At 40.5% G+C, this 288358-nt stretch overlaps 8 protein-coding genes across 10 annotated transcripts in view; 3 read left to right on the top strand and 5 right to left on the bottom strand.

The window, feature by feature from the left end:
• The window catches only part of LOC133026201 (solute carrier family 66 member 2), a 29386-nt gene extending 28711 nt beyond the window's left edge, over positions 1–675 (top strand). The window contains exon 6 of the mRNA XM_061093069.1: positions 465–675. Within this exon, the coding sequence (XP_060949052.1) occupies positions 465–675 (211 nt within the window). The remainder of the gene's footprint in view (positions 1–464) is intronic.
• Positions 676–9385: 8710 nt separating this feature from the next.
• Positions 9386–29058, bottom strand: kcng2 (potassium voltage-gated channel, subfamily G, member 2). The gene is made up of 2 exons (XM_061093248.1): positions 28285–29058; positions 9386–10213 (listed from the first exon to the last, which is right to left on the bottom strand). Exons 1-2 carry the CDS (start codon positions 29056–29058, stop codon positions 9386–9388), a joined length of 1602 nt encoding a protein of 533 aa, XP_060949231.1.
• A 27502-nt stretch (positions 29059–56560) lies between these two features.
• On the bottom strand, positions 56561–121048 carry ctdp1 (CTD (carboxy-terminal domain, RNA polymerase II, polypeptide A) phosphatase, subunit 1). The gene is made up of 13 exons (XM_061093263.1): positions 120557–121048; positions 119038–119121; positions 117688–117781; positions 117261–117389; positions 116395–116545; positions 115168–115258; positions 114709–114875; positions 111246–112334; positions 107608–107749; positions 107237–107464; positions 104606–104762; positions 89723–90024; positions 56561–58612 (listed from the first exon to the last, which is right to left on the bottom strand). The coding sequence occupies exons 1-13, from the start codon at positions 120853–120855 to the stop codon at positions 58453–58455; spliced, it is 3093 nt and encodes a 1030-aa protein (XP_060949246.1). The 5' UTR covers positions 120856–121048; the 3' UTR covers positions 56561–58452.
• A 2926-nt stretch (positions 121049–123974) lies between these two features.
• Positions 123975–132014, top strand: adck5 (aarF domain containing kinase 5). 2 transcript variants are annotated; one of them, XM_061092453.1, is made up of 15 exons: positions 123975–124042; positions 125860–125951; positions 126025–126174; positions 126605–126680; positions 127118–127318; positions 127401–127541; positions 127689–127802; positions 127904–128035; positions 128123–128206; positions 128304–128385; positions 128825–128903; positions 128984–129075; positions 129232–129484; positions 130278–130394; positions 130482–132014. In XM_061092453.1, exons 1-15 carry the CDS (start codon positions 124019–124021, stop codon positions 130582–130584), a joined length of 1740 nt encoding a protein of 579 aa, XP_060948436.1. In that variant the 5' UTR covers positions 123975–124018; the 3' UTR covers positions 130585–132014. The 2 variants fall into 2 exon arrangements, with proteins under 2 accessions (XP_060948436.1, XP_060948435.1); XM_061092452.1 differs by lacking the exon at positions 123975–124042 and having other exon boundaries at positions 124050–125951.
• Positions 132015–132092: 78 nt separating this feature from the next.
• cpsf1 (cleavage and polyadenylation specific factor 1) lies at positions 132093–146882 on the bottom strand. 2 transcript variants are annotated; one of them, XM_061092450.1, is made up of 38 exons: positions 146754–146882; positions 145318–145483; positions 145196–145223; positions 144958–145091; positions 144787–144867; positions 144519–144670; positions 144214–144360; positions 143974–144113; positions 143734–143844; positions 143537–143630; positions 143365–143452; positions 142388–142537; positions 142124–142175; positions 141953–142026; positions 141799–141873; positions 141623–141703; positions 141280–141375; positions 140988–141170; positions 140675–140816; positions 140403–140581; positions 140052–140194; positions 138643–138826; positions 138339–138545; positions 138113–138202; positions 137874–138020; positions 137627–137779; positions 137309–137425; positions 136924–137014; positions 135899–135983; positions 135179–135320; positions 134870–135022; positions 134009–134185; positions 133640–133706; positions 133501–133548; positions 133254–133409; positions 132615–132744; positions 132374–132512; positions 132093–132297 (listed from the first exon to the last, which is right to left on the bottom strand). In XM_061092450.1, the coding sequence occupies exons 2-38, from the start codon at positions 145459–145461 to the stop codon at positions 132250–132252; spliced, it is 4428 nt and encodes a 1475-aa protein (XP_060948433.1). In that variant the 5' UTR covers positions 145462–145483; positions 146754–146882; the 3' UTR covers positions 132093–132249. The 2 variants fall into 2 exon arrangements, with proteins under 2 accessions (XP_060948433.1, XP_060948434.1); XM_061092451.1 differs by having other exon boundaries at positions 138643–138823.
• A 1185-nt stretch (positions 146883–148067) lies between these two features.
• parp10 (poly(ADP-ribose) polymerase family member 10) lies at positions 148068–161240 on the bottom strand. The gene is made up of 11 exons (XM_061092894.1): positions 161175–161240; positions 158323–158498; positions 157329–157571; positions 157004–157234; positions 155902–156923; positions 153624–153836; positions 151912–152011; positions 150890–151837; positions 149956–150089; positions 149704–149878; positions 148068–149612 (listed from the first exon to the last, which is right to left on the bottom strand). Exons 2-11 carry the CDS (start codon positions 158495–158497, stop codon positions 149314–149316), a joined length of 3540 nt encoding a protein of 1179 aa, XP_060948877.1. The 5' UTR covers position 158498; positions 161175–161240; the 3' UTR covers positions 148068–149313.
• A 5149-nt stretch (positions 161241–166389) lies between these two features.
• On the bottom strand, positions 166390–195306 carry LOC133025921 (CMP-N-acetylneuraminate-beta-galactosamide-alpha-2,3-sialyltransferase 1-like). The gene is made up of 6 exons (XM_061092721.1): positions 194947–195306; positions 191100–191293; positions 175107–175286; positions 171961–172006; positions 169082–169201; positions 166390–168794 (listed from the first exon to the last, which is right to left on the bottom strand). The coding sequence occupies exons 1-6, from the start codon at positions 195217–195219 to the stop codon at positions 168633–168635; spliced, it is 975 nt and encodes a 324-aa protein (XP_060948704.1). The 5' UTR covers positions 195220–195306; the 3' UTR covers positions 166390–168632.
• An 87468-nt stretch (positions 195307–282774) lies between these two features.
• Positions 282775–283917, top strand: LOC133026418 (N-acetyllactosaminide beta-1,3-N-acetylglucosaminyltransferase 3-like). The gene has a single exon (XM_061093315.1). The coding sequence runs from the start codon at positions 282775–282777 to the stop codon at positions 283915–283917; it is 1143 nt and encodes a 380-aa protein (XP_060949298.1).
• The last annotated feature ends 4441 nt before the right edge of the window (positions 283918–288358 follow it).

The following is a 288358-nucleotide window of genomic DNA, read 5'->3' as shown; positions in this document are numbered from 1 at the left end:
ATAAAGAGAAGAAGATGCTATGGCCCAGGAAAATTTGATATGAAATAAGTAAACAAGTAATTTAGACATTATTAATAACAAAGTCCTGTAAATTATAAAATAAATATGAATTTATACGTTGCATCCTGCCTCTGCCTGCTGCAGACCCCCTACCGCAACACTCTGGAGATTTCTGTGCTCTTTTAAACGTGTCTGAACCGAGAATCTCCTGCTCCATGTTTCATGTGTGAAAGACAAACTCCAGAGAAAGTCAGGATTGATGTAATTGGAAACTAATAATTCAGGACAATGCCATATTTCAACATAAAAACAGACATAAAGATGGGCATTTTGGAATTAAACGTACATATTCCTCCAAAAATAGACACTAGTAACTGCAAAGATTCAAATGATGACATTTTATTTGATATTGAGTTTTAGTCATTTCTGTTTTTGATCAGTCTCCTTTTATTCTTTCTCCCTAGTATCAAGATGGTGCTGATGTGGACCAGTGGCGACACCTTTAAAACGGGCTACTTCCTGCTCACCCAGGCTCCTGTGCAGTTCTGGACATGCGGCCTGCTGCAGGTCATGGTCGACATAACAATTCTGTTCCAGGTTTACTACTACAGCCGCTACCCACAGAAACCTGTCTCCCACACCGTCTCCCACACCACCAGTGCCAAAGCCCTCTGAGAGCCCCCCCGCCCGCCCTCCGAGGTCACTGCCAAACAGCAGTGAGAAGGCCTTGATGAGGAACTGTGGACATGTATAAACATACATGAGTACCAAAGTACCTTGAGATGATGGGGGCTGCTCACTGTCCCCTCTGAGTATACATTAAGACACGGACACACCCATAAATAAGTCATGAGGATACACAGACACCTGGTGGTGGTGGTGTCTGCAGTGATACCTGAAGGACATGTTACACCTAAAGTTGACCTTTTTGTTTTATTCATTGTCTTGCTGACTTCTTCTCAATGGGACCGTATGCTTGGATCTTGGAATGCAGACATCTCAAAGAATATATCCTTGAATCAATCTGTGCATGTGGAGAATATTATGCACATGAATATACAGTATATACGAACTGCAGATGTATTCACATCAGGCTCAAGGAAAAGACAGACCAGCTTGTTTTTTGCCCTCATACACTGAGGATTGTTGCATGGACCCTCTGCCTTAAAACACACACACATTCAAACATGGCTTGCTGCATTCCCAGCGATATAAATGTGTGAGTCTTAGACTGTACATGAAGACGGACGACAAGACTGCTCCCAATATGTGAAGCCAAAGCGTTTCCATGTCACTCTGGTATCTGGCGGTGGTATCGTTCTTACATCCTGCGTCCGCCATGTTTGTGGATAGGACGTGGACCAAACTAAAAAGTCAAAGTATATGTCAAATGTTTTTTTTATTCTTTTGTTTGTTTGTGTAGGTGCACAATTTCCAGGGAGTTTTTACTTTTTTTTATTAAAGTTATTTGATGATATTGAAAAGTGGTAGAACATCATGATTACCTGCTGTGACTGACTCACGATTGGTCAAGCGCATGCATAAGGGAGACCTTCTTACCACGGCTCCATCACTGCTGCTCAGACTCTGGCTCATAATGTGCAAGATGGCTCCATTAGTACCCGGGATATTTGACATTCATTTCAGTATACTAGCAGGAAGAGGAGAGGCGTTGACCATATTTTATACAGTCTTTGGTTTGAGTAAATCAAAAACAAATCATGATAAACAGAATTACTGAATGTGCAAAAAGTGCTCTTTTATTTAGTGGTTTTCCTCAGCACAGGGGAGAAATGCTGCTCAGACTACCACCTTTGAAATACATACCTACGTGGGAAGAAACAAGAGGCAATCAATTTTTACCAAAAGAAGAAAACACCCAAGGGTTCGGAGATGCAATGCACTGGCTTCTAAGACAAGTAGTCATGCACAGCAGTGGCCTTCAGACTGACAGAGAGTTTAAACAACGTGGGATCAGTCTTCTGCCTGAAGCAAAGGTGTCGAGATGAAGGAAACAGGATGAAACCCCATCGACCAGTTTTTGACCTTGCTGCGTTTTTCAGGAGCTGATGCCAACGTTTTTTGTACCGAAGCTGTTTTTTGTTTATCATTTTGATCATTGTCACGCCATGAATCTTTAAAAATACAAAACAAAGGAATCGGTTCAGTACCTGAATCCCGGAGTTTTTAAAGCACATTCAGAGTGAACACTAAAGTAAACTTCAACAAAGCTCTGCAGCACACACCGTCTTTTGAAGCATGGAAATGCAAATGCAGTCTGGGACAAGGACGAGTCGTCACAAGTTGAAAATGTGTTCATTTAAGCCAACTGAAGCCAAACTTAGTTTTCATGAATCCATGCCATACAGGCAGGTGGAGAATAGAAAGAGAATGGGAGACACTGGAGTGATAAACAAGGAAACATGGAGTTCCTGCTGAGTTCTGAGATGACAGCTGTCACACAAACAACACAGAGACACTCAGTGTCGGCTGCTGGCTTGTTCCAACTGATGTCTGACTCTGTACTGTCAATTTCTTAAGGTCTCTGTTTGAGGCGAATCAAGAGGGTCTGCAGCAGCAAGCTGGTTCTCAAATAACCCAGTTGCTTCTCATTGAGTCTGAACTCTTTCTCTTACTCTCCCTTTAGAATGAAAACAGCATTTCTACAACAGGATCATCATAGAATTGATCATGATAAGTCCTCGCCTCTTTAAAAAATAACGCTATTTAGATTAAAGCCCATTTTGCTGTTGCACCATAGACTATATAAATATGGATGATGTGACAGCCTCCTAAAAGTGAAGCCAAAGTATCTTAATTGGCCCCTGGTGACTGGCTGCATTCTCCATGTTAGTGGATTGGACATGGACCAAACTAAAAAGTCCAAATACACATCAATTCTGTAGGTAGTTCTTAGCACCGTGATAAACGTCATGATTGACAGCTTAGACTGACTCGCCATTGGTCGAGTGCTCATGAGGGTGGTACCTCCTCAATTATGGACAGTGGTAGGACATGGAGACGTGTCAAAGCCCTATGAGACAAATTGTGATTTGTGAATATGGGCTATACATTTAAATTAGATTGATTGATTGATCAATCTTTATACACAGCCTATGTGATGCAGATTTGTAGTGGCTGGTTAACATGTGAAATCAGATGCAGACAAACAGTGAAACTCCTTTTTTATCAACTATGAGTTGAATTGTACTTATGATTAAGTTTTGAAGTAACTCCTAGTGTAGTTCTTTCTGCCAAGTGGGAGTGGCAGATATCGTAGCTTGTGCCGAATTACAACTAGGAGACTGAAGGGAAACATTTTGATCCCATTTACTCTGATTTAAAGTCTGAACAATATGTGGAAGAAATGTTGTCCATTTAGAACTCCAGTCTGGGAGAGGTTCACTTTACAGACTAATACTTGACTATGCCCCTATCTCTACATCGTCATATTGCCAATGGATAACACAGACTGTCCATTTTATTATAATTTATATTGCAAATTCAATAACATTCCCTGATGTCCATCGTCATGACTGAGCTTCTGTGCTTCTTTGGCAGGGTGTTCTCATCAACATTTTGTCATGAGATATTAATTTCCTGTTCAGAAGCCGCTGCAGTGAAGATTTTTGATGCTGTTGTTGTTGCTTTGTATTGTTTCTCTGGGTTGTGGAGGAAATGCCAAACCAGGAGATGTGCGTCCGTCGGTCCTTCAGTGAACTGAGGACCAGGGCAGATCCGATTCGTCTTCAAAGCCTCAAGAAAAGAAAACTTCCTGTTTTGTTCCACTGGGACAACACAGAAGTTTTCTATAAATTGTTTAAAAAAGAACATGATGGATGCCTTCTTGGTATCTTAGCAGTGGAGGTGCAGTGTTTGCTTTTACCATTTTGCCAGCCCATTTCTTTTGTCATCACTTTTTTTTATAATATTAAAATGTCAATAAGGGATTGTTCTCCTGTTCTTTATTCAGAATGCGGTGAGGGTGACTGTTGTATGGAAAATGTGAGGTACTTGGTATGTCGTTGTTGTGATCGAAATTTCATAGTTTCATTCTATGTACCTGAGTTTACTTTTATTTGTTACCTGCTTTGTATAATTTGTATAATGTGTTTTCCCATAAGAACCACCAAGGTTTGCATATTGTCCAATACCTGTGAACCCCACACTTAGTTTGTTGATGTTCTCAAATATATTTCATATATGCAGTTTTTACTCTGTTACATCTGTTTGTATGTATTCTAGTTTCCTATTAAATGCCAGCAGCAGCCCATCCCATTAAGTAACAACATCTACCAACACTTCAGGCTGTTTAAACACTATGTACTGTCTGGAATCTAACCTAGCATTGTCAGCCTATTAAAGAGGACGAGGAGAGACTCATGCGTCTTGTTTTGAAAATGTTTGTGTCATTTGTCGTGTGCAGACAAGCACCGTTGCTCCAGTCAGTGGTGCAGCTCTGGCAGACATCAATTGTCAAAAGAAGAATAAGACCACCAGCCGAGGCCCTGCTTTGGGCATATGTCTGAAGCAGTAATAAGCCCATAAATTGTAATGTGCTGGGCTCTCCACTGATAATTGATGTACCAGCCAGACAGGGGCAAAAAGATGGATTTTAGAAAGCCATTTTCTAACTGCATATACAGATCCATGATTCTTTTTCGAGAGTTCTTCAATGTGCCATTAACCAAGACGCGTCTGCCTCTTATGGATCAGACTTGAAGAACCTTTGTTCATTGTAGATGTATTTTTCTTTTTCGGCTGATGTCAGTTGTTTTGCCGTTTTAATCAGCTCAACAAAAAAACATGACACAAAGAAAATTCTATAAATGTCTTATATATAATACATACAGTTGATGTACATGATTCGCATGGGCCCTCGCTGACAGAAGTGTGCTGAAACTTTAATCTCTGACGTAAATTCAGCATCACAATGCACTGACACAAGCGTCCGGATAAGAGTCTGAATTGTGCTCAATGCCTCAGGACTGTGTGGGTGTGAAAGAGCTTCCCTGTGCGATAAATACTGTCTGGTACTACCTTTTGAAAATCCTCCAGTGCCTTGTGCTGAGCACGTACTTGCTCTCTTCAAAAGTGCATCGCTGCATCAGACCAGATGTAACAGCAGGAGCTCTTTTTAAACTCAGTATCTCGTATACTGCTACCTAGAGAGCTGCTCCTCTTAAAATAGCTAATTTATATCTTTTGTGTATTATTGGATAAATGGCAGTATAATGTGAAAGTGAGGTCATTTATTAGTGAATCCACAGGGAACTTACAGCTGAATTGCAGCTCTGCTCAGCTTTATGGGGCTTAAAGCCATAACTTCTACTGTTTGAGTTCCCCAATCCAATAATGGGAGGACAAAACTCTGATATTAGTTATAGCATTCTGGCTTCTTCACAGAGAAGTAATGCTACACAACATTGCAAGTTGCAGATTTATTTCCTCCACCAAGGAGGTTACGTTTGATGTCTGTTTGTCCGACTGGCAGGACTACGGTCAGTCCAAGGATAAACCCATTGACTTTTATAGTGGATCTATTTACCAGGGATTTTTTGATCACTTTCTTTAACAATATGTTTGTTTTTCAGCATCTTTGTGGATTTTTCTAGAAATAATGTAGAAACTTGTCACTCTGGTTTAACTGTGTGAGAGCCTTGAGTGCGATCGGGAGCATCTGATGGCTCCTCACACCCCCCTGTTCTAAAAAGTGTACGCCTGGCCATGTACACCACTTGAAGTCCAAAGCAAAAGTGAACTAAGTCAGCAACAAGCTTGGGAACATTGTGCAGCATTTCCAGGTCAAAGAGCCAAATGTTTTTTTCAGACAAACAGAGATAAAACAAGAATACATATTGATATTTCATCCATGAGGTGGCACGATATATGACTACAAACTATCATTGTTCTGTGTCTACTAAAATGATAACTGTCAGCCAGTTCAATGCTAACAATATATATATATATATATATATATATATATATACATATATATATCCTTGGACTGTCTGAAAACTGAAAACAAACTGATGAATCTGAAGATCACAACTACATATGAGGCAAATTCAGCTCAGGTTATTCTCTTCCTTAGTCCGATCTTAAGCTACACCTCACAGAGCCTGAGTGTGGAGAGGAGGACCCTCTGAACAGACTTAGTCTAAGTTCAACACTTCATTGAGTGCACTGAGACAACTTCACTGATTTATTATTCATTACGGGGGGGAATGCGTGAACGAAGCCTCAGAAAAAAAAGTTTAAGATGTTCTAAGTGCAGAAACACAGCATGCACTGTCTTGCAAATTTGCAAGTGTCATTGTGTGTATTAAATTGTTAAATCAAAGCATCTCCACATGGGACTGTGTTCATTATAATCTTTATTACATTTTTCAAAAGGAGCTCTTCCTCAGGCTACGGACTCGTGACACCAAGCACAAATCCATTTCAATTGGATTTCTATTCAAATGATGTCTCTCCGCACCATCCATTCCTCATCAAAACAATAATTCATTAAAACCTAAATATAATAGTTAGATAGTGGAGTATTCTGTCTAATATTTTCATGCTTTTAAATCATTCAGTTAATCCAGTGACTGCGATTCAGAGTTGGCACGAAATACAGGTCCTCACAATCTGTGTGGCATATTAAAAAATAACGGAACCTAATTTGCACTCTCAGGCACTCGCACGTCTTTTGATTGGTTCCAACTTGACAACAATTTAAGGAAATGGCTTTTTAATGTGTCACTTCTAAGTGCAGAGCCCTCAAGTCAAGGGAAATGAAGTGCTGTATTTGCAATTGTATGAGGAAATAATGTAAAAGTTATTTGCAACACCTGAAATGGGTTTAGACTTTAGCCTTTCATGTCTGTTATTCTTATTGCCCTAAGGAGCATGTGTAATATTTCCAACCAGTCAGCCTCTTTGAAGTTAATCAACCTTTTGGTAAGTGTTAATTTCTCTGACTTGCTTAATACAAAATAAATAAATGGGCTACTCTGAATTCAGCCAAAATGAAAGAAAAGGAGAGGCACCAACATACTGTCATCTCCACTTCTCACATTCATTGATTTTTGGATTTCCTATCCCGAAATTTAGAAAATGCTCACTTTTTACAACTGACAATACCATTGTATCATATAGTTGTAAACTAGGGCTGGGCAAGTTAACTTGTTTTAATCGAGTTAACTCAAGTGATGAGTTAACTCGATTGTTTATCCGCCAATTATTTTCTTTTTTCCTGTTCTGCAGCAGTCAGCAACAGACTTTCACAAAATAAAAGCCTGACTTTCACAATAAAACAATAAATAATCAAACCTGAGTTAATGCGAGAAAAAATAATTAATCGAGTTAACTCGATTAAACGAGTTAACTTGCCCAGCCCTATTGTAAACTATATATTATATTAATTGGAGAATCTTAAATGACTATATGTCTCTGTATGTTGGCCCTGCGATACACCGTCCACCTGTCATATGAGCCCCCCCCAAAAACTCTTAAAGGATAAGCGGCATAAGTTGTGTCTCAACTCAAGGGCTACATGCTTTGGTGGTAGCATTTAAAGACAGATTCTAAACAGTGGCCCAACTAGTCTGTCCCAGTTCAAAGGCTCCTTCAAATGCTGCCAACAAATGCCTCCTCATCCTCAGGTGGATCATTCTCGACCCTATCCTGGGATTCATTGCACTTTGGTGACAAATCATTTCTCAGAGGTAATGGCGCTGGCAAGAGATTTCCAGTGCTTAGTTATCAAGCTTCATCTCAACTGAACATCTAACGGTACGTAACTTCAGCTCTGTTGTTAAACAACAGCAATAAGGGACAGACAAGCTGGTGACGACATTCAAGGAAAGTAAATCAGACTGTTTACTTTTTGTACGGCCTTTGTGGTTTAAGTTGCCCACAAAGACCAATTATGGATGGATGGATACACTGTAGACATGTGAGGGGTAACCAGAATCCTGACCATTCATCTTCTCTAGATTCCAACTTACCCAATTATATATCAGTAACAATACAAGCTCAAGGTCAACTCAATGGTTTTTTTCTGGAGCTCCAATCTGCAGCTCATGGCTTTCATCAGAATTCCCTGCAGTTGCAATGTCAAATACTATTATAGGTTTTATCTTTGAATGAATATTAAATTAAGCTACGCCACATCAAAGACAACTGAGTAAACTACATTAGCTGTTGAAGACTGTGAGGTATGGTTGAATGTTTTTAGTATGAACTGTCACTCAAAACCAAATCCTGAAAACGTCAACGTCACCCTGTGAATAATGCTAGTTGTATAGGGTCATATGTTGAAGGCTCACATTTTGTGAAATAGGATTTTTTTAGTTTAGTTCGAAAATTGAAACCATTATCAAAGGTTATTTCATTTAAATTTGTTGCAACAGCTGGTGCTCAGCTTGGCTTAGTTTAGAATGAAGCCCCAAAGCAAAAGTGAGCTTGGCTCACTCCAATGCTAAACATTTCTGGTACATTTTATCCAGTTATATCTTAGTCAAACCTGTACAGAAATCTGTAATTGGAAAATTGACTATGTATGGTTTTATTTGTTAGATTATTTCTTGGTGTAAGCAACTTCCTGAGCTTCTGACCTCACCATGCGCCAACACTATGTACAGATAAGATGAGCTAATCTTAGCAGTAGCTTCATTCTTTGCAACCAGCAGAATAACAAACAATTGTTTTAAAGCATCAACACTTGAGCTTTCATGTAGAAATGAGAGTGGTATCAACCTTCCAAAATCAACAGAACTTCCCAGCACACTGCCGAGCCCTTGGGCAGACACATTAGTTTTGTGTTATTGGTTCACTTGGTTCATTTGTTCTGCTTAATTGCAAATAAATATGCTGACATCACTGAGTACATGTCACACTTGTATGAGTCTAACGCACAATTTACAAGTTATCTGGTTTTACCAAATACAATACAGAGGGAATGGAGATGATAAATACCTGCCTGTCTGAAATCACAGCAAACACCTTTATTTAAGTCAATCCTCTCAAATGCAGCTACATGAGAAACATAAATAATTCGTCTGAGGTGTGAATAACATCTCAAAGTGATGTTTTGGTATAAGTTTTCCCTTTTGCCCCGACTTGGCCTGAATCGCAGTCAGCCAGAGTACTGTCTCTATCAGTTTGTCAATATCATAAGAATTGAGTTGTTTAATCATGAATATTGCATCGTCCTCCATCTTTAAAAGTCAGACCTCTGCAGCTCTGTAAAATCCAGGAAACTCAGATACACTGATCAAAGCAGAGAGCTGAAGCTCCAGAGGAAAAAATCCTGCTGCTGTCATCTTTGAAGTCCCAGCGCAGGGTGTCACATCCTCCCAGGCTGCTGCTTGAACATATAGACAGACAGTCAGAGAAGCTAAGTTTTCATAGGTGCTCTGATCTCAGCAGCCCTGTGAGCAGCCAAGGACTTTCTCCGCTGCATGGATGAGGCGGCGGCCTCCGTGATGCCGTGGTAGCTGTCCGTCTCCTGAGAGTCCTCGCTGTTCTGGGACTTGGTGCTGTCCTGTGAGTCTGGCTTCTGCCTCGATGCCCGGTTCTGCTCCTCCTTCAGCTCTATGTAGGAGCGAGAAAAGGTGTGAAAGATGGACGTGACAGGGAAGGCCATGAGGAGAATGCCACTGAGGATGCTGCTGAGCGCCACCACCTGGCCAGGGATGCTTCTGGGCACCATGTCTCCGTAGCCCACCGTGGTCATGGAGATGACGGCCCACCAGTAGCTCCCGGGGATGCTGGTGAACTCCTGCTTGGCGCCCAATTCGCTTTCGGCTAGGAACACCAGTGGGGAGAAAAGGGCCATGGCCACGCACAGGAACAGCAGCAACAGGCCAAACTCGCGTGTACACCTCCTCACTGTCAGGCCAAGGGTCTGCAAACCCAAGGAATGTCGGGCCAACCTCATCACGTAAAAGATCCGCAGAGCTCGCAGGACTCTGAGGACTAGGCCCACCTTCTCCAGGTAGTTGTTCCCTGACCCCACAGGTTTGCCTCCCACCGACAGAGAGTCCACGATGAGGGTGATGTAGTAGGGGAGGATGGCCACCACGTCGATGACGTTTAGAGGCGTGCGCAGGAACCCACACTTGCTCGGCGCCTGAATGAATCTCAGCAGGAACTCCAGGGAGAACCAGGCCACGCACACCGTCTCCAGCACGAAGATATTATAGCACCTCTGGGAGCACTCACCCTGCGGAGAAGAAAAAAAGAAGCACATCAAGACATACATCTTTTGGGCTGTATTACATTATGCTGCAACGATGACAACTGCAAAAGCACTAAATAAATAAATAGGACACAGAGGTGCAGAGTGAAGTCAGTAATTAAGAGTCTGTTTCAAAGCCTATTTGATTTGTGGGCTCGGCATTGACAGCAGAGGTTTGGTGCGTTTGATCTCAAAGCCAAACGGTGAGTTTATTCTCTCACAGAACAAAACACGACAGAGAAGGTGCTGAAAGATTCACGGAGCATAAAACCGAGGCTTTGATTATCTCATCCAGTAAACGTCTCACACATCAAACCGGAGCGATCAAGAGGTGAACGCCGTGTGAGCCCCACATGAGCTGTGCTGTGGATTCTTAAAGCCACAGCGGAAAAATATTCTCTCCGTTACTCTTTTAATTATGATGTTTCTTTTATTAAGACTGCTGTAATAGGATTCATAAATATTTGAAAAATATGATTATAAGAGATTACATGGTTATTAAGAAAAAGTCTCCCCTGGAGGAGACTGGGGGAAAAAGCATTAGAATTGACTTTTCTTTTTCTCTGCATTTACTTCAGGGTAATTAATGACTAGTCTGCCACTGGTAATTAACATGGAATTCTCCTCCTCTTCCTCCATCAGCAGGTTACCGTTGTCAAACTCCCCTTCACAACAGGAAACAACAGCATGTGCAGGTTCTGTGATATTGGGTTGTTAAATTACTGCAAGATCAACATGCAGCTACTGAATAACCTGTGGTTTTATCTCCTGGGGCACAAATTAATGATTCTTAATCTGTAAAAGTCTTTTAGTGTCTTTTATGGCCTTTTCTTTTGCAGGGAATTAGCCATTTTATTGACAATGATCACCTCCTCTATTGCAAATTGGACTTATTGCCGCCAAAGAGGACTGTAAAGATACATACTGTACATACATGACCAAAAAATGTTTATCGTTTATTTGCAGGATAATTAGGGGTAGATTTATAAAAAAAATGGGGAAATTAGAATAAGACCTCTGTGGTTGTATGCCTTCACCAAACAGTAAATATTCAGGCTACATACTTTTTCTTCAGACTCATATTAGGTCGCCTTGACTTTTCACCTTTGAGCAATAAATTCAAATCACCTTCCAATTCCAAGTGACAACTGGTCATAATTTTAAGAAATTCATGTCAAAGAGGCCAAAAATATGGTTTGTAAGGCAACCATGACCTTGACCTTTGACCTTTGAACACCCAAATCTAATCATGTATTCCGTGAGTCTAAGTGAATATTTGTAAGGATTCTCTGTAGGCCTTGTTACAATAACACATTCACAAGGCAAAACAATTATTTTTGTCGAACAGTGCTCTTGACCTTTGACCACCATCATCGTATCAGTTAAACCTTGAATCCGAGTGAACGTTTGTTGTAAATTTGAAGAAATTCCCTCAATGTATTCTTGAGGTTTGTTATTCACAAAAGTTAGACGGACGGACAAACTGGAAACATTTACATCTTTGCTTATTGGAATATCATGTTAAATATCTATTACTTAACCATCTTCAGTGTTGGGAAGGATACTTTCAAAACGTATTCCGTTACAGAATACAGAATACATGCCCAAAAATGTAATCTGTAACGTATTCCATTCCATTAACTAATCTGAGTAACGTATTCTGAATACTTGGAATACTTCCGGTTTGTATTGCATTTTTTAAGTGTATGATTGCGGCGTTGTTATAGTCAGTGGAGCAGCAGCAGTTTAAACTCTCTCTCCACCGATGCGGCGGGCCAGCTTGACGTCCGGCTCCCATCAACTGCCACCTCTGTGCCGGTCCCACCGGAGACTGAAGGACCCCCCCCCCCCTCTGCGCCAAGGCTGCCTCGCGCCGTGCTACGATCGTTTCGGCGTCGGGTCTATTTTTTGCGCTTGACGCGAGCGTATCGCTCCAGGAAACACACTGAAAAATTATTTGAAACGATATTGATGACATATTTTATATGATATAAATGATAAAGCATGCATCCCATAGTTTGTATTCCCCTTCTGTTGTCCTGGAGTTTTAAATTTACCAATTTGACCGATCAAATTATTAAATGCCCCTCTCCATACAGACACAGAAGCAGTCATAAAGATAAAAAGGGGGGGGGGGGGGGGAATACGTAATTTACCCTCCACACCCGACATTGAACGGAGCAAACAGCGGAGAAGTTCTTGAAGATGGATGACATTAAATTGGGACGCTGTTGCAGTTAATGTTGGAGCAACAAGTGACCATATGCTTTTATACTTCTGGGTCAACGGGTGATATTATTTTAGCGTCGCTTCAGCGTCCGGTGTGAACCCGGCGTGCCTCGCTGGCCTCCTGCAGAGCCATGACAGTGGAGCTCTGGGAGCGCAGGTCGGTCTTCTCTCACCAGGCGCTGGAAGGGCAGCTTGCGGATCAGCAGCTCCGTAGATTTCTGGTAGCGACGGAACTCTCTCAGAGCCTCGGTCCCGGGCCTGTAACGGTCCCGAGCCGGTCGAGGTGAGGCTTCCTCACGCCGCCGGGGTCCGGGCGCTCTTACGGCAGCCCTGGTCTCCAGCTGCTTCCTGGGGGCTTTGCGCCGGTGGATTTACGAGACAGTGATTAAACTCGTGAAACAGAGAAGTACCGTCATGTAATCCACTGATTTCAACAATGTAACTGTATTCTGAATACCATCTATTTAATTTGTAACTGTAACGGAATACAGTTACTCATAATTTGTATTCTAAATACGTAACGCCGTTACATGTATTCCGTTACTCCCCAACACTGACCATCTTGAATACATTACATGTAATTTGGCAGACACTTTTATCCAAGGCGCCTTACAGTTAGTGTATTCAACATCTATGAGGGGCCATTTAGGGGTTCAGTATCTTGCCCAAGAACACTTCGGCATGCAGATGGAGAAGACGGAGGATTAAACCGACGACCTTCTGGTTGGAGGACAACCACTCTAACCCCTGAGCCACAGGCGGAATACTTAGTTCCCTGCTGCGTGACGTGAGAGAGAGATGGGGATTACCTCTAAAAGCACCATGGCTGTAAAGCTTCTCTGCAGGTGTGAAAGTGCACAACCGTGAATATTTAAGCAAACCATTCCCCTTAGTTATTTGCTCAGTCAACAGCTCTGATCCCCAGAGACATCATTCCAACAGGCCGCCTGCACAGGAAAGAAATCCTCTTGGAGTCAGTCTCATGCATTTTTAAGGGTATACACTCACTTAGCTTTGCACATTGCACAGTTTTTTGCCCTTGAGACATCAAACTTGCTAAACCCACTAGGGACCATGTAAATCACTGATCGGCAAAGCTGGAGTTGCAGTCTTTCACACGGCTACGGCTACAAACTGTAAGGTCGCAATTAAAATGAGAGAAATTGGTAATAATATTGTGTATAGGGACTTCAATCTGCCAATCACTTTTTGTACGGTGGGTCTTTAGCAATGCCACCATAACTAATTTTATCTGACAGTGAGGCAGTCTTCCTTTCATACCCAGGCTTCAGTAAACATGATGAACTATATTCAATTTGAAGTGTGTTCTGACGCTGGATGTCAAAGTGCTGTATAGTCACCTCAGAGCAGCTTATAAACCTTCAAACTTGTGGTTCCAACTGGTTTTGCACATAATAATTTCATAAAACTCAAAAGCAAACAAAGTTTAAAAGTGGAGTCTTGAGCAGCAGACATGTCCAGAGACTACTAGCAGCAGACGCCAGAGACCTGCAGGGCAACAGTGCTTAATGACCCAACACTGACCTTTGTCTCTAGCTGTGACTGAAAGTACAATTGATTCATTGGAGTAGGGGCTTGTGGATTTGTTGGACTGTTGTGTTGGACTAGTGTATAGCAGCAAAGCCCAATAACTGTTTTTTTGGAGAATATAAGGCAAAAAAAAGTTGTCTACCCATAAAAACGGGACACAATTGAAAGTGTAAAGTGCAAAAAAATGTTTTGCATTAGAAATGTCTTTGTGAGAGCTGGTCAGGAAAAATATGCACTGCAGTATTTTGCCTACACCTACACTGTTTATGTCCTATATGGGGCTCACCTGGGTATCTTTCATGAAGGCAAGATGTTGCCTCTCCAAAATAAACAAAATACTGATGTTTACATTTGGATTTCAACAATCAGGAATAAGTTCTTTCCACAAAGTTTTTTTCCAGGTGTAAAGTGTTGTATGTTGTAAAGAATTACATGACTTGATTATTCGTTTAACCTAATTTGTAAATCAAGTAAGTGCTGCTATTCAGACCACCTCATTATCAAAGACAGAATGACAGTAATAACATTTTTGAATATGATTGGTGCATATACATTTATTTTAAAAAACATCCCTCTGCATACTTCATGTCGGCTTCTAATGTTGTCACCATGTGCAAACCCAATACACTGATGGATACCTTTACTGAATTGATAATGTACCTGTCATACCAATGTCTGGAGCAGATCTGCAACCCTGGACCAGCCCTCCGAAAGCCTCACAGAGCCGACGCTCTCAGCAGCCTCACAATACTGCGTTTTACTTTATTAAAGTTTACAGAAGTTCCAAGCAATCAATGTGTAATAAGAAAGTAAAAAATGAAAAATAACTGATGTGCTGTTTGTTGCTGTTCTACCTGGGAAAAAGAAAAGGCAAAAAGCCTGGCTTTGTCCCAGGGGCCAAATTTGAAATGCCTCCACATCTAGATCTCATGGTTTATAGGAACAATTGAGGTTTCATGCTTTAGTCATAAATTGCGAAATACCTTTCATGAATGTAAACGTGCACCTGCATTTGGAAATACACAGAACCCAACACACAATCCATGAAGTTACACACACGGGTAACCCAGGAAAATAAAAGGTGAAAAACTTTACATTTATATGAGTTGTGATCAAGTGAGACAGATGACTGGGCTGAAAAGCAGCTGGAAAACTTTATTTATAAACACATTGTGACCTTAACACCAGGCTGAACATAAGAGTGTAGTTCTCTAACATTTTCACTAGTTGTTATGTTATGTATATTCATAAACTGTGTCATTTCAAAATACAATAATATGATGAGAAAATGTGATTTACTGAATCACACAGATTCATTTATATAAGTAATAGGGAACTCCACAGACCCCTGGCCAGTTGCTAACCTAACTAAGCCTTAACTTTGGGCCCATACTCTTATTTTGGCATGTGTAATAATACAGTGACTACAATGGAACTCAGTACAGAGTGCAAACCTTTGACAAGGCCCAACAGTCCCTTTCAATTGAAACAACCTGCACCGAACCTTTTTTATCAAGAGCTATTATTATTCACTGGTGAATCAATGAAAAGGTCAAAAAACGCTTTTCTGACAAGCAGGTAACAAGATTACAGATTGTAAAGTTTCAGTTTGAGATAACCTTCAGCAAATTTGTACCAGAAGTTTAGAAACAAAGATTTTGTTCTGCTCGTATTTTCTCTTCTAGGAATGCCAAAAATATTCTTATAGTTTATACAATGTTCTTATTATCCCAAGGAATGCAAATGTCATCTCAATTATGTAAGTATATTGTCTGTTTTCTTACTCTTTTTTGCCCAACTGATGTTACACATCTGTTACTTGTGCGAGTCTAGATTGCTCTTGATCTGTGGTGTCAGTCGATCACTGAATCGTCACGCTCCTGTTGCCAACCTTTTTGGGATGTGCAGAAGTATTTTTTCCGCTTATCATTTTTCCTTCTCGAACCACAGCACATGGCGCTGTTGAAGCTTCCTGTGCTGTTGCAGCACGACGCTCCGAATGTGAGGTAGAAATATTCTAACCACATGCTGTCATCTCAGAAAGAAGATGTGAAAGCCAAAACACATACATTTGTTACCGTCCAAGTCCTGCCGGAGCTCACTAATTTCCACATGGTGAACAGTATGTTTCACAGGTCTCCTGTCACTCTGCTCCACGACATTTTGCAACTGATACCGTCCCTTTTCCTTGAATCTGAGTGCATTTGTATTGTTCTCCGTCAGAGGCTTTCTGGCTGAGTGCATTTTCCACTCCCTCCCTGTTCGCTCTCCGCCCGGCACAGCCTCGGATGTGCACAGAACCACGGAGGATCAAACTAAAAAGCACGCAATTATACGTCTCAGCGATCAGGGGACTCTGACCCTGTCACAGCTGAAGACAAGCATGCAAAGCAAACAGTGCAGGAAGCGACAGCTCACCTCTGATCCCTGCTGATAAGTTGGTGTGGGAGTAATTCAATATACAGGCGGATTTCAGATACAGCGCCGGGTCTGATTTTGAGCGGCCTTCGACACGCCCAGGCTTTTAATAGATTTATTTACCACTTGTTTGTTCACATCAAAGGGCTCTACTGTGTGCACATGCTGTCTATGTACTTATTCTGCCGCCCGTACTGTGGCTCAACATACACCATCTTTTTAAAATACAAAACTCTGATGACTGCACTAGAACCTGAGTGTGTAAGAATCTTCAGGATTCAAGCCCGGAAAAGAGTATTTCCATTCACAAGATAAAATATGAAATCAAAGATTTAGCACTTGGTTGTGTCTTTTTATCTTATGAATTCATGACGAGGAAATAGCTGCGCTTGTTTTAAAAATACAGGCATTTGCTGTTGTTATCATTGGAGGTTCTTGCATGTGAAGTGATAAGCTGCTGGGCAAGTTGTGTTCAGTCATAAATATTTAAATAGACTGATACCAGTTGGATAAAGGACGAAATGGGCTCTATTACCGAGCAGATGATGCCACCATTGAGTTAAAGTCATTCTAGTCCTGCTTCTTTCATGTATAGATATCTGACTCATTGGCTCTGATGCTTCAGAATAGGCTATGCTTTGGCACAGGCTTATTACCGATATGTCAAATGGAAATTTATAACACTTCACAAACTAGCAGCTGAGTGGCGCCTAAAGAGAAGTACTTTGTGTTATCTGACTGTGTGTGTCGTTGCTCTGAGTGGCCACACAGGGAGCAGCATCAAAATCCAGCCAGTATAGAGAGAGAGGGGTAGAGAACACAAACGGGAGACCCTGAGAGATGAGATGAAGCCCTGCTGAGTCTCTGCTGGTAAATCATGGTGTGAAATGAGTGCGAATGTCAAATGATTGTCAGTTTCATTAAATTCGAGAAATGAACAGGAACAGCCCCCTGCAGCTATTTGACTGTCCGACACGCACTTCTGAGGGAGCACACTGGCTGTGGAAGCGTCTGCAGACTCGCTAGTCCTGGTCCAGTTCTCCTCATCCACTGCATGAAGCTTTACTCCTGGCATCGACTAAACCCTGAATTTCATATATATAAAAACCCTTTCACAGCCTTAAAATGGCTTAGATGTAACTCTACACCTTTGCCTCATTTATAATGGCAGATCTATGAATATGCAAATCAGACACCTCCATCTCCACCCACCCCTCAGCCACTCGCCTGCAGCTGCAACTCTGCTCGTCAAACACACACAAACCTCCGCTTGCTTTCTGTTTTGAGAATTAGGGCAACTTAAAGCGAAAAAAAATATTCTCTTCATACTATGCCATTATTCTCGAAATCTCAAGAAAATTTGTTCCTTTAAAATAGCCCTTTACTCCGTCATAGCTACGGCACATTACACAACTAGTGGTAAAAAAAATTGTAATTCATGCATGCTGTACATGTGCACAAAGAAAGCTGAATCTCATGACAAGAAAAAACTATTTTATGTAGTAATAGGTAAGTAATAGTAATAGATTACAGGTGCCTTCAGCTTGACCACATTATCAAATAGCTAATGTGGTGCTACCGTCGGTCCAAATCGACTGCTGGTAAATACCTTCTTCAACTAACTTAGTACGATACTAATAATAAGCTACACTAATAACCTAGATAATTGATGGAAAGCACTACTTTGAGCCTTAGGGGAGGTATTTTCTCTCAGGGCGCCATTCTAGTTACCTGCAATAATTTAGCACAGCTGAAAATGTTGTTATTAATATAAAAATGTTAGCTGCTATTGTTTGTCACTGTCATAACAATGGTTGGCTGCTGATGACGTAGTAGGTGGTGTCCCAGTTCCTAGGGAATAACTCCCTTTTGGCTCCGTTTGGAATGGGACCCTCCCAGCGAAGGGCTCCTCATATCAAGGGGGAGGGCCAAGAGAGAGGAATTGGGACAGGGCATAGTCTCCAATAGGATTGACTGTCTATTTTCAACCCTATGACAGACTGATGACCTGCCAATGATATATCCTGCTTACCAAATGCATGATGGGAAAAATTCTCCCAAATCTTTAAAATCCCAAAAATCTGTGAGACTGACAGTTGGGTTTGAGATAATTACAAGTAACCAGGATGTCTGAGGCCACAAATTCTGACAAACAATATCAATAGTAATCTCAATTCCTCTTTGCTTGTATGATCACGATGCTGAATCTTAATTAGATAAGCAGGTTAATAATCACATAAACATGATTTCTTTGTCTAGAACTTTTTAACGGTTTTAATAAACTTAGCACTTCCACCAGAGCTGCTGAAATTGACCAAACTGTTTAATCATTTTGTAAATTTATTTATTTTTCAATAGTCAGGAAACACTGCTATAACTCACAGTCGGAGCATTGGCCTCGACCCAACAGTTTTTCTGCTTGTCAATGTGTATTTATTACAGACAGGGCATTGGGGAGGTTAGGAGACCTCTACAGTAGGGATGAGTATTGATAAGATTTTAACGATTCCGATTCCTTATCGATTCCTGCTTATCGATTCGATTCCTTATCGATTCTCTTATCGATTCTTTTTGGGCAAGGGGGGGAAAAAAGAGCACAAACGGGTTTATTTACATTAATTTTCTTTTATATAATTTTCTATAATGATGCACACCATATACAGTATGTATACATAAACATTTAAATTTTTTAAATATCCAAAAACATTCACGTATTCCTCTTGAACTAAAGATAAACCTGACATTCTTCTGTAGAAATTACGATAAAATAAAACGTATATAACTTAAATAAAACTTACTCTGTTTAATTTAAACATGTTACTAGAAACTACAATGCTCCTTCCTTTTTTAAAAAGGGTATATGAAAACTGAGCTGCCAAAAATTAAACTAGCAGTGGCAAATACCATCAAGTCTGCACCAGCAATTGTAATCAACAAAATCAACAATTCTTGTGCAGAAAAATAAGCATGTCTGCTTTCTCCGGAAGGATACGGGATCTCTCAGGACTAATTGTGTCTCCAGCCGTGGAGAACACTCTCTCAGATGGGGTGGAGGATGCCTGAACACAGATAGGACTCAGCTAGACCTGACAGCAGGGGTAAAGTGTGTCTCTGGTCCCACTACCAAAGGGTGGCGTTATTCGTAGAGGGGATGGAGGGCAGACTTCTGTACAGCTGGACCTCTTGATGCACTCTCTGGGCCATGGACTCAGGGAGCTGTTGTTGTTGCAGGGACTGCGACGTTACCGACGAGCGAAGCCGCAGTAGCCGGCGAGCTACTGCGGGTTGCCGCCGAGCGACGCCGCAGTAGCCGCCGAGCTACTCCGGGTTGCCGCCATGACATGTTCGAGCATGCGCAACGGCACAGGGAACCGTTAGCAGAATCGTTAAAGAATTTCGCTAACGATTCCAAGGAATTGGTTCACTGGGAACCGGTTCTAAACAAGAACCGGTTCTCGATTCCCATCCCTACTCTACAGCCACTGTTTTTTTTGTTCTGAGCTGCTAAAATGTTCTTTCAAGCTGTAATACACACGTTTTAGCACCTTTCCGAATTCTGCTCCCTCTGAAAAATAATACACATTTAGCTCCTTAATGCACCAATGTTACCTGTAACTCGTGCTCTGCTAAAAGCTTGTGATGTGTATCTGCCCTCCTGGACAAACATAATGCATTGTTCTGTGTGTATGCCTGATAATGGTTATAGCTAAATGGTAGGTCATCCACTCCAAGCTGCAACAATAGGTTCAGAGTCTGTTACACTGTAAACCCAAACATGGTTATTAATCCTCTTCTCTGCTGCCGTGACAACCCAAATCCCCCATGGGAGCTATTAAAATTCAATCTAATCTATCCTAATCTAAAGTACCATCAATATTGATGGCTGTTGACTGAGTAGTGTGTGCTCTCACCCTCATGGTAAAATACACCTCTGTAAAAGGCAATGGAAATTAAGTCAACACATCCATTAAGTAACGGTTATCTGGTTTCAACACCTCGTTTTGGTTCTTTATGTTTTCATAAATTTGCACGAGGTGTTTTTAATTCAACGTGATTTAGGCTACATCCTCACATGCCTGAAATTTCATATCACGTGACCACTCATAAACTGGGCATACGCGTGCTGGTGTACAGAGATTGCTCAGATAATATCTCATCTCCTACACATGTTAACGGTTGTATTATTGTAAATGCAGTATTTAAATGCACAGCAGACAGCTATTAGCAAAGACAACAGGATCAGCAACGATTGTTATTCACTATCCATGTTGTGTTCTACATTGGTAGTCGAAACTAATGCCGGTGTTTTTTTTCCTGAAGAGGGTCATGTGATAGGAGCCCGACGAATCAGAAAAAGGTTACGTAGTGACAGAAAAGTCCCCATCAGCAAATACTTGTGTCTACGCTATTGTTCCCAAATAGCTCAATTCCTGCCAGTCCAGACTAAAATGCTGCGCCAATGTTTTTGAAGCAAAACGGGCCCAGCAGCGTTTCCATACTTTCTATCTTTAGTGGTTCAAAAACGTACTTTGAACACCAGGCTTATCCATTGGAGAGTGGATGTACTTTCAATCTAAAAGCATGGATGCAGTTTGGAAAGTTTTAACAATAACTATATTAATAAGTCTGTACTGGCTGTTTTTATTTCAAAGTGATTAAGCTGCTAATTTGTTCCAAACAACTCTCACTGTTACAGTACAGAGCCATCAACATGTATGAGCCAGCTTGCTACTGGATCTCAATTGGCCTGAAAATGATTCAAGTCAAAAAAGAACATTTTGAATAATATCCCACCAAATCAAGAACATTTGGACTTCAGTTGAAAGCTCAGTCTCCCGGCGCCCAAACTCCTTTACATGTTTTTGATTGGATTTTGGCACAGCTGTACCCCCACATCCCCGGAGAATCATCATTCAATATCCTTCATCTTTCCCACACAGCAAAGTGCTTCCTTTGTGGTTGCATTGGGGAAAAAATATTTCCAAATATTGCATTTTGCTGGAAATTGTTTGAGTTAATGGCAGACTACTCTAACCGAAAATGTTTACTAATGCAAACCCTTCGATGGTAACAGGAGACGCATTTTCGAGAATCTCAGTCAATGCCTCTTCATGTGTTGAGAGGCTGTTCAGCTGGGTGTGCGTTCAGCTCTGCAGGCACAACTGGAGCACTTTTCTGTTTGCAGTTACCAAAGGACGGGAGAGGAACATTATTTCCCCTCTTTTAGTCTCAGTTTTTGTAGTTTCTTAATTAAACTTGAATCCAAATTGCAACACATCAGTCTGTTAAATCTTAAGGAAGAAAGAGAGAGAACTGAGGCAATGAAAGCTGCAAGTTATTTATCTCAGGATTGGAATTGGATAACAACCACATGAAATATGTAACTTATGTACAATATTTAACTTTTATGCACAATAAGCAGCAAAACGGTGATGAATAATTGTGATCAAATATGAGTAACCGCTCGAAACAATGGAGAGACAAAAAAGCCAACTCAGATGGATAAGACGCATTTAAAAGGCAACCAAGTACTGCAGTTGGTGAGAGCTCTTGGACTCAACTCATACAATTAGTGTGCAAGAAGAAAGCCAATAGTGAGTTAACATCTTATACTCATTGGTATTTTTATGGGCTGGGATGACTATTTGGATCCCATTCACATTATATTGAAATAAATTATTCAGTGGTGATTCAAAAACATATTGATTGGGCTAAATACAGGTTTAAAGCACCCACAGAAATACCCTCCATGTTAGATTGGTTATTCAATGCACTATTGGACAGCTCAGTACAGTAAGCTAATGTAGTTTTTTTTATTCGATTGTAAATATGAAAATATTGCTGATACTGTGTAGTTGAGCAACTTTTAGCTTATTTTGATTGACATATTAGCTTGTCCATCTTTTCCTGTTTTTGTTGAATGCTATACCAATATTTTAGCAATAGCTTAAACCATATTATATTGTGTCACATTTACTCATCACTCCATCTCTGTACATCATCTATCACATTTTGAAGCTGACAGCAGAGAAGGTTTGCTGGAGTTCTAGTGTAAAACAATATTCCCACAGGGGTTTTACGGGTTGTACAGGAGAGAAATCACTCCACGACTCACTGGGAATCATTCACCAAACACTGGATGAGAAACACAAATTATCACCACAGTGATGGATTGCACTTTTCTCTGAGCATGAACAGCAGTATGTCAACTCACAGTCAGGACAGATGAGTGCACCTCCTATTTTCAGCCTAGATGAAGACAAAATTCTCTCTCATTTCTTAGAGCATTTGCACACATTTGTCTCCCGTCTGTCCACATCCTGTCCCTTCCCCTGCGATGATATATGGCTACGGTAGCGGTGTACTTTAAACTGGCTGGGATTAATGTCAGAATGGATTGTTTGCGGCTGTGGGGCTTGAGGAGAGTCACTGAAAGGTTAGATCCATGGCCGGGGCTGTAGCGGGAGATAAATGGGACAAGAACACTGTTTTCAAAGATGCTTATGTGAATAGAGTAAGCAATCCTGAGGGAAGACATTGACAAAACACTTGAAATGTTTAATCCCCTATTCATCCGTGTGAATGGGGGGCCATAAAAAGTGAAATGCAATATGCAGCAGCTTCATTTTATATTTAGCTTATCTGTGAGAGAAAGAAAAGGGGCGAGAAAGGTCTCTCGGCCAATGAGTGCTTCTCTAAGAGCCACATTAGATTAGAAAGACGGACTAAGTGCCTTCATTGCAGGCAGCTCCGCGAAAACTGCTGGTTTCTGCTTGAACTTTCCTCCGGCTCGTGTGACCAAACACACATAAGTGGCCATTTCCTGCATTTAAAGTGTGTTGACCTCATGCTTCCTGGTACATGTTTGACAGCTCCATAACACGGCTTAATTTACAGGCAAATAAAAAATGTTAAATTGCTTCTCGGCTGGGACTAATCTTTGTCAAGGGATCCTAGTTTGGGCAGGTTGTCATAACTGGTAAGGCACAGCGGGTAGAATGCATCAACTCTTCCACATGTAAGGCGCTTAAACAGAGAAGTTTGTAAATACTGCTGGCCCAGTTTTAGTTTGAAAACTATGGTTATGCGTTGTAGTCTGGACAAGCAGAGACTGAGATGTTTAGAGACGATGAAATAGAAACTCACAACCGCTTGCTGATTGGGTCTTTTCAGTCACAACGTAGCCTCTGCTGATTGGTCAGGTTCCTATAACCAAGACCCTCTTGTGATAGAAAACAATTGGCATTAGCCTTGGCTACCAAAAATGAACGCAACTTTGATAATCGATTACAAGCGTAGCTGATCCTCTTTTCTGACAGCTGTTAAACACTGCATTTTAATTTCCACCATTGCTGCTTCTCGTCTGTAGCCCAGCTCTGTTTGCAACTATCAACCAAATGCTTCCTGTGTACACTGTCACGTGCATTCCCAGTGTACGTTAGTGTTCACGTGATATGCATTTTTAGGCATGTTAGTATGAACAGGGATTTAAACAGATACTGAGCCCAAACGCTCATGTGGAGAGAGATGGTTTTAGATCAAAAATGCTGTTTTCAGATAAAAACACAGTGGTATGGATGTAGATCCAGTGTGTGCTACTTGCCCAGCACCCACAGCAGACACAGTCAACATTGAGCTGGTGAATGTATTCTAGTATTTTACAGTTAATCAGTTCGGCTGTTTCCCTCGAGAGCTGGTAAAGACCAACACAGAAAGAGTTCAAGTTCCTTTTTGGTTGTTTATTGTTAGTGTATGGGGCAGTTCAGATGTAGCATCTAAAATTGCACGGAAAACACTGGCAGTGCCACTTTCATCCTTTTATCCAACACACTTGGGAGACTGTGCTACTGTTGCTGTTATTAAGCAGCCAAAATCACTTGTCCAATTAAGTCTCACGGACTGTAAAAACTTAACCTTGACAACAAAGACGGAATGGATTTTTCAGCTCTGCTGCCCAACATGTCTGTGGAAAATAAAATAGAACCTACCCTCATCTCGGTGGTTTATCTTCATCAAACTGATCCAGGAGCTTTGTCTGGATGATGGGAGGTTCAAATCTTATTTCTAGTGGATAAAGAACAGCATAAGCTAATATTCTCTGTGCGTTACAGAAGAGCCGAAAGATCCTCTATCACAAGTGGTTTCAGGACACATTCTAATCTTAAGATGTGAACCTATGAACTTAACGCTGTCCACTTATGATCGGATCTCTCAAGTCAGATAGATTTGAACAAGATCGATGCGGCTTTCAGTTGGAGTATATGTGCATCAACATTAGAAATAACAAATCAATGTTTCCCGTTAATTACCTAGACTGTGGCAGTCAGCCATATTCTAATGTGGCCTGCCACAGTTTCAAAATTAACTCAAATAAATGCACACAGCTCATAGATAAAGTTATCTAACTTGGTGTGTGCAGCACTATTTGCTGCATGCTTGCATTGCACTATGTTCCATCATGTTTTTACTGTCCATGCAGACCTCTTATGCCTGTGAGAATGACCTTTGGGAACAGGCACCGCATTGTCGCCAAAGATTTAATTATTTCTATGGGAAACTCTGGTGAATAAATTGAAAGGCACTCCATCTGAACGACCCTAAATGAGTAACAAGGTTGCCAACTGTTTGCGACACTGTGGTGGTCACAAACACATAAATATAAAGCATTTAGTTGGGAAAAATCTATATATTTTTTAAAAGTTGGTGAAAACTAAAACAAAGCTTTAAGGGAAGTCTGTTACATTTAAGCAGCTACCAAAATAAAATGAATCCATCAGTGTTTGATTGAGTAAATGTAGTATAATAGGTAGCAAGTCAGCATTATAAAGCAACTATTATGATGTGCTTCTCTCCTCTCGTACTGCAAACACTGGAGCCATAAGTTTCTAAAACATTATAAACAAAAAGTACACAATATATATTACAGTCAGGAAATTGCCACCTGAGGAAATGATCGTCTCATTAATTACAAAAGTAAAGGGAGGATCTGTGCAGTTGTAAATGGAGGGCTATCAAAGCTAATGGACATTAGGATACTTTGTAATAGAGGAGGATGAGTGGGTGTAATTAGCAAACGCAATTCACCAGGTTGAGCTGGATTCTCTCTGTTACTTCATCCACAGCTACTTGAATGCCTTCCTTGACATTAGCAGAAGTGAAGACAGTCCAGGAAGTAGAGTCCATATATAAGTTTACAGGGCCAGGCCCAACTCCTCTCCTAACATGGTAATGAGGAGAGGAGATGCTCCACAGCCGACTCTGTCTGACACCTCGGTACACAGCATGACTGCTGGGAACATAACAGTAGGAAATCATTGGACATTTTCCTTTTGAACTATTGTGAGAGAGTTTACCTTGTCTTTTTCTGTGTTTGATTAATTTATGTGCCCACGCCCCAATTACCATCAACGTAAACAAAAGTTCAGTCACAATACTTCCAGGACAAAGTTTTCTTAAAGTGTCTCCTCCCATTAAGGGACTTTGGGATTCAAGGATGCCAATTTGTTTTAATTTACCACCTCCAGTGGCAGATTGCGGTTTGCCTCCCTTCAATTTGTAACGCTAGGTTTTTTCTCAAGGATGACACAGGGGCCTCATTATACCCATAAACCCTTGCGTTTTGGGGTTTCCTCCCCTGCTTGTTTCGGACTAGGTTCTCACTCCTAATGAACCACCACCACCTAATGTTCTCTTTGAGGACTCGCTGTTTCAGCCGTCTCTGGGTGGCTAATTGCTGCCACAATGACTGCTTCCAGCTGTCCAGGGTTTGAGGCATAGTGTCTCCTTAATCAAACCTGTTGCTGCTCTGATTCAGATAATTAAAGTTACAGATTCATACAGGCGTGAAATGGAAGATGACATAAAATGAGACTAATCTTAAAGCTGGTCCTGAATAGGCTTTTAGTCACTTTGCTTTTGTTATTTATGACCCATTTAAAGCTCACACACTTCACACTAAACACTTAAGGTCATAGCTAATATAATAAATATTTAATACTATATTTTTTCCCAATAATGCATTGTATTACATAGCTTTTTTTGCTGTTTTATGTGAATGTAAGACATCGCTGTCTCTGTTCTTAGACGTTAGAATTATCGCCTCACAGCAAAAAGGTCCTTGGTTCGAATCCCAGCATTCCTCGGGTCTATGTTTTTGGAGTATGATGAATAGAAGGTGGAGTCTTGCCCTGATATCTGCTGTCCACACCAAGCCCGAAAATATTGGCTGATGCCCCCAGAGGATAATCCGTCATTAGTAGAATGGGCTGCGAGATTATCAGCATGTTACATTACTTTGAGTCTTTTTCTGTGACTGCCATTCCTTCTCTTGATGAGATTCACTTTGAATAGAAGCTGTCTTCAATGAAACAAACCCTAATACTGATATATTTATCAAAAGCAAATACAGCTGTTTTTTGGGTGGGTTTTACATTTGGCTCCTACGATTGAGCTGCTCGTAGCTTGGTGAAGCGGCGACAGCTCCCGCTTCCCCCAGCTTTTCACTTTGGACACATTCGGGCTAGCTGTATCCACCTTCAACCAGTCTTTGTGCTAAGCTAGGCTAACCATCTACCAGCTCCACTCAGAGCTTTATAAAGTGGAAAGTTAAAGTTCATGTTAACTTCCTCATCTAACTTCCAGAATAAGAGCAGATATGTGGATCTTCCTAAATGTTAAAGTGATCCCACATTCATGACGTGTTGCCTTGTTTTTTTTTTTCCATGTTAAAAACAGTCTTTGGACTGTAATATTGAAGCCATGAACTACACAGCATTTAAAATCCATTTGTTTAAATTAAGCATCAAAGGCAACACAAACACTGTAGTGCAAAACTTAGTTTACTGGTCAGCTTGCCTTGATCAGGTTTGGGTAAACAAACCTTTAACTGTTCAGATTAAGATTTCATGGTGACATTTGCATATATCATGTTACATAACAATGTGGAGCTTATTTCAGATTCCTTTTAGCTTTTTTTCATAATTTTTCAAAGCAGGTCACAGAAAGAATTTACTGCATGGGGAAAGTATCTGTGGGATATGGCAAATACACACCATTCATTTAAATGTGTGTAAATGCGTGATTCATTCGTCGTTATGTCGTGTGTGTGCACTGCCAATTATCGCATACATGGCAGAATAACGATCTGATTTTGCTATGAAGGAATGTGCTGCTGCAACAGTGAGCGGAGTTACACAATAATGTGGCATTCAAGTGAACGGAGAGGAATCCGAGTTGTTCCCGAGCCTTCGTCTCTGTCACAATGATTTACATTACAGCGCAGGAAGACTCAGTATGTGGGCTGCTGCATCAACATAATCTGAATCCACTGTAGCAGCTGTAAAGCACACACATCCCCTGGGATGTTGTGAACGACCTCGGTTCCTTCTCTTCATAATCGTGTGTTTTGTGTAACTGCGGTGTTCCTTCTAAAAAATCTGTTTTCGTTTGATGGGTTAAGTTTTTGTTCTGCAGCTAGACACCACTGAGATTTTTTATTTCTGAAATGTTGTGTTTCTTAAAGAAAAAAGTTACAGTATAATTGCCTTTGATTTGTATTTTAATTATTCTATTTCTTGGCAGTCATACTTCAGGATATTGCACTAACTCTCTGCTTAATTGTTTTTTCTAATTGTATCCTGTCTTATACCTCCCTTCTACACAACCTTTGTTCAAGGATGGTTTCTAAATGAATTTACCTCTTCCATTGCTGAATGAATATCATTTAAAAGACATCCCAGAAACTAAATTTGGGGGAACCAGAAATGAATCTTGACATTTTTGATAATTGAAAATCTGCTAATGAGAAGAAGGTCGAGAAATGAATTGTAACTGTAACAAGAGTGCCAGAGAGAACTCACCCTCTCCTCCTCCTCCCTGAGGTCAGGCATGGTGCTGACACAAAGGGTCACAGCAGTGATGGCTACAAATATCACTGACAGACAGGCGAAGATCTTCCCTGGGATGCCAGAGTGGGGGTTCTCCACCATGTCCCTCAGTCTGTGCATGCACCCCTCCGTACGAGTCTCTTCCTGAGCCCATGAGCCTGGAGGCTGCTGGCTCTCCTCACAGGACTGCGGTGACGTGAGCTCCGTGTCCTCCTCCTCCAGCCTCTGCTGCTCCTTGACCTCCTCCTGCCTGAGCCGCAGCTTCCTGAGACAGCACCAGTCCAGGTCTTTCTCCTCCACCCCCCAGTACAGCAGTTCCTCCTGGAAGGACATGGCGCACATCTCCCTCAGGAGCCGCAGCTTTCCTGCCGCCAAGAAACTGACGATGGTGCGGAAGGCCGACGGGCTTCGGTCAAAGAAATACTCATTGCAGCTGCAGTCGTAGTCGTCACACACGTCCATGATCTCGGCCTCGTTGCTGCAGCTGCGCAGCTTCCCCAGCCTTGATAAGGGAAACTCTTCCAGCGTTGACCAGGGGATCCGGTACTTGATACCCCCTACATTGATAATGGCTGCCCCATCATCTCCACCCTGTTGGTGGGGCTGAGGGTGGAGCAGGAGCTGGGCTCGCTTGTAGAACACACCCTTGTTGGGGGTGACCTCCTGTGGGTTCTCTACATGTTTGAAGCTGAAGCTGGTGAACTGGTGCTCAGAGCTGCCTGCCAGGAAGGCCACCTCCTGGTACATCCCTGCTACTCTGATGGGGGAACCTGTCCTGTAAGTTGCGATGGGAGCACGGCCTCAGTGGGTAGGCAGGGGGACTGGGAGCTTGTCATCCATTCAGCAGCACTGCACGTCTCTGCAGGATAGGAAAAACAGATCGGTGATGAAATATTTCAGTGTCGGCCGCAATTTTAAATCAAACATCAATGTGTCATTCTCTGTTCAAGGTAACATTCCAAATTCCATCTCAAGGCTATAGTGTCTCTCAAATGTGAAATGTGGTGTTGGATGAGTGAGCAACTTCTTAAACCAGCTCCCTCCACACCTTATAGCTATTGGAATTGGGGTGAACCAATTCAATGATTTTAAATCAGCGTGTACCATAGACTGTATGTAAAGATAGATGATGTATTTTCCACTTCCTCCCACTGGTGCACAAATTAAGCCAAATGAACCCAGATATGAACGCTGCCATCTTGCCCAGATTACAACATTTGGAGCCAGAGTCAGCTCAGCAGCGATCTGGGGATGAGACATGTTATCAAGGTCCTGTGGATACATACGTTCAACATCTGAGTGAAGTAAATCTCAGCTATTTCACCTCGTTTTTATAGCATCGAATATATAATTGAAAATACACTTATAAGTACATTTTCACCTGACAAATATATCTGTATATATGCAAGAAAAAACGTATCTTACTCATGTTTAAACTTTTTAGGTAAGCTCCTGTCCCATCTGCTAACATTGAGAAGCCAGGGTTTATGACCAATATTGCAGCCAGTCACCAGAGGGCAGTCAAGATGATTTTGCTTCACTCTTGGGCAGCTCTCATATCAACCATATTTATATACGATCTATGTGTCCATAAATGACTTAAAGAGAAAAAGTCCAGCGAGTTTGAGTTTGTATTTCTTAATGTATTTCTTCCTAATTCCTACACATCTTTATATTTCCTTTGTGTTGGCTGGTTTTAAATTCACATTTCAGTTTTATTAATGGACAAATTCACACAGTACAAACTGTCCCGACAAAGGAACACATCTTCCGTGTGATCCACTGAATCCTAAAGTCGTAGTCTTTTTAATAACTGCTCTTGTCGGAGAGAAAGCAGAACACAGTAAATAAACAGTTTGAGAATAAGACCCAAATGTCAAAACAGTTTGTATTTCTAGAGAAATGTCTAAAACAGCGAGAGTCTTCAGGCTAATTGCAATGGAAGCACAAAGAAAAGCAACTCAAAGTCAATTTGCGGTCTGAACCCGATGCAGGGAAATTAATAATGTTTTTCTATTTACTGCATCACCAGGCTGTGGAATGAAACAATTTAAAGTGCTGTTCAACAAACAGTAGGAAATCACAAACTCAGTAACAGACTAATTACAACACAGTAAGGCGATGTGAAATAAAGGAAGCGCATGTGACTCGAACATATGTTGAATATTTAATATGTGTGGTAATGGTTTATTCATTCTTCATTTCCTATGAACGAGCAGCTGCTCAATCGTTGTACTCTCAGAAGGCACTTGTCAACATGAAATACAGTTTACTAATTTACTTTCCAAGACCAAAATTCCAAAATAAAAGCACAACTACTTAATAAAACGCACATAGGCACATCTCTTACATTTGAAAAACTAGCTGTTGATGGGATAACGGTTTGAGTGTTTTTTTGTTAACTATTCATATAAGGAAAATTGAAATCGCAACAGTTTAAGGAGCGGAAACTGGCCGAGTATCAAGGAGGGAATGAAAAACTTTCCGAGAATGAAAATGATTTCCTCTTTGGATGCACTTTAAACTCATATCAAAGAAGGGATGTGGTAGAATGAGTAATCCTGCTTTACCGTACATGCTCGTCATTTCATTGATGCGTAACAAAACTCTTCTACAAACACTACTTGTTACTGATAGAACTTTGTAAAAAAGGAAAGTTTTTAAAGCTCCAGATAAATGCAAGGATTCATGATGTTGAAGCAAAAAAGCCTCTAATTTCACAGGTTTTTAGTTTTTCATCCAACAAAACGGTGACGTCTGAATCAGAGCAGTGTCACAGTTCCATGATCAAACAGTGCAATGTGTCAGCCTCTGTGCATCCATTATTTTCACTTCCTCAAATACAAGCTTTTAAGATCCAATTACACATTTCTGAAGCGATTCGGTCTTAACAAGCTGAGACATCCATTGTTTAATTCAACATGGACATCTGGGTGCAGAGTCCAGGCTGTAGCAACAGCATGAGTGATCCTGTATACTCGCTGAAGATGAGTGTGTCTGGGGGTGTGCTGCTGATGTGGGGGGGCTGGGCACATCATCACAACAAATGCAGAGCATCGCCCCTCCGGCTACGCGCCGACTTCCCTTTTCTATTGTGAGGCCAGTCATTATGAAACAGGCGGCTTTCTCCGAGGAAGGAGGGTCAGAGAGTGGCCCCTCTACAGCGACTCAGCAAAGTGCCTCTGACAGGAGTGGTTTATTGAGCATGACACTGCACCCGGGGGTGGCTTCAGGCACACAGTGAAAACGAATTTAGGTTCCACAGGAGGAGCTCTAACCACAGAGGACTCAGATAAGGCTGGTTGTGAAGTGCAAATACATTTTACACACAAGTTTATGAACTCCTGATTAAGTTAATATGACAATCATATTAATAACTCTTTGCCAAGTGGTCGTCTTCTTGGTCAAACAGAGTTGCACTGAACTCTGGACATTTTCCTGAGGAGAAGCTTTATGTGGGTATGCAAATGTCCATGTCAGTTGCTTGTGACCTTTTTCTGAACTTTTCCTGCCAGCCCCCAAGGAAAATGTCCAGAAAATGTCAAAGTGAGCCCATGTGAAAATAGAACAGGAAAATGTGCAGAAAATCCTCAGCAAGCGAGTGGACGCATTAATGATGTTTCTAAAATGCAAGGGACACAAAACTGAAAAAAAGAGATGCAACACATATAGAAGATGCTGACAAAGATGTCAATAAATACTTTTCTGCAGGATCATTTACACACATTAAAGCAATTTAAAACCAAAATATCCAAATACCAGCAAGGCTTTGACACACAAAAACAAGGTTTGTGATTAAATAACACAGGACAGTAATGAAACAATTTACCTCTTACAATGGGATTTTAATAGCCGAGCTTTGTGCAGCTTGTCTGTTACTTTTCAGCACCTAGAGGCTTTTCCCACAGACCCTCAGTGACCCTCTGGACTTGCTGATTATGACACTGTGAGAATAGAGTGATTCAAAGAAACATTTGCTCAGCTACATTTCTTTTACAAATCTGCAGTTCAAAAAGGTTTTTCTTTAAGAAATACTTCAGAAGTGGTATAGAGACATTTTGCTCTTTTTCTCTGGCCAGAGATAGCACCTGTAAGAAGATGCATCACCTATCAACCCCTGCATTATTCTTTTACCACCAGTTGCTCATGCAAATATCATTTACATGACTCTTTGCATAAATCTGCAACCCATGCATCACTGATACATCCGCCTTCCTGCGGCTACTCAGTCTTCGTCCCGGTAAAGGGCCTGGAGCAGATTCTATTTTGAGACGAACAGATCTTGAATGACGCTGAACTATCACCTGAGTGGCTCCTAAATGAGACTGATTGATGTCCTCACACCGACTTTCTGTCAGCGACGGCCTGCACTCAACGACATGAGCACAATTAAGCTTCTTGCCTGAAGAGGCAGCCCAGCAATCAGCGGAGAGAGAACCATTTCATAATCTAGAATGATGCATGACGTGAACTGCAATGACTGGGGAAAGAGCGCTTATCACAACATAAGAAGGAGTCTGAAGGGCTGAGCTGCAGAGCACACTTCAGATCATGAGTCACAGGAACTGATTGTTTTGTTCACCAGCCGGGGTTTGACTCACCAAAGAGATGGTTTATTATTGATTCAGTTCACAAGTCTGTAATCAAAAATAAGCGAAACAGCAGACTGATTTCCTGCAGTATGAATTATAAATGGGATAAATGGCAAGCTCCGAGTAGCTAATTCATTCTTTACCCTAAGTCCCATTATGTACTTAATGAAAAGCCATAAAAAGCTTGAAAAGTAGACTTGGAATTAGATTTGCTGTTGCAGGATACGCTGGGCAGCAGTGAACCACACAGTGAAGTTGTATGGAAAGTTTCAACATATTACCTAATGAAGAAAGACTGTTATGTTAACCTGATTTATTGATAACTGTTTGTGCTGGTGTTGTCTTTAATTGAAAATGTTGAGGGGAAGCTAACATAACATTATCAGCTTCTGTTGAGGTGGCAACATTCTTAACGTTACTTTCCGTCAGCTATTACCTCTGCTCTAAAACAAAGCTAATGTCAAGCATCTACATCTTCCTCTTAATGTTCACTTTGAACATGTTGGCCTCTCAAGCTAATCCATAGATTGTATAAAGATGAGAAACATGACAGCTCCCTAAAGTGAAGCCAAATCGGATTGCCCCCTGGTGCCTGGCTGCTGTATAGCTCATGTTAGTGGATTGGATGTGGAGCAAACTACAAAGAAAAAAATTCTCAAAGATGGTTCCTGTCATTTCAACTAGTTCTTATCACAGTGATGTACGTCCAACTGCTCATTTCCTGATAAGTTGGGTTTTAATTACTTATTTCATGATAAGAAGGGGATAAAACCTCATGAATGACAGCTGAACCAGACTCCCGATTGGTTGAGTGAGTGTATTTATACCACAGCTTCATCCCCGATCACTACAGCTCAGACTCTGGCTCCACATCACCACAATCATCGCCACGAGACGGCAGCGTCCACATCCTGATTTTTTCCTGCTTCATTTTCTTGATAGTGAAAGGAAGTGGAAACACCTCATCCATCTTTATATACAGTCTGTGAATGAATCTAGAATGAACCAGCTCAAAGTCAAGCTCGAGAGAAGAGTTAAAAAGTAGAAAGTCTGGGTCATCACAGTAATTTGGACAGTTCTTCTACGAAGGATGCAGATTCCTCTTTAGTTTGCAGAAATTTGTCCCAGTGGAAGAAGTTTTTGGCCTCAGTGCCATGCGTCAGTATAGTGCCTCAAAAAAGTGTGAGTGTTCACAGGATCTGTTTTAATGAACGTGTTCTATTTTGCCTGCTTATGTGAACATGACATCTACATCTACATTATTGGTTACAGTCAAGTGAATGTGCCCTCAGTCACAAATTTAGTTTTTCAAATGCATTCTCCACAACGATCTCGTCTGCTATTGTTGTAAATAAATGGTTTAGAAAATCGAGGTTGGATGGGTTATAAAAGACACCTAACAGCTGTTTGGCAACACAGTACAGGCAGTGTTATTCCGTTGTCTATTGCCTTTGAGATACCAAATGTTGCACAGCAAAATTGTTTCTTTTGTTTGTTAATTTCTATTCAGCGAATGCACCATCAAGATTTCATCAGGGATTTCTTTTTTCTCTTCTGGCAAAAGCTGAACCACTCACTGTTTATAAGGGCTCGACCAAAAACTACAGTTGTCTGCCTCGCTGCTGGAGACATCCACTCTGCTGTTCAGAAGTTTCATAAGTACCATGACAATCTCTAATAGAAAATTAAACCTGCGCTTCAAGCCCGACAGTCAGTGTCAATCAGCCGATTCAAAGGGCCGGATTTAACAAAGTGTGAAGCAGAGAGGAGGAGATAATGGGGCCGAATAAATCGCTGAGGGGGGAAAGGATCTATTTGATGGAAAGCCTGAAAGCTGAGAAGTTGATGCTCTGTGTGGAAGGGCAGTTATAAGAACAGAGACAGACAGAGTGTGCAGATTTCTCATGCTCCTGACACCTACCTCCCATTAGCTCACCTTAAGCTGCAGAGGAGGAGGAGGACTAATGAGTGAGATGAGCACTGCCGGCCTAATCCATTGTATTTCTGCCATATTCCGCGCAATCTGTTCTCATTAGGTTGTGTCTCTGTGGTTCCAAGGGACTGCCGGAGTGTGTGTGGTACGTGAATTTACAGCACAAGAGAAACTGACGCATCCATCTGCAAACTTCAACAGGTTAATGATCCAAGCAAAGTAAGGCAGTGACATTTATATGGCCAATCCATACAGGAACGTAAGAGTGGGGGGGTAGCCTCTGAACAGCATGATAGCTTGCTTTAAAGTGTCTCATCTACTTAAGCTCCAACTCCTTTACTGAAATAATGACAGGCAGGTCCAGTTGCCCACAAGAACCTTCAAGAAAAGCATGGGTCAAGCAAATAAAAAGATGAGACGCACTTGTTAAAATAACAGTAGAGATGTGCTGGAAGCCAAGAGCCAAAGGCGATGACATGACAGCAGAGAAAGGTCCCTGATTGAAAGGAGGCCGCCTGTAGAACTCCCACTACACCCATCATAAGAATAGTGTAACAGCATGGAGCAGGGAGCATTAGGTACCATTAAGGACAGCACTCAGTCCCTCAGGAACATTACAAGATTGTTATGATAATGAATAACACATACCATGAGGACATTATGAAAGCTTTCATTGAGAACCATTATTCCCGTTTGCCCCATTTACTACCCAGGAGAAGCAGCTGCGAGAATGAAGAAGTTGGTCTCATGTATGAAAAAGGGAAAAGAGAGAATAGAAGAAGAAAGTGTTGAATCCACATTTGTCCGGATGTTTCCATATGTTTTGTATTTGCGACCCTACTCAAACAAAAACAACCTGTGAAAGGATAATGCTCTGTTGCTGGACTCACCCTGTGAGGTGTCGCGCTCGTGTCCATCCGCCTCAGCTTGCGCGCACGTTCCCAGCGCTCCAGGTGCACCATGCCTTCAAGTTTCTTACGCACTTGTTCCGGGACATTGTGTCGTAGCCGACAACCACGACCACTTGTCTCCGATCGCAGCGACTCACACGAAGTCGGACTCTCGTCGCCTGGCGCGCCCCCGGCACGACCTCTCGCTTCACGGGGAGACGCAGAAGAGCTGGAAATGTGTCTTCCGTGTCCAGGAGGACTCCGTCACATTCTCCCTCTCTCCATCAGAGGCGACGTGGCAGATGTTGCAGAGGAGTGTGTGTGTGTGTGTGTGTGTGTGTGTGTGTGTGTGTGTGTGTGTGGCAGGTGGCAGGATCAGGCTCCAGCTCACTTGTGGTCGCAGCGCTGAGAGTCCAGGAGCCTCCGGAGCTGCGCGCTGCGCTCCGCTGTGCCAAAGCGTCTATCTGGGAAAACCACGACCGCTTCAGTGCAATGTCACAGCGTCAGGGGGAGTGTTCGTCAAGGATTTCAACTCACTGTTATGTGACAGGCTTCGACTCCCCGCGTATAGATTTGGATCTTTTTTCTTCATATAGTTACAGCGCAATAGGCCGGTGATCATTAAACAAGAATCATAGTTGATTTTTTCCACGTGGTGAGATGTAACCAGTATATTCTCTTTTTACTGTACTTATTTGTATACACTATATTCACTTGTACTTCACTTGTTGTACTTCACCACAAATATCAGCAAATATCTGTTCTCTCTCTTCCACTTCACTTTTACAAAGCATTGCGTGACATATTCACATTGTTTTCTACATTTTTGTCACATAAACGAGACTTATTATTCTCATTCTCAGGTTCATACTTTTAATTTGTTTTTTTACTTATTACGTAAAGGTTTACCTGATCTAATGTTCCAAACACACACTCCTCATACTGCCCATTGCTGCAGCTCCTCTTTTCAGCCTCTGTCTGAAACTCTTGATTTTAGCTTAGGGCCACCCTCCAGATAAAGCCCAGTCTGCTCTGAGCTGGTCCACTATGAGGTGATCAACCACTTCCAGCATGTACTGGGAAATGTGGGCCTTCACTCTTGCTCTATCTGGCTGTGTTAGGGGTGCTAGGTGTCCCTTCTGACCATGTAGGTAATTGGGATGTCAAGTGTCAAGTGACATCATATGTCTTCTTTTGAAGTAATTAGAGGAGAATTGGTCCACAGATCCAATCAGAGCAAACAGGTCTTAGACTCCGCCTCCTGCAGCATCAGCATCACTGCTGAACAAACACCACTGAGACAGAGCCCTAATGATTTAATAGACCGTTTCTTTATGGAAGAGGATACACTCAGCAAGTGCTTTTAATTTGAATACTTAAAGTTGATTTGAAGCAAGTAATAACTTACTTTTACTCAAGTAGGAAGTTGATTTAGTACTTGTACTTATACTTGAGTCTATTTTTGTTAATTTATTTGATCTTTTACCGAAGTAAAACTACATCTGTCACTGGGTTTTTCACATGGTGTCAAATTATTTACACATAATCAATAACGTAGTTATTCATGTATTTGTAAGCTCCACTGCTCCTCAAACTGAAGAGGCACTAACTGAAATGTGAAATGCACAGTATTTAGGATGTGGCCATGGAAAGTCAGACACACCCAGCTCACACAGTAGGTGTGTCTGTGCAGACTGAGAGCCTGTCGTACTGGCTGGAGCATCTTTTTAATTTCAGCCGGTCTGTCAACACCACGGCAGCTCAGCTGAGTGTATTCACAATGAGAGACGGCACAGAGAAAATAATTGGCATGGTCTGATTGATGCTAGAGTAAACAGAGGTGATGGCAGTGGAAGCATCCGTTTGCAGGGTTTCTGCCTCAGGTAAATGACTGCTAACAGCTCAGGGTTAGAGCTGCAAATGTGCTGAAAATGACTCTTCAGATTTTTAAATAGGAGCATTCTTCAGCTACTCAAAATAGAAACAAGGACGTGGTTGTTTTTAACAGCAGCATGTTGGTGACAGAAACTACACATAAGCCTTATGACAATAAGTTATAATACAATTCATCATGCTGGAGTGAAGAGCCACCTGGCCACCTAGGCCGCTGCTCCGTGGCCTCCAGTTCCAACTTTGACCTCCAGGTTAAAGAGCAAAAAGCGAACTTTTATTGACTGATCTTCTATGCAAAAATTAACATGTCATCAATAATCCATTAGTGGAATGGTGAGTGTTTATGTAGTGACACCCAAGAATTAGATTGGCACTTTCATACATTGTGGTGACTCAGAAAAGTTGAATGGTCAAAATCAAAGCAGCAGAGGCCAAGATATCTCAACTTGTAGTCCTTGATATTTAAGATACATTTATTTATCCCACACACATGCACAGACATGCACATGCACACTCATGCAAGGGGAAATTTAACCTCTGCTTTTAACCCATCTGGTGCCAGACACACAGAGCATTGAGCACCAAAAATACTTACATATCCATAATGCAATGTAAAATATTGCAATTGTATTTTCCACCACCACAATGTAAGAAAATGTACCTTTTATTTACACTCAATGCTGTTCTGTAATAAATGAGTATTGTCCAAAACCCAACTGAAGTTACCTAATGACACAAACAGGGGTCATTTTCTGAGATCTGACAAAGCTCTGTCACTTTTCAAAATAAATGAAATATTCAGTCTGAGTCGTACTTTTCAAGTGATCAACAATGAGCTGGTCCCTATAAACCAACCTCCCACCCTGCATTTCATCTGAGCACATCATGTCCACATAGGCAGGAGGCATTAAGGCTCATGTTGGATGATGCATGGAGTCATCAGGAAAAAGTCAATAAAACACCAGCAGCATCCTGTGTCCTGTGCTAATCCATTTTGGGAAACTGATAATTGCATTTCCCATTAGTTTGCATTCATCGTCCTTTACAAGTATTGTCTTTAAAGTGAGACTGTAGCGACTATGAGTGATGTTTGCTAAACAACCTAAGAGGTCAGGGGTCGTGTTAGGCGGTTGGACCAAGGTTCATGTCTGTGTTACATTGTTTACATTTGATCTGGTTAGCTCTCACTTGTTTTTCTGTTCTGTTGTTTAAAGCTGTCTCAACTTCCTGCAAATGGAGTTTTCTCATGGAAAGTGAACCATGGTTCAGTTTGGTCCATAGGGGGACCATCTCTTCTGGTTGGACTAAAGTTTGGTCCCATATGGTTCAGACTGTGGTCCAAGGCACTTTTCACACCTGTTATTTTGGTTCAGATCAAACTGGAAAGTCTGAAGGTCTGAACCAAACAAGGATGATGTGAAAGTGCCATAAAAAAAGATACATTATAGTATAGGGTGTCCCTGAGACATCAACACTGTGATATATGGATTCAAAAAACATCCTCATCAAGTTGACAACACATGGGCTGCAAATACTCACAACCACGTTTTTAGCCCTTTTTCAAACCTACATCAATAAGGTTATAGACCAAACAACAAGCAGACTATATATCAGCAGATTTTATCATTTTTTAGTTTGAGCCCTGGAAAAACCTTCGCCATCAGTGCTACTTTTGGTTTTGTAATAAGGTCTTTAACAGTTATATTGTGTGCATTTGCAGCACGTTTGTTTTCTCAAGCTGAAGCTCTCAGGGCTGAAATAAAAGAATCACGAAGAGAACACACTGACTCAATAAAGTCAGGCCTGCCGAAATATTTATCTAAAGTTTGGAAACATTAACCAGCAAAATCTAATGGACGTAACAGAGCAGATGAGACAATCATCAAAACCATCAACTATTCGAATCATACTGACTACACCAAAGAGGGTGAATTACCTCCACCAAAGGGGGCTGTATTTGTTTATCATTGATGGTTTGTTTTTTTGTTGGTCATTAACGTTATTCAAAAAACTACTTGGTGGATTACGGTGGAACTTAGTGAAAGGTTGTGGTTAGGGTCAGAAAATGAACCAATCACATTTTGGTGCAGTTGTGGATCAGGGGGCGAGTCCAGGAATTTTCTTTTCACTTTCTTTAATATAGTGAGATAGGGCTTTTTCAACAATGTATTGAATCTTTGAATAAATAATGCTGACATCCTTTAAAAAAATCTGACACAAGTAGAATCTTAATATCTATGAACTCGGGAACTGGATAATAAATATTTAAGGATTTGACCTATGTTACATTAAGGGTTGCAAAATTGGAAACTTTCCATGGGAATTAACGGGAATTAACGGTAATTAACGGGAATATACGGGAATTAACAGGAATTAACGGGAATTAACGGTAATTAACGGGAATATACGGGAATTAACAGGAATTAACGGGAATTAACGGGAATAAACTGGAAATGTTGTGGGTAATTTATACTCACTGTATTTACCTTGTCATATACAGACATAAATATAAACATTTTGTTGTGTCATAGGCTGATTTGAGCCCTGAGGAAACTTTGGGCACTTGACTATATGCTTCTGCAGCTTTGTGTCATTCTTAACATAGGTCTTTGCAAGTATTTGCAAATGTACACAGCCTTTCCTTCTACATTGGATAAGGTGAAATGTCTCCTCATATGAGATAGTGCACGTGGCATTGTTCTGTAGAATAAGATGAGAAAAAAGTTTGTAAAAAAACACTAATGCAATGCCAGAGATATAAATAGTTAGCCAAACAATTGGAATAGTCTGTACAAATATTTTACAATTGATGGATAAATGAATGGAAATAGGCTAGATGAACAGATGAACAATCCTCAATCAGCATGCTAATAATATTTATAATAATATTTTCTCCAGTAATATCATCGAAACTTACCTGACTAGTCCTGCACACTACAGCAGGCCTCAATCAGCCCTGCTGTAATGTGAAGGATGCTGGGAATTATCTGTGCATGTGATGAAAGAATGCACAGTGGAGGGTTGAAACTCAACTTGCAGCGTGTGCTGCATTCCATACATCTTAAAATTGAGTTTTGAATGATGTTTTTATTGCTCAGCGTCTAATTTGCATAGTTTTTTTTTTTTTTCAAAATTCCCAAAATTCCCATCTTAATATTCCCGTGGAAAGTTTCCGGAAAGTTACCGGAAATTTACTGGAAACTTTCCGCCCCTTTGCAACCCTAGTTACATTACATTACATTTGACAAGTTTGCTGAACAGTTGTGTGTACATGGTTTATGTATCGGATGTAATACATGTGTATAGAGTGTGGTGATAAAGTAGCCAATCAGAATTGGTGGCGATATGAGATCTCTGAGTGGCTCATTGAACAAAATTGTTCATATAAAAGAAAACCAATGTGTTATTGCCTCAGAAAGTATCAACCTGGACGCTGGACATCTCAGAGAGAAAGATGAATCTTACATCATCTTCAGTGAACCTTGAATGGAAAAAGTAACTTCCTGATTTTTAAAAAAAGACAATGAGATGACCGTGGAGAGAAAAGATTAAAAGATTTTACTTTATGAGAATAAAGTTAAAGGGAAAAGAAATTGGACTTGTGTGTGGAAACTCACTTTCAGCCAAAGAAGAAACTTTTCCTCCCCCCCCCTTTGCGACTCCGTCCCTCTCTTTGTTTTCTTCTCTTTAGGCGGTGGATTTCCTCAAGTTAATTCCAGCTCACATCAAGGTAATAGGTTCTTCAGGGCCAATTTTGTAAGGCCAGCGACATTATTAATCCACCGCCCTTCCCCTTGAACTCATCTCTCTCACAAGCTCGTCTCAAGACTTCTCCGGCGCCCGTGTGTGATGAAAATGAAAGTTTGATGTTGTATAAAATCATATTTAATTTAACTGTTCTGACTCAGCCGGCTATTCTGGGTTTACACGTGTTATATAAAAAAAAAGGTTACCTAATCACGGCATGACAACAACAACAGCGACAACAAAAGTAAAACATAAGCACGATGAGCTTACAGTCTGAGATATAACCGAGTTACACTGATACAGCTATTAGTCGCTCTCCACAAGCTGCAGACGTTGATGAAATACCATGCTCTGAATTTGCTGCATCAGCCATGTAGGAACATAATAAACTTTGACTTCATTATCTCAGCTCACGTCCCTCCCTCTGCAGGAGGATGAAGTGACTGGGCCGTGAGTAACGAGCTGCTAAACCTGCAATTATGGTCACAACATGTTTCCAACCTTGAGTCTTTACAGGTCTGAGACTGCGACGGGAGCGGGAGATGAATAGAGCCAGGAGAGCAGGCGGCCTTGTTTGCTCCAGACAAAGCACGAGAGAGAGAAGCGTTTGCAGCAATAACGACGCTCGCACCCGCAAATGTTCACAGAAACACTGTTTCCTCAGTCATCATGGATCATTAGGCCTGTTTTCATTTCAGGGCCAGAGTAGCTGGTTTGATTTTGTCCTTTAAAGAAAAAGAGTTGAACTCCGCATTTTGTATAAAATTTGTAATGACTTGGGTGTAATTTTATTTTGGGAATTGTCACTTTGGACCTTGTCCATTTGCGACAAAATTCGTAAACAGGACGGTGAGACAAAACACAAGACATGTTTATATTCCGCTTTTATCAAAAATGTCTCAAAGACATATTGTTTCATTTATCTTCATTTTGTAACACATTGTATTTCCTCAAGTCCGTGCTGTGAGTGATTTACAGTTTAATATTCATTTACTGTAAGATGAAGTCAACTGGTAACTTTTCAAAACTGATAATAATGTTATTAATAATGAGCTGTGTTACCTGTGAGGCAGGACTCAGGTTGCCAGCAGCTTCAAATTAAATGAAATAAAACCGTGTGAGATACAAATGTTGTGTCTTAATGAGGAAAACATCCGCCTCGACATGTGTCTTGATTATAAACGCTCATGGTTACTGAAGAGGCTCCATGTTACAAACGTCTCGATAATGACTCCTGACAGTCAAACCGGACCTGACAAACTTCAGGATACAGAACTTTATTCTGTATAATCTGTCAAATGATCAACAATTTTTTACAGCTTGAATGAATAATAACACCCTCTTCAACATTGCAAAAAGTACGATGTGTCCGCACAATCTTTTGCATTTCTAAGTTTTAGAGTTGGTTGCAGTTGAACATATCAGACCTTAATGTGCTCAGAGAAAATGTTACTCTCACTTGGTTCTTTCCCGTCCATTAAGCTGGGCACACACTCAGCCATGTTAGAAATGTTGTCGTTATATTCCACCTCACAGTGTATGAGTCGTTTGAGATTCAAAGACAAAACTCATGAGTGTTCACACTGATGTTGCATTGGTTCCTCTGGACCTGCTCCAGACTGGTGCTTTTGTCCAAGAAGAAGAAGTGGAAGTTTGTTTGTGCACAATGCTACTAGGGGAGAAACATGCAACCTTGAACATGTGTGTCCTTCTGTGCACATGGAGGATGTGGCTATTTTGGTTTGGCTATTTTGCAGAAAGAAAAAAAAACTACATTTGAAGCTATTATATGGTAAATGCGTCACACACTCTGATTCAAGTACTGTAAGAACCCATATTCCTTCTTGCTGTGGAATTGCTTTCAGCCTTGAACGACATTTCCTTCTATTGTGTTTTGCCATTTCGCACGGACGCAGCGAAGGAAAGTGTTTGAATCTGACGACCAACCTGGATTTCATGTCAGAAATTCCTCCGACCCTCCGACGAGAGGTCGGGAGCGTCTGATCTCTCCTCACATCCTCGCTGTGCACTGCACTACAAAAGACGATGCTGAAAATTGGTCAGAATGATTAATGATTTGAAATAGAAACGGCAAAATTGGCCTCAAATCGCACCGTGTATATGCTTAGCTTTACTTTTAGTAATTTATCCACATAAGAATGATCAACACGATAACAAACAAAACAAAACAATTTTTACAGCTTGAATGATTAATAACACCCTCTGCAACATTGCAAAAGTATGACGTGTCCAGACAATCTTTTGAATTTCTAAGTTTTAGAGTTGGTTGCAGTTGAACATATCAGACCTTAATGTGCTCAGAGAAAATGTTACTCTCACTTGGTTCTTTCCCGTCCATGAAGCTGGGCATACACTCAGCGATGTTAGAAATGTTGTTGTTATATTCCACCTCACACTGTACGAGTCGTTTGAGATTCAAAGACAAAACTCATGAGGGTTCACACTGATGTTGCATTGGTTCCTCTGGACCTGCTCCAGACTGGTGCTTTGATCACAGAAGAAGAAGTTGAAGTTTGTTTGTGCACAATGCTACTAGGGGAGAAACATGCAACCTTGAACATGCGTGTCCTTCTGTGCAAATGGAGGATGTGGCTATTTGGGTTTGGCTATTTTGCAGAAAGAAAAAAAAACTACATTTGAAGCTATTATATGGTAAATGCGTCACACACTCTGATTCAAGTACTGTAAGAACCCATATTCCTTCTTGCTGTGCAATTGCTTTCAGCCTTGAACTACATTTCCTTCTATTGTGTTTTGCCATTTCGCACGGACGCAGCGAGGGAAAGTGTTTGAATCTGACGACCAACCTGGATTTCATGTCTGAATATTCATCCGGGAGCGTCTGATCTCTCCTCACATGCTCGCTGTGCACTGCACTACACAAGACGCTGCTGAAAATTAGTCAGAATGATTAATGATTTGAAGTATAAACGGCAAAATTGGGCTCAAATCGCACCGTGTATATGCTTAGCTTTAGCTTTTAGTCGTTTATCCACATAAGTGCAAAATGTTTACTTTTAGCTATTTCACCGATATATATATATTCTCATAACACTACAGCTTACTTTGCTTTGAATCAAAGCCCAGTTACACAACACATGTTGATCAGAAATCACGGGCGTTTCTCCCTCAGTGGGTTTATTTTTTTAAAGTTTTTGATTTCCTTCTGAATAGTTCCAACCAGGTTCTAGTGAGTAGATGTTATTTTGTTGGTATAATTCTTTCCCTCCCGGGATTGATTGAGTACATCTTTGCTTGTAAAGGTTTGGATTTGGCCCTGCTGAGGATATTGATCCCTTTTCTCCGCACAATAGCTTCTTCTTCAAGGACACAGCAGCTCTATGCGAACACCTCCTCGCACCATGTAAATAATGAATCAGCTAATACCAAGTTATGCCTTATGATGACCTGCTGTCGAAATGAGATGCTCACCTTGTGCACAATCTCATCATGAATCCAGATTTGCAGCGAGCGCTTTGCAATATTAATGACAGAAGGTGTTGATGTGTATCTGTGCTGTCAGCCTCCTGGGGCTCAGCTCACAGCGTGATGATCGCAGGTAGAGCAGAGATGTTCTATAAAAAAACAACTACTAATGAGCTCAAAGTGTTGGGAAGGACGAGGCCTTGTGTAGTCTGAGTAAAGCTGATGCTGCATAATTTCAGGCTAAGTGGATCTGGTTTTTATGTTCCCATCAGGCGAGTTTGTTTGACTCAAACTGGGGCATCGACTCCTTTACTTCAGTGTGTTTGTGTTGAATTAAATCTACGAAATTTGAACTGAAGGAAACAAACTAAAAGGAGTTCAGAGCCACAAAAAAATGGCTAAAACCTTCAATTCTCAGAGCTGTTTGCAGAGAGTGAGAGTGTGATGTAAACCAACACAGGAAGTGACCCCAAAACGCCAGGACTTATAAAGATATATCCTGTTGTTCCGAGCTTGGAAAGTAGCGGCTGCCTAGAATGATGCTGATTTCTTTATGTCTCTCTCACCAAATGAACATGAACAGAACTGAACTGAATGGATCTTTGTTAAGATGCATCATCTCTCATGCTTCAACCACTTATAGTACAGTGACATGTCATTGACATTTCTTCACAGGCTACAGCCGATTGATCATAAAATATGTACAAAGCAACACTGACTGTGATAATTACAGAATTTATTAAAAATATTACGTGTTGAATAACTTTCAACCTGAACTGATGTATATCATAGTTTACTTTGCACCAAAAATTTCAATCTAGTTTCAAGATTTTTTTGAAACCTTTCTTTGAATCTAGCTTCAGTCTTCTGGAAGATTGTCCAAGTATCACAAATTTTCATGATATTTACCGAAAATGTTAATAAAAATCATTCCAAAGAAATCTTGCTTTTGCTGATGTCGAAGTGTCCTAGGTTGTGTCGTTGCACTCTGACATCACCAGTGGATCTGGTTCCAGTTGCAATTAGAGCTCACATGATGCAAGTTGAAGAATAGAATTACATAACATAATTTAACAAAGAAATGATCGGAAGAAGGGAACCAGATAACCCCTGACCCTAACCTTCCTTATTCCAAACAAAGTAAACAATAACAATCCGTCATGGAATAGTTCCACAATTTGGACAATGAACCTGTGCTATTTTGCAGCATGATAGATGAAAAGATTAATACTCTGTATCCAGCAGCTGGCTAGTTTAGCTTAGCATAAAAACATGTGCAACATACTTAGCTGTGTGTCAGTTGAGGGGCTGCATTCTTCGCCTGTATGGATAGCATGGACTGCGAAGGCTGAACTGATATACAAGCCCCCCCCCCCCCTTATTGCTGTTACCCAGCAACATAGTTAAAGATGGATTTCTTTAAGACGTAAACTGTAGCTGTTCATCTGAGTTGAAGCGTGATGCTCTGCACCATTTCCTCTTTGAAAAAACGTTCATCGCTGAAGTGCAATGAACCCTGGGATAGGTTGGACTGAGAGGGATCCACCTGCTGGAGCCTTCCTTTCCTCAGGGATGGATGAACGTATTTGTTGGCAGCATTTGAAGGAGCCTGTGAAATAGAACAGACTTGTCACACCGCTGTGATGCAATTGGTCTTCAAATACAGCCTCCAAAGGATGCAGCCCATGAATTGAGACACAGCCTATTACTTGGTCCGGAGCTGTATGTTCCAGCTCCGTGACTGAAAATAAAAAGCTGCAGCCACTCGAAAAACTAATTTGACACAAAACATCGCAGGTAACTGCAGAATAAACGGACAAGATGAGTGAGTTTAAAATGTGATGCATGGTCTTCACACTCTGTAATCTTTCAATGAAGCAAGGCTTCCTGTTTCCCTTCTTCTAGTCTTTGCTCTAAGCTAACTGGTTTTTGGTCTTCTATAGGAAAGATGAATTATCTGTCAGAAAAATGTTTTACCATCAAAATACTTTTAAATATAGTATCATGCACCCCTGCATTTAAAGTGACATTACACTGACTGCTGCAGCACAATAGATTAATGTTGGTTATTTTCACCGAGTCACACAAACACTCTTCGATGTTGTAATGCGATTGAGCGACACAGAGCTCTAAACACAAGTAAACATGCAGATATAATTTGTCAAACATAATGGAATAGAACTGTTTCATTACTTTTTCACTCTAAAGACCACGGCAGCGCTTGGTGTAACAGCTAATGAGGACATGAGCAGATACGTTCCTTATAGGCTCCTATACAGAGACACAAATCACATCTGAATGGAGTTTATTCCCGTTATCATCCTTAAAAACAAAGCACTTTTCTCACCACATTTTCCTAAAGGTGAAAAGATTTATTCCTCCTTCTTCAGTAAAGGTCTCTGTCTGCAGGAAAAGAATACAATAATGAACCATAATGGTCAAATCCATTCAGAAATAAGGGGCACTTTGAAAAAATCCCATAAATGCATGTCATTGTGTCCACTTCTCCTCTTTTATAGACTTTTTCATAAATGTCATTGGACTTTGAGCAGGAGGTGGGTTGAGGAAGTGTCTGTGAGAGACAGCAGAGAGAGTAACACACAAATGCTGCTCTTTAGTCAAGATGAGGATTAAGCTGTACTTATTCATCCATGAGAACAATGCTAAGATGATAATGACAAGTTTATGATAACAGATCAGATCACAGGAAACAGGTTGCAAGTAGTGACAAACCCATACGGTTTTCAGTGACAAATACACAGAGAATTATTGATTTAGTGTCTTTCAGCTTATCTTTCCTGTTTTGATTCTCATTACTCACGTCAGGGATTCCAGCAAAGCATTCCTTACACTGTCCAAAACTGAGCTGGAGGACGAACATTTAACTTACATGAGTCAGTAGGACTCAGCGAGAGGGATGAACGTTTTATAAAGGGCAAATATCAGAAAAAGGACCATGGTGCACATTATCAAGAGTACCAGAACTTAAAAAAGACTGTGCAAGAAACTGTTTATCCTGAGGAAAGAGCCACACAGACTTGGAGGAAATTGTATCTTTTGTGGAGGAGGAAATGTTTGGGCGACTGCAAGGTTACCGTTGGTTACCGTTGGTTACATCTACATGCTGATCAAACGGGTTTGACACGGATTCACCTTCCTGCTTATTCCTAAAATTAGGTTTTTTTCTTCATTCTCATAATATTATAGCTGTTTTCTCTGTAAATTATGACTTAATTCTCATAATATTTTAATAATAAAGATTTTTTTTCTACAATATGGTTCTTATACGCCATCCTACCATTGGCTCCTTTGTTAAACCACATTAATGTGTTTCCACAATGCAAAAGCAATATATCTATTTTGAACCTTTGCTATATTGCTATCGATAAAAATTATATTGCGATAATGATTGATAGTGTCATAGTGTTATTGACCAGCCACATAATAAGGATGGCTAGAACAAATAAGGGCCAAATCAATGCTCCTGTTGATTCATGTCTGCTGAATGTGTAATATGTTTGCTAACCATACATATAGCAGCTACCATAACCACTGCTGGTAGATCTGCATAGTCTCAACCTCACTCTATAAAGAACCTCAGGGCACACTGAGAAGAAAGTGATGTGCAAAGTGACAAAGACGTGGATCTGTGAGAAGCTGTTTGTCTGGCAGTAGAAACGAGGCCTTGATGGGATAGAAGTGTTGTGAAGTTATTTCAGCGAAGGAGATTTGTTTCATGTGTTGGATAGAAAGTAAATAATGCAGAACATCCGCTTGGCTCTCTTCACGTTATCACATCCAATCAGAGAATGGGTCTTTCCCTCTCTTTATTGGCCTTCTTCTGGTTGACAAGTGCTCGGCTGCTGTTGTGCAATATTGAAGAGAGGGGACAGAAACAGAGGGAGGAAATTCCCTTTTCCAACCACCGTCGAACTTGACGTGACATTTCTTTTGAATGTCACCGTCAAACCTTCCTCAGATGGAAGAATCCAACCGTTATAAAGCCTGAAGAAGTGACAGGATATGAAACTATTCCTCTGTCTGCCACAGACAGCATAACAGCAAGGGAACTTCTGAAGACCTTCTAAATGATGATATGTATTGGCCTGTACATGTGCACATTAACATATGCATGATTTAATCAGCAGAGAAGAAGACAGGATTTTCTATTTGATCTGAGCATGTTTTGATTTGATTTGGGGAGAAACAGGCAAGAGAGAAAAATGTCTCTCCAGCATCTAAAGGCGAACGTGTGGAGTCGGTCCCACAGGTCAGAGATGAAAAAAGGAACCGGATTCACAACGGCTCTTCCGTAGTCAAGCAGTGTGCACGTCACAGGGCGGCCGCGGCATCAGCAGCTGATCTCTGGATGAGCCTCTAACAACTGACAACCTGCACTGCTTTGCTTATCGCACACGCTGCCACAGTTTCCTGACAAGAAAAGAAAAAAAAATCCATACACTGCAAAAACATCTGTCTTTGCAAGTGTCATATAGAGCCTTGAAAAAAAAGGGGGTTGTCCTTTGTTCCAGGGACTTTGAAGCACAGAGCACATCATGCATCTACAATAAGGCCTTTTTGTGCACTGCAGTAACAAGACAGTTGGACAACATAGCCTCATGGCTGTGATGGCATGTTGGTCGGTCAATTTTATTTGCATAGCATCAATTTTATATTATTCATTTCAGACTAAACTATGTCAACTTACAAGCTATAGATTACCTTCAATTGTTCTGACATTCATGGTCACCAGAGGATGGACCCTGCTGAGTTATTGTCTTGCACAATCAGTTTAAAAGAGCTATTGGTTTAGAAAAGTCACAGGGAGGGTATTTGCTAATTTTTTCTACCAGGCTGTCATAGCATCTGTGTTCAATCCCTCTCAGCGTCAGCACCTACAGAGACATGTGTGGTGTGGATTCATGTGACGCCACTGTCTGCCACACTTGTTACTTGTCACCATCTGCAGGAGACGTGTGATAAACGGAGTGGGCTGTGGATGTCAGAGGACGTCTGTCTTGTCCCATACAGGAAAGAGGGTTAGACCTGCAGAGAATAAAGTGACTGCCGTGTCTTTACTTATGTTGGATGCAGTGCGTCACCAGATTTTTCACTTTTTTTGGAAAATTTCTCAGCAAGATTAAACTATATTTTATTTTTCAAATTCATGCTTCACAGATAATTCAGTTTTGCCCCCCCCCCAGCTTCATCTCTAGCGCCATCATGGAGTTTATATTTTTGGATTTTGAGTGAAATACTGCAACAGATACTGGATGGGTTTCAAAGAAATTTGGCCATTCATATTCTCCTCAGAATTAATTTGCTGCTCTCTTCACTTTTCATCTAGTTACACAATCAAGCAAGAAAACAAGATTGAAATTTTCTCTTAAACTGCAGGAGAAATAATATCCTGGTAAAGCAACTTCCTGATTACTTAACCATGCATGGACTGTGCACCACTGCTGCCACTGAGGCCACTGGCTGTATGAGGACTGTAAATAAAAGGGGCCCAGATATGTAATTATATTTTCTCTGAGTCACAAAGTTGCTGCTATTTACAAAAGAATCACAACGAGGATTTGTTCTGGAGACAATATATAGTATGAAATATAAACTTCAGTCTTTTCAATAATTGCATGGATGGTCTAATTCCCTCTGTTATCAAGGTTGCCACCCGAGCTGCTGTGCAAGATCATAATTAGTGAGATTAGCAGCAATACGCTTATCTCATTAAATATCAGCCCATCTAATCAAATCATAATGGTGTTTGGATCATTGTGGGGAGTGTGGTTAACTCATACACAGTAAAAAAAAAAAACTCCTGATAGAAGAGTCGCAAAGAAACGTAGATCTGACGAAAGAAATATTATAAAACAGACATTTTTTTTTTACTCCCTTAACTGTCGGACTGGTTCCTAGCAGGATCCCAAAACATGTCTTTATAACATTGACAGAAGGGAATAGGAGAGAAACACATCATACAAGGACGTTTGTGTGGACATGATTGGAATATGTATGACCCGTGATATTGCTGATCTTCCAGATGCAGATCCCGGATCTAAAGGTCATGTGGAAGCGGCTCATAAAAAAAAAAAAAGCAGTCGGAGAAGCCCTGAGTTGGTGATCCCAGCTGAGCCTCGTATCCCACGGGCAGAGAAGAACACAAGAAAACAATGGGCTCATCATAAAGGTGTCAGATGAAACCCTCATCCACATCAGAGGACACAGTTACATATCACTGCCACAAATAAGAGACCTTCCAGTTTTGAAATACAGTAACTGGGGACCAGCTTTTCTTTTTGCCATGAGATGAGGTGAGAATGATTTCTCTGGAAACAAGTCAGATCATGTTTGTCAACAGAAGGCTTTCTTTGAGTGGTTCTTAAGAAGCATGTGGCTGTTGTCTCGCCTCTTCACATCTGTTATTTTTTCGGTGGGGTTATTTAATATCATATTCAGCTCCAACTGATAAAATGTCTTTTGCGAAATCATGATGCAGGACAAACAAAATGAAAATGTAGCTACTCATAGTGTCTGCAATGTTGTTCAATAAGCTGCATGGAGCCGGGGGAAAGAATCCCCTGAAAAAATAAATTCATGCATATTTATGTCTGTCTATCATATGTTTTAAGAAAGACAATATTACTTTATATTACTAATATTACTCATTACCAGACAAATAGATATGCCATGATGGGTAATCTTGCCAGACAATTATAAGCTTTTAAGCTTCGTTTCTTTCTCTGGTGGTGTTTTGAAAAATCCCTGTTACATAAACTGTGCCTAATAGGCCACAGAGCCATAAAGAATCTGCCGGCACAATATATGATCTCTGAAAGCCTCTGATGTTTTGAAAAAGGGAAGCAGGAGAAATCAACTGCCGTATGTGGCAATGGACAAAAATACCCCGGGTGTTAGTGGGTGCTGTATTTCTGGAGGAGCGGAAATTAGCCGAGGTGTGGGATTGTGATTAATATTCTCGGCCCTTAATGGCTGAGGAGCAGAGGGCTATTGGCTGATAAAACCTAGATACGCCTGTGAGAGGGATATGACCTGGTTTTATTCAACAGATGAAACATTCAGCCATTATGATTTGTTACAGTCTTCCCATTTGATGTCACTGATGTGTCTAAAGCAGACTTTATATAAAGATGGATGACAAGACAAATTCCCAAAGTAATGCCAAATCATGTGGATCATTGCAGTATAGGTCATTAACCCCGCCTACTCCATGTTAGCAGATGGGACACGGACCAAACTAGAATGTCAAAATACACATTTTTATCAACGTCATTCAGATCATAATTTACTGACTCAATACTGAGACTCCATCCCTATGCATCCCACTGCAGCACAGGCTCCAAATGTGAAAGAGGGCAGAGTTCGAATGTAGAACATTTTGTTTTGCTTATGTCTGATAATTTATGATTTTATATAATATGTTGATTTGCTCTCTTGCTGAGTTATGAGAAAAATCGAAAGCCATTTGTGCAGTAACGGTAAAAAGTCTGTGTCCAATAGAAAAATAAAATGTTCATTCGAGATATATGAAAGTTAATTGATAACTTCTGTCAGTGCACATTGGATGGAGCGAGGCGAGCAGCTTCCCCGTTTCCATTCTTTATGCTAAGCTACGCTAATCATATTCTGGGTCTCCCACCATATATTAGCATGTATAAATGTGGGGTGCAGATCTTCTCATGAAGTCTTGCACAAAAAAAATATATTTACATTACATCATATTCCTAGTAACACGCCATACAACAGCTAAATGGAATATACCCATTAAAAGAGACCTGGCAGTGTTTCCTGTTAACAGCTCTACATGTCTTAGATTGACACATTTTATTAGTGTCCCTCACCTATTTCTGGAACAAATCAATTAACCAACTTTACTGTGAACTTTATTGACCTGTATTAAAAGTGGCTTCCAGTGCGTCAGCCTGTCTCCATCCTGAATTACTTTGAGCAGGAACAAATCCCTTATTCTCGAGATGCCCTCAAGTGGTCCAATCTCACGCTCGACTTGATTCATCATGTTTCATTATGCAGCTTTGAGCTCACATGGTCATCCATATTTCAGTCACACTGGGTTTGATTGATTACCATAATGGGTTACCATGTGCACAGACTTTCCAGTAAGTTAATTTCATTAGAGTTTTGAAGGATGACATGGATGGAAGCACGTTTTGTGTAGGGTGTGTGCAATGATGGAGGGATGGAGTCCACCTGCTTTTCTACAACCGACAATAACCTAGGATGAGATTTACTGTGGTTGTGCTAATTTGAAATAAGATGAATGATGCCATAATCCCAAGTTATTCACAATGTTTAACTCAAGTCTTTTCATGCGAGTCACATGTAAAGGATTGAAGCAATAACTGTGAGTTCTTGGTCCTGTAACGGTGTGTGATAATCACAGTAATAAGTGCCTTTCAGTCACGTATTAATGGAGGCGCTCACCAAACTAGAGCCACTCTCACCTCCCTCTGCTGCCCTACATACAGCGCTCCAACAGCTGCCACATGTCTCAGCCAATCAAAGGTGTGAGAGGTTTGGAAAAACTTTGATCTGATGCCAGTTATTGTTCCTCACCCTGTGTGAACTTTGGAGGTGACATGAGTCCAGATGTTGGCATTCAACATATTAGTTTTATCGGCTCCTGGTAGTAACCACAGATTGTTTATAAAGATGAACCACACGTCTCCCCCTCCTCCCGTTGTATAAAGATGAAGACAAAATATCCCAGATACAGATTCCACCAATTTGGCCTTTTGACGTCCTTTGATCTACTCAGTGTTCATGGGGCGGAGACAGGTCCTGCCAATAGACACGCTCGACCAATCTCAAGTCTCAGCTGTCAATCACGACGGTTCACGTTTTGTTTATAAGCATCAAAAAACAATTAAACTGATCAAAACATCAGGGTAATAAAGCGACAGAAAACATTTGTCCTGACCTCATCCAATAAAATAACATAGAGAGGGCAGAATTTATGATCTTTACTGCAACCAGCCACCAGGGGGCAATCCAGATGATTTGGCTTCACTTATGGGAGCCGTCATGCCGATCATCTTTTTCTATTGTGGATTAATGGCAGCTTCCAGGAGCACTTTAGCCCCCTCCTGGTGGAGGCTTATAATATATTTGCCAGGAACTGATTAAATCAGATATATCTTCAAGACAGTATGATAATTGCATACATTTTTTAAATATGAAAATCCTTACCTGTTATAAATCGTAATCTTCAGGCCTATCTGATTTTAGTAGTGGTAGTTGTATCTCCATTTGCACCTTCACTTCTCCAGGACGAAGAGTACTGCAGCATTACAGTTAACATAACACAGCTGACGATTCCAGTAGGTCATGTAAACGGCTAACGCTCTCTGTTGATTAGGTCAAAGAAAGAGAACATTCAACAACCCTGGTGCTCTCCTTCCATCTCCTCTGTGCAGACCCACACTCAGTTTGAAGCCATCAACCCTGAGCACTCGCAGTGACTTTACAGGTAGAAAAGAGCACGGATCTCAAGTGGCAATCAGAACACCAGCTTCTCATTGGTTAATGGCTCATCAATCACGTCCAAGACACGAAACGTTCAGAACAGAGACAAAAGAAGACAATCGGGCCGAGCACAAGATGTGAGATATGAAAGTGTGTCCTTCGAAAGGGGCCAGTGGGAGCAGCTGTCACTCAGCAGTGGGGACAGTATTTTTCTTGTCATACAATCATAAGGACAAGAAGACAAGTCCCCATTTAAGGCTTTTCTTAACAGCAGGAGGTGTGTAGGCTGGTCCGAACTAAAGGTCAATTCACTCGCCGTTCCACAAGTCTCACGCTTTTCATCCATGAAGACATTAGAAAGGAATTGTGAAATCCTGGGAAATACTGCATATTTAAACTATATTGACCCAATCATAAAATGTTCTTATGAAGATGAAGCAAATCTAACAAACCATCACGTTTATCTTTTTAAACGTTGTCATGCTAATTCTCCTCGCTGACTGAAGGGTGAAACATCTTGAAAGTGCCGACATTTGAATGAAGAACTGTAGAGTTTTTGCTCCTCTGAGATGTAGGTTGATGATACAGATAAGGATTACCTTTATTGATCCATCATAGATGTATTTTAAAGTTAACACAGAAGGACAAGGATGTAGCGGCGCAATAAAATAGAAAATCTATATTCAAGGCTGATTTTATAAATGCGCAACAGAAAGGTAAAGGTTGTGTAATTGTGCCATTTGTCCAATCCGTCAGTCGTATGTCTGGCACATTTGGTGGGAACCAATCAAACAGGTTTTAATGGTGTGGCTGATGTTTAGTCCACCAAACAACTAAATCCACCACATAACACAATATCAAAATCAGCTGAACCAAACACGTATCATATCCAGCTGACTGAATATGGTGTCATACGTAATTTATATCCTTACCTTGAACTCATAATTAACAACGAATTTAAAAAATAAAATGACCTGGGGATATATAACAAGCCCAAATTCCTCTAAATACTGCTCTGTATGTTAGGGAGCCTATAGAAACCTCTACAGGTGCTGTGTCTCTTTCCTTGTTCATCACTGTTCATCACCACGCAGCCTCCATTGGTGCTCATAAAGGTTTATATTGCTATGAACATAATCACATGGGCCTCCCACCAGGCAGGAACACAAACCTCATTTTGAGCTTTGTGTTTTGTTTCAGCTCATTTCTTCAACCAGGCGCTTCATGTGATTCCACATGGACGTAACACTGTAAATCTGTTTTGTAAATGGAGTCACTTCTTCCTCTGATTTACATCAGGGTCACTGTTGTTGTCGATCATCAACAAACCACATTTATCTGCAATCAAATGTTGAATAAACCCACAGTAAAAAGCAGAGTCTGTACGATATGGTAGAGAGCTCTGAACCTGAATACGTCCCACATCAAGAGCTCAGGCTCAGGCTTGAACTTTAAAAGCCTCAAAGACAAACAACTTAGCATTTATTGCTGTTTGCTTTGGCTTTCAAGGCAGCGGCTCATTCCTGGAAGGAAACGCAGAGAGCATCACAACAGAGCCACAGGAGACATGCTTTTAATGAACTTCATCTCGCCGCGATCAGCATCACATCTGAAGAGCCAAGACTTGGACAGAACGACAGGATTGATGGTGTAATGTGGCAGACGTCTTTCTTTCCCAGACGCCCCAGGTATCGCAGTGCCCACAACAGTTTAGACCCATCTGACGGCTTCATGAGGCTGTGGTTATACACAGAGTGCCATTTTATTCATCCCTGACGGAGAGGCAGTTGAGGAAAACACCACGATTTCACCTCCGACAAATGATCATTATTGTCTCCCTTCTTTTTCCTCCTGCATCTAAAATTGCAAACTGTTGATTCGTGCTCTCCACTGTAATGAGCTTGCTCGTCTCTGTAATAACAAGGGGAAGAAAGGAGTTTTTTTTTAACTATGTTGCAACACATTTTCTACACATGTATCAAAGCAAGCGACAAGATGGAACAGGGCCTAATGGTTCTGGTGTGGTTTTCATGACACAGAATCCATTAACTGAGTATAACGTTTTCCTGGTAAGAGTCTCATAGCGAAATACACATTACGATTCTTAATACCCAGCAAAGAGGCAGCGAAAGGCAAATTGACGCTTTCTTTAATATGTTAAGTGATTTTGTTCAGGAAATTGAAAATATTACAACTACATTTTCCTCTTTAGGATAAAAAAAACAAACAAAAACCCTGTGTCATCCGTTGTTACTTAGAAACATCTTTATTTAATGAAAGTATCTTTTTTCTTTCTCGGGGGTCAAGTAGGAAATTTACAAATAGGTTACATGTCAGTTGTTTGGATCAAAACTCATCAAAAAAACACATCAACAAAGACAGCTTGTCAGGGAGAGAAAGTGAAAAGAAATAAAGAGTAAAACTTGTAGCGGACACAGATCCACACGGTCTCAGTGCTGTGGGTCTGACTCCAGATAGATGCCATAAACATTAACGTGAGAGTGAGCACATCCTGGTACAACATATGGTTTACACTGGATGATATTACAATTAGTTCTCTAAAATGACATGTATTGGAAGTTGTTGGTCTCCACCCACAAATCCTGTAACGTGTGATGACGGGAAAGTGCAGTCACGCTTAGGCGGTCTGTGATTGGATAAGACACCAAAGGGATGATATGCTGGTGAGTCCTGCTCTCTTCTCAAATTTTACTTTATAACTTCCTGATGTAAACAATTTAAAAAAAGGCAAACGGGAGAAAGAAATTGTATCAAGTGCATATTTAACGATTTTGTTTTGGCTAAATTACAAATAATAAACTGTATTGTCACTAACCTCCGGTGCTATGTAGCTATATGGGCAATTTAGGTTTTTGAAGACATTTTTGAAATTTCTACACAGCAGAGGTGACTGGAATTTAGTTGGAGGTGTTATCATTTAATAATGACATGTATGTAATTCTAGAAGTACATCTTTCTAGGATCAGTGTTCTGGATAAAACTTAGAATGGATATACTTTCGGCTGATGAATTGTTTTTTATAAAAAACTTCTGACTGTGTTTAGCGTCTTTTAACCAAACTGACAGGGAGTGACTCTGGTGAGAAATGTCCTTGGATCCTCTTCAACTTACAAAAAAGAATCATGTTGAGATAAACACTGGCCTGGACGCTGAGCAAACAGAGTGATAAACAGATTAGGGTGGATTTTCTAAGTGAGGCTGTTTTCAGTGACTTCATCAGAGATCTGGACCAGTTTGAGGCCAAAAATGACAGAAAGCCCAAAACAAGTGCTACTTGTATTATGTCCTGTGAACTGTTAGAGAAACGTTATACGTCAAAATCATCTGTCCATTTGCTTAGCTTAATTTTAACCCGGGGCGAAATAAAAAAAAACCCAAAATGCATAGTTATACAACACTAAAAGTGAGAAAATTATTAGAAAATGTATTGATTTTTGAACAATAATCAGAGACATGGTGGGCATATCAGTCTGGACTGTATGATAGTGGGAGTTGAGCTGAATTTGGTTTTACAGTGATAATCTCTCAAAGTTCTGGTTATGACAAAAAGAGAAATTTCCTTTACCACCATGTCAACAAATGCACACTGAGGAGGAAGAGAACAAATTCACATGTTTGGATCCACTGGTGGCATTTACGACCCGAGCAAACTGTTGAGGAGGACAAAAGAAAAATAACAACTGTAAAATGATTAGCTGCACGCCGTGGCAAACCTATTCCAAACTCTTTGGCATGAACAACCAGCAAAGGTACAATTCATAATCTCGTTCTCATGAATATAAAAACTCGAAATAGAAAACGGTAAAACAGAGGAAGTATCAAATTCTATGTCTCCTACAGTTTGTTATCTTACAATAAAATGTTAACATCAAAGTGTTTCATGCCAAAGTGGCTGTATATCAATGCTACAAAAACAGAAAACCAACTAATCGACTTATTTACACAGCAACATGTCATTTCTGTACAGGACATTCGTTTTCATGACAGCGCACATTCATGGCTCGTACATCCTAAGTGGACATGAATCCAAAGCAGAAAAATAAATTTTTAGGTACCACTCGTAGGGAGGACTGGGTCTTTCTTTCTTTCTTTTTTTGTCCATTCATGTTCCCGGTCACATAAAGTCATTGAGCTCCGCGTCCAGTGCGGCGGCCATCTCATCCGCCTCAGAGCTGCTGCCTTCCTCTTCCTCGTTGGAGTCTTTGGAGGACTCGTCAGCAAACTGTTTACTCTCCTCCACTTCCTTGCCTTCATCGTGCTTCCGTTTCTGGCCCCTACAAAGACAACAAAGGGGGATTTAATGTACATTTTTAACTTTCAATTTGTGTGACTCCTTTACTCCACTGCTGCAAAACAGAATTTATATCATTAACATCGATTTTCCATGTAAAACTGATGCATCATGTATTTGTTACTTTGGTACAGCATGCAATGAAACCACAACCAAAGTATAATGGCACTCAGAGAGAGTGTAAGTCCTCGTTATGAAACCACATTTAACATTCCTCTAAATCCTGATCTCTTTTGGGATCTGCAGCAATTCCCACACTCATAAATATCAGTAATATCAGTCCACTTATCATGCCTGATTTTTTTCACCAATCAAGATCCATGAATTATTCTCTGAGAAATCAATGAAAATGTGGACAAATTCCCTCTTACATTGTTTAAGAAAGTCAAACTGAATTGGTTAATTTCCTGACCCACATATTACATTCTTCCACCAAATGTCATGGTAACCCTGCTAAATAAATACAAATGCGGATGAAAACATAAATTCCTTGGCAGAGGTGAAAAGACAATGATAACTAAACCACATAGCTAAATCCTTTAGGGTGTACTGCAAAATCAATTTGAGGAAATATGCGAACATAATTTGATTTACCTCCCAGTACAACTATAATCCACTAATTAGTACAAAAACCTGATTTGAGTTAAGACAGGGGAGTGATATCAATCTTCTCCACCTATTGTTAGCAAGAAAGAGAATAACTGTATTTCCCAAAAATATCAAACTATTCCATTAACAGGATATAAGAACAACATAGCTGCCTTTAACTTGTACAGTTGCACTACGTGTGACTTGGTCTGAAGATCTCAGTCCACAATTCGTTAGATTTTCATTAATTTAAAACATCTTGGATAAATAAGCTAATGACCATATACCAAACAGCTAGTTAGACCCAGTAGAAGTACATACTAGTTAGCTACATAAAAAAGACTGTGCGCTTTTGACTCATGTACTTCATCATCGAAAAAGTATGAAAATGATCAAAAATGGTTATTCTCATCTGATCAAAAATTAATAACAGTAAGTATCTAAACTAGCTTTTGGTTCCAGTGTTTAATAGTTGTTAATTTTTAATACTAACTGAAAAGTGCCTGCACCTCTATCAACGGGGACTAACTCATCCATCCATAATAAACGTGCGCACTGAAGAGACATTTTGAAACGTTGTGTGAATGGAATGAATTTTGCTTGTTGCTGCAAACAAATCGCTCGGGTGGATTCATGATGAAACCGTAACAACCGTAAGTGTCTGAAGAAGTGTCTCGTTGGTGTGGCTGTAAACATGCCATCCCTCTTTCCACTCCTGCTTCACCATGACATCCTCTGCAGAGCAGCTTATTAGCATGATGCTAATGAGGTGTGCAGGGGGTTTGTATGGTTATTGTGGAGGTCTGACACCAGCTCTACAGAGAGCGGCCCTCTCATTAGGCCACTCGGCTGCCAGACACCCTCGCTAACCTCCCGCAACAGTGGGGCCCCTTGGTTGTGAGTTCATTAAAGGTCAGATGTCAGCTAATATCAGTGGAGAGGCTCGGTGACGAGACAGTTGGCGTGGACCCCTGGGGACCTTGTGGTGCGGTGCGGTGTGTGTGTGGGAGGGAAACGGCCGTGTTTGTGTTATAGTGGCACAGCTCTGAACCGCCACATTAACTAATGAGAAGCTTTAATTTTCAGAGTTTGGAGATCGAGGCGCAGCGGGCAGAGTTTAATGTGAGGCTGAGCTGCAAGAGCAAGAGGTGAGATAAGAGATTTAAGATGATTTCTTCGGTGACTATGAGGAGAAAACTATCCCCCACATGTGCCACCGCCGGTGAGGCTGCTCCGATCACCTTGGCTTGTTGGCGACACTGCACGAGTCACTACAGGTGAGATTCATATAGTCGGTTTATACTTTCTTTTTTTGTCGGGGTGTAGGGGATGAGTTCCTCCGTTCCTCCTATCTGCTTCGCATCATTACATCCAATCGCAGTCCTCGTCTATTAATCCAACCGCCCACCAACACTCCAAACGAATCCACCACACTCAAGTCAGCTCCAAAACGGCCTTCACATGTGATTCATTCTTATTAGATTTCTGCTGCTGTCACATGCTGTTAAACTGCACAGCTTCAAACAGGGCCTCCTGCAGGTTTTTTCTCATTTTAATCCATTTTAACCGGCACATCATAAAAAGAAAAGTTGCAAACAGTGGCGTTTTTAAGTGCTCAAGAGGAACACTGGGTGATATTTTTCATTGACAGATGACCTTACAAAATACACAAATGCTGTAGTGGACAGATCCAGGAACGGAGCCAGGAGCTAGGCTGCCCCTTCACACTGAGGGAGCACTTTAAATCAAGCTGCTGCCCGTGGCACAAGAGGCAGGGCGGGTCTGACAATCACCGGCTGGAGTTCGAGCAACTACATGGACCTCAAGATGAAAGAAGATGGGCTCCAAATCAACTGGTCTATTTGTGAAATCTCTGATTATGAGCTCACTCCATCTGCTTCTGGAAATCAAACCAAAATCTGTTCAGCAGAAATCATCAGTTATGAGGGTGCAAAAGGTAATAATGTGTCACATTACAATCACAGATGTTGCGCTCATTATTTTTGAGACGTGATTGTCTCCATGTATTATGGGAGTATGATTGCATTTAGGGGGGGGCCTGCCTGTGAACAAACAGCCTGCAGTTACCCTGCTACAACACATCGTTAGAAATACATAAGTGATATAAAATGACTCAATAACAAGTCAGGAAACTGCATCTGCACCAAGGCGAGATGCATTTTTATGAGGTGCTAACGTCGCCCAGGGGAGCCATCAGAGGGGCTGAGATGGGGACAGAGCTTAAAGAGAAATGGCCGGGCCACAGTTTAAATCTTGTGATGCGGAGTAACTATCCCTGCTGATAAAGCAGCAACAGCGAGAACTCTATCCAACTTGTCATCGCAATCTGAAACTGGTGGGGAAGGAGAGAAAAAGAAGGAGAGAAGGAAGCCCCCCTTAAAAAGACTTCAACTGCTTCTGACAGCTCTGCTTACATCAGGAGGGAGACAGGCCGAGGGAGAGAAGAAGTAAAAAAGGCAAATGGAGCAAATTAAGTGTGAAAGAGGAGGAAACGGAGCACAAAAGACAGACGAGAGAGGTAATGATCTAAATAATGAACCCAACTTGTAGGATTCTTGTACAGTTTCTAACAATAAAGGAGGTGGACTTATAAAGGTCTAAAGATCTGAATAACTGACCAGGACCCAGATCAATGTGGTGTCATCACACTATCCTCAATCGTTTTCCATCCACGTTAGTCAGTTAGTTACAATAATACTATCCCTGCATCAGACAGGGCTCTTTACTGTTAAAGTCTGACAAGGGCAGGGGCAATAGTGTTCTGCAACACTGGTGACCTGCTTCATACGGCTCCACTTTCCCAATATCATTACAGCAGATGTGTCAAATGCAGAAGATTGGATATGTACACTGCCGTCCCCTGTGTTTTCCACTGCTCCATATGCAGCAGGCTGATAAGCGGAGCAGTTTAACGATTGTTTTTATACAGACATTATCTTCCCCTGCCCCTCATTATATTACCTCACTCCGACTACTGACAAACAGAGGGGGGATGAGAGTACACGCACTGAAGCGGTGATGGCGACGGTTTTTACGAGGGACGTGTCTGTTTTGCTTTGATACGTTTTTTGAAATCTGTTTGACTTTCAGCATTTTCCCAATGAAGTGAGGAACGCAGAGTTGCCTGACAGCGTGACAACAAGTCAAGTGCTCTCACATTGACTACGTGAATAACTTCAAGCAGGATGCACATTGGGGAGATGTTTTATGTGTTTGGGAGATAACACTGTATCACTGAGTCAGAGGGGGCTGGTTTCACTACACTTAGAGAACCATATATAAACCAAATTGATGAAAGATTTATCTGAACATGTTAAGAATATGTAGTTGTCTTTAGTTTTTTATCTAAACTGGAGGCACTATTGGCACCCACAAGAATATAAAAGATAGTCATTCAGATATGACAATTGCTCCAGTGACCTGCCCTTCTATTAAAACAATAAATGACACAATAAACCTATTAAGACTGCAATACAAAAATGCATTACTTTGTGTCACTGGCATCTGATTCTTTTCTTTTTTTGGATTTGTGCCACTGTTTGGATTCACTGGGCAAATTTAAAGCAGCAACACAAAATTGGCAAATTCATTTTGTGAAATTGTTATAATGGATATGTTGGCACACTGTGGTTGATTGAGTATCCAGCACAAAGAGAACACCATTTAAAATCTGCCACTTAGTAAGTCCTGCATTTCCTCGACCGTTTAACTCTGCTTTTAGTCTCCACCACTTCCTGACGGTAATATTAGTCTCCCACAAACTGGAAGACTACTCTGTCTGCCTGTCTACACCACACTACAATACACGGGTGGTTTGGTCCAAGCTTTTCGTTTTTTGAAAACATCTGCCTGAGTGAGCCGAAAAGATAAAAAGCAAAACAATGAGCTGAAAAGTGCCCAAATGCTCCTTAATGCCTCTGGGAACAGAAGAGTCCAAAGAACCCTAACCTTAAACTATCTTCTTTAATCCTCATGGCTTCTAATCTCTAATTGTTTATTGTTGCAACATGTGGCTCATTAAGGAATAAATTAAAGACTGTTTAATGTAACTTTGATGGTTATATTTTTTGCACCTGGAGCTTTAACTCTTGTGGTTTTATTGACACTAAAGGCTGGAACTTTATTGAATTGATTTGTATTATGGATTGATGCACTTTAGAAACACTCTCCCCACAACTGAAAGTAATTAATTGTGTGTTGGCTGCCAGCCCAAGAGTAACAGTTTTTGTGTTCAAACTAAAGTTAATTCACATTAAATAATGGTAAATGAGGATAATTTGCTTCACCGTGTTGCATTAGACTGTAGACAACAGACCTTGCTCACTGTCGTCCCTAAGCAAGTCTGACAAAAGGTGTGATCCATGATGCAATGTCAATGTCACTTATATCTCCCCAGTCACCCATGCCTGCATCAAACCACCTCCATCTCTGGCTCCGCCGCAGGCAGGAGAATCGGATTACAGCCCCCAGGCGTCCTTTCATAACTTTCCCCTTTTCTCTGTCTGCTTACAGACAGCAGCCGCTTTGACGTGCCTGTGCCAATCTTTTCACAGAAGCTTGAGACGGATTTGGACCCAGAGCGCTGGACCCTGCAGCTGGTTCAAACAGTGCATGGAAGAAAAAAAACAAAAAAAACAAATGGATCTGTCTCCCTACATTGTACTGCTTGGCAGGGAGGAACTACAGTTAAACACATTTAGGCTGGATCCACATGACAGTCCATTTGACAGTAAACAGCGAACAAATGGCTGAGTCTATGAGAAAGGTCAGAAAACTGAAATTTTAGCCTTTTTTAAAAGGAACTATTTTTGGGACCAGATCCAAAACTGATTTTTTATTCAAAAGCTCCGTGTGTCCCTGCTCATAAAATATTGGAGATGAGATTTTGCTCTGGGGTTTTTTCCGTCTCTTCACTCAGCCAGAGCAACGCAAACACCAGTTTCCCCCCCTGTTGTGTACTTTGTAATATCTATCATATCCCCCAAATATCAAGTCTAATCCAGTGAGTTGAATATGACAGGTGACATTTGTGAACGAGGCTGAGGAAGGACATTCCCTTTAGTAAAGTGAAAAATTTAAAGACTCCATCCAAAGCTCAGACAGCTGTGACCGATGTCTGCATGGATGCCCTCTGTGGCAACGGAACCTTTAACCTTGGCGATGTGACTGTCGCACTGAATGATCAATGCATATCGACAAATACAGCACGTTTCAATTGATTTATTTGTTGGTTCTTTCATTGTGAGTTCATATGTTCAGTCTGTGTGTGTGCCAGAAGTACGGCGGGTATGTTGGAAGGAGTCTGAGAATATATTATGGAACTGAAATGTTCACAGGGGCAGCCCACTGATTTAGTATTGCCCTTTGTAGACACAGAAAATCAATGATCAAAACTTAAGCAGCAGAGCCTGAGATTTGTTTATTAGCTCTAAAGGCCTTTGCACATCAACGGCGATATAAACATTAAGCTCAACATGATTTAGAGATTAAATTATTTCGGTAATTTTAGGCAATGAAAGATTGAATCAATAACACGCTATATTGATCTGCTTATCCTCCAACTTAATAATGTCAGTCTCTACCTGGACATAATTTTTTTTACCATTTGATTAGCTTAGCATAGTATTAAGACTGGAAACAAGGGGCTCTTCTTAGAGTCACTTATCAGCATCAATAAACTCATGTATTAACACATACCTTTTTGTTTAGTCCATACAAAAGTGTAAAAAGAAAATTTTTGTGGAGGTTATGCATGAGTTAAGACTGCTTTAAAATTCACAACTGTACATCTGGCTGCACTGACAGAGAACCATCACCTACCTAAGAAAGCACATGTGAAGATAAAAGAAAATCTCTCTCTTTGAGGTGATCATTGGGTTCAAAGAGTGGGTCTGAGGTTATTTAGATGTTGAGGTTGGATAAGACACAAACATTTTTTTTTAACTCTCATCTGAGGGCTAAAGCAAAAAAAGAATATTGTGTGTGCAGATATGAAGGTCTAAATAATGTTTACGTAAGAGACGGTAATTAAAATTGCGTATATATTATATACTGGCAACGGATGTGATACGTGTTCCAACGAAAAATTATGGTGATAGTGAACATGTGTATTGGGTTTTCAAAATAAAGGTGGACAACAGCTCTAAAACCCTGACTGATTTTATACACCGAGCCTCCCACTGTCCATGTTCCCGTCATCAGTCCATGCAGTGGCTGGAGAGCACTGAGCCCAGTAATTGCATCAGTTTAACAAGGTGGCTCTTAATGAGGCACTCTTCTCTTTATGCCTCCATTGTTGGCAGCTGTCTACTGACATCACAGTGGTAGTCTATTTCTCAGCTCAGCAACTACACTGGGGGTTTCCTATCAGTAGTATAAAAGCAAAAAAGCAAATATTTGTTGAATGGGATTATTTTGGCTTTATTTCACTGATGATTAATCTGCATAAGGTTGTTTAATGCTTAATTTTGTTTTACCTCTAGACAACTTAAAGTACTTGTAATGTAAAGTCAAGTTGATTGAGCTACAAATGAGTTTGAGATAGTTTTCAAGGGACTAAAATATGAATTTTTCTTTAATTTAGACACGCCTCAACTCCTGCCTCTTGATTCATTTAAATCAGCAGACAAAAAAGTTGAACCTTGATCAAGTTCATCTTGCAGCTCATGGTGTTGGCCGATGAATCTCAGTTTTTAACGAGACAATAAGTTCACACGTTTTCCTCAAGAGACGTATTTGTACCATTGACTTAACTCACTACTGTGTAGAAACCATTCCTCTTTCAAGCAACCAACACACCAAGGGTAAATAAAAGTGAATTGTGCAATCCAGTTAATAAGCTATGTTAGCTTCCTCCATTTTGGTCTCTTGGACTCTCCAGTCAAAGGTGAGGACTGACAAGGCAGCTGGTCAAAGGTATGGGTTCACCAAAACTAAAACCAGACATGAAGACAGACTAATATTTACAACATTGTTGTCAATTTGTGCTTGAGTAAAGGTCTGTGTGGAAGGAAGAAGGAAAGATAAGAAGATAAAAGATACAATAAACGTTTTATCAACGATCCTCCATATGCACTGTAGCCTATATCATGGAATTGTGTAAAATCTATGGGAGATCCTCCCAAGCATAGCAAAAGCTTTTTGTCTTCATGCAGAAAAAGTGTACCGTACAGTCTCCTGCGTCAGGAAAAATAGCTTATGCGTGTGTATGCATGGTGATAAACAATGTGTATTAACAGGCGAGCCTTCCCCTGAGATGCACCACTTTGCCTCATAGCGAGATCAATTCGAAACCATGAGCATAAATAGAAAAACTGCCTGCATCACCAGCTCGCAGCTACGTGCCAAGAGGAAAGAACTGGGTCACATTACTCCCAGTTTTTTCTTTTTCCTACTTATGCATTCCTCTCTCCTCCTCTTTTCATATATGTGAAAAGCCTGAGTAAGCATTCCTATTGCTCATAGTCTGACGCCTCTCTGGCTCTGCTGAGCTGTTTTTATCAGGAACAGGGAGCACAGGGATCACGGCGCCGTTTCTCTCTGCTGCTTCTGCAACATACTGGTGGAGTTGTGTCTGGCTCACAAGAGTCAGCAGAGCAAGACGGACTGCTGTCAATGTCTTTGAAGTTGGTGTTACTTTTATAATCCTCATCTGCTGCAGGTGTCTAGCATCATTGTCAGAATAACAGAGGCTTGACAAAATGTCCATGGGAAAGATGGACCGATCAAGATAATGAGACAAAACTTGGCTTTAAGGTTGTCCCTCACAACACAAGTGTTCAGTTTTGTACCTGTGAAACCTTGCTGGCTCATTCATTTGATGCTCTGTGCAATGACAAGGTGACAATACATCAAAAAAATATGTCAGGAGTGTAAATCCACGATAAGATACACCGGATCAGGAAAATGCACTGACCCATTTACATGGACACCAATATTCTGACTATTGACCTTATTCAAAATAAAACAGTTCAATTATGGTGTTCACATGAGTTGCTCATTGAATATTCCATTTATATTCTGACTCAGGTCATTACGTCCATTCTTATTCGATTATTGCTAGTTGTGTTGTGACTGTGTTCAGGTTTAAAATAATCAGAAAAATGCTGTTTACATGGCAATGTCTTATTGGGACTCGATCGGTTAATATGGGACCACATCAATTATTTGAACCCAATGAAGCAGTAATTTGGTGAGCCATGTTAATGGACTGTCACTCATTGAGGTGTTTTATGTGATTAATACACAGGGTAGTTGTGGGAGTAACTGTAAAGGTGAAGGAGGAGCAGATATCAACAGCTGACAGGAAAGAACAGTGTCACTTCTTAAAATGAAGAAGCCTCTTACAATATTTTGCTTCTGAGGGTGAACAATGAACTCAATTTAAAATACCAGATAAATTAACTAGAAGCAGGACTGTCCTTTAAGGATTTTCTACATATTTTTCTAATTTAAATGAAAGCTGTTTAATCCTCACATGTATTGTAGATGAGACAAAGCTTCTCAATAAGTAGCGTATCTGTTGAGGTGCTCAGGCTCGAACTCCAAAAGGAGATTTGTCAAAATGAATTTATGCTCAGCTTCAACTCGATTATTAAATGTCACAAGCTGAGTTAAAAACAGGTCTCTGATAAAACTGTCATATATGGAGACCTCCACTGAAGTACATTTGTTTACAACACAAATAAACAACTACAGTTTTTTACCATTTAGCACCACAATGTTTCTACACTTTCCTGTTGAAGGGAAACACTGAGCACACTCTCACCGACCTAACCTCCTCAACTTGTGTGACAGCTGACCTTACACTGACTCCAACAAACTCCAACTATTCTTTCCAGCGGCATTCGCTGTGAATGCAAACAGACCGACACACCGCACAGCAGAAAGAAACTGGATTTGTTCATTGAACCATCGGCGCTGGCTACAGCTGAGTGTTTGTACCTGACAGATCACATAATCACAAAGCCTGGTCCAACAGAATCAGCTCTGACTACATGTCACCAAAAAAAAAGCAAGGGGCACAATGCAGCTACCTGACAAAGATACGAAACAGGTGCTGAGACACAACGGTTTCATGTGACAAGCGAAACACAAATAGGCAATTTCTCTCACAATCCCTCTGAATGTCAGACACCTGGATAAACTCACGCTGTAATGGTAGAAGTTTAATTATCTGCAGCAAGCACCAGCAAGCATCGGCATGCCCAGCAGCACAGGACAGATATGAAAGCTTTGCCTTTGTGGAGGTGGAAAAAAGAAAAAGCAGCTTTGGTACAGTAACAAAGGTACCTATATCTGCAAGCTGTAGTCAACAGCTTTCATAAATGCAAATAGAAAAATGTGTGCACACACGCTGCGGCAATACGCTGCCAGTCTACAGGGTATCAACGAATCCTTAAAAACAATTACCCACAACAGGGCCCTCGGGTGCAGACGTTCTAATTGGAAAGCACATGGAGACTTACTTACAATACACGCAGGGAGATAACGGCGTTATTTTCCCCAGTATGCCACCTTCTTCTTCTCCATTAGAGAATGAGGAGCGAACGGTTCCAAACACTTTAAATGTAATGAACATCACGATGAACTGCTCATCGTGGACTGTGTTTAATGCAATTTCTTTACTTTTAACGACGCTAACGAGATTTGAGGGTGGGGCACCTAAACAGTTATCTAAAGGAACCGACAGTATTCAGCATTCGATTATCTTTAACATTATAAAAAGGAAAATGTAGCTTCACACAGCCTCACCTTTTGCTCACATGTGAAAAATAAAACATTGAACACGTATGTATGTATGTTTATTAAATTTAGTAACAGTGAATGTAGCTTTTTTGTAAGGGAGGAGTTATTGTGAATAAAAACAAAGAATTGAAAAGTACTTTGTTGCTTCGCTGTTTAGTGCCTGGGGTTGTCAGGCTGTTTTACGATCCAAAAAGAAAACTGTATCAAGCCAGGATTAGAAAAAAACAAGTTGACTACAAAACAGAAAATTGTCAGTTATTGTTCATTTTGCTCCTCTCTTTGGGCGGATTTATTCACTAATAGTAAATTTTAAAGCCAAACCAGATTTGAGCAAAGGAGGCCTGTCAGGGAAAGATGCACATCAGCTGTGCAGCTCAGCCAATGTCCTTTCAGCTACCAGCTTAACTGTAAGGAGATTTCACTGTTTATCTGCATGACAATTTAAATGGAGTTGGCTGAGGGAAGTTTTACTGGCTGTTTAAAATTAGATCTTTAACTTTTTTATCACAAAATACAAAGGAGCAGATCTATAGGTTGTTGCATAATTAATTCAGCTGATTTGTGCAACCAAGTTGGAGGAAGAAACCCTAAAAGCTAGAATTCGTAATCCTGGAAAAGCAAGCAAAGCAGGCTACACTTGAAAAAAAAAAAAAAGCAACTGATTCTTCCCACCCCCTCTTGTCAAAGCTACGGCACTAAAACACATGAATGTGGATTTCTGTGAATCGCTTGTTAACTTCTAGCTATCGTCTCTTTTTCACCGGGATTTGTTTCCCCGTCTGATAAATCGGGTCATGTGCAGTGAGAGGGCGGTCAGGCAGGTCAGTAAACAACAGAGAGGTACGCCAGCCAAGGATTTCATTTGGTCTGGATGAAATGATTGGTCATGTTTATTACAGTCCTGCGATAGCAACATAGATTTGCTTTTTGTCTTTCTTTTATTTTAAACAACTTTACTCAGCAATGGCAATTGGGAGATCAAGAGCATTTCAACAAATAAGATAGAAACTGTTTCAGAAACAAATTACCAACCCAATCTTTAATGTTATTAATTCGTAGAGGTAAGATATTGTATATTATGTTAATATATATATGTAACTATATATATGTTACAGTAATAGTCATCATATTGTAGAAAGGCAACTGCCTTCTATGCCCACAAATAACCAGTGTTAAACAGGAATAATTAGGAGCAGAAATAATTACATAACAGACTCTGTGAGGGACTTGAAATCTCACGCTGAATGATTTGATGCAGTGGAAGGAGGACGTACGTTTCAGGAGAACATGTAGTACATGTACAAGGCTTTCTGTTAATCCCCAGTAAAAGGCCAGAGTGTACACACACAGACACACACTCAGTCACACAAACACACACGCAGGCTGGAGGAGAAGAATAAACATGCACCGGGATGGGAGAAAAGAGCAAGGCAAGACGCAGAGTGAGAGGAGGAAAGTGGGAGAGAGGGTCCAAAACGCAATATGCCAGGATGAGCTATAATTTTTGCCCTTTCATCACCGTCAAAGAGCACACTGCACAGAAGGCAGCAAAGGCTGATGAGACCAACCAGCCCGACCATGTTGTTTCTGAAGATAAGCCGTGTGATTTAAATAATCAGGTTTTCCACTGGTTCTACAGCACAACAGCAGAGGGTTCTGATGGCAAGATGCAAGATTTCCCCCATTAATAAATAATTGAATTTGATTAACAGAAATATGAGCTGTTCAAAACAGAATGTAAATTTGCTCAGACATGTGGAGTGAAATCTAGAGCGCATCATGTTATGCAACCATTACTAAACAAGTCTGAGGTGCAAAGCAGATGTTAACACCAAGAATATATATATTGTGTGTGTGTGTCTCACACTATTCTGGCTAACAGCACTTTTACAAATAAAATCTGAGAGAATAAATCTTGCAGGGAATGTGCTAAGCCCATTTAATTTTATTATCTCTCAGTGCCATTCGTGTAGAGGCCAAAACAAAACTGGTGTCGTGTTGGCTGAGGCGTGAGGGGGCGGCTGCATTGAAATTTGATGAAGTGATGAATGTCAAGTGTGGTGATTTACAGTCGCTGCAGAAACTGTTTATTGAGAGGAGTCGAAACTTGAGAACTTCAACTGTGTGAAATAATCTGTCACTCTATCAGGGAAATTTGAGTGTTGATTAGGGGTGTCACGATACCAAAAATTCAGTAGTCGGTGCCAATACCAGTAAAATAACACGATTCTCGATGCCAATTTCGATACCACGGTAAAAAAAAAGTGCATTATTTGGATGTTGTTAATGTCATATACGGTAATTCAATGTGCTTGCGCTGGGCATATACTGAGGGTTATACGGTAGTTGCGGTCGCATGTGAGTGACGCTTTGTTGTGAGACACGTTATGCATTAAATGATACAACTGCCTCACGCCGGGTTTACACCGGACGCTGAAGCGACGCCAAAGCGACTCGTAAGCGCATGACCAAGCCTTAAATAACAGCTGGCTCCCATCCACTCCCATGCGCCGCTTCAGCTTCCGGTGTAAACAACCATGTGCCGGCGCGCTAAGGATTAGCGCGGAGCGGCGGCGTTGCTTCCGTGTCCGGTGTAAACCCGGCGTCAAACGCAAAGTACTCACATGCACAACTCTTTGTGCCTTTTTAATAAACAAGTCGAGGTGGGGCGAACGCTGCAGCCGCAGTTGCCGTCTTGGTTTTCAGAATGTAAACGTCGACTGGCGCAGCACCGATGCTAATGCTAAGTTGCTAACAGCTGCTGGCATCGAAGCTGACGGTGCCTACGGTACTTCAAAAACTTGGGCATCGGCATCGTTTTGTTATGTTAGTATCGAAAGGTATCGTAGGTATCGGTTCTCGTGACATCCCTAGTGTGGATGGGTGGTTGTGGTGCACTGCAAGCAAACCGTCACTGACAGACAGTTCACATTCTGGGAGGTAAAAAACGGCCAGCAAGATCGTACAAGGATAGTGGTTGGAATTAATTTCAAAGCAGACCGATACAAATATTTATCTCATCAGTCGTCACTCAATATCCCATTGTGATAAAGGGTTAGGGTTAGGATGTAATTTGTCTACGTAGAAGAAGAAGCCGCATTGACGAGAAACCGCCAATACACACGGTCGACAAATCATGATTAAGTCTCATGAATTGTGATGTTTCAGGAGAAAGAACCAACATTTACAGGAAAAATTAACACAAACTTACATCACTCAGATGATAACTAACTTAAATAACAGAAAACCATCTTTGAGAAAAACTGACTTAACCATAACAAATACTTTGATTTTGAGTTTGGTCCTATGACCCATCAGGAGGGGGGAATTCTAGGATCAGACCTTCAGGGGAGATCAGCCCCTGACGAGAATGAAACATGCATTCATAGCTTTGCAAAGTTTCAGTGTTCTTATTTTTATAATTATTAAAATATGTTTTTTTATATATTATCATTTCAATTTCAAAATGAAAAACAGAATGCTGAGAGTATTCAACGTTTCACCGAATGTTACCTTTAGAAAGAACCCCATTAGATTGGTGGTGCAGTTCATTGTGCAGTTATAATTGTTCAGGATGAAGTATACGGCCTTCAGTTAGTGAATGTGACCTGAGGCAAAGACTCACCCATAATTAACAGGACTTTCCTAAGTAAGTAGAAAGGAAGCAAGATCAAGGGCTGCTTAATCTTGGCCACTCTTCTCTTTCTCCTTATGATGTGAAAATAAAGAGCATATAGATCAGTAGCTGGTGTTTCAATTAACATGTTCCAACTAATGTTATAATTGGAAAGCATTTAATGTGGGGGAAAATACACAGCATCCACAGAATACATGAAACGGTTGTGACCTGAACGGTTGCTGTTTTGGTAGCTAAATTCTGATAATAAAGAAAACTGAAAAATGACTTATACTCATTGGTGGAAAGTAAGTATTAATATTTAAACTAGTGCTATTCCCAAGTACACTTTTGATATAGTTTTACTTTACTAAATTATTTAAATTAAATGCAACTATATTCTAGGCAAAAATCACCAATGACTCCAGCTAGCTATTTCGGGGGTTAAGATGTATGTCATATCTTTATATATACAGTCAATGATTCAGATCCTTTGACACTCGAAATGTAGCTAATGACCCAATTATCAAGCATACATGTTGATCACCGAACTATAGGGGTGCAACGATTAGTCGACGTCGTCGACAAAAATTGATGACAAAAATAGTCGCCGACGAATTTACCCGTCGATGATTCGTTGGTGACGTCATAGCGCGTGTTTCTCGTGCGGCGCACCGGTACTAAACGTCGTTTTACCGGAGGTGCTGATGGAAGTACCTGAGGAGTGAGCCATCTCGCTGCCTTCCTATCTCTGAAAGTCGCGCATGTGCAATAGCGATAAAACATGGACCAATGTCGGCGTCCGCTGCCGCGCGCAGTCGCGCACCAGGAAGTTAAAAGTTCGGGAGAACTTCACCCGTAACAGCCCGAAAAAAACAACCTGCTATATCTGTACAGAGGACCTGCTCTCCAGGGCAGCAGGACACGTGCATGTGAGGAGGAGGCACGTGTGACATCGTAACGGAGACGATGCGGACTCGCCTCTGTCAGATGTTATATATAAACGTTTATACCTGCGCGCAGGATTCTAGAATCCATTACAACAATACGGTTTAACTTTTTTTTAACGAGTTTAAAAGCGAAATGTTATCCTATTGCCTGACAAACGTCCTTTTTTAATCAAAACGATTTAGTCCGAAGAAGACTGTAGTTTCGTTTGTTGATGTTTTTATTAATGTTATTTTCCCTGTCCTTTTTTGTTAACACGAAAAATGGATACTTGATTTTTAATTTATTTTTAGTACCAGCACTTGGCCTGTTCTTGGTTCACTGTAAAAAGAGAAACTTAAATTTAAATAAATTTTTTTTATTAGCACTTTGCCTGTCCTTGGTTATAAATGGACAAAAACTTGATTTGTCTTTGCTTTTGTGTCAACTGTACCCTTATATGCAACAAAGTTTATTAAAAGACATTTATACATAAAAGACAAGTATCAATCTTTATTGTCTTTATTTTCAGTCATCACATGCCTTGAACAACCTCAAGCTAAATTTAAAAGCTGTTTGCTAAATAAGAGCAATTGAGAATTTGTGTCATTCATAATCCGATTAGTCGATTAATCGTTTCAATAATCGGTGACTAATCGACTATCAGAATAGTCGTTAGTTGCAGCCCTACCGAACTACTACTCTGTCAGTAAGCTAAAAAGCACGTAGCAGTGCAAAACTGCCATCGGTCACAAAACAAACCACTGTTAGCTGAGCAGATTAACACGGCTAACAGATGTTGAGAGTTAGCATAAGGTAGCCTCCATTCTGGTTGTATTTATCTTTCCTGTCCTAGCTAAAGCGAACAACACCAATATTTCTTAACATAGCAAACAGCAAATCTCAACTTAACTGTGTCCTTTTGGTTGCAAACTCTTGTACAGACTTCTGTCTTTGTGTGTTATTTACTTTCCTTCTCAGAGAAAGTGGTCACCAGGACTAGAAAACCACAATTTAAATACCATATACAGACCATTTCCTTTTCCAGGGGTAAGGGGTTTTGGGAAAGGTAAACTTGACTGTTGAGTGCAGAAGGTGATAGAAAAACAGATAAGGCGGCATACATGTTAAAAACATTATAAACCAGGACTTTGATGGAAGAAAAGTGTTATTTTAGTTCAAAAATGCACGTTCCTTGATCCAGTAGAGTTGGCCTATTTGTCCAGAAATCCCTGTAATCACATGTAGAAAATAAAACATCTCAGAGGAGCTGTGTCCAGTCAGACTCTTAGATCTAGTGCCTCTATCCTCCCTGTGGCTCTTCGCATAAACCATCAGAGACTGTCTGGGTTGGCAGACACAAGCATGCTGTTTCCAGCTTACTGATGCCACTTTAAATGATTTCCAGAAATGAATTGAAACTTTTAAAAAGAGTTCTTGGAGTTACCCGTTTAAAACTCTGAAAACTGATTTTGTGAGTCCTGTACTGAAAAGGACCAGAGAAGACAACTGTGCAATGAGCCAGAGTGGTTTCATCAGCCCCGGACTAAAGGCTCACTGGGCTGGAGTTGTGTTGTCTGAATTGACATCAGAGAATAGAGGAGCGAAACATTTTCCTTTGGAAGATAATCTGCACTTTAGAAAGAAGAAGAAAGTGGTGCCGAGTGATGTGTGCAGAATGAACTGGCTTTCCTTGGAACAAGGGACATTTGACAGCAGAGCTGGAATGGGGGGGATTTGGCTTTAGATGAGCTCGTCAGAGAGTACAAACCAGTGGAATAGGTTTTGTATTTGGCTCCTTTGACCATGAAAGAGACCAAACATCAGGTTTCGTCCTCCAGGGAAACAATGAAAGAGATTCAATAACCAGCTATTGCCTCTTCTGTCACTAACAGCAACTTACATGTACTACGAGGGGAAAGAAATTAGTTCTGCAGTGTGATTTTCTCGATGTGCCTGACAAACTGCCCAATGTTACAACGTTACACTAATGAATCTCTGGCGCCAAGAACAAGCTGCTCTTGCTACTGGAAATATACCCGTCCCAAAGAATGTAGTCATGATGCCAGCATGAGAGAGATAACAAATTAATACTGGGTAGCAGAGAGAGTAGTTATTTTAGTTTATAGAGTAGTGAAAACTTACTTTTACACTATGGGACTCATTCATCAACCTGCAATACATTTCCCTATGCCATGGCACATCATGCTAGACCAGTTACAGAGAGATATGGATTCTTCGTATACAACTGAGAGAACTGTAGCAATATTAAGTCTTATCAGCCTTCAGCAAACATTTAAAAGAGAAGGTCTATGTCCAGAGCATCATTAATACCACATTTAACAACACTGTCCTCTGAGGGCTTATGCAATATCCTCGAAATTAAAATGTACGACTTTTAAGACCTTTTTTTTTAACCGCACACGATGCAATTAAATGCAGGAAACCAGTCTAGACGATGAGGCAAAGGACATTCATTGACATTCAAATCACCAGCTGCATATGACAATAATGTCAGTGTAATTAATCAATGAATGTGACCCAGAGCCAGAAAATTGACAGAAAGTTTTGCTTAAACTAACATTTGAACATGAACATGCAAGCTCCCGTGTAGCTGTGTCGTGTTCTCTACAGCTCTGATGTTGTTGACTCAAACTCTACAGAGAGATGATGATCACTGTGGTGCAGTAAAATTGCTCATTTGCTCATCACGACTGCTCAGACCCAATCACTACTGCAGCCTTCTGGGAGAAAGTTTTAACAAGAATATCTAATGTTGTGATCGTTGAGATGAAGGATTGAATAGCTGCCCCTATAATAAGAGGGGCAGCTATATAACTGTCTATTAGTATTACAAACTGTAACATAGTATTTTCTGATAAGCCTCTAAATTTATGGAGGTTTTTATTCTAACTGACCTCCCGTTTCTTCTCTTCTCCCATAACTGTAGAAGCAATGAGCATTTTTTTATTCAAATGAGTGGTATTTTCCGTCTGAACGGCTGCTCAGGCGCAGCTTAAACGACTGCCTTCGGGATTTTAATGGCACAAGTCTTCTCTGTTGTTCCGTCTTGCCGGGTAACCACAGTTAAACCACCTTGAAAAAGCATGAGCCAGCTTTACACAAGCAGTCTAGACACAATATTTATTTAAGATGGCATTAAATTCTTCCTATACACCAGCTCAGTGTGAGATCCGAGGACACCTAAATCTAATCTTCAAACGATGACTGTAGGTGTTTGACTAAAAGAAAATAGCACAGTGCCCCGGAGAGCGTGACAGACCATGAGAAATTTCTTGTGAATGTATAAATTATGTAGGAAAAACATTACGTGAAAGCTTTAATAAATCATCAAAACCTTGTGTAGAGCAAATACTGCTAAAACAGCACAAACAGTACATATTGTAACACGGCTCAAATTGTGTTCAGGTGCCTGAGGCAGAATTCTTCCTTACTGTGCTATGTTGCCCTTAGTTTAACACACATAGCCCATTTGGTTGAAACCACTTCTAAAATGTGCCTCGGGTTTTATTGTGGTCCCAGCAGGAACATCCACTGGGAGAAAAAGTGAGCATGCCCCATTATGTGAGACATTTCCCAGGGCACCTTTTATTTCCAAATAATAGATTACTTAAGAACCGCCTCTACGGCGACTTGCAGTGGAACAAGTTGATGTAGCACCAAAGAAGACATTTAGAACTGTGCAGAGTGTGAGGTCCCTCAGAAGTGTGGTCTCTGCAGAAAAGAGATGTAATTTCCTTTTATATTGGATAAAGCTAGAAAATAAGAGCATTACTAATGAGAATTAATACTAATGCGTGTCACACACTAATATTCAATTACACCGAACCAGTGAGAGGAACAGACTAGTTAAATGATATGTAAGCAGGGCACTCGTCCAATGTGTCAAATTACTGTTTAAATTCTACATTCAGAGTTATCACTGATTGTCCATTTGAATGTGCCAGTTTCATTCGCAATTCAAAAAACACATTATACATTCTAATGTGTTAAAAATCTGTAAGAGGTGTAAATGTTATATCCTATAATGACGACTGCAACTAGCACTAGTCACTTAATGTTCCAAAATATAACTCTCGGATACATCAAACGCATTTCCTTTTTAAAGCTAAAAACATCTCCGTCCACAAAAGCATTTCAGCTTTGTATGAGTAATAATCCCCAACCATACCAACACACCTAAAAAGGAAACAATCGCAAAGCGAATGAGGCATTATTGTTTCCGATCTTTTTGTTTTTGCCGGTCCAGACTAAAATGCAGCTTCAGTGTTTTCAAACTAAAACTTCACTATTTGAGCCGCTGGAGAACTCTGGAGTAGTACAGATGGCAGCCGTAAAGTAGCACACAGGGATGCGTTTTAAACAAATTATGGTATTGCGGATAAAGCTTAAATGCAATCCAGCCAATTTACTTTCTTATAGTTAGCCGGTAGCTCCACAATAACCACCTGTTAATAGGCAGCAAATGGTGGACATTGGATTTGACACAGACAAACTTCTCAGGAAATTTCTAGAATTGTTTAGTGTTTACATTGCTGGCATAAATCTAAAACTTTTGAAAAGCTTTGTGAAGGTAAAAAGTAGTGAACAGGATTTTATTTTGGATTAAACACTGCCAGATAAGGACGCTTCTCATTATTACAGTGCCAACTAGGGATGAGCGAGTACAGCATTATCTGTATCTGTATACCATATGAATTATCCGTATCCGTACTCGGAGTGGGCGGGGCCTAAAGTGGGAGTGATTTAACCCGGAAGTGGGCTGGTTCAACATAACTTTCTTTTTTAACTTTGACATTTTTTTATGATTTTTTTATTTTTATTTAATGTATTTCCACACCAGGTGTGTGTGTGTGTGTGTGTGTGTGTGTGTGTGTGTGTGTGTGTGTGTGTGTGTGTGAGTGAGATGCGAGGGACGTTCACTGTCTCCCGGAGAAATGAACACTCTGTGTTTTTAGTATATAAAGACGTGAATTATATTCGTTCACAAGTCATACAGACTGGTTTTGTTATTTTCACTTTACATTAACACTTAAAGTTTAGTGCAGTGTAATTGTTTGCGGTGATAATTAAATGCCAGTGTGATAATAAATGACAATTTCAAACCATACAAACTGTCATGTTGTACTGTATTTAATAGAGGTTTACTTTACTGTAAAGTAAGTGTAAATGTAAAGTGAAAATAACAAAACCAGTCATTATGACTTGTGAACAAATATAATTCACGTCTTTCTAAACTAAAAACACAGAGTGTTCATTTCTCCGGGAGACAGTGAACGTCCCTCGCATCTCCAGCGCTCCTCTACTGAGCCAATGCAGGTCTCCTGAAAAAGTTTCCAAAGACTCGTACCCGAAGACCCAGTCGGGAAATGAACGAATCATTTCTGCTTCCTTGACTGAGCCTATGGAACAGTCCCGATGCGCAGTGAACCTGAGTGACTGAGAGACAGAGAGCTGTTCTGTGAGTGAGTGAGCAGAGCCGTGTGTGACGGTAGGAGCGCTGTGACGCTGTGTGAGGATTTTCATTCAGTCCGAGCACAGATAATGACTCCGATTACTCGTATTATAATCGTACTCGGCAAAAGTGCTTTATCCGTACCGGATAATGCTCATCTCTAGTGCCAACCTTTGAATGTCATGGTTTTTTTAAGTAACGTTAATTCCACCATCGATGACATGACACATCTGACTAAATGGGAGGTTAAGTGATGTGTTTTTCCAAAAAGAATAAGAAATCTACCAAAACTGACTTGGAGGACATTAACAGCAAATCACAACAAACAATTTCATCATTTCATGGGATTTTTCTCCTGTAGAAACCAAACAGTGCAATCATGTTTGGAATAAACATTTTCAAACTCAGTAGATAAAAACAGGCCTAAAGTTGAATAAAATGCAAATGCAACACAGCCAGGAAAATTGCAGGTTGAGTCTTTATCTCAGACGGAAAGGAAATGAATTCATGTATCCCCAGCTTGTTTGATAAGCACACAGCTTACAAGCAAAACAAAACATTCTGGGATCTCTGTGTTCAACTTCAGCAACAATAAAAAGTTTTTCGTGATTGAACTTATTCAGTCCAATACAATTTGGGAGAATATTTTGGGTTAAATCAACTTTATAAATCGCTACAGTGAATCTGGGGCATTACAGCAGCAAAAGAAAGAACGAGTACGATAGGCAGGAAATTGCATAGTGCAATTCTGACTCGTTTCATTATCAGTGGCCTTCATAGGGTGAAACAACAGCCCAAAGGCCCTTTGAATATGTTTTTTGTAATATGAGGCTGAAATAATCCACAATAATATGGTCTTCTATCTTGCCGGCTAAGGAAACTACTGAGAGATGGCCTTTGGAGCCCTCCTTATCCGAAAAACTAGATGTGCCAATATCAGCATCGGAAAAGCCTCAGATAATGCAAAAAATGCTGTGTTAGGCATAGGCGATTACAAAAAAGAGCAGATTCTCTACCACGTCTTTGAAGTAAATTAGTTCCACCCAGATAACACTGCAAATTGCTTTTCCTAGAAATCAGATCCTCTTTTTGTGTAGCATCAGCCAGAGTTGGCTAAAATTGCAGCAATTAGGCAATATTTCAGACTGGGTAAGCCGAGAAGTAAATCGGCAACATGTAACGTGTAATACTTAGACGGGTGGCACAAGTTTTTGTTTATTCCTAGATTAATTTTGTGTTTACGTTGCTGCTGCACCATTTTATAATGTTACTATGCTGTTTAAAACTCAAAAGGTCTTATTTTTTATACACAGTGGCTGCACAAACTATTTATATGATGTAATTGTTTGTATTCCTAGATGTATTCATGTGTTATTTTTCAGTTAAGACTGTCAAACTAGACCATTAAAGAAGTTCTACGGCATTCATTCACTGGATGTATTTGTATTTCAAAGGGTTTAACCTGAGCCAGGCCATCTAACAATGAAAGCAATAGAAAGCATAATTATATATATACAAGTTATTTTGAAAAAATGCACTGGTATCGGATGTGTACTCTGTATTTGCTGACAAGCAAAGAGGGAGGGCAGGGAGGCGGGAAGTAGCAGAGCCAGAGAAGGAATGAGCCTGAGCTTCTTGGTACGTCAGGGGCGTTTTGCTGCTGTGCATTTCATTCATGTTTAATCGGCTCTAAGAGACTGTGTAGCTCTTTCACACGTATCACACGGTGGGTGCCCTCAAAAAGAAGACATGACTTCATGCTCTGCTGTGCATCTAGCCTTTGATTAACGAGAGGGCACAATTTAATCACTGGCTTCTCCTAAGGAATCTTTAAAAGACACTGAGTGCTCAGACTTAGCAGAGGGACTTCAGTCTGTAGAGGAGCTCTGACCTCTCCTGTGAGCAGTCTTAAATATTTTCTACCAGAGTAGAAGGTTTTGGAAATCTCAGCTAACTACTTCACACACATATATTTTACTGAACTGAATATATGCACTGGGCCTGTCCCTTTTTTTTTTTTTAAATCGAATTTCAAACTTCTGTTCAAAGCTAGAGTTCCTGGAAAAGCAAGCAAGAGCAGGTTACAGATGGAAAAACATAAACATCCCGCCCCCTCCCATCGGCCCTCTCGTCAAAGCTACGCCCTCAAAACACATGAACGTGCACTGCCTGACAACTGCTCGACGACTTGTCTGTGAATAGCACCCTAACTTGACAGTCTTCCCTGCTTCGGTTGTGTACGTCTCTCCGGCTGGAGACTCGTTATTTGCAGTAAGAGCACGGGCAAAGTGCACGCAGGCAAGAAGGTCGTTCAGTGACAAACAAATATGTCAGACAACTTGTTTTTTGTTTACTGAGGAGGTTTTCGAAAAATAAGATAAAAGTGTTTCAGAAACAACTTGCCAACCCTAGCATCTCAATATTATACCATATGGGAGAGAGCAGATTACAAGTCTGGGTCTGTAGCAGTCACGTCAGGTTTGTTATCATCTTCTTGAGATCAGTCTTAAATCAGATTTGATCTCAATGCCAGGGACAGGAAGGTGACTCTGAGCAGGAAACATAAAATATCCTTATCTAGAGCATTCCTGCAGACGCCTCCAGATCCCTCACATTAACTGTCGTTTAGATATAACTTTTTGTCAGGCATAATATATGACATCCCCAATATTAAATCGTATTATATGCCATTAATTACCCCCTGTCTCACTCAAGTGAGGCAGCAGGGGCACTAATGAAGAGGATATCGACTCAGTTTAGGATGACTTGAAATCAATTAATAAAGTTGAAATTTGAATAGAAAGTGACAGCCAGCCATTGCACACACTGAAATTATAATCCTGCCATCATGTTTTATGAAGAGTCTTGAATGAAAGTGAGTGCTAACACTCCACTCGTCAAAACTCCTCCAGAAGAGTTTGGCAAATAAATCTTAATTCGTGCACAGTTTATGTATGTATGACTTGATCAATTAGTTAATCACCCCTTTGTTATTCAAAATGCATCTCTGATAAAAAATAATGAGCTTGTGTACACATAAACCACAAGGCTTTGTTGTAAACTCATTCGTCACTCACCTCAGACAAGTCTATCCACACTGTCATCCACTTTCCATGTTGTACAAACTTTCTCACAGTTTCTCACTTAAGAAATGCATGTATGAAAATGAAAACCAATTGTGTGGAAAACATATCTCACAAACTAGTCATCTTCAGCTTCACACAGTGCGATGTCAAATTTGGTGCAATTTGCATGTATGAAAAGAAAAAAACAGTGAAAATTATTCAAACATATATAAGACACACACTTAAACAGTATCAAAGCAAATGTAGTTTCATTTTATGAAAAACAGACTATCAAATCTTCAATTAAACCTGAGAACTCACTAATGACGAGGAATCATTCTGACTCCAGAGCTCCTGAGAATTAACACGGGGCCAAGCAAAGAGTCCATTCCAAACAGGCAGGTTTAGAACAGAACACAACAACTGTATATATTTTAGATTCATTTATCAAACCCTGTCTGCACCTTATAAAAACTACAGTAAAGCCACATTCACCTTTGGTCACGCTGTGGTCTGCCATTGTCAGTGCACATTATATTCCTATCTTCTTTCCGAGGATCAGTGCTCTATCGAAGAGCATAGTGATGGTAAACATACCACAGAGAAGCTTCACTGCACAGCAGAGTCACAGATACAGTTACAGCCACGATCCAATCAGGCTACCACCACCTGCTTGGGGTTGATGACAAGCATCAATGGCGGTCAGAGAAGATGGAACACATTTTGACTTTGACATTTCCTTGTCTGACATCCTGAACTTCACAGCCCATTTGCCTGACAGTCACTTCTGTCCTGGCAAAGTCATAATAACATGCTCACTCAAGCTGAGTTTTCCACTTTCATTTTCACTCGAGAATAAATACACTCCAACAATACACGGCGCAGGGTGGAAAAAAAGGGGACACGGAGCATCTGAGTTACTGCAAATCCAGAGGCCTGAAATTAAACGTGAGGAGAACTGATAACAGCGCATGTGTTAGAGGAGTGAATGGGTTTAATTGCTCTAAAAATAAATTAGACTGTCATGGACTATATGTAGCAATCCCCAAAAAATGTATTGGCTGGGAAAAGTTAAGGGTGAGACATGGGAAGACAGATAATGACAAAAAGAAACGTGCCAGATACGATTTAGCATCTGACAGCCATCACAGACCTGATGTTAATGGCAAATGACTCCAAACAGACAAACCTCACTGGCGCTTTAATTGGATGCCATTTTGACTTTCTTTATACCTTACTTAGTAATTAAAGACAAGTTGTTTCCAATTATTTCTAAAGAATTTCTCTCCGTCCTTGTTTAAGCAGGGACTTTATCAATGAGGAGACTAGAGGAGCGACCTGACTCACACAGCGCACACTGCATTGGGTTGTGAAAATTTTCGGTAGAGAAAGTGTAAATCCCTGAGCTGCATTTCACTTGGCACCAAGAGTTCCGCTCGCTAATCCTCCACTGGAAGTCTCTGTCTGTCATATCCAGACTGCAGCATCGAGAATCGTTACTTTATTAACAGAGTTTTGAACTGTGCAATCCCCCATCATGTAAAACTGCTTCTCATACCCACAGACAAATGGGAGCAAGGTTCTGGATTCAAAGCTAGTGAAACAAATGCTTACTGAATGGTTTTATCATGGTATTATTCTAACAATACTGTGAAATCTGTAAACCTGGTGAGTACTACAAAATCATATATATTTTATTTATGATATTTGATGTACAACATACTGTTTTTAGGATATGTAACTGCATGGTTTAAATTTTGAATGACACCAAAAGCTAGAACTCAGAGCGCAAACCTCTACAAACAAACAGGCGGCAGAGGTAAAAATTACAAAACATGATTATGATCAATGAAATAAAGGCCTTTGTTTCTCTGAAGCTCCAGTAAAAATGCATTTGAATCTACAATCCTAGATCCATTTATTGCATCTCATATATACAGATAACTACATTACTGTGATACCTCAAATAATATATCATTATCTCAGGCTGATACTAAAGGAATTTGAGCAACCAGTAAATAGTATATTCAACTAAAAGTAGATTCTGGTGTTTCCTCCGTGTCTGAGGGGAAAAAAATTAGATCCGGCACTCGGCCTTACATACAGTATTGCCTTGATAGACGTATCACTGTTTAAGTCCCTACCATTTGAGGAATATTAACTATTCATTATGTTCATATTACTTAAATAATTTATTTAAAGAGCTCTTTGTTTTAAGTCTGATTTTGTAGCTGTGACCAATTTATCATGTATAAAATGCTTATGAGACTTAGGGGGAAAAAATCATTCAGTTCTGAAGCCGCTGTAATATGAAAAAGTTTTTCCTAAGGCACAAAAATCAAATTACTTCAGTCTAACAAGTTTGACTCCCAACTGTGACTGCACTGCCTCATTCAGGATGTGACAGGAGCTTCTGTCGGCTTGTGGTAGATTTAATTTCATCCAATTTCAACTGCACATTATACATTAATCATTCACCTCTAACACATTCACAAATGAGCTGACTGGATTTTCTCTTAGTCTTTATCGCAAAGACAGATCCAAAGTTGGGGTTAAGCCACTTCAAGGCTGATTTTGATTGAAAAAGTTCAGTAACCTTTTCCATTTGTTCTGCATTTTGAATTAGAACAGACACCTGTAAATGGGTTTATGCTCGAAACATATTAGCCATGACACCGTGCTGAATCAAAGTCCACGGATTATCTCTAAAGGAACCCAGAGCTGACCCCAAAACAGTGAGCACTTCTTTCTTTCAGTAATTATCCTATTAGAAGTCCTTCATGACAAATATCGTGAGAAAAATGGCTAGGAGAAACAAATATGGAGATGATTATAAATAACTTCTGATAAATAAATTAAACGTAAGTGAAAAATAGCAGAAGATGAAGATTAGAGTGGCTCTTAGCATACAGGAAGATTAGCAGTTCTGTACTGAAAATCCAGTGTCTGTTGATACATGATTTTTTCTGTATTATTAGTTATCAATTATTTATCGGTTTAATACATGTGTTCTTTTTAAAAGATTCATCATTTGGGAAAATACATTTGTATCCCCTAAGAAAATAAGAAGCAAGTTAGCCACTCTTGCTAATGCTAGTACTGAATCTCAAAAGACCTTTTCCTTCATGTGATTTCATTTGCTAGTGGCTCATCGGCAGCTCCCACAGACTCTGTGATGTGTTTATATTTCATCATAGAGAGGAGGAGGGTCTAACTATCCGGCTTTTCTTTCATTGGCTCAGGTCTGCAGGTTTAATGACAACCACAGACTGTATATTAAGATTAATGGCACGTCGCCACTTCCTCCCATTATCCAGACATTAACCGCAAATATCTCAGATACAAATGCTGCCATATTGAGCATTTTGAGTCAGCCTGCGCAACGTGGGATGAGCTGCAGTTACCAGGTGCCGTCAATACACACCCTCGAACAGTCTTGAGTTATTCTCAGCTGTCAATCATGATGTTTCACCCCATTTTTACACCATCAAATATTTAATTAAAACTTATCTAACCAGAAAATCAGCACTTGAACATACATCAATGAGATAAGAACTACCTGCAATGTTTCGTCCATGTTCGGTCCACTAACATGGAGAAACCATTATTTTTGACATATACTGCAGCCAGCCACCAGGAGGTGATCGAGACACTATGGCTTCACTTCCGGGGAGAAATCCTGTCGTCCATATTTACATGCACTCTACGATGATAGCCAGTAACATTGTTTGTTCTTTGTCAACATATTCAAATTTAATCATTAAGTAAACAGGCCAGTTAAACTGATCAACCAAAATAAGTGATTTTGAATTGACAAAAAGTTAAAAAGTTTTGGTTAAGTGGAATTCTTTGAGTGCAAATTCATCTATAACGTATCCCTAATAATGTGAAAGATAATAAATCATCTTTGTTGATGGTAATTATTTCGATTTGCAAAAAGTGCCTTTTAACCTTGTACTGTGGGTGCACATTCTTCCATGCTCAGTAAATAATATAACAAGAAAATAACATATTTTGTCTGCAGCAAGCTGCCATAATGTATTACGAAGCAGTAAATCATGTGGATATGGTTGCATTTTTAACGCTAGCTGCAGTGTTTGTAGTTGAATGGAGCGACAGAACAGATTTTTTCTTTACTTTAGACAGAAACAGGAAAGAAAGGCAGGAGCAGACACTGAATGATGGCGAGAGCAAAACACACATTCACATCGCTACAGTATCTTAGCAACAGATGGATGACTATTTTGTGCCAAACATCAGAAAGTGCTGAAGCCGGGGATGGAGTCTGACAGAATGAAAGTATTAAGCCAGCATCTGAAAGTCCCACAGAGTCACATCTAAATCAGGAAGAAGCTATATGACTTCTATCAATTTTAAATAGTCTCTAACGGGGGCAACAATGTAGACAAGCTCTTCTCTCTATCAGACAAGAGAACTACATTAATGCAGTTGGCAGACATATAGATGTGGATGACAGTCAGGGTTGTATAAAGGCGCTCACTAAAATCAGGTATACACCAATATGCTTCTCATATTTGACATACAGGATGATTGGATGATGTGTTGCTTTTGACAACGTGTGATGTAGTGGTGAGAAATGTGTTTGGAAATCTCGGGAAAATTAGCATGTATTTATGTCATTTGAATTTGGGATTTTGTTGGGCATATTTTAATGATATTTCCATATTATTTCTCCATGATTAATGCTACCTAAGCCCTCGACTCTGCAGTGCGCTTCAACAGATACAGGAAATGGTGACAATCGGTTAAGGTGAATAAATAACTGCAGCTCAAGCTCAAGGTGAGAGAAGTAGAGAGGAAAGCAAAAGAAAAAATACATTCAACAAACTAACCATAACATTTAACATCAAGTGTGATATATTTATACTGGAATTCACTCTGACCATCTGGGCAACACCCAGGTGCCCGGATCATGGAGGTTGTTGGGAGAAGTAGTGGTCGTGGCCACATCGACCTGCTTTGTTGTATTCAATTCATAGGTTGTTGTTATAGCATTATACAGTTGCCCTAGAGAAAATGTTGGATATTAATATACAATAAATCGTGACAAAAATTGGTTGAGCGTTCCCATGAATTCAAAATGCTGTTTGACCAATCATCATTTGGCTCTGCAGTGAGTATCAGACTGTGCTGTCATAACTCTTTAATGAGAGGCGACATAGTTTTGTAGACTGACCTAATGTACCTTAAGCTACCCTGCTATCCTCCTCTCTGTGTAAGAACAGATACTCAGCAGCTTGACCCGGCCTTACATCTACATTTCATCTGCTTTCCAGATGAAATCAATGACACCTTTATGTGAATGTCAGGTCACCAGCCTCCATCACTGTATATGTGGCTCCACTACACTTGATGTACAACTGGTAAGAGATACATTTCCTGAGTTATATTCCTTGTCCTGTCTCCGTAAGGAAAATGACAAATAAAGTAATTTGTGAGTGCAGGCAGAGTCTACAGGGCATAGCTGTTGTTCAGTTGTGTTGGGCCTAGGGTTGTAATGATACCAACATTTTAGACTACGATGCTGGTATAAAAAAATGGTGCTCAAGACCATTTAATACCAATAGAATTTAATGAATTTATTTATACCGGCAGTAGATGTAAACAAAATAAATGTGGACAGACCAGTCTGTAAAAATGATGAGAAAATGTAAGATGGTGGCACTTTTCTTAATCAACAGGCTGCATGATGCAAGTTTGCTTCTGGGCGGATGGCGTAACAGCGACAGAGTGAAGATCAGTTGATTTTCCTCTGCTTCAGTACTTTTTGATATATTTGAAAGTACCCAAGCATTTATACTTTTGACAACCCTAGCTCAGCCCATGGAAATTAGTAGGCTCAACAGTGTGTTCCAGTGTAACAGAACTAACCTTGTCTTTAACAGCACCCACACACACTAAGAACTGCGCTTCCCAGAAAGATTAAATGACCTCTGTATACAACATCAATAGCGATCACCACCATTCTAGCCAAACCTTCCACCACCGGCAGTGTGCTGCTCAAACCACCAAGCAACAACATACAATACAACACATCCGCTGTGATTGCAACATTCTTTACAACCATAAAGAGTTGTAAGGCAACCACTGTGATTAAAAAATATAAGCCTGAGAGTGACAGAGGCATCTTTCTGTGGAAGGACCCCGAAACCCACCTGCCATTACGAGTCCACACTGCCCTACCCTCTTCCACTCGGGTGTCAAGGCGTGTGTAACGTGTGGCTCCTCTGCACCGCTGCGCTGACTTTAACAGGTTTTCAACAGCAAGTAAACAACGCCGTGGACAGTGTATTTCTGGCTTGTCTCATTAGCTGCAAACCAAACGTGTCAGACCAGGTGACAGATGGACAGACACGTCCAAAAGAGAAGAGGGGAGAAAAAAAGAGCGAATCATCGCCCTGCTGCGGCTGCCTGCTGAAGCCCGGGCAGCCGTGAATGCTGATCCACAACCAGAGGAAAGGTGCCTGAGAGTAAATGCAGATGTGGAAAACACTCCACATCTCATTTTTAAAGCTCTGACAATCAAAGCAGTGAGGCTGAACAGACAGGAAAACCAAGGCTAGGTGGAAACTTTGTAGAATTAAGTTGAAATAAAACTTTTCACCAGTCATTACTTCCCTTTTATCTGTGATTTTCTGCGGACATATGTAAGTAACTGCTCACTTAAGTTTAAACTATAGAGCACAGTCACACGTACACAAATGCAAAGCAAATATCGCGGGTCACAGTCAGACAAATATGAACTCCTCGTGAAGGCACGATGTGATTTGCTTCACCACAGGAGGCAGATGTTTTATTTGCCTCCTTGCTCACACAGATTATAAGTGAACCGAGATGAGAAAGTTTGCCACTGAAAATGTCAGTAACTCAATACATATTATATAAATATTACATATGTATTAAGCATAGTGGTATGTATGGCTATTAAGTCATGTAAATGTAGCATAATGTCACATTTTTATTGAATTTTGGATTATGGATATTCTTGTCAGTGTTTTTGACATCGAGATGATTTTGAATATGTGCATCCATACAAAACAATGTTTATGGTAAATTTGTTTTTTTTTCTGTTTAGATTTGATATGTATTACATGCAGGGAAATAACAAAAAATAATGTGTCAGTAGAGACTGAATCCTGGCTCAGGTTTGTCCTTGACCAATGAGAGACTTAGGAGTTCTTAAGCTGCTTGATAACTGTTTATAATTTGTTTGCATGACAATGGACCAGACCCTCTAGCTCGAGCATAAAGACGCTGATAAAACGGTGTGTTATAATGATACACAGTGGAGATTCAGGACCAGAAAATATGCAGTAGATATAAAAATAACTAAAAATAAGAATCTCAGTTGAATGCACGCTGTCTGCAATTTGACATGAGCATCCTTCTCAACCGAAGGTGTTTATGCAAAAAGCAGAGGATCGGAAGTGAAAGAGAAAGAGTGCAACCGTATTGACAATGACAAACTGTGACTGTGTCAAAAGGTGTATATGATATCCATGAACCATTACTCAAGGGTGGCTGCTGAAGCAGTAGACGTCATGACACAAAGAGAGAGGAAGTAGAGGGGTCATACCAAAAGATAAATAAGAGAAAAACATGTGGATGATATCATGATGTCCTGTGTCTCACCTTGGCACACCACCCAGCGGACCGGCCTCACTGAACGCCGTTTGAAGCCTGTCTTCCTGGGTCAGCGTCTGAGCATCATGGCCGTCTCCTGCTATCTGTCCAGCTCCTGGATGCTGTTGCTGCTGCTGCTGCTGCTGTTGTTGTTGCTGTTGCTGTTGCTGCTGTTGCTGCTGCTGTTGCTGCTGTTGCTGCTCCTCTTCTTCGTCTTCGTCTTCTTCATCCTCCACCTCCTCGTTACCTGGCTTCTCCTTCCCTCGGCCATCACTCTCGTTGTCGCTCTCCTCATCCATCATGTCGTCCACCTGTTTTTTGTATTTAGAAAAGAGCTTTAAGGTGAGCAATGTTTTTTTTTGTCAGGTTCAGATCACAGAGAAGTTACAGAACATATTCCATAAGTAAGAATCTACTCATTACAGTCCTTGCTTTTTGCTTATGAACCATTCTCAAGTGTTTATAAGATGAATTACTTTCTCTGCCTCCACTGAAGACCATTATTTTTCCATTGTTAAACACAAGATGTCACAGCAAATATACTCAAGTGAACTTTTTGCAAATTTCCCAACACAGCTTTCACTTGTAAGAAATCATTAATTAGAAATAATGAGAAAAATGCATTTAATTACAACTAGGGAGTGTTTTTCCCTCTATAAATAAATGGGTCATATGCTATACCGTGAACTTGCTGAGGGGATTCAAATTTAGGCAGTGCGTCATTGACGGTCCTGCAAAGTAAGGACTTCATTGTTTGGTGCAACACCTGTTTTTATAGTACATATGACAATAAAAACTCTGGACAATGTTTCTAAAATGCCTGCTGCATTGGTAATTCTGTACTGCAGTTTATATGTATTGCATGTTTAATGAACCCAACAACCAAGGTCATGAACAGAATGATTCAGGCAATCTAACAGGTTAAAAAAAAATGTTCGCTGGTATTCATTGGCCGTGAAACTCTATTGGTTTAACATTATGATGACAATGGTTGATTTATTTTTGTCCACCTACAACAACGCAAACCTGACAAAGTTAATCTGCCCAGTGGGATCTCCTGGCTGGCTATTAAAAACAAAACTGTTAGCTCCACCCGCTCATCAATCTTGTATTCCTTCAAAAGCTCATCATTCATACCGCCCCAAGGTTAATGACCATTTACAACAGGTTAGCCAATTGACAACCATCTGAGGAGAATATCACCACAGCCAATATGCAGCCCTTCGTCCACCAACTCATTAGTGGCACGTAGCTGGGGGAAAACTGAGATTAATGCAGAGGGACATTCTCATGGGGCTAGTGCCAGGATCATTACTGGCATCAAGCCAGGCTCATTAAAGCCTTGTTGATAGTTATTTGGAGCCACATACACAGAGTCACAGTAAAGGAACCAGGTATGAGTGTCTGCGGCAAGGCTGATTTAGATATATAAAAAAAATAAAAAGAAGAGAAAGTTTTAGGTTTTAGGTCAATGTTGGTTTGCATAATCAATTTCCTTTTTCTGAATCAATTTTAAATGAGAATGACCCCATGTGGCAGTGACAAATTATATCGTTGGATACTGATAAGACAGCAAACTGTTTGTTTACCTCTGTGTTAGTTAATAACACACAATTTACTTTTTTCCACTTTCCTCAAGACATTTTTCCTTATGGCTGTCTCCCATAAGTGTTAACAGTGGCAGGTCATTTGGCCGTGTCTTTTCAGCAGCTGTTAAAAGGATCACAATGTGGTGGTGAAATAAAAAGAACTGGACATCAGGGTACACACACTGTGCTTCACACAGGACAGAAAAACTACAGAGATACTGAAAGCCCTTATTACCCAACACAACATGTCCAGGTGCTTAAAGTACTTCCATCAAGGAGGATCTATTTTCATCTTGGCTGGTTTGTCTGTTAATTAGCAGAATTATGAAAAAGTGCCTAATGGGTTACCACAACATGTGGTGGAAGGATGCATTATGGGTCAGGAAAGAACCCATTGGATGTTGGTGCAGATCCAGTTCAGTAGGCGGATCTAGATTTTTTTTCCTTTCAAATTGGGAGATTTTTCAACATTTCAGTTGATTGTCAGACAATAATTCACAAATCTATGAAAAAAGAATCAGGCATGGTAAGCGACATTTGTGATTGTGTGCAATTTGGTGCAGATCCTAATACAAATCTTGATCTAGGGAATTTCATGAGGGCATTATTGACCATTGGCTGAAGTATGCATTCTACGAAGTGACATTGAAGTTCTTAAAAATTCAAAGAATATCATAATTGTCTTAATATGTGGTGCTTGTTTTAGGCGACAAAAAAGAAAACATCTTCCAGACAGTTTTTAATTAATGTTCAACTGGCAGTGTTGGTATTGTTGGGTCTCACTCATTTGATTTGTGTAACATCTGTGTGGGTAAAGTTGGAAAAGGGGCCTCAAACAGGGCTACGCTTCAGTTAGCATTTTATCATTTAGGCTTGTTATGCCTACTCTCAGAAGTCTATCAATAACTGCCATTGGGTATGTCACACCAGAGGGTTTGACACTTAGAAACTGCTACTCTGTTCACTTATTCATGATACTTGGCCCTATCTTTGAGATAAGGCTATTGTGAGAACATTCCCGAAAGACCATATATGTAATTGAGTAATCTGTCTGGCAGCTTGTTTTTATTTTGTTGTTTGTTTTTGGTATGTGTTTTGTTTCTGTTTGTGCATTTGTATTATGTCTTGTCAACACTTTGGTATGTATCTGAAAATTGTAAATAAAGTATTAAAAAAACTAAAAGGAAACTGTTTTAGTCCAAAAACCCTTTTGTTCTCTTTTGTGAATTTGAAAACTGACCAGTAGTAGCAGCAGTATCATTCCAGTTTATGTTTCCTTTACAAAAATATAACGATTCAAGTTAGATAAATCAAAGTTTAGATTGTAAAGAATAATTCAAACTTCTGAAAAAAGGCCATTTTATTATATACTGAGGGTTGTTTTATGTCCATTTCTCCAACATCTATTCCAAATCAACAGTTGAAAAAGCTCATGTCAGAGCAAAAATTAAGAAACGAAAAGAAAACACACTTCCAGGCCAGTGAAGCCATGTCTGCTTCACTACACTTTAAAAAGTATTCTACAGTTCACTATGCCAGAGAGGGTAACAAAGGCTTAACAGAGAGGGAAACATTAAAAATCCTCACAAACAGTGAGACAAACTCTTCTAAAGCTTTTTTTTCCTGACTGCAATCAAAGGCTAAGCAAGAGCACAACATGGAACTTTTCAAAGCACAGCATGGCACCATCTGCAAGCCAGTTCAGAGTCAGGCTACTGGTCTTATTACTGCGAGTACAGTTTAGTAATAGCGTGATTTCAGGACATGCAATTTATTTCTGACCAAACGCTTCAGTTGCAACACTATTGTGTAGACATTTGTGGTCGACTGCGGTGTATTATCCTTTGAGGATAGATGTACAAGCAAACATCAAACAGAGGACGTTTTTTGTGCTCTGTTTTATTGCACAAAGGACAGGGACTTGGGACTCACTTTAAATCGTAGCTAAGCCATTAAGATTTCACTTCTTTAAGTCTAGACATAGATATTTTAGTTTAAGACTCGCATCTGGCCTGAGGTGTAACTCACTCTGAAAGATTCATGTGCAGCAAGAGAAGCCAAGAGTCATTCATTTTAAATGAAAGGCATCAATTAGGACAAGCTGTTACTGTGGGATCAGCCGGTTGCTGTTACCCTGAGCAGAGAGCGTCGGCTGAGCTGAGGCCAACTTAAAGCAAATTACTGGCCAAACAGTTTCTGTTTTAACATCTTACTTCGGACTGATTGTTTGTTACACCCTGACAGGTTGGAGCCTTACAGTCAAATTACATTTTTTAATTGGATCCTGATTTATTGCCACTACATTAGGGCACATTGTACTGGAAGCCGCTACATAATTGTTCAAATTGTAGATTGTACATTAAATGTCATTTTGGTTTTGTTCTTAAGAACCTCGGTGTGCTCAATTTTCCTTTTGCACAATGTATACATAGTAAAAATAGAGTTTTTAAAGTTTCAACAAAGGTTAGTTTTGAGTACCTTAGACACGATCTGCTGACTTCAGGTTGATCTGGTCCAGTGTGAACAAAAAAAAAAACAGCAGCACCACACTTTCTACACTATCATTTAAGCAGTCCATAGCTTTATGCGATGATCTGTGTTTTTAATATGCATACTTATAATGAAGACAGCTTTGCTCGACTGTAATACACGTTTCAAAGCTTTCAAGAAGTTTTGCAGGTTAAATGAAAACTATTAATATGGCAAATTTGCCCCAAGCTTGAAATCAAACAAAAAAAACAATTAACTGCATCGAGGTGCACTGCAGCTGAAGTAAACCATGATAGAAGTTTACTCAGGCAAGCAGTGGATACACTTTCTGAAGAGCCCCGGTCCGGCTTTGAAAAGAAAAATATCAATGTCTCATTAAATTAACACGTCTCTGAAGAGACACAATGGAGTGTCTGGAAGAAAACTTCAGAGAAAAGATGAGGACGAACCCATAGCAAGAGCCTGACACATTTCCATGCAGACAGTCAATCAGCGCTCATTGTCCTGGACAATTTCTATTTGCGCTGGGTTATTGTGCAAGAAGCTCGTGTATCAACCAGTCTGAGGAGTGTGCAGGCAGGGACAATTTTACATAGTACAACCCAACTGAAGGTGGACAGAAAGTTCATTCTCTGCGAAAATGAATGACTTCATCCGCCAAAAGGTAGTCAGAGGTGGTTGTATGGAAGACAGGTGACTGCTGAATGGAAACAGACTGCGCACAGGTCGTTTCATGTGGGCAGTGAGGAAGATAGAGGTTTTTGCATTTGTGGAAAAAAAAGCTCACCTGAGGCCCCAGTGAGAAAAGGAATTGAATACAAATGTGTAAGAAGAGAGATAGACATGGAGGCATTGTGCAGACTGGTAAAAGTTAGGCCACAAAAGATATGTTATGTAAGAGGAAAGGACTGATGAGACTGGTCAATCAGAAGCACAAAAGCCTCAAACGTGGCTCTGCTTACAACCATATTCACCTCTTCATTAGCAAGGGCCAAGTCCCAATCTGACGGTAACAATGGCAACGAGAATATACATCTTCACTCAACTTCTACCGACGCCTACATGAATGGAAGCTGATGCACTCACAAGCAGAAAACACAGAAATCCTATGAGAACAAATGTTCTTAAGAGGCTCCGCAAAAAAAGGATGATACCGGATTCTTTTTTAACCATCATCTCAGGGAGACGTGCTACACTGCAGCTGAGGTTAGTCGAGAGTGGTTAAGTAAAACTGAGCTGAAAAACAAGAACAGCTTCAAACACAAAAACACTTCAGAGAATCATCTCTAGAGAATTCAGGTTTCAAAAAGTGTTATGTCAATGATACACTTTGCTGAATCTCTTTGGTTCAGAGGGAGGGAAAAAGCCAGACCAAATTTCTTCTGCCAAAATGAGCTTTAACTGTTTGAGCGAGGTCCAAAAGTGGACATCTCACCACAGTCAGATGACTTGAGATGTTTTTGTCAGGCTGCAAGGGACCGCGTGAGAATAGCAACCGCAGCAGAGGGAATATTCATAGCGCTCCAGGTTTAGGGACAGACGCTGGGTGACAGAGTGGCTTGTCCAGGAGCGGTAATGTGCTTGTGTCGGCATGATGACTGCGCCTGACCCTGTAGCACTGGTCTGATCACTTGTATCCCGCTGCTTTGCAACCTCAGTGTTAACAAGTGCAGAATTTCAGCACCACGGACAGCAACACACACACTAAGCTGAGACCAACAGGCTGACCATATCACTTTTAGTTTTGCTCTGTTGAGTTTTGGAACAAGTTGAGTAAGTTTGATGTAATGTTTGAAAGCATAAGCTAATAATGCTTTAGTGTAACTTAAAAAAAAAAAGAAGCAAATATACTTCACCATTTCCAGCTTCTCAAATCTACAAGCATGTCAGAAAGAGAAAATCGGCTCATCTTCAAATTCAGAAAGAGTGAACTCGTGAATGCTTTGCAGTTTTGCAAAATAAAGGAATTATCAATTTAAAAAATAATTATATTACTATGTCACATTTTTTCGTTTACTTGTGAGCCACTTTAAGAACTAACAAAAGATTTAATGTTTCCAAGCTTAAACATACAACTAGGATTTGAAAAATCCCATGATAACCTGACATTAGTCCGTACTGTGTCTACTCTACAAAAAGCACTCTACTTAAGTCCAAAGTTTAACTGTTGTTAAAACCGAGGCCATTTTCTATACTGTAAGAAAATACTTCTTTATCAGCAAGGGCCCAGTCCTACTGACATGACATGTCCACAACATAATCCATATTAGTGATTTCTGCTGTGCTCTGTCTATAACAAGCATCACTTGGCATGTTCATCTCCATGGACTTCATGCCAAACGAATGTTATTATTGCCCTGGCCTTTCTACATACCACAGACTTCACATCTTCTCTTGTGCCTTTCGGTTAAAAACTTTCTGAAATATCACATAGACAAGCAGCATTGTTATCAGGCCGGAACAGCTTGTTTCAGATGGCCTGGTCACAAGAGTTCATCCAAACTTGGGGCTTTCTTGCAAAGAGAAATAGGGAATAAAGCTTTTAAATCAACAGAAACCTCGCCTTCAGCTGAGTCAAATCCTTTGGATGATCTCTCACTTAATGTGTGTGGTGTCTCTGTGGGGACGTCTGCGATTGTTCACAGTACAGCTGTAATTACTGGTCTGTAAGTCTGTTGCCACAGAGCAATAAAGGCTTTCATATACTACATATTGGATTTGTCTACTCTGTGGTACATATGAGCCACAGCAAAGTACAACATAGGGTCCGTCGGCAGGGGACTGGGATAAAGCACTGGCCTGGGACAGCTGTTGTCTGCGCCAAAAGAAACAACTTCCAGGTTACTATTATGCGTTTAACCAACAAATAACATCAGTATGTAATTCTATAGCACCAAGACAAAAATCCTGAAAAGCCTCTGCATTTTGAAAACTCATGCAGAAGCGTGTTCTCCTCAGTACCTTCTGAGGATTACATCTCTCAAAGGCTGTAAGATGTCAATATCTGCAGGCGGAGGGAGACCGAGCATCACTGTGACTGATCTCCTATGATCCTCGGCTTAATGAGTCATGTCTCTGAGGGCCCCCATGGCGACACACATGTCACCCTAACACTGCCCTGTGTTGAAATCTTCACCTGACTCATTAGGTCTGGAATCAGCAGGATTTCATTTGACTTTAAGTTGAACGGTGTTGATAAATCCACTTTCCTAAATTGGTAAAGGCAGCTAAATTGTTACTCACTGACAGATTCAAATCCAGCCAATACACACTTTAAACTCTGCAGTGTAATGTGTGTTTGAATCCCTTATTCTATAAGTGGAAGGGTGCATGGACTGTTTTCTGCTTAAGAGTTTACATATAGTATTTAAAGGGATTACAGTAAAGATGTAGTCCTGACTTGATGCTGAATTTCAAATTACAATGACTGAGCAACTTTGGAACACTTTATTAATTTATATCTATACAGTTTCTATATTGTACAACAAGGGCTTGTTTCTAAAGACCCTTTTTTTAATCATGTGTTCATTTCAAATATAAAGAGAGAAATCCGTAATTAAATAAGCTATTGCCCATAACGCAATACACTCACAAGGCAATGTTATCTTTTAGGTAAAGGACAAACGTTATCATAACAGGTAATCTGAACGACACTGTAAGAGTTATCTGAGGGTGACTTTCTGGTTCAAGTGGGAAGACGGTTTTAGCTGTAAATCTTGTGTTCTTTCAAGCTTCATTAAGCAGGACTTTCTATGTTAACAATTCATCAAGTGACTTGCTGCAATGCGAAAGGGTTTTTCTGGCACTGATAATCCCATTCAGGAACAACAGTCTGCAGCAACTGGCTGTTGTTTCGCCAAGAGGTCCTACACATACACACAGGTTTTCCTGATTGTAAATATGGTGCATTATGGTGGTAGAGAAAGCAGCAGAAGAAAGAGTTTCCAACCATCTCCACTAATCACACAACCATGGGAACAGCAATTTTGAAGAAAGGTCACCCAGTAGGTACATGCTGTGATTCTTAGCAGGGCCACTCGGCACATGTTGTTCCAGGTAACCTGACACATACCATCATGTAACCATTGGTGACATTTAAATGTGAGGCTGTCTTACCTGACTCTTATGTGTACCTTGCTTCAGCCAATTAAGATTGGCTCTTTCTATGTGCCCTGAAGATCTAGAGCGTTTAAGAACGTCAAAGACTGGCCTTTAGCAAAGGCAGTCCGAGAAGGATGACATTTGAAATCTACACAGGACCCTTTGAGTCCATTTCTTTACCTTTAAAAATATGTTGGACGAGGATGTAGCAGTGCTTGCAAGGAGTTAATACCCAGACTTGCAATTAACCTGGCTGAAGTCAATGTGTCATAGTGGTGTTAAGAGTCTAAAATCAGAAATGTATGAATCATGGTCTATTTCAAATAGACCCCTAAGGCTAAGCCTCTGATATATCTACCCAGAACCTTTTTGCTATGAATCACAAAGCTTACTTGTATAATAAAATAAAATCTATTTTTTAATGTTACTTTGCAAAAACTGTGGTTTGATTTGAGATTTTATGTATGTGTAAGAGGTCTCTGCAACACAGCCATTGTTGCATAAAGTTTTGGCCTTAAGACAGATTTGCATATTTTTGCTTATAAGTTCTACATCTAACATTTTTTTTATTTATTTACGATTTTTTTCCTCTTGACTGTGGCAATTGTTGCATGCATGGAGATCAGGTGCTGCATTAGCCTGTAAGCTAAAGGTAAAGTACTGGCTATAATCTATCTAATAATTCCAGTTGTACCCCTCTGAATGTGTTTTCACTGTTAATGGATTACATTCTTGAAAGTACTTTTTAGTTTTCAAAACTGAAGAAAGGAGCCCTGCCTGAACCAAAGGGCAGGGCTTAATTTCCACAAGAACAACCTGATGGGGGAAAAAACATCATCTAATCATCCCTGCTCAACAGTGAACTTCACTCAGCGTAATGCTTGAGCCATCAGAAGGTCCCATTTACACAGCAAATGCTGTTGGTGTTTTGGGATCAATACGAGTGTGTGAGCACTGAACACTTCATTCATCAAATTGGTATTAAACTGCAATTGGGCTGTATTAGCCTGAAATTGGCCTTTGAGTAAGATTATAATATATGTTAAGGCAATGCAACAATAACAGTGTTTTATTGCACAACAGCAGGGACTAATAAATACATAAAAGCACAGTGCTTTAGAGCAAAAAAAAGGCCCAGCCAAGGTGAGATAAACAAGACTGCCTGTACTTATACATTAGTTCTGGAACCTGTACTGAGAGAAAGTACATTGGGTAAATAGATCATGTCCCTGAAGGAGCTCACAGATAATTAATTTCTTCATTAGTGAAATCAACTTTAAGCTTGTTCATGGCCATCTTAATAAGAGGCCAGCCCTTACAGTTAGAAGACCGCTTTAATGTCAGCTTAAAATACACATATTACTGGCTTTGACAAATCAAATTGAGATCCATCTTTATCCTGCGCTTCTCTATTGAAAAGTCCCAACACATTTCAATGAATAATGTAGTAAGCAAGGTCGAGCCAGCAATTTCTTGCACATATTAACACATTGCTAACATTTTATTCAAATAATCAAGAAAAATGTTTTCCAAGTGGCACATTCTCTGCATTGCAAATCCCCCATTATCCAAGAAAGGAAACAGACAAAACATTTTTCAGTCCAATCATTCCAGCTGAGATGACCCAACCACTGACATAATGTACCAATTCAATATTAATAATAAAAAACAGTTTCCAGTTTGCTTCCTGCTGCAGTTATCATGATGTCTGATAGGAACAAACGCAGATAATTTATCAAGAAGACATTTTTTTAAGTAGCTGGACGGATTATATAAAAATACAATTTCACATATATCTACTAATTGGAATAACCAGCTTTCATTGCAGAAGAATAATATAATCTTTATTTCAATGACCTTATGTAAGCCAGAAGAAGGCAGCACCAAATCGTGCAGCCTCATTAGGTAGGTATCTACAGGTAGCTAGCATTGAGAGGTCTACCTTTATCTACCTCTGATTTATAACTAATAAACCTGGCCCTTTTTCATTATGAACCAGCAATACAGCATACACCATTCAAGAACAGAAGCCTTGACATGTGCAGCAACAGAAACCTTTATTTATTAGACAAATGTCATTTTTTTCAATCAATAGATTATGCCTTAGCCTTATCCTCAAAGAGACTCTATCTCATACATCGTATTGAGAGCTCCGAGATATAGATGTAAAATATTAACGGAAATGTTAAATAGCTCTTGGCTCAGGCCGTATTATAGGCCACTTATTCTCACAGGACATGTGATGCAGCCCTGCACCATCTTCAAGCACATTGGTGTAGCGGGGAAAAAAGGAGTGAAACGTCCGTTCCCAGAAACGCATTGCACAGCAGTTAGATGGAGCTGTTGCCTGCAGCTACAGAGTTACTTAATTTCAAAATTATAATGAGTTAGCATGGCAGGCTGTTTAGCACCACAGTAACTGGAGCCAGTTTGTCATTTAAAGCATGACAAATCCCACTGACATCCAGATCATAAAGTTAAACTAAAGTCCCATTTCCTTGCAAGATATATAACCTACGTAGGACCAAATGGTTTAAGGGTACACAAAACCTGGAAAAATCTTAAGTTTAAATAACAAGATGTTCTTCATTACAGTGTGTATGGCTGTTGACAGCTCAGGGGCTTGTGGTTTGTTGGGTCATGCTTTTTCATACTAATATTTTGTATTTTTAGAAACACTCAACAAATGTCCTTTCTTAATTATGCCTTATCTACAAATAGGACAAATGTATCATTAACTCCCCTGCACACTGGTGGTTATCATGCCAGTTCGGCTACTCTACATCAAACTCATGTCATAAATACATGAGCGTCATGTTTTACCATAATAATTTAATGTCTTTGTTCACCGTTGGGAGAGAAAACATCAGATTGCCAAACCAAACAATTACAACTTCAAAGAGCTTTCTCATTGTCTTATTGACTGATGCATCGACTCATCCACTTACAGTATGTTCTATGCCATCTTAAAGGGACTCTTACCTTTGTTGCATTTGAGAATTACAGCACATTCAAATCATCCCGCCTTCCTCCAATGCCCCACCCCCTCGTTCCCATCCGCGGTGTTTTTTTGAAGAAACTTTATTTACAAGCAGACTTACAACCTACTGCCTCCGCGCACGCACGTGAGTTTTTGTTTACCAAAGCAATGGATTCGGATTCAGAAGCACCGGTAAGTTATATACATTCGGGCCCGCGCCTTGATGACGCGGGCCCGAATGCGCCACAAGAAGCAGACGGAAAACCTGCATGTCCATGCAGCAAACAGACAGGTCTGTCGGCCAATAAGGTCCTTCGGTCCGAAGAATTTTATTGGTTGAAGTTTTCACTAAATATTATGAGAGTGAAATAATTGTTTGTTTTTACTCCTGGTGGGTCTGTCTTGCATTTTAGAGTGTCATTACCTTATTCATACCAATTTAACCTTATCCAAAAAAAGTGTAAAAATGCAACAAAGGTAAGAGTCCCTTTAACACAAACACATTCTACAACTGAAAACATCAACAGTATTTTTTTTTTTAAACTATCAAACAATTGCATCTTATTGTGTGGGGAAACCAAAACGATGAGCTCCAACAAGATTCACAGAGTTGAGGGTATTTTTAACATTATACACTTTCAGCACCTATTCAATTCCATTTTATTTGTCTAGCGTCAAATCTTATCATACTTCATCTCAAGGCACTTTACACTTAGATCTTTGGATAATAAGCCACTTTGCACATGTCCCCCCTTCTAATTACCACTACCCAACAAGTGACCTTATAGTTTGTCACATGTCGTGTCCCATGTGAACAAACCACAATCTTTTTTCTTTAGAATAATCACCTGCCGAGAGGCTCTTGGCAGATCTCAAGATCCACTTTGCACATTTTCCCCCTGCTGAAGCATTAGCAGGATTCAGCTCCATTAAAGAGCATTATCCAAGCAGGAGGTGCAGAGCTCTCAGACATTAGTAATCACTTCACCAGCCTTACAAGAATGGCACAATATATAGAATGTAACACGTAGGCTGGCATGATAGCTATATAAGGTTTGTTCAAGATCCGAATAGATGAAAATGTATGGAACAATACGTCAAAGTATGTGTTGCTATGATGTTTTCAAAGTTGTCTATCGGTTAACTTTGAGTAGTGATCAAAATCAGCCAAACGCTGTCTACAATGGCTGCATAAGGAAGTGGATCAAAATACTATTTCAATTCAGAACAATCAACCATCTCATTGTTACGTGACAAGAAGGTGAGATCCATTCTATCAAACCAACTTTTCCAGAAGTGTTACCAACAAATAGCAAGACTAGATAAAATATAAATCTGCACACAGGAACAGAAAGCTATCCATTCATTGTCTCTATGTTATTAGAGTCAGGGGGTTAGCTGGAGCAAATCAGTGTTGACATTGGGTGAGAGGTGGGGTATACACACTTGATAGGTTGACAGCGAATCGCAGGGTTACATAGGCTACAGTGACAAACAACCATTCACCCCAATTCACACCTACAGTCAATCAAGAGTCTTCAAATAGCCTAACCCCAATCAGCATGCTGAAGTCCCCGCAGAAAACCCACAGAGACAGAGGTAAAAACATGCAAAGTCCACCAAGGCTGTGAACCCTCTTGCTGTGAAGCGACATTGCTAACCACTGCGCCACCATGCCTCCCACTAGGGGGCAGTCAACCTGAAATGTCACTACTAAATACAACCTGAGGCTGCGAAAACCTCATATGAAAATCCTTTAGTATTAAGTCTTATCTTTGCACCTTCCTACATCAGAAACTCCCTTTAAATGAATGTCATGTTGGAGACATGTGTTTTACTGCCCAACAAGAAATCGAATAAAACTGCTTTCTGTCTTATGGCACTATACTGTTACTGGCAATACTCTGTCCGTGATCTCAGATCAGCAAACTCCCTTAGTATTTTTACAAAGAAATATAAGATATATTCTTTGATCATGCTTTTCAATTGGGGTTATCGAAATTGGTTCTTACTTTTTAACTGTATTAAAATGAATTGCTGTATTATTGTTAGTTTATTTGTTTAGAGTTTTGAAAAACCTTTGGGCTGCATATTTGCATGAAAGCTGAGATACAAAGAGTTGTTATTATTGAGCCGCTTACCCTCTATTGGTTTGCTAGTCTATGACTTTCAGTTTGGAGGGAGTACAGAAGTGCTGAGTCTTTAAATAAATACTTAATTACAGCTCCATCAGCACTGCAAAAGGTGGCAGACCTCACAGCTCTTATTAGATCAAATGAGCAACAGGAAAGAAGGAGTGAAAGAGAAGTCAAAACAACAAAGACTCCATTATGCAGGAGCATCAAATGACTAAAGGCCAATTTATGCTTGTACGTCTTTTCTAAAACGGACAGATAAGACCGCCCTATCCGTCGATGAACGCCCTCTCCGAGCGCCTCGGACAGCTTTTCGTACACCTCAGATTTTTCTAACTGTCCGTCTCTATGTCGGAGAGCCCACGGACAGCTCTTGGCTGTGATTGGTCCGCGAACGACATCATTTCCCTACGACGTCATTTCCGGACCTCAAACTTCCTGTTTCCTTCCCTGTGTCACATCAAACCCAAACACAACTATGATTCTACGATTAATGTGACGTGTGTGTTAAGCCAGCGGAGTTGTCCGGCTGACGGTGGCTCGTTCGAGCACTGACGGCATGTGTGCACGGTCACATACGGTTATAATGAGCTTTCAAAACGGCGCTAGCAGGCTATGCTAGCGGGCTAGCAACCATGCTAACTGCGGTGGTAACAGTGCAAAAACCCGCCGTCACGACTTTAATTCCACTTCTATCATGACACTGTTTCTATAATACCGCCAGGCTAGAAGCAAACACTGGGTAGTAGTTAGTGCCGGGAGTCCCTGCTGACTGTGTGTGGAAGCTGGGAGGGGAGCAAGCTGGGAGTGGAGCTAGCTAGCTCGTCTAGCTTCAAGCTACACGGAGCTTCAAGCTGTGGAATTAGCAACACAGTTCGGAAACAAGACCGGGGAACCGCTGCGCTAAGAAACGATAACATCAGCATTTTGACCCGCTGGGTGTCACTTTATTTAGTTCTGTTAGTTGCCATGGTTCAGTGTGTGGGAGGCGAGCCACAGATGTAAACAGACACACGTGGACTTCTTCTTCCCAAAATTGGGGTAAGCTTCTCTGAGCTTGTCTTCCGTTGCGCCACCTATGGGTTTGGCGGTGAATTTTTTTCAACGTACAGTGGTCGGACTAGTAAAAATCAAAAAGACTCTTCGCCCACCGTGGAGCCCTCTCCGAGAAACGGATACGTAGAAGCATACCCGAGCCTTAAGAGTTAACACAGAAAGTCTTCTGAAACTGATGTTGGTTCTGGTACCATCAACAAAGCTTGCTTGAGTAAGGGAAGAAGCACTGTGTGGCAATAATATTAGAGGTGGTTATTAGAGACATCTCGTACTGTGAGGTTCATTGAAAACTGCTGAGAAAAGAGGTTTTTTAATTCCGTGATTGCTGAATATTCACTTTTTGGCTGTATTTAAAATGTTTACAGCCCATCGAGTAAATTATAACAAGCTAATTCATTAAAACTGCTCTACATGCAAAGGTCTTGGTCACACGAGGGATTTTCCTGCCTATTGGGACATTCCTATTCTTACTCTTGTAAGCTTTTTTCTTTGGCTCACAAATGAATCGGATGAGCCAAAGAAGAGTTTTCTCACATCTTACCTCTTTATCCATGCTCTCTAGATCCGCCTTGCAAAGTGTGTATAGAGGCATAGATTCTGACATGCTCGGCTGTCGTTTTCTACGAGACGGCCCAGGCTGCTCGTCGTCTTGGCTGGGCCCCGCTGCGTCATCCTGCTGCTGATCCTTTGAAGTTCCCCTGGGGTGAAATAACACAAAAAACAAGAACACTGATGAAGTAGTTTATTGTTTTGTTTCACAACAGAAAAAATCTTCACAAATGTTTAGTCACAAAGGGGTATATCAAATTGGCATGGAATAGTGATGAAAAAAATAAAAAATAACACATCCATAACCTAGTCAAGTCTAAATATGAAGACAAAACTTCAACACACGTACATACACAACCATAAAGAAAAGACGAATAAATATCAATATGCCCAAATGCACGTATAAAAAGTGTTTATAGCTATACTACCAGAAAACTAATATATCCCTCAAGAAGATGATATCAGATAATTATCTGATGATTAAAGGATATTTTTATAATAAAGTTGGAAGCGCCACAAGAGCCCGATATACAAGAGAAAAAAAATTAAATAAAAACATAGACTTGCTAGATAGCTTGTTCAATAGAAAGTTGGGGAAAACTATTTTATCCATCTATCTATACCATCAGTATATTTAGTAATTGTATAAAGGCAACATGTTTGCCACCTAATCAACCATATCAATTAACAAATAGTGTTCACAAATTACAAATAAAGGATGATTACTGCTTTTATTGTTTTTCATCTCCTGTTTTGCTTGTCCTGCTTAGAAATGTAGTCTTGTTTTAAAGCACTCTTCACAGGAATCATAAGGGAAACACATTCATTTGCAAACAATGTAAATAATCAGCACATTTTTCACAACAATTTGCAGATGAAGCTTGCAGGGTGAAGGACTGAATGCTGATCTAGGGACCAATAACGAGAATTGCAAGGAAATTCTCCTTATTAAAAACTAACCATTAGATGCAAATCTTATGTAAGTGGGAAGAGGATATTTCTATACTTTGCCTTGTGCTTAATTGAACAGACCTTCTTTGATGATTACATTTAAATTAAATTAAAATTTAAGTTTATGCATCTCCCTAAACCTCCACATTGCCGTCAAGCCATTTATAAAGTGGGCCGATTTCATGCTTGGAGTTATTAATTAAAGCGTATCATCACAGATATAATAAATTCAAAACATTTTAATCTGGCGTGACTTTCCAGTCAAGAGATTTTATGTTTATGTAGTGAAAAACAGTCAGGCCACAGCCTCTCTGCTGCAGAGTACTCTTCATTAGCATTTACTATCACCAATGAATGATGGAGTGGAAGAACACAAAACTGACACCTATTCTGTAATCTGGCATTTCATTCTGGTAACTGGATGAATATGAAAATATTTGTAGGATAAGTTATATACAGCGTTACCACCCTAAGGAGTGTAAGGTAGCCTGGATTTTATTGTGCTGTTTTAAAGACCCAATGTGCAGATTAAAAGATGTTCCACACAAATTCAGAGGATCGTGTGGGAGCAACAAACTACACACTGTCTGTGTTCCCCTGCCACCAAACAATCCATACAGTTAAAGGTTTGTTGGGGGGGCCCAAAAAAGTGACAACAGTTTTTTTGGGCACTTTACTGTGCCTCAGATCGAAGCTGAAGAGGCTGCATGTCTCCACTGGGGGTAATTCATACAGTACAGTAGCACAACATTAACAGCTGTCTACGTTTACAGAGAAGGGAGGATAGAAATGAGGCCCAGAGGACAAATCCATACATATACAATCTGTTATGTGCAAATCTGCAGTTAATATTCAAACAGAAAAGACATCATACGCATAACCTTCATTTTTATACAATGTTGCTATAATTTTGCATTACCCCCAAGGGTCACAATGTCCAGAGTGAGAGAGATGTGAGAGAGGGAGTTGAGGGGAAGGTTTCACTCTGGGTTTTCACTGTTATAAAACTACTTTACTTCTTAAAGGGGTAAATCACCATGGTAACTTATGCCGAGTTGCTAGTCTTCTCCAGAGCAGGTTGAGTTTGAGGTTATAGCTACTGACGAATCAGTTCACTGGAAAGCCAGAGTCATTGTTCGACAGGATCCTGTCTGGTACATAACAGTTAGCAGCAAAGTGAGAGCAGTAGATATTTTTATGGATCAGAGGAATCGTTTTCCTGTTGTAGTCTTTCAATGTGACCATACATCAGAGATATTATTGCTTCATTTTAATTCAGAAGATTATTTGATTCGATAAATTAACATAAAAATGTAAGGACTTGATGTATTTTATCAGAATATTTATCAACTCATTGTTCAATACTACACATGATTATAAGTTTACATTCATTATTTTTCCATCATCAGACTATAAAGCAAAAATACTCCCTCAGAAATATTCTTTTCATTTAAAGACATCTTACAGATGGAATGTAAATAATAACATGGATTCAATCAAGTATATTACTGTCTCTTCTAGCTAATCATATTTTTTATGTTCCACTTTATTTACCATTTACTGGGGTCAGCTTCATTCGGACTGTTAGACTTTTAGAGGCCTATCTCTGTTTGATACACTTTCATTCACTGCTTGCTCATATTGCACAAATGCGATTCATTTCTTGCAGTACCTGAGACAAGATTGTTGGTGATCAGAGAGCGACATTGACCCTGAAGCCTGGTGGTAGGGTTGCGGCTGCGACACCTGAGGGCCCCTGCGGATCAGCTTCCCCGTGACGGGATCGTAGATCCGAACCTCGAGTTCTGGGGGTGGAGGTCTGTGGTAGATGGGAGCTGGCTGGAAAAGAGGCCTCTGCAGGGTGCCCTGATTGTCAGGAAAGGCTGCTGGACTGTTGCTCCTTTCACACAAAAGAGATCAGAGTGTAAGGATCATCTTCAATTGGGATTTTGATAAATGGACTTAATATGTCCTTAATAACAGTTAACATCTATTAGGTTTGGGGAGGCTTGTAAGACCATGGCTTATTAGACAGCTCTTTACCTTGGCATCTTGGAGCAGTCTTCCTTCAGTGGGTACAGCTGCTCCTCCACTCTCTCCCAGCGCTCCAGACAGCTCCACAGCCAGTCGGGATTGACAACATGGAGGTGCTTGCAGTCCTGTGCCCGACGAACCTTCTCTGTGCCTGGTTGACAGGAGTCAACATGGGAAAACGTGTTTGACCATACAATCAAAAAGCTTTTACAAACTACACCCCCACCGGGACTGGTGAATAATTCGGATCAATGTATAGACGTTCTATCCTGGAAGCGAAAGGGGAAAACAATTGCCTGGTCAATATTATTAGAAAAGATAACAAGGACAATTTGTCTTTTGGAGCGAATGCTCTTTCTCTTTTCTGCCAACTAAAAAGTTGACCAAGGAATCCAAGAGGATCTGTTTTGTTTGAGTGAAATCAAAAGAGGGGCGGGTTTCTGCTTGAATAACACATATTGATGTTTGACACAAAGACTCCAAATTAAATCTTTGTGTGTAGAAGCTCATTAACCCGGGGTGATTTAAGCCATGCATGGCTAACAATCAAATGCTTGTTCAGACATCGACTCTCACTGTTCAGGCACATTTTCAGTTCAGCTGGTGAACAGTATGCACAGCGCCTGATAAGTATTTCGCTGTTTTTCATAAACTGGAAAACTGGACAAAGCGATGTCCACTCTTGCATTTTAATTATTTTTCTTCACCTTAGGCAGCAAAACTAACATATGCATTATGATAAACTGATTTCATTATTCCATTATAATTGAACTTTGTTGCAACATAACATAATAACCTAATATAATTCATTCAGTCACTCTAGCAGCTCTGTGAGGCTGTACTTTAGGCTCAGTCGTGCTATGAGCTCAATACTAATTCTCACTGTGACAATGATAACATGCTGACGTTTAGCAGATACAACATTTGCAATGTAACTTAAGCAAGTTAGCATACTAGCATTTTCTAATTGGCAGTAAACAAAAGGGGCTGCTGAGGCTAATGAGAATATCAGAAGTTTTGCAGCTGTTTTGCAAAACCTTAATAGTCCTTCAACCATGTGAGTCAACCTTGTTTCATTCTATGACCAAACTTATTTGTTTGCTTCATATTTGACTGCAACAGTGATTATGAATATTTCATATAGGCACAACGTTGTAGACTGCCCAACACTGCCATCTGTACAAGATTAGTGTGACTTAAAGCATGATTATGGTTTGTGATTTATTTTTAAAGATCAGTTTTGCAGTAAGACCTGCATCCTGTTTGAGTCCATCTGTACTTAGTTGTCCCAAAAACCCAAAACACACAAAAACTTCTTGCAACTAGCGATATGACTTCAAATCAATATCACGATTATTTTTCTAACTTTAACCTAGATTATGATTAATGAACAATTATTTTGGGAGGATGGGAAGGGGCATAAAATAATCGTGATCAGTTCAGATCCTAATAAATAGTGATTTGTGTTGGTGTTTATTGTAAAGGTGTAGCAGGTGAGCACAGGTCAGCGGGGGAGTGAGGAGGGAGAACATGCAGCAGGGTTATAAGACATTTTGTGCCGCCGCTGGAATGAACAAGGCGGAAACCCCACAGTTTGTGAATGCACACTGGGGAAAGTATTAAATTAATAACCATCATTAGCAAAATCAAGTTGCTTAGAGCTTATAGATGTTGATTACGATACATTTTCAGTTAATTTCCTAGCCCTACTAGCAACTATATGTCTTGAAATAGTCCATTGTTAAAACTTCATATTAATGCTGTCAGGGTTGCCAGCAGAACCTTGCATGTACAGCCATGTCTTGCTTTAAAAGTCACCAATTATTAGATGAGTGAAGCAGGTGAAGGATGTAAATCAAGCCCCAGGTTACAGCACTGGAGCTTAGCACTTACTGAGTGTCACAAACCTACAAAATTACTCAATTACTAGAATTTGACCAATTTTGTCGAATACATTTCTGGACATCTAGAAGAACTGTGTGATTATTTATTTAGTCAGGCGAATGACAGAGGAGCCATCATAAAATATGATGTCCAGTTCTCCTTAAAAGAACCATGGGTTTAATGTATTCCAGATATAGAGGAGCAGGTTGTTAGAGAGTAATCAATTGCCTTTGAGCCTGTAGGGACCCTCACAAATGATATATCATTCAGGTCAGGTCACGTTGATTGGTTACTTGATTGGCAACAGGATTGGTAGCAACACAGTCGTGAATCCATTGCTTTTCAGATAGAATAGCAATTTCTGTGTTAGGAGCTGCTTTAACATTTTCAGTGTTTTGAAGAAGAGTTGTATGTTTTATTGTCTATGTGTTGTGGACAGAAAATGCATGCAGATATTGGAGAAATGTCTGAAGATGAAAGCAAATGGTGATGACAGTTAATTAAGGCTAAGGGTGCTGAGTAAAAAGGTGACCCATGATGGAATGGCTTCATCAAAGTAGTACATTAGCTTAAGCTTCAAAATGACATAGGTGTACAAGCAAGTTCCTCTACCATTTGAGGCTTAAATGCATATAAACATGGCGTTCATACGGTTCTCTAATGTCAGATGAAGTGATCTTTGTCACTGAAATTAATAACTAATTACAGAGAAGGAGCTGTCACAAGAAACTATGCGAAAATCATTCTTTTTTAAATATGAATACATTTTTAGCCACTGGATCGCAGGGGTCCAGATCAACAGCTAGCTGGTTGTTGAATCAATAACAATTTAAGTTAAAATCCTTAAGATATAAATGAAATAGACAACTATGATTCTGTTTTAGATTGGCAGCTTTTTCTTCAAGTCATTTATTGTGTACACTCGAGCTTCAATTATATTTTTTATTCAAATAATTTGCGTTTTTTGCTTTGTCAGACCTAAAGTCCAAAATGTATCAGGTGCAGCCAAGTGAGAAGCTGACAATAAATTGTAGCTTATGATAATTATATTAATAACCTAATCAACTAAATGGCTTCCAGCTCTAGCATTCACATTCAGTAATTACCTCTTTCCACATTACATTTCATTGGTAGCAGCGGAGTCCCATAATGGATTGACAGAAAATGGCATGCATGTCCTACAGCAAAAAGATTGTCTCAATATAATATCAATGTCATTGTTAAATGTTTATTTTGTTCATGCTATTGCACATTTAAGTAAGTCTACACCTTCCTTCCTTATTTCATGACAAGAACCTATGAACATTCTAATATGGCCTGGCCCCTGCTCCCTACCCTCTCAGCTCACCCGTACTGTTGAGGAGCCTTTTCCAGCTATTGAGCTCCAACCATTGACTTATTATTTTTGCTAAAACCATGTCTAAATTAGTGGAAGGGCAAATAGAACATGAGATACATTCATTGGGATGACAGTGTGCTAAATCTCAATTATCTGTCTGCTCAGACAAAAGTCTCAGGCACACAAGTCTGCCAATAATTAAGTCAGCATAAAGAATTTAATTCTTTCCTCATTAGCAAACCATGACAAATGTTTTCCAGCACGCTGCTCCTAACAGAATACCTTGACTATATTCAGCAGTTGGAAAATAATAGAAAAGCCACTACAGGTAGTTCTCTTGTGTTTAAACTTGATATATTAACTATAACTACTTTGAGAACAATAACTTGGAGGTTTTAGAAACATTGATAGCATTTGTACATACCAGCTCTGGCTGCGATGAGATGTGTTGTCCGATTGGGATCTTGGGAGTTGAGAGACAGGTTCTTGCCAATTTTGGCCCCCAGTGCCTTGGCATGGTAGAACTCACGAGTCCTCTCCATGGGGTAGTTGGTCGGGTACAGACCACTGAACACTATCGTCGTTCCCTCCAGTGTTTTTCCTTTCAGCTCTGGGACAATCTTGCGGATGTCCGGGGTTTCCGGGGCGTCCTTCCTCAGGAACGCCTCGTAGCGGCAATAGTACTCAGCATGAACCCTTTCTAGCACTTCCTCCAGGTAGATCAGGTGATCATCCTGGTCAATATCTATTTCTTCTTCTTCCTCGTCTTCCATACTCTGGTCTAGCAGTTCCTCCCCCATGGTGACCCCAGATTGTTCGCTATTCTGGGACTCTGTTTCTGGCTCTGTCCTGTCTGAGCAGCCATTTCCGAGCTCAGGGTCTAGAAGAAGAACTCTTGAAGGTTCTGCTACATCTAAACTGTTGTCTATTTCTCCCTGACCTTTACTGTCTACCTTGGCCCCTTCCCCATCACTGGGCTCTTGCGTAACACCTTCTGGTTCTGGTTTCTTTTTTGTTTGGCAAGACTTCCCTTCACTATCACCATCAGATGAGGGAGGTTTGTCTGTAATAGAGTCATTGTCACTGTCACTAGACAGGTCAAAGTCCAAGTTGTTGGAGTCGTGGCTGGGTGCTGATGAGTTTGCACCTTCCTTTGCCTCTTGTGTCCTCTTGCTGTCATCTTCCTTTACATTTGTTCCATCTGCTTCCTGAGCTTCTTTCGACCCTGACTCGGTCACTGACTCAGTCACCGACTCAGTCACCGACTCAATCACCGACTCAATCACCGACTCAGCCACCGACTCTTTACTTTGTCCTGACACATCCTCCACACCCCCTGTGGGCTGAGTCTGTGCATTTGTTGGTACTCCCTGAGAAGACTGAGATGTTGTGGGCTCATCCTTTCCAGACGGATTCTGGTCCTTTGACCTTTTCTTGAGGCCATTATTATGCTCTTCTGTGCCAAGCGTCCCTGCTGATTCTGTGCTCTCGGCTGGTCGACTTGAGGCACCTCCTGCAGTTAAAAGACATGAAAGTGAATCAGAATCGTGTCACCTTCAGTATGGAAACAGTTTGTAAGATAAACTAACGATTAAAGGACTCTAGTCAATCAGACAAACCAGATCAAACTACAGCAACAAGTGCACGTTTATCGTAACAGAGGCTTACACATTTCAGCTGGTAGGCTGCCACAGACCAGTTAGATAACTAACGCTTGTTTGAAATTCTAAGTGACTGTAAGAAGTTGAAATGAAAATAATTAATGGTAGCGTGAAGGGGTGGCGAATTTAATAGTTTTTCGATGATGTAGATGTGGACGACTCTGGATTGCTGCATAGACAGAACATCATCAATACCTGTTTTCGCTAAATACATTTTTTTAGTGATGACTCAGCTTTGCATAATTAAAACCAACGCAGGGGAGACACACATTAAAAGTTTATTCATCTTTTACCGTGTCAGAGTTGATATGGTTCCTTGGGGTCTTAATGAAATGTCTGTAGAATATTTTGGTCAAAGTACCACAAGGATAATTTAAAACAGCACCCTTTTTACCCTGTCTAAAACAGCCCTCCTGACAGTGACCTGTTTTGAGTGTCTGTTCCTTTAAAATCGAATGAGCCAATTCTTTGAAAGGGAGCGCTTATAATTATCAACGCAAACTGAATTACCATTCACCTCTGTTGTTTTTTTTCACCTCTACAAATTTATACACCATATGTTGTGGTTATGAAGTTCTTTTTGAGATAAATGCATACTGAACACTCATCATATTTAAAGCTCCAGGTGCTATAGATAAAACAACTTAATTTTACAATGTTTGTCCAAAAAAAACAACACAAAAGTAAATAGTAGTAATAAAAGATTCACCAGCTGCCACCAAGAGCTTTGTTGATTTAATAAAGCCCTTTATGTAAATTAGGGTACGTTTGTCATCCGATTGAGATTTATAGAACATGTGTAGATAAATAAATATTTGACTTGCAAAGCTGCAAAGGCTGGGGGGAAAAGCCTTATGAAGAGTTTATATTTTATTGGTATAAATCTGCTTTGTGCCTAAGTCTGACATGCAGCATTAAAATCAGTTAATCTGGTTTATGATTTGTGATTATACATATAATATAGGGCTCCACACATACTTCAACCACAGGCGAAGTTTGTGTTTTACCCTTTGAATTTATCAACAGTGTAAGAGCCATTGCTGAGCCTGAAAGCTATTGTAACATGGAGTTGCCAGCAAATTAATGTGACAACCTGAGAGAGTGGGTGTAAATGAGGAGGGGGTTTCTACAACAGCCCCCAAGGAGATACACTGACCGGCTCCAAGCAGCATGTGTCCTGCTTTGATAATGAAGTGAGTAACACTGTTGCTCAGAGATTCCCTTTGTGAGAGACCTTCGCGGCGCAGAAGGAGGTACAGAGATGAAAGTATTCGAACCTCTTAAGATGTTCTATCTTTGTCCTGTGACACGTGCCTTTGATTCAAGATGATGCATTTTGCTTACAGAGGTGTTGATGCTCGTTATGTGTATTTAGGGGACTGAATGGACATGGATGCAGTGCTGATGACTATCTTGTCTAGGGGATTTTTCTAGGAAATAAAATGTTATGACAAAGGAAGCTTACAGAGTCCCAGTTCAGACCTGGTATTAACATGCGTCCCGAGAAGTCTGATCACGGGTGGACAGCGCTAAGTTCACGGCTGCTTCTTGCATCGGCCTCCTGTGACACTCGCACTGTCACTTGCAAATAATCGTTCACGTCATCCGTGTTCCCTGAAGACTGAACAATGTTTTTTTTTACCAAGCTCGAGTGTACGGATTTGGGGGTTTGCCCCAGACAACCTCAGAATGTGATTCAATTGATCACATCTCAGGACGCATTTGGGTGCGTTTAGACCTGCACTTCCACCCAGGCCACACTGGCCTTGGTCAGCTGTGTGTGTGCATTGTGGAATGTCTGACTTTTCTTTTAAGCGCCCATTTTATCAGGTTAGAGCAGCAACACTACCTGCGTGAGACACATCTGAGACAGGCAGGCAAAGCAAACAGCCCATTCCAAACAATGATTTAAAAAAAATTATTGGTCCAGGTTTACGCTACTGCAGTTCATCTGATGTCAGAGCTGGTTGTCAGTGAAATGCAGAACCGTCAGCTCTGTGGCTCAATTTCAAAGTACATGATGTAATAAGAAAAGTTAAGTTTTAGTGATATGATCTTTTAAGAGCAGCTTAATATCAGTGCCTTCACTGGACTGACTTGCTTGTTAATTTTACAGGGGAATGTGGTACTGGAAACAAATCTGTGGAGAACACATTGTTTGTTGCACATTTGACCCCCTGCATTGCATAAACTGTGATAAGCTTACAGGGTGTGCGAGTCCGTTACCTTTCCTGGCCATCTGTGATTCCCGTGATCCGGGGGGAGCATTGATATCCCCTGTGCCTTGGAAGTAGATGTATTTCTTCACAGTGATGAGGTTTGGTGCAAACTTCCAAACGTCCTCTCGGTCATCAATTATGCTCACCATCGCATCCCCACACGGGAAAAGGTTCCTGTCAGGAAAGAAATGCATAAGGCAGATGCTGTATGAGAGAGCTGAGCTTTTTGACAGATTTCCAAACTCAGACAAGCCATTATTTATCTCTCTTTGGCTGTGGTGTTGTTTTAGTGGCAGCGCTGTTATGAATGAGAGAGGCACTGCAAATTTTTCATCAATCTTCCAGGTTTTGCTTTTACGTGTAAGCTAAACAAAGTTGAATCATGAGTAGACAGATGCAGGGTCACCACATTCTAAACTACAATAAATTGATCTAGCTATCATGTTTAGCAAAAGACCATTCTCACCTAAGATTCCCCGTTTTGGAGAAGGGATCGATGCATTCGTCTCTAGAAAGGATCCGATGAGAGAAGAAATTCTTTTTAGGGTCCAGAAAGCCTAAAAAAAGGGAAAATAAAGAATAAATATATGAATAATACTTAATATGCATATTTTAATGTCAGTTCAGCTGCAGTCCAACTTTTGTACTTTACATTAATTGAAAACATTCATGAATATTACATATATTTCTCCCTGTATAAATGAAACGGTCACATCTGTATTTATAATAGATTATTTTTCCCACTCAAACTCTTCTTCTTGGAAGTATTGCTACAGTTCTTGATTGTAAACTGGAATCTTGATCACAATGATGCTGACTCAGAAAATTATGAGTTGGTTCAACATGACCCTGAATCTGATCCACAAGAATCCCGAAACCAAGCCAATGTATTTTTATGTTAATATATTTTCTAAAAAATGTTCTTCTACAAAGCCTTTCAAATCTTGATTCAATGAGCTGCTCAGGACACACTAAGTCTGTCTGAAAAGAAATGAACAGGCTCTGATTAAACCTTGAATGGAAATTGAAATCTACCACGGCTCAACAGTGCGGTCTGAGCGAGAATTCTATAACCAATAGAGGAGCTGTCATTTGCTGGAGTGCTGGCCTGAAACATACCGACCTCTCTGCATCGGGGCTCGTAGTAAAATCCAATTCAAAATGCATTAAACATTCATCAAATACAGTAGAGGCAGAATAGCTCTGGACAGGCGCAGCCTCGATTATACAGTATGATGAAATATTGCAGCCTGAATACCAAAAAGACAGAGGATATTTACACACTTCAGCATAATTCAGCCTTCAATCACAAACTGAATTTTCATTTAGGAGGAGACCAACACCCATCAGCTGGCAGCTACATGCTAATGAAACAAACTACATACTGATAATGCAAATAATAGGAATTTGGGAGGTGAACAGATAAAAACGATCATTCAAAAAAGGAATATGCTTGGTAAGCATTTTAATATTTGGCACTGCTGTGGCTTGTAACTGATCACAGAGGACAAGCATCAACTGTAATGAGCAGACACTCCCCTCTAGAGGACACAAATCGTCAGTACAAGTAGAGGTTTAAAGTCACAGCCTAAATCTTTAGTTCCTCCCACGTTTTGATATAAATAAATCTCTGTGGATCAATGCATCAGTGTAGGGAAATGTGAAATAAAGTGAAAAGCAATGAGACCATTACCTGCAATGGTGTGTGCATAAAGGCGGCTCCCGAATGTGAAGACGTGCAACTCGTAGAGTTTGGCAATTTTCGCCAGGAAATCGATGCAGTGCGGGCGTAGTCGTGTGTGGAGCATGGGCTCTCCTCGCCCAAGCTGGAAGTGGTAAATGCCCTGAAGAAAATAACAAACCTTAACTAGGCCCCATTCGAGCACAGAGACACAGATTTAAAAACTTGACTTTTTTCTTAAATATTTCTGAAAAACAACTTTGGGTTAACAATGGTGAAAAATTTAGGGAAAATAAAGAAAAAATGGACACAAGAAAACATATGATTTGAGACTCTGCAGTTGCAGTAAAAACAGCTTGATCTCACTCAGGAGAGTCACTCTGAATCCACCCACATCACACGGGACATAAGCATGTAATTGGGGAAGCACCATAACAAGCACAGAACACACCAATTAAAAAGCCTCAGGATAAAACACTGACATTACAGCAGAATGAAGGAGAGACTAGCTGGGACTCTATTCAGGGGCTGCATCCTTCTGAGGTTGCATTAGAAGACTGATTACATCAGAGGCCCATGACGGCTATACTGAGATCTCCGAGGGATGCAGCCCTTGAATTAAGACACAGCTTTTGTAAGAATAATGAATGCATTTTTCCTCTTACAAATGAAAAGTCACCATTGATAGCCAGGTAAACATACCTTACTCATTTCGATACACTCCAGGTTTGTTACACACTTAATGGTAGGATAAACAATAAAATATAGTTTCGGGTAAAGCAGAAAGAAACTGAAAGTGGCAGAGTATAAAGATTAACATGGGTGACCTCTCGATCACGGCCATGAGATTATAGGATGTTGATAAGAGGACTTAATACCTTATTGGACATTCGCTGGCAGTGTTGTTCAGTGGTGTGGATCAGGGTCTGGTCCAGATCCACCATCAGAACCAGCTTTTTGCTCCGGTGGAGTCTCTGCTGGTCTTCTCTGCCCAGCTGCTCTGCTTGCTGGTGCAGTGAATGAAGACAATGTACCGAATATTAGACAATCGCATTTACCACCTCTATGTTTTCACGGCCTCTATATTATTTTTGCAACTAATAGCATTTTAAAGTTGTCCTGGGTTGCACGCTATGGCACATGATTGACTTAATATGGATGAATAAAGTTGTATTGAACTGATATTGGAACTTTCTTTTGGTAGACAGATTTGTCTCACACACGCACACAGAATCTTACAATGGAAATAGTCTGAAGTTCAGTTTGTCTGCTCTCCGTCTTCCAGGTAAAAGCATCATGACTCACCTCTGCACTGACCATCAGCTCGGGGACACTGTGCACCATGGAGACAGTTGCTGTGGAGATGGGAGTTTGTTGGTTCCCATTTGTGCCCTGCAACCTGAAAGAGAATAGAAGAAAGAAAAGAAGAAGTGTGGGAGTTGTGCATTTCATGGGTTGTGCATCTCTCAGGTCCTTGAACATATTGCAGGGGAGAAGAAAAGCAGCGCTCATGAACAAGTACTGTTTTTGAATTAGTCAGACTCTGCTCTGGCAAGCGTTTTCCTGAAGACCAGCATTCAGCTACTTGAAACTCACACTGTTTGTCAATCGATAAATACAATAATCAACAGGTAGAGTAAACGACTTTTTAAATTCTGAGTTGTTAAGAGACAAATTATATTTCAAGCAACAATACCTGAAGTTCTGTTGCTTTAATTCTGCTGCTTTAAATCAATGACGTCTACTACATTTATCATGGCAGGTTCTCTTAACACCGGCTGTATATTTGACCTCTTTATCAAATTTTCAACGAGGGTGTGTTTAAAGTGTGAACACTTCATTCATGACCACAGTTGCACTCAGCTCTCTATATATGATCTCTGATGCCACCTGATGGAAATAAATAGAATCTAGAAACAGAATCTACCACAAAACATTTTACACTTTGTCAGTTTTGCAACCACGTTTTCCTCCTTCATCTCACTGAATGATATTGGAAGTTGTCAGGTGACCTGATGATATCATTCACCTCTTAACTTACTTTACTATAGGGATGTTTTTTGATTAGATCAGTACAAAGTAAAAGGTCAATGTGCGAGAAAAAAGACGGAGTTTGTCTTACACACATGAACAATGCAGAAGTAGATTCTCCACTCAGAAGCACAGGTGAGGGGTGGTGCAGCAGGCAGAGGCAGGACATTAAGTAGCAATCTCTCTTGACATCTTAGCCTGCATCTTCTACATGCATGCCACAGATTACTTTATCCTAAGATATTTATTTGTAGTCTTTTTAATTCGTTTTGCTTCCACTGAGTATTAGAAACATCATCAACACCCCTGTTTGATCGTGGTGAATCCTCTGGAGGAGCTCCTGCTGCATTCTCAAGTAAGCTCACTCTGATATTCTACGGAGTGTTTACTGGGGGCTGGCAGGAGACACTCCAGAGAAAGTCTGCAGCCTCTCAATCGGACATTTGCTTTCTTGCATACCGCTCTTTCTGAGAGTGTCAGGAGATTATCCAGAGTTCAGTGCATGTCTGAATGTGGCTAATGTGTCAAACACTCACTTCCCTCGACTGCAAAGGAAAAAAATTAACTTTTTTTGTTTCCATATAAAAGTATAAGAAAAGTGTCTGTGTGTGTGTAATTCCTTACTGTGTCAAGTCCTGGCCGCATTCAGCACATAAACCCTTCATCACTATCGGGTGGCTGCATACTTCTATTCTGACAATGACACCCCTGAGAAAAAAGAAAAGTAACATGAGAGAAAGCATTGACTGTAATTACATTAATAGTGGATTATCTCCAACTGTTGATGAAACATTTGCTTTGTGGCCTCAAAGGTATGAGTGTAAATGTGGTTTATTGACTGTTACATCCTATAAACGTGTCACCATACAGGTTAGCTGTGAGTGTTTACACTAATATGCTAGTGAGTAGCTTTGGTTTACTGGCAAGCAGTAGAATAATTAATAAAATAATCGATGAATCAATCGAAAAAACAGTTAAAACAACATAAATGTGCTTGTCTAAGCTTCTTCACTGTGAACTGATCATGTAACCTTAGAGTATGGAGTTAAGATGAGCTTTCAGTTAAATTACTTTTTGACCGTTTACAGACTACACAACTATCTAGCAATAGATCTATTGATCGCTAATGAATACAAACGTTATTTAGTTCCAGATCTACTTCAGAGAACCAGTTCAGTCAACTAAACATTTGTGATTGAATCACTGGACGGCAGAACTCACACATTTGCTTTGTTACTAGAACAAAAATGTTGCCACTACTGATGCAAACTAATTATATAGAATTAGAAGACATGGAGTAGGTTGCATTCTAGTTGACCTAGAATGCATCAGGGAATCAATTCATTGTGATTGAATTTCTCAAGGAGCCACACAACATAACAGGTGGGACAGTAAATAAATGGTGGCTGCAGATGTTCGCTGATATCAGAGGTATGGAAACATCATTTCTGTCATTTTATGATCGTTCACTAAACTTAATGGACTTTTTGTTCTGTTAAAAAGCAACAAGACACGTAAATAAAATATTTAGCTGGAGGACCAATTTTCTCATATGCTGCTGCATTAATATTAAATATATATATGTGTGTGTCGTTATTATGAGGAAAAAAGGAAAATCATATAGAGAGCAGCCTCCTCCAGTAGTCCACCTGTCAACACACAGTACTCGGATCGTGCACGGGAGAGATGGCTGCGTCAAGACAAACAAAACGAGACAGAAGTGCACGTGGTGGTGCTCTTCAAAATAAAAGCCTGCAACGGTTATCCGTTAGACTTATTCCAAATACATCTGAGCCACAGCTCATAACGCGATCATTATAATTCTGCTAGCGATTCACTGGATTTCCACTGTGACTGCGACAACTGCAAAGTCCAGAACCACCTGCTTCATAAGTGCACTGTTTCATTGTGAAAGCCCACGTCGCTGGTGAGCTTGTTTACTTGTGACTCGCTTGACGCTACGAGCAACTGCTGCGTGTGTTGGCAGGAGCTAGCAAACATGCTAACGTTGACATAGCACGGTGTTAGCTTGCTAGCTAGCTAACCGCGGGTGAGGAGAGTAGCAGCGATAACAAACACACGTTGTTCCGAACGAGGGGGGCAGGTCGGCTAGCATGTGGCCGGAGCCAGAGGAGGGACTCACCCGGGGGGGATGACCTGCCCGAGTTGACAGCACAGCTCCCTCACCACTCCGGCACGGTCCGACTTCACCTTCTTCTCCGACAGCCGGGCAGCCTCCGGCGCCCTCTCCGGGGCTATGGGGGCGCACAGAGCCAGCACGGAGTCCACGTTGATGTAAGTCCCGGGTTTGACCTTCCACTCCAGCAGCCGCAGCGGGAGAGCCGAGCTCGGCCAGCAGATGTCCGCCACCTGCACCGCGGGGCCCTCCGCCACCGCACTGTCGCCACCGCCGCCGCCGGAACCCGCGGGAGGGTCCTCCATCTGCCCCGACCTCTCCAGCGACAACAAGCCCCGTAGTTTGTTTCCAGCGACCACTTAGCACGTATCCGCCGGATGCCCCGAACCTCCGAGAATCATTAAAATGCGCAGAGCAGCCTTCAGGATAAGAGTTAAAACAAGTGCTTCCTCGCAGCAGCTCCCACTCTCAGCTTCGTTCGCTCTTCCCGCCCGTAAACATGAAAGCGCAACACTGCAGTGACACAGGTCACCACAGCTTCCGGTCTAGCGTGTAGCAAGCTGGAGCGTCATCCCCGCGCTTCCGCCTGCATGTCAAAACACTCATCTTTTTCAAAATAATAATAATAAGGACAATAATATTGAAAGGGTTTGCAAGTTGGATATTTTTTTAAAGGTATAGTTAACCAAAAGATAAAAATGCCCACATTATCTACTCACCACTATGCCGATTGAGGGGTGGGTGAAGTGTTTGAGTCCACAAAAAACTTACAATTGACAGATTCTTCAAACGTATGAAAATAACAAAAAAAAAGGATAAAATGCCTCAATACTGCATACACTAAAGGAGCAGTATGCAGGCAGGTTTTTTTTCTGTTGTACGTTTGAAGAAGTCACCGGCATGGTGGTGAGTAGATATGAGTACATTTTCATTTTTGGGTGAACTCTCATTTTAAGTGACAGTGTACAAGTGTACGATTTTACATTTCAGACTATTTTTCACCTGCGATCACTGGCAGGTAGATAAACAGAAAACAAATAAACAAACAAACAGACAACACACTTGCAGCTAGCACGTAGAATTTGGTAAAAAAAAAACAAATGCACAGGTACAGACACAAAGCAGAGCCAGTTGATTAGACAATGACGGACTATATGACTTACAGACAAAAGTACACAGGCACATAGACAGCACAAAAGGATGTAGGTAAAAAAACATACACTTTCACTGCATGATATCCCATTATTAATAAATTGATTATTGTGAGTCCTTGTTTTATATATTTTACATAATTACATCTATAGACTTGTATCATTATTATTATTTTATTTATAACAACCAGTGTGATCAAGCTTAAATATGATGGTTATACAACCGTTAGTCTCTATCTTTCTTCATGTTTTCTTCCTCTCAAAAGGGAGTTTATTCTCTCCACAGTCGACAAAGGGTTTGTGGGAGCTGTTGTGTTTCTCTATAATTTTGTAAAGTCTAGAGTCCAGACCTTAATATTTAAAGTGCCTTTAGATCATGTATGTTGGGATCTGCGCTGTAAAAATAAATGTATAGCTTTTATTTTGAAGTTTCTCCCACGTTTCCGTTTTGTTGTGCATTGTTGATCTGCTGTGGTTTGCCTTTAAAGGTCTGCACTGACAGCACTTGACCAACAGGCACATGTTAAACAAGCTTTTAGATTTGTAACACCACGTCACATTGTGGACATTACATAACAACACAAGTCCCTACAACATATGACTGTTGAAACATCAAGCTGTATTTTATTATTTTTGTTTACTTGTTTTTTTCCACATTCTACAACTTTCCACAAGGGCTGGATCCCAGAGACTTCCCTGATGTAAGATGATGTAACATGGAAATAATACTATACTACTGCCTCATGTAGCTATGTGATACACTGTGCATACATCCTGTTCAAAGTAAGGCTGTTGCCATGGGCTTATCTTTGTTTTAAAATGGCCCTCCACGTTTCAATGAACTGACGGTACCAGTGTAGCAAGTTTATCTTTATTGAATCTCAAGGTCAATTATTTATTCATAAATTTTTATCCTAAATGATTGGATACTCTCAATAATACATTAATTTGATGTATTGAAGTTAAAATATTACTGGGGGGACGGTACATTGAATAACAACTAAATAATTTCATAGTCAAGGGCATGCCTTTAACCACTCCATGCGATCAATGATATATTGTTTCAGGAGCTTCCTCCAGAGAGTGAGACAAGATGGAGTTCTGTACAGTCTGCATGTACACCCACTTTCCCAGAAGTCCCTATGAGCAGGTCCCGCCCGCTGACTTCCTTTCACTAACTTGAAATTAAGCATGCTCAAATGACCTACCTCTGTTATAGCGCATTCCACAGTGCTGTGATGTGACGACATCAGCTAATCTCATAAGCCCTTGAGCAACACCATGACAGGCTTGCTATGTTTTCTAGTTCAGAAGACAAACTTATGCTATTTGAAATTGATCAATTAAACCCGGTATTGTCAAAAAAAAATTAAATATTCTTGACCATTTACTCAAGACTCCATTCATGCAATTGTTGTTTGAACAGCCTAATCCTAAAAATGGATTTATGAATGAAAAATATCACAAGAACACCATCTACTGTCGGAAAACAACACAGAAAGTCTGCGAAAATGTTGGTGCACCAGTTGCTCGCAACATCACCTAAAAATCAACCAACAATTTTTCCAATCAGCTCCTAATGCTACACTTTTGTCACCCATGTTTTATTTTTTATTTTAAGATTTGACTGATTACTTTTATAGCTTGTCACATACATTGAAATCCTTGGGCAAAGGTCTTCTGTGTGTTCCAAATACCAGATTAAAAACACAAGGGCACAGAGGGTTTGCTGTGAGGGCCTCCAAATCTCTGGAAAGATCTGCCTGATGAAAATCAGGTCAGCTGAGTCATTGATCTCTTTTCAATCCCATACTTTTAACAGAGAGTATTTCCTGCTTTTACCTGAATTGTAACGCTTTTTTACTGAATTTTAAATAATTTAAATGAAGATTAGATTTTGGATTTCTTTAAAATGAATATGAATATTGCCTTTTTATTGTGCTCATTATTTCATGACCTGTCTGCTTTATTTTTGCTGCCCTTGCAAAGCGCTTTGGAACTTAGATTTGTATAAATGCTCCAAAAATACAGTTATTACTGTCAATATTATAAATTATTTTGACGACACACTCCAGGCTTTATATCTATATAAAGTGAATGGGCAGATAAAATGAACATAAGTACAAAGAAAAAGTTCTCAAAAAAACCATAAACAAGTTTTCAAGCGAACACGGAAGTCCCACACTCGCTCTATCTTTGCCTGCTACTCTTCGGCTAGCCAATAGCGGACATGCTATCGGGAGGAGGCGGCGCTACTTCCTGCAGCGCTGGACCTTCACCGCTGAGCGAGAGGAGGTTCGGTTATTGACTCGGCGACATGACAGCGGAGGCTTCCAGAGTGGTGACTATACAACAACCATATCTCTAACTCGTTTTGTAACTGGGTTTGACTGTAGCATCCCCTAATGCCAGCTAGTTGACCGAGAGCCAACTGCTTTTAGCTTAGCCCCGCTAGCCGGTCATGTTAGCAACTGGTAGTAAAAGGCTGCTGCTCAGGAGCTAAAGGTGTTTTTTTTTATAGAAAACATGACACACGAGTGAAGTTTTTTTTTTTTACTTTTAACGCTACGTGTCATATTTCCCATCTCAGTCAGCAGCTGTAGCTCCGAGCTGACTATGCCATGTGTCTGTAAATACAACTTAAAGGTCAAGTGTTTAAGTTTTAGGTGAAAGAGATTCATCGGCAAAAATTGAATATAACATTATTTCCGTGATGTTTTCAGTCGTGTGTTTCATCTAAATTGGACGAAATGTTGTTTTCTTTGACCTAAAATGGGCCCTTTGTATTTAAATACTTGATATTTACATTGGGGTCCTCTACACAGAGGCCACCATGTTATTCACAGTTGTCCAAACTAAACACATGTTGTGAGTTTTAATGACATCAGAAGGCTACCACAGGTTTCTGTCATGTTTGGAAAGTGAGGGTGAGGTGAGGGGTGTTCCGCTGCAACATGAAACTTTACCACTTGATGTCATTAAATTCTACACACTGGACCTTTAACTCCTCATCAGAGTCACACAGTGACCTGTGCAGCAAACTGCCCCTCCCGTCCGCCTGTGCTCTGCTGGTTCTGCTCGGGGTGTTTTGGGGACAGTCAGTGTTTGATGTGTCAGTGCTCAGGTCCCTGACATCTGCTATCTGTGCATCAATTTGTCAACTGTGGAGACATTTTGTCCCTCAGATGCTGACGATTAAAAACAACAACAACAAAGTAGTATCCCGGCTGGCCTTGATCTAGACTCATCCTCGTCTCTCACACACACACACACTCACCACACACACCGAACACAAAACAAAACAGACGCACACATACACATACACCAAGTCGTGACTCCACTTCAGAGAAGATTACATTTACTTACGTCGACTTACATTGATTTCCCGGAGACCCTAACCACAGTTACTTACTTCTTGCCTAACCAGAACCTAAACCTTAACCGAAACTCCAACTGAAACTTGAACCGAAACCAAACCATGAAAACCTATCTTCACCTAAAAGTGGATTTACATTGGTGACTTGCTTTTTGTCCCCAAGTCTTCTTAATGTGACTATGTACACAGATGTAGGTCCCCACAGCATGAGTAATGGTTGAACCTTGGGTGATCTCGGGCTCCTCAGTCAGAACTATCAGTCACAGTCTGGCTCATAGGTTTCAGGAAACTGGCTCTCCAGGCAGTCATCAGTTATTCAATCAACAACTATTGTAACTAACACAAAATGCAGCTATTGTAAATTGTTTTTGTTTTATTGCAGCTTGCTCATTATACCACAGCTTGCATGCTTTCCTATTAATACAAATATGCTTCAGCTTTATCACCACTGGCTGTTTGTTTGTCGGTTTACGCAAAAGCTACTTGACGGATTACCAGAAAACTTGGTGGAAGGATGTGGTTCAATCAGGGAAGAATCAAATATGTGCAATAGATAAATGGATCAACAATACATTGAGTTAGGATTGTAGATGCAAATACATTTTAGTGATTCAAATAATTGTCAAAGTTGTAGGGCAGCTCTGGTGAACCAAAGGCCTTTATTTTATTGATCATCATGATCAAAATCTCTCTAGCTCCACCAAGGACTTTTAATGCAACAGCTTCTGATGCCTGCAGGCTGTTTAGAGTTGATTCTCATGCAGTGCTTTTGTTCCATTCAGTTCAAGTTGTGTCTGCATCACACGGCTCTGCTCCGACGATACTCACATCCAGGCTCATCGCTCCAAGCAACCAGATTCTTCAGTTCCCACAGGTACCAATCTGCCAACTTCCATCCTTGATCGTGTTGCTGTCTTGATTAAATGTGATGGTTTTATCCCTTTTAGGGAAGGTAAACGCAGAGGGTTGCTATGGAAGACACTTGTTGGGGTCACTGTGGGCGTACCGGTGGCTGTGGGAGTCCAGTATGCTCTGTCAGAGCCCAGAGAGAGGAGGAAGATGAGGATTGTTATTGAAGGATTTGGTCGCTTCTGCAGGTTTGTCTTTTTTCTTTACTATATACGTAACACAGGACTATAGGTACCGCCTACTTAGCATCTATACAATTTAATACATGGTTAATTACCCACTATGATATCATTTTAGGCAACTTTAAAGACATAACCTGCTTTAAGATGTGCTCTCAACTCCAAATAATCTGACATTCTCTGGGGCTCCAGACTGGGAGTTTTGACTGGGGGCCAGTTTTGTCCGAATGAGCAGATGTGAGAACATGGCAGGAGATTCTCCGATGATACTGACATGATTCACTGTAGAAAAACCTGATTGTTATGTGCACAGCTTACGTCAAATGTTGCCAAACTGCTTGACAGCTTATATCCACTGACGCAGTCTGTTCACGTCACGTAACAAGTCAAATCCAACCCTCCCTCTGTTCTTCTTGTGTGTGTGTGTGTGTTTCTCCAGATCTCTTTCTGTGGGACTGCTTATCTCTGTGGATTACTGGTGGACCTCCAACGTAGCTTTGCATGGCCTGAACGAGGTAAGTTCCATGGAAAGAGATGAAGTCACAGTGCGTTTGGTCAGTTTGGCCGTGGTGGTAAAACGTCCCTATTCAGCTGATCTGATTAGGAAAAATTGAAGACTCTCTTTACTGTTAGGAACCTTACGTTTATTGAAATGTCTTTTGATAATAAAATTAGATATTTAAGTCACTTATGAAGCCAAATAAAAGACAATTTATCAAAACATGAACAATATTTAGCCATTTTTAAATTGACACACAAGATTTTTGGTCACACATCATATTAGTTACCTACTACATAAATTTAGTGTGAATTACATAACACAAAAGAAAGCAAAAAAATAAATGTATAAAAAATGGTTTCATCATGAATTGGTGGGTCAATGGCTTGCTGTTACTTTTAATATTCTGCCACTGCTGGACAATGAAGTATTCCGTCTGTCCTCCCCTGCTAGAGCAGCCCATCTTACTTGGCCGAGATGTCCGCCTGCCACCAGAGGGCGGCAGACAACATGGTGGAAGGCGCCGTCAGGAACGGAGGAATATACATCAAGCTCGGCCAAGGTCTGTGTTCCTTCAACCACCTCCTGCCCCCCGAGTACATCCGCACCCTGCAAATACTGGAAGACAAGGCCTTGAACAGGAGGTACAAAGAGGTGAGAGCAGCACCACAAACAAAGGCTCACCGTTCATTGGACGAGGACAGCGTGCAGTTTCTCAGGACTGTGTCTGTTACAGGTTGACGCTCTCTTCCAAGAGGACTTCAACAAAGCCCCAGAGCAGCTGTTTAAAACATTTGACCCTGAACCTATAGCTGCTGCCAGCCTGGCACAGGTTCATAAAGCAGAACTGTTTGATGGGACTCCGGTCGCTGTGAAGGTGAGCATCCTCATCTTTTCTAAATCAAGCCACTTCTTAAGTGTCATGAAAACTGGATTTTTCATTCTCAGTACAGACATAGATAAAGAGGCTGTAGTCATGATTCATTCAAGAGTTTTGGGGAATACAAATTCTGCTCCTCCACAGGTGCAGTACATTGACCTCAGGGACCGATTTGATGGTGACATCAGAGCTCTGGAGATCCTGCTGGATATTATTAAATTCATGCACCCCACGTTTGGGTTCCGCTGGGTTCTTAAGGTCAGGATGCATTCATTGTTTCGTTTTTTAACTGCTTATGACTAGAAGAACGATGAATGGCCTTTTATTGATATTGTCGATATAATTCTAAATTCTCACAGGACTTGAAGGGCACATTGGCCCAAGAGCTGGACTTTGAGAACGAGGCCAGGAACTCCGAGAGGTGTGCGAAAGAGCTGACACACTTCAAATTTGTCGTTGTGCCCAAAGTCTACTGGGAGCAAACTAGTAAGGTGAGGTCTCAAGTTATGGTTCTGAAACAACTGGATGATTCTGTGATGCTTCTTTTCAACATTTGTCTTTCTGTCTCTGATTCGAAGAGGGTGTTGACGGCAGAGTTTTGCAACGGTTGCAAAATTAACAACGTGGAGGATATTAAGAGACAAGGGTTGAGTTTGAAAGATGTGAGTTTATGGTGTCTAGACAAAAGGATGATATTAAAGAAACAAGTATCATCACAGAGTCACTGGCTGAAATATTTTATATTTGAATATCTTTCAGACTGCAGATAAACTGATTCGAACATTTGCTGAGCAAATATTCTACACTGGTTTCATCCACGCTGACCCTCACCCTGGAAATGGTGGGTACATCACCTTTAGCTTCCCACGGTTAAATTCTGCTTATGTTTTCTTTTTTTGGTAAATAACAGTTTCCGTGTAAGAACTTCACAAGATAATTGATTATTTTTTAGCAGAGTGATCCTACTACTAAATATCACGAGTTTCCACCAGGGGGCACTCACATGTAGATTTATGTGAAAAAAGAATCAAATAACAGATTTAAGATTTATGTGAATGTTGTTCTTGTATGTTAAAAAAAATTATATTGGCCAATGATCCAGGAAACCATATATATCGAGGATATATCAGAAACTGCAGAAGAAGATATGCCTCCATCCAAAATACTGAAATAAACCCGATATGTCATTTTAATTTTTTTTTTTTTAATATAATTTTTTATTAAAAATGTGTGTCTTCCTTGTTTTAGTCATCACACTGTTTTCTTGTCTGTATCGTTAGTTCTAGTGAGACGAGGGCCCGATAACAAGGCAGAGTTGGTGCTGTTGGACCATGGACTGTATGAATACCTCAGTCAACAGTAAGAGTTGGATAATTCAGTTAATACATATACATATACATATACATGTTTGCTGGTCTAACTGTGAACTTTGACCTCAGTGATAGAGTGGCCCTTTGTAAACTGTGGAGATCCGTTGTCCTACGAGATGAGGTGGCAATGGCGAAGTACTCGAAAGCACTTGGGGTCAAAGGTGAGGAAACTTAAAGTCATGTATGTCAGTAAATGTTGCATGTTAATTTATCTGAGTGCTAAAATCCAGTATCAGGGACTTTGCTTGATGTAGAAGATTTAAGTGGAAAGCTACTTAGAATCAGAGATTTGTTCCCTCCTCTCATTTGCTCTGCAGAGTACCTCCTCTTCTGTGAGATGCTGCTGCAGCGACCCATCAACATGGGGGAGTTCGGACTGTCCAACATCCTGAGCCGAGAGGAGACGACCTACATGCGCGACATGGCCGTGCACCGCTTCGGGAGCATCATGCAGGTGCTGAAGTCGATGCCGAGGCCCATGCTGCTGGTGTTCAGGAACATCAACACAGTGCGAAGCATCAACATCACGCTGGGAGCGCCGGTGGACCGCTACTGTGTCATGGCAAAGAGGTAGCACATGGAACTCTTTAAACGAGAAAGTGCCTACAAGTGTCCGGCTCATTCTAATTTGTCGAGACATTTCTAGGCATTTTTGCAATAATGTTTTGTGCCTACAGGTGTCCCACGTATTGTACACCTATAACCAAGAGTTCGGGACATTTCTAGGCATTTTACTATAATGTTAAGTGCCTAGAAGTGTCCAGCGCATTCTGATTGGTCGGGACATTTCTAGGCATTTTGCTACAATGATAAGTGCCTACAACTGTCCGGCTCATTCTGATTGGTCGGGACATTTCTAGGCATTTTGGTATAATGTTAAGTGCTTAGAAGTGTCCGGCTCATTCTGATTGGTCGGGACATTACTAGGCATTTTGCTGCAATGATAAGAACCTAGAAGTGTCCGGCTCATTCTGATTGGTTTGGACATTTCTAGGCATTTTACTATAATGTTAAGTGCCTAGAAGTGTCTGGCTCATTCTGATTGGTCGGGACATTTCTAGGCATTTTGCTACTATGATAAGTGTCTAGAAGTGTCCTAAGTATTGCACTTCCATAACCACTAGTGTGGGACAATTCTAGGCATCATCCGTCAATATACAGTCGATGATCATCACTCACATTATACACATGTATCGTGTGGCACATTTGTATACTTTCTGTATACAGACAAGGAGCAGAATACAATGTGTACAATATGTAATTACCATTAATTTAATTATGTAAATTTTCAGTTAGAGCAAATTAATCTCATCTCACCCTTTTGCCTTAAGAATATTGCTTCATACACGTAACGTTGTTTCAGTGCGGTCCGAGGCTGGGGGAAGATCCAGGCAGAGCAGGCAGGGCTCCTGCCCCGGCTCTGGGTGTTCCGCTGGGTCAGGACCACGTGGGAGAGCCTCAGGTTTGAGCTGGCGTTGAGGTAAGAGCTCAGTTGATTCACAATTGCAGTAAATATTCATATATTTGTGACTGATCCTCAGGAATTAATGATACGACTCCTGTACAGATCAGAGATGGCGATGATGAGTGTGACACGCTCGCTCCTGAGCGTGCTCTCATACTTTGGTCTTCTATCTCTGGACGCCGACATGTATGAATACCTGAGGTAGTGCACGGCTACGCCACTTTGAGGCAACAGAGGACAAATACCGTTTTCCAAGGACAATTTCATGCAATCCAACAAGGAGCCTTTTCTCACTGGCAGCTCGGAGTGCTGCTCGAGTGTTCCTCACAACAAATAGCATTTGGACCTGATGTCTTCACACCAGGTGGGAACATATTGAACTTCAGCGTGACAGTGAAGTCTCAGACTTCTCTCCAGAGTTCCACATTTTAAAAACGCCTTTTTTAATGATTTTTAAGTTAAAGAATTTTACTTTTAATATTCAGCTTGTTTAGAGCGTAATCATAGTTACATTCAATTAAAATATAAAACATCTTTAATTACATTTCATGTTGTTTTTTAGCAGCTGCATCATTCTGGCTATGCAACTCATCAAACAGAATTCCTTAAGTAATGAAAGAGTATACTTATTCCCATTGGAGTAAGACACTTTGATTTCAAAAAGGTTAAAGATATAATGTATGAATGTTCAAATTTTACTATACTGTGCAGGTTTAATCCTTCTAAATAATAACAGCCTCGATTGTGTGGAGTTTGCCTTTCACACATTCACAACACAGACGCGTTCACAACAGCAACAACGCCTTTAGCGTTATTCAGGCAAGAGGTGGAACAGCCGAGTGAAGCAGGCAGAGACAGGAAGTGAAATATTTACTCCGCAGCTGAGATCATGTGATTTTGTTTACAGCACCGAGACACTTTGTATGTGTCTTCTCCGTGTGGGACTTTGCTTTTCTGCGTCTGTAGCTTGATTGAAGCGTCATCAACCCCCCCCTTCCAGAGTCTGGTGCATGTCTGAAAGCGGCTTAAGTGAGTGTAGCAGCTTAAGTGAGTGTGACTCATCAGCTATGGGTGTGGTCCGAATGTAGTGAGTGCTGTGTATCTAGAAGTGAACTCAGAGAGCAAGTACCTCCACCAAGGCAAACGCCCTGTTTTGCAACGTTAAAGGCAGGGTTGGGGATCCTCTGGAGGTTGGTTGATGACATTTTTAACACACGATGAACATAAAACTGAAAAAATACATTCTTCCTATAAAATGAATTGATTCGCCGGTGTATGTTTTTTCACTAACCAACCCGCCCCTTGCTCTCACTGCGTACTACTACTGTCTTAAGTCAGAGAAACATGCATCGCTGACCAGAAGTTAGCACAGAAAAGTAGTCTTCTAGCAGTTGTCAATGCACATACGTGTTTTGGAGAGAAGCTTTGACGAGGGGGGCCGATGGGACTTCAAAAGATTTCATAGAAATCTGTTAAGTTTTTTTAGTTCTTGTGTAATCCTGCTGACAGACGAATAAAACCTCCTTGGCAGAGGGAATAATGTTATGCATACTGACTGCTCATTGGTCGCCACGTCAACATGTGACCTCACCGAATGATCTCTGTTTTAACCTTTAATAAATCTTCTACCTCCTGTTCGAGAATTATTTGTGTCTTAATCACGCAACGTGAAAACATTAAAAACAACCAGCCATGATTTCACAGATTTTTTTTTTTATACAAAATATTCTAAGAAAACACAACTGCCCTCTGTTTTTGTTCAACGAGTAAGAAAAAACAAACAAGGATTTCACAGAGATGATCATAACAAAACATGGTTTCCACTTGACATGAAACAGCGCTGGGTGGAAGGGGGACGTGGGAATGTGGCTCAGAAATGAGCTGTTACTCTGTCGATCTCCAGGAGGTCGTCCAGGATCTGGAGAGAGAAGATGAAATGAGCAAACAAGCCTGAATGCATTCTCTAGTGTGTTAGCAGTGAGTGTGGTTCGTACTATGTCCTGAGTGGTTCCGATCTTTTTGGCCAGCTCACTGCGCTCCATGGTGCTGAGGTACAGGTACTTGTTAAGGAGTTCTCCGTCCAGGATGTTCCTCACAGTGTTCTGCAGGTTCCGCCTGTCACTGTGCAGCATTCTAAACAAAAAAATGCACGTGTCAATTAAAATATCAAACTCTTAACACGTGGGTGTTAATCTAAATATGTGACCAGTAGACCACTGATGAGCAGATGTGAACCTGAAGGCCTTTGGGTTTAGCCCAGCGTGATGAGGCAGCATGGTGTTGAGAGCATTCTGTAACATCAGCAGTCGTCTGTACGTCTTCTCCTGCATGGGCAGCAGCAAACCAACTCCTCCGTCTAAGGTTGCTGTGGGAACACACATTAGAAACATACGAGTATATGAAGAGGGTTACAGTCCTACAATTTCATGTGATGTACAAAAGTTGAATGAAACAGTTTTTCACAACTTTAAAAACATTGTCGCTGTCACTCCCTCTTACAGCATCGGTGGTTCCTCAGGTAGGCATGAAGTTCTACAGTCCTGGACAGACAGGTAGAATTTGACCTAACATTGGTATGTACGGTACTGTACTGTGTGTGAGGTCACAAAGCAATTGGAGGAATCAACCCTGCGGTCAAACCTCTAATGGAAGGCGTCCTAACCAGATCTACAGGCTCCTTTCTTTGCGAGGCAGCCGTCCCATTCTGAGCTCCATCCAAATGTCTGAACTCCAAATCACCCAATCTCTAAGAGTCAACCCAGACACCCTATGGAAAGCTTATTTTGGCCACTTCGCAATCCACCCCAACCCTGCTTACCTCACCGGACAGGGGCTACCCCTCCTCACATTCCCTACCCGGCAGACATTTCTTACCAAACCATGTGATGTGCTTGTTGTCCCAGGTCAGAGACTTCTTGTTCCCAGCTTCTAGCGCTCCTCTGCATGGCATCCGCCAGAAAGTGTTAATGTTTGCTCCAGCGTTGAAGTCCGCTCGCCTCAGCAAACGCATTCCTCCGAAGCTCTCTTTAGCTGCAAACACATTCAGCAAATTGCATGACTGGGTGTGTATTTGTTACTGGGTTACATGAGGTTTAAATATGTATCTCCATCATCTAGTTACCTTCTGGTAAATACATATATACATAGAGGTTCTGGTAGCGATCGGACACTGAAAGAATAAGAGAAGAACAATGAATTAGAAAGGGAGGATTTTTTTTGATGTTGAATTGAATTTTCTTCCAAAGGGCATCACGACTTACCCAGGAATCCGAGCTGGTTGTTATCCACCATGAAGTCAATGCTGTAAACCTCCATGGGCTTTGCATCCTGGTGCCGGAACAAGAAGAAAATAGTTCAATTTAAACGAGGGCAGCTCCAGTCCCAGAATTGTCTCCTGCTGCCAGAACTGCTCTCTTCCAGATGAACTCCACTGGAGACTAACACCCACTTGTACATCCTAATCAATGCACACTCAACTGCTTGTACAGCAGGTTGATCTGCCTCAGCTCCTGAATGCAACACTTAGACCTGCTTGTTTGTAAACTCACCCAACATCAACCCTGTGGCTCTGAATTCAATCGACAGGGTGTTTTATCAGTGTGTCTGCAGCGACAGTGTTGGTCACTCACCCTGCTGACGAGCGACAGCGTCTTGCTCTCCGACTGGTAGCGCAGCAGCGAGATGCTCTTCATCAGGTCGGCCGCCAGGATGAAGTTCTTGATGCTGAACATCTGGTGGATGTGGAGCTGAGTGTCGATGAAGGCCATGCCTGTCAGGTCGTTGTCCTTCAGGACCCAGAGGAAGATCTGCAGGGACACAGAGGCCTTGGAGTCATTTTTGATTCTGACCTGTCTTTGATGCTCAAGTGATCAAAGTGATGCAGTCCTGCTTTGCCCAACTGAGTCAGCAAAATTTAATTTGGCAGAAAATCTGCACAAAAAAAACATACGAAGATAACACAACTTAAACAAAAAATCGCTGGCAGAATTTAAACGCAGACTTAAAACAAGTGACCATGTTCCACGAATCCTTGCTGCACTTCACTGGTGACCAGTTGTAGAAGTGATTTTAAGATTTCAGCCTTGAAAAGTCAGGCTTCTGCCTAGATCTGCGATTTGATACCCTATAAGAACTGGTCTGAAATCATGACCGGGCTCCTGCAGCTGCCTGGAGATCTCAGGCAGATAAATTCAGACCTTTCTTTTAAATCTCTTATTTTATTGTATAGTTGAAACTACGATTGATATGTTTGGACTTAAAGCACTATGTAACTTCAAAACTTTAAAATTATGCTATATATAATATAATATTTTGTGAGGTCATCACAAGTTCTGGCAAAACGTCTACACACCTATATGTTCCAGTGAGGATATACACTTTTAGCATTTAAAATCCAGTTTTAGTATTGGTGTGTAGTTGGACAAAATGTGAGACAGCAGTGCTTTTATGATTTCCAGATAAGTGAAGTGCAGATGCTGTGATGGTGAGACCTTCTGTCCGATGGCTGAGACCAGGTATCCGTTGCAGTGACACAGAGCCGTCACCGGCCCCTTCTGTTCCTTCTCATACAGCACTTTGAACTTGTTCTTGGTGAGGGGCTGGCCTGGCTCCGGCACAACTTCAATAATGTCCATGATAAAGATCTGAACACAGGAAACAAAAGCTTTAAAAGAGTAAAGTGATTTTATAGAAAACAGAATTGGAGTCATTACAGCTTAGAAAAGGCACTTCAATGTCTCATTTTCGTCAGATGTGGCCTCTGTGAATCTCTTTCAAAAGAAACCCTCTGTGCTGCTCACCCGACCCCTGCAGGTGACCTCCTCCCCCTGCATCAGGCAGGTCCCTGCTGCCACGTAGCCCTTCAGGCCAGACACCGTCTCCTGACTCCTCAGGTTCACCGTCTTCATACAGGTCACGTGTTCCCACTCCTCCAGGTCGATCCTAATGTAGACACAGAGGAGGAGTCACTCATACACCGGCTTCCATCGAACCGTTTATGTGTTCCTGTGTTGGTTCTTCTGACATGTTGCCGTTAGTTGATAGGAGGCAGATACAGGGAAAGACACCATTGAGAAAAACAGCATGTGTTCCATTTCTTATATGCTTGAAGAAAACCATCTACATTTGTTTTAATTTTAAGTACTGGAATATCTGTAATTGGGTCTAAAGAGTGACCATTATGAGCCCAGTAGTTTAGTCGGGAAAATTCAGCTTGCAGTGTTAAAAAACAGTTTGTCACAAACCACAACCACTAGATGATAGTTAGCAAAAATCGAATTACTCAACATATTCATATCAAAATAAAGAAACATAAAATATGAATCCATTTGTCAGTAATCTTCTAACAATATGAAAATCCCCCATCTCAAAGTGTGCAGGACAACCTGCTCCAGAAAAGATGAGAAAACAATGCTGCCTCTTCATCAATAGGTCCCTAATGTCCATTAAGACCAGGCAACACTGTAGATTTTCTCTTGTTCTTCAAAAGGGTAACGACGTATAAAGAAAAGAGCTTTTACCGTGTGTTGGGAATGGTCTCCCAGCTGACTGGAGAGATGAGCTGGATGGAGAACCTCTCCTGCTGAGGATTAATGTAACGTTCATCTGCAGGACGACAGAACAGAAGTGTCAGTAAGATATTGCAGATGAAAGGGAAATCTTCAGTGAATGTATTGTCACATCAGTAATCTACTACATGTAATGCGTAATGATTAGTGAGTGTGTAAGAGATGGTAAGACGTGATCACAGGTCTAAGCATGGGGTTGAAAATGGTTGATGGTTGAATTAGTTAACAGAAACTAATTTAAAAGTTGGGATAGAAAAGCATTCATGTTTAAAAGAGTAGCTAAAATCTCACTAAATATTTTTTACAAACAACTGAAATTGTTTACTGAAAAGCTTTAAAGAAACGTACAAGTTAAAATAGCTGGCTTAAAGTAATTTACGCGTTTAAAATGAATAAATGGTTGAAATAGTTCGCTTATAGAAGTTTACATATTTGCTAAATAGCGAAATGGATAAATACCTGAGATTTTTCAAATAGCTTACAGATAAATAGTTGATATAGTTAATATTGATTGTTAGCTAAAATAAATTAACAAACTTGTCAAATAGAGAACTAGCTAAAAAAAATGTATTAACTTCTCAAACAGTTATCTTAAGGAAACGGATAAATAATTCAAATAGTTAGGTAAAGGGGATTTTCAAATTATACAAAGTTGTTAGCTAGAATAAAGGGATAAATTGTAAGCTAAAAGTAATTTACAAACTGTTGAACTTCTTTGCTAAAATAAACCCCAGACAAAGACACTATAACTATCTAAAAGTACCTCAAAATGTTGAAACAGTTTGCTGATATCAAATCAAGTAGAAGCAGCATCAATCAATAATTTGCATGATAAAAAAAATAATAATTAAAAAACAATGAACATCAATCCATTCAGATCACTGCATCGGTAACATGGAGGGGGGTGTTGATGAAGTGCTTAAATCCATCTGATAGGATTGTGGGGACACGTCAGGCCAATAGTGTTAATGTCTGACCTCGATCTATGGTTTCAAACTCCTTTTCCTCTCCAGTCATCCTGGGGATGCGAGTGGTGGGCTCTTTTATGCTGGTACACACAGCATACACCTAAGAGGGGAAAATCCACAGTCACATACAAAAACTTCAGATCAAAGCCTAATCCTTTCAAAGTCACCCTGGCTGGGTTTTTTTTCTCTCTCTCCCTCGCAGTAAGAAAAGTTTGAGGCCAGAGGGATTTCTCTTTCAACTTTTCAAAGAAGTCCGATCGATGCGCTTTTATTTTGCATCAGGTTATGCAAGTGGAGGTGTGTGAATCCAGGGAGTGGGTTTCAGCTTGAATTTGTGTCACGTCGCTGCTTTGAAGCCACTGGTGCTGTGTGGGCTGAGTGAGCGGAGCCTTGCCTTAGATTCGACGTGGTAGGAGACGTAGTGGACGGTGCACCTCAGTGGGATTTTTCGGACTGGCCACGGGGCATCGTAGGACAGATATGTGGGCAGCACGCTGATCCTCAGTTCCCCCTGTGGGAAGACACACACACAATATAAAAACTGTTCACAGTCCACAATCCACAGTCTTACACATTTAAGAATTAATGTTAAATGTGTTTTTGATTTATTTAGTGTCCGAGTGGACTTATTTTTTTACCAGACCTGATAAAGAAAAGAAGGCTCTGACATCAACACATTAACATGACAAAGTGAGAAGGTGGGTCTGTGTACCTGCTTGTTGAAATACAGGAAGCCTTTGGGGCAGTTAATGTTGTGGAAGGGGGAGAAAGACTCGATGGCGCCATCAATGGTCATGGGGTGCAGCCTGATTGCTCCCCGAGACGTGACCAGCATCCAATGTGGAGATGGACCACAGATGAACACCTGTGTCAACAAGGAAAAGAATTCACACATCCAACATATGACGTGGACCCTGGAAGTTGGTGATGGAAGTATTTTTTTGAAATGCCCTCCTTACCCCTGAGTATCCCGAAATGTCCTCAAAGTATCGGAACCTTGCAATGCGACTTTTCACGGCTGAACTCTCCTCGGCGGCGCCGCTCTCGGCCTTCTTATCTTTCTTCAGCTTTGATTTCTTTTCTCTAAAGTTAATATTATGGGGCACCTGTGCAGAGTAGAGGAACATTGTTAAGATTTGTTTCATCCGAAGCTCAGTTGATCTCCTCCACCTGTATCACCCCATACTGTTTCTCGTACCTTTTTAAAGCGGACTTTCAGGTTGTTTTGTGGCTGCTGTTGATCGTATGGGAAAGCTTCATAGATCAGAAGCTCCTGTTCCACATGAACCTAGAAAATAGGAAATAGTTTTGTAATGCTCTCTTTAAAAAAAAAAAATCGAATTAAGCTTTTTTCTTTTTATGAAGCACTTAAATCAACTGAATCCCAAACAAGCACATAGGGGAAAATGAAAGTAGAAACTCACCAGTAAATACGGTCTGCTGTGATTGTAGCCAAGGGAAACCAAAGACACCTCTTTGACTAACGGGATCTCTCCCTGTCGTGTTACTTCTTCCTTTTTGCCCTCCCCCTGTGCTGCTGCTTGGCCAGAGGAACTGTCAACCAGCACCCTCTGACCAACTGGGAAGTTCTTCACCAGGAAGACCAAGCTCCAGTCCGGCAGCTGGTAAATCTGAAAGGACAACGAAAGGATCATGAAAAAAAATTGTGTTTTCAGCAAAACATTTATACTTTATATACTCTTAAGATATTACATATATACACCATACCTCCATGACACCATTCTCTCTGATGATCATGCACCAGTGTGTGGGCTCTGCTTTCATCGATCCCCCCTCACTTCCAAAAGTTGCGTGTCCCATGGAGCTGCGGCCCATTTCATCCCTTGTGTTGTCTGCGTTGGCATTGGAGTCTCCATACAGCATTTCCTCCTCGTCATCCACCACGTTACTGCTACAAAAACAAGTCCTCACATGAATACAACATCTAACACCTAGTTGTAAGATTGATTAACCTATGTAGACTGGATGAGACATGGGTGTATATAACTTAAAGACTGGGTGCAAGGTCCCTTTGGGGCCAGATGAGACATGTTCAACTCATCCACAATGTCATCATTTTTAATATATGTGACTGAAATATGAATTCCATTATGGGAAATGTAGTTTGTTTGTTAAGCCCTCTTAGTCTGAAAAATGTTTTTATAGTAGGCAAGGGCAGGCGATCTAAGTGAAAGTAGCAATATTGAAGCAGTGTTTCATTAACGAAAAAACAACGATGAAAGTAATGAAGAAGATTAAGACCCAGACTATGTGCTTGCTGACCAAGGCTCAGTAAGTAAAGCTGTTTGCAGTGTCCGGTGGAGGATCTCCAGACAATTCGATCCCTGTTTTTTTTAGGGCAGATTACTTTTCACACATGTACAACGCAGCAGCAAGATTTTCTGACATTCACATTCTCTGCAGAATTCAGGTGAGCGGTGGTGCAGCAGGCAAAGACTGGACATAACGTTTTAATTCCACTGCAAAGATCACGTGACTTTGTAGAGAGCACATCGACACAAACGTCGGTTTCTTTGTCTTTTACGTGTATGGCCATGCTTTCTTATCCTTTGTTTTCTTTTCTTTTTTGCATCTGTTGCGTGTTAGAAGCGCCATCAACCCCTTTCCTCGCTCGCTGTGAATTCTGCAGTGGATCACCTGCTGTGTTCTCAGATTGTCTACTCCGGACTTTCTCGGGACTTTCTCGGGACTTTCTACCAGGAGGCCAGGCGGAGAAAGTCCCCAGAATCCCCAGAGGCTCTCACTCGGACATTTGTGTTCACACATACACCTCCCCTGAGTTCAGTGCACGTCTGAAAACATCTTTAGAGACATGAGTGGGAAGAAAAGTTGGAGTCTCGGCAGGTTTGGCTGGTTTTATAGATTTTTCAAGTTTAAAAAAATGACTATGATTAACAATGAAAGCCAACTCTCTAAGTGAATGTTATTTATTTCATGTCTCTAATCTGCTTCAGATGCAGAGGAGAAATTTTAGTTTTTGTAAACAGTGGCCTTTCTCTTAGGTGGTCAGAAAACCTTCAGATTTTAGATGGTTGTTTTCAAACAATGCTCATGTTTTAGAGTTCTTTTTTTGTTTTTAGGTCTTAATTGGTTAAGGAGGTGATGCAAATTCTTACCTGAGGTCCTGGATGATGGTCTCTGTCTCAGACTGACTCCTTATGACGGTGTCCTCTTTGACGGAAGAGCAGTTCGCTTTGTTTTCCGTGGTGAACATGCCGCTAATGTCTCGGTAGGCACACAGTGTGATCACACGTGATTGCTGAGGAACGAGAAGCAGTTTTAGACAAGTTAAAAAAAGCATTTTAGAAGACCAGTTTCCCAATGTGCGAGTTTACTACTGTGCTTCATGTGGATATTGATACTGCAGAAATCTAATTAGTGAACATATTGAAACCCCTTTTGCCAGCAGGGGGAGCGCTTGGTCAATAAAACCCTGTTGTAAAGACTGATGAGCATGATCTACTCACAGTGGGGATATGTGGTTTCTGCAGAGCCAGCCGATGTGTCTTCCCCATGTACGAGTCGATCTTCAGCACGAACATGGTGACTACTCCATCTGCCGTCATGATTACCACAAAAGGGTCGGCCACGGAGCAGTGCACTATGGGAGAGCCCAGGTCCACTGGGATGAAGTGGAGCTGTGTGACTGAAATCAGATTGGAAAAGAAATATTAGAGTGAAACACTTATGTAAAATCAAGTTATTTCTGACTTATGCCAATTGTTTTTCCTCATTTTACCTCCTTCCAGCAGTCTAATACCCATGGGTGACACTTGGATGATGTACTTGTTGTCACCTATGTTTCCAGCGAACACGGTGGGTCCCTGGGTGGCAAAACCACTGGTGTCCAGCTCCATGATCTCCTGACCAGTCTGAAGGATCTGCACAAAAATGCAGCCAAAATACATTAGACACTTTCCAGGGTATGAAAAAGACGGGTTTTAGTTTCCCTACAATTCAGCCTAAAACTTCTTTTCATATTTAAATGTATTAATTAAAATTCTCGTTCTAATTAAGATTATAATCGGTTGTGTAATGATGTAAGTTTTTACCATAGTCGAATCTTCTCTGCTTAGAATGAGGAAGCCGTGCTTCTTCTTATCGTCTTCCATGGGGGGCTCCGTCTTCTCATCCTCCTCTTTCTCCTTCTCCTCCTTCTCTTTTTCTCCCTCTTCACCATCCTCACTGTTCTCCGTCTCTCCTCCCTCCTCTGACTCATCAGCTGACTTTGCAGCCTGGGAAAGGACAGGGAAATATCGTACAGCTAAAGAAAAGTGCCACTTCACATTTTTGAACATTGTGATCATTGATTAGTGAAAACCTTCAACTAATAATACTCAGTACTTTTTTGTCTTCCTTGACCTCACTTGAGATGACCGTCCACATGTCATGGCAACCTGGCAGCTCAAATGTAGTGACGACCTGGGGTCGGATGCTTCTCTGGAAACAGCATTTGAAAGGAAGAGAAATAATGACAAAACAGAAACAACACCGTGTGCTGTGTTTCATGAAGTGTCTCCACTCGTATCTGCGTTTTTTACAGGCTACTTCGTCAATCTCTGAGGCAGCCCTGGTAGACCCAGACTTTCTATAGCACCGTCACTGGACAAGAAACAACAATCATGCATACACTAATCTAAGCACACATGCATAAAAACAACAGCCCAGCTAAATGGGGAGGGTTTACCTGAAGTACAGACAGTGCACCATTCTTGCCGTTACCAGAGCAAACTACAACCTCCAGGTCGGGCTCAGGGTTGTTCTGGAACTGTGGGTAGGAGAGAATCAAAGTGAGTGATATCCAGTACAATTCTCTGCTGGTACATCAGCAGCACCACAGTGAACTTTTACAAATGTCTGTACCTCTTCTGACAAGAAAGCAGGTTCCCCCATGGAGGCATTCGCACAAGGTCCAATGTTGAGTATGCTGTCACAAACCTGTAACCACAGACAAACCCATCAGATTCCACACAGATCTGCAATTACATACAAAGCAGTAAAGCTTTGGATTTACTACCTCAAAGGAGTAGGTGGCCAGCTGAGTGCCTGACTGGGCCTCGCTTCCATACACTTCAATCTCATCCACCTCATCTGTCAAAACAAAGATATTATCAAATAATATGAACACATGGAGAGATTGGCAGATCACACACATATTTCTGGCACGTATAATCAAACTTGAACGTACCTGTCCAGTTGGTGGAGGATTCGACTCGCTTCTTTTTGCTCGGTGGCTCCTCCTGGAATTCATTAGCAATAATTTAGAACAAAGAATGTGTCGATGTAAAGCTGTCAAACAAAACAGGAATCCTTCAAAGTACAAAGTTTTTATTGGAAAACTGACACATGCCTTAACCAAACAAACTGCTGGGATAGAAAAGCATAAAGCAAATTAAATTAAAGTTAACCCCAAAATGTATAGAAAGTCACATTTTCCATGTCACCGAGTTACCTGTTTGTCTTTATCCATCTCTGTTTCTTGGTCCTTGTTTTCCCTGCCCTCCTCTGGTGGCGTCTCCTGAAGTTTCTCTGTGTATTTCAGGAGCAGAGAGTTTCCGAGGCGGGAACCAAGGAAAAGGTAGCCTGGCTCCATGGTCACCATCTAGAGGAGTCAAGCCCACAGCATGAAGCATCAGTTCTACAGACTTTCTACGTACAGTATCTTAATCCTCTAAAAGTGGATTACCATAGTATACAGTATATTCAATTTATATTTTATATCCTCAAATGTCACACATAATAACCTATCTAGTGGTTTTGGGTAATGTCTAAAGACTTTTTATTCGACTTTCTTTGTTAATCTCACTGCTCTGCTAACTCTTTGGTGTATAAGTGCTAAATTCTATAATATTAAAGTACCAGTACCTTCAAACCAGCTGTCACTAAACTCCAATGGCTAATTTATTTTCATTGTTAGAGAGGTAAACAGGCTGAGCCATCTGTCCGTACTTTGTGTTCATTTTCTGTCTTCTAAGAGCGCATGAATATTGACAAACAGACGAAATGGAGCAGTACCACTGGAAATAATTGGGGGCAGTGTTGCCAACAGTTCAAACAAGACAATAAGTAGCAAGGAAGACATTTCAACAGTGGCGGAACTTTTTGTGGAGAGACTCTGTGAGTTGATAAGTTGGAGCACTAAAATTTACAGTAAATATTTTTCACAACCTCCTTCACCGTTAGCATGCTTGTTGTTTTCAACCCTAAACTCTGCGTCGCCCTCTAGTAGATGTTTTACTTAACAACCACACCAATGTAAAGGATGCATTGAAGTATATGGAAGGTGACGCTTCCATCGTTTCATAAAGACGTATCATTTTGTACATAAACGCAGCGTAAATGAGCCTCAATACCTCCTGACTTTTGTGTTTGTATGACTGTGTCTGCATCATCTGACCGTGTTTGATCACAGCTACAAGCAGAACTTACACAAGTTGTCAGGACGCTGGCAGCAGCTTTGTCAAAGTGAAACGCCCGCACACTCCTCATGCCATCAGTAATAAGGGTTAACACATAACTGCAAGACAATAGGAGAATAGTCAGAGAAGAATCATAAACTATCAACGTTGTTCACGTTTTACTTGTAATGAAAAGGACTCACATTTCTCCTCCTTTCAAAGAGATGACCATCTTATCATAGCCAATAAAATCAGACTGGGAACAGTCCAGTGTGATCCTCACTTCATCCTGTAAACCTGCAAAACCAAAACGCATGGATGTCAACAAATATCAAACAGTGTTTGTATGTGTCCAAGGTGAATATAGTACATGTGAGTGTTTTCAGGTCCTAATGCTTACGCAGTGGGAAGGCTGTGGTCCCCGCTGTTTGAGTATTGAGAGAAACTCCATATGGTGGAACACTCTGGTTCAAATACAGCAATGAATTCACTGCAAACACCACCACACCACCTACAAAGATTTCATATGTGATCAGAATCCTCAGCAGCTGCAACAACACACACAATAACACAACATTCACACTGTCTAACAGAAATGATCTTTATGGCAAAGTGGGAACTTTGATTTCCCTCCACTCACCGATGGGTTTGGGAACAGCCATAACTTGCGTACAGTCAAAGGGCAGATTACTGAGAGACCAGATGACAGGATGGACCTTTTGCATGATGTTGAGGGAGATGGCGACGATGCTGCAAGTGTCCTGACGCACAGCAACACGTCTGGCAAAGTGACACAGACAGAAGTTAAACGCTGAACCAAAACAGAATCAAATAAAAACAAAATGTGTGCATCCTATCTGGTGGGGGGTGTTAGACTGACCCAGGCCATGTCTGGTTGGGCTCAAACAGGGTGAGCAGCGTAGGCTCATAGTAGCCATGCAGAAACTTCATATCAATGATGTTTAGCAGCTTCTCGTCGAGCTCACGGACATCAATGATGTAGCTGGGTAGGAAGCTGGATTTGGGTCTGGAGGTGAGATACAGAGACAGTATTGTATTCAGCATCGCTAGACGACTTTATCGCAGGATTAAAAGTGGAAAAGGTTAGTTTTAAAGGCACAGATGCAGCTCAGATACTTAAAAACACCAATAACCAGAACGTATAGGAGAGGGATGCAGGCGTACCCTTCTCCGACTCCACCCTCCTGCTCATCGGTTAGAGTGTCCTTTCTGAACGGCAACACCACAAGTTGGGTGCCATACACAAGCATGACAGCACAGCGATTCTCTGGATCTACGCGAACCATGGGAATGTGTACATTTTGTACAAAACCATCCTGAAAATTGAACAAGAGACCCAATTAGTAATAAATAATTCACTTTCTGCACATAAACATTTAGCTTAACTCAGAAACATACATCAAATGCTATCTGTGTTCTTGTTGCTACATACTCTGAGTTCTGGTTCCTCAAAGTAATGAAGGGACAGCGTCTTGAGGTCATGTGTCCCAGGGTCATACTCCACGACAGACAACTGGTGAAACAACAAACAAGTCCAGAAGTCAGATAAGAACTTTTTTAGCAATTTTAACATTCAGTCAGTGGACAGCTCAGACGGCCATACCTTGGCATCTTTGAAACTGAGGAGGAGTGCATCTCTGTTGGAGCCTGAGAGCTGCACACTGGCCATGGACATAACATTTCCAAAGAGAGAAAAGGACGCCACCTGCTCCAGCTTCTCCTTACGAGATTTAGAATCTGTAAAAGGACAGATTTAAGTTGGATTGCAAAAACACTCATGCAAGTATATGTAACATATTAGTAGATCATAATGCTCGCGTGAACTTAATGCCCAGACTTACCTGCAGGTTTGTCAGCCTTTGATGTACTCTGAAATGATGAAATGACATTTAACACGCGAAACAATCACAGTGTATATTTCAAACCTTAAACAGAGAAACAAGCCAAGAGGAGACACATTTACCTCTACATCGTGGATGATCCTGTATACAAAGAGCTGAGATGTTCCTGCAACGACCAAGTTCTTCTCCTTACTGGATATAAAGTTGCAGTAGACAGAGAACTCCACTGCAGTGGGGGTGTGGGCTTGCCTGTACACGGCATACATCCTGGACGATCGCTCTCAGCCTCTGATATGGGGAGAAAATTCAAGTCAAGACCTCAACACTTTGCCACTGTTCAGTATAAACAGTTTTACCAAATATTTATTCTTTTCTCCATGTCTATCATTATTTGAATGTTCTAGTTTTTTTTTAACTTTTCATCAAAGCATTTCTGTTTCTTCATTTCTATAGATTTTCTTTTTATCTTTTTATCCATCATTGTGTTGCTTTTGTTAGTCATGATTGTACTGATTTTTTTGTTTGTTTACTTTGTGCTACTATACTTGTATGTTCCTTAATCATTGTCCATTGCACAATTACAGCACTTAGCCTCAACTCTTGTGGTTTTTTAATGATCTTCATAAACAATTTTCACGTCACTTGAATCAGAGTGGTTGGTGGTAACTGGCAAGTCATGTTAAACCATGCTGGAATGAAATTAAGTTCATTGGTGAATCGTGAGATGAATGAACTACAAGTTCAGGACTCAAACATTCATGAAGTGTTTAGATTCTGTTATATGGTCGTGCTTTAACCACCAGTAAACGTCTAAATGCCTACTGCTCTCAGACTGCTGTACAAAATGATACTTCATAACATACTACATTATAGCCGAGGATCAAAGTGGGAGGCAGGTCTCCCACAGCAGGGATTCAGTTAATGGGGAAAGTTTAACATTAGTAAATGCATTTCATAGGGAGATCATATTATTTTCGCTTAAACAGAGTCGGAAACTAATAAAAGCCTGTGGACATATACATTAAAGTTGTTGGTGCTGTGAACTAAACATGTAAACAAGTGAAACTATGCAAGTAAAGTAGTAAAACAAACCAAGTAAACAAAACATATGAAGGTGGGATGAAAGGGCGCATTTTCCAACCGTTGACAGAGGGGAGGCCCCAGTCTCACACGTTGAAAGCCCCTGTATCAAACTATTCTTACCTGTGACGTTCTGAGAATAACAGGCACTGTTGTAAAGATGCCCCCGTGATACATAAACGCTAGCTAGCTTATACAGTTCTAAATGAAGCGTTGACGTTAGTCTGCTAAATGAGATAATCAGCCCACATTCTGATGGATAGTTGTATCTAATGGGACATGCAACCAGCAACACAGAAATGTTGTCCCGACCAATGTGTGCCTACAGCAGAGCTAACAGTTAGCATCGGGTAACGAATGTATGGATATGCCGGGTAACGTTAGCGATGTTAGCAAGGTGCTACTGTAGCTAGCAAAACGTCTGCACCCGAGCTTTTATACTTTATTTGCAAATCATGACTTAAACTTGTTAACGTACCTATACCAAACACGTTATCAGAGTCTGAAGCTTTATTGTTCCTTCCTCTGTTCACATTTAGGATATCATACTTTGATGTAGCCTACTAAGCTAGCAGTTAGCTGTCGTGCAGTGTTGTGGCTACGCGAGGGTGCTGCTTCTTCTTCTTCGGCTTTTCAATTTCCGGTAGATTAGCTTCTCCGATGCGCGCTGCTGCCACCATAGGTTGAAATTATTATTTTTTTTGGAAATATTCAGTTATTCATTGTCTTGGATATCAGGATAGATAGAAACAGACATATTTAAATGTTCATGTTTTAAGTTATCAGCTTTATTTCATTGATTAAAGATAGCAACCCAGATAAATAATTTATTAAAAACAAAGACTCCATGAGGCTACAGATCCACGATGGATCCCAATGCAAAGCGACGGGTAGTTGAATTTCAGACTATTAGCTGCAATTTAGCAGTAGGAAAAAATAAACCGTTTTTTTTTTTTTCAAATATGAAATTCAAAGTCTTTGTTCTTGCAACCCATAGAAAAATCTGATCAATCTATTCATTTATAGAAAATGTGGTGTGATGATATTCAATTAGCTGAACATTGATCGGACTGGGACTTGATTGTCAGAGAACACATGGCAGATGAAGCTTCTCTTTCCTCCTCCTAATCACAATAGTGTCTCATCAAAACAAGTTACAGACTTGACCTCATCCCTACAAATATTTGATTAAAAACAATGGTGTGCTTAAATTACACTCTGTTTAAAAAAAACGCAAGCTTTTAAAGTAAAGCTGAATTATACTCATTGAGTACAAGGGTGCCACTTAGGTTGGTAGTTACGACTATAACAGAGGTTCTCATTTTTCTGGGAGCTCCTCATGTGGTTTCCTTAGGATAATTGACATAACCTATATTTGGCATAGTTTTTTACACTTCCACTTAGTTATGTGAAAGAACGAGTTGGCACGCCACAAAATATATAAGATGTGTATTAAAAATATCTTCACCATGTCAACACAGGATACCCATTTAAATTGGTGAATCTGGAAACTTATCTGGCACTCTGCATATTGGACTACAGTATATTATTAACTTCTTTCCTTACTGTGATTAAAAACATTTCACAACAGACTCCTGAGATAACATGAATACAGTAGCACGGACATGTCCAGAAAAATTTACTGAAGGTATAATAGACGATGAACCCAGAGTTGAATTTTATAGCACACCAGTGTTTGATTCCACAGAACACTTCCATGAAACTCATTGTTTCTTATTGTAAGAAGCAAAGGTGGGGGGGGGGGACAAGAATGTGACAATGAAGCATCATCTCATTGTGCACATTACAGAAAAGGTTTATTTGGATGATTTTGTTGTATTAAAATAACAATCCACATTCCTTACAAAGTAAGAATGCACAGCAGGCGTGAGAGGTGCGCACAACGTAAAATCTACAGTAGCTGCGCGGGAAAAAAATAAAAAAATAAAACATGAATAATTAATCCAAGGGACATTTAGGATGACTTTACGAGGATTACCTTCATGGTTATAAAGGCCTAATTTAAAAAATGTTGTTACTGTAACTGTGTTTAGGAGCCATTCTCAGCGCTAATTTAACTATTATCATGGTCGGAGGAGGAAACGCAGAACTAGGACACTAGTTACTGCAACTGAAACTTGAAGCAAATATAGAGGGAGTCAGTTTAAGACTATCACAATCTAATTGGTCAAAAAGTTCACATTAATCTTTCGTAGAAAGAATTCGACAGCAGCTATTCCAAATCAACTCTGTCAGTTATATTTACATTCATACAATTTCTTGTATTGATAAACACAGAGAACAGATTAATTATGGTTGATTTTAAAACCACATAAACAGAAGAGTAAATGTTGTCGTGTACAAAATGAACAGTTAAAGTCAGACCAATTTTAAAGGTTCAGTTTGTAAAATTTAATGAAATCTAGTGGTGAAGTTGCATGTTGCAGCTGAATACCCCTCACATCACACTCCCCTTCCAAACCTAAAACGAGAACATGTGGCAGCTTTCAGCTGTCCTAAAAACTCAAAGTTGTTTAGTTTGTCCAGTTTGGCCTCTGTAGAGTTGCATGTAAATATAAAGTATTTAAATATAAAGGCCCCATTCTAGGCTAAAGAAAACAACAATTCGTACAATTTAGGTGAAACACACTGGTGAAAACATCACCAGGTATATTTCATATTCAATTTCTGCTAACTAAATCTTACAAACTGAACTTTAAGTCCTCGCTCCTTAATGTGAAAAAACGGAATGTTTTAAGTTGCTAAATTAAAATGTTATATTTTTTGAGTTCCGCGGCTTGTGTTTCTCCTGATCAGACGTGACTTAACTGAAAGAACTGAAAGTAGATCAACTGATGCAACAGTCAGCATAGTGATTCATACATTTGCATAATCAAAAAATAAACGGTACACTCTAGCACATTAGCCCCTTATGAAGCATTCACACTTTTTTAATCAAGGCAAAACATGAAAATGAAAACAAAAAGCAGTCTCTTCTTCACATCTTTTGCTTGTTATCAAACAGCTGATGCGTTTCCTCAGCGGCGGACATTCTCGCACGTAATGAGGTATTCCGGAAAAGCCTGCGTATCGTTGAAGATGACAAACATCGACGGAGTGGTGAGGTTGTCGGTCACGCTGTCGTATCTGAGGGGAATATCGTCGCTCTCCTTCAACGGGGTGGTCTTCATTGTATGGCAACCTTTAGTGTAGTCCCCCGTTAGAACCTTCGACACGAAAATAAACTTGTGTCCGTCTTTGTTTGGGGGTGAATATCGATCCTCAACTGACAACACTGAGTTGACAGCAAAGTACACCCCCTGACCGTAGACGGTGGCTGTGAGAGGAAACCAGGATGTCAGAGATTAATAAAATACATCAGACAAACTGTGTCAGAAAGCAAAACAGAGTTAATAAACAAAGCATACCATTCTTTCCACAGAAGCTTCTGTTGAATCCATGAACACATATCTCCTTCACGCTGTCCTCACTTGTGCCATGGTAAAGAGTCCGTTCTACTTCTGGGGAGGTGGCCCGCTGCACTATGCTCGCCTTCTTCAGCTTGAACTGATTGTAGAGCAGGCGATTCGTGAGCTTCTCCACCTGGAGAAAAAAAAACGTCCAGGTTATTAGTGACACGCCAACTCATTTGTTTAAACACGCGTGGGGTATATTCTCACATGTATGATTCTGATCTTGCTATGGAATCCATGGATGGTCTCGTAGAAGTTCTTCACCACATTCTGAAATTCATCCGATTCCTCATCGACTTTGTAGGATTCAGGCATGCCTGACATCAGAGAATATTCCTCTTCTGTAACAAAGGAATCAAATTTTACAGTAGTTTTAGTTTCTTCTACCCCCTTAAATAATTTATAGACACAGACAAGATTATCAGATAGTATGCAAGTATGTCAATGAAAAGTACTGCTTTGTAGATAAGTAATAAGCACAAATATACTAAAAAATAAAAAGTAGCTGAAGTCTTATAGCCAGCAAACTAAAGCAATGGAATTACCGTATATAGGCTACCAAAAGCTAATGTAGTCATTTCAACTTTTCAATAATCCAACGTGTCCTGAACCTATGGAACAGCCATGGTTCTGCAGTGACTGAGTGAGTGAGAGTATTGCCCATCAGCTGAAGTTCATTACATTTAATATAACTACAGTACTTTCTTTTATAAAAGTAGTCATACAGTATGAAGCTGTGCATACTGTGCTCCTGCAAATATTTCACAATAAAAACCTTTTAAAAACAAATGAATAGATTCAGTTTGGAATTTTTTCTGACTATTTTACTGTGAACTGTGTGCAGAAAACGGGAACAATATTCAGCTAGACTTTGTATGTTTAGAAGAGCAGCCCGGCTGATATCTATGATTGGGTGAAATCTGGTGCAGCTTGATTGAATTTAAGGAGACTGATGGGATTTGGTGGAGGTATGCCCTCTACTGAGTGACATTCTAGTCACGCCTGTAAAGTATGTTATGAAGGTAGAAGCATGGTATCAGTGTTAGCTAGCTATGCTACATTTTGTCACTTGTGGGGAACAATTCAGAAAGCATAATTTTTCAAAATACTGAAAGCACAAGACAACTTAAGTTCCATTTACCTGCTAAATCCTCTCGCCCATAAATGAGCAGTTTCCTTGAGATTTTCACTGTTTGCTCTGAAGCTATGTTGCATTCCTTCATCTTTCCAAAGTCGATAACGTGGGGCTGATTGTCCAGTAAGATGTCAAGTTTTTTCAGCTTCATCCCCCAGGCGTTCTCGATGAATACTGTGGCATCATCTGAGTATGGAGTTGTGTCTGAGGAGGCTTGATCATGTACCACCCACTGCACAGTCCTCAGGATTTCCTGCCTGGGTACAGAATTGTCGACCTTCTCCAGAAGCAGCTTCACATCCCCCACTCCAGCAGGCTGAAAGTGCTTGAATCCAGAAACCGTGATTATGGTCCCCTGAACTTGGATCTCGACTGAATGCTTCCTCTTGATCATCTCCAAACACTTCCAGTGGTACTCAGACATGTTCCCTATGCTCCTGTTCTCAAGTTTCTCCTCCATCTGTTTCTGAGAGACCCTCTTCCCAAAGGCGATTTCCACTCGAGTCAGATCAGAGATATAACCTGCAAACACAACTAACTGGATGGTGTTGGCTGACTCTATGGTGTCCTGTAAAGCCTCATTCATGTCCTTCTTCTGATGATTCAATTTGGGTTGGGGGCTCCTTTCAGCACCACTAGAGGAGGCTTCAGGGACGATCATGTTCCTGGACAGCTCTATGGCTTTTTGCAGCTGTTCCTCATAATCATCCGGGTAAAACTGACTTGACTCCATTGAGTACTGGATGGCTAAAGACATCTGGGCTTCCTCTTTCAGATCATGAGAAAGACCCTTGGCTAACCCACTCGCATCGTTTCCTTCTGCGGACGACTGGGAAGCATCTGCGGCCATCGTCGGCTCCTGTGCTGTGTACAGGTCTACGTCATCCATGTCTGAATTCTCTTCATCTGTTTTATCAATGGCCGAGCAGATTTTCTTTGCCTCCTCTAAAAGGTCTACAAAGAAGCAACCAGAGTGTTTGAAACTGCACAGGAATATGGGAAGTTATATTATAAAAGACAGACGTTACCTTCGTCTTGAGTTTGCAGTGAATGTGCTTGTAACTCATCCACAGACCCTCTCTGAAAGTTTCTGTGGGACATCATCTGCCATGCAGCATCAAAAATGTCCTGGAATACAACATAATTATGTGAATGCTGCAGAACAACCTGAATTACCTAAATATTTATGCTGAATATCTGATTCTGACTTAATGTTGCACTAAATATACATTATATAATTTATTGAAAATACTTTTGCTGAATGTTTCTTATTAGTTTTCTTTCATAATAGAAACAAAAGGGAGGAAACACATTGTGTGCTACATTTTGGACTCATGGAGAGTAATTAAACAGAATAATGGAAGGATTTGGTATTTTTGCAAAAGGTCATCTGCTTAAAAAAATCTTTGGTGAATAACGTGCTGCTGAAACAGAGACAGAATAAACTTGTTTTGTTAATTTCTTGTAAGAACTTTTCATGTATGGCTTTATATAGCAACACATTGTCACTAAAGGATTACATTGAAATTTAAAGAAATGCATATTGGTTCGCTGAATTTGTAACATAGGACTGGGCAATAAAACAACATTGATAAGTTAATATATTATTATTTTAAGCCATAGCGATATAACAAATGTTTAATACATATCGATCAGTGATGGATGTAAGAGTTTATTTTCTTCGTTACTGAACCTAAAAACATTTTTCATGTATCTGTATTTCACTCGAGTAGATTTATATTCGGTACTTTTCACTTTTACTCCAATACATTAGAAAGTACCTGTACTTTCTACTAGACTACATTATTTACAATGCACTTTGTTACTTGTTTACATTGTTTTTATAATTTTTTTTAAAGTAAGCATTAATTAGAGGCGAGTTGGTCCACTGATCCAATCAGATCGGACAGGTAACATCAGACCTCCTGCAGCAGCAGCACTCACTGGGGAAGAAACACCGCCAAGACTCATAAGCCATAATGATGTAATAGACCATTGCATTATGGAATAGGATACACTCACTCATTACTTTAAAAGCAACTAAATACTTTTATTTAACAAGAAAAGTTCAACTTTTGAGTACTTCCTGCATCACTGACATTGATACATTGCTTATGCCTTGTTCAAGTACAGTGAGGATGCATTGATTCAGACTAGGAGAAAAATCGTTTGTTGGATTTAAATAGAGCTTTTGGGGGCCTATGTTGAGTTAAGGGGGTAAAACAACTACAGGGATTTATATACTGATATATTCAGTTTATTCAGTTAATTTAGACTGTTGGTCCATACTAATATGTGTTTAGTTGTTTCCATCGTTTAGAGACTATAATTGAAAAATAACCTGGTAGCTACATTTGGTAGAAACTAGGGTTGTGCAGTAGAATATCAATAATTACCGTAACATCGTATAAATCAATAGCTATACAATATAATACAGTATATACAAAAGTATTGATGTATTGCCGTACAAGCACAGTGCTGAGGTTTAACAAATCTATGATCTACCTCAGATTTTATAATTTGTTTTTGGTGTTTATCAAATATTTGCCATTCTCTGTTAAATTTAAACACACAATTCAGGAGCAAGAAAATCAGTCTTTAAAATTTAGAGAAATAATAATGTGAAATTTTTTGTGATAACTAGGGAATGTGAAAGAATAGAGCTGCATTTCATAGCTTCAAAAACACAGGAGAACGCAGAGGCTGACAAAACTTTAGCTCAGTTGCATCATTATATTACCTGGCACGGCATGGGAACCCAGGGCGTGCACTGTGGGCTGATGTACACCTCAAACTTTTTCTCCATTTCCTTCAGAAGGCTCTGACAATCTGCTTCATGTAAAAACCTGGTAATTCCTGGAGCTTTTATTGGGATGGCTTTGGTACAGATGGAGGAGACCATGCCTTGCAACACCTCCTCAGCCATTTGGCAAGTGGCAGGATGGCCACAAATCTGTCAGGTATGAAACAGAAACTGCTTTACAAATGCAAGAAGCTTAAGAGGATTCAAACCAAATAAACATTCAATCACCAATGATATTAACACCACTGCCGTCCAAAATCTCTAATGATACATGTTAGGGTTGAATGGAATCTGCGATCGCTGCTGGTCAGATCGATCAGCGATTGATAATGGATTTGCCAATATTAGGACTATATTTTGCTTGTTTTCCCATTCCCATTTAGAATTATGAGTTTTGCACACATTCAAACGAACTGTGCCATAAATAAGCATACACTGTCTGCACTGACACGGATTGAGGCCACACTGTGGTGGAAATGTTTTCAATTAATAGACAATAAAAAATATTGCGCCCAGCACACTAGGCAAAGTGGGATTAAATGTCCATTAAATGCGCAGGGAGCCGGACTGTGCGCATTAGGCATTATTCGGGTGACAGGAATCACTTGGCGCATCTGGTAACAGGGAAAGATTGAGATGCACTGGGTATGTTAGCGGCAGGGATTGACTAAATAAACCATACATTGTTTTGAAATTCCCGTATCCTTCCCTTGAATGATCTCTATCTTTCACCCATTCCAAAAAATATTTAATTTCTTAGGATAAACTTCGGAAAGCTTAAAAGTATAACACTATTCTGATTATCCCAGTAGGCTTCATCTCAATCTTTACTTGTTTTCAGATGCGCCAGGAACCATAGGGCCTACTGCGCAGTTAGGCTCCCTGTGCACTGGACATTCAACCGCTCTTTTCATGGTGTGCTGTGGCGCACAACAAGAGGGCACATCATTTGAATTGTCTAGTAATTATAAATGTTTCTGCCCCTGTGTGTCAAACTAAAGATGATTAAATGAAACTTTTCATCTCTCATCCAAGAGGCTTCCAAGCTAAAAGTTCGCCAGATCTGGCTATTTATGAACAGATTCATAACTTGACCTCAACTTATTACCCCCCCACAGATTCACCTCTTTGGTTGATTTGTTTGGGGCAATTTTGTGGACGAGCTACACATGTCTAGTGTGATATAAACACCCATTAGACAATCTGAGCTCTGCAGACTTCTTGTCCCTGATACTCATTTAACCTAAAATGGGATTTACAAGCTTTTAATTTGCAAAGCCATTTAAAGGGATAGTTCACAGAAAATTCACTCATTATTCTAGTCACAACTATGCCGCTGGAGAGTGATTGAGTCCACAAACCACTTCAGGAGTCTCAGGGGTAAACAGCGTTGCAGCCAAAGTGTCTTCTTCTTCAGACGTAATAAAACATGCCTCCATACTGCTCATGTGGGTTCATCCAAGCGTCCGCAAGCCCCGACATTCACATTTGTCTCGAAATGGCATTAACACCATGTTTTGAGCCTCTACTGGAAGAAGCAATGCTTGCGGATGTAACATGCACCACGTGCGTGCCCTTGGGCGGGAGTTTGTGTGCAAATGAAGCCGCTTCGAGTCGAATATGAATGTCGGGGATTGAGGACACTTGGGTGACAGGCCCAAGCGCAGTATGGAGACATGTTGTGTTTTTTTTCTGTTTTATTATGTCTTAAGTTGGGATCCCATTTACTTAAATTGTATTGGATTAGGCTTCAACGCTGTTTACCCTTGCTTTGTGGACTCAAACACTACAATTTTTCCTGTGGTGCGATTAATATACAAAGTGTATGCAAAGACTATGCAAAGAAATTATGCAAATAGTCGAAACTTTAAAATGTTTAAACTTGATCAAAAAATGTGCATGATGGTGTCACGGGAAAAAACCTGTGACACCAAAAAAGAGATCATATTCACTTGATGTCACAGAGAACTTAGAAATGTAGGAAAAACTTTTTGTCACACAGATGATTATAAAATACCACTTCTAAACGGATGTAACCAAAAAGGGAAGGGCTTGGAGAAAAGTCAACAAAACAATAGGAATTCCAGGTCTGATCTACAGAGAAAAGCTGCTCTGTTGAACAGATTCAGCACTGAATATTTACAACTAAGTAAGTATGTACTACTTACTACTAAGTAAGTCAATGTTAATGTTATTATCCTGATGAACAACATACCTTTAAACCACAGACGTCTTCGGCTTCTAGCGGAAAGATAGAAACTTGGTCCATGTCAGCCAACAGCTGATGACAATGGTTTTGGATGTATTTCAGTGCACCTGGCTTCATAGTGATCACTGTCTCCCTTTCAATGGGGGTAGAAAGAAATTGCAGGATTGCAGCTCGCTTCTCGATCTCCATCCCTTTCAGTGTCAACACATCAATATTCCCGCTTTGCTCTGACTCCTTAACAGAGGAGAAATCCAGGGCCTGCAGGAACTCCGACCACTCTCTGCAATATAACATGCATTCATATTCGATGCCATACGGCATGCTGAAGTGACACATCTGGGACGTCAAAAAGTTACACGCCTGGTCAGCCGAGTTCTGGGACAGTGATGTTACCACAACATTAGAATCCAATACAGAGTAAATGGTGGGTGAAATGGTTTGATTGATGGTTTGTAGCAGTCGATCTTTTACTTCTTTTTTTGCAAGGAACTGAGCCTTTTCCTGCTCGAGGATGAAAATAGTTTCACCCATATTGCCGAGAAAGTCCATAATGGTTTGTTTTATCTGATCCAACTTTTGATTGTCACTTCCTTCAATGAGAATGCCGTCGTCTTTTACCTCGATGGTAAAATCTGGGTGAGCCTTGACAATGTCCTGTGAAAGGGGGCTAAGTTTAAACAAAGCTAATTTCACTCGGTCAGCAGAAGCGATATTGCTCGATAGTGTTACCACATCCTCAGGTTTGTCATCTATAGCTTCCTCAGGTTTGTCATCTATAGCTTCCTCTGCTGTGTCCTGTACCACCGCAGCAAGAAGCTCAGAGGTTCGCTCAGAAGAAGACTGACTGTCACCGTTGGTCTGCATCTGAATATCACCCAGGTCCTCCGAGTTTCCCTCAGTCATATGTTGGCTTCCACTTCCAGCGTTCTGTGATGTTGCTTCTGTCGGTTGAAGGAAGTCGAAGTACGGCCTCACTAAGAGTTCAGCACCCTCCAGTCTGTGTTCTTGATCCAGGACAGGACCCAAAGCTGTGACAAGAAATACAGTTTGTTTGTTTGGTTGTTGAGGAAACTGCAACAGCATGCGCTTTAACGGCCCAAACACTTACCTTCGTGGTTGAAGAAAGACACCTTTGCTGTGCCCTCCGATAGCATGGTGACGTCCCTCACCCTTTGATCGCCACCTCGGTTGCTCTCAAAGTAAAGCAGGAGCAGGTCTTGCGTGGTGCCAGGGTGCAGCTTCTCCACTAAAACAGAGTCTGTTTGCTCAGTCTGCTCGAGTGTTACCGTAGCCCCATCCAGTGTCCTCCTGGAGACCCTCCCAGAGAGGGCTTGGAAATCTGTTTGATAAAAACATACACATGAAAATGACAATTTGAACATTTGGACAGATGTAAAAAAACATAATTTATCATCTGTGGGCGTTTTATAGACCTTTATCCAGGGGTTGTTTGAGGTGAATGAGGATAAAATCTCTCCCCGATAAGGGATACAGTGTGTAGTCATTCACATTCAACCCCATCATGTTCTCCACATAGAGCTCTATCATCTCACGGTCGGTGTTGGGGTTTATCCCCCGCAGCAACAGTCTGCATTGGTCCTTTGCGGCAGGCTTTCTCACGCTCAGCTCAACATTATGCAGAACGTGGTTCCCTTTAGACAGCACATTGGCTGCAGCTGTCAATATGATCAGAGCAGAAATAAGGGAATTAGCATTCGGCATATAAATCACACACTAGAATAGCACTCAGTCCGACAGACCCATTAAATTCAATGGAGCTGCTCCAAATTTCACACTCATACATGTACATACAAGTCCCCAAAATATACTATTGTTTTTCATTAAGATCTCTGCATGTTTACGTTGTGCCCCTGCTTCCTACTCTCAATGGATTTGACACATCATGTTGTGTATGAATTGAGAGAGAATCCGCTTCACTACCCATATCATATAAACAATTTTACGAGGTGTGGCGCCCTTTCCTGACAATTGAAAAAACCCTACATTCATTTTTAAGTAGCTGCCTTTTCTCTTCTCTTTTTCACCTTATTCCTTGTCTTATTTATTTGTTCATTGTTATTTTATTCTCATTATTTCCTGACTAATCTTTTTTATGTTGCCATTAAGGTATAATCAATACATTTCCCCTGCTTTGTTGTCAAAACTTTAACTTGTTTATCCAAAGTCTAGGTTGTCGTGGTTGTTTGAATGTGTGGTTGCTCTCAGTTTAACTTGGAGATACTCTGAGTGTTGTTCATAAAAAAAAAAAATACACTGTTGACAATCAATTAAAAAGGATCTTGAGAAATTTACATGTCAGGATAAAGAAATTTGGATAAAGAACATGAACATTTTGACAGCAGCTAATTTCAAAGGCAAACAAATCACATATATATTACCGTAGATGAATATACATTTTCTACTTGCCTTCTGCGTCTTCAAACACCAATGTGGCACGGTCGCCCTTTTTCTCCACGGAGACGATTGGGCCTCCCCCCGAGCGGCGCCTATTCTCAAAGTACAGATACAGCAGCTCCTCGTCCACTCCTTCAGGCAGCAGCAGCACCTCCACCGTCCTCTCCTCCACGCTTTCAGCTTGCATCCTGAAAACAGCACAAACGTAAACCCCGCTCTTAATCTGTCAGTGTTCCAGTTCATTGTTTTCTAAATGTGAAACCTGACTTGAAGGTTTTTCTACACAAGATGTTACTTTGCTTTTCGAGGAATATTCTATAATGTAAATGAATCAGTTGTTCATATAACAATATGTGTCAAAAACATTCCAAACAAGAAAATTTGAGGATTTTTGTTGGGTAAAACATGAAAGAAAATGTTTTCTTAATAAAACAATCACAGGCTTTCCTTTTACAATGTCATTTAGAATTTTTAAATATAATTACACTTTTGCAACTTTTTTTGCAACTCAATGTTAACATATACAAACATACACACAAAATTACAGGTTGGTGGACGTTTGCCCTGTGATGGACTACTGACCTGCCCAGGAAGTACCCGGACTCTAACTCATGGAGTGTTTTTTGTCTGATGACTAAGCTATTATGTCCATGTGATACAAACAACAGTTAAATGAAAATGCATGGCCCGAGCAAATGCATTTTGAAGCATTGCATGCGTTTTGCCTTTTGCCTGAAAAAAATAAATAATGATTTAGGAGTTATGACAACATCGTCTCCTTTGGCGAAGGTCACACGGTTTGAGGAAATGTCCCAATTCTGAGAGAGGGAGAGAGAGAGACGTCACCTTTGAAAGGCATAAAGATTCCTTTAAACTATGACCACTGACACTGCAGGAGTGGAGTTATTTGTTTACGGCTCAGCATCAAAGGATTCATGGTCCATGTATGTCCGAGATGTTTTAATGGCGTGTAATCAAACTTTGACGCCACTCCACGGTCAAGCCGTGTGACTAAAAATCGATCTTTGAGTTAGTTTATATCTCCATCTTGTTGCGATGATCTCAATTTGAAGTTGATCTGATGTAAGCCCTGGTACAAGTACCCCAAAGTAAAAATGTGGAATATGGCCACTAAATGCAAAATAACAGGCTTCCTGTTGCGTTTTTCATCGGTCAATGTGAACTCGTTCCAGGCTTCTCGGGGGGCACACCTGAGCCATTTTGCAACGCCCATTGAAAATTCCTCCAGAATAAGTAAATTGTCACCACTTTCTAGTTTTCTGCAAATGTTGGTAAGAATTTGAGCATGTTAAAGCCCTCAAAAAGCCAATTCATTTGCCTGAAAAAAAAAAATCCTTACAATTTCACTGTCTGTCAGTGCATGTCAGTGATCGGGCCCTCATGTCAGACTGGTTGTAAGGGAGAGGAGAGAAGAAGTTGATGTCAGATGAGGTCAACATCACCGAGACGTTCATTAAACATCATGGGAAATAATTAAGAGTGTGTATGGATCATTTTTTCTAATGGAGGAACATCGAAGGTTTGGTTATTTCCAATTATCATCACTGAGTCTCCTCATTTCTAAACTGCTGTGATCGACTATGAGAGTAAAAACATCACTGCTAGGAACCCTGTTGGGAATCAAAGAACGATTGTTGAATTCAAATGAGGCTGTAATAATAATAGGCTTCACGCTTGGGAGGTGTATTGCCCGAGGAAGTGCACTGTTGAGTTTGTTGGGATTTGGACACACTATACGTTGACTATTAATACAATTTGAATAAACTGGCCACCAGCACTCTGGAGCAGTCGGTGGGGGTGGGACAGGGTGTGTCCTGCTTGGGCAATTTTTCTTCAAAGTAAAAGCACAACGTTCATTGTGTTGCAGCAATGCTTTATATCGAGCTGAATTAGACAAAAATTTGCTTAGAAGAATTGTGAACATTGGTCTGAAGACTGTGTCCGTTGCTTCAAAGACCGCTGAAGCAGCTGACATGCGTTGTATAACAAATAACAGAGCTCTAAAGTAAATGGAACAGACTTATCTATACAAGCCTCACAAGCAATGAGATTGATAGATTGCAGATAAAACAGATAGGATGAACGCAAAGTCTGCACCTGCCTGTTGACTGCACACAAACAATTTAAAGTGACATTAAATCAATAAGTAGCTCCAGAGCATTAACACGGGACAAGAAACATATTCAACACTGCATTAGCTATTAAATTATATTAACGTTTGTCTTATTTAACTTGCTAATGTGAGCTAATAGAAAACTTTGATCGCACCCCCAGGTGTTCAGGTATTCTCGTGTCTTCAGGTATGTGTCCAGGATATGGCGTTTACTTACATGCAAAAAAAACCCCACAACCTGCATACTCCCCAAACCTGATCACAGCCAGGATACTTGCTTTTACGTTTTTGATGACACTAACTGTACATAATCCTTTTACTGAGCAAATCTTATAGTGCTAATATGCTGCTCGTGCAAACTTTAAGCCACACATGGGGTACAATGTTTTCTTCACTAACGAGTGGGGACAGTAAAGTGGGCTCGTCGTGCTTATGGCCTACACAGTAGTGTAGTAGTGCTGCTGCCTGACAGGAAGCTCGGCTACAGTGTGTCCGGAACCAGATTCACTTCAGGAAACATTGAAGCTAACAGGGTTTAGACTCCGGCCCCCAGTTTGTTGTTGTCTCTCCTGCGCAGCTCCACACAAGTTCACGTCGGTCGCAGCTCTGTCAGTCCGAGTAGAAAGTGAAACCAAGAGCCACAGCTGCCATGAAGGCACCCGAGCGGAGACATTGGTTTATTTCGCATCGATAGAAGCGGGAGAATAGAGGAGAGAGGCTCTGAACTCACCTGAGCTACAGAGAACACATCAAACAGCTCGTGAACTCGTCACTTCGGAAGGTTCGTCCGCAGACACACGACTTCCTGGTTTGTGCTGCGCGTTCGCGGTTGTGACGACTTCTGCCTGCGCGCCGAGAAGCGGGAGCGCGCACAGCTTCAACGGAATGACGCGCCTAGAAGGGAGCGTCTTTCATCTCTTTGATCTCGTAATCTGCTTAAAAACTATATGATCTCGTTTGTTTGTGTTTATTAATTATGATAAATTATACGATGCCTGTTTCAGGAATGTTTAGAGTCATCAGTGATTGATTAGTCTGGTCAGTCAATATTTCTGAGTTTGTTGGTGTTAAAATGTCAAACGTGAGCTGAAACACATGTTTTCTTACCACACTTGGATATAAGTGTCGTTATTTAGTGTTGAAGAGCTGAATGTGTGGCTCCATCTGCAGAACTGCTGCCATGTACTACTGCCCAGTTCAACCTGACATGTATATAGTCCAGTCAAACATCTGGGGTGTATATGCCTATAGAAATAGAGTTGCATTGTGAATGCATTAGTTGGCAGCTGAGTATTTGATTAATTTGCAATTTTCAGACTATTGTTAGTCATAAAGATTCTGGATGAACAACCGGATGAGGAAAATGAGAAGGCATTTCTTGGTCTCGCATCTGAGTCAGAAATCTCTGATGATATGCCCTTCTTTTTTGGCAATTTGTCTTCAAAGCAAAAGCACAGTTTGTTTTGGTATGTGCTTTATAATGAGTTAAATTGCAGAGCTTTTATTTTGAAAGGTTGTGAATTTCAGTGTGAAGACGGTGTTGATTTACCTCTAAAATAGCTGGCATGCAAATGTATTAAACAGCAGTTCAGGAAATCATTCAAATGTTACACTTGAACAGTAATAACGCAAATTAAGTTTCACTTTATGTAAAACATTGACTATACAATGTCAAACCAGATAGAATGAAAACAAAATTTTGAAATTTCAATCTGGACCAAAGACTGGCCACAGTGTCCACCACAAAAACAATGTAGAACTGTTTGAGGAGGACTCACAAGAATTATTCAGAAGGAATAATTCCACTGGTTTAAGTTTGTACTTTGAACGGTCAGGGTCTTAAAAAAGGGTTTCAAAGTTTAAATGCTATTATTACAGAATGTGAGTGCTGACTCAGCAACCTCACTAATTACAATCATTGGTGAAAATGAACGAGTTTCGTCCACAGCAGCCACAAAAAACCTGTACTGTGAAGCCGAGTCGTGAAAAGTGAAAAAATAATGTGTAGAAGCATTAAGGGCCAGTGCTTCAGGGATAACAACTGTAGCTTGGATAATCTCATTTAATCTTCAGAAGGCTACACAATTTTTTTTAAAACATCATCCTGTTGAAACATAGTGAACCATTTATCATTTATACCATACATTAGATCCGAATTGCCTGTGGTTATGATGTGATACCATCAGGGTGTGTGACGTAATTATGTTGATTCTTTATGCAAAACACTGACTTTTTTTAATCAAATGAAAAACTGCTGGTATTGACACACTTTCATCACATCTATTAATTTAAGGCTGTAATGGTAGAATGAACACACGTATTACTGACAACCACAAAGAGAAGAGGACTCACTAAGACTAAGTCAATCTGATTGACAATGTTCCTGATTTCATAATTTAATAAAAAACATCTGAAATAATAGAAATGAATCAAGTACCTATGAAGACAGAACATTTTCAGTGGTGAAAAGCAGAAATAAGTTCAAGGTTAATGCCAATAAGCACAGCTATGGGTATTTTTCAGAAACAGGTATCTACCACATTTCTCTTCAAATGAGGCACATATTTCAATTTAATTCTTATTTTTGATTTGTTCAGTGTAATAAAGATTAACTCATTTACTCTTTCACCAATTTGTATAATCCTTTATGTGAAACAAATTTTGGGGGAAAGCATTTTTTACTTTGCTCAGCATTAGAGCAACTATGTATCTCAATGACACCCTGCCTCTCCAGGATTTGCAAGAATTTTGCGAAATGTATTATTAATAATTTATTGAGCTCCTTGTCATTTCTACACATTTCAGCTGATGAGCTGGAAACTGTATATTACAGTTTTGTGCAAATCCACGGATAACTGAATTACTTTTATTATCCATCTCTCTGACACAAGACAGAACCAAGAGCAAGTCACTCACCCTAACTTCTTCAGACTACAGAACAAATTTAAAAAAAATCTATATGTGGCAAGTTTGTATAACAGTTAAGACCAACCTCAGCTGGAAAGAAAGAGCAGGTCAAATGCAACAGGCTTTGTTATTGTGTTTAATCATTAAAAAATGAATACAGTTTTTAAAGTGTTAATATTAAGTCTCACATCATCTCTCAAAGGACAAATCAAGTGACGTTAATGCTGATGACCGTTCCTGTCCACTAGGTGACAGTGTCCCCTGCAGAACAAGCTGTTAATGGAGACAGCGTGGCTGAACGATTTAACTCGACAAACAGTGAGGTTTCTATTCCTGTCAACCTGCTCTCACAAGGAGAGGGAAAAAGAACATGTAGACACTGACTGGGCTCAAGTCCCATTATGAAACAAGGCACATGGAGCAAATCATAGTCTATTAGGCCTAGATGGATCTGAAATAATATGTGCGATATTTCAGATCGAAGAGATATCTTGGTGAAAATGATTACAGGAGGGCAGGACACAAAGTGCTTTTGTGTTTTCTGAAGCAATGACTCCCACATTTACAAGTCATTTTAAGCTTTGAACAAAGAAAATAAGAGATAGCCTGTTCAAACCCCTTCAGCAACTGGCGATCAAAATGATAAAATCAAATTAAGAGATTTTGGGGAAAATATAAAAAATCTGAACTGAAATTTTGTATCATATTGGATCTATAACATAACAAAGAGTGCAAACAGTGAATGGGTCTGATACTTTCTGGAGCCACTGCAGCCTTGTTTTATCAAACCTGCAAAAATATTGACATATATCCCTTACAGTATTTAGCTTAGTGCTACAAACAAGACTATATAAAATGGCTATGAAGTATGTATAATGCATATCATTAAAAAAACACAAGAATAGCATATTACAATCTTGTAAAGTTTACTAACTATCTTAGAAATAACAAAGAAAGTTAAAATACAGTACAAAACTCCCACCAAAGGCCCTTTGTGTCTACCTTTCATGAAAAATGCACGTCACAGTGTACATTCAAAATGTACAGTACATCACTGATATATTGATAAGGCACCTCAATTACTAATGCCTGCATACAACCAGATAAAGAACTGTGTGGGAAACCTCAATAATTTAAAAACCTTTGCGCCAATTTTTCATCTGGGCTTAAAATCTCATTGATTACTTATCTATAGCTCTACGCTGAGGAGGTTATGTCTTCACCCCCGCCCGTTTGATTGTTTGATAGCAGGATCACACAAAAATTACGTGACAGATTACACAAGAATCTGGCGAGAGGATGCAGTATTAGTAAGGGAAGAACCAATAAAATGTTTGAGCAGATCTGGTTCTGGGTGCGAATCCAGAAACCGTTGCGAGATAGGGTATTTTGCGTTGTTGATCCTTCAGAGAAAACAATCAGGCAGGTTTAAGGGACTGATATGTATGAGTGAGGCAAATTTGTTGCAGATCTTAATAAAAACACGGGTCTAGTGTATTTAGATGTAGTTTCATGAGGGGACTGTTGGGCCTTGTTTGACTATTAGTTGGCAGGCTTATGCCAAACTACCAGATGGTGGAAGGATGTGGTCCGGGTCAGCGAAGAGCCCTCTAAATTTAGGTCCCAATTAGGGGCGCATTTTTCACTTTCTTGAACATTATGAGATTCATGGATCTTGATGGAAAAAATCCCAGACACATTGGGGCACTGATGTTGGTCTATGAGTGTTTGCAATTTGGTGCTTGATTGGTTAAGAGGACTGTTTGGCCTTGATGGAGGTATGCCATTCCAGTTAATACTAGATTTCTTAAACAGCTTTGAGCGAACAAGGACAGCCTTAGCTCTAGTTTGTAAGACCGAGCAGATATGTGCAGCTACAGTTTGCAGGTTCTGCTGTACAATAAAACGCTAAATGCCAACAGGTCATCGAGGAAGAAGCTCCTTTTGATATCACTGTGAATGATGTGATGCAGTCATGTCAACAGGGAGCAGAGGCTTGAAGCAACTCGTGTGGACTCTATACCACAAAGAATGGAGGATGTTTGGATAGATGTCTCTCTGTTATCATGCTGCTCCTGCTCCTTTTTTTGGACTTGATTTTAAGTGTCCCTTTGCCTTGTTGAGCTGTATTTTACAGCTGCAATCAGACACAAGTAGCTCTGCAGTGCAGGTAGTTTAGGAGATTCACAATCAGACAGAGTGATGAAGACAATAAATAATTTTTCTCATATCTTCCATTATAATATAAAACATCTTCACTGCCTGATGGTGGAATTTATTATAATGACATTTACAGTGTAATATGTGTTTCTTTTTATTAAGCTTATTAAAATACTTTTTTTTGTCCCCTGTCATTTTGTATTTGAAACGCTTCAGATATGGACGGATCCTTTTGGATCAGCAGGCAGTGGTTATATCTGAGAGTCTCTTTATGAATGAAGATGAGGTTTGAGTGGGGATTGAAGAATTTGATGAGGGCTGTCACATCAGGGACATGGGCCCGATCTGAGGGAACCCTAACCCTAAAGCCTGTAGTTTAAGATTTAAATTAAGCTTTAGTTGTCTGGTGTCGCACTGAAATACAGAAGTGAACTGCTGTTTAGAATTTAAAATCTTATCTATTCGCATAACCCTTTTAAACAAGGCTGAATGTGTGTCAATTCCAAGGCTGCATTTAAAGACTGAATACGTCAAAGTGGCCAGAGTGCCCCATTTCGAAAGCTCATCAAATGCGACCAACAAATGTGTCTTTTCATCTCAGAAAACTAAGGCTCCAACTGATGGATTCTTCCTTCCCGGCCCAATCTATCTCAGGATTCAATGTGCTTCGGTGATGAACTATTTTTCAAAGTGATAAAGCAAAGTGCCATCTGATCATTCAAGGTAACACATGTTAAAAAACCAAGGGCCAGTCAAACTTTCTTGTGGTGTCGATCTGCAGCGCTGTTGCTAAGCGACAGTAACAGGGGCGGGACAAGCTGATGACACTGTCAGGGTTTAAGTCAAAACAGGAGGACCCAAGCTGCAGAGACAAAAACTTGAACTAAAAGTGTCCTTTAATGAGGCAAAAAATCCACATACCAAAATGCCCTGGAAAACAAGAGGCAGGGCTGACAAAAGTCCTCAAATAGAAAAGCAAAAAAATAATAAAAGTTTATGAACAAAAAAGCATTGGTCATGGTGAAACACATGAGGAACTGGTGCAGACAATCTCAAGGGCGGGAAACAGAACAAAAACATGAAGCAAAGGTGGAAAACACACAGGGAGCAGAAACTACAAAATAAAACAGGAAAAAGAACTCAGGGAGAAAACATAAATCTAAACACAAAAATAAACACATGGAATCAATAATCAAAATTTAAACACTTAATTTCAGAAGTCCAGGATAATGTAGAGGCCATAATCAATGAGTTAAAATACATAAAAAGACACCGATAACAGAAATCCCCTGTAGACCACGTCGCTCACATGTGTCTCTCTCTGAGGTTTCTACGTTATGTTTACCCTGTTAAAAGGGTTTTTTAGTAGTTTTTCCTTACTCTTGTTGAGGGTTAAGGGCAAAGGATGTCACACCATGTTAAAGCCCTATGAGACAAATTGTGTTTTGTGAATATGGGCTATACAAATAAAATTTGATTGATTGATTGATTGATTGATTGATAGACCAGACCGTCAAATTTCGGTTCGGCCTTCCTGTTCTACGTGGCCCACGCAGGCTGTCTCCTTCCCACCCCGAAGGATGCAGAGCCTGAATTGGGACAGAGTAAATGTCTCTAAAGTCTAGAAAATAAATTAAATGTTTGTCCTGTAACTTGGGTACATGAAAAAATAGGCTACAATCAAAACTAAACAAGACACAAGAAATGCCAAGACTTGGAATATGAAGTATGTGCCACTTCTGAAAAGAAAAGTCTGACAACAGAAAATAACGTTGCATTCCTGATGACACAATTGCAGGTGTACTCCTCTTTGTGTTTATTGGCAAAACCATAGAAGATATAAAGATCTAACCCCTAACCCAAACCCTATGCTAACAACTTCCTCCCTCAACTGACGTAACTTGACCAATTGTGAGTCAGTCTCAGCTGTCAATCATGACATCTCAACCTGTTTATATATGTCATCAAATAAGAGAAAAATAATTTGGGTAAAAAAATGTCACTTGAACAAACATCAGTGTGATAATAACTCCATAAACCATCACGTGTTCTTTGGATTTTTAGTTTGGCCCATGTCTCATCCAGTAACATAGAGGAGGCAGGATTTATGACCAATACCACAGCCAGCCATCAGGTGGCGATCACAATGCTTTGGCTTCACTTTGTAGCAGGGGTGTCCAAACTTTTCATCCCGAGGGCAACATACAGAAAAAAATACGAAGGTCTGGGCCACTCGCGCCGCCACGCCCCCTTGCCCTGGAGCGGACTGTTGACAGTGCGCATCAGACGCGTTGGTCAGGGGTGAGTTGGGCGCCACCTAGCGTCTTAACTGAGAAGTGCAATACACTGGGCCATAGTCCATTACATTACATTTCATTTAGCTGATGCTTTTATCCAAAGCGACTTACAATAAGTGCATTCAACCCAAGGGTAAAAACCCAGAACAACAAGATTCAAGGAAGTACAATTTCCCCAAAAATAAAGCAAAACTACAAAGTGCTATAAGAATTATTATTTTTTTTTAAAAATGTAAATATTTTTTGATGCGGGCCAATTAAAAATGGATAGCGGGCCGCAGTTGGCCCCTGGGCCGTAGGTTGGACACCCCTGCTTTAGAGGGGCTTTCATGACGTCCGTTTTTTAAATACAGTATATGGTTTGAATGGAACACAAACCAACTAGCTGCATAACACAGCCCACTGTATCAGAGTGTGCAGATGTGCGTGTGTATTCAGGTACAGAATAACACTACTTATGTAGAGGCTGAGTGGCAGGCGGAGAGGGGGAGGACGATCACACTGAGGCATGTTGCAAAGCGATTGTACATAATATGAGAACGCCCTGAAACAAGTGGCAGTGTTGCTTTAGTCTTGACTTGACGGCGTGTCAGGGTCTTTTTCTGGGATCAAAGAGAAAACGTGGGTTGGTAAATAGGAGTGACACTTCTCAAACAGTAGCTCCAGCAAGCAACAGAGAGCTGTAAAGACGAGACGAGTTCATTCGACAATGTCCTTGGAAATCATTGAAGTGTTCTTCCATCGTGAGGTGAAGGGAAAATCATCATTGAAAGGCTGTCGGTGAGTGTGTGAGGTTCGTCCCACTGCACACAACAGGGTTGGTATCATGTGCCGTGAAACATTTTGATTTTGTGCTTCTCCACCAGCAGCATGGTGATGTTGTGTTCGTAATCTCCGTCGTGGACCCCCGTGTGTTTCATGTTGTTATTCTCCCAATAGTGGTGCCAGCTTCCGGACTGGTCGGCCCCAAATCCAAACACACTGACCTGGAGGAGGCAAGAAACAAAATCCCAGTGTCAAAGCCACGGCAACACGTCATCAGCACAAGCTTGAATTTTATTTATTCATGTCTGGAGTCTGTCCAACTTTCACATCAGTATAGATCGCCATGTTTTTGATCTCTTATTTCTAAAAAACACAACTCATTATTATTCTGAAACAGCAATCTCATAAAACATGAAGGAAGTTGTCCTTGTATAGTTATTCCACTTCACTGAAGAACTCTTGTTTGTCAAGGTGATGTTATGTATGTACTTCACACTGTAGTTCTTACCTCATCACATATGTGGAGAGCGAGCACTAAGCTGAGGAAGCCGGTCGAAGGGTAACGTCCGTGCCCCTCTAGCCAAGAATCGTAGACGTATTTGAAAAATGTGGGGTTGTAAATTAACACCTGCAAAAGAGTTATAGGAATTTCAGGTATGGTAATTAACAGAGAGAGAAAGATTCATGTTTGTATTCTGAATTTCTTACATCATTTTACAGTTACATAAATAAATAACTAATGAAATCAAAAATACAGTGCACTTTTGAGATAAAGGCTTGAACTGCACCAGCAGCACCATGACTGAAAGGTGGTTTATACTATGCCACTCTTGTTTAGGTGGGATTGGCTTACAAGGCTTTTTTTCTTTCAATAATTCTTCATGGTGAGTCACTTTCGACATGTTTTATGTTGATAGTTTTACTGGCTGACCACTTCTCACTCCTGTAAGATGATTATTAGTAACATGCTGCTGCTGTGGTACAAGTATGCCTAATAGACCACTGTTTTTCAACTCATATAAATATATATGTGTTGAATTAAACAGATATTATGCCATATTCAAGTTTTGTGATGCTTGTAAACAGTACACGAGAAGTAAGCTGTAGGTATAGCTAGAAATGCTAGTGTAACAAAGCATTAATGTATGTATTGCATGTAATGATGCAAAGTGTTTTCCTCACAAAAATAGCTGCATTCAGATTAAACCAACATTATACCAGATTATAATTGTCATTGTCTGCTTGATTTTCATTTTGAAACAATCTTTTATTTCTATTCATAATTAAATTTACATGTTTAGCTAGCCACAAAATAATATGTTTACTGTAATTAGGAGTTAAACATTTAAACACAATTTTTTTATTACATTGGAATTGATTTAAGCTCTATTAAAAGTTTTGTCAGAATAAGAAAATACCATGATTTTGTGTTTTCTCTTTCGGGACGGCCCCTAACTTCAGCTCCTCAGTAAAGCTTTAATATTAGAACACGAGGAAGAAATAACACCAGTGGAACATCAGTCAAACGCTGTTCCGTACTGCACAGCTAATGCGGTAAAAAGTAATGAAAAGTTATTGAGGATGAGTGTCCCTGAATATGTGAATATTTAACACCTACAGTTTTACATCTGCAGTCTGAATCATGAAGGTGCTGCCTTGGTTACTGGCAGCTACTTATTTTCATACAGACAAATCCTTACCTGGATTCATATGGTTCTGGGCAATAAAATCCAGAATATGATGATTATGAGAAAATAGTTAGTTGATTTGAGTGATAAACTGATATATGGATGTCTATTCTTAACCAGTTGGTGGTGAATGGCAAATATATCACTGCATAAATCACAATTTGTGCAAATCCAAGGTATTTATTCATACTCAGAAACACCATTATTCACTCCTAGAGAAGTACAGTGTTCAACACATCAGTAACAACCTCTAGTTTTACACACTACATACTGTCAGCAACACACTGTACCCTAATCAGCAGTGGCATATAAAACTACAGAACTGTCCTACGCTGCCAGGAGTGTGTCAGTCTTAAATAGTGACATATCCGTTTTGATGTGCCAACAACATACCCCTTGTGAAAAAGCCAATGCTGAAAGAAGAACTCAAATCTTTGTAATTAAAAGATTTTTACTTAGATAAAATCTTAGATTTTACTTAGATGTAAGTAAAAAGAAGAAATAGCCAAGTCTAAAACTCCATTGAAAGTAAAATTCCTGCACTCAAAATGTTTATAAATAAAATGAGTATCTGCAAAATGTACGTAAGTAGCAAAAGTAAAAATATAAATTTTCAGATAATATAAATTAATATTGTAACTAATCCTTTTAGGAACCTTTTATGCTATTGGTTAGTTTAGATGTAAAGCACTAAATCATGTTATATAAGTGCATTTAAAATGTCATTTAAAATAAATGGAGTGCAGTTGACATAAAGTACATTGTCCATGTGAAATAAAATGTAATCCATGTCAAATGTAGTAGAGCATAAAGTCATGTAAAATGAAAATACCCACAACTACCTCAAAAAGGCGCAAAGTACAGTATATTAAAAAGCAGTAAATTAAACATTACACCACTGGATATACCATTGGGAAACGCCATGTGACACCTACTACAAAACGGACACACCGCTAGTATAATGGACACTGCTTCTGAATGACATGTTCACCACAAAAAATTAGATGTAAGGTTTCAATTTGTCCATATGCTTTTGTACTTTTGTCCAGGTATTGTATGTGTAGGATATATCATCCATCCATCCATGCATGCATGGATCCATCCATCCGCTTATTATGCCCTTTTCAGGGTTGTGGCGGGTTAGCTGGAGTCAATCCCAGCCAACAATGGGTGTACAAAGACAAAGACAAACAACCATTCATACCCGCATTCAAACTTAAAGTCAATATAGAGTCTCCAATAAACCTAATCCCAATCTGCATTTCTTTGAACTGTGGGAGGAGCCTGGAGAAAACCCATGCAAACACAGGGAGAACATGGAAACTGATGCTAAGCACTGTACCACTGGTCGGCTGGGGCTGAGCGTCCTCCAACCTGAAGGTCGGCAGTACGATCCCCAGTCTGACCCATCTGCATGCCGAAGTGTCCTTGGGCAAGATGCTGAACCCTGACTTGCCCCTCATAGAACAACAAAGTGCTGCTAATAGATGCACTGTATGAATGTGTGTGAATGGGTGAATGTAAAACTGTACTGTAAAGCGCTTTGAGTTGTCATCAAGACTAGAAAAGCGCTATATAAATACAAAACCATTTACCACCCAGTATATAATGTTTTAATGTAATTTACGGAAATAAAAAATAGTATCCAAACAAAATGAATGTTATGTTCAATGTGCGTGTGTGCGTTTGCAAAACCTACCTTATCTCTGTTTGCTTTTATCCTGGGAACGACAGGTAAATAGGTGCTGTAACACAAAACAACACCAGGGACTCAAAATCTTGGCTTTAACTACTTCTAAAAAATATCTGAAATATTGAGCTGAACACAGATCCGCTTGCTTTATCTCCTGTTACTCGTACCTAAGTGTAAGCTGATTGCCTCATGGGCAGAGTCTTGAGGAAACGGCACAGTAGCCAGATACAGAGGAAGCACCACATGCTACATGCTCTTGTGTTTACCATGAAAATATGAACATTGAACAAATCAAATACATCTGAAAAAGTATAAATTCAAACATGCAAATATCCACAGGAGGCCTGCACACATTTAATTGACAAAAGTAAAAGGATAGCATACTAATGAGTGAGATGAAAGAGACTGATTGCATAGTTAGAGACAATCCCGACAAATGTTTCCAATTAAAGGAATGGTTTATCGAGGCTATTGCCTCTGCAGCAATGTGTCTTATTTAAATTCAGAGATTTTTCAGACTGGTCTAGCACTGATTGGAATTCTGCGCTGTGCGATCCAACCAGTTCCTTGACGATTTGTGTAAGATGACATGAAAAGTACCTGTGTAGCGTATATCTGGTATGTTGCAGAACACAACATCGACACCAATGTTAAAAAAATGACACCCTATAACTCACACAGACTTGATACTTTCACAGGATGTCACAACTTCACTCAGCTCTTAACATTTTCATTGTCTTATCTTATCTTTTGCATGTACTAATTCTCATGTCATTTCAGAATTCATCCACTCTCCCCTGCTCTGCATCACCTCGTCTCACGGATCTTATTACCTGCCCCACCCTCAGAATGATTCAATCAGTCATTAGTCACCCAGTATATATACCGGCTCAATTCCTCTGTTCTCTGCCAGATCGTCTAGTGTGTTTTTCCTAGCTTTCCTGCGTTATCCCTTTATTCATTGTTCTGCCTGATCGCCGCTCTGACCTGTCGTCTGGACCCTGGATTCCCGCTTTGCCTGTTCCCTGTTGGATTTGTTTGCTTTCTCTGACCTGCTTTCTGGACCCTGAATTCCCGTTTTGCCTGTTTCCAGTCGGATTTGTTTGCTTTCTCTGACCTGCTTTCTGGACCCTGAATTCCCGTTTTGCCTGTTTCCAGTCGGATTTGTTTGCTATCTCTGACCTGCCTTCTGGACCCTGGATTCCGTTTTGCCTGTTCCCTGTCGAATTTGTTTGCTTTCTCTGACTGTCTGCCTGGCTTAAGACCCCTGACCCCATTATGCAAAATGGCAAACGTCCGTGGGACGAGGTGATGCAGAGCAGGGGGGAGTGGCTGAATTCTGAAATGACGTGAGAATAAGTACATGCAAAAAAAATTTATGAAAAGAAAGAAAATGTTAAGAACTGACTGAAATTGTGACACAGGAGAAAACTAAAATTCCAGGAGTGTTGCTATTTAAAGCCAGAGGTGTGAATTTGTGTTGAATACAGTTCCTCCTCTGTCTTTTCATATAGAGCCCCATTCTATTCAACAAGACTATAAAATGTAACAAAACAATTCAGCGAAGATCTAATGGCTGCCGAGGCGGTGCTGACAGTACCACCAGTAAAGTGAAATTTAAAGACGCAGAATGATTGCTTTGGCAGGGTTGAAAGGCAACTGCACATTTACAGGAAACATTTGTTTGGATTTACTCGTCCTTCCACCACAAAACATGGGGTGTTTGAGTTATTGGCAGCTGCTTTCATTTTCGGAGGCTCCATCTTTTCCCCCTCAGTGTCCAGTAATCAAGCTAATGTTTACGGGTCACTGAGAATGAAGCGGCTGAAGGTGAAATTTACCGGAAGATTAAAACTGAGTGATTATCCTTGTTATGGCAATCTGACAACTAGGAAGAGTCAGCGAGTGTGATTGTTGCCGCAGTCTGGTTTTACAAAAAATGTAAATGAATGTGGGAGGGCAAACACATGCACAATGCATCATAATATATTCACAGCTTTTACATTTCTAGGATACTAAAAGCTTTTGAACCCTGGTTTCGTTGATAAACGGGTTGGGAAATGAAGCGTCTCAGCTCCACACAATAAGAGTACATTTTTAACTTTTAGTTTAACTCAATAATGATATTCAAGGAAGAAATAATTACAGAGTAAATAAAACGCAAGACATCCGCTTTCGAATGTAGAGTTTTTAGTATTATGGTCACGAGGGGGCAGTGCTGTTTTAAACACAACATTGAAATGGTATCTCCTTATTATGTTCACATAATAAATTAGCTGCTAAATGTTTTGCTATGTTCACAAGCCAACCTAACTCAGTCCATTTACAGAGAGCCTGTCTACCTCCTTTTACTGCTATTATACCAAAAATGGCTGCAATTCACCTAGAGGGCAGCAGGTAGTCTGCAACGGAATGGAGTGAGTATAGCTATATAACATAAATAATAATTCATGACAGGAAGGCTCAGATTGCATTTTGATTGTGGAAAATATAGTATTGATTATTCATTAATTTACTTTTTATTTCTGACAGGGATTCCGCCAATAACAGGCTAGGAATCTGTTAATGCATGCTAATTGATCAGCTGAGGATTTGCGACTGATAACGACAATGCACCTTCCATAAGTAGATGGCACTCGGAGTCTAGTGTGAAATTGGGGGAAATGAATTGAACATACCAGCTAAAGGAGGAACCAGAGGAGGATTGGTTTTAACAGTCAAATAAAAATCAAATACAATTTCTTTTTACTTCATAAACGTTACATTTCGTGGGCTAACAACTCCTCAGTCAATAGGTCAAGCTGACAGTGATCGCCCACTGTTTGATCAGGACACAAATGACTTCTGACAGTCTGATGCACCTCTAGACTGAATATTTTGAATATGAACTTTTCCCCAAGGTTCAAATAAATGTTTGAAAAAAAAAGTGAAGGCCTGCCCGTCAAACAATCTGGATGTGAAGTTCTCCCTATATAAGAAATTCTCTGCTCATGTACAATGGCTTTATCAGAATGTTTTGTTTTTATAAAGGTTAAAACAGCTGTTTTCTGTGGGGTCTCCTGCTACAAGCAACAGCTTCTACATTACACATAGTCATTGTGAATATAAAATATTGATTGTAGCAGCTTCTGACATTTGATAAGTACACTCACTGTTTAATAGTGCCTGTGGTGAGGGCACTAATGAGCCACTGAAGATCCAGAGTCTTGTAAGGGATCAGAACTAGTCTGGTGTTGTTGTCCAGGTCGATGGCGCTCTCTGGATACAAAAAATGATGAGTTGTTCTGGTTCCCACATCCTCCTCGAAGCCACTGGTGGGAGCCATGTTCATTCTGCAAGGAGAATATTGTTTCTGAGTTACTCTCCTCACATCTTTACTTTTCTACCTGTACAATTTCCAGGGCAACTCAAATTCACCAACATGTAACAAAGACGGGAAATCACTGGATTTGTATGACAATCACCATAGTGTTTAATTTGATACCTTTGTGATACAGACATGCAAAATAAGCATCGTCACTATATTGAGAGACAAAATTTAGAGAAAGAGGGGAAAAAAAGCACATCCCCATTTTACCACATGTCACACATCCAAACAGCAAACAGGCTGCGTCAATTCAAATCCCAACAGTTCGTGTTTGGCAAGCCAGATGAGGGGTCCCTGTGATTATGTCTAAAAACACTCAATCTGCAGCGATAATTGGTGGGAACATGGCAGTTGGTTTCCTGAGTGGAGGGAGGTGACAGAGAGAGGAGACAGCATGAAGCTGATTCCCCCTCCCCCGATGTATCACCTGGTTGGGCGCTCGGGTCTGAGCAACATTGTCTTCCTCATTACTGACTCTGAGATGACAGCTATATAACAACATGACATTTCCAGCCTGAGCCTGTCAGGACTCATAACGGCCTCCTGCAAGAACTATTGTATTTCTAGGCCTTATTTTATAGTTACAGTTTGTTTTTGTTTTTTTCGTATATCTTAACGCTTAAATCTATGAAATCACACATCCTCTTGTGTTTAAAGACATTACTATCAAGTTGCACATTGTGAAATAACTTTGAAAGCCTGAAAGTTGGCACAGTTTTATGAAACATAAAAATATATAATGATCAACTTTCCCCACCGTCTCTCCTTTGTGTAACTATATGTTTAATTACAGCTTTAGTTATTTTATTGATATTAATATGACTTGTATTGTTTTTTATCACTTATGTTAATTTCAATTTCATGTAACATCCAATCAGTTATTTACTATTATAACATTTTGTACATACATTTGATTGAAAACGTAATAATTCGCATATTGTTTTTAAAACTTTAACTAAACCTGCATTAACATATGCATGTTTACTAAACACCTGCCTCTAAAGATAGAATGTGTGGCTCACAGGTCTTAAATTTTAGACAACGTGCTCAGCAGGTGGTGCAGAAAAGAGTATCTAGGCAGCAAAACAGTCAAAAAGGAAATGAAGGAACTGAACAGGAATAGAGGGAAACAACATAGAACCGAGGAAAACATAAGTGACAAAGTAGATTGTGAGTGAAGGGACACACAAGGGAGGCAGGGATAATTGGGCACAAGTGAAACATTTAAGGGCGGGACAGACATCACCTAAGTGGGAAACCAGACAAAGTCAGGATTTGAAACCAACCTAGTTCAAACAATAGCGTTTCAGAAAGTCTACTTAGTCTTTCCAAGAGTCCTTTTTATTACAGATCCTAACATAGATGCTCTTTTGTGTTCACCTATTTCCTCCTAACTGCTGATACTGGGAACAAATTTCATTGGAGCAGTGATAGTGAAAGAAATGGTAAAGCTGAGTGCTAAACCAAAGAGCTGTAAGTTGGTAAAACGCTCTGCGGAGAGCAGGCAAATTGTAGATTGGTCTTTCATCGACCTTTCATACTCAAATCATAAAGACCTAATAAAACTATCTTTACCACCCTGAGGTTGCATGCTTTGCCAACCAGTGCAGTTTCAGGGTACATAAAAGTTTTTTCAGACTCATATGATGTCACCTCGACCTTTGACTTTTGAAATCGAATCAGTCCAAGTGATGACTAGTCAAAATGTGACGAAATTCCCTGCAAGGACGACTTTAGATCATAAATCATGGCTCCGACCGAGCTGAATGTCTGTGAGAAGAACATATTGGCAAGAGGTTTTTTAATGGTGCAGTATCTCAGCGGAAAATAACAGATCGGTGGGGTTCCTCCCTTTAATGGCAGCTACATTCTGGGGGTTGAAGAATTGCTGGGAAAAAAGTTATCCTCGCCATCGAAAGCAAATGAAAAAGTATGGCAGCGAGTATGGGGTGCCGTTTGTCAAGCAGCTCACGCTGAAAATAACAGCAACATTTTGTCACATTTAGCTTCAAACCATGTTTAAAAAACTGGTGTGAATTTTTGAGAGTCACTTTTTTGCACATTTACAACAATATTTGTCAACTTGGAGATATTTTAAATATTTAAATCCAAATGTTAAATGTAACACTTAAATGTTAAATGTTAAATCTAAATGCTAAATCTAAATCTAAATGTTAAATCTAAATCTAAATGTTAAATTTAAATCTAAATGTTAAATATAAATATAAATGTTAAATTTAAATTTAAATATAAATGTTAAATATAAATGTTAAATTTAAATCTAATTGTTAAATCTGAATCTAAATCTAAATGTTAAATATAAATATAAATGTTAAATCTAAATTTAAATCTAAATGTTTAATCTAAATGTTAAATTTAAATGTAAATGTTAAATTTAAATCTAAATGTTAAATCTAAATATAAATATAAATGTTAAATCTAAATGTTTCGGGTGAAACTAAATATTTAGCTAATATGCAAATTCAAATGCCGGTTACAGGAAGTAGTAACAAAATAAAAGCTCGAGGAAGTCAGAGTGTGTTTATTACGGAGCCCCCCAGGGGACACGGGGGGAAATGAGGACAGCAAAATGACTTTTGCGAGATCCCGAGAAAGTTTAGGACAATGTACATCCGGGTATCTCATAATAATGACATATTAAGTCATTATTATGAGATACGGGTTGTGGGCGGGGCGCCACAGAGCAGGGCTGAGCGGCTGCGGGGACAGCCTCCCTACTCGCGGAAGTGGGCGACTGTGCATCGATACAGAGACATAACAGGATCGATCCATGTTTTCTGCTGCGTTCATTGTCTTAGCGATGTGCTGCCGCTGAATCATTATAACCAGAACAGACGCTCATTAAAAGTCCGGTTGTCCTGTGTGTGTCTGTGTCTGCTTCCGCCTCACTTCCCTCTGTCCCGCGCTCGCTTTACACTTTAACATTAAACACCAGCGCTGATTACAAGTTATTAGGACACCTACAGGACTGATGTTTACTTTGTGTTTGTTTGATCTCATGAAACACATGTTTAAACACCGTGTGCACGTAGTCCCCCGCTCCACACAACACAAGCAGAACGTGACGCGCACAGTCAGGACCGTCAGCGTTAAAGTGACGGAGCGATCCGAAGTCATGATCGGTCATCATCGGATAATAACTAAAAAATACATGTGATTATCAGTTTTAGTGAAGAGGAACAGAGACAAGCATACACCCCCCCAACACACACACACACACGCACACAGCCCACACACACACACACGCACACAGCCCACACACACACACACACACAGTCTCCCATGACAGACCCTGCAGTCAGTATCTCATTATTATGAGATAGTATGAGCTCATAACATCAGTCCTGTAGGTGTCCTAATAACTTGTGATCAGCGCTGGTGTTTATTGTTAAAGTGTAAAGTGAGCGGGGGACAGAGGGACGTGAGGAGGAAGCAGACACAGACACACACAGGACATCGCTAAGACTTCCTCGAGCTTTTATTTTGTTACTACTTCCTGTAACCGGCATTTGAATTTGCATATTAGCTAAATATTTAGTTTCACCCGAAACATTTAGATTTAACATTTATATTTAGATTTAGATTTAACATTTATATTTAAATTTAACATTTACATTTAAATTTAACATTTACATTTAACATTTATATTTAGATTCAGATTTAACAATTAGATATAAATTTAACAATTAGATTTAAATTTAACATTTATATTTAACATTTATATTTAAATTTAAATTTAACATTTATATTTATATTTAACATTTAGATTTAGATTTAGATTTAACATTTAGATTTAGATTTAACATTTAGATTTAGATTTAACATTTAGATTTAAAATTTAACATTTAAGTGTTACATTTAACATTTGGATTTAAATATTTAAAATATCTCCAAGTTGACAAATATTGTTGTAAATGTGCAAAAAAGTGACTCAAAAATTCACACCAGTTTTTTAAACATGGTTTGAAGCTAAATGTGACAAAATGTTGCTGTTATTTTCAGCATGAGCTGCTTGACAAACGGCACCCCACAATATGGGGCAGAGGAACGTCATGCCACCTATCAAAGAGTGGGATGTGAGGAGTTTGTCCTAAACTAAAGCACATTCTGAGGCAGACTTGAGAGCTCATCTTCAAGACGCCAACATTTTTTTCGTGAGGCCACTGGGACCTTGACCACCCAAATCATCAAAACAGTTAATCCAATGAGTCTAAATGAACATTGGAACCAAATTTGATAGGGTTCTCTCAAGGCGTTCTTAAGTAAAGTATCCATGAGGCACAGTGGCTTTGACCTTTGTCCTCCAAATTCTAATGCGGTCATCCTTTCAAGTGAACATTTCTACCAAATTTGCGAAAAATTGTAATTCGTCACATTGACCATGACCTATGACCTTTGATCACACATTTCTAATCACTTCCTTTGTGAATCCAAATGAATGCTTGTACTAACTAAAGACAAACTAAAAACATACCTCTTCCGACTATACCTTGAAGAAAAAAAAAATACTAACAATTATTAAAACTAAGAATTTAGAAGCACTTAAATGGCACTTACTTATAGCACTTGGGGTTGATGCACTTATTGTAAGTCGCTTTGGATAAAAGCGTTAGCTAAATGAAATGTAATGTAACGTAATGTCAAAATTGGAAGAAAGTCTGTCACAGTCCCAGAGCAAACAAATGCTGTGCCACAAGTAGTAAAGTTGCTGCATCAGATGTGTCTGTGGTTATTATGGACACAACACTGATTGTTATGATACTGGATCATCAGTGGTAGCATTGAGTGAGAGCAGGAAGTGCTTTACAGAATAGAATACATTGTGTATCTCACATTGGCACATCTACAGCACACTTCACAGCAGACGTGGAGAGAAGGAGGAGAAAGAGCAATTGCTCTTGCCGTTAACGAGTAATAAGAACTGCTTCTTCTGTCAACTTTCCAGCTTTTTGTTACTGCTGCATGCCGCTTTGCAAGATGAGCACGCTCGTCGAAACAAACCAAACAGATTCATGGCTCCGACCGAGATGAAAGTGCTCTGTCTGGGAGAAGAAAATATTGGCAAGCGTTTTTTTATGGTGCAGTATCTCAGAGGAAAAGAACAGATTTTGACAGGTCTACATTGGTGGGGTTCCTCCCTTAATGGCAGCTACATCATCTGGGGGTTTAAGAATTGCTGGGCAAATGGATCCTCGCCATCCACAGCAAATGAAAAAGTATGGCAGCGAGGGCAGAGGAGCGCCATGCCACCTATCAAAGAGTGCGATGTGAGGAGTTTGTCACTACTGCAGCACATTCGGAGACACTGATTTACTTTAACAGCACACTACCGCTGCTATAACACATATATTATAAAGATCCTTACCTTACAAGGCACTCCCTTACATTCTCATTCATAACAGGCATATGTCAGTGATCAAATTCCACAGTTATGTAAGTGTACAGGAATTTCTGACAGCACAAAATGTTTTCCTCAACTTACACAACAACAGCCTCATTGTCTTCTTGTATTCACATATTTCTGTTTTCCACAACATCAGTTGTGGAAAACAGAATTGACTTCTTGTTTTCTCACTCACTTCCTGGAAAGTTCCCTTCTAAGTTGTATAAGACTTTATGGTTGGCTCTTGCCATCAACCCACTGCAGGGGGTAATGTTAAAATAAAGCAAGTCTGAAAGGGCACTCGAGAAGTCAAGTTGTTAAGTGGATTCTGTGAGCCGCGCATTCACTTAATATCGTGGGGGCGTTTTGGTGTCAGCTGCTATAAGGAGGCGACTATTTCAGATTGGTCTAATCAATATTCAGCTTCTGCTCCAGCTACCCCCCCTTAGCAATGGAAATGTGTACCAGATGGACTTGAAACAAACTGGAGCAGATGTACTGAGCGCTTGAAAAGCCCATTTCTCCGACACAATGCTCTGCCCTGGGCTTTTTACCAGGAGTACACAAAACGACTCAGGTAACATAGGTGCCATGTGAAAGTTAATGAGAGATGTAAGTGGAATAATTTGAATCAATATTTTTGTGCATGTCAAATGTCATATAGAGATTTAGCCGTGATTCTCTGTGGTAATAGATTTGCAGAATCCTATTAGAGGGAGACAAGAGCAAGTCTGTTAACCTCCCTCTCTCTGGAGAACAGGAAGAAAGATGACTCACTTTCATTGGAAGAGTGAAATTCAGAGTGCAGGCCTTTTTGCACATGACAGATATCATGACGAGTGATTTTCAGCAGAACTTTATGGGCAAGTATTAAGTGCCAGCACTTTTAGCATCAATCAACTTCATTCAATGTAAGTGACTCTGAAAGCTAAAATATAAAGTCAGGTTCAAATCCCCTACAACGCATTAGATTCCTGGAAATGTTTTTTTTTGTTTTAGTTGAAGCAGGAGAATTGTTATGTCTGTATTTTCAGATGCAATTTGACCACATGTGCACTTTTGACCTCAGTGTATGAAAACCGCCAAGAACCTGCATCAGATCTGATGGACTGCACTAATAAAAAAAACAACATAAGTGACTTCACCTCAGACAGAAAACAAGAAACATCCATCAATGAAACATCGCTGCTGCAGATGTTTTAACATTTCACTCGATTTTACATGAATTTATGATTCTTCAGTTTCCTGTCATTCTTGTGCGAGCTGCTGTTTGTGGCTTGTGGCATGGAATATTTTTAGATGGGCCTGCAACTTAAGAAAAGCAGTGATCATTTTACTTTGAAACCATCTGCAAAACATTGCCTATACAACAGAACTCCAGTCTATTAAGGCTGCACACAGTGGTTTAGACAACACACCATTTTCACACAGTATGCATTGATGCTCATCAAATTTGCACAGTTGCTGATAACTATACATAAACCCTACCAGCAGGGAAGATGTTAACAACAACCAATACGTTCAGTCTCATCTCAGTCTAAGGAAACCACATTTATTTTATTGAAACTGAGGATATTTTAGCCTTTGAAAATGAAAGAAATGGGAGATATTGTCTTCTTAAATACATAAAAATGAACTGAGTAACAAAAGGTGATGATCGCTGTGAAAAGCTATTCCTATCGGTGGATACATCACACACAAACGCACACTCACTCACACACGCACACACACATACACACACATCAACACACACCCACACACAGGAAATCAGCTACCATGAACGCTAAATGTCAGGCTGAATAATTGACGTCAAAACAAAATGGCAATGCAGTCTGTTTATCCGACTATTGATCAGTGGGTCCAGCTTGTAAGATTCTGTCAGCATTTGTTAAGCATTTGACAAGAAAAAGATTACAACTAGCGTTTATGTCTTTTTATTATTTGTCAGTTTTGCCATTAAAACATTTACTTGATCAGAATGGACTTAGGCCAACATTTCTGTTAGTCGGGTTTGCTCTATTATTTCAGCCCTGTGAAGTTTTCCCTCTTGGAATGACGTCTTTTGTCCCCCTTCCTCTTCAAACGTGAGAAAAGTGAAACTGTTATAATCCTCAATGATTAATGTCTTCTTTAGTGTCAGGGCTGTTTGCCTACCAGAATGCTGTTGGACATTGTTGGTCTACTTATTATTCATTTGTCCTGAAAATACTGTGAGCAAAGAACCATGATATTCCATAAGACGGCCCCGTGCTCCAAGGTGCATCCAGATCATGCAGCATGTAATAACCAACTAACACTTTAAAGGTCAGAGGTATTTCAGTCCTGTCTAATGCCTTCACATTCCCACCAGTTCTCTGCTGCTACCACTGCCTTTGTAAGCTTGAATGTGTTTCTCCAAATGCCTATGCTGACTGTTTCTAGCTGACTAATAATCATGATGAGGAATTAACCATGTGTACATTTTTATGCAAGTTCAGGATGAGGAGGATGAGGAGGATGACCACATGAGATGAAGGCATAGAGTCTCAGGTTTGGTGCAGAGTGAAGTTACAACAAATCTGAGTTCATCCTACCTGGTTTATCCGTGATAAAACTTTTACAGTATATTCAATGTTTTTCATAAAATGAAACAGAATTTGACTATTTCAGAGGTCTGTTAAGCAATCGACACGCATCATCAGACCCAGGTTCACAACATTTCAAAATAAAAGCTCTGTAATTCAGCTGAATATTCACTTTACTTTGGAAACAAATGCTAAACAGAAAACGATTCAATGTAATGTATCCATGATGGAGATCAACACCTGGGCTGTGTGTCTGTGTCTCAGTCCGATATGGTAAAATAATGAATTACTCAAAATTGACACTACACTTTGGGGGAGCACTAATGAATACACATACCAATTGTGAAATCGACAAAATTAATGGTTTGGTGCATTCAACATATAGACAAAGAGACAGACAGAGGTTTGTGGAATTAGTAGGTAGATGAATGCTAAAGTGGGGGAGTGTGCTGTGTGTTGCTGTGGTACTCTGTAAGGTAAATCCGTTGTCCTAGAACCACAGCTTTCATTACCCGACCTCCATGGATGTGGACATGTAATACCAACAGCTCAGCTCTGCAGAATTTGAGAAAGGTTGTTTCATATACTGTAAGCCTTGTACAGCAGGATGTTTCAATCGATTCTCGATCTAATTGGTATCCAGTGAAGAGTTGGAGGAGCAAACTCAGTGAAGGTTAAGCCAACGACAGTGAATCCTTCTTGCTGACCGGCTGATTCCTTCTAATTAAGCTCACTAGTGCAAACCTCACATATGCCTTAAAGGAGCCCTCATCTGGTGTGTTTTGGGAAAATATAACGAGGGCTCACACTCATTAAAAGAGCACTAATGAGTGCTTGCTCATCACTCATTAGGCATTCACTTGTAAAGTAGAGGAATGGACACAGTTTTTCGTTGACATTTTGGGTGCACTCACCTTTGGCTGCGCTTTCAAACTAGAATTACCGACTGTCTTTGTAACTCTCTGCCTACAGGTGCAGTTTCAGTACCATTAGGTGTTTCTGAAATGTTGCATGTACAATGAAATAAAATGAGGGCACCATTAATCTTTAAGTCCAAATGAAAAACTGATCTTAATTCAAAGAAATTCCCTAAAGGCAGATATGAGGCCAAAAACATGTTTTGTGAGGCCTTTACCACGACCATAGAGATTTGACCACCTAAATATGATCAATTATTCAGTGAGTCAAAGTTAACATTCAGAAACATAACAAGTCATTCCATCAAGATGCTCCTGGGACCAAAAATGTGCTTGCTAAGGTCACCTCGACCTTGACATTGAACCTTTACTACAAATTTTATTTGTCCATGAGTACCATAGAACGTTTGGCTAACTGTGAAAGGATTCCCTCGAGCTGCTCCTTGAATATCGTGTCCACAAGGCAAAACATTCGTGTTTTCAGAGGTCCCAGCGACCTTTGACTTTTGACCACCAAAATAAAAATAGTTCATCTTTTAGTTGGACTGAATGATTGTACCGAAACAGATTCACCTAAAGCGTTCTTGAGATATCGTGTTCACTAGAATGGGATAGAAACCTCTGGCCACTGGCTGTCGCCGCTGCAGAGGCATAAACAGTAATTTATTCAAATTGGCTTAAAGGGACTCTTACCTTTGTTGCATTTGAGAATTACAGCACATTCGAATCATCCCGCCTTCCTCCAATGCCCCACCCCCTCGTTCCCATCCGCGGTGTTTTTTCTTTTGTTTTTCCCCCTGGGAGCGGCTGTTTCAAAACGCCGTGGACCACTTTGGTCTGCCATCGTCAGTCGCTACGGTCGATACGGTCGCTACTCGCTACTGTCTGCCGTGGAATCAAAACAAACCCTATAGTTGAGGACGCGCCTTGATGACGCGGGCCCGAATGCGCCACAAGAAGCAGACGGGCTTCCTGCCTGTTTCCATGCAGCAAACAGACAGGTCTGTCGGCCAATAAGGTCCTTCGGTCCGAAGAATTTTATTGGTTGAAGTTTTCACTAAATATTACGAGAGTGAAATAATTGTTTGCTTTAACTCCTGGTGGGTCTGTCTTGCATTTTAGAGTGTCATTACCTTATTAATACCAATTTAACCTTATCCACAAAAAGCGTAAAAATGCAACAAAGGTAAGAGTCCCTTTAACTGTGGTTTCATGCCTTTTTGTAGGGATGTCTCTATCAGCTTTTTTTATCCCAGTTTGAGACATTGGGTGTTTGCAGATACTGATTCTGATCTGATGATGGGATTTACTCAAATCTTGATTAATTATGCATCTGACACACTGAAACAACAGTTGTAGCACGTTTAGTCTGATGCACCTACTTATACAAATGCTTGACTGGTTCAAAATGATTTCATTTGGAAGTTTAATTGATAAATAAACAAATTTTTGCGTGAGTACAGACACCAGCTGCTGAGGACTTTTACCAGACAACAGACTCATGAAATTAACAATAATTAGCCATACGATCTGCTGCGGGCAAAGCTTGTCATTATAATCCAGTGGAAGAGAGGACCAGAGGGGGCTGAAAATACTAAACAGCTGCTAACCTATATGAGTGTTTTGTACACTGCTATTTGCCAATGGCGATATAGTTGGATTCTTTTAAATCCATGTATTTTGCCCACCTCAGTGTCTTAGGTGTGAGTCACTCACCCCTCACATACACTGATTTTTACTTGTTCATGCAGCAGGATGCTGAACCGTGGAGCCCGACTGTTAAAGGAGAGCTGTGCTGCAACACTAACAGGCTGCAGGTGGACAAAACACAGCAGAGCAGTCAGGAAATAAGTCGTTACCGTTCCATTAAAAAAGGCCTGGAGTGACCCAGATTCTGATCCCTATCTTCATTATTTTGCCGTGTTGAACTGACTTGTTGCTATGGAGCTGTGTTGCCAGTATAAGCTGGAATTATTGCCAAAACTACTCAAAAGCCATATGGCCCAGTTTAATTATATTTTTCATCCACAAAGAGTGGATTTGTTAAATCCTGTGCTAACTAAAAATCCATCAGGCTAATGATGCAAATCGTCCAGAATTAGTAATGCCAGCACTTTAAGCTAAAGTTAGATTCATAGATGTGTATTAGTGGCGTAGATACAGACACAGACGCTGGAGCGGCTTTTCATAAATGTAACTTTGTGTTGGAGCTGTGGCAGCAACAGAGATATTGCATGGATATGGCAAAAACTGAGATTTGCCTGTTTGGGCTTCTTGTGTTGTTTCCTTTTTTCAAACCCTGTTGGAAATTATCGATAGAAAAGGTCCAGTTTCCTCCTTCTCCAGCAAAGGCGTACTACTGCAGACTGCATCCATCCCTCTAAAAAAACATATACAGTGACTGCACAACAGCGCAGAATAGTGCCCGCCTGTCACAAGTAAACATGAGAATGTCAATTCAGTTCCTGTGGGGAATGATATTATAGCACGATATACTGTCTGATCATGTATGATACAGCAGCTCAGTTTCACTGTGGTACGATCAACAGGGGACCTCGAACTGAGCTATGAATCAAAACCTTCACAGTAGGTACAGTATATATCCGTACCGCTTACGTTTTGGTTTACACCACCTCTTCTAGGGATAAACCTGACATCTATACCACTGCAGAGGTTTAGAACGGCTAAAACTAAAAGTTTGGAAAATACCGCTGGCCCCATTCCAGTTTAAAAACTGTGGGGGCAGAAAGGGCAGAAACTGGGATGTAAACACTCTCGTATTAGCTACTTCAACCAGTGTAGAACACAACATGAATATCAAAGAGCGTTGCTGACCCTGTTGTTTTTGCTGTTAACTCCTGCTGCACTTAACTTATCAAAGCCAATTTAATTACCTGCAAAATGAGACACTCACTCTGACTCTGATGTTCGGGTTTCTATTATATATTTCTGTTGCAGTCCATGTAGCTCGAAAAAAAAAAAAGTGCCCCTGTGACACATTTGTAGTGTCGGTAGCCCGAGAGGCAATCAAGCTCCTGAACTCCTTTGCTCTTTGTGTCACAATAACAAATAGGTTCACTGAGCAAAGGGCAGGTATGATAGCGGAATGGACTGGAAACACATGAAAAAAATGTCTTATTAAGTTTAGTTGAAAAGTCCCGCTCCCATTTAGCTTTTATAATGATCAAAATTTAGAATGATGCTGTCAAGATTTGAGTGTTTAAGCTTTGGGGCAGTGATTAGGAATGCAGCTCATTGGTCCTCAGTCAGAGGTTGGAGATGGGTAAGAGGCTCTTGTGAGCCGATTGTGGTCCCTCATGGGCCCCAAGGAACGCATCAATATGGTAATAACGCTCTTTGAGAGAGAGGAAAAGGTTCCTTCTCTGAATCGTGTAAACAGGTTGGTAAACACTTGTTGCGATTCAGAAATTTTGCATATTAGACGTGAGAAAATGTCTGTTTAAAAAGCCAATTCCACACAGGGATTTATTCTTTTGAGTTGCCAATGTGATATGCCTACCTATTACATGTGCTGCCTTTAAGATCCATCCTAACGAGGTTATTTGCAAGGGCTTACATCATCGTGTAGATTATAAGCTTGACTGATCCTCAGTTCAGCAGAGTAAATATGAATGATCACACAATCACACATCCAAGACAGCCTACTTCTTTTCAAATAAAATACGCCGGTGTGCCCACAGACTGGGGGAATGTAATTGCATATGATCAAATATTCTGTATTCAAAAGACATGTGAGTGAATCCATTTTCTGACAAACACATTCTGGACAGAGAGCTGCCCCCAAATAAGAGGGAAATATGACATGAAATATGGATCTCCCCACCTCGGTGTTAACCCGATTGTTCCCGGGCGACCATTTGCCTCAGCACCATGCCTTCCAATCAAGCATGACTACGAATATAGAGCTCATTCTTGAATAAACGGAAAAATGAATCAGCCTATTTGCATAGCGAGCTTCTGCAGAAAAAAAAGAATTCTGCTAATAGCAAAGTAATAACTCTTGTCTTGGTGGCGTCATTGTCATCTGATAATTGAATTGGTAGACAGAGCCACGCCGCTGTCACAGTGGGGACTGGCAAAGAAGATAAGAGCTGTAATGTGTCTCTGTACAGAGGCAACATGTCACGGCAGCTTGACAAAGTCATGCTGTGGTAAATTAAGAGCCATGTAAAAGCACTGCTTGAAATATGCTTTTGCATATTTAAGCAGCACTTTAGTCACTCTGATAAGATCTTTGCGTCAGCCACATCATCATGGAACCCATTTGCCATCAATCTTAACATTCTCTTCCTTTCACACAGAAAATCAGTTCTGCCAATCAAATGATCCAGTCCAGGCCTCATGTGGTCAGAGTGTGTAGGCAGGTCCTGGATGACGATTGACTGGCCCTCTCATTCCCCTGATGTAAACCCAGTTAAGCACCTATGGGACGTTGTGTATCGGTGCATCCGACGCCGCCAAGTACCACCACAGACTGTGCAGGAACTAACTGATGCCCTGATCCAGGTCTGGGAGGAGATCCCCCACGACAGCATCCGCCAACTCATCAGGAGCAGGCCCAGACGTTGCCTGGAGTTCATACAGGCCATACACACTACCTAGTCTGATTATTGTGATTTCATTTTACTTTTTTTACCAATCATATCATACATATTTCCCTTTACACATAAGGCGGGAAGATATAGTCACTTATATAAAAGGTAATTTATTGTATAAGTAACATTTTTTGTTACAATTGCCCCCAAACACTGCTATAATTTACCTCTTGATGGGAGCAATTGTGACACTCTTCCTGCATGAAATTTCATATTATTTTCTTCTCCTTATGATGACAAAAGATAACAAGTGTATTTTAAGTAGTTTTTGAGTTCTAAAATAAATGATAAAAACATAATAGTTAAAGTTTGCTCCCACTCTCACTTATTTGAATCGATGGGCACAGTGACTCAACTGCTGTTTCTCTTTTGTTGTTACCCTCTCCACTGTTTTGCATTTATTGAATCTCATTTACAGTCTCTATAACAGTTAATTGATAATCATTTGAGACATGCATCTCCTGGGCCAGTTCTGCTGTTTTTCTCCTTCATTTCCTCCCCGTACAGGAGAAAGGAGGTGCGATTCCACTATCTCTGTACCTTCTACTCAATAAAATAGCTACTTTTTCACATTGACCAAATAAAGCATAGACGTTATGTTTAAAATGTCCTTTTTTAAATCTGCAGTCAGATACAAACTGGAAACAGGGAACGGTGCATTTTAAGATGAGATGTCAGGAAAGGTTTAGTATGCATCAATTCATTTAGAAGAAGTAAATACTTATTAAAATCCAATTTGAATAGCTATGATGACTTAGCAGTGCATCAAACATCATCCCTTGCAACATTACGTTATTCAGAAGCCGCAGAGCTTACTTTTGTCCGTCAGAAGCAAATGCAAAGGCTTGTATTCTGACTCAAATCTATTTCACCACAGCAATCTGCTGAGCAAACAAGAGGCTTCAGCCGATAAGCCAATGCTGTTCAATATTCATAATAGTCGATAAGGAAGGCTTTAGTGGATCTGAGAGAATTGCATTGTGGATATCAGAAAGGCACTGGTTTAAAGTTTCTGCTAACAGCGACTGGGCTGAGTCCTTCTCTAGGAATTTGGATATTCTGCTCATGCAGCTCAATCTGCGGATCACTATTTATTCTGCATCTTAAAAAAACATGCAATCTCAGATCTGAGATTTCTTGGCACGACAAATCATAGCAGCCACAAACTCAAATTCTCTTGTTTCCTGCCGCCCTCAGGAACGGGATGAACAAGTGAATACTCAAATTCCATTGCTTCCATCTGATGCTTTTTTTCATCTTGCGTTAATCGAGCGCAGAACCAGGACGTTGGAAGTCAGAGACAACCTCACCTCTGAGCTGGGTGCAGGCTTGGACATGAGAAAACTACACATGAGGCAAAATGAAAGCTTTGTGTAGTGTTTGTCTCCCCCCGAATTAACTACTTATAAAGAATAAATGCTGTCTGCGTTTAATACGATGGATTTGATGCAGTGCTACAGTGGATATAGATTAAATAAAAACGAATAAGTAAACAGGATGAAATAACTCCAACATTAGTATATGTATTTGATATAACAGACTGTATAGTAATGGACAACATCTCCACTTCCTGTCACTATTGTGAAATTGAGCCAAAATACCCCGGATACGAAAGCTGACATCATTGGAGCCAAAGTCTGACCAGCAACAGCAAACTGGGGATGGAGCCAGGGTAGTGAGGTCCGGCTGATAGACGCGCTTGACCAAATGTGTAGCATCAAAAGACTAAATCCAACCCAAAAAATTAACAAGGGCCCATGTCCCATCCAAAGACATGGAGGAGGTCATCATCAATGACAAATTCTTTAAATTCTGTGCAATCCTTTAACTATGATTTCTTCTTTCATGCTGGTAAAATTTTTTTCTACTATACACCTGACATTTGATAATGAATGGCTAATGACAATAATCATTAGTTGAACATGATGAGGTTTTTTCACAGCAGCCATTTTGACATGAAGTCTTCGGTAAACACAGGTGATGAGGAACACCTGTACCTGAATACAGGTTGAATACAGCCGCCCGAATATTTGTGAATGTTCTGCTCAGACGCTCACTCACTCACGCAGGCAGAATCAGTTTATAAAAAGCAAAAAAATGAAATGTATTTCAATTGTCATTTCCTGTGTCATCATATTCATAACCCAAACCGACAAAAATAGCATCCAGTGTGTGAAAATGGAAAAAAAAGAAAAAAAATGAAAGGAGAGTATTGACTCATGATGAATGAATAAATACACTCACTGTACCTGAGTAGAGATGGAGCCGTGAACTGACCTGAAGATGAACTTGCTAGAGTCGATGAGGTCGCCGTACTCTGACCCCTTCAGGTTCCCCGAGTTCCCCACCACACTGCAGGTCCTGCAGCGCTCGGGCCTAGCGTCCATGTAGAGCACCTCATCAGGGATGACTTGGAACAGCTCCTCCACCACTTCGCTGTAGTTGGCCGGCTTCATCCCTGACTGCAACGACTGGAGACACAGACACAGTTACATATTGTACCGTAGCAGCTGGAAACACAGTACAGATGCAGAATGTTCCGCTGCAGATCTCACATGAGTTTCAGTGACACATGGTCTAAATGAGGCCATTTCCACCATGGCCGTACATTTCTGGGGAAACAATTTCACTTTTTTGAATTTTATTTAACACTGAATAGAAACAAAAAAAAGCTGGGTTGAAGAGTACGTCATCTGGGTAACACTGTTTGGCACCGACTGGACCACCCACACACTATAGGTCAATGCAACACAGCAATATATTGGTTGCTTGTTTACCAAGAAACATGTGATTAATATTCTTTAACTTGAATTTTGGATTTTACCTTATAAATAGGTTATTATAATGTTCATGTTTAGTTACAATCAAATATTTACTTAAAATGTATATTCACTCATTCTATCACTCACATAGACTGAGAGCCACGGTAGTGAGATCCCATATTTACATGCGTGCGACCAAACGTGAGTCCGGCTTCATTTTGCTTCAAATGATTCATTAAAACCAAACTTATCAGACACACAGACACATCAACTCCCTTAAATAAATAAATAAAAATAAAAATAAAAATCTAGAAATTAGGACATAAAGCATTAAGTACTCAAAAGATTTCATAAAGTTCATTTTCCCTGTCTATTTAAATTGGTCCACGTCCCATCCACCGACATGGAGGAGACAGGGTTTATGACCTATACTGCAGCCAGCCACCAAAGGGATCAAAATGCTCTGCTACAATTTTGAGGAGCAGTCACATCGTCCATCTTTATCTCATCATTCACACAAAGGGCCAATTTGGTGTTCAGCGTCTTGCCCAAGGACACCTCGGCATGCAGACTGGAGATGGCAGGGATAAAAAAAAAAAATAAGTATTTGTGTGTGTGTATGACATAATACTTGTTGAAATACACCTTTTGATTATAAGACCAAAACACTACTTCAGTATCAGCTTTCAGAATTTCCACATCACCTTAAACTACATATACCAGACATATTTCCCGTCTAATGAGACTCTCTCCTTTACAGACATACAAAACATTTAGCCTTGGATCATGTAAGCTTTTGTAGTTCGAACAAAGAGTCCCTCTACACCTGGAGGTCACGCCCTTCCTCGCACCATTGCGGCGCGAACCTTCTGGCCAGAGCTACCTTCGATTTGTGACACTTGCCCATTCAAGCCGCCAGTGAGAAGCATTTTCCGGAATGAGTAGTGACAGGAGGCAACCTTGCAGTCATTTTTCTATTCTCGCCCCTAATAGGACACAGTGTGAGGCGAATGTGCGAATACCTAAGGCGCTGGATGCCTTGCAGACTAAGGTGGGATAATTGTGTGACATAAATTTTGCTAATGGGCTTTTCTAATTTACGGAGCTGTTCTACAATAATGGGATGTAAGGAAATACAATACATTTAGGTTTGAATGAATCAAATTAAGGCTGGCAGCTAATTAGCTGTAGCTGATGGGAATTCTAGTTTACAGCAAAATGGGTTTACAGGAGTTATCGTAGCTAACATTTGTGGGTTCATTTTCATGTTTGGTGTGTTTTATGGTACCTGTGGATGACTGGCCTATTATAGGAGAGATATATCAGATATTTGTGCCTTGTCACACCAAATCTGAGCAGCCATCTAACACATAACACAAGTGACAAAAAAAAAAGGGGGGGGGGGGGGGCAGACATAAAAACTCTCCCTCAGACTGCAGTCAGGTCCTAGTTAAAACTGGAGTTAGGGGATTTTATTTAGTCAATATTAATTTTCCTGTCTTCAGTAAATTGTATAGTAAAAAGGTGGAACAGACATTCACACGTCAGCTCTAATTGATAAGAAACAATTTCCAGTGTGTTTTCTCTATCTAAACGTTACAATTAATTAAAAATATAAAAAGCACAGCGGTGAATCAGTATGTTACTGCCATAAAATCTCAAGTACTTCAGAAATGGGAAAGGAAGGAATGGTCAGAATTAAAGCAATTAAAGCAAGAGGCTACATTAACTACACATCTGTTGGATTTTTCTGTCATATATAAATATTTACATGGCCAACTTGCAGCGAACATATGGACGACACAGCTCCACTTCCTCCCACGTTCCAGAAATTAAGCCAAAACATCTCGCAATGCGGCCATCTTGGGACTATCACTTCCGCGTGGAAGCAATCGGGTATCACGACCCCGCTGACATGCACTCAACCAATAATGAGTTGGTCTCAGCTCTTGAGCAAGACGGTTCACCATTATTTTGTGTCTTTTATTAACTAATGGAAACCAAAATAGACAAATGAGCACTTGAACATTCACCAGTGTAAGAATAAATCTTTGAGAGAAATTTATTCGACGTGTACTTTGACTTTTCAGTTTGGTCCTCCCACAAACATGGAGGAGGCAGGGTTAATGACCTATACTGTAGTTAGTCACCAGGGGGCGATCAAGATGCTTTGGCTTCATGCTTGGGAAGCTGCCATGATGTTCATCTTTATATACAGTCTATGGTAGCTAACCAGATCACTGGAAGTTGGGGGTAGCACCCTCAACTGGTTAGGTACTGTAACGGCAAGGTAAAAAAAAGTTTACCAAACACCATGGGCCTGATCTACTTCAGGTTTGGGCTTATAAAAATGTGTGCAAACTTCGTTTCACCTGCACAAACATGCAACATTCACACTGAGAATTGCCTGCAGACCATGTTTGCACCTGTTATCATTTGTGCAATTAATTTGAGTAGATCACCCGCAAAAACCCCACCAACCAAATGCGCAATCTGTTATAATGTACACGCAATTTAGCACTTTTTATTTGGGATCTTAATAGATCTTGCCCTATTATTAGCCATTGTTTATATTTGTTTATATTTTCATTTGACATTTTCAAACATTTACATTACTTTCAGTGTTGATTTTGTTGATAAAGCTTTGCAGGACTTCGGATGAAGAATAAAGCTGCATTTCCTGTGTGAACTTTCCATTGCTGAATATATTCCTCTGCTGCTTTGACATAGTGCAAGTTAGTCAAAGTCTCCTCTCCATCGTGTAAAATGTCAAAAGATGGGGTAAAATGACTGAATGTTGCACTGCTGCTCTGCATATAATTCAGTGTTATCAGATAGATTTTCTATCAGCACCCCCCCAACTCTGACTGCCTTCCAGCGTCCGTGGTAGATAAATAGAAAACAGCCACTGAATGCGGTGTCAAATTCAAATTATGTAAATCCCAAAGGTATCTGCAATTGTTGAGGCCTCTTCTTTGGGGGCTGGAGAAAGGCATTACGTATTCATGCATACTTTAAGTGTATGAAGGAATAAATCTCTTGCCTCATCTACAGATTTGGGAGAGATGCTGGGAGAAAACACAAATTTCCATATCCACCATGTCGCTTGTTAAATGTGAACAAATGTGTGTGGGAGTCTGCTTCACAACCTTATTCCGCTGAAGATCCCTTGGATTTGAAACAATCAATGTGGAAAACACAAACACTTCTTGGAAGCATTACAGCAGTGTGTGATCTCTCTTTTTTTTTCTCACAATCTCGTCAGTATCTTATCTGCTCTTAGAAGCTCCATGTGCATTTTCTCAGTCCCAAACAAGATAAAATTTAAATCCCCCAAAACAAACCCCAGCGACTGATCTCACCTGCCACCATTTGAAGGTTTCCTCAGAGAGGACGCTGTTCTCTCTGGTCATCAGAGGGTGGATGGACCGATTGAAGTGATCAGCATTCCAGGGGTCATCATCCAGATCTGTCAAGCAATGTCGACAGGAACACGGCCGTTTGGGGTGAAGGGCGTGCTTGGAGAATAAGAGGGACGGGTCCCAGAGACTGTAGCTGAACAGAATCATTGTAAATGTGATGACACAAAACAGCAGAGTCAAGTTCCTGATTCTCCTCAGCCTGAGTATAGACATGTTTCTTCGGTCAAAGTCAGTGTGCTGAGAACTTTGAATGTGCAGTGGACAGAAATCCGCTGCCTGGCTCCGTCAGCTCGATGGCTCCTGGTTAACCAGTTCCAGTCACTTTCAGCAACTGCTTGGATGATGACTCTGTGAGGTCAGTGACGGGTGTGTCATTGGTTCTTTAATGATCAACCTGGAAGGTAAATAAAAGGTTATTTTAGACACACACACACACACTTGGAAAAATGTGTGAGAAAACAGCAGAGGGTCCTTGAACACTGTTTAACAAGTCCACAAAAGTGTGAATGCTGCAGTGCTCAGTGTTCGTGTAATGTTATAAACATCTAAGATGAGACTGTTTATGGATATTTTCATGAACCAAGATTCATGTCTTTCTTACATTGTAAACATTTGGTTAGTTCTGGTTTCACATTGTGCATCCTGTGGTTTTCCCCTACGTAGGCTGTGTCTACGCTGTACGTGAAATTGGATAGACGGGAGCGTGCCCTATGTTCCCACAGCCCTATGTTCCCACAGCCCAATGTTCCCACAGCCCTATATTCCCACAGCCCTATGTTCCGACAGCCCTATGTTCCCACATTTCTATAATCATTACAAAATTAGGCCCTATGTTCCTAGAGTTCCCACATTTCTACCCCTGCCTGGTAGTTAAGGGTTCACCATTCCGTAGCTGGCGATTTGAAGGAGCTAGCTAGCTTCCAAACTCTCTTGAGCTCAACACCGCTAACCCTTACCCTAACCCTAACCCTAACCCTCACTTGAGCTCAACACCGCTAATCCTAACCCTAACCCTAATTTTCAGAAAAACCTAGAAATGTGGGAACATAGTGCTGTGGGAACATCGGGACTAATTTTTCAAAATAAATCTGGGAACATAGGTCTGTGGGAACATAAGGCTCAAAATTGTCAGTGAAAAAAAAATCATAGGGCTGTGGGAACATAGGGCTTTGGGAACATAGAGCTGACCCCGGATAGACGGGCGTGTAAATGACATCAGTGAGTTGTCAATTCGGATATTGTATTCACTAATTTTTAATTAAATGCAAAGGAAAAAGTAGTCTTTCCTTTTGTATGGAGAAAATGTATATACCTGTTCACTTTGTTCATTTATTCACAAAACACTGTAATATGACTACGGTATAATAACAGTGTAAATAACGTTGGTCGGAAAGTTCAAACTAGCCCAAACATTTTTATACATTGCAACCGATGTGGACTAAGACCACCTGAACTGAAAATCCAAAAGTCCGGCCAATACAAGGTTTGTGTGAAAGCGCCCTTAAGACTTTCTGTTACATCACCCGTCTTTGTGTAACAGTGTTTATTTTACAACTCTGTTTTTCCTCAAGATTAAACAGGATGCTCTGATTGTTGTGCAAATTATTACAGTTCTCCTGGAAAAATCTACAAAATACCTCACCCTCACTGTTGACTATGTCAATAACTGGAAACAGCCTGTGTTAGCTGAGACGAAATGCACAAATCAGTGACTTACTGGGTTGATGTAGCAAAATGAGTCATTGATCCAGCATCGCTTTCACAAATTAAAATTGGGAAATTGCACATTAGGAAAACAGTTGGCTCCTATTTTCTCATTTTGCAGTTTTTTTCTGATGTTTTTAGTATCTGAAGACTACCACTTTAAATACACACGCACACACCCAACATAACTTAATCCAGTGATGCCTAACGAAGCTGGTACTTCTGTGGTTTCCAGGGGTTTGTGAAGCAGCTGAAAATTCCACTTACTCAGTCTGCTATAACTCCTGAATGTAACATGACTGAGATGGCGTGGAGCTAGTTTGTAAGCCAGCAGATTATTATTATTATTCAGGCAAATTAATTGGCTTTTTGAGGGCTTTACCATGCTTAACTTCTTACCAAAATTTGCTTACTTGTTAGAAAGTGGTGAAAATGTAAGTATTCTGAAGGAATTTTCAATGGGCGTTGCAAAATGGCTCAACGGTGCCCCCCGAGACCCCCCGAGACCCCCGGAAGGTGTTCCCATTGACCGATCTTCACAAAAATAAATACACAGGTGTATCATGACCAGACAAACAAAAAAGTCTCTAGGTGCAATTGGAAAAACACAACAGAAAGCCTGCTATTTTGCATTTAGTGGCCATTTTGGCCATATTCCAAATTTTTTCTTTGATGTACTTGTACCAGGGTTTTCATCGGATCAACTTCAATTTGAGATGAGTGTCATCACAACAAGATGGAGATAAAAATTGACTGACGGCGCTGTTGAGCCATTTTGTGGCCACTAAATGCAAAATAGCAGGCTTCCTGTTGTGTTTTACCAATTGCACCTAAAGACTTTTTTGTTTGTCTGGTCATGATACACCTGTATATTGATTTTTGTGAAGATTGGTCAATGTGAACACATTCCGGGGGTCTCGGGGGGTCTCGGGGGGCACCGTTGAGCCATTTTGCGACGCCCATTGAAAATTCCTCCAGAATACGTAAATTTTCACCACTTTCTAACTTTCTGCAAATTTTGGTAAGAAGTTGAGCATGGTAAAGCCCTCAAAAAGCCAATTCATTTGCCTGAATAATAAATAATCCTTACAATTTCAATAGGGTCTCACCTGACCTTTGATCAGTAAGGTCTCAACTGACCTTTGATCAGTGCTCGGGCCCTAATAATAATAATAATAATCCTTACAATTTCAATAGGGTCTCACCTGACCTTTGAAGTCAGTGCTTGGGCCCTAATAATGAAAACAAGCCCAAATCGTGGCAGCTGAGGTCGTAGAGGCACCTCTGGTGTGAACAGAAACTGCAACACTGACTTTGTTGCCTTTGAGGCAGCTGCCATTCACTGCGGTTACATGTGTCCGATTGAAACCCGATTTCTGGCGTTGTCGGGTTTCAATCGAAGATCCATGTCATGTAACTCCACAAATCTAGATTTCTTGTGTCCGACTGAAGTTGGATAACCACCCCCAGATAAGTAGATCGGATCTGGCTGTATATCGGACAACGCGCGCATGTAACTCTGGAAGCTAGACAACAACTGGAGAAGACGTCTTTGCGCATGCTTGAGATCCTGCCCCCCTTCTCCCTCCCTCCCTCCCTGGCCGTGACCCGGAAGTCGACACGTAGATAAAATGTCGCTGCCCGGTGCCGGCCGGCACTCGCCATTACCATTCTAATCAAATGCGCCGTTCGCATTCGCAGTACTCCTAGAGTAAACATGCACAACATCATTTAGAGGGACGTAGCTTCACCTTGCTCTCCGTTCGTCATCTTTCTCGCATGCTGAGTTGAAGGCTGTTGTTGTTTTTGTGTTGCTAGTGGTGACGAGGTCAAGCGGAAATGGCAGGATCACCACTAGCTGTAATGAAAACAGCGCCACCTATCGTAGCGGGGTATGAAATGCTTTCGGACAAGAGTCGGATTTCTCAGTGCCATGTACCCTGAGATAGAGCAGTTAACCCCCCATGGATAGAGAAACCCGATTTCGGCCGAAATCGGGTTTCTGCCATCATGTAAACGTAGTGATTGATTCCACACTGTTTAAAGGCAGAGATGGGATATCATAGGCATTATCAAAGGACTCTTAGTTAAATACACTAACATTCATAAGAACATTTAAAAATAGAATCACTGAAGCAATAAATTGATTATAAAAATTGGTTTTCCAATTAATTTTCTGTTGATCAAGCTGCTAATCATTCCCAAAATGTTAATGTTAAAATGACAATTGGCTAATAAATCACTATTAAACTACTCTGAGTCGTCCATACAATAATTCTAATAATAATAATAATAAATAATAATAGTAATAATAATAATAATAACTAAAATTTCTAGGGCTGCAAAGCAGCACTGGGCGGGCCCGAGCACATGCATTTTGAAGCGTTGAATGCATTTTGCCTGAAAAAAATAAATAATGACTGAGGAAATTTTGACACATAGAGGTGTTCAGGCTTTGACTCTGATCATGAGACAGACGTTTGGTGGTTATAGGACAATGCACAGTGGAGTTATGACAACATCGTCTCCTTTGGCGAAGGATGAACCTTCGCCTTTGACACGGTTTGAGGAAATGTCCCAGTTCTGAGAGAGAAAGAGACGTGACCTTTGCAAGACATAAAGTTTCCTTTGATCTAGGAAGACTGACACTGCAGGAGTGGAGTTGTTTGTTTGCGGCTCAGCATCAAAGGATTAATGGTCCATGTATGTCTGTGTTACAGAACATCGTGTTTTAATGGCGTGTAATCAAACTTTGACGCCAAGCCACGGTCACACCGTGTGACTAAAAAAAAATCCGTCAGTTAGTTTTTATCTCCATCTTGTTGTGATGACACTCATCTCAATTTGAAGTTGATCCGATGAAAACCCTGGTAAAAATCCTAACCCAAGTACATCAAAGTAAAAATGTGCAAAATGGCCACTAAATGCAAAATAGCAGGCTTCCTGTTGTGTTTTTCCAATTGCACCTAAGACTTTTTTGTTTGTCTGGTCATGATACACCTGTATATTGATTTTTGTGAAGACCGGTCAATGTGAACACGTTCCAGCGGTCTCGGGGGCACCGTTGAGCCATTTTGCGACGCCCATTGAAAATTCCTTCAGAATACGTAAAGTTTCACCACTTTCTAACTTTCTGCAAATTTTGGTAAGAATTTGAGCATGTTAAAGCCCTCAAAAAGCCAATTCATTTGCCTGAATAATAATAATAATAATAAATAATAATAATTAAATTTCTAGGGCTGCAAAGCAGCACTGGGGGGCCCGAGCACATGCATTTTGAAGCGTTGCATGCGTTTTGCCTGAAAATAATAATAAAAACAAAGATTCCTTTGATAATTGACCGGCTCAGCATCAAAGGATTCATGGTCGATGTATGTACAGAACATCGTGTTTTAATAGCCAGAACATTGTGTTTTCATGGCGTGTATTCAAACTTTGACGCCACGCCACGGTCACACCGTGTGACTAAAAAAAAATGTGTAAGTCAGTTTTTATCTCCATCTTGTTGTGATGACACTCATCTCAATTTGACGTTGATCCGATGAAAACCCTGGTACAAGTACATCAAAGTAAAAATGTGGAATATGGCCAAAATGGCCACTAAATGCAAGATAGCAGGCTTCCTGTTGTGTTTTTCCAATTGCACCTGAAGACTTTTTTGTTTGTCTGGTCATGATACACCTGTATATATCGATTTTGTGAAGACCGGTCAATGTGAACACGTACAAGGGGTCTCGGGGGCACCGTTGAGCCATTTTGCAACGCCCATTGAAAATTCCTTCAGAATACGTAAATTGCACCACTTTCTAACTTTCTGCAAATTTTGGTAAGAAGTTGAGCATGTTAAAGCCCTCAAAAAGCCAATTCATTTGCCTGAAGAAGAAGAAAAATAATAATCCTTACAGTAACAATAGGGACCTCCCTGACCTTTGATCAGTGCTCGGGCCCTAACAAGTGGTGTAGAGCAGAGTCAAAGTCATATAGATGGAAAGGGGAAGTTACGTGGACAGAATTTCTATAGTGAATAGACTTCTCCCAGCTCATGGAAATCTAGTCATTAAAAATATCATACCCAGGAAAAACATCACTGATGTCGCAGAACTTTGTCGTCTATGTTTCCTGCTCATGCAAACAACTTTATTTTCAGCTGTTGCATCTTTGCATTGAGCTTGTGCCAATTCAAATTCATTTCTGAATAAACTCGAAAGTGTACTTGAGGTTGTCTGGAAAACTCTGATCAAGGGCATTAATGAGCCCAAACAGCATGATGAACCCCATTATCACCCTTCCTAAGTTGTCCATGACTTTGATGCCTTCAATCACAATTCCCACATCCTCTGGCTCCACATGTCTATCTCTTCAGACAGTGTATGTCCCCATTTTGGTAAGAATTTGAGCATGTTAAAGCCCTCAAAAAGCCAATTCATTTGCCTGAATAATAATAATACTTACAATAACAATAGGGTCCTCCCTGACCTTTGATCAGTGCTCGGGCCCTAAAAATAATCCTTACAATAACAATAGGGTCCTCCCTGACCTTTGATCAGTGCTCGGGCCCTAATAAGAAGAAGAAGAAGAAGAAGAAGAAGAAGAAGAAGAAGAAGAAGAAGAAGAAGAAGAAGAAGAAGAAGAAGAAGAAGAAGAAGAAGAAGAAGAAGAAGAAGAAGAAGAAGAAGAAGAAATAATCCTTGCAATAACAATAGGGTCCTCCCTGACCTTTGATCAGTGCTCGGGCCCTAATAAATAATCCTTACAATTTCAATAGGGTCTCACCTGACACCTTTGATGTCGGGCCCTAAATACCATAATCACTTTTTTAAGCACTAGGGTTACATTATTTCTAGTTGGGAAGCAGACCAAATTAACACATTTGGAGTATGATGGGTGGGACTTGTATCTGACAGGGCTGCAGGGAACCTTCTAAAGAGCCTATACAGCTTGTCAGAAACAAAATTCCCAGAATAGAGTGTAGGGGAAATGTTTTTCTTCAGACCCTGGCTTTTCACCGCTGACAAAGCAGGCAGACCTCCTGGGGTTTCGTTTCCAACATGAAAAGGCCACCTCTGCCTTTAAAACACGGCCTGGGTTTAATTCTGATGTGTGCCGCTGTGTTTTGGATTCCTCAAATTCTCCTATATTTAGCAAATCCACGTAGGACAAAAAACAGTCGTCTCCACACAGCGGGTGAGAAACATATCTGGATAAATGAAACGCCAACTGCGCTTTGCTCTTAACAATTTCTGAGTGAGTCCTCCCATACAGGAGACGTGCGAGAGAGACTCCATTATGACAAGAGAAAGGGGGCTGCAGGGTCTTCGCTGATTAGAAATTGATCAGGTCGTTCAAATTCCAGCCTAAGAGGAAGGACAGAGGATTGGGTTTATGAGCAGCTGGGAAAGAGGACGCGGCTACACACTCACACTCGCCTGTTGATTTCATTTTTGCTATCTGGGCAGAAAACCCTACAGCCATTTATCAGCTGCACTGACACAGGCCAACGCACAGGAAGGCTTATAAGTGATCCCGTCTGCTGTTCGGAGCTTCATTACTCACAGCGGACTGCGGATTTGCATACAGCCTGAGGTTGCTTATTGTCTGAGGCAGCAGGTTTGACAATGATACCTGGGGACACTAATGGACACTTCAATGAATGTGCCTATTTCTATAGCCGCACGGCCCTGTTGACTCCACTCAGTTTGAAGCCTCTTGGCATTAAGCGTCCCGGTTGTCAGGGGAATACATTCTCAAACAGGTGGCGACTTCCCACCTCGCCTGACAACACACCGGCCGTCATCTCTCTCCCCCTGACCTTGTCTCGACTTGAAGGCTGGCAACCCCACGCTGATCAAAGTTCGCCAGGCTGAGACAGCAAAGCGTCTGTTCACACTTCAGAGGTGCCGGGCCGGGGGGTGGGGGGGTGTCGGGCAGCAGTGTGCGAGCTGCGGTTTCGACCCTGATCTTCCGTTTTGAGAAGTCATCATCTTTGCTGGGTGTAGTTACACTAAACACTTATTCGGTTTGTGTTCTGTGGAAAATTTTTTTCTACCCACGGCTTACAGCCTCAAACTTTACTTGGGAGCAATTTCAGGAATTCAAAATTCTGCAGTTTTGACGACTCGTGTGTGTCACACATTATACCTGAAAGAAGCCTCGCTGCTGAGCTCAGAGTACATTAGTACATTCGCTAAGTTGAACTGAGCCTCTGGGAGTTGAGTGTCCATCACACATGCAACTCGTCACCAGGATGTGACAGCAAATGATTTAACAGTAAATTCTATTGCCATTACGCTGCTTCAGACATGAACTGGACCCCTTCATAATCTCCTGAAATTGTGTTCAGAAGCTGTATGTGAGAACACAAATGTCCGAGTTAGTTGCTGTGGACATTCTCCAGAGCTTCTCCTGCAAGCTCCCCCAGTAAAAGCTCTGGATAATATCCGAATGAGTCCATGTGAGAACACAGCAGGAGATTTTCAGGAGGGTTCACTACAAGCAAGTGGGCGTGTTGATCACATTTCTACCACGCTAGAGATGCAAAACCAGATACATGCCGATGCTGGTAACAATATGCTGTACGTCAAAACACATGATCTCCAAATGTATTATTTTTACTGGCTTTACTGTGTCTACTGTGAACTGAAGATGAATTGCACTTGTTGGATATACTATCTGAGCCACTCCTCACTGCAGATGTTTTTGAGTAGTATATTTACATATACATATTTTTTTATGTTTTATTCTTGTATATCAATTTATTTATTTAGTGTCTCTGCTTACTTTGCCTGGGGGCCTGTGTCTGAAACGTAGCCTGGGAGGTAATTTAACAAGTTCGTTGCAGCATCAAGTGGTGTACGGACATTTATTCTTGTCTCGTATTTGTCCATTTCACCCAGCAAGTAGTGCATACAAAGTATCAAGTCTGGATCTGCCTACTATCTCAAAAACCTTTCCCTCACACTTTAAACAGGGAATTTGAGCTGACAAAAGCACCGTCATAATAATGTTAGAAACTACAGCAGCAAACGGAGAGGAAATAAATCAGAGGCATATTCACCTTAATAACTGCACTACTTAAACTTACACTCACCAAGCCCAACAGCCAATCAAGTTGTAGCAATGCTATGAATACAATTCTACAGCATATATCTTCTAATGGCTACTTTCTGGTTTTATTTCTGGTTTCAGGAACATGACAATGATCTTTAGTGACCACTTGCCACTGTGCACCTCCCAAACTATATGAATTACAACATAATTACAGACAGAGGGGCCTTTTGAAAGGAAAAATATACACAGGGCATTTTATTTGACTTGCATTAACTAAAAGAGACCAGGCTCTTCATCAAAAGAGAAAAAAGAAAGCAGGAGAATATGCAGAGTAGATACCCTCCCAACTCATACTGCACGAATTGTTAGCTCTAGCATGAGACGTGCTGGGCCAGCGTGCCGCGCATCATAAAACATGATCGTTGTTTAGTCTCACGAGAGCGAATGACATTCAGCAGTTGTTAGTTAGTTCAAACTGATCTGTTTACTTCAAAGTTAACCAAAAATATGAGTATGAGAAAGACCGGCTGCTGGACTCCACAGAACCCTGAAGCTGCTCCACCACTGCTGCACAAAGGGCTGTTCACTTGTCTCCACAACGCATTCGCTGTCGTGGACATTGTTTTAGTGAACGTTAATTCAAGGTTTGTTTATATTAAATGCATTGCATGTCAAAATCGCATTAATTTGACACTGACCTTCCTTTGGTCCTATCAAAATACATGCCATCTGTAAGGCCTGGAAGATGACGAGTTCTTGCGATATGCAAACCATATACATGTAGACGGATTGCTGGAATTATTAGATGGATGGAGCAGAAGGAATCTCAATAGAATGTCTCCCACATCTTGTGGCATCCAAGAACTGCAGCTGTTTTGATCTCTACCCAGCAATAGTGAAGTGTTCCCACTATATTCAAAGTATTCATGAAAGTAAAACCACTAAGAAACCATGTAAAGACAAAGTCATCTCCCTGTGTAAGGTCAGCCGAACAATAATTGTTTACCTGGGAGATTACAGCAGCTGTCTACCTTTTTACATTTTGAGTTGTCCTTCAACGCTTCACATATGGCACATGTGAGCAAATGGGCCTCCTGTGTTTAAATTTCTTTGATGTGAACAATATTATGTGAAAGCAAGAAATCAGAAAATTAATCTTGGCTCTCATCAACATTCAATATCTGACACTGCAGCAGATGGGAGGAATAAAGAGAGACGTTAAAGGCAACCGAGAAGAAATCCAGAGGGATTCTGTGTGAAAATCCTGCTTCTTAACTAATAACATCAGTCAGAGAATGAAAAATGAAAAAGCTCCAGATTTTTACATTTGATGGCATCACATCTATGAGTCCTTGTGCGCTTTAGTGGAGAGTATTTCATTTTCACAGATATTGACTTTCAGTCAGTGCTTTATTCTAATAAAAAGGGAGGCTGGGTTGTGTTTGCTGCTCGAGCACATAAAGCGGTGTCTGGGTGCACAGAGAGACTGAGAAGTGTGGACAAGGTCTTCTGGCAAGTTTTTTCATAAAGAAGAAAAACATGGAAGTCACTGAAGTCACACCGCAGATATGAATAAAACACTGGGCCAGTTTTCAGATGCTGTTAATTAAATTGAAGGGAGATCATGTAAAAACACATGCAATACTCTAGTTCATAACACATTCGGAGAGTGCATCCCTCTGTCAAGCCTGTTTGGACACTTTATCACCATATTGCATACGCGTGTATTGAGATCAGATGTATCTGGATCATTATCTGAATCCGAACCTGTCCATCGAGATTAGCACTCTATGCGTGGCTGATTATTTTCATTCTCTATTACTTCTTGAGAAATTCACATAATGTCAAAAAAGGCCAATGTTAAAGAAAGTAATTAGAAATTCCTCGATTTGCTGCCTTAATTGAATCATTCCACCAAGTTCCATGGTAGTTTTGGTGCAATGCTGCTGACAAACAGACAAAGAAACAAACAAGCAAACTAGAAGGGCGCTCTCAAAGCACAGCAATAGCCTTAGGTATCTACGCAAAGGCTGAAGCCCTTTCTCGCCCTGTAAAAGCAGTGCTTCCCATTAATTATCTATAACGTTGTGGCCAGCTATATTCTGATTTGTCCTGCAATAGTTTCATTATGAATTGAATTTTTTTGATCTTTTTGACCCCTTCTCATAATAATATAAGAGATGTGTAACTTGCCTAGCTGTGTGAAGCTGTATCAGCCTTGTGCTTGCTCGTGCTATTGCCCAAATATGTTTACCATCCACACAGTAAGACCGCATAGTCTCAGCTTTAGTTGTGCCATGCAGTTCTCTCCCTTGCGCGTCAGCCTGTCTTTAAGTTTGTGTACCTGTCACAACATTACCTCTAGAGGTAATAACTGGTTTCACTGCTTGTGCACTTAAACTGAGGCATCTAATGTCACATTTCCTATTAAAAAAATATCTCACTTCTGTTTTCTTAAAGATAAACAAATTGATGCATAAAATTTGAATTTGTATGCTTCACAGGAGGGTTCAGAGGGCTGGAAATAGCCTGTGACCCCCTGATTTCATAAAAACCCAAAGCAAATGAATTAGAATGCGGCTGTTTGTCCAGCAGTTGACATTTTGAAGGTGAGAGGTTTATTGCTTTCTTTTTTTATATGTTTTTGCAATGTGCTAAACCCCCGAGCCCTGCAATGTGCTATTTATACTTTTTTTCCCAAACTGCAATGGAGTGTGTTTGCTTTTCTAACTGCTGGTTTTTACACATCCTGATTAGTGTATGTGAGCTACATCGTCACACTGCAGGTTATCAGAGGGAACAATCTGCTCTTTATCATCAGTCACAATGGTGTTCAAAAGTCACAGTTTGCTCTTGATTTAATGAAAGTAAAAAAGATGCTGTTCTTCTATATTTTTCTTGTGGACTACAAATCCCATGGACAGACCTATACTAACCATAGTGTATGTCTAATTAAAGCCTTTGTCCTCCCTGTTCTCTTAAATTAAACTAAATTAACTACCGGTAATTTATTTAAGTCAACCTCACACACCTTCTGCTGCAGGCCAAACTAATTGTGTTAATCCTCAGCTGAAAATAGTTCCCAACAAATTCATTATTTTCTCCTGTTTGAGTCATAATTTTTAATACAGCAGTGCCAACCTATTTCAGAAAATTACTGAGCCTATTTTTAAAATGTGAGACCTGAATGGAAATGGAAATAAACTTGTAGCTAAAACAGTATCACCAATTATTGAGTAAATTTCATCTTATAAAACAAAAGGACAAGATACATTGTGTAAAGCACATCATAGATCTGCTTCACATATGTAATTTGTTTTTCATTCTCTACTGATGAAGAACAGATTTGAAGCACAACCTTCACTCAAGAGCAAATAAACAATCTTACAACATAACAGAAGTAATAAAAAGACAATTATTGTGATGATTACCTATAAAGACTGATATGATTTTTTGTATCTTTATGTAGTTTTTGGTAATATTGCTAGGTCCTCGTAGAGAAAATGTTATCATCTTTTTATCATCCACCAACTATGTACACAAATGTCTGTCTGTATGAGGAATGAATATCTAAAGAGCCGTATGACAGAGCTTTTATTTTGAAAAGTTGAGCAAACTGTTAAAAAATGATTTTTTTAAACTTCTATCCATAGATTTGATTAAAAGCACTGCACACAACATCCAGCACATAAACAATAAAAAGTGACAAAATATTGTAGAATTGTTTGAAGACGACTCACTAATGACAAGAAATACATCTGAAATAGCTCAAAACAAGGCAGGCTTAGAATGGACACTGCAACAGTTTTGAAAATATCCCAAGCCAAATAAAAGAATGTACACTAAACGTCATTCTGATATATTGGTTCACTTGTAAGTATAAGACATTGCACAGTAACCAGCACCAGGACAAAACACAAACAGCTGTTTAAGATTCTGTTTGGCCTCTCGCAGTCATTTTGTATCTGTTTGTTTATAAAGCATTTCTGAACCATACTGAACCTGAATCCTCATCTGTGACATTTTCAGAATCTCATGTCTCCCAATCACGCCACAGATCACATCATCTGACTGCACTATGACCATGTTTTAAACATACTACTCCAGTCTGATAATACATGATTCATTCCATGGAAACATTGTGAGAAGAGAAATGTCTCTGTCTGTCCTTGTTTCCATTGTAAATTGAGTGCTACATCACTGATCTTTCCATTTGCCCTGTGCCCTGCTTCTCTCATGTCCTTGCTGCTGTTGGGTTCACTGTAGTTAACACATCTCTCACTGACCTTTAATTATAACCCTGGCTCGGCAGCTGATTCTAGCTTAGATCAAGTAAAATCTAATTTGCATCGCTCACTTACACATTCACAGATTACCAGCAGATTCTTTTTTTTATAATCCTCATGTCCTCGACACACGTCCATGTACCTGCAGTTGCCAGGAGCAATACAGTTTCCCTGCGAGGCTGCCTCATTCACCTCAGGCTGATGTTGCTGAACACACTGGCAGAGCAGTGCAGTTTGAGATGAGCCTGCACACTGACTCTGAGCAATTCCCTCAGCTCAGGCTTACCGTTTAAACCCCTTAACACACAGTTCCTCTTTCAACCCTTAAGTAGCTCTAAATTTGGAAAAGATAATCTCATTTGCCCTGTCTGACATTATCATATACTCTATTCTGTATCACCTTGTTCCAGCTCCAGCCGTAGAACAAGCACGCAATGTTTTTTTGTTTTATTTTGGCTGCATCACCCAGTCAGGAGAAAATATTCAAAATCTCTCATACATGTCATTTACATTTCTATAAAATTCACTCTGGCAGCTTTGGTATCTTTGGCATCTCAGATCGATGTTTTGAATAATGTACTTGCATAATTTTAAAGACTGACCCATCCTTACATGGATGCAATTATCTGATCTATAATAAGTGTTTAAATAATTAATAACTTATGTCCTGTGTATCTGGGAACAAAAATAGATGGCATAGATACAGATTATAAAATATTAAATCAATAATTCAAATACATTTACAAAGTCTCAAGTTACACTTGCACAACATTATAATTTAGAGCCACTAACTAGACTGAAAATGTAATGTTAATCGAATTAGAGTTGTAAAACGAGGCTTATCTGCTTCTTGGCAGAAGGTGGTGCTATCACTATCACTACATACAGACTAATAGATCTGGTCAGGTCAACAACATCTTGTTTCTCTTCAGATCGTATAAATCTTTCACCTTTGCAACAGTCTAAGACAGTGATCAGCAACCTTTTCGAGCCCAAGATCACTTTTTAATTCCAAACGTAAGCGGAGATCTATCACCCAGACATCTTCCAAAAACCCCACTTAGGAGGGTCATATTTATTATTTTTTGCAGCCTGCGTTAACGGCTGAATGTACAAGAAATATATATACACAAAGAGAGGCAGTTGTGCAACTTTTTCCATTCAATGCACAATGTTAAAATTAATATCTATTCATATTTACATACACAACAAGTAGCTTCTCAGCTCCACATAATGTTCTGCAGAAGAGCTTTTCCATATAGGCTTTGATTTGAATATGTCCAAAAATATGATTATTGTCTTGTATGAAAGAAGTCCCTTGAACTCAAATAAATACCAGTACTACACAGTAGGAAGCCGTGCATCTACCGCTCTTGCAAATATTTTACAATAAAAAAACATTTTTGAACAAGGGAATGAATTCCACTAACAGAAACGCTGGAGTGCTTGAAAAGGCATACAGAAAGTGCTGCAACCATTTGTTCAAAACATAAATTCATCAGAAAAACATAAAAACTCAGGTAAAATAATTTTCTATGTTCATCTGTTTATGACACAAGGGTGAGTCCAGAGGGTTGGGGTATCGACAATGAAGACTGGGAGATTAACCGGTAGATTGCGATCGACGGGTTGGCGACCACTGGTCTAAGACATCAAACGAATCGATGACCACAGACACTGTGACATTAATCCCCTTCATTTCACACAGCTGCTTTTGCACATCTGATGCATGCAAGTCTTATTTTACAATCCATTACTAGTGAGAAAGAAAAATGTACAATACTAACTAGTTAGTTAGCTAACTTATATTCTGGCTAGATAACCATAGCCAGATCAACAAAATAAAACTCAAAATATAACAGTATATACTTTATATGATTGATATGCATTTCAAAATATGCTTTTGATCTTCTCTATACAGAGTGTTAGTATGGCTGGTGGCAATCATTTTAGACGTACGGTTGACATGGTTATAAAGATGCTGCATGAAGAACAGGATGAGGAAAATGACAATTCTTGGTCTTGATTCTGAGCCTGAAATCTCCGATGCTGAGGACCTAGACTTTTTTTCTAAAGGATCAAGCTGGGGTTGTGGATGTGTCTTGGAATCCAGCTATCCTAAATGAAGAAGGCTCATTTGATGATACCATAATGGCATACGAGATGAATGACCAACAGCTGATTCATTTTCCGCTGTACCCTGCAGAACTGAGGGCAAAGGAGAATGAAAAGAAGAGCAGACAAGAACTGCAGAAGTTGAAAGAAATGTGTTCATCATGTATGATGACTATCAGGAGCCCAGTGAGGAAGTTGCGACAATGAAAAATTTGAAAAAGGTGGCAGATACACTATAATTCTAGGGGCAAGTGAGCAAAAAGAAAAGAATCTGCTAGATCAAAATCTTGAGCTCTTTGAACTGCTGGTACAAAAAAATTCAGGAGAGATACAATGAGTTCAAAGCAGAGCTGACAGCTTTTTTGACAGCTTCAACATTCTGGCAAACTTCGGGGTTGCACGAGGCCTGGTGAAAATCTAAGTATTCTGGAGAAATTGGAAATTGGTCATGGCAAAATTGCTTTTAGTGAGTTTTTGAGCCGTTGTTCAAGCCGTAAAAAATTCAATCATTTCCCTGAATAATCCAATGAAAAGCAATAGAGCCTTTGCACCTTCGGTGCTCGGGCCCTAATAACACATACAGCACAACACACATGAGGTATAGGGAACAGTTTGTAGAAGCCAATTGCTCTTCCAAGCTCAGTATAAGGCAGCAGCAGCAAAACCAAACACAGGGGAAGGTAGCTGCAGCTCCATGCTATTCATTGAATATTGGTTTTGATGTTTACCCTCAAATGGAAAATCTCTTAACATTCTGCATGCACTCAATGTTATCATTTCGGCTTATAGAAAGGTGGATAGAATGTAAAGCAGCTGCGATTATTGATGTGTGTTGTCGAGCACGCTCTATGTCCAAAATGAGACGTCTGTCTCATTAATCATTAACAAAGCAGAAGGTGTGAGATGAAATGGAATGGGCAGTCGCCTCGCAGGTTTCATACTGCAAAATTGGTGTTCCCATGATAACTGGTGATTTGGATCTCTGAGTTTTTGATGAGGCCATTTTGCATGCAAACAAATGCTCTACATGCAATTTCACTTAGAGGAAAATAATGCAAATCAGCCTCAGTATTAATGTGTTTTGTCGAAGAAGTTCCCCTTTCAGGAGGGATTGTCTGTCCCATTAATCACAAACACTGGGGAAGGTGAAGGGAGCCTCAAATTAAATAAACAATTCCATTAGTACTTTCGTCAACATAAATATGTCTATTTTTGAAGTTGAAGGTTCTATATGTTTGGAGGTTCTGATCATGGAGGTTTTAGAGCAGTTTTACACCAGAGGGATAAATGTTCCTTTTTATGTAGATGTGAAAATATGAGCCAAAAAAGAAGATCACAGGATGTTTACTAAGGACTGACTACATAAACAAAACAGCGTATTCTGTGGAAGAGTCCTCCAAGGCTCTCACAGATGTGGCACACAACTAGGAGACACGCTTCAAACACCTTGTTTCCTACTACAAGCAGCTCTATTCAACGGCAGACATGCATGAAGATGCAGTCTTTGTTTAATTTCTGACAATCTTTTCAAGACATCACGGCAGATCTGTCACTTCAGCTGATTAACAGATCTGATTTTTTTCTTCACGTATTGAGTGATTTCTCTTTCAGGGTGTCAGTCAGATCCACTGAGGAGCTCAGTCTGTCTCTGATCTTGTTCCAGAACCACTTCTGCATTTGGAAAATATCCACTTCTGTCAAAAACAACATGAAGAGAGGACTGTCCTCTGCTGAGATCTACAGCATCACTTGTTTATACTTAAAATAACCTGTTCAGTGGCCTAGCACAGCAGGAAGAGCGTGGTGTGATGTCTGTGAAGTGTGACGGACTGTTTGGACGCTATAAAATGTTTGACTTTGTCAGAAGAGCATGACTAGCATCACATCCCAACACTCAGTAATAGTTCAATTTAACCATAATTTTCTCCCTGTAACCCAAATCATTTGTTGACTTGACACAGACATTAACGGATGTCATGGCATTGACCATATTCTATAAAGCAATTTGTCTAAAAATGCAAATTTTTATATGGAGCTAAATTACAGAGCTTTGAGGTCACTTGGGTCAGAGGTTGGTGTTGATTGCTCAAGAGACCTCTGAAATAATGTATGTATGTATATGTTAAATAATAAAAAAATATTCTAACTTAAAACTTATCAAAACTCTGCTCTGAATAAATTAAAGAATCTTCACAGGAGCATCCTCCTTGGTGCAATCTCTTGGAAGATTTGTATTACTTCACTGTGATTTATTTCAATGTCTTGCTCAATGGCACGCAGGAGAAGGTCGGGGAGTCCTTCTTCCCCACAGAAACTCCTGAGCCTGTTCTTTATTATATTCAGTTTTGAAAAGGATCTTTCCACTGAAGCTGTTGTCACTGGCAGTGTTGCATAGATCTTAACCATCTTCACAAATGTTCGAAAGATGAGCTGGCCAGTGTTCTCCTCCACAATGGCAAGATTTCTTGCAGGTTAAGGAATGTTGAGAGCCTCTGCCTTCTCTGACGCACCTTGAAATATCTCGGCAAACTTCCCCTCAGACCGCAATGCTTGTATTGTGTGAATTACACCATCAATTAGCTTGTAGGCTGTGGAGTGGTCCAGGCTTTCTTCTTGCAGAGCGTTTGATGCAAGAGCAGTGACTTCAAATGCTGGGGTGGTGATTTCCATGCAGAAGATGAATGCAAAGCTGTTTTGTATATTTTTGCATCCCCCAGGGCCAGGACAGGTGGATTTCTTTCAAAGATCTCATTGAGGAGCATCATTATAGCTTCCAGAATAAAACAAATAGATGCCCCGTCAGATGTCAAAACACATTTGGGGGGAATTGATGACAGAGAGAGTAATTTTTATTCTTAAATATTGATGAATGAATAAAAAATCCCCACTTTGGGAACCCCTGATCTAGGGTACAGCTCAACATAAACTTTATGGTGCACCCACTGTCTGGCATGTGACCCCATTGTCTATTCATGTCTTGCAGAAGTTGAAGTGTTTTGGGGTGAGGAGTAATCCACACAGAGACACTTAAATATGAGAACAGACACAGACGCCTGTGTGATCCTTTCTGCAGAAATCTTTTACAAATTATATTTACAAAGACAACTTGTCTCAGAACCTCGTTTGTTGACCAACATTTCATCCACAGTAGTTCAGGAGCAAATAATCTACATTTGAAAACTTTCTATCTGACTGATTTATAGTCTCTGATCGTTTATACTTTTCCTTGCTATAAAAATATTCAACTCAGACACTTCCTGTATATGTTTCACAACAGCAGACTTCCAGTTGCACAGCTTTTAATGTGAAACAGATGTGAGATGTGTTGAGTTTGCAATATTGGTAACACTAGTAACAACAGCAACAGAATAATTAAATTAAGTTAACAAAATAAATAACTTGTTGTCAGTTTTAGTAGAGTGAAATTACTCACCTCCTGTTAGATATTTCAGATACGCACCGATAAAAAACCTCTTGGGCCAAAACAGCTGCAGTACTTTTCATGCTGTTCAGATCTGGGTATTTAACCAGCCTCATCATGTCTTCCTCTTTATGAATGTGTGCCGCAGGAGGTGTGCCAGTAACAGGAGGGAGGGATGGAGAAGGGAGTGTAGAGGCTTGTGTGGGCGGAGATATTTTTATCAGTGTTGTTACAAATTAAGCCGATGAGAACCATACAGTTTAGGACGATATTTTTTAGATGATCGAAGAGCCATTAGTACCTCTACAATCACAGGTGCTTTTTTTTATATCCCCCTTTTGAAATCAACAAAATAAAAAGAGTGCCAACCTTCTAAAAGTTTCAAAAGTGTGTGAATTGTAAAAGCCTGTATGCAAGGGAACAGATGGACTGCTCTGGCAGACTTTTCAGTGAAAGTCTGTGGGATTAAGACAGACTGCATTAAATAAGTTGAACCTCCTCAGGAAGAACAGCCAGCTCTGCCCGGTCTAATCTATTGCCACAGTGTTATCGGACCACTGCAGGTTGTTAATAATGGGAACCCCCCCCCCCACCCCCTGCCACATCGTCGGGACTGTGCTGCCATGTGGACAGTTGGATGGACTCAGAGACTTCCGGCTGTGTCAGAAATCCACCAGCAGCTATTTGCTTCAGTCCCAGCAGGGAAGAAGTGCTAGGAGCAGTAAGTGGTGGGATCTGTCTGTGTCAGTCAGTAATAAAATCTGTCATAGTCGAGGGCTAATGAACAGTGCACTCACAATCAATATGAGGTTTGTTGGCCTATATGGTCTTGTATGAATCACAGCAACGATGCTGTAATATAGTCGTAGTATAGACATTAAATGTCATTAAAACAAAGGTTGTAATCTGACTAATCTATCAAATGTAACCTTTTCTGCACTGTCATTTTTCTGGGCTGAATTTAAACTCTACACATCAAAATCAACAAGCTCCTGAACTTTGAAATCAATTTCACCACAGCTTAATTTCAGTAAATACTCATGTCCCATCTGCTGGAGCTGAGAGCAACACTCTTACGATGCCTACATGGCGCTGATGAGCTGCCACCCTTATGTTCTTTTTCAGTTTCCTGAGCGACAGTCCATTTTCACAGTTTCAAGGCAAATGTCTGGTAATATTAATTTTAGTGGCAAATTCACGTTGTAAAAACTTACTTACATGTTAAATTGCTGTGTTAAAAATCTAACTTCAATATAAGTGCAAAAGGGCTATAATCAGTTCTTTTGACCTTCCTGTTTGGGATAGACTGTTGAATGTTGATGTTCTGGAGCTACTTCTGAATTATTTCTTGTCACTAGTGAGTCCTCCTCAAAACAGTTCTACAATATACTGTTACTTTTTATTATTTGGGGGTTGGTCGTTGTGTGCAGAGCTTTTTATAAACAGTCTGTGGGGCAGAGGGATAGACAGATGGTGCAAAGTGATAGACAAACCTAGAAAACTTTGTGTTCATCCTTCCTGGTTTATCTGCAATGATGATTTTATAGTCAATGTTCATCACATTACATATTTGACACAAAGGCTGAACCTCATGAATTTTCAAAATTAAAGCTCGATATAATGCATTGCAGTAACAAAACAAATGTTGTGCTTTTACATTGATGAGATTACTCGCAGCAAGCTTTCAGTTGCCAACTGCTATAATTTATCTGAGGACGTAAAGAAGACATGTTCAACCCAACACTGGCTACAGAGCGCTGATTGCATGTTTATTCCAATTTTATATTAATGTCAATCATATCATGTTTGCAAGATATGCATTCCATATACCGACAGCCGTTTGTAGAATCGGTACTTAGACATACAATGCATGAGCAGTATGCACAAGTGTTGTATTATCATTTGACTGAACCCAGCACATACACGTAGTGGTCATTTTTTAAAGCAGGAATAGATGTTTTCTAGAAAGTTACTCTTTGGCGTAACCTACAAAATTTAAATATGGATGGTACATTTATGAAAATGTTTTTTTCTTGTTTTATAAATTCCGTTTCTACTTTCTCCTACATTGCTGGTACATGTCACTAACCCTCAAAATTAAGAATCGACTGTAGGGTATTGTACTGTACAAGGTCAAGATTTAAAAGAATGCCCGAACAATCCTAGACGATTCTTGCCAACCCTGTGTTTACTGAGTCTTTGTTTCTTTCGTCTGGCCACAGATACAATCTGTCAAGAGGTAAAAAAAATCATCTGTCCCTGCTGCTACAGGCCTTTTACTGTAAATGACTCAAAGTGATGTAGAAATATATTTATTTTAATGTTTTATGTATTATGTGGTTTGACCATATGTGGTTACTGCTGGCTGTACAACTAATTGCCCTACAGGGATCATAAAGATACCTCAAGAGATGAATTGAGATTTGTGAATGCTATGGGCCTGCAAAGGTAAATAGACTACGACATTTTATTGCTCTTATAATTTCAGTCATTGATAATCAATTACTTCCTCACATGCTGCACAATCGTTAATGAGGATATGGAACTCCAACAAATACAAAACTATTACACAGATACATGTCGGATGCCCTGGAACCTAAACTGAAGAGAAACAAATTAAAATCACAACATGCCCCCATGATTGACAAACGTTGAGACACAGTTATTCCATGTTTAATAATATCAGTACATCATGACAATACAATGAAAACATATGGATGAAGTGCAGAAATATGGTTGTAATGTTGGAGTCTGTCGTCTCTCCATTTAAAAGCTGGAATACTTGCAGGGTGGTTTGTGACTCACAGCCAGAGAGCCATGATGCAGAGAAGAGAGCTTCACACAGATGTCACCCGCCTCTCATCACGCGCAACTGGTGGATAAGAGTGTTCGTCTACATCTACAACCTGGTCCTAAAGAAGCGGACATAATTTCTAAGGTCCTGGTTAAGTTTAGATGTCAAATGTTAGGCAGACAAAGGCAGGATGAAGTCCCATGATCGCCGTAACATGACACATTCGTCCAACACGTCGTCATTCATTGGAAGAAGCAGTGCCTCCACAGAGACAAACGCAGAGGAATCTCACCTGACAGCAGACTTTACGAAGCCATTCAACCAGTTGCTCCTCTGAACTCGGAGTATTGGTTTGAGTATTGGCGGATATGCATGGCTCCCCAACCTGGTCATGGAGGCCAGAGAGCCAAACTCTCTTGTTTAAGAACTTTTACACATATGCGGCTTCGTTTCGACCTCAAAATTATATCTGATATGTGTCTTACTTTTCAATGCATCTCACGTTCTTAAGTGAATTAGATAACGATTGTCTCTCATTGTGTACACACTTCAGGTAGGGCTATGTGCATACATTGTAGGAACAAAGGGGAGCCGGTTGGCCAACTTAGTGACGGCAGGGGGTTGTGTGTTCTGGGGTGGGAATGGTACTCTTTTTGGTTTGTGTGTTCAAAGACAAAACAGTTTGTCTGTTTTACTTTTCACTAAATCTGCCAGCGCATAACCTTGATGCATCCCTTATCGCCCTCACAGGACTCAATCATCGAATACATCGTCATTCATTCAGCAGACTTTCCATTCAACCAGTTGCTCCACTGGATTGTTTGAAACCCACCCTGTATGTGGCAGTTAGATGTAAAATGTTAACTGTGGTTGGGTCAAGATTAGGGTTTGGAATGGGTTTGTCATGGTTAAGGTTAGTGATAAGGTCTTGTTTAGGCTGTCCACAATGGATGGAAGTCAATGCAAGGTCCTAATGAGTATAGTTCCAAAAACCTGTGTGTGTGTGTCATTTTCTCCTAATCTGAATGGTTTTCACGTCACAAACCTAAAGTGCAACACAATTTCCTCATGCACATTTGTGGACAGCTGTGGAATGCCAGCAAGCCCAAATACACAGCTGTTTGTGCCTTATTCAAAGTCAGCATATTTCCTAAGTAGATGGTGGTCAGCATGCCCCCAGTTTGGAGAAGTTGACAGCTGTACTTGCTGGACACTCACAATGACCTGCTGTGGACAGGGTCAGAAGCACAACGGATTTTAGCCTCCGTTAAAAAAATTATATCAATTTAAGTGTATGCTATATATAGAATATTTTCACGGGTTTACTTTGCTGTCAGAGATCCTTTTCTGACTGGGAACTGAAGCCGTTGTTAGGTGGTTTGTTAACTGCTTCATATTTGTCACTAGATAAAGAATACTACATCACTTAGGGAACTCCGGGGTCTCACAGAAAAACCCTCCAGCATGCTTCAGACAGCAGACTGTTTTCGCTTCATGAGGACACTGGAGGATCAGAGGAAAGTTGTAGAGCTTCAATTCAGTGGTATGTCCTCTACCGAAACCATCAACATGTTTGGTCTATTCTGGGAAACAAATTCCTTGAACATCGTACTTGGACAATTTATAAATATTTCTGTTTGTGTCGTAGGTTCAACACTGACTGTTGATGCTGTGGATAACATCTTTCACGTGGAGGTCAGTCCACCTGGTAGCATCAAGTGTCAGGAGGAGGCCAGAGTACTGGGCTACTGGCGAGATTATATGCTCTACGTTGAAGGTATTAACTTTTAAAATTATAAGACGTGCAGAATCATCAATGCACTAACAGTGAGATATAAAACTTTAAATGCAGCAATCGTTTTCTGCCACAATCTATTCTTAAACAAACAAATGCCTAACACATTCCCCCCTCCCGCCAGAAAAAGAGGCGAGCTCAACTTTGGAGGATGTCCTTATGTTTGGGACCGGGCTGAGGGAAGATCCTCCTGCAGCAATACAGCCACAGCCACAGATACTTTTTCAAAAGACCTCACGCTTTCCTGTTGCAAATGTATGTTCCAATACAAATATCTTAAAAAGCTATGAAGACTTTCAAGAAGCCATGGATTTTGGCATACAAAATGCCCCTGGGTTTGGGCTTCCTTAAAGCCCAAACCCTGGTTCACCAAAGTTAATGTTAAACTGTTATATTGAAATGCTGCAAATGTGCCACTTATGTTCTGTCCATTGTAGCAATGCAGACATGTTCATATCAGTCTGAGTTTTTAGCCTGCAATTTGTTAATGTTCACCAAAGTTAATGTTAAACTGTAATATTCAAATGCTGCAAATGTGCCACTTATTTTCTGACCATTTTAGAAATGAAGACATGTTCATATCAGTCAGAGTTTTTTGCCTGCAATTTGTTAGAGTTAACAAAGTTTCAAGCCATTTCATTAAACGAGACACATTCAGGTTAAACATTTGTAATGTACTGTTACACTGTTCAACATCTTGAAGAACTGTTTTATTTTTACATGTTACAGTTTTCATTAAAGACCACACGGTTTTCCATGTGTGGTATATTCATTGTGTTGACAAAATCTAATATTAACAAAAAAAACTGATGTAACAGAATAAATAAATGAACAAATAAACAAGGCTGTTGGATGTTAGTTAATTTTTATAATAATTTATTTATATAACACGTGTATGTCTACCAGTCAAATTATGTTGACGATTCTAAAGTCCAGACATATTCTTGAGTGATATGAAATTCACAACAACAGTTGTCCAGTAGACTGGTAGAGGAAGCCCACTCTGTCTCTCCAAGTCTGCAAAATGACTTTGGAGATCAACAGCACCACACAGACTGCGCGGAGCTGGCAGTAAGTCATCAAACTGGGGTAGGGCTTCCTGGGACACTGGGAATCCGCATTCCCTTCCGTCAAACCTAAGGGCAGTCAGAAACCAAAACGCTATAAGTCAAGTCATTACAAATTGATCATTTAACCCCCGGAAAGGTAGGCAAAAATGCTAAATAATAATTACAATCAAATCATGAAACCGACACAAAACTATCAAAATAAATTGATAACTCTGTGGCTGAAAAATAGTTTGTTTGACAATACTGTAATAGAGGACTTCGCTGTGGAAAGGGACTCTAAATTCTTTAAGGGATAGTTTGGATTGTTCGAAGTAGGGTTGTTTGAGATACTTATTCAAAGTCAGCATATTTCCTAGAGTAGATGGCGGTCAGCATGCCCCCAGTTTGGAGAAGTTGACAGCTGTACTTGCTGGACACTCACACTGACCTGCTGCGGACAGGGTCACAAGCACAACGGATTTTAGCCACCGTTTAAAAAATTATATCAATTTAAGTGTACGCTATATTTAGAATATTTTCACGGGTTTACTTTGCTTTCAGAGATCCTTTTCTGACTGGGAACTGAAGCCGTTGTTAGGTGGTTTATTAACTGCTTTATATTTGTCACTAGATAAAGAATACTGCATAACTGAGGTAACTCCGGGGTCTCACGGAAAAACCCTCCAGCATGCTTCAGACAGCAGACTGTTTTCGCTTCATGAGGACACTGGAGGATCAGAAGAAAGTTGTAGAGCTTCAATTCAGTGGTATGTCCTCTACCAAACCATCTACCGAAACCATCAACATGTTTGGTCTATTCTGGGAAACAAATACCTTGAACATCGTACTTGGACGATAAACAAATATTTCTGTTTGTGTCGCAGGTTCAAGGAGGGACTAGCGACGCTGGATTCAGTCAACCTGAGACAGCATCCTTCATTGTTCCTTACATTCATGTGCTACACTGAGACAACACTGACTGTTGATGCTGTGGATAACATATTTCACGTGGAATTCAGTCCACCTGGTAGCACAAAGTGTCAGGAGGAGGCCAGAGTACTGGGCTACTGGCAAGATTATATGCTCTACAATGAAGGTATTAACTTTCTTAGAGGTGCAGAATCATCAATGCATTAAACAGTGAGATATACAACTTTAAATGCAGCAATCGTTTTCTGCCACAATCTATTCTTAAAAAAGATGCATGTAGTGGTCGTTGTTTTAAGCAGGAATATGTGTTTTCCAGAAAGTTACTCTTTCATTTTTGGCGTAACCTACAAAATTTAAATGTGGATGGTACATTTATGAAAATGTTTTTTTCTTGCTTTATCAATTCTGTCTTTTCTTTCTCCTACATTGCTGGTACATGTCACTAACCCTCAAAATTAAGAATCGACTGTAGGGTATTGTAAACATGTGCATGATGTATCACCTGTACAATGTCAAGATTTAAAAGAATGCCCGAACAATCCTAGACAATTCTTGCCAACCCTGTGTTTACTGAGTCTTTCGTCTGGCCACAGATACAATCTGTCAAGAAGTAAAAAAAATCCCCTGTCCCTGCTGCTACAGGCCTTTTACTGTAAATGACTCAAAGTGATGTAGAAATATATTTATTTTTATGTTTTATGTATTATGTGGTTTGACCATATGTGGTCACTGCTGGCTGTACAACTAATTGCCCTACAGGGATCATAAAGATACCTCAAGAGATGAATTGAGATTTGTGAATGCTATGGGCCTGCCAGGTAAATAGACTACGACATTTTATTACTCTTATAATTTCAGTCATTGATAATCAATAACTTCCTCACATGCTGCACAATCGTTAATGAGGATATGAAACTCCAACAAATACAAAACTATTACACAGATACATGTCGGATGCCCTGGAACCTAAACTGAAGAGAAACAAATTAAAATCACAACATGCCCCAATGATTGACAAACGTTGAGACACAGTTATTCCATGTTTAATAATATCAGTACATCATGACAATACAATGAAAACATATGGATGAAGTGCAGAAATATGGTTGTAATGTTGGAGTCTGTCGTCTCTCCATTTCAAAGCTGGAATACTTGCAGGATGGTTTGTGACTCACAGCCAGAGAGCCATGATGCAGAGAAGCCTCTCATCACGCGCAACTGGTGGATAAGAGTGTTTGTCTTCATCTACAACCTGGTCCTAAAGAAGGGGACATCCTTTTTAAGGTCCTGGTTAAGGTTAGATGTCAAATGTTAGGCAGACAAAGGCAGGATGAAGTCCCACGATCGCCGTAAGATGACACATTCGTCCAACACGTCGTCATTCATCGGAAGGAGCAGTGCCTCCACAGAGACAAACGCAGAGGAATCTCACCTGACAGCAGACTTTACAAGGCCTTTCAACCAGTTGCTCCACTTAACTCGGAGTATTGGTTTGAGTATTGGCGGATATGCATGGCTCCCCAACTTGGTCATGGAGGCCAAAGAGCCAAACTCTCTTGTTTAAGAACTTTTTTGTATACAATATACAAAATGAATGAAGCCGCCCCAGGTTTTCGGGTGGTCACAAATTGTCAAAATGAAGAAATATTCAGCCTGATGCATCTGCCCAACAAAAAAACATAGCTCGATATGTAATTGAGTCATCAAATCTCAGGATGACCTTATCATTGGCCGTCATTTTACCTGTGGTCTTTGCTACACTTGTGTTAGATGATTTATCTTTATCCACAGTGTTTTCTTTACTCTGAGCATGTGTGGTGCAGCCATTTTCATAATTTGCCATGCCTTTGGTTTGAAAAACAAACAAAAAAGAAAACTGTCTATAAAAAACTGGGCATGGTGGCTGCTGTCAATGAGACGGGCTCTTCAAACAAGTAACAAGAAACTTTTTATTCATAAACACAACGCATGACAAAAAACAAAGTATGGCTGCCTCGCTTATAATTATTGACTTGTGTGTGTTTCCAACTTTTCAGCAACTAATATCTATGGAAACATTTACAGATTTATGTAAGCATGTGCAGAATTGTGAATATATGTTTACAAATCTGATTACTGAAACAGAGTCTAAATACACATCTCACAGCTAGTCTCATTCCCATTGCATGTACACAAAACCAGTTCTTTCAGATTTCAGCTATCCCTGTCATCTCTTCTGTGGAGGTCCGTCTTCCATTGGACATCAGGTGCAGCTATTGTTTGGATGCATTTGCAACAACACAATTTTGCATGGAAGACAGATCCCTAAAGATAACATACAACATGAACGCAAACATTTTATCTGTTTTGTTTTCACTAAATCTGCTGGTGCATAACCTTGATGCATACCTGCAGTAAAACAGGACAAAGGTAGGATGAAATACCTTGACGCCATAGCATGACTCAATCGTCAACATGTCATCATTCCTCTGGAGGAGCAGAGACAAACGCAGAAGAATCTACGTGGCAGCTGCTAAAGGCCCAGATAGAAAAATAAATGATCCTTGCAGTGTATCAGAGGCAGTTGAATAGGAAGACTAACTGTGGGTCAGCTGGGCAATGGCATTAACCACCAGGGGATTAGCCTCAGGGCAAACTGACCCGGGTGATCACGGAGAAATGATCCAGTGCATGAGTCACTGAGTGGATTTCCCAAACACCAGATAATCAATGTTAACCTCATTAAGGAACGACTCTGTCTATCTCTCTTTTCCAGACTACCCTAATGTGACTTAGCATTTCTTTTTTAATTCCAACTTACTTTCTCCTGGTCTTGATTAGTCATTGTAAAATAAAAGTTGGAGTGATTACCAGTAAAAACTTGACAAAGGATTTTAACCTCTTCAACATGAAGAAGTTTCTAACTATAAAAAGAAAAGTATAGATTCCTGGGAAAGTTGGATTTAGTGTTTTTATCCTTTCAGACCTTCAGATCAATCTAGTAAGAAAAAAAAGTCAATGAATTAAATAACATTGATCACAGGTCTATTCCCAGTAATCCAAAGCTGTTTGTGTAAATGTAGTAAAGCGATCAATACAGCTGGCTGGCACAATGGCGCTGTTCGATATCTCTGTTTACACAGCAGTTTTTCTTTTGTAAAGGTATATCAATACATATTCAGATTTCTTCTAATAAAACCATGCAATCACGCTCTTTAAAAGTCTACTTATATGTGTAGCCTATCTGTTTTATATCCTCTATAGTGCAAAAAAAAAATTTGGATCTGATGTCCACCACATGTGGATTTTTTTCCAGTGCTATCTTTAATCACTAGGTTAATTTCTGCCAGAGCACCTGATGTCACTGAAGTCAATATATATCAAAAATAATATATTAAGTACTAATGCTAATATGTATTGACACCGGGCATGACATGAAACATGTTTTTTCTTGTCATATGTCATCTAGCCTAAAATATTAATATCGGCCTACTTGTATCAGTACATGCAGATACAAAATAAAGATATTTAGTTGTATACAGTAATTAAAACAAGTTAAGTGTAATAACAAAGCATCTGTTACCATATTAATAATTAATCATTGCAAATGTATTTTAATGCACTTGTAAAATACATAATGATGGAACGTGACTGAAGATGCTACTTCAGAATGATACTTCAGAAACTCTGCCAAAAGATCATTGATCCTTGCAACTGTCTGGATGTGTTTCACCACAGACAGGGTTTGTAGGACCCAAATGCAGATGACAGCAGCAAAGAAAAAAAAGTTTAATTAAATACACAGACTTACAGCCACTGGAAGGCAGGTGCACAAACTAAAATTCCAAACGCTTCAAAAAAAAACTCCAAAAGGAAAAATAACCAAGTAGACAAAGGAGGGTGAGCGAAACTAAAACACTGAACCAGAAACGTGAACAGACAAACTGACCAAGACAAAGGGAAACACAGAGACTTTGGAACAGATTAGAAACAGACGCTGCGATCTCGAGGGTGGGTATCGGGTCAAGGACACACTTGGAAAGAAGTTTAAAAATAAAACAGAAAACAAAGAACTCAGAGTGGACCTGTGTTTAAGCAAACACAGAAGACAAACCCAGAACTCCAAACACAAGAAAAACAAGAAAAACAAGGTAAACGTCTACGACATTAAAAAGAACATACAACAAGGTCGCATTTAGGGAGAATCATAACTAAACAGATGGAGAGTCAATCCATGTTTACAGATAAGTCAGAAATATTAACTTAAGCTTGTGAAAATGGTGCATGCAAATTCAAGCAAGCTACCCCTGTTATTCCATATTCAACCAGCTACTGGCTGTGAACATAAATTGGGCAACCCCCTTCAAGACTCAGCTGATGAAACCCAGAGCTGTTTCTGGTCTTTATGTTGTTTTAAACTCCACGTTCTGAAAATGTTTTACTGAGTGGATCTGTTAGCCATGATTCAGACTCAATAAAAGGACTCAATACTGGGCCTAGAATTATTACAAAACTGGAAACGATTTGTAAAGTGAAATATCAAAATGTTTAATTTTATCATCCATAAGTGGTGACATTTCACACTGATCTGAATAAAAAAAATCTCCACATTCAAATTTCCCTAAATTGAGCCGGTGCAACAAAGGTCAGAGCAATCCTGGAACGACACGAAGAACATTTAACCACAGATGGGGGACGATCAGCGAGCGCTACAAAGTGATTTGCCAGCGAGCCACTTCAGCCCATGTGGAGTGGATGAATGTTTCTGCCTACACTGTTCTCCTTCCTTAAATCCCCCACTCGGCGGAGATCGACTACTTTGCATAAATGTCAAACCACAAGTCAAATAAATGTATTTCAGTCTGTAGCAACAAGAAAATGTGCCAACTGAACACTTTTTCGTTTTCCTGGCTGACCTATGGGACTGTGCGCAGAGGTTACAGGATACATTTTCACTTATTTTTCCTCCTGAGCTCTTTTAGTGGCAGACACATCTCTCATGAAATGGGGTGGGGAGGGGGGGTTGTCAGGACAGGGCTACTACCTAAAGGGTTACACATCTAAATATTACATGTGCTTTTTACACATTTCTGTCTTACACACTTCATCCACTCAACAAAATTATTCATGATTGACAGTGAGAGAGTTCATGTTGCTTGGTAATTTTTGTCTCCTCCTTTAAAATGTCCTGAATTGACTTTGCTTGTCCTTTAAAAATGTAAAAGTGCTCGGCCATAGACGGTTCCTTAATGCCTTCATAAAGAAACTGAGTTTTTTATTCAAGGAAAAATATCCCTATGTGTTTTTGTTTACCTTAACCTTTACCAATATTACCATTACAATTCTCATGTTGTTTGTATTAGACACTAATTAGAGCTGATAATTATTCTGAAATGAAACACATAAATATTCAACACTGGGTTAATAACCGGGTTAATAATAACAACTGTGAATTGTTAGTCTTTAAATAGCTCCAAACACCTGAGACTCCGACTCACTAAATATCAGTCAAAATCCATGTATCCATGCAAAGGACATCCAACAAACAGCAGGCTGTCAAATTTTGAATTACTCCTCTCCAAATATGATGTAAGTAGACAAATAGACAAGCAAATAAATAGATAAATATATCACCTGGGACTGTGTTCAATTCTGCTTTTTCCACTATTTCTGGGTCTTATCAAACGGACAAATGTGCACATTTCCAGAGGATTAGCGCTGCACTAATCCCCCAAGATAATTACCTGTGCAGCAAATTCTTTGGACATGTCCCACACGCCTCAGAACAGCTATAATTTAGCTGCAGCACAGAAAATGGTCCCAGTTCTAACTCTGTGCTAACCAGGCTTATTGCAACATAAAAATGACACTTTAACAAACTGGACGTGGTACAAACAATGCCATGTTCAGCATGTAATTATGAATACTCCTGTGCTAAAGGTCACAGGTTTGTTGGCATTTGATAATCTTGATTAAGTACAAATACAGGTAAGGATTACACCATGTGGGAACAATGTCAACTGAAAACTAGATTTTGACATCAGGCTCAGACAGAACCTGGATTTTTGAGGCAAAATCCAATATAATTTAAAATAACATTAACACATACATTCTCAATTTGTTTTTAAAAGATTTGTGAGAAAGTTATGTCTATTTTACAGTTGCTAGAGTGGCTTTGTGAGGCCCATTTTAAGCAGCATTTAGCTCTGCGATAAATAGATATTTAGCATATTTACAGTGGAAATAGGGATCTAGTGATCACGGATATAGTAATCAACCGTTTAATATGGATCAAAAAGCTAAGGACATTCATTCCTATTAAGATGTTTTAATAATTTGGCTATAGTGATCAAGTAGGCTGTGTTCAATTGGTGAACCTGTTGGTGGCACCAAAGGAAAAATCAGGAACCATGAATGACATAACAGGATTTTTAATACAAATTCTGTCTCGGAGATGTGGAGATGATGGTTTACCAGTAAAAGGAAAAGCTTGACCTCTTCGTTGCACTAGTGGAGGAGTTGGAGGAAGTCAGCAGAATACATAACCTCAGTACTGCGACTGATATATGAAACTTCATGGCAATACATCAACAACCAATATCTGTTAGTGGGACCAACCAAATATTGCCATCCCCAGAGCCATGCTGTTAATGAGGCCAAAGATAGCGCAGCTTTGTGGTGAACAAAATATGACATGGAGCAACCACAATTTTGGTCGACTCACCATTTTGTACGACTAAAGTATACGTTGCAAGGTTGTCATTGGTGTAATGACACAGATACTGACGTGTAACACAACAACAGCCTGTTGCTATTGCGTTGTTTCTTCTATAGTGCAACCACAATCTTTTGTTTTGTTAACTGTAACGTTGTGAGCATCATTGAGAGTTACTGAGGTTTGAGGTGTGTTTATATTCCGTCCTGTAGATACATGTACAGCACAGAATGGCAGACTGCCTCCGTTTTTATTTTGATTCATCCCTCGTTCTTGTGCCTGTAGGGGGTGCCTTTTTACATAAAGCTAACATAATCTACCTCTTAGATGAAACTTGGGATTTCTGGGGATTTCTTACAGCAACAAAATATCCGCTCAAAGAGCACGTCTTATCCTCTGGAGAAGACAGGCCTAATATTTAGCAGGAAATGTATTTTTTCCATTTTCTGTAAGCAATCTCTGTTTGGCATGCCCTACCTTCCTGGAGCTCATATACTGTGAGTAAACGTACGCCTCGGTGTACTCTAAATAGGTAGGGTGCTTCAAAGGTTTGTTGGGGGCTGTGAAGGTTCCAGCAGGAACCCTCTGAGGCTGCTCTCCAGTTGTTTGATGAATAGTTCTGCTTACCCTCCACTCACATAAACTTTTAATAAAGCTCCACACGGCAACAGAAAAACTTATTAAATATATCGTTTACAGTTTGTTTGTATGGGTTTTCAGCCCCCGAGGCCTTGGCTTCATACTGCTACATGCTGCTGTGTGACAATCTCACATTTATCACATTAAATTTGTACGTCCTCTGTGTTGTAGGCCCTTGTCGGAATCCTGTCTCTCTAAAACTTTAACTACAATGATGCATATTGTAAGTTTATAGAGAAAGGAAAAAAACTAGATTCTGCATCTGGAATAATGGGATAATAGCATTATAGCTTTATTTTATGCACCAAGTGACAACACACTAATGTGCAGCCGTGCACATCCCATACAACCGATCAATAAGTAGTCATAGGAAACAGACCACCTCGGATGGGATTATATCACGTTGCAGTATTTGCGATCAGGCCTTGAAAATAATTGCCTTGTGATCAGTGGCTATCAAAGTATTTGAGAGATTCTGATGTGTTGAATCTGTTACAGACTGTTTAAAAAGTCTGTTACAACCATTTATTTTATTAGTTTCCCTTTATAAATTGTAACCAGTATTTTTTTTGTTTCTCTGAATAAGCTTTCTCTGAAATTAAAGATGAATTGAATCTTGATTAGTGTTTCTTGCTCTTCCCTCTTGCATCAATATCCAACTGTGTTGATTACACTGATTAGCAACACTTCATATTCATGTTTTTTATTGCGCATTAATGCATTTAAAAATGGACAAGGGTGATTCAAAACACAGAATCTGAAACTATGCATGTGGTTTTTTATTAATATTGTCAAAAGGATAGGTTTTCCTAATTAAAAAAATATATAATAATAAAATATATCAAATATAATAATATTGTGGCAGGACAAGGAAAGGCAGAGACGCAGGTACTGCTTACTGTTGTGTATTAAGTAGACAGGAAGAACTAGCACATGTTCCCCATAAGGGAAGTATATATAGCTTCAGCCTTTACATTTCCCATCAACCCACTGGGTGAGAGGACACACCCATGAGTGCACGCCACACAGCCCCCCCCCCGAACACCCAGAGGGAAAAATACAAAATGGGACAAAAGTCAGTACCTCTCAGGGGGTTTAACGAGGCGACCATAACGGCTACGCCGATCCCCGTCCGCAAACGCAGGGGTGGAACAAGCAGAAGGGACATCATTTACAACAGGCACAGGATCAGGAGGCACAACTGGAGAAAACAACACAGGGGTCTTAGAAGGGGGGCGACCACGACGGGGAACCCGGGCCGGTAGCACCTCTTCGCCGGCCAACAGATGAGCTGGCTTAAGTCTGTCTAACGAAACACGCTCCCTGCGCCCGCCCATGTCCAGAATGAAACTTTTAGAACCCGCCTCTAACACCCTAAACGGGCCGTCATACGAGGGCTGGAGGGGAAACCGGTGAGCATCGTGACGCACGAAAGACCGAGGAGAAAAATGATGCACGGGCACCGGTGCACAAGGGGCCTGTGACGCAGGACGCGGAAAGCGGGCCGAGCTTTGAGGCAGAAACTCCCCTGGGACGCGGAGCGGCTGACCGAGTACCAACTCTGCAGGCGAGGCATCCAGGTCAGCCTTAGGAGCCGAGCGCAACCCGAGCATCACCCACGGCAACCGATCCAACCAGTTTGCATCTGAGAGCGCAGCCCGCAATGGCGCCTTAAGCGACCGGTGAAAACGTTCACACAAACCGTTAGCCTGGGGGTGGTAGGCAGTGGTACGGTGAACCTGTGTGCCCAAAGACTTTGCTAGCGCTGACCAGAGCTCCGAAATGAACTGCGGGCCTCTGTCAGAGGTGATATCAGACGGTGCACCAAAACGTGAGACCCAAGTTGAAAGAAAAGCGCGTGCCACGTCCGCAGATGTCGTGGAAGACAGAGGAACCGCCTCTGGCCACCTAGTGGTCCGATCTACCATGGTAAGGAGATGTGTAAAACCCTGGGAAGGGGGAAGAGGCCCCACAAGGTCGATATGCACATGATCAAAACGCCTGGCTGGAATCAAAAATGGCTCGAGGGGCGCCCTAGTGTGCTGGTGAACTTTAGCGCGCTGACACGCCACACACGTGGCCGCCCACTCCTTGACCTCTTTGCGAAGGCCAGGCCACACAAACTTCGAAGACACCAACTTCACCGACGCCCGGACACCCGGATGAGAAAGAGAGTGCACCATATCAAAGACCCGACGGCGCCAAGCAACCGGCACCACCGGCCGGGGGCGGCCCGTGGAGACGTCGCAAAGGAGGGCAGGCCCACCATTTTGCACAACTGCCTCCTCCAGCTCCAGACCGGTACTCGCAGCTCTCAGTGCAACGATACCCGGGTCCCCAGGTTGATCGGCAGCCAGTGCGGAAAAATCAACCCCAAGATGCACAGGGCACATCAGCACCCGCGACAGGCAGTCTGCAACCGGGTTCGCTTTACCCGCCACATGTTGGATGTCCGTTGTGAATTCGGAGATCGCCGCTAGATGGCGCTGCTGGCGAGCAGACCATGGCTCTGTCACCTTCGCCATAGCAAACGTCAATGGTTTGTGGTCAACATAGGCTGTGAAAGGGCGGCCTTCCAGCAGGAAACGGAAATGACGCGTAGCCAGGTACAACGCTAACAGTTCCCGGTCAAACACACTGTATTTTCGCTCACTGTCTCGCAAACCGCGGCTAAAAAATGCAAGGGGCTGCCACGCACCCGCAACACGCTGTTCAACAACTGCACCAACAGCCACATCTGAAGCATCGGTCGTGAGGGCGATGGGCGCCCGAGACGCGGGGTGCGCCAGAAGCGCCGCGTTAGCCAGGGCAGCCTTAGCCCCCTCAAAAGCCTGGATCCTCACAGGGGTCCAGTCAACCTGGTCCTTGGCTTTCTTAAGCTTCAAAGCACCATACAATGGTTGCAGGAGTTGGGCCGCACGAGGCAAGAAACGATTGTAAAAGTTTACCATGCCCAAAAACTCCTGTAGCGACCTGACCGAGACCGGACGGGGAAAATCCGCAACTGCATGCACCTTCGAGGGCAAAGGAACCGCACCCTGCGACGAAATGCGATTGCCCAAAAAGTCTATGACAGACAGCCCAAACTGGCACTTGGCTTTGTTGACAATGAGACCATGCCCATCAAGGCGCTGGAAAACCTGCCTAAGGTGCGACAAATGCTCATCAGCTGACGGGCTGGCCACCAAGATGTCGTCCAAATAGACGAAAACAAACGCGAGGTCACGTAGCACCGAGTCCATCAATCGCTGAAACGTCTGCGCTGCGCCTTTAAGGCCGAACGGCATTCGCAGGAACTCGAAAAGCCCAAACGGTGTAATGACAGCAGTCTTGGGCACGTCCTCTGCCCGCACAGGCACCTGATGATAACCTCGCACCAAATCGATTTTAGAAAAAATTGTCATGCCCGCCAGACGAATCGAAAAATCCTGAACATGCGGAATTGGGTAACGGTCATGGGCCGTAATGTTATTTAAACGGCGAAAGTCGCCGCACGGCCGCCAAGAACCGTCCGCCTTGGGCACCATGTGGAGCGGTGAAGCCCACGGGCTGTTGGACCGCCTAACGATCCCCAAACGCTCCATGGTAGCAAACTCCTCCTTCGGGGTGGCTAACTTCACGGTGTCGAGGCGACGCGAACGTGCGAAAACGGGCGCACCCGCAGTGGGAATGAAATGTTCCACGCCGTGTTTAGTAACCGCGGCAGAAAATGCGGGCGTTGTCAGCGAAGGAAATTCCGCCAGTAAGCGCTGGAAGACATCCTTTGACGCCGCGAAATTAGCGTGTGTTAACGGCCCGGGTCCCCCTGACTGACACGGAAAAGACGCAAAAGACACAGCATCAATGAGCCTGCGATTAGTTACATCCACTAACAACCCATTAGTGCACAGAAAATCTGCTCCGATAATAGGAACCGTAATGGAGGCTACAACAAAATCACACAGAAATTTGCGTCCATTGAAACACACAGTCACAGACTTGGTACCAAACGTCTCTATAGCCGAACCGTTAGCCGCTGTCAGACGCGGAACACTGCCACGGGCCGAGAGGTCCGTAGCTGCAGGAGGGAGAAGGCTCTTCTGCGAGCCGGAGTCCACCAGGAAGTGATTACCTGATATGGAGTCACGAACGAACAGCAGCTCCTCTTGATCACCAGCGCCCACGGCTGCTACCGAGCGCCGGCTCTTCCGTTTCCCGGTGCCTGGAACGCGCACGGAGGAACGCAGCGGCGCGCCTTGCTGCCGAAGCGCTGATGGAAGAAACACAGCTGGCCGCGCTGTGTGCGGGTGGAGACTGCAGCCGTCACTGCCGGAACCTCGTTCTCCAACGTCGACTGGGAGGACTCCACGGCCACACTCTGCACGGAGACGTTCCTCGAAGTCAGCAGGATCCGGTCCGCCTCCTCAGCTAATCCACGGAAGTCGCCGGCCGCCAAGCAAGAAGAGTTGGCGAGGGCTGCGCGCACCTGCAGCGGGAGCTGGCGCAGAAAGATGTGCGGGAACAGGAAACCCTCATCCTCGGAGCCCAGCAACGACAGCATCTCATCCATCAGGTCCACTGCCGAACCATCACCCAAACCGGGAAGCGACAGTAGCTTGTCCGCTCTCTCCGCGGCTGACAAGCTGTAGCGCCGGAGGAGAAGCTGCTTGATGGCGGTGTACTTTCCCCGCAGCGGCGGGGCTCGCAGGAGCTGCATCACGCGCCGGGTGGATTGCTGGTCCAAAGCCGCGACCACCAAAAAATACCTGGAGTCGTCTGCCGTTACTCCTCGCAGATGGAAGAGAGCCTCGATGTGCTGAAACCACGGCGCGGGGTCCTTCTGCCAAAACTCCGGCAGTTTAACGTGCCCCGCGGAGCTGGTCGCTCGCGGAAGCTGCTGCGCCATGGTCGTTGTGGAAACACGGTCCACGGGAGCCGGGGAAGAAAACACGTCTTCTCCCGATGAGGAAGGGACACAATCCTCCTTCACCTCGAACATGTCCAAAAAACGGGGTCACCAATGTGGCAGGACAAGGAAAGGCAGAGACGCAGGTACTGCTTACTGTTGTTTATTAAGTAGACAGGAAGAACTAGCACATGTTCCCCATAAGGGAAGTATATATAGCTTCAGCCTTTACATTTCCCATCAACCCACTGGGTGAGAGGACACACCCATGAGTGCACGCCACAATATATAATATAACAGTCTCTTTTCGAATAATACTTCATACAACTCGTGCAAGCATTTATGCTGTAAATTGTTTTCAAAAGCGCCTCTGTTACCTTTGAAAATGTTTGTGTCTCCAGATCTCTCAGAAGGAGCAGAAGCACAATATCAATTTGAATACATTTAGGATTTGGTTAGAGTTGAGGGGAATGTCGACAAAGTCAAATCGGGAACACAGTCTTCCATGTCCGACCTTTCCAGCCACTCCAACCTTTTGAATTAGAATTTGATTTGCTGTGCTGTGACGCTGCCAACCTCTTTCCAATTTGCACCATCACGCGAAGTCCTTGTCAAAGTAAACTCCAACATATTCTAGGCCGTCTGACACAAAAAGATTCACAACTCAAGGATTCCCTGTAGCTTTCAATCATACCTCATGGTATTTATACGCTAGATGCGTTGGGCCACTTGTCAGGAAGATGGATGTGTTGACGTGTGATGTCAGTTATGATTTTGTGCATGTGTTGAGATTGTTTTGTAACATTCACTAGTTACAACGTGAGGAATGAACAAAGATGCTTATACTGCAGCTAAAATTCAAACAAAGGACCAAGGCTCTTGTTTCTCTGGTGATGACAGCTTTGTTTATTTATATATATATATGTCTATATATACTGTATGGGGGGTTAGGGTTAAACTAACCCTAACTATATATATATATACATACAGTATATATTCAATGTTGGTGTAGTTGTTATAGTCCTACCTATGGATTAGGATTTTAAGTTTTAAAGGAAGATACAGATGAAAAAGCACATTATATGCATTCAATGCTTTTCATTATCCACAGTCAATACACGAGTGTGACACTTCTCAAAGATGTTCTCTTCTTATACTCTAATAAAATACACAAATGTAGGACTGATTCCATCACTGTCAACATAGGAATTGCCACTGGTACAACTCAGGAAACAGCAGTTACCCTCAGGTCGTGTTTAAATGATATAAGAATATGTCTTTCATGAGGGCTAAAGTGAGAATATCAGTGCTGCTTGGTTGAGAAAAGCTCCAGTAACTGGTGATTTTTGTTGAGCTTCCTTTCATCACATTCACTCTGTTGGATAAACTACAACATATTAAGTCTGCACAGAGTATTTGGATGCACTCAGGAGGCAACAGAAGCAATAAAACAAGTTCATTCAAATTTGTAAGTAGCAGTGTGAGATCGTCAGGGGTGGATACAGAAGATCACTAGCCACTGGAGATAAGGGGAAACTCACTCAGTAATGGTGGTATTATCCTTTAAGCTGATTACTGGCAGCCTATGAGATGGATTGGTCTAATGTGCCAAAGAGACGGTGTGTTAACTTGCACAATGAGAAAGTTGCTGTTCAGTCTTTCAATCTTTCTTGTTAAAGTTTTCTTTATTTCTTTATTTCTTAAGACTCAGGTCATTTGATTAACAGGAAGTTGGGGGATATGTCTCTTTCATTTCCTTCAACCGACAGCTCGGCTTTGATAGCCGCCTCTGTGACACTGCAGCCTCGCAGGCCCGACATCAGCCGTTTGATCAATGGAATTGAAAAACTACACAGTTTGAAAGCCACACGGGTGCCACTTTGTGCTTCCATTTGTGAGAAATGAGATGACGTCCGTCACACTGTGAGGATCAGTGGGCGAGTCCGGCAGCAAGCAGTGAATCAAAGGCTCAGGTACACGACCAGCTGCGAATTCACCTGCTCGCTGGATTCAAGTTATATAACTGAGAGCAAACTTGCAACACAGAGCTGTTGTCCACATGTTGACATCATAAGGATAACATACAAGGTCAATGTTAGAGAACATACCAACACACTGTTTAATAAGTCACATGTGTTAAAAATTCCAAATTTTGTTGACCTTAAAATATTACTGGTGATGTTTAAATCCAGAAATAGACAACTACCTGAAATCCTACAGAAGTTGTTGACATCAATATCACATGACAAGATCAGAGAGGCAAAGGGATGGCTATCTGTAATAATGTTATGTTATTTATAGGAAGGTGGCAGGAAATGTCATGTTTGTTCTTCTTCCTGCTCCTTTTTTCAGAAATGGAATGTGTGTAAGTGTGTTGTTATTTTTCGTCTGCACTGAAATGAACAAACTAAACTCAACATCTCGTCTGTATACCACATAACACATACTCAAAAAGGCAATTAACATTGAAACATTTGAAATATGCCCCAAACCAATTAGTCTTCAATATTAAATATTTACATCCAAAGTCCAGTAAAGGTTTAGAGAAATTAAGAAATAAAGTGTCATTAGTTACCTCATAGAGCACCAATAAAATCCTGCCTGCAGTTATTTTTTAAATACAAGGAAGAAAGGAAAGAGGGTAGAGAGTAAGGTGGCCCTATTTAAAAAGGGAATAGAAATAATATTGTATTTTTCAGTAGTACAATCCCTGGTGGAATCTACGTTTCACCATGTAGATGTCCTTTATGTGATTTTGATGAAGGTATTTCCTGTGAACAGCCTGAATTCTATAGATCTTAGGTTAGGTTATCATTTGTTCATGGCCAGAGCTTACACGCTAATGCTAACACAGTCATTTAACAGGCTGTGGTGGACAGTGACTAAGTACATTTACTCAACTGCTGTGCTGAAGTACACAATTGAGGGACTTGTTCTTAGCATTTATATTAGCATTTATATATGTTATCAATAAATATAGAATATATAAGTAAATATATAAAATAATTCAAATGAGCCCAACGTTTAATATCTACAGAGATATCCACTGCAGTAAAATGCCACGTGCACATTAATGTAGCACTGATAACAATTCTACTTTAAAATGTGGAATTGGTACTTTTACTTTAATAAAGAATCCAAATATTTCTTCCACCACTGTTACCAGGGCTGAAAACATCCATTTCAAATGTAAGCCTTTAGATCTGATATAATAAAGATGCTTGGCAGGGTTTAATGACAACTGAGTGCACTTCCTAAGCAACAACCTCAAGGCTCCAGTATATTTATAAAAACCTTAAATATGCACAATTTTCTTTTGATTATTTACATTCACTAGTATTCCATAATCCAGAAAAGTTACACTGTAATTTTCAATATAACTGGTGGTCAAAAATACTGTTATTGAAACTATGACCTCATACGACTTAAATATGCACTTTTTTTTCGGCAAAGATTAAAAGGAGGAAGATGGAAATTTCCAACTTCATTAATACATCCTGAAACACAATGGAAAGTGTAATTAAAGGCTGGAGGTTAATACAGAGGCAGGATCTCGCCAAGATCAGGAGGTCCCTCCCAAATGAATGAAGGTGCAGAAAGCAGCTCATCAGCGGCGAAGAGGCCAGAGGCGATATAAGACACAGTGCGTATAACTCAGTGCAGAGTCTTGCCGCTCTGTGGATAGGACTGCTCATTTGCATGTTGCAGGGTTTATTGGGCTGTGTGGTCAGGTGGCAAGACAGACTCCATTTTCTCTCTAAAAATAACACCTAGTTCCTCCTATAGGAGGATGCACTTAGTGTTTCAGGACGATTCGGAAAGTGGTCTTAGGATCTGACAACATTGGAGTTGTAACTTGTGTTGGTCTATTCCCAAGAGATTTGCTGGCAAACACAGAGGAACCTTCACCTAATAGAAGAACTAGTCTATAAGAGCATTGCACGGCTTCATACTGCATATTTATTTGACAACATAGGACTACTTTAGACAAGCAAATATATAAGTTATACCAGAAACCTCAGAAAGGCTGTTGCTAAAGAACTTCAGGTGATGGGTAGTAGTCTCTCTCTATCTCCCTCTCCTCTTATGGCCGTTTTCAAGGTAAACACTCCGTAAAAACAAAGCGCTAACAATGGCAGCTCTGCTGCAGAACCGAGGCTGAATCACAGCCAGAGTGATCAACTGAAAACCGGGATGCGCAGCAGATTGGGCCTAAGAGACACTCTTAATTATTTATTATTCTTTATTAATACAATTAATAGTCATCTCTCAGGCTTGTGTTCTTCCATGAAGCCTCTGTTCATTGGAACCAGTCTTTGAAATACTGTGAAAAATGAAGAAACAGTGAACAAGGACACACAAGGCCAAACACACCAATAACACTGGACTGTTCAACAGTGCTGCAAAGAGCAGCTGAGTGAATGAGCCCTTCTTCAATATGTCTTCTACAGACAGTTCAATTCCTCTTTATAACCCAGGGGACACTGTGATGGAAAAGCCATTGAATAAATAGATGAGCAAACAAACAATCAGCGAGACACAGACATTCTAAAAAAGCTTGTGTATAATAGTCACCGCTCTATAACCATAACCTAAATGACACAGGTATTCTTCTGTTACTGCACTGCTGCTGCATCATGCCCCAGGGCTGAACAGGAACTCTGGATTGGGGAAGAAGGGAGATAAATGGCTCCAAATAAAAAATAACAAGATTTTTTTTACTGGGGAAAAACCAGCTGTCCCGTGGAGCATAAAACACAATGCTCTAGTCCAACAGAAGAATTCCAACTTTCAAAGGACAAAAGCCAATACAGAGGGAAGACATTTATCCTGAACTTATCCTGGAGTGTGCATCGAGAAATCTCTCAATCTAAAGTGAGGAATCATGGACATTTCTTGGATTCAGGTAATCCATTGTCAGAAATTAGCAGCTTCTCTTGCTCGGTACATCACTACGTCCAAATGAAAATGGAATCAACTTTGATTTAAGAGGTTTTCATTTCAGCCTTCAAGGCAAAGAAAACTAGGAAATTAGACACAGCCTGCAGACGTCTGATATATACAGACAGACGCTAGCCAGATGTACTTCCAATACTGATTACAGCGTTACTGAAGACAGCAATTATTCATAACCATTACGGGAGCCAACTAGTGTGTGTGTGGTGCTCTGATGAATTCTCACACCCATTCTGATGGGTTTCAAGGACTGTCTTCAGAAGTCTTGGCACATTACCCAACTGGACTGTGCACAGAAACATTGTTGAGTCAATTAAAACTTATTCAGCTGTCAGGCCGTACTGAGTAGTTTGGAGGATAAACTCAGAGGTTTTGTTTGGGAAAGATCTGAAACCAGCTGGCTCAATGTGAACGTGTGTACAGGATGTATGAAGAGATGTATCCAGATGTTTATAGGGGTACAGCTTCATGAAACTGTTAAACATCTTGGGAAATGCACTTAAAGTACTCTCAAAGATGGAAATGAAAACATTTGTATAAATCTAAGTTTGTGAACTAAAGCAGCTTTAATCGATATTTTCAAATTAAATGATCACATGACCATATATGTATGAAAGGGGTCACTGGTAGTGAAGAATCAAAGAAGAACATATTATCAGCCTTCAGATTGACACAATATTTTAGAGTCTTTGAACTCTTTTGTTTCGTTTTCTCAGCTCACAACTTCAATGTTTGGGTTCACTCTCACTGCCATCATCATCATCAGCAGCAGCAGTTATAACTGTTTTCTATGAAAAAGCTATTAATGCCAACTTAATGCTATCTACTCAGCATCAAGCATGACTTGTGATGTGATTAGCTAACACAGTTGAACATGTTAATGTGTCAATGTTAGCGTGATAATAACAACAATCAGTATCATGCTTTGGCCACACAACATAGCCAGCTTTCAAGCTAGGGTTTCTGACTAGCTATCAATACAACGCTAAAGAAAAGTACAAAAGAAACAATACAGGATATGAAAAGTACACTTGATATTAAATCCACAACCTGATGAACACACACCAGATTGGGCATCTGCTCCCTCTGATTTCACATTAATGTGATTTGATTGGCTAGCGCCTGCACTTGAGTGTTTGTTTGAACACGATGCGGCTGGTTTTTCTGTCGCCGCATGGAGAGTAATGCAAATGCGCCACAATGCAACACAATGTAGCGAACCTGCAAGGCAGTTTGGTAATGCATGACATCATCAAAGTAAATGAGTAGCATTTCAGTTGATGTGTCCAACACACATAAATCCAGCATTTACAAAGCTTGATACAGGATGTGGTTAGCCTAGCTTTGTATTAAAGCTTAACACGGGGGAAAAGCAGTGCTCTTTCTAAAATTTTAAAATAAATACACTGTTTCATCCTCCCTAAACTGGATATGTACAAATAACTATTTGTGATTTTGGGAATCAAACACAGCGCTATACTAGAATGATGGTATCAAATCTGGCAACCCCCCCAGTGACTGCAAGACCTTAGTTCAGTCTTGCACAATGACAATCCAGCCGTACCACACCTCCCAACAAACAATAGTTCCTGCATTTAACTCTTTAAAACCTTCACATTGTTGCAAAATTTCTCTTTGTCTGCAGTTTTTCACATCAAAGTCTGTCTATGGGTTGTCATGGAAATTCATCTTGAGATTTGATATAATGAAATTCTCAGACTCGAGTTGCTTTTGAGTCTTTATAAAAATAAGCTCTGCAGAGTTTATACAACAAGCACGGGTGCTCAAACTGGAACTGGCCGCAAGTTCACAAAAGCCAGAACTTGTGCAAAGAGGCGTTACATAAGACATAATATGAAAAAAAGAAGACATGAAAGACATGAGATCATCATCTGTGTCTTATCTGCTGTGTCCGTCCGTCCGCGGTACCAGTTGGAAGAAAAACATCTCCAAATAAGGGTTCCATCCTGTCAGGTAGACAGTATCACAGCAGTGAGACACCTAGTCAGGGGATCTCCACTACCTTAGAAACTGATCAGTGGAATGTTTCATAACAGGGTCATAGGGTTAACTCCCTAAAAAGGATTTTCTGTAAAAAAAAAATATAAAGTTGCAAAAAATCTTTTATGGCACCACAGGGAGCTGGTAGCTGCATGGAATGTGATACACTGCTGCTTTGGTTGGTTCTGAAGACCTTGTGTCCAAAAATGAAAAATGTTAATCACTGGGTAAAGTCATTTTACAAGTTTAGTTTCTGTCCATTCCTAAGTCAGGCAGTGTTATACAGTAGGAGTGCAGTGCTACATCAGTGGAGTGCTCTTTTGATGCACAGACATCTTATCTTACATAAAGCAAATACATGTTTTGGAAATTATATTAACAAGATGTATTCATTTGTTAAATATAATACGATATAAACAACAATCTTACTTTTTTTCGCATTAAAACCTGCATTCTTCAACAGAACTCCAACACTTATTTCAAATAACTTTTTAACATTTCCATAGCATGTTAAGTATCACGTACGATAATGCATTAGGGTCATAATATCAAAGAAAAAATATTCAGATTTAGGCACATTAAGTCGCCATTAAAATAAAGCCGTACTTGAGTAGAATGTCGTAATTTATGAGAATAAAGTTGAAATATATCGATTTACGACTAAATTCTTGTGATATTACAACTTTCTTCTTGTAATTTTCCGCACTTCATTTTTTGTTACATCACTATTTAATCTCATTGACTCTCATATTTCCCTCCCTTTAAGTGGCCCTAATACCCACATTTTCACTCCACTAGTCCCGTTTATATTCATGTAAGCAGCTCATTATCAGGCAGAATCTTAAATATGGCTTGTCTCAGGAGTATTTACATTTCTCCTTCTTTATCATTCCTGTAGTGACCTCCAGAGCAAAGTTAAGCTACACTCAGTAACTGCCCAGTTATGGAGAAGTCCGCTCCAGAGAACAGAGGCGCTGTTTTCCATAGTATGTTTAATTAATGAACCATTATTAATGATGGCAGCAGCGGCGGAGCATTAGGGAAGGTAATGATTCCACTGTCAGTAATTAAAGCAGTGAGAGGACTGTTTATTTTGATTAGTCTGTATAAGCCAGTGGTTTTATTACATGTTTTAGCCTGTCTATTATTCTTGATATTCTTGATTGACATTTGTATCTTAGTTTATTTCTATTATTGTTGCTGCCAATGACCACATACAGAGAGTTTGTATACACAGTACACACTGTGAGCTATACATGTATATGGCAGTGCGCCAACCCGTCTATTACAATCGACTGTTTGGTCTTCTGATAACAATCAAAACCCAAGTTAGAACAAATTAATGGATTCAGAAAGTGAAACGCTGGAGTGCTTTTACTTTGAAAGGGGTTCGGAAAGTGTTTGAAATACATTTTTGTCATAGACAGATTATGTTTCACTGCGGAATAAACTGAGAAATTTATATTCATATTTGTCTGTTGAATTCATGTCAGAAACATAAATTATTACAACACTTCCTGTAGGCAGTTCAAAATAAATATGTTCAATTTTTTTAAATAAAATTATTTTTTATTGTGAAATATTTGCAGGAGCAGAATATTCAGAGCCTTAAATTGTATAATACTGGTATTTCCTTGAGTACACAGGACTACTTTTATATAAGGAAATATTAATATTTGTGGCCATATTGAAGACAAAGCCTGTCTAAAAACATTGTGCTGCAGTGAAAGAACTGTGCAGAAAAAAATGTTTAACTGAGAAGTTGAATCTTGTGGATTGAACAGATGTTGTTAATATTAATTGATATTAATGGGAATATTCTGCATTTAATAGATGGTTCAGGGTGGTAGAACTCGGCTGACATTAGGAATAAAAAAATAATCTTGGGCTTGAAAAGGTTGGTGGCCACTGTTATATGGTTTATAAAGCATATGGTTGAAATTACAAGACACATGCTGCCAAAGCTCTGGGCTTAAACACACACACACACACAAACACTCACAAACACACACACGCACACACACAGTTCCTGGTAAAAATAAATGACAGCAACAAATCTCACACACATCCAGAACATCCTATTCTCTGCTCTACAACACAATCACACTGTGCCTTAGGGCTGCCAGCACCACACAGTAACAAAGCGTTTTTTAAAGCGCTCCTCTCTGCCCGTCAGGATGTGGTACAGCGCCTCAGTCCGCTTTACATTTCAAACTCCCATTGTGATTAGAGAACAATGGGACGTCACATTTGGGAGTTTGTGTGAACCTCTGATGCAGGAGCTGCGAGACAACACAGACCTATTGATTCTGTGGATCGAAAAAACAAAGGTCTTTTGCCCTCATGAGCACGGAGATGCAAGGCACATTTAATCTGAGGTTTGTTTGTGTTGTTTGTGTAACACATTGTGATTGAATTGGTTTTGGACCAGTTAGTCAAGGTTTACGAGGGTGACGGATAGTAATGGACCACTTAATGGGTCGACCAAGTAATCAGGCTGTTATCTGGCATTTTGAGACAATGGGCCTGCACTTGCAGGGCCGACAGACAAATCTGTGAATCTGTGGATTCTGTTTTGAGGTGAAAAACTGAATCGATTCTAACATTCACCCATCACATATAGACTCAATTAAATGATTGTCCCACCAGCTCCAATTTACTGAAACAAACACTTCACATCTTTCCATTTTCAGCTATTGGTCACATTTACGGGATAAACGTATATTTTTCTGCAAAAACGCAGGTGAACCAAGCTGCATGGGCTCTTCAGAGTGTTGATGTGCTGCCACCCCACATCCCCCGCGGTTTTAGAAATCCAAAACAAAGGGTTGTGATGGACGACGACGTGTGTATCAAAAGATTACACTCATTTCTCTGAACCCTCTTTTCATGCCAGCTTCAAAAGACTTGTTTAGCCACGTAGCATGAAATAACCTTTTTACTGCTGCTTTTGCTGCAACTTTGCAAAGTTGGCCAGCGTGTCTCACTCCAGTCTCTTCTCCTGTCCTCCTTCTCTCTCCCTTTCTCTCCTGCTCTCCCTCATGCTGTCTGTCTTCTTCTAAGAGGCCATACCCACACAATGCCAAGGCCGCCGGTTTTGCCGGGAGCACCTGGTGAGTTAAAGGCTAGGCCAGGTGGTACACAGCTTTGACTGCCAATTAGAGTGGCGACCATGTGAGAGCTGCCCGAGATAACTTCTAATTAACAATGGACCTCCGAGGCATAACAATTAGCCTTTCCTTCAAATAAACCCACGGAAAGGATGCAGTCAAGCCCACTGATAAAATGATATTTTCCTGCACCGCCGCCAAATAATACCCCGTTTAAGACAACAACAAGAAAAACTGCAAGCAGAAACAGTAATCCTGTGCAAAGCCTTGTCAAGTGAGGGCGTACGGTGAGCATACATATTGTATAGGTGAGTCTATTTAAGTAAAGAATGAAGGCACTTTTCCCTGACAAGGTCACAGACGCCGCAGGCCTGTCAACATGACTGCGAGGAGAAGAAAAGGTACAGACGATGATTTACATTGAAGCTGACAATGAAGGAGTGACGCACGCAGACAGCATCCCAGATTGTGCCGGATAATGATTAGGGCGGCAAAGGGGCAATTTGCGGATGCTGTTTCGAAAAACAAAAACTCAAGGACAATGCCTTTGTCCATCAAAGTGGATAATAAAAAAGAGAAGAGCTCCAGAGGACATTGTGATGAGGAGACCATGGAGCAAGCATTAAACTGCACAGCACAGCAGAGTGTGGTTTAATGCATCCAGCCCCTCTCAGAATGTCTTCCCGCCCTCTGAACCTGTCAATAAGGATCATCAAACATGCCGTTGCACATGAAAGCCACACGGTACGCTGACAAGCCTAATTGCAGGAGTGATGTGTAAAGTATCGACGTGGCCAATTGCCCTGGGGAAAGATTACGGCGGCAATCAAGGCTTTATTTGCCCACATTTGTGTTCAAGATTCAAGTTTTTTATTGTCAACTGCACAGAGATAACATGAAGCAGTCGCTGGCAATGAAACACTTGGGTCACAGGCTCTCTTTGAGCAATGCTCAGTAATTTCAACCAAAAAAATTTAAATAAAATAGAAATAGTATAAAATAGAATATCAATAAAATAGAATATCCAAATATAAAATATAAAATAAAATATATATCTAAATATATATCTTTACAGATGAAGAGAAAAATAAAACAACAATAGTACAATTTGTGCAGTAGTGCAAATATTCAAATATGCCAGGACATGTCATTTTAGCAATCATCTGCGATAACCTACCAACTGGGGATAATACTCGCCTACAGTAAATGTCCTGTATTCTCCATTAAGATTATAAGAAATCTGTTCAGGCTTGAGAAAAAAAAAAGAAGAAAGAATGGTGCTGAGGTGTTTCTTGGAAAAAAGCCAGGACTGTTAAGTGGAAACAGAGGGCAAATCAAAAAGCCAGGGAGAAGTCCAAGGGGAATATTATTCAGGAAGAAGTCAGTGTGTGAACGACCCTCGAGAGGCCTGAGCAGAAGACACCAACTATTAGTGTACTACACGTGTACACGCTGCAGACACACGGCTGCGCTGGAAACGGGCGCTACCACAGTCTTGGACGCAGACCCTCTTGTAAAGCCGTGTACTTAAAGGGTCTGCCTGGGTCTGCATTGAGCCACAGGGATCCTCCCTCTGGAGTCTGAACGCCGGAGCTGAATAACTGATTACAGTAAAGCCTGAGCTGACTTCACCCAGCCTTCACGCCAAGGAGACGCGAGCCAAAGACTGGAGGAATGAGAGATCTTGAAACCGTAAGCCGGATATGTCTTCACAAACTTTTTGTGGGGAACGAGGACGACGTTTCATCAGACTTTTTTCCTTGCAGCGTGTCTTCATCTGGTTGGCAGCTGGTCAGAGTTCTCAGCGACTCATTGAGCAATCACACAGATCTTTTAAATGATAAGAACATACATATTTACAGAGGAACAATAATGAAGCACATTCAGTTTCATTTAATGAAAATCTTGTGACTATAGAATCTTTACCCAGGTAGTATGAACCCAAAGTTTTCACTCTTCACCATAGGCTGTTAATAAGAAGCTCTGCACATGACTTGCAGTGCACAAACATTAAAAAGGGACGGTAGAACTGTTTGAGGAGGACTCACTAATGACAGGGAATAATTCTGAGGTAGCTCCAGAGCATTAACACAGGAGAACGGAACAGAACATTCCAAACAGGCAGGTTTGGAACAGGAACTGCACAGACAAAATAATTAACAGATGATGGGGCCTCCTCCGTAGCGCACGTTATCAGGACGATTCACGTTTCTCTAAACACAGCTCCTCCAGTGCTATGGAGTGCAACACATGGCAATTGCTTACGACAACTACAATTTCCAGATGTGACAGGGTGCCTTAATAATGGATGCCACCTAAGCCTCCCTGCCACCCTCCCTGCCACCCTCCTCTCTAAATACTGCAGCGAGGTCCCCCAAGGTCGCGCCATCCAATCAGATGGCAGACCTGATGAGGAAGTGGCCGAGCTAATGTATTCCACTTGCTTATTATTTATAACGGCGAGGAGAGGAGAGGAGAGGTTTCTGGTGGGAAATTGATCGGCGTGCCGCAGACAACCGAATAAAGGACAAAGCACACAACAGAGGGGGACCATCACAAAAACTCACAGCCCCCATACGCCTATTAGCTCACACTGGGATACCGAGGGTGAAACACGGATTGATTCATGGTTACAGCAAATTAAAAAGGATTTCAGTCAGAGGAGCACAGACACCCCCCCCCCCCTCCCCTCTGCACATCTGCTCCACATTCAACAGTTGCTCTGGCTGGGTCCGCAACTGAACACACAGTACAGTGGAGGGTACACACAGTCTTCTTTGAAGAGTCAAAGCTAGAGGGCATGGGTTACTCAGCAGCCCCCCCCCCACCACCACCACCACCACCACCACACAGTCTCAAGGCAAGAAAATCAAAAGCGAGCCCTCTGAAGGATGAAGATGCGTATTCTCTCTCAACGTGACACAACAGAAGAGGCTGCAGAGAGCATGGCAAATAAGGAGAAGGCACCAACATGCGCATATCCATCCCTTGAAAGCAGGGGTATGAATTATGAAATTGATTACAGTACCTGACAACTATATTTCCTGTATGTGCAGGTGTGATTTAAAAAGACTTTTTGGTAATTCTTTTGCAGAAGAAAGTTCCAGCGCAACACCCAGTCAGCAGCACCGTGGCACTTCCATCCATGCATGAGAGCCACTCTGAGATCAAAAAGCTACAGTTGGAATGTAGAGGTTACATGCACGCGTTGGTGTCTCGGTACTCACCTCCAGTGAGTCAGGTTGAGCCCGGGCTGCGCGTCAAGTCCCGGTGAGTCCGCGCGGTGCGGCGGCGGCTCCACGGAGAAAGGGATGAACGGAGAACAAATGGTCACAGCTGGAAGGCTCCGATTTAAAGGTGGAAATAAGTCCCGAAACCGGCAAAGCTCAGTCCTCCGCGGGGAGGTTCACTCCCCTCCCGGAACACGCACATACACCAGTGCGTTTTCCCCTTTTTGTGCAAAGGAGGAGGAGGATGAGGAGGATGGGAACAGTTTCCTCGCGTAGAAGCCTGTACCGTTACTCGCATCCAGGGAGCGAGGGGCATGCTTTTTACGCACACACGCACGAACGCACACAGGCGCGCGCGCACACACACAGACTCTCTCTCTCTCTCTCTCTCTCTCTCGCTCTCTCTCTCTCTCTCTCTCTCTCTCTCTCTCTCTCTCTCTCTCTCTCTCTTACACACACACATTCACACTCTCTCTCTCACACACACGCACGCACGCACGCACGCGCGCGCGCGCACACACGCACACACATACACACATTTATGCGTAACCCAGGTCCTGCTGTTAGTCCTCAGCTCTCCTGGAGGAACATGATCAATAAGTTCCAATACAATAATAATCAACGTCTCTCACCCGTTTCTTCTCCAGCAACTGTCCTATATTATTACGATCCCCTTGGGCCTAAAACCATTTCTAGATTTTGACATGTCTTCTTAAATTTGTGCTCTATATCTTTTTTAAGGACAACCTCAGCTCTGTCTGAGGCTCAAATCTGACTTTGACAAACCAATTTCAAGTATCTAAACACTTCATCCACATCAGTAAAGATGTAGTTTTACATTTGATTTGAAAAACTTTGTTTCAATTTGTCAGCTTTAGGGCCAAATTTTCTCTCGATAAATATTATCTACATGCTCAAATAGGAAGTGGAATGTAGGAAGTGTAGAGTTGAGTGCATTTTGGACACACAATGCCTTCCATATTGATAAATGTGAATAAGCAGACGACAAGCACTCTGTAGCAGTCAGGGGGTGTACTTCTAAGTCCTCAGATGAACTACAGCAGTAGCTGTAGTCAGCAACTGAGTCAGGGATGGTCAAAATGTCTAACTTCACCGTGCTCCATAGATTGTAAATATAAGCTCTGCACACAAACAATAAAAAGTGAGAATATAACTTGAGGAGGACTCACTGACAAGGATTAATTCTGGTATCGCTCCTGAGCGTCACCAACAGCCATGTCCAAACAGGCAGGTTTCAAACAGGCACCGAACTAGTATGATATAAACTTGGAGATCATTTTAAAATAAGTGTTAATTCTGTACTAATACGGTTTGAGTGGAAGTCTGTCACTCTACTTCCACCGAATGTTAGAAGGAATGAGATACATTCCGGAGGGAATAATCAGAATCCAATTGGTTGGCAGAGTAAGTGTACACAGATGGGTATTTGACTCCAGTTTTACATGGCTCACTGTGTACTTACATAGAAATAGACAAACAGCTATTGTATGTATTGTTCTGTGTCTTACTGATAAGCTGCATCCTTAATGTCTTGGAGAGGAAGTAGTAGCATATGTGGTTAGGCCAGGGTGTTGTGTCAGTCTGCTGAATTCTTCAAACAAAGGACAGACACAGTTAAACCAGAGTGGAGCAAGACATGATGGGACAATGGGGTCACATGCTAGACAGTGGGTGCACCCTGAAGTTTATTTTGACCTGTACCCTAGATTGAAATGTCTGCTTAAACTAAAGAGTTAAAGTTATTAAGTAAATTACCATAACACGTTCCACATGATCCCTGTATTATCCCTATGACTCTGTGAGTTTATAGTGAAAATTAGACAATGACTGATCCATCATACATTTACATATTTGTAGACTTTCCCGTTGATGTGTTTATAGCTCGTTTCTATAATTGCAGCCGACAAAAGGGATTATGGAGGAGACCGATAGCGTCACTGCAGATGGAACGCACCCGTAGTTAAAGTCCAGTCAGCACTAAAAGCCTCAGGGCTGCGGTGACCTGCTAGACAAATGTATGCCCTTGAATAGGTGACTGCTATACCTTTATCCCCTCAGGCAACGGAAACACACTTCTGAAACTGTAAAGGGGTTGCAACATTTACTAAATCCTCAGGAAGCAAGTGATTTAAAGTATTAATTAAGTACTAATTCTCTCCATCAGCCTTTATGTGCAACTTTCAGGACCTGAAATGGTTTTGTGTCCAACATAAAACAACATAAGACTCAGTTCCTTGAGCAAAAGACAAACCCGGAGTTGAAGATATTTTCTGAACGCACAGAAGAACAACCAGGATAAATCCATGTTTGGAATTTGAATCAATTACCATAAAAGCACTGTAAACTGTAGTTAGATGAAAATAGTAATGCATTAAGTTGAAAGGAAGCACATAGTTTGCATAACCAAGAGTAAGAATGTAGCCTATCTTGCATCAGTGCAATACATTAAGTAAATTATGTTTGTGCCGAAATTTCTGCAGCTCACCCTGGGGCCCTGGGCTCCAGAGGCCCCTGTTTGCATGCAGATAATTTGACCATTTGATAGAACATTTTCTCCCTGGTTAGAGATTTGCATGCTGTCTTAGGCTCAACAGATGGGTGGGCACTTGGCTGGACGGGGACTTGACAGGCCAGCTGAACATGACGGCTGCTGGGAGTGTGTGTGTGTGTTTGTAGAGGAGGAGGGGGGCTGATGGGAGGGGAGTAAGTGAGTGTGTGCAGGGAGGTGCAGACAACGTGGTTAGACCAGGAGCAGGTAACATACAAAGAGAGCTGGATTTAGAGAGGTGCATCAAATCATCATATCTCTTCTCACTATTGGCAACATCGGCACTGGCGATGGTGGATATCATGGCTCCTGTTGCCATGGTGTTCACACCAAATGCAGCCACTGGCACGAAATATACATGTGAAATTTTAATCACCAAACTGAATCTGGTCTGATGGCTACATGCATGACATTGCACGAGTATATGCTGCAGCTATTTGTCCAAAGAAAGCACCAGGTAACCTCATCACTGGCACTGACTTTGTATCATTGTTCAGAAATACTTATTTATAGAAGAAAGAAAAAGTTTGAATAAAAAAACAAGTGTATTTTGACTTTAACATTAAAAAGGGGAAAAGGTTTTTAGGATGGGAACTAACTGTTTAATGTCAGCCCATCTAGGTGGAAACATTTGGCCGACACTGTCAGGATCTTCCCTGGTTTTGGACTTACTGTTACTTTGTGGACGTTCTGTTTGGGCGGGTTATTGTGTTTGAATTTCAATTAGCATGTCTTTTAAACTTGGCCTTGGTCTTTGATTTGGCTTTTTGGATCATTTTTTTGCATTTTGGAGTTTTTCATTACTGTTTTACTTTGAAGCTTCTATCATTGTGTGTCTATCACCGACTTTACTTCCTGCTTTTTATGGTTTCCTTCTTTGTTGATTGCCCCCCCCATGATATGTTTTACTTGTGTTCAAAAATCTCATTCTCCCTTGTGTGTTTTGTCTCTGTGCTCCCCAGTCTTCGTGTTTGTTTCTTCTGTTCATGTTCCAGATTTTGAAGTTTCCGTTTTGCTCAACATTGTCATCGTACTGTGTTCTTTTGTCTTTTCGCGGTATTTGTGTTCTTTTGGATTGTCAGTTGCCTGCCTACAAGTCCACTAAGTCTGTGAACCCGCTTCCAGTTCCTCGACTCCAGTCGGTGGCCCAGCTAGCACCTGTTCCTGTTCTTTTTCTGCAGTCTGCAACATGCTCGATTCCTATTCCTCATCTCCCAGCTGTTTGATTTATTAACCATATTGCCAAAGTTCAGGGACACCTTCTGAAGTGACCGTGCATCTGTAACTATCAATCATCAGTTGTATTCACAGACTGCATTGCACCTGACTGGAATTTATTGGTTGCTGTTTGCCCAGTTCTGACCTGGGAACATCATACTGTATATGAAATACTGATGCATATACACATATATCCTACAGATTCTCTGTTATTTAATTGTTTAATCATATTGTTTTTATCAACACACAAGTTTTTTCAACAATTTCCAGAGTAGTTGTATTGCTTTCTGAAGTAATATAAATTGTAAGTACTTTCTTGAAGTACTCTTTCCACCCGTTTTGCTGGGGTTAGGGTATAACACCAGCTGAATGTGTTGTACATAATGAGATGCACCAGCACCAAAGGACAGTTACTGTTTTGTATATAATGTTGTTTTAAAGTGTATTTAAACTTTACTTGAATTTCTATGAATGTGATTTGTTGCTGAAAACATTTAGTTGCCTTAAGATCGTAATTAATTCTATGTTGGCTGATGTGCTTTTGGAATGAATGATGTTTGTTTGTTTGGTTTTTAATGATCAAATTTGTGCAGCACCAGTGCTTAATAGACCTCCTAAATATCAACATTGGACTGACTTTCATTCCAGCTGCACATTTTAAAATGGCTGTGGGCTTCACCTTTGCTTTAAGTCAGTTTACGTCTTTAGTTGCCTCCTCATTCTGACTCTAATTGAACTGTGCCATGTAGTCGTACAGATTAGCTGCTACCTCTGCACAATTTGTTTTGAAATTCCTTTTCATTGCCATAATTTTTAGGCCCGTCAGAGTTTTCTTTTCAAATCTATCTCAAAAAGTTCTATCTCAAAAAGTTGAACTTGGGTTAGGATTAGGGGTAAGGGTTGCTTTTGCTTTACCCCAATCCATTTCCCAGCTGGGCATGCTAACATTTGCAGTTCACATTAGGGCACTTGAGCGACACATTTTTAATCGATTTCAAACAAGTTTGCTTTTGTGTTTTGGGAAAAACTAGACGCCACCTTCCGAACTCTTTAGATGGTGAGTTTTAAACTTATTCCAGCCCCATGCACAGAGATTCAGCACCGGGAGGAATACAATGCTTGACAGGCCTGCCTCGAGTTGCTCAGCTATGAGCATCACTGTTCAGGGCTTGAAAGGTTATCTTTTTTATAAAGCTTTTAGAATTAAACTAAACTTGTTCATAACTTCAATTGACAGCCTCAGCTGACTCGTTTTTTAGTGGCATGTCTTTGTCCCCTGGTCATGAAATTTTAATGTGGGGGATAATGTCAGTTCGTAATTACAAAAGAGGGGGGCAAGATTGGATTTGTGCACTTTCTGCAGCACTGCCAATGTTACTCCGAAAGCCCAGTACAGGCCAATCAATACAGTGGACATTAACAATTTTCTCCAAATGCTAGCCTGGAGATGTTTAATTAACACTGAATGGTGGATGGATTTTGTGGTCTCAAACTTGGTCAGGATGTGTGGCTTGAAATGAGTTTTAGATTTGATTGTGTCTAATGGCACAGGTGGCAGTCAGCATTTCTATCACTTTCTTTTTTGCCATTACACATACTAGATTAGAAGCTCGGATAATATTTTTACGCTTGTCTCAAATCACTTATTAGGACACCTGAGGCTCAGGAATATATCAACTGTATCGATGTATTACATAAAGTATTAAAACCGTGTGTGACGACTCCTGAGAGCTGAATATTTATTAGGAATACTGACGGAAAGAAAGGAACAGGGAATTCAATTAATTTTAACTTGCCAGCAATTTTTCCATGTTTGAAGTTGGTAGTGTCTGGCAGGTTGATGCAGCATAGGTTAATTAATTTCCAAATCTGGGCCTGTGATTTGGGCTCGCTCTGGCTTTGAACATCTTCAGAGTGGATCAAATCTGCTCTGTTTTAACTCAGAGAACGTTAACAAATGGTTTTCCACTGAAATAACATTAAATATAAAAAAAGAGATGTTCTGTGGTGTAACCAGAGTGTATAACAAGAATAAAAGACTCTCACAAGAATGTTTTCTTCTTCTTTTTAACACACAGAGTGATATTCATGCTGGGCTTCGCCTGCAGTATCCGGGTGCCAAACAACAATATCTCCCAGCATGAGGCGTACAGCCCTCTGGCAATATCCTTCTCACTTAGAGCCAAGGTCACTTGGCTAACCACAGTATCTCATCTCACAATGCGAAAGGATTACCAGTTTGTTGGAATCCTCTCCGGTGGGGAGGCTTCCTAGCTATTGCTCCTCTTCAACAGGCCCTTCATCGTGAAGGGTTGTCGACTCCCAGGTTGTGCACCCTTCGTTATCCAGTGAGTAAAGTGTCACTCTCAATTTCCACATGTACCCAACCTAATTGCACCTGTCTAAATATGAGCCTGGTTTCCTTTTGGATCATCTCCAATCATCAGTCTTTCACCTCCTCCCACTCACTCTTTTTCTCCTTCACTTCTCCAACAGGGAAGATTCGACTTCCGGCCCCTTGATTCTTATATACTGCTTTCACTCATCGGCTTATTCTCAAATGTCTTTGTCAATCTTGGAGCTCGGATGATAAAAATGATCTCTAAGGGAGAAGGATGGGTACGGCAAACTTATCCAGAGAGTTCTGTGTAGGCGAGTAAGCTGTGTTGTGTTGTCATGATGGTGCATCATTACATTATAGATCAGTGGAGGAAAACTCTGAATATCAAGAGTCAGCCTCGCAGCTTCAAACTACTTATGATTTGTGGATGCTGGAACAAATAAATCAAAGTTTGTGTCATGTGATTAATTGCCTTTATTGGCACGTTGCTGTTTTGTGACTGTGCAGCTACGGGCAATTAGGATTAGACGATGTGAGATCGAAGAGTGGAGTTCAGCACCGTCTCCACATGAGAGCGAGTAGCCCAGGAGTATTTTACTGAGCAGATTATCAATTCACTGCTGCCAGGAGAAAAACAATTTCACCATGGGAGTTGGTGTTATTTCAAATCTTTGTCCAATTATATTAAGCTTGTAGGAACGGATTGTATTTGTGTGAGTGTTTACACCCAAGACATGGAGATTGATTGGGCCGGCTTGAGACGAAGACTGGGGATATAATGAAAACTAGTAAGTGTTCACAGACTGTAAAAAAAGTTGAGGAGCCACATGACATCTGAGGAGAGATGAGAAGCAGGGGCGTCTATGGAGGGTTTGGAAATCTGTCTTACTGATGGAAAAATCAAAAGCATTAGAGCAGAGGGTGTGGAGGATAAGAAGCAGCCTGTGGAGTCCATCTGAAACAGCCGTTCGTGCCTTTGTGTCGTCTTGTGAAAATTGATTCAGAGGTACCCGTGCGTTTGATCTCAGAGTCGTTTTTTTTGTTGTTGCAGGTGTCGACTTCTGTCGATCTGCGAATTGCCTCGGAACCGGGTCACAGCGCGGGCGTCGGTTGTCAGCGGCCCTGGCGTGACACCTGCCGTGGCTCAGCCTCTACGATTCTGAATTGGTCAAGCGTTATTCTGGGAAATGGTGCAGAAACCTTATGAAAGCAAGGTTGACATAAAAAGTGTGAAAGGCCCTGTTAGTAATGTGTCATTTGTGTTTCAGAGAGGAGCAGAGGTATGAGCATGGTTTTAACACCATGAGGGTTTATTCTCTCTGGTGCATTAGCATGCTCAGCTCATTGCCTGTTATATTTTGAGACACTCCTCTCATACTAATACATACATTTTGCAAAACAAACCTTTTTCTTACAAATGCCTATAAAATCATAGATTTGCAAGAATTCTGGTTTTGGTGTATCCATGTGCACACGCAAAACAGAGCGTTTGGGAAACAATGACTTCCCAATGCTGTCAACATTGCAAATGGCCACTGTTCATTTGTGTAATGAGCAGCTGGGGAAAAAACAACAGAAGCTATATTTCCCTTTTCTATGTATATTTCTTTGTCTACATTTGGTTTACACAGCAGGGTCTCATTACAAGGCAGCAGCTGAACTTAGCATTACTGCCCCACAATACCTGGGCGTCCGCTTCACCCAGAATTACATTAATAATAATAATAACAATAATACATTTTTTATTTGTATAGTGCTTTTAAAAGGTACTCAAAGGCACTTAACATTCTAAAACAGTGAAAATAAAAACAATAAGGTAAAATTATAGCAGTTAAAAGATATTAAAAACAATTATAATACATAAATAAATAGATGTGCCGTAAAGGATGCTATTGCAATAAACGAGTCGTGAGGAGATGAAGGTGTGGATGAGTGGGGAAGGTGTGGATGAGTGTTTCAGCGGCTGAGGAGGAGAGGGAGGGGCATATTCTGTAAATGTTTTTTTAGCGGGAAAAAGGCTGTTTTTGTGATGTGGTTGACGTGATGTTCAAAGAAGAGGGTTGGGTAGAAGATGACACAGAGGTGGAGCCATCGATGGAGAGGGAGAAATTGTGGAAGGATGTGGCGATTAATGTGGACTATCGCCACCTACTGGTTTGTTTGAGCATTTGTCATTTTCATGACCTCATCTGGACAGAGATAGTTTGTAAAACCAAGGTTATGTGGATGGAGATTTCCTTTCAGATAAAGTGGAAAATATCTGTTAAAATGAATATCCAGAGTAGACAAGACCTGAGGGCGCCATTTTTGACCGATGGAGCGTTCAGAGAGAATTTAGATGGACAAAAAGAAACAGAAAGAAGACAAGAGCTAGTGGCTGTTTGAAGCAGCATTAAGGCAAACCTGTGCTTTGAGCTAAATGCCAACATCAACATGCTAACATGTGACTGGAGACCATGTGAGTCACCATCACAACCCATGTTTTAAATAGATCAGCATTTGTCTTTTTCTCCGGTGTTTTAAAGCAGCGTGTTATCCTGGGGTTTAAATAGGCACATTCTCTGTGTCATGTCGACACATTTTAATCTTTCTGCTCATCAGTTTATAACGCTTTACAATCCTACAAGTTATTTAAAACCGCTGTGGTTAGGTATGGTAGAGACGCACAAACCCACATAAGTGCTACAAGGGGCACAGAGGGACTGAGTGAGGAAGAGGGAGGGGTTAGTCAGGACAAGAGTAATGTGGCATGAAAAGACATGCGTAAAGAAAAAGCTACTTAAGGACATTGTTGTGCTACTCAAACGCAGTTTGGTGAGACCAGGCTGTTATGGCATTGAAGTTCTTGACCTCAGGAACAATATCTGGCAAATCAAAAAGGTCAAGATCCCTATTTTAATCCAGCAAGGACTCTATATAGGGTTGTTTTTCATCTTTTCATTTATTTTTTCATTATATCATCTTGATACAATTCTCTTCTCTTACATCAAATAATATGGTACATATGAAGAAAAAAAAGAATAGAATTTTGTAACGTGATGAGAATAAAGTAGTTAATTGATGAGATAAAGCCATATTATGATGTTATTGCCAATTTGACTTAGTTCTCATTAAGTTGTTAATCCTATCAAATTCCAACTTAATTCCCATAATTTTACAACTTCATTCTTGTAATAGTATTACATTATTCTCTTAAATTGTATTCTTGTAATATTGCAACTTTATTCCTGAAATGTTTCCTTTACGTGGCCCCAATACAATCTCTATATATAAACTACATTTTAGGCATTAATCGAGGGTGTGACTTTGGGAAGGAGTGCAGTGTTACATAGAAAGATGATATATCAAACATCATCTTATTATCACAGCTTCCGACAGGCGACAGAAGTCACCGTGACAGAAAAAAACCACTGTGACACACACACACACACACCTGAGAAACAACAGCTTTGTGCAATTTCTGGGAAAAGATGCCCCCACAGAACATCCTCCCATCCCCTCCACTCAACCACCTCCTGTTTTTATTCTCTCTTCTTTTTCTCCCCTGCCTGTTTTCCTTTGACACGTTCTTTCTTCGTCTGAGTGCAGCGGTGTTGCCAACTTACTAACAGGCTCTTTTGCCAGATTGCTAAGAACTTCAAAGTGTGTTTGACATGCACACTTGGGAGGCCCCGCACTGTGAGCGAGTGTGTCTCAAGCTGAGACCTAGGGACTGGTCTTAAAAGCACAGTGTGTACCCACATTATTAATACTCGAAGGAGATCGCACTTTGCCGACTTCTACATAGCAGCTTTGTATTAAATATGCGTCATCTCTGTCACAGCGGCTGCATGTTTACTGTTGGTTATGTTGTAGTGTCTGGCGGACAGAGGTCGCACGGCCTACATATGAATTAAAAAACTCCTCCTGGCATTTAGTTTGACATTTGAAACAGTGGAGGCACCTTTTTCGTCGCGGCTGCCATGTTTGTTTCCGTCCTTCTTCAATTTGAAGTGCCTCTTCTCTTTAAGGGAGGCGCTGAGAGAGAGAGTTTGCCTATCCAGAATTTAATTTGGCACTTCTTCCGCCGAACAGCAGAACATAACACGTCTGCTAGACGAAAAGCTTTCCATCCTCTCCCTGAGCTTGAGATCTCTTTTTCAAATTTCATAATGAAATGCCAGGGTTTTTTCTGGCTTGTCTTTTTCATCTTTGCAGCCCCCACACACAATCTTTCTCTTTCTCTCTCTCACACACACACACATGAAGTGACAACTCTCTGTTTACGACAATACTCGAGAGAGCTTTGAAATACGAAAAGTGCAGAGAAATGGAATGAAACCTAGAGAGAGCACGAATGAGTCATGAATTCACTAAACGCTGAGATATTATTGAAGGAAAAAATTGATCTTTAATCTCTAATTTAGATTGTGTTCATGTTTTGTTGTTGAGAAACAGATACACACTTGCAGCGTTACTTTTTCATGACAAAAATGAGCCTGAGGGAAGAATGTACAAACGTATAGCGAACAGGGTTATGTTGGTTCTGAAGATTTGACTTTTACGAATCGCTGCCTCTGTCCCCTCTGCACTCGTCTCTGGCTTCTGTTCCTTCGCCTCATCTCCTCAGAAGTTCCCGTCCTCCAGACTGTGTCCTGTGATACCGTGTTCATACACCTGTTTCCATGTATCATCAACCCTGCCGTCCCCTGAGCTCCCTCCACCTGCGTCTCATGCAATGTTCAACTGTGGACTATATATATACACACACACACCACTTCTCTGCCATTGTATCATGTTGGATCATTGTTTTTTTCCCTGTGTTTTCAGCTCCCAGCTACCTGTGTGTATTTTTGTGTTGTCTGCCAACCCACACGACCTGCTGCCTGTTTTTGATTTAAAATATCTCAACTTTGAGACTGTTTGCCTCTGTGTCTACTTGTGGGTTCATCTCAACCTGTGCTGTTCCTAGCAACACTGCCAAAGATTAAGTGGCTTTTAACCAGAATTTCCTCTCAAGTTAAATTAATAATGAAGTTTTATGTTAATTAGAGTTTGGTGTGATTATCAGTATTATTATTATTATTATTATTATTTTGAAATGAATTCTTTGTCACCTGGAAGACAATCTAAAACCCTGTATGACTTAGGTGTTACGTTTGGAATCAGGTGAGCATGGTGGCCAAGAGGTCTCACACAAGCACACAATGCAAAAGTGACACAAATGCTTATCCCACTTCACAATGCTTGTTTCATTGTCAACATCCGCTATTGTTTTGTGGGTTTCGCTTCGGGACCCGAATGCATATGTACAGGAGGACTTCATAACAAAGTCCTTAATATGACTTACAAATCCAAGATAAGATAAGAAGATAATAAGTCCTTTATTAGTCCCGCAATAGGAAAATCTGCAATGTTACAGCAACAGAAGATAACACATAAGTAGCATGCAGTAAATTGGTGAAGGAATATTAAGAAATAGAAAAATATATAAAAATGTGATTAAACCGTTATATACAGTGTAGAGAAATAAATTGTGTTTCAGAATATGTACAGTAAATGAATTGCACATAACAGTTTATATTGCACAGAAATCTTTACAAATGAGTATAGTATAGTGAATATTGCACAGTTGAGAATATTAAAGTGACAGTCCATAGTAGTGGTGTAGGAGATTTACTTGGAGAAGAGCTGGTTGTAAAGTCTTACCCCTGCAGGAAGGAACGACCTGCGATAGCTCTCCTTCAGACACCAAAGGGTTGATCAGTCTGTTGCTGAAGGAGCTGCCCAGTGCTGGTGTCCTGCAGGGTGGCAGGGGAAGGAATCCACAACAGTCAAGTAAAGGGGGGCCTGTATCAACAGGGTAAAGTTTTGCTGAGAAAAATGCCACAGGTCTCCTTTTTTGCCCCCATGGTCTGGGAGTAGCACTGATGTCATGTAGCCCCCCCCCTTCTTGTTAACTGCTTGTGTGAGAGGTCGGTCAGGGTTTGGTAGTCATAAAGTCAAGAGGTCGATTATAAGGTCAGTTTCAAGACAGTGAAAGCTTTCTCTGTGTAATCAGTCAATGTAACTTTACTATATGCTTATAGGCCTTGCCCGGGTGCGATTGCGCTGAGGGGATCCTCAAGGACAGCATAGTTGGGAATACATTTTCTGTAATAAAAAGTACATTCACAGGAATAACATCAATAGTTTACATCGGAAACCAAATTGTGGTGGAAATCCGGATAAACAAGAGGCTGGACACACCGACGTTATCTACATGTATTTAATAACGGGCTTTCTGCAGAAAGGATCAACACAGAGAAACCACAAGGATCTCAGAGTGAAGATGCAGGATAGTAAAACACAATGATCTTAACCCTGTGTGGTGTTCGGGTCTGTGGGACCCGGTTTCAATGTTTGCTAAAAGAAAAAGTATGCGATTAATAATTTGTTGAACCTCAAACTCATTGGCCTTGACTCATTTTCTGTGATGAACATATAAAATAACATTTTTTAGATGACTGTATGCGGTACACCCCCTCTACACATTTACATTACATAAGTGGTGTTTGGGTCCACTGGACCCAGGGGTAAGAAAAGTGTGGAAAGTGTACATTTTAAGCACTTCTGCTCCCTCATTCCTGCACATTTTACCCTCTGTCTTGCTGGAAACAATCTAAATTATTTTCTCACAATATCCCAGCCTCAAATTGGGTGCGGGATACAACAAATACATAGCTTTGAACGTGCGGCTCCTTATCACAATCAGTGAACATGGCGAAAAGATTCTCTGTTCAGAGGGCCTTAGAAATGATTTTTGAAGAGAGAGAAGCTTTGGAAGACAACGAAGAGTAAGAGTTTTGAGAATATGAAGATCATATTTCTGTCAATTGAAAGTGAGTTTGAAAAAAGAGGATGAGAATGACAATTAGCCAGCTTCAAGAAAAGCCTGTCTGCAGCCAAACATAGGACCAACCCATCATAAGCCACTAAGTGGAGATAAACGGATGTCAAAAGAAGTTGAATTGTCTTTTGCCCAAAGGAATGAGCCAGCCCATGGCTACCAATGTAACAAGGATGCTACCAGTGCCCAGATAGCGGTCACTCCTGTACCGGACATCAAGTCGTCTTTTGAACTTTTCATCTCAGATTCCATCCAGAAAATCATTCTGGATTGCACTAATTTGAAGGGACAGCGTGTTTTTAGAGAGGTGGAATGAGATTGACCAAACAAATTTATTTTCATACTTTGGTTTTCTGATTCTTGCTGGAGTTTTCAAATCCACAGGGGAATCAACAGAATCCCTGCGGGATGCATAAACTGGCAGAGAACTTTTCCGAGGAACAATGTCTCTGGAAATCTTCCAGATTATTTCCAGGATTACCTGCTTTGATGGATGCCACGAGTAATAATTATATTGTCAGGCAGTCTTGTAGATTTGTTTGTCCGCGATCAGCTGCCTTCATGATCGGGTGCCGCCATAATCCACAATCCATTGTCATGATCCACTGACACTATTGGGATCCATCATCATGGTCCATGATCGCTGCCAATACGATGTGGGATTTAAACAGTACATACGATCAGTTAAGGACGGGATCCGGAAGAGGTGATAAGTATTCTTCTCAAGACTGGAGGAGATTGGGGGGGGGGGGGTAAGGTTTGAGAAGCTTTGTTGTCATGGTTACAATGATGAACATGTGATCAAGATGATGCAATTTTCACAGTTAAAAGAAAAAACATTGAGTGTCGCACTAACGACTGATTCAATTTTTTTGCTTTGTCGAATCGACCAGGATCAAACTTTAGCGTTTTTTTCATATCACCATACTCCAAATGCACCTTACTAAAAATGTATGAATTTTCTAACCAAAACCGGAAATGTCCCCTTGAAGAACCGACATATTTAAAGCAACACCTCTCTCAGATGTGACGGATGTGTCATTGTTTCCATAAATGTTGGATGAAAAAGGGAAAATCTGTCTCTCAGCACACAATGCAACAAAGTGACGATAAACCATGTGTTTTATTTTTGGCAGTCGTTTCTCTGGTGGAAAATCTTACTTTGTAGAATGAATACCGTGGGAAAACGGTCAATAGAGGATTTCACTCCATCCTCTTTTCATCCCTCAGAGCGCCAACACACGAAAACCCCTTTTAAACAAAGCTTTTAACTGGAGGATTACTGCAGGTTTCATTGGACAAAGGGATTATTTAACTTGGCATTGCAGCAATATCAAAAACTTTTGTACTTTTGCGGTTAAAAATGTGAAAAGCCACAGTTAAAATGTTTTTTTTTTTGCATCTCATACAAACTCATCACAGAAAACACGAATGCAAAGGAGAAACCACAATTACAAAAACCACATCAGCCGCATCAGTGTTGTGGTTTTTGCAGTCGTGTTTTTCATTAATGCTCTTGTTGAGACATCTCATCCAGCGTGTATTTAGGAGCATCTGTGTGCAAGATCTGCCGTATGATTGTTGTCTGCAAAGGTTTCTGGGAACTAATCAGACTCAGATGTCCTTGTGAAGAAGCATCTTCAGATATAAAACAACGGTGGTATTCAGTGAGGAGGACATGCCTGGTCTCTGCTTACCATCCTGCTGCAAGAAATTAGCATAGAAGCTAATGATGTGGACATCCACCCGGGGTGTCACATCCTGTCCTCATAGCAGTACAGAGGGGATTGGGCTACCTGATGGTGGCTGGTCATAATCTGTTTGGACCAGTGTGTCAACGTAATCACCTCCCAGCTAACAAGATGTGAAAAACCAGCAGGTGGAGATGCACTGTTTCCCTCTGTGTGCAGGAGAATCAATGATTTTTGAGTCCTGCTGCTGAGTTAGTTATACATTTTGAGAGTGTGGTGATATGAAAAAAATGCAGAAGTTTGATACATGGCGATGCCACAAAACAAAAAAAAGTATTCAGTCGTCTCAATCCGCCACACAACATTGTTTCTTTTAACTGTGACCATCCTGCTGCCAGAAACATAGAGAATTTAAACTATATGGTGATTTAGTGTACCGGCCTTGGTGGCGGTATGCGAGACTGCCGTTCCAGTTTTCCAAGATTTCATTTTAGTAGAAGCTGAGGGGTTTGGGGCTGAGTGCTACGTGTATGGGAGTTGTAAACAATATTGCAACTTAAATTTTGACTTTAGTTTGACTGATTCATATGTAGTAAAGCAATGCCCCAGCTCCAAAGCCCTGCAGCAGTTGGTGTCGGTCGGTTAATCCATGACTCCAGATAAGTCATAAATATGTCAACAACAATTGGATGGATTGCCGTGAAATTTAATACAGATACCCATGTCCCCCCCAGGATGAATTGTAATAACTTTGGGGGATCCTTACACTTTTAATCCAGTGTCTACAGTCTAGGTGAATGTTACAATTCAAAAAGTCAGTGAAGAGCCCCCAGTAGATTCAAAAAACTGCAGTGTGAGTACCGACAGGATCTAAACAATTGCTCCCACATCAGTGTTTCTGCATTGGCTACCTGCAAAATCCAGAATATAATTCAAAATCCTACCTCCTACCAGGAGGTAGGATAGCTCCTAGGAGAACCAGCTCCTAGTTTTGTTTAGGGAGGCAGACACCATCTCTACATTTAAGCTTATAATAATAATAATAATAATACACTGTATTTATATAGCGCTATAAAAGCAGAGTGTACAACGTGCTTTGACAGCAAAGCAAGAAAAGCAAATATAAGAGAAATAACAATCAGCAGGATTTGACAAGGAGCCAGACAACCACGTTTAGGGGCTCGGAAACAAAGTAGTGTTCAAATTAAATGAATAAATAAATATAGATCTGTGTCACGTGAAAATTTGGACACATAAAATCAGTAACATGATAATAAAAAATAATCAACAAGTAAAATAATAGGTGAAAAGAAAACGATATAACCACAGTAAAAACACAACATCCCATGAAAGTAAGTTCATAATAATGGGTTTTAAGAAGTGATTTAAAAGAAGGTACTGACTCTGTGAGCCTTATCTCCTCAGGTAGGCCGCTCTGAAGCCGAGGGGCCCTGATAGCAAAAGCACAGACACCTTTAGTTTTAAATCAAGACTTTGGAACAGCCAGCAGGGCTCCACCTGAGGATCTAAGGCTGCATGCAGGCACATAAGGGGTCAACAATTCTGTGATGTAGCTTGGGGCCACACCCTGACATGCTTTGATGTGATCAGTAAAATCTTAAATAAATTCTTGCAGCAGTAGAACAGGTTTAGTGTTTGGCATCTAGGCTCCAACTTAATCACTCTCCCATATGATTACACAGGAATGATGGGAGTGATGAGCAAATATTTGTAACCCCCCCGTCGGAGCCAACAGGTGGATGCTGGGGTGGTGGAGGGGCTGAAGCAACTGGTGGCAATACTGCAGCTGCAGTGCTAGCAAGAGGGGTTGATGGGGATTTCTCTTGCTTAAATAGATGTATTTTATATATGGTTGTGAAGAGTGAGGTATGTCACATGATGTTGGTCACATGATTGGAGCAGCGCAGCTCCAGCTGGCTGCCTGAACCAGCTCGTCAGCGTCGCTCCATTTCTTTAACTTTGTGTGTCGTCTCTGTCGTCATTCTGCAGGAATCTCACTCCAGCTGCAGGATCCACATCTGACTCTACTACTCAACTAATGTTAAAATTGCTAATAATGATATCACTGTCCTTATTAATTGGTGCTACTCTTGCTGCTGTTATTATCAGTAATGTTACATTGGGTCACTATCATTACTTCCATTATAACAGTCTGAAGTGTCTTTTATACGACAGTTTGACAAACTGTTCCTGGCTCCACTCTCTTCTCTCTGCTTCAGTTTCTTCTCTTCCCATTTCTCTCCTCTCAAACCAAACAAGTGAGGCAGATGGCCGCCCACACTGCAAGAGTCTGCTTCTGCTGGATCCTTCTACCAGTTAAAAGGGAGCTCTTCTCTCCGCTGTCACCAAGTGTTTGCGTATTGTGGGAACTGATGGGTTTAACTATAATATTGTAAAGTCTCGACCTAGCCGTGTAACGTACCATGAGAAAACACAAAATATGTTGTTATTTAGCACAAAGAAAACTAGAAGTGGCTCTCAAAACACATACCTCCGCTAAGGCTCAACTGTCAATTCACTTGATCTGGATTTTTATTTGGATCTGCAACAATTTGCACACACTCATAAATATCAGTTCGCTTAACACGTCTGTTTTTGGCATCAAGGTCCATGATTTATTCTGAGAAATTAAGGAAAATGGCTCACAGTGATCAAGAAATAATACAAAAATAAATCCTATATCTGCCCCCAATCCGGATCCACACCAACATTGAATGGCTTCTTTCCAGACCCATACCACATCCTTCCACCAAGTTTCCAGTAAGCTGTATGCAGTTGTTTTTAAATACAAGCTCACAATCAAACCAATACGTCAATGTAAACCTGCTGTGAAGATGCTTATGAGCAGAGGCACACACGTTCTTTACTCAAGTAGTTGTACTTTTACTTGTGTTAAAAAACGACCCAAGTAAGAATAAAGTACTTATTCAACTTCTTTACTCAAGTGAAAGTATAACAGGAAAAGGACTGAAATGTGCTCAAAGTATAAAAGTGCAAAGTCAAACCATCTGAAGGTAAATTCTACTGAAGCAAACTGAGACTCATGACACATTAAAAGAGCTTGAAGTAAAACTTAACTTTATCAAATCTTACTTCTCAACAATATAAATAACTATATAAACTATACTATAAAATTGACATATAGTATTGAAGTTATCCTTCAAAATGTTTATCCTCATCAATGCTACTAAAAACTTTAATCCTGATGATGTTTTCCTACACTTGACATCTATTGCACTTCTGTCCATCCTGGGAGCGGGATCCCTCACATGTGTCTCTCTCTGAGGTTTCTACGTTTCTATGTATTTTTACCTGTTCAATAGGTTTTTAGTAGTTTTTCCTTACTCTTGCTGAGGGTTAAGGAAAGAGAATGTCACACCATGTAAAAAAAGCCCTATTAGATGAATTGTGATTTGTGAATATGGGCTTTCCAAATCAAATTTGATTGATTGATTGATAAAGGGTTGGGAAACAATTCACTTAATATTGTCCCATCCATTTGCATTTAAATCCTAATTGATGTTCAATGATACCAAATGTATTATAGAGAAAGTGACAAGCCTGTTTGAAAATATAAGGAGAACAAAATAGATATTTTTGATTTAAAATAGGGAGTTGTCAGAAAATAAATTCTAAAGATACTTTAGTACTTATTTCTTAAAAAAAAGTCTAGTTCATTTCGATTACAAAATATTTGTACTTTACTGTACTTTACTTCCCACCTCTGCTTATTAGACAATAGTAATTATAAACCAAATCATAAAGCCTGTTCAGTTTCTCACCAGCTCGGCTACTTTTTAAAAGCTGGATTTCTGCTGCAAAACTGTGGCTGCTTTCCTATGTACCTCAGCTTGGACGCGACTTTCTCTAAACATTGCTCCAGCGCTACAGTAGTTAGAACAGGCTTTGTGAGGATTCAAGACACTTCCTCCTCAGATACTTCCATCGTTGGCATGCCTGTTAGAGCTAATTGGATTATTTCTACTTTGTTTATCTCTTAATTCCCCACATCTGTGGTTGGAGGGGGGGAAGAAGATCCGATAAAGGAGAAGCCCGCGATCTCACCAAGGGTTTTTATGGGAGAATTCCCACAGTGGGACTTCATCCCCTGCCTGCTGGTCTCCAGGGAGCCAAGCTCGAATATATGAAAAGAGAACCATGAAGAGCAGAGACAGGGAATCATCCATCCTCCATTATACGCCACAAGCAGGGACAGCGTCATGCCTTAATGTGCCCATTTGATCCGTCTGACATAACACGAAAGCGAGCAGTAATCATTACCCTCCGATCTGAGCCGAGAGTCTAATTTATGTATTTTCTGACATGAGGCAGCAGGTCGATAAAGTGTATATCGTGAGAGAATATAATCCACAGCCATTGATTTTTCGCAGTATTATATTGATCGGTCAGGCTCTCTTTTTCTCGATGTATATTTGAGTCTAAAAAATGTTATGTGTTGGATTTCTGTATACCTGCATATTTCATCCCCAGGTTGCACAAGTGTGAAAAGCAATCCCATTCGAGGCGTGTAATCTTGTCATGCTACTTGACTTCTCTTTTTACCCGATAGCGGAGTTTGGAGCGAGACCTTGACTCGCGATTACGGCATGGTATCGTTTAAATATGAATGTACACACTCTGCAGCAGGACAGATGCTCACCTTTCTCCTTTTCCTCACTTTTTCCACAGTTTGATTTCAGTGCTGTTTATACAGTCTTTGTCTCTCATTAGTCGGAATTTCCTCCAATGCCTCCGTGCAGCTGATTAAATATGCATTTAGACACAACTGTGAAAAGCAGCCTCGACATCACAATAATGAATTAATGATATACATTTGCAAGATTGTCATGAGTGACCTACATAGTTACTGTGGTTGTTTGTCTCTGTTTGAAGTTTGTGGGTGTAATTATGCTCCAAAGTTGTAACTGTACGTTGAAATCGATCCTCGGTGTGATGAGCTCCGAGACCACAGCATCGCTGGAAGGGAAACTGCTTCAGGGCTTTTTGAAAAAAAATCCTTACACTACTTGCTCAAAACTGTCTTTTTACACAACAGTGAAATAAACACACATGCACGCACGCACGTACGCACGCACGCACGCACGCACGCACGCACGCACACACACACACACACACACACACACACACACACACACACACACACACACACACACACACAGATACACACTCACACACAAGCCTCCTCCATTCATTTTAATGCTATTGTCACTTATAATAAAGCTCCACATCTGTGCACATCACACACTGCTCCGATGACCTTTCCTCAAAGTGTGTGACACAGTCAGGGCTGCATGATTTCTCCGTGCGGCGCTGATCCGCCCCTTTTTCTAATAGGAAAATAAAAGGAGACTGCAAGGTTATACGCATTGTCAGGAGCAACAAAGACGTGAGGGAGAGGCTTCTCACATCGGCTACATCTTTTCCTTTCAACCTTGGCAGACCTTGAAGTACCATCCCGCATGACTGGCAGCAAGAAAATAGAGTTCAGTTTGGAATGACAGTCTCAGAGAGACGTGATGGTGGGTGGTGTTTCTGCTCCAAGCTCTGCATAGTGATGTAAAGCCGTGTGAGTCACAATGAAAGCTGGGGACATGCATTGTTCACTCAACGGTGAACAGGAATCATCATAATACGTTTTCTTTTTATGTACAGACATGCAAACAAAAGCGATTTATTTTCTAGAATAACATGACAGTATATACACTCCAGCCCAGGGGCTGCACCTCAGTGACAGCAGAGTGTCGCTGAGAAAACTCAATCCCACACGGTGATGTCACTCTCACTTATTATAAATAGCACCTTCATTGGTTCACCAGTCAACAGATTGTATGAATTACATTCCCTGGAGTAATAAAGTAATTTGCATCGCCCCGGTTTACACAGCAATGAAGAGATACATCCATTTTCTCTCTCTCTCCCTCTCTCTCTATTTCTTCTGCAGCAGTTAACCGTCTCACCACTTCCCATAAGTCCTTGCTCTTCCTAGGGGCGCCACAGCTGTCCCTGCCCCCCCCCCCCTCCACTCTGTCAATGCACCAATTCAACACCCAGAGTTGACGTTCGGCCTGTCTCGCAAAACCCACCCCCACCTCCCTAAAAAAACCTCATGAAATCTCATTAGCAATCAAAACCCTTGATAAACAACGGGAAAGTTAATCCATTCCGACCCCGATGTGAATCTCTGGCTGCGCCTTTTCTATTTGCTCCTGAAATGGGTTTCACGGATGGAGCGCGCCAAGGTGCATCACCGACTGTCTTTGAGTTTTACCTCCTCCGTGATTCAGTGTCAGCACCATAATGAATATATAACCGTGGGGCCCAGGTGAGCCAGGTCTCGCCAGACAACGATAAGCGTCAACATATCTAATCTGATACATTGTGTCGGTGGGTGTGAAGGAAATATGTGATTAGAGTTACACATTAAAGCAACACTAGGTCGTTTTTATACCTTGAAATAACAACTTCAAATTCATGTTGAAGGTACACAGCGCCCCCTGGGAACCTGTAACTGTGCTGGAACATTACAACTAGCTCGCCATCCTGACATCATGTCATCGCCACAGAAGAAACTGAAGAGGTCACTTTGAGAGGAAATAAAGAAGAGGAAAATGTCACGGTTCTGCTGTGACTCCTCGACTTATGTCTGTTTGTCCTTTGTGTTCTCCCCGTGTTCCCATTCCTTCATTCTGTCTCTGTCTTTACTTTTCTCCCGTGTGTCCTGGGCGTGGCGAGAACTCCTCCCTCCACCTGGTCCATGGAGCACATCTGATGCTCGTTCACCCTCCTCAACCACACTACAAAAAAAAGGGGCATGGAGACCTTCACAAAAAAACAAAGCAACAATAACAATATCAATAACATTAGCTAAATATTAAAAAGCCATTACCTCTTAAGCTGCTACAGCTTCCCAGTCCTTCGTCGCCAGATCGTTCTGTCTACCAATTTGCTCGTCTGCTTTTCGACCTTTTTACTCATCAGCCTGCGCTTCACCTCCAATGACGCCATCTCCATTACTCCACCATGCAGTCATCACTGCGCCATTCCCCTCCCACCTCTGCTTTTAAGTCCAGCCAAAAAAGTGCTACAAGAAAAGAGAGAGTTGCAGAGTAAGAGAAAGAGTGAACATCTAAGATCACTTGTTGGCGAGAGCTGAAGGAGGCCGTCGGTTGCAGGTCAGACGTCGACCTGGTGTTGTTGTTATTGTAAACATAAATCATAACTTTTGCCTGTTTTCTACCTCCTGTGCTGTTCTGCTCACTTACTTTCAGAGCCCAAAAACCTTCAGACAAATGCACATGAATTACGCATCCCACCTGTAGGGAGAGCCAGACAAGTGGGATTCCAGAGTATAGCTAAGAGTGAATCTTGCGTTTTGTAGCTTCAAGAAACCACCTCGTGCACGCTTGCATAGTTTTTCTGTCTCATATAAATGAGTCAATTCATTTCCATCCTTATTCATGAATCGATTTTAAGAGCATACATCTGCAATTAGAAATCATCGTGAAGAAATTACAGCTCTTTTTCAAAAGCATTTCAGAAAGCATTAGCTCTGCCTAATGTTTGTTAATTACAGGCAATATATCCCCGGAGCTGGGAGAGGGGGGAAGTAGAAAAACAATTTACTGCACCACAGGACAAGAGATTCCTCCCCGGGGTGCTGCGGCCTCCGTCTGGTTTGTGGATTCCACGCGTGTCTTTCATTTTTACAGAGCGCAAAACCAGGAGGGAGGAGGATCTAAGATTCAATTTACGGACAAGATGGAAAGCCAACACAGCTGTCAGGAGTGAAAAATAGTTTCAATTGACAAGTGAAAGAAGTTTGCAGTGTTGAGCTGCCGATGGTTCTGGCAGATGGGTTTCTGTCCTCGCTGCTGTGTTTGCAGCTCACGACTGTTTACTTCAAATCTTTTTTTTTCTTGCGGGGGAGTGCTTGAGGATGCTGTTGCACAACAGGTTGGAGGGACAAGGGGAATAATTGATGTGTAGCATGCGCATAATTTATCACCCAGCCATCGAGATCAAAGCCTCCAGTGGCACGCTGGTTCCACCAGGCGACCACCGTCCCACCTGTAAGCTGTAATCCCTGTCTGGAATCACTGTGTGCAATGCAAAGATATTGAAGGATATTGCACAATCTGTGCTTTTTCAGCGAAAAATTAATATCAGAGTTTTCTTTTTCATTTGAGGGGACAACCGAATTCGCCTTGAGCGAGCTCCATAAATGAAACATCCCACTGCAAACTTGTTTTTGAGACACTCATTATTTGGGCGTTGACGCAGACGCCACCCTGATGTTTGAGAAGTTATAAACAAATATTGACATTTGCAGGGTGTCTGTGTTAACTGCAAACATGTGGCCAGCAATCAACAAAGAGCTTTCTGTGTTGTTCCTGCTTCACTGAAGACGAGGAGAAGACGATTCAACCATTCACGTACCAGTCGACTGATGAGTTCATGAAACGTTCTACTTCAGAGACACAAACATCAGGAGGGGATTATAAAATTACTATTGAAAAGTCCTCCAGAATAGGTACATTTTCACTTTTTTGAGCATGTTAAAGCCCTCAAAAAGCCAATTCATTTTCCGGAATAATAATAATAATAATAATACTTACAATTTCAATAGGGCCTCACTGTCTGTCAGTGCCTGTCAGTGCTTGGGCCCTAATGACATTCTATGGCATTGTGTAAGCAAAAAAAAAATTATTTATCTATTACACAACCTGCTGACATATTGGCATTCAGTTAGAGACGTGTTTAATGTTTCATGTGACGTATTGAATGTAAGTTTAATAATGAATTTCCACTTTTATGTTTCCATCAGCTCCTGGAGGAAATGCCTCTTTAGCTGCTAAATGCTGCTGTATGTTCACCATTGTGTTGCTATCTTTACCTGTTTGCTGTTGGGGTCAGGGCAGTTAGTGTAGAACACATGCTCTGTTTAATATCTATGGGAAAAATGTGTTTCATGTTCAAATTTCTATTGTTGTTTGTCTCTATATGTCAGCGCTGCGATATGCTGTCAATATGTCCAGGATGTACCCTGCCTACCAATGTTAGCTGGGATGTGCTTCAGCCCCCTGCAACCCTCTGGACGGACAGATGGACGGGTCTGTGGGCAAACTCCTCCACTTTCTTGAAATCGAATCCACTCCAAAAGCGATTGGTTGCTTTGTGCCTCATACCTTAATCTTCCAACAAGTTTCAAGAAACTGGTTCAGTAATTTGTGCGTAATCCTGCAAACAGACAGACAGACTGGCAGAAATGAAAACATAACCTCCATGGAGGTAAAGAGACTGAACAGCTCTGTTCATTTGAGGGTAATGGTAAAGCTGGGTAATAGTGAGTCCACAAGACCAACCAGAGGCGCACACAGCTCAGGGAATGTCACCTTCTTCTCTATGGAGGACCATACATGACATAAGTATAAATAAATAAATAAATAAATAAATGTAGAAATAAATACAGAAATAAATAAATAAATGTGGAAGACATTTATTTAGACATTTCTGTTGTTATTAACGTATTTATTTATTTATTTCTGTATTAATTAATTAATTTCCTTTTTTATTTATTTATTCATTTATTTCTGTATTTATTTCTACATTTATTTATTTATACTTAAGTCATATATGGTCCTCCATACTTCTCCAGGCGCTGCGGATAACAGCTGTTTCTAGCGCGACCTGAGGATGTCCAGTGACTGATTTAATAATCTGCTAGCTGTCCCTGGTGAGTTTTATTCTCAACACTGATTGGCTTTCGTAACATCGGGTAATATTTTGGTCAAATTCAAATATCTCAACAACCACGTTGCTGGCCTTTGCCCTTCACTGTCTCAAGTGAGAGACTCACTAGATGGCCCCATTCTGGCAAAGCAAGACAGTGGAACATTTATCATCTGTCAGAAAGGACTTGGCTGGTTGGCTACAGAACGTTTATAAAATGCAGCTACGGCTAATGTGGTCCTGCCAGCTAAAGAGTAAAATTCATCATTATTCGTTCTACAGAGTACATACGATGATAAGGGTTGAGGGGAGTTTTGTTATTTCACTATTTTGATACTGAAGCTGTTTGATGCTGTTCACATAAAATGCTTAAATTGAAAATAAGATTTGGTGCTTACGCTTGGAGGTCAAATTGTTAAATTAAACACCATGGAACCGTGGAACAATGTGTCCAAACAGTTTGGCTAGATGGAAGAGTAAAGGTCTCCCTGTCATTTAGCATTTCCAGCAAGAACAAACATGGCTTTAATTTCAGTCAGTCTTTCAGATCTTCACAATCTTTTTCTGTATTACCTGCTGCTCCTCGCCTCCTCTCTATGAACAGTGTGTTTATTAGACCTAAGACTAAATGTCAGGTTTCCTGACCACCATAATCCGCATTACTTAGAGAGAGAGAGAGAGAGAGAGAGAGAGAGAGAGAGAGAGAGAGAGAGAGAGAGACAGAGAGAGAGAGAGAGAGAGAGAGATGTGCGATCAGTGCATGATGGGAGTTCCCCCAGCAGGAGGCCTATATAGCAGCGTAACCACGAGATGGTTCAGGACTTACTTGATCCAGCCCTAACTAAGCTTTATCCAGTACAGTTTAAGTATAAACTTAAATGTAGAGATGGTGTCTGTCTGCCTCCCGAACTGAGAAAAGTTTAGGAGGATCTTCTAATGCCCCAAACTGAAATACAGTATATCAGATTTTTCTCAATGTGACCTCAGTCTGAAACACAGGTCCTGCTATTCTCGACAGAAAAGAATAAGATCTCGGCCCTGGACTCCCTGAAATTTTCTCAACTCTTTAATCAACTCTTGTTTCCTATCGGTCACACCCCTCCTGGCTTTGACCTTGTTCATCAGTGTATCTCTGCAGCTCTATACTTATTAAAATCTTGGCTCTCTTTTGCCTCCACTGCCTCAATAACCCTCATCCAGTATGACCGTCAATGTACAGATGACACAGTATATGAGGCATTAGTCAAAGTTGACTCATTCCTTCAATTACACGTTCCATGCTGTCTTTAGTGGGTTGTTCTGCAAATTGGCTGCATTAAAAGTATAACGTAAGCCTCCTACAACATGATGTCATGAACGTTACATATACTTTTTACATTCACATTAACATATTTCGTTTTTAGCTCGTATGTTTCGTGTTCCCTTTGTGTTTACATCAGAGACACTGAATTGCCCAGCAAACCAGCCAACCTTGTAATTCACCGTTCCTCCTGGTGTGCTTTGTGCAAATTAGTCTGTGGTAATTAGATATCATGTAAACATAATGTCAAACTGTGCGTCCCTGAAAGTGTGATCTTACACTTGCTTTTTTTGCAGCCTTTTCAGAGAAATGTTGCACAGCCCTAGTTAAAAAACATCTAAATAACGATTGATCGTGGCTGCCAAGTTGCAGAGTTATGTTGATGCTAGACACACAGTATCTGATTAATGCTTACCATGGTCTTCATGCTGCAGTCCAAGGACGTAGCACTTCATATGCAAGGGAAAATACTCTCAGGAAATAACATGTTCAAGAAAAGCAAAACATATTATTATTCACATTAGATTTCTGGAAACGTGGCAGTAAAAGTAACTGAAATAACACAAAGTACAAGGTCTCAAAATTGAGTCTAAGAGCCATACTAGCATACTAACATGCTCACAATGACAATTCTAACATGTTGATGTTCAGCGAGCTTTACGTTTATCATATCTTTTCAGTTTGATGTTTAGTATACGATGACGTCCCAGCTTCAAGATGGATGTCTGGAGTTCTGACAAATATCTGTGGCGTAGTCACAAACACTAACTGACCTGGTTTTCCCCATGATTAAAGTAGTATTTAATATTATACTCTTTTTGTTGCTAAATGTATCGTCTGGAGGGCTGTTGCTAACCCATACATAAGAATTGCAGGCTCTGCTGGCATCTCTGTATTACAGAACCTTATGCTAACGGTTAGCTGCCATGCGACGGTCAGGCAGTCAGTCCTTTCAATAAGAAAACTTTAGGCAGTGTGTCTCACTCTGGAGATGTGCTCCGAGGTGAAATCCTTTCCCTGGATCCCGATAAAGAAAAAAAGATTAGCACTAAACCCAATTAATCATTCAATCGATCAATCAAATTGAAACTTTTCAAACAAACAATGTTACACAAAGTTCTATAAAGAATAAAAGAAAACAAGCAATACAGCTGACCCTTCCAACCAACCCATTAACACACAGAGCAGAACAATAACAGAAACAATGTTGTAAGTCTCATAAAATTGCAATGAGGAAACCCCAAAGGCAGGAAAACAAAGAAAGACAAATAGATAAAATAATAAAGAACGTTAAGCTGTGGGCATTATCATTGGCTTTGCACCAAATGAAAGGACAGTTGATCAGCAAAGTTAGCACAAGTTGTCCTGTCATATATGAACAAACATAAACCTCACAGTGCAGAAGAATCTATCTAGGATTCATCCTTTTCTTCTCTCGTCTATACAATCCTTAAAATAGTTGCACAGATATTCTCGCGACCCCTTTTAAAAATCACTTCATTACGGCGGACCAGGAGAACCTGAACCCATCACTTTATCACTTGATCTGGGAGCCAGAAGCACTGCTCCACAGAATGATAAAGATTGACTCAGCAGGCAAACACACCACTCAGTGGGACTGATGGAGACTTAGCTGCCCGGAGCCAAACTCAGGATAAAGATGCACGTCTGTGTTGAGCTCTCAAGAATGGCCATTCATTTCTGTATGATAGTCAGACTCCGTTTTATATCTCCCATAAAGGTGTTGTTGTGTTCCTCTGCAGTGAGGACACACACAAAAAAAGACAAGAGTGAAAAGAGGACACCTGGTTTCACTGCACATCACTGTAGGACTAGAGTATGGGCAGGGTAAGTGAAGGTTCCCATCCATCATGTGTTATCATTTGTGTGGGTGCAGGCAGCGGTGGACAGTAGCTAAGTACATTTACTCAAGTATTGAACTTATAACTACACATTTAAAAGAATTGAACTATCTATTCACAAAGACTTTTGCATGAGCTGGAAAGCTCAGAAAAAAGTTTCGACATTTTAGAGATATGGTTCAGACATACACAGACATATGATGATCCTATAGAATATGACTGAATTAATAATGAGTGAATGCAGCATACACATTTAAAAGCAGTAATATTATTTTTTTTTTAACATGAATTATTACTTTAACCTGTTAAAAATGTAACTGAAGGCGACCGAGTTTTTGCCATGAGGACATCCTTTAATTCATCATCCACTCCTCTGATAGTTTTTTAATTTGAAATGTATTTACAATTAAACATTAAAAACAAGCCCAATAAACTTGGATAGTTTGTGTCGCTTTCACAGCGTCTGATGGAAAACAAAGTTTGCTTTGTTACATCTTCACAGCTCAGCCAATTCTATGAAATTTAAACTCTGCACTGAAACCTTTCCTCAGAATAGGAAGGTTCCATTAAGATGCTGGCTGCATGGCGACCGTGTTCTGTTGTGTTCTGGAGTGTGATGTTACCAAACAGTTTCTTTATATGCTGATATAGAAGTCTGAGTTTAGGTGAGGACAACTCAACAAAGACATCATAATATCGGTTCCTGCAGCAACTGATGTCACGTCCTGATAGCACCTTCAACATGCCACTTGTACATGCACACTAAAATTCCACATGCCAGACAGCCCCTTGCTTTAGGTTCAGCATTTTCTGAGCAAGATGTGTGGGATAGGCCTAAATATTCAGGTTATTATAATAAGTAGCATAGTTCCTGTCTGTTTGGAATGGCCTGTGGTAATTCTCTGGAGCTAAAGTTAGAGTTCTTTAAATAAAAAGTCTATGGTGCAGAGTGAAGTTAAAAAGCGTTGTGTTCATTCTAAATAGTTGCACAGATATATTTTAGTATGGACCATGTGGATCGACGGCTTGACTCATTTTCATAGAGGACGCTCCGTGTTGCATAAAACTACTGCAGGGCCTGCTTGAAGGTTGTTATCATATCAGCTGATATCGTGCTTTAGTACCTTCCATACAGTTGCAGTTAATCAAATTACCACATACTAATTTGCATCCGCTGACCCTGTGGACTTAAAAGGGCCTCCACGGGTCTGGATCCCCGGGGCTGTTACCTACTTTGCTTGATTGATAAACCAGCCTTGTCAGCAATTACTCGCAGCAGAATAAAAATGTATCCTTGAGCAGATCAAGGCAAATGGCAAAGTAGCAGCTGAGAAACATTTGAAAATAAACTATTCGCCTGCTGCATCGGCTCAGTTCATCAGGAGAGAGTGAGTGAGTGGATAGAAATTCCACGAAGCATCAGATGCCAGAGTATAGGGACGTCTATCATAAATATATTCGTGTGTTTTAATGAATATGATTAGCCTGACACACAACTCCTAGTTAAATGAGATTAGATTAGGAAATAAAGATGATGAAGTCAGCCCTCTAAACACTCACAGCTGTGGTGCTGACACCGACACACATCCCAAATCCCCCTGATTTTTCGCTTGATTGTTTCTTAATAAAAAAGGAAGGAGCAGCTGATGTAATAATTTCTCCCTCTCCATTTCAGCTTGTCATCGCCTTGACAACAAAGGGAAAAAAAACGATTAAACATTAGTGTGATGAGTCCCTGGCCGCTATTTAATTAAACGCATCCAGCTTTTAACTGGTGACTTGCACTTTAAATGGCAACAGTAAAAGTTCCAGTGCTTTGTAATTGTAAGACAGCACTATCAGGGCTGCCTCACACAACTTTAATTAGAAATTTAACTCTGTACATGCCAGTGATGGAGCACTTGTATATGACGACGTCACCCTTCCTCTGCCCTAAAGGAACCTGCTGCCTGCTTAACACAGAGTGGACAAAGCAGCAGAGGATGGTCACTGTCACTTAGTGAAGTCTATCGAAAAACAGGACTAATGCAACAAAGGCTGCTCAGACGTGATGAAACGATTAATGGGCAAACGAAGTGATGAAAGAAAATGCTGAACCTTCTTTTGATGTTGCTTATTTCGTTTATCGGTGTGTTTGTGGAGCAGGGGAGCACTCACTCATTTTCAATTTATCATTTTGTAGGTTTTTGAGCATATTCAATGCAAAAAGCTACATCAAATAGAAAAAAAAACATAACAATGAGAAAATAACTCAATAAACAGTCAAACAATTAAAGACAAGGCAAGGCAAAGGCCATTAAAAAGATTAAAACAAATTGTAATGATAGTACAAATATATCGTGAACACATGTACCCCTTTACCTTCAACACATGCACTTTACACTTCTAAAGTCTTGAGTGCTCAGCGCACACATCCACCACAGAGAGCAAACTGCATGATTGGTTGACATTTGGAAGGTAAATATCCTGTAAATATCCTATCAAATGTCATGTTGACTAGAGTAAACAGAGGTCCGCCCAAGGTGGGGTTTTTTAGTCATTGCAAACTCGACAGGATACAAAGGAATCAGGAGTTTGAGAGTAAAGTCCTTTTATCAAAGCACTTTTTCTGTCATACATCGTTCACACAGCAACAGCACAGGGGCCATCAAGGGTTTGTTGTCCTGCCCAAGAATATGCAGACTAGAAGAGCCTGGGATTGAACCACCTGACGGCTCGCTCTCTCTCTACCCTTTATTCACCCCAAACACTTGCTTGTCATGCTGGACCGTGGGCATGCGCAAACCTTGGTTCTGGCACGACATGACTGTCTATGTACCAAAATATAGCCGAATTAATAGACCTCTGTTTAACCCTTTGATACACAACATGGGTCAAAAGTGACCCGATGGAATTTTAATTGTGAATATCTTTGCAATTAATGTATTTCATCATTCAGAATTCCAGGACTTCCTCAATTAACTTGTTTTTGATCATCACAAATTATTATTTTTATTTGTCCTTTTTTAATAAAAATCATTTTTGTATAACAACCCTTCTAAGGCACAACATGGGTCAAAAATGACCCGTATTCATTTCACATGTTATTTCATGCATGGCTGTGCTTCTTTGCTATATATTTTAAAAACTATTTATTTAATAATTTAATATTACAAAGTATTCATTAAAATATCTTGTTTTTGATTACCACAAATCATTATTTTAATTTTCTCTCTCTTAATTTTTGAACTAAAATAGTTTTTGTATTATACACACATGGGTGAAAAACGACCCATGTTTGCAAGTGTGAATTTGATAGGAACCTTTGATTTTATAAATGTTTGTATTTAGGAACATGTTTACTGGGGACAACTTTTCACATGCCACACTTGTCAGAAGTACTTGTCAGAACTAAACGGACTGCGTTTGCACATCGGATTCAGGTAAGTCTTATTTTACAATTGTTTTAGCTAAGAAAATATTTGATATCTTTGAAAAGATAACTGCACATAACATGTGAACATTACTTTCCTCTACTGGTGGGAAAGAGAAATATGTCCAATATTATTAGCTAGCTGTTAACATATTCTCTTTTAGCTAGCTAATGTTAGCTCATGTAAGCTAGGTCAATTCTAGCCAACGATAGCTAGGTCAACATGACATTCTATTCTAGCTAGCTAATGTTCGCTAATGTCAGCTAGGTCAACATGACATTCTAGTCTAGCTAGCTAATGTTAGCTTATGTCAGCTAGGTCAACATGACATTCTATTCTAGCTAGCTAATGTAAGCTATTGTCAGCTAAGTCAACATGACATTCTATTCTAGCTAGCTAATGTCAGCTAGGTCAACAAAATACAATATAGAACAGTGTACTGTATACTTTATCAACTGAATGTTGAAAATATTATTTTGATTTCCTTTATCCACAGTGTCAGTATGGCTCGTCACAGTCATTCCAGATTTACAGCTGAAATGATCAGAGAGATGCTAAATGAAGAACAGGATGAAGATGAAGCAATTCTGGATCCTGATTCTGAGTCTGACATCTCTGATGCTGATGACCTAGAAGACTATGTGCCACAGGGTCAAGCTGGAGTTGTGGGCAAGTCTAGAAATGAAGCTCTCCTAGATGGAGAAGACTCCTTGGATGAGATCGAAGACACGTCTGATGAGTCCTCTGAAGAGGAAACTCAGACCCAGGCCAATAGACTAAGTAAAGAGGGGTCTTACTGGAATGAGCATCCCCCCACTCAGGGCAGAGCAAGAAGCCACAACATCCTGAGGAGCTGCCCAGGACCTGCATCTAGTTCAACAACAGTTTCACCGAAAGATGCCTGGGATTTATTTATTAGTGACAACATCATTGAGGAGGTTCTGAAATGCACCAATTTAGAGGGACAAAGAGCAGCAGCAGCAGCAAAAGAAAAAAAAGAGTGGAGATGCGTCGACAAAGTTGAATTCATGGCCTTTATTGGTTTGACCCTCCTTGCAGGGGGGGACAAGAGCTGGGATGTGGCCCTGCGGGAGCTGTTTCTGGATCCACTCCAAAATCCAATGTACAAGGCCACCATGGGGTTCCATAGATATGAGGATGTCCGCCGCCTCATACGGTTTGATGACAAGAGTACCAGGGCTCTTCGACTGGAAACAGACCACATGGCAGCATTCAGATATGTGTGGGACTGTTTCCTGGCCAATTGCAAAAGAGTGTTCATCCCCAGTGACTGTGTCACCATAGATGAGCAGCTTGTGCCATTCTGGGGCAGGTGCAAGTTCTTGCAATACATGTCCAGCAAGCCTGCAAAATATGGGATAAAAATCTTCTGGATGTGCGACGCGAGGGTCCTCTATGCGATAGATGGAATGATCTACACAGGGAGACAGCCAGGAGAGGAAGTTCAGAGGAACCTTGGAGCGAATATTGTCCAACAGTTGGCCAGCGGAATCAGACAGACAGGTGAATATAGAATACAGAAGTGAATATACTCTTGAAGTTCTACCACAATACCTAGATCACTTTTCCAATCTTTCATAGTGTGTATTTTATTTTTTATTATCATTGTGAGAAATATATTTATTTATAAGTTAAAGAGTAGAATAAAATAAAATGAAATTCAATAGATAATGCATTAAGTTTATTTAAGTGTTAGAATTAAAGAGAATTCCATGTTGAGTAAATTGACCATTCAATTTTTTTTTTTTATCATAGGTCGCAACATCACAATGGACATCTTCTTCACCAGTATCCCTCTGGCTGAGAAGCTCCTCGAGAATAACCTGACCATTGTGGGGACCCTTTGCCAGAACAAGCCGGACATACCGCCTGTCATGAAGCCATCCACATTGAGGGAGAAGCATAGCTCCGAATTTGGATTCAGTGGCAACATGACCATGGTAAGCTATGTGCCGAAAAAGGGGAAGGCTGTTGTTGGTGCCAATGCACGGCGGCTCTTCATCAAGGAGCTGGGCAAAGAGCTTATAATGCCACATATGAAGAGGCGCATTGGAGGGCACACCCCACATCCAAACGCATATTACAGAGGCAATGGGAAGATGTGGGTTAAGAAAAAGAAATGCTGCCACCACCCAGCTACAGGAGGACATCAGACAGGAGGGCCAAGTGAAGAGGAAGAGGTGCAAGATCTGCCCAGCTGCCAAAGACCGAAAAGCCAGCAGCTGGTGTTTCAAGTGCACCGGCCCTGTGTGCAAGGAGCACAAACATGTGATTGTCATTTGTGAGACATGTATGCACTGAGATGGCAATTTGTACTGTACCCATATGAGTTTATTTAATCAGTGTTCTTTTCTTTTATTCATTCATTTTATACATCCACCACAGTTCACTACAGTTCAAAATCAGTTTAATCGGTTGTATGGTGTATGTTATGGTTAAGTGAGACAAAGTGACAAAAATAAACATTTCAAATATTAAATGTGAAATTCTTTGGTCCAAATCACTGCTAAAATAATATTTTTTAACAAAATCATTATGGCAGTATGTGTTTTTTTTATTTATCATACTTGCATACCTGGGTCATTTTTGACCCATGTGTGTAAACTTGATGTAAAAATTAAAAAAAACATTTTAGTTCATAAATTGAGAAAGATAAAATGAAAATAATGATTTGTGGTAATCAAAAACAAGATATTTAATGAATACTTTGAATATTGAATGATGAAATATATTGATCTCCAAAAATATAGCAAAGAAACACTCAGCCGTGCATGAAATAACATTGAAGAAGAAGAAGAAGATACACTTTATTTATCCCACACACATGCACAAACATGCATAGACACACTCATGCAATGGGGAAATTAGTCCTCTGCATTTATCCCATCTGGTGTGATCTTTGGACAGACACACAGAGCAGAGCAGTGGGCAGCCATGTACAGCGCCCGGGGAGCAGATGATGGGGGAGTAAGGTGCCTTGCTCAGGGGCACTAGACAGGTAGGTCAATACGGGTCATTTTTGACACATGTTGTGCCTAAGAGGGGGTTAGCATAGCTTGTGTATCAAAGGGTTAAGATTTGATTTGAGATAAATGCTATGTGAGCAGCCTAAATAAACAATGCTATGATGTTTTGAAAATGCAGTATACCACAAGGTTAAACAAGGTGCTCTCCTGCTGCTTGTTATGACAGCTGAGTTTACATGCACCACACAAAATCAAGTTCACACGCACAAACACAAACAAATAATTTCTTTCAAGATTTAAATTTGAAGAGAGTGAGTACTTAATTGAACCACATGTCATTAACATACCTAGTCTCTGCTCAAATTGGAGATGAAGATTTTCTTGGGGTAAATTGGATGTCTATGTGTGATGGTCTCTGTTTTGCTCTGCTGCTTTCTTTCTTTACTTTACTCAGTCAGGCTTAATGGAAACAGTTGAACTTTATTCTGTAACATCTGTAACTTATAAGGGACAAACAGCCACAGTCATCTACAAAAGGAAAGTTTCAAATTACTACACACGTTTCATACACTAAATTAACCATTAGCAACTAACTAAAACACTAACAAACAGAGCGACAACCTACCCACAGCGCGAGCACCTGCTTCTGAGGTAAACACGTAGTGCGCCACACCTAATCCCTCAGAAGCTCCCGCTGTGGGCCTTCAAAATAAGAAACATACAGCAAAATAAAAGAAATACATCAAAAACTGTGACTGCAGTTCCACGTTGAACAGGATTTAAGATACAACATATTTACACCGTTACATATGCAGCAATTAGGGTTACAGATGCGCTCATTAGCGCTGGTGATCTGTGATGTAAGTCTGTGTTCCTCTGTCTGCTTTCTCAGAAATGGTTTCAAATCTGTTCAGAACAGTTCAGTTTTCCTCTGCTCTGTTCCTCTATGGTTTTGTTCCTGTTGGTTCTCCAGTTTTACTGTGTTAAGATTTTCTTTTTGGTTGCCTGCCAGCTTATCCACCAACTGACTGTAAGTCTACTTATTTTGTATATTTCCTTTTTTATTTTTATTTTTGAGTTATATAGGCAGACATGATGAACTCTGGTCAGTTTTAAGTAAAGGAATAATTTGTAAGTAGTTTATTCTTTTTGCTGAGGGTGAAATTGTAACTTCTTGTATTTATGTGTGTTTTTCTTTGTGACACTTGAGAACCATTTTGAGTAAAGACCTTACAGAGTGAAGACACTTTGGCAAAGTGGGGACATTTTATCCAGTCCTGACCTTTTCAAAGGTCTGTTTGAAGAAGTTTCTTAACCCTTTGATACACAACATGGGTAAAAAGTGACCCGATGGAGTTTTAATTGTAAATATCTTTGCAATAAATGTATTTTGGGTAAAAAGTGACCCGATGGAGTTTTAATTGTAAATATCTTTGCAATAAATGTATTTCATCATTCAGAATTCCAGGAATTCCTCAATTAACTTGTTTTTGATCATTACACATTCTTATTTTTACTTGTCCTTATTTACTTTTTTAATAAAAGTAAAATTAATTTTCGAACTAAAATGGTTTTTGTATTACTACATCAAGTTTACACACATGGGTAAAAAATGACCCATGTATGCAAGTGTGAATTTGATAGGAACCTTTGATTTGTAAATGTTTGTAGTTAGGAACATGTTTACTGTGGAGAACTTTTCACATGCCACACTTGTCAGAACTACTGACAAGTGTGATACAAAAATGTTTTTTATTAAAAAAGTAGAAAAGTACAAATGAAAATAAGAATTTGTGATGATCAAAAACAAGTTAATTGAGCAATTCCTGAAATTCTGAAGGATGAAATAAATTTATTGCAAAGATATTTTCATTTTAAACTCCATCGGGTCATTTTTGACCCATGTGTGTAAACTTGATTTAAAAATACAAAAACTATTTTAGTTCATAAATTATGAAAGATAATATGAAAATAATGATTTGTGGTAATCAAAAACAAGATATTTAATGAATACTTTGAATATTAAATGATGAAATAATTAGATTTCCAAAAATATAGCAAAGAAACACTCAGCCGTGCATGAAATAACATTGTATGTCAATACGGGTCATTTTTGACCCATGTTGTGCCTTAGAGGGGGTTTGCATAGCTTGTGTATCAAAGGGTTAAAGTAGGGGTAGGTGAGTTCGGCAATGAATGTGTAATGTTAAAGGTGTGTGTGTGTAATGTCCATAATCAATCACCACATGTGATATTAAGGCTTCTGACAGCTCAACATGTAGCTTACTGACTGACTGACTCGGCTGTGGTCTATTTTTTTGTCAGGTGTGAGTTCTTCACACTGAGCAACAGTTATATTGGGCGGTTATTTTTTCACCAAGTTCATATTTTAGTTTGTTTTACTGACTTAATGTCTGACATCACCTGTGCAACTTAATTCACACGTGACAGCGAGGAGACATTACAGCATTTGATTTGTTGCCATCCCCCGCCCCATGGAAGAATACAAAATGTGGATTCTACAAACCACCTCATGTCGGCACAGAGGCTCAGTCTGCTCTCTCCTGTTTGCCTCGGCTTGCTCCTCACAGCAGGAATATTCAAAATGTTGTCTCATTTGTCCAGAATAAGGACAATATTGACCCTACATGGGAATTATCATCTGAATCTGCAGCTGCTCGTAGATTTACAGAGTTTTATAGAAGTTTGAGTTCATCCTTAAGCTGTTTGCCTCAACTTTACTGTTTGATTCACACTCACCACTCGCATTTTCAGAAAATGGAGGCAGCTAGTGTTGGCCACTAATGAGCCCCTCCTGCTCAGAACCAGACCGACAACCTCAGTGACCAGCTGGTTAACATTGAAGAGATATTTTATTCCTCCCAGGAGTCGATAGAGACTAAAAAGACCGGGATGATGGTAACTGAACTGTAAATGAACTATGTAGGCCTACATGGAACACAGTAAATTAAAATGTGTATTTTTTATTACAGACTTTTTGTCCATTCTTTAACTATGACATTTTGACATTCATTTCAAGTATGACATTTTTTTTGATAAGAAATCTGTTGTTTCTCTGCAGAGACTTAAAAATGCGAAAAATCCGCACCAAAACGTTGGTGCTGGGGGTTTCTCTTGGTCTGTTCGTCGTCTATCTCATTAAAGATTTTCCTGCCAAAAGAGACATTGGCAACCCCAAAACTGTGAGAGAGGGGAGAAGTGAGATAAGAAGATCCACCACGAACATCTCCTACGTATACTCCTTCCCGAAATGCCAACTAAACGCATCTGCTGGAAATGTCGAAGGCTTTAGCTCTCTTACTGGTGATATACAAGACTTTCTCTACCATAAACACTGTCGACATTTCCCCATGTTGCTGGACGTTCCTGACAAATGTGGAGGAGCTAAGGAATCTGCAGAGGTATTTCTTCTCTTGGTCATTAAAAGCAGCCCTGATAACTTTGAACGCAGAGAGGTACTGCGCAAAACCTGGGCTACAGAGAGGCTGCAGAACGGTGTACAGATCAGGAGGCTCTTCATCTCAGGAGCGACGGGTTCCGGTTTTGAAAGAGAGAGAAAGAACAGACTTCTTGAACTGGAACAAAATGAGTACAATGACATCCTTCAATGGGACTTTAAAGACACGTTCTACAACCTCACCTTAAAGCAGGTGCTCTTCCTAGAATGGATGGAAAGAAACTGTCCGAAAGCTTGCTTCTTGCTAAATGGTGATGATGACGTTTTTGCCAACACAGACAACATGGTTGAGTATCTCCAAGGCCTCAGAGACAATGATGGACACAAGCACCTCTTTAGCGGATCTTTGATGGAGTACACAGGGCCCATTAGAACACCTGGGGGCAAGTACTATGTCCCAGTACAAGTGCATGAGTCAGAGACCTATCCCCCTTATTGTAGTGGTGGAGGCTTCCTAATGTCGAGCCATACAGCTATGGTCATATACAACATGTCCAAGTCCATCCCTTTAATTCCTATTGATGATGCTTACATGGGGATGTGTCTGGCCAAAGCAGGATTAGGTCCAGCTCACCATATGGGTATAAGGGTAGCAGGAATGTATATTCCCTCGCCTAAACTAGATAAATTTGATCCCTGCTTTTATAAAGAGATTTTACTGGTGCACAGATTCCTTCCAGCAGGCATCTATCTTATGTGGCAAAGAATACATGACCCCAATCTAAAATGTGAATTGGCAAGGAAATCCTTTAAGTAGCATTAAGCTCACTGGTGGTGTCAATACCCTGTGATCAATTGATGGCAGGTCTATGTTACAGCCTCTAATGTCACTGGTAGAGGACAGGTCTACTCAGCCAAACAAATATAGACCTACAGTACGGCACTATAATCATATCTATGAAGAGGGAAAGTGGTTTCTGACACAGAATTTGTTGAAGATCAGAGATTGTACCATTTTATCAGTGGGCAGCCCTTTAATGATGATTGCGTCTGGGTGTGTGTGTTTGTGTGTTTCATTGGTTTGTGTGGCTGTGGGTTTATATTTTGACTGGAGCTTGGTGTTGGTCCACATTTCTGACTATCAGCTGAATCATGTTGGTTGCAAATTGTTCAAAAAAACATTAACAAACAGAAGTTGGCAGTACTGTTTAAGGTATAATGTTGTCGCCAAAGTCTTGAAAATATTGTCCAATAAATTTTCAGTTTTTTTTTTTAAACTAATGTGTTGATGTTAGTTTATATTTAGCTTGAGCTCATATATGTACAGTTTCCTTAATTTTTTGACTATATCTTGTGTATTTATGTTTGAACATTAGGTTCAGAAGACAAGATGTTTTGCACGAGCACGACTGACATCATTTTGCACTGTCATTTACAAAACAAGATTCTGGTTATAGTAATAAGGTGGGGCAATGCCTCTCCAGTCATGACTCATATGTAGAGAATTATCAGAGTAGGGTTTTACCTTATAAGGATTGATTCTGTAGAATTCTATATTCTATAGAAATGTCGAAATCGATTTTATTTTTTTAAACATCTTAAAAGAAGGATATATTTTGTGCTATTTTATACTTACAGATGACCTACTATGTCTCTCCTTATTTAATGTAATACATAGAAGATATTTATATCAAAGTCGACAATTGTTATTCTTGGGAGATGTTAACACAACCAGTCTGTTTTAAACGCCACAAATTTGTACAATAACAATACTAATGAGGCCAGATCTCTCAAAATCCTCCATCAGTGCCCTGAAGCACATTCTGTGAGAATTTCAAATATAATGTGTGAGCAGCTTTGCTAGGTGAGAGGGTGCACAGGCAATCAGAGGGCCATTACTGCCACAAATGGACTTCAGTGGGATTTAAGACTAATTAGCTGGGACTTCCCTCAACCAGATCCGTGCTGTCTAATTCCTCCATCCGCAGAGAGCACTCCTAGTGAGGCAGACTCATTTTAAAAGCAATCTCCCGGTCCCATCATAAGCCTGGGATTTCCATCAGCATCTTATTAACGCTCAAACTCCAATTACATCTTAATTGGAGCTCATTTTGTGCTTATTTGTGGATTAATAATCAACAGTGCTTGTCACCAGAATGGAGTGAAGACAGATTCTTAGGGGCTGATAGACTGAGAGGAACCTTTGGCAGGTATAAAATGAATGAACACTTACGGCTAAAGTAGACTACATGCAGATACCGTCGATGTGAGCGGCTCTTAGGGGCTGAACTCAAGAGCTTTCAGCTAAATGACAGCACTGCAACATGCTCATGATGCCACGCTGAGGTTCAGACAGTAGGTGTTTACTGTATTTACTGTGCTCACCATCTCAGTGCTGCCAACACAGTTTTTATGTGAGAGAAAAAAGGTTTTCCTGATGAAGATTTCAGATGCTTTGTTGACTTAGTGTATTCATATTCTATGTATGTTTTATTATTTTTGTTATACGCATGGTAATGATTTAATTGATGTGGTTTATTATCCAGCAAATTCAAATGATCCTAACTCCTTTAATCAATCCATTCATTCCTCCATCCATGTACATATTGTAATATGAATAAATGGTTAAATGGCTCTTGGATCTGTGTTTGAATTAATGCCCAAGCTCGGAGATCCTTGAAACTACGTGAACTAGATTCAGGGGCTACAGGAAGTCAGTGTTTTTCTAAACATTTATCATACTGTCATGTCCAAACTGTGCTGATACGGTCTCTGCCATCAAGTCTATTACAGTGAAATGCTATGCTAAGGTACAGAAGCAGGGTTGACGTCTGCTGACAGGTTTGCACTTAACTTCACATCATGCGGGCTAATGCATTTTCTGACAAAACATAGGAGGAAGTCCGACTGCAACACACATGCAACCCACGCCTATATTGATAATATGTTTAGACACATACAAACATCAAATAATCATAAAATAGCTTCTGATCATTTCTAGTAGGGTCATGTCCATGTCTTGTAGATTTTATATTATAACATCATCAAAGGCTTTAAAGTGAACGTTATGAAGTCCACACATGGAGATGAGTGTCCTCTGTTGGTTTGAGCCGTCTACACTGAGTGGTGGATCAGCCCTGCACTGGCAGCTCCTGAGCCTATAACAGGACTTGTATAATGGTTTTAATTTATTTAAAGTATTTGCCTAGATGGAACTGGAGAGCTGTTGGTGAATTGAAAACAAGTGGATATGGAAAATATATGTCGAGACTAAAGCTGACAGTTCGGAGTATCTCTACTCATGTAAAAACAGCTTTCTAAACAATTCAATTTAGTCACCATGCTATTCTAATGGCTTCATGTACGTTCCAATACTATTCATAAATAAAGTTAACATTTTAATCTACCCCGAAGGATTCACCCAGATGCCCAACAATCTTAAAAAAAAAAATGTAGTGATTAAACTATATTGACAATTTAAAAACTACGAACACTAACCCTGCAGGTGTAGGGTTTGTATTATTTTCTCATATATAATAGTCAGACAGAGAGATGTATCAATATGCAAATATACAGTAGCATGACACAACACATGCCACCTGAACCCACAAAGATAAAACATGAGTTTCAGTTAATCAACCACTGTTTGCTTAACAACCCGGCAAAACCAAACAGGATGTAGTGTAGTGTCTTCCCATGAGAAGCCGGTGTTTGTTTATGCATGAGTCTGCTGCTCGTCAATCACCTCGTCACACTAACGAAAAATACGTAGAAAGTAGTGTTATCACTATAACGTCAACACATTTCACATATACTCATGTTCATACACTGCTCAAAAAAATTAAAGGAACACTTTTTTATCAGGGTTTGGCATGAATTCAATTGCACTTTTTTGATAATTATCTGGTCAGTTAAGTAGCAGAGGGGGTTGTTAATCAAAATTCATCTGCATTGGTGTTGATGGAATTAACAACAGGTGCACTAGAGGGGCAACAATGAGACGACCCCCAAAATAGGAGTGGTTTTGCATGTGGAGGCCATTTCAAGTTTCTCCCTCTTGATCACTTCGACTGGTTTTCCATTAGTGTTGGCTTTAGCTAGAGTCATTATCTCTACTGGGAGCATGAGGCGATTTCTTAACCCTACAGAAGTTGCACAGATTGTCCAACTCCTCCAGGATGGCACATCCATGCGTGCCATTGAGAGCATGGCGCGACGTTGTCAAGCATGCATACAATCACGTGGGGGCCACACAAGATATTGAGAAGCATTTTGAGTTGCAGAAATTGAATTTTGGCAAAATGGACAAGCCTGCCACATCACTTTTTCACTATGATTTTCGGGGTGTCTATAAAGTTGAGCCCTCTGTAGGCTGAAAACTTTTATTTACATCAAAGATGTGGCATCCTTTTGTTCCTAAGACATTAAACTGTCCATATCAGTATAAATATCCAACATAATTTTTTTTCACAATGAGATCTGATGTGTTTTCAAAGTGTTCCTTTAATTTTTTTGAGCAGTGTATAACACGTTCTGATGAACTCTCTGATCTGTCACCGAGTTGGCTTGGCTGCAGTTTACACTGAAGCACAAGCCTGACATCTAGTGGTGAATTTCATGAATGGGCTCCAGATCGAAATCAGACCTTCAGTTTGTTGAGCATATTCTACATGCCCGATAAGCCCACTGATTATTTGAAATGGTAAAAAGTGAATAAGTGAAGTTTTATATGATGGTATTTTATAATAAGCACTTTCACTAGTATTTTTCACACTCATTTGATTGTTCCAAATATCAGTGTCGAGCTGTTCAATCTCATTGCCTCGACACATGCAGAATTTAATAGAAAACATTTAAACTTCAGGAATTCACTGTCTGTTAGAGTCATAAGGATCTTTGAGGAAATAAGATGATATACAGGTTTTCCATTTCCAAACAGTTTTATTAATTTCAACATTTCCAGATTACGTCAGTGAATACAAAACATCCAATATTTAGTACTTCCACCTTTTAGAAAATTTATTTTTGAAAAGGAAACACAACTCCTATATGGACAATTGATATCTTCACGTCTATACGATTAATGCAATACTGCTTCTATGCCACAGCAGAACAAAACCTGATAACACAACACTGACCACATCTACTGTGTATCAGTCATCAAGTGGTGGAGTAATGCAAATTGCACTAAAAATAAACGCTTTCTTCCTCTCACTAACCTACCTACTCTCGCTGATTAATGAATGAATCCAGAAATT

The sequence above is a fragment of the Limanda limanda genome, chromosome 19 (assembly GCF_963576545.1).
Source record: "Limanda limanda chromosome 19, fLimLim1.1, whole genome shotgun sequence".
Classification (NCBI taxonomy): domain Eukaryota; kingdom Metazoa; phylum Chordata; class Actinopteri; order Pleuronectiformes; family Pleuronectidae; genus Limanda; species Limanda limanda.
This window is presented reverse-complemented; position numbering and strand designations above follow the sequence as displayed.

Coding starts and splice junctions, on each gene's coding strand:
- parp10 (XM_061092894.1), bottom strand. CDS start 158,497: ATGCAAGCTGAAAGCGTGGAGGAGAGGACGGTGGAGGTGCTGCTGCTG. Junction 157,235..157,328: donor CAAACAACCCCTGGATAAAG/GTCTATAAAACG, acceptor TTTATCAAACAG/ATTTCCAAGCCCTCTCTGGG. Junction 153,837..155,901: donor AAGACGTCTGTGGTTTAAAG/GTATGTTGTTCA, acceptor CATACCTGACAG/ATTTGTGGCCATCCTGCCAC.
- cpsf1 (XM_061092450.1), bottom strand. CDS start 145,461: ATGTATGCCGTGTACAGGCAAGCCCACACCCCCACTGCAGTGGAGTTC. Junction 135,023..135,178: donor AGGTCACCTGCAGGGGTCGG/GTGAGCAGCACA, acceptor TCCTGTGTTCAG/ATCTTTATCATGGACATTAT. Junction 132,513..132,614: donor CTAAACCCAAAGGCCTTCAG/GTTCACATCTGC, acceptor TTTTTTGTTTAG/AATGCTGCACAGTGACAGGC.
- adck5 (XM_061092452.1), top strand. CDS start 125,791: ATGCAACAGCTTCTGATGCCTGCAGGCTGTTTAGAGTTGATTCTCATG. Junction 126,681..127,117: donor CTTTGCATGGCCTGAACGAG/GTAAGTTCCATG, acceptor CTCCCCTGCTAG/AGCAGCCCATCTTACTTGGC. Junction 127,319..127,400: donor TGAACAGGAGGTACAAAGAG/GTGAGAGCAGCA, acceptor TGTCTGTTACAG/GTTGACGCTCTCTTCCAAGA.
- LOC133025921 (XM_061092721.1), bottom strand. CDS start 195,219: ATGTCTATACTCAGGCTGAGGAGAATCAGGAACTTGACTCTGCTGTTT. Junction 175,287..191,099: donor TCTAGCAAGTTCATCTTCAG/GTCAGTTCACGG, acceptor TTCTCCTTGCAG/AATGAACATGGCTCCCACCA. Junction 168,795..169,081: donor CTCTCCACATATGTGATGAG/GTAAGAACTACA, acceptor TGCCTCCTCCAG/GTCAGTGTGTTTGGATTTGG.
- ctdp1 (XM_061093263.1), bottom strand. CDS start 120,855: ATGGAGGACCCTCCCGCGGGTTCCGGCGGCGGCGGTGGCGACAGTGCG. Junction 117,782..119,037: donor TGCGGCCAGGACTTGACACA/GTAAGGAATTAC, acceptor ATTCTCTTTCAG/GTTGCAGGGCACAAATGGGA. Junction 107,750..111,245: donor TCTCATCGCAGCCAGAGCTG/GTATGTACAAAT, acceptor CCTGTCAACCAG/GCACAGAGAAGGTTCGTCGG.
- kcng2 (XM_061093248.1), bottom strand. CDS start 29,058: ATGTACCAGGAGGTGGCCTTCCTGGCAGGCAGCTCTGAGCACCAGTTC. Junction 10,214..28,284: donor TCAGGGAGGAGGAGGAGAGG/GTGAGTTCTCTC, acceptor TCTTCTCCGCAG/GGTGAGTGCTCCCAGAGGTG.
- LOC133026418 (XM_061093315.1), top strand. CDS start 282,775: ATGCGAAAAATCCGCACCAAAACGTTGGTGCTGGGGGTTTCTCTTGGT.